This window comes from Pseudophryne corroboree, chromosome 4 (genome assembly GCF_028390025.1).
Source record: "Pseudophryne corroboree isolate aPseCor3 chromosome 4, aPseCor3.hap2, whole genome shotgun sequence".
Taxonomy (NCBI): Eukaryota; Metazoa; Chordata; class Amphibia; order Anura; family Myobatrachidae; genus Pseudophryne; species Pseudophryne corroboree.
Window position 1 is genome coordinate 388,639,274 of NC_086447.1, and position 288,358 is coordinate 388,927,631.

At 47.2% G+C, this 288,358-nt stretch overlaps 1 protein-coding gene across 7 annotated transcripts; it reads right to left on the bottom strand.

Moving 5' to 3' along the window:
• Positions 1 to 53,215: 53,215 nt before the first annotated feature.
• Positions 53,216 to 234,619, bottom strand: ELOVL5 (ELOVL fatty acid elongase 5). 7 transcript variants are annotated; one of them, XM_063916702.1, is made up of 8 exons: positions 234,587 to 234,619; positions 216,827 to 216,893; positions 186,128 to 186,315; positions 76,287 to 76,364; positions 73,258 to 73,429; positions 64,815 to 64,939; positions 63,748 to 63,882; positions 53,216 to 56,203 (listed from the first exon to the last, which is right to left on the bottom strand). In XM_063916702.1, exons 1-8 carry the CDS (start codon positions 234,602 to 234,604, stop codon positions 56,072 to 56,074), a joined length of 915 nt encoding a protein of 304 aa, XP_063772772.1. In that variant the 5' UTR covers positions 234,605 to 234,619; the 3' UTR covers positions 53,216 to 56,071. The 7 variants fall into 7 exon arrangements, with proteins under 7 accessions (XP_063772772.1, XP_063772776.1, XP_063772775.1 ...); XM_063916706.1 differs by lacking the exon at positions 234,587 to 234,619 and adding an exon at positions 233,066 to 233,279; XM_063916705.1 differs by lacking the exon at positions 234,587 to 234,619 and adding an exon at positions 232,957 to 233,036.
• Positions 234,620 to 288,358: the final 53,739 nt, after the last annotated feature.

The window sequence follows — 288,358 nt, forward strand, 5'->3', positions numbered from 1 at the left end:
GCCGTTTTTTCATCAAAGTGTCATCTCGGTAATTTACTAAGCAAAAATCACGGCAGTGATGAGGGCATTCGTATGTTTTTGAAAGTCCAAGACAAAAAATACGAATGAATACACCATCGGTCAAAACGCGGCTGTTTAGATATGAATCTCGGTCATTTACTAACCATTCGTAATTGTAATGTCTACCGTGAAAATGCATTTGCGGCCGTGAAAAAATACAAATCGTAAAAAAGTCCTAAAAAAAACCAGAACTGCTTTTGAGAAGCGTGTTTACATGTGTACTCAATTATCCATTACTCACACCTGAATGTTTGGCCCTATAAAAGGGTCACAGGCACATTTTTAAATTCTCTCACTCTGAAATGGCGGCTGTGGTGTGTGCTACAGATTTTCTGGTTGCTGGGGGATACCTGAGACTGCTCCATGAGTCTTCTAGAAATCAGGGCCAGGTAAGTGAACATGGTCAGCAGGTTGTACTGGTGCCGCGGAGGCTGCGCCAGCCACGTTTTTTTAGGGGTCGTTTAAACTTAAATGCATTGTCTGATGATAGGGTCATACAGATGTTTCGCCTAAATAGAAACAACATTTTCCGACTGTATAACCTTGTCAAACTGGGACTAGACCCTGAGACAGCACGCTCTCGCTCTGTCTCAGGCCTGCACAAACTCCTGGCTGTGTTACACTTTATGGCTACTGGGAGCTTCCAGGCTGTGACAGGCGACGTCATTGGTATCTCCCAGCCCACCTTTTCAAAATATTTGAATCAGGTGAGTTGAAAAATACATACACGTCTATGTCTAAGTGTTGCTTCTGTAAGGTTTTATAACACAGTATTGTATTGAATACAGATCATGACACTCACCTTAGATTTATTAATGCCCACTCAGGTTTTGGATGTCTTGGAACCCCATATAAATGCCTCTATCAGCTTCCCTACCCAGGAGTCACAGTGGCATGCTGTCAGGGTAGCTTTCTATGAGCTTGCTCACATGCCCAATGTGCTGGGGGCCATAGATTGCACACACGTTGAGCTGAGACCACCTAGGGGCCGCCAATATATCTATACCAATCGACATATGTCCCAATCCACTAATGTCCAGGTGGTTTGTGATGCAAATCTAAAAATTATGAGTGTGGTTGCAGGTTACCCTGGCGGCTGCCATGACTCCTTCATCCTCAGTCAGTCATCTCTCTTCGATAAATTTGAGGACGGACAAATGCCTGATGGCTGGCTGCTGGGTATGTTCCAAGTGTGTTGTGTGTATGTGTATTAACTACAAACTCCATTTTTGTTTAGGCTAATTATTCATCATATACATGTACTAATGTTGCCTATATCTGTTTTTCAGGTGATGGTGGTTATGGCTGCTACTCTTGGCTACTTACTCCATTGTCCCAACCTGATTCTCCTGCTGAACACAGTTACAATCATGCACATAAGGCTACGCGGAATGTGATAGAAAGATGTTTTGGGGTGCTGAAATCTAGGTTTCGGTGTCTGGATAAATCTGCAGGCCTTTTGTTGTATAGTCCCTCAAAGGTGACTAGGATTGTGTTCTGCTGCTGTTTTCTTCATAATCTGTGCTTGACACAACATCTGCCACATGATGATGAAGAAAACAGTCAGCAAGCAGAGGCGTTAGAAACATCTGGTGACAGTGTGAGTACAGATGTAGGGAGGCAGGTAAGGCAAGAAGTGATTCTGCGGTATTTTACCGGTAAGTAATTTTTGGTTGTAATTAACCTTGACTAAACACTTTGCAATAATTTTGTGTAAGTGTGAATGTGTGTTTTGTTACTTAGTGTTTGTTCTTTATAGTAGTCTGTACATTTTAGTTTAGGATTGTTAAAAAAACATTGACATTCATTACCCCATTAAATCACACACATAGGGTGTTAGACAATGTTTGACACGGACCCCGGAAGTTTTGTGAATACAATATTTTCATTTTTATTGTGTTACTCAAATGTAATTTTTGATTCATTTTTTTTTCTTGTGTGTGCTGGGTGCCGTGCTTTGAGCAGGGTCGCTGGCACGTGTTCTGGAGGATCTTCTAACAGGGGAGGTTACTGGGGTTTGGCTTGGGGTAGTGGTTCCTGAGCTGGAGCTCACTTGTTGTGCTGCCATCAGAGTGATACTTTGGCTTAAGTTATGTATACTCGCATTCAGCTGGTTATTACTTGCAGTGTTGCTGGCCACAATCCTCGACAAAGTCTCATTCACCACCTGATTGTGTTGGATGACTTGGATGAGTGCTTGCTGCTGCCGTTGTTGCTCATCAATGATGCGTGACAAATTTGCCAGCATTTGTGTGTTGTCGGTCCGGATTTGTTCCATTGATGTGGCAATTCTGCCTACCTGGACAATCAGTCTGCCCGAGTTCCGACTAATGCGCGGTAGATGATGGGGCAGACTGGCAAGGTGTTGGGTGTGGGCGTTCAGGCAGGCAGTGTTTTGGCTCTGTTGGGTTGCCCAACTGGACCAAAAGTCTGTGGACATTTGTTGCTGGGGTGGAGCTGTGAGCAATTGTGGACTAACGGAGGCTTGGGGGATATCCTGCGGCTGGCTTGGCTGGGTCAGAACAACGGGCGTAAGTTGCAGTGTATAGGTGGCCGGTTGGTCTGGTTCCTGCTGGTCAACGTCGGCCATGAAGGTTGGTTCTGTATGGGGTGGGCAACATGCACTGTTTAGTTTAGATTAAATATATTTGGTAGTCCAAAACATTCCATACTTAATAATAGTCTGGACATTTTTAGATTTGAGGTGTGTTTATCCAAACTAGTATTTTTAAAAAAAAATACACATATGTGCCATCACAGGCGTGCACAGAGACTTACTGGCGTGTTCCACACCTAACTAACTCCCCTCCACAGCATTATAGTGTTCTCTCACCTCCCCTGTCCTGGATATAGACTGCTCACCTGGATGGCCCAGAGGAGCGGATCAGGTAAGCAGTCTACATCCAGGACAGGGGAGGTGTGTGAACACTATAATGCTGTGGAGGGGAGGGGGGGGGGGTTATTAAGTTTGGTGAGTAAGCTGATGTTCATTTTCTGTGCACGTGTGTGTTCTCAATTTAGTAAGATGGAAGTTAATTTTTAAATGTGATGTTGCCAATAGCAACCAATTTGACTTAATTGTTTTTAAATTTACCACCTTCACTAAGTTAATACCTGCAATCTTATTGGTTGATACGGGAAACATGTCTTCTCAAATACAACTCACATCATAGTAAATGTACTGTGTCAAAATGTTTGAATGTGTTTAATGTAAGTTTTTTCTCACCAGATAACTGAGGTGATCGCGGCTCATCACTTTGGGGACTAGCCAAAAGTGCCTGTGGTGGCTGGGGCAAGACTGCGGAGATGCGCCGCCTAGGTGGGGAAGATGGAGCCGCAGATTCAGACTCCACACGCCGCGTCTTACTTGGCCTCCTCGGTAAGTTCACAGAGCCCTGTGATGGGCGCCTTACAGGAGGTCGGCTTGCAGAAGAAGAGCCTATGTTTGAAAATATAAACATTAATATTTTGCACTTCTATGTGTTTACAGAATATGTGACTACAGTGAATACTTACCTGCAATCCCAGCATCCTCATCAGTTGGCTGTGGCCTGTCTGTGGCGCTGGTCTGGCGTACTGTTGAAAAAGTGTTAAAAACATTATGACCATACTTGGAGTACTCAATGTTATCTGCAAAACCTTAGTGTACTGTAAACATCTTGTACGCAATGTTAAGTAAACTAATTTCTGGTTAAGCTATTCTGGATTACTTAATTGTGTGTGTATTCTTAAATGAAGATGGTGTTACACTAAATAATCCATAAACATTGTTGAATTGTGTGCAATATATTGGAGAGATGTAAAAATTTTAACTTGACACAAACAACATATTTAATAAAAAAAATATGCTAAAAATAACAAAACACACGATTAAGTACAAGACAAATGCAATCAGATACAACAGCTATGGCCAAGCAATATCTCAGATTCAGTAATCGAACTACACATACCAGCATGCACTGCCCCAGATTTAACATTCCCTAATATAAAAACTCAGCCAATGCATGATGGGAATTGTAGTTTGGAAACACATTTACAGCTACAAGGTGCACAGGCCTGCACGACATTACAAACACAATGTTTGCATATTTAAAAAAACATTAACATTTTGCAGCAAGTACAGATTTGAATTGTTAAAAAAAAAATTATGAACAAACAACTCACCATCCTGCGTTGGTCGGTCCGAATCACGGACATGAGTTGCAGACACCACTTCAGCAGGAATAAGTGCCCGCACAGGCTCCTCCCAATCACGAAACGTTGCCTGGAAAGGGTGTCCCCCCCCGGTTTGGCGGGCTGATTTTGCCTCCTTGGCCATCTTGGCCTTGACACGGCGCTTGATATCATAAAACCTTTTTCTGCACGTGTCCTCAGTCCGCCTCACCACACCCTCACTATTGACTGCCATGATAACTTTGCCCCACAGGACAGACTTCCTGCGGAAAGACACCTTGGCAGCATCCTGCCCAAACAATTGGCGATGATGCCTCATCAGCTCCCGCACCAAAGCCATGTTTTCAGCATAGCTGAACTTAACATTGCGCCCAGTCTTGGTAGTGGTGCGTGGCTGCGGAGCCACAGCACCTTCACTATCACTGGAAAACGCAGCAACAGGCACCCCCTCCTCCTCCTCACTAACCTCACCCCTCTCACTAACCCCCTCCACCTCACTCACCTCCTCCCTCTCACTCACCTCCTCCACCTCACTCACCTCCTCCCTCTCACTAACCTCCTCCACCACACTGACCTCTGACTCAGACATAATCAGGACAAACTACACAAAACACTGAAAAAAACAAAACAGAAAACACACTCCTCCACTACCACTACACACCACACAGCCAACACACACACACACACACACACACACACACACACACACACACACACACACACACACACACACACACACACACTCACAAACAATGACAATAGACTTGAAAAAAAAAACAAGGACAAAAAAGTAGACAAACTTTGAAAAAACTACACAACAAGTATGACAAGACTACTTACACACACAGTACAGCACTCAACAATCGCAAAACTCCTCTCAAAATCCACCAAAAACTCCACCAAACTCACCAACTCCAAATACACCTTCCTCTCTCCTCTCCACTAGCTAAACCCACGAGGTGCGGTGTGTTTGGGGCGTTTTTATAGTAATGTGCACAGATACTCCTCCATCACGAATACAACCAATCACGGACGAGTGACAAAAACGAAACTTAGGGTAAAAACGCGGCCGTAAAAAAAACAAAACACTGCCGTAACAAACATGTGACGCAGTCGTAAAAAAAATGAAATCACGGCCGAAAAACAACCAAATCGTCCGCATTATACACCAAAAAACCACGAATGACATCGACATCGGACTACACTGAAAAATCAAATACGACAGCTTAGGAAATTAGTCGTAATCAATTCAAAAAGTTGCATATTTACACTTTCGATGTCATTCGTGATAGAACTTTGTCCTCAAACGGGAAAATACGAATCTTAGTAAATTTACCCCCTTCTGTTCATTTATATACCACATTAAAATGAGCAGGTACAGGGGCATAACAAGATATATTGTAGGCCACAAGGCAAACATTTGTAAATGCCTCTATGTGCCACACAATGGTGAAAAATGTACAGTATATAACATGAGTAACTTTGACAGGGAAGGTGGGCCCATCTCAGTTCTGGGCCCTATAGCAGCTGCACTGCCTACACCTATGGTAGCTACGCCCTTGCTTGGGAGTCAGAGTTTAGGAGCCAGAGCAATACACCGACGAAAATATAAAACTGCATCCCAGGCGTGTTGAGCTGGAGCAGGGACCAGCTGTTGGAAGGCTGAGATCTCTGGTTCGGGGCATAGTACAGACAAGCTGCCAGTGTCCACCGAAATGGGAGAGTCCCAGGTTTTGGAGTATATTGTAAAGAAAACTCTAAAGGCCCGTACGCACTGGCCGATATATCGGGCGTTCTTTTGAACGGCCGATATATCGCGGGTCCGTCGGCCAGTGTGTATGGGTCATATGTCTGTGAACTTCGTCGTTCACAGACATATCGCGTAGGCCCCACAGCACAGCCGACGGCTAATATATCTACTGATATATTGGTGCATCACTGTGTGTGTACGGGCGGTCAGCCGTCGGTGATTGACAGCTGAACTGGGCGGGCATCGCTGTGTGTGTATGCTGCGGCAGCCGGCGGTGATTGACAGCTGACACACGCCTGCCCAGTTCATGACGTCAGTCCCCAACAGATTGGGCAGTGTGTATGCACAGCACACTGCCCGATTCGTCCATAGATATATCTGCCGATCAATTGATCGGCAGATATATCTGCCGATCAATTGATCGGCTGATATATCTATCAGTGTGTACCCACCATAAGTCAGACAGTACCCAAGATATCTGGCTGGGAAGAGCAATTAACAGGCTCGGATGGGGACCACTGCTTTGAAGTCGGGTATCTCCGGTTCCCCATTAAACCTGGGGAACTTGGTCAACTGCCTATTGAGCCCATACGAAAAGACGGCACTGGGGCCCACTGGGGGGTTCCCATGTGCCCTTGTGGGCTATTCCAACCCTGCCTGGGTGGAAGCAACAGAACATCATTTTTTGCAACATCACACACAACATGAAATTTACAAAAACACTAATATGTGGAATTATTGAAGGAGTGCACAGGACTTTTCATCTCATACAAAACCAATAACATGGAATTATTGGTCAAGCACTATAAGAGCAAAGCATTGCAGTGGTTGCTTTAAGTAAGTAATATTTTCCAATTATAATAGTACTGTAGTACTATTTGAGCACTTATCACATAACAGCTAATATTACTAATAAGAACATGTAAAGAAATTTTAAGAGCAGGGTCAGATTAGAAATGGAGCATATGGAGCTACAGCTTCAGGATTCCACATAAAAATAGGCCCATCATCATGACAGCATGATAATGTCCTGTCAACCAGCTGACACATGGTTGGCCAAATATTTTGAATTGTATTCCTATCTACTTTACAAATTGATAAACATTTTGTTTGGCATATTTAGGGAGACATTGGGGCAATCGGTGTAGAGGGTGTCACTCCCACATGACACTGGCCACACCCACACAATACTGTTTACAGCTTCTTGCTCCTCACAATAGGCCCTTGAACATTTTCTACCCATGTGGCCCTTAATCCAACCTGTCTAAAATATTAAGCAAAAGTTTTACTTTATTATTAAGGGAAAACGCTATCCCTACAAATTCTATAAATGCGGATCTGTTCTACACAGCTGGGCTGCAGCTTTCATGAAATACAAAAGTAATCAATTTCAAAATAGCTGTGACAGCCATTACTGCAAATGTTACAGATTCCACAACGTAACACATTTTCAGATTCAGAAATTAGCATTATACAAATGAGTACAGATTGTTTATTGACAGCCTACAGGCAAATGGATGAGGGCATGCATTAAATTAATTCCTGTTTTTGGCACAGCCAGCCATGAAACTGGATGACAGCCCTGTGTATCACTGCGCCCTGCCAAAAACAACATAGCTGTATCATAGTAAGAGCTGCCAGTTTTCTCAGAATTCCGCTAGTCCTTCTCACTGGAAATCTGTAACACTGTACCCAGCGCTTTCCAGGATATTGACACCACATTTTTCACATTACATGGCAATACTTCGGAACATGTTTTTTTAAATTGTGTTAATAGTTAAAGACTTGAATGCAAAGAAATATTGTGGTGCGATTGAATATAATGATGGTATCCACAATAAAGTGATCTGAATGTAATTGATTTTGATCTATTTGGCTGTATAATCCAAATGTCAGACAAGTTTGTCGGCACATATAGATGGCCACACTGCTTGTGGATCCTGTGATCTGGTCATTTGGCCTGAGCGCTGAACTACTGAAGCTTTGTAATCTGACTCGTGATTGTTGAGGTAAACTAGGCGATGCTTGAATCTCCCACCCTGTGCATAATGTGGTTTATACCTTTGAGCTGTGAACAGATGATATATGTAATCAGCCTCATTAAACTGCCATTTCAGTGCCTAAAGGCACAATCTAGTTAGATTGCTCACTTCACCTCTGGGTGAAATAGTCGCTTCCTGAGACTCGCGCTTTGGAGGATTATATTAAGGAAAATCTTGCCAAAGGATTCATCCGGCCATCCTCTTCACCTGCAGGAGCAGGTTTTGTCTTTGTAAAAAATAAATAAAAAAAATGGCGAACTGCGTCTGTGTATTGATTACCGAGGACTAAATGACATCACAGTGAAGAATCGGTATCTTTTACCATTAATCACCAAGCTATTTGACCGCGTCAGTGGAGCTACTATCTTCAAGTTGGATCTGAGGGGCGTGTACAATCTAATCCTTATCCGGAAGGGTGACGAGTGGAAGACCGCTTTTAACACTTGTGACGGACATCATGAGTACCTTGTCATGCCTTTCGGACACAGCAATGCTTCAGCTTTGTTTCAACACTTTGTCAATTAAATCTTCCGTGATATCCTCTGCTGTCATTTTGTTGTTTACCTCGATGACATCCTCATCTTTGCTAACGACCTAGAGGAACATCGTTTCTGGGTGAAGGTGGTCTCGTCTCCGTGCCAATCATCTCTACTGTAAATTGGAGAAGTGCGTATTCGAAGTCAAGTCCATTCCATTTCTAGGTTATATCATTTCTGGCTCTGGTCTGGAAATGGATCCAGAGAAACTCCAGGCTATACGAGATTGGCCAATACCCACCTCGCTGAAAGGCGTTCAGAGATTCCCGGGTTTCGCCAATTATTTCAGAAGATTCATTTGAGGTTTCTCCACCATTGTGGCACTGATTACGGCTCTCACCCGGAAAGGTGCCAATCCTTCTATATGGTCAGAAGAGGCTACCCTAGCTTTTTAACTTCAAAAGCAGAAATTAGTCTCTGCCCCAGTCCTGAAACAACCTGACATCAACTTACCTTTCACCTTGGAGGTGGATGCATCATCTCAGCTGGAGTAGAAGTAGGTGCTGTATTATCCCAGTGAGCTGCAGATGGCCACCTCCATCCCAGTGGCTGTTTCTCCCGAAAGTTCTTTCCTGTGGAACGCAACTACGCCATTGGCGACCAAGAACTTTTAGCTATAAAGCTCACTCTGGAAGAATGGAGATACTTGCTTGAGGTTGTCTCCCATACTATCACCATTATGGCTAACCAGTATAACCTCCTATACCTGATGGGCACTCTTCTTTTCCAGGTTCAATTTCAAACTCTCGTTTTGTCCAGGGTCTCAAAATCGTAAAGCTGATGCCCTTTCCCGTTCCTGGGAGCAAGAAAGCGAGTCTGCATCCACTGGTAAGCATCTCATAATTGACACAGTGGCATTCTCCGCTGTGGGAGTGGACTCCACGCCTCCATCTTGTGAAACTGACTCTCAGAAAGAAACTCTTGCATTGGGCACATTCTTATCGCTTTGCCAAACACACAGGTATTCAGAAAACCTACAAGTTTGTTTCCAGATCCTACTGGTGGCCAACCCTGAAACAAGACATTACAGAGTTTATTGCTTTTGCTCTAAATGTGCCCAGCATAAGGTATCTCGCTAGTCGCCTGCTTGGCAACTGATGCCTCTGTCTATTCCCATGGACCCATTTATCAATGGACTTTATTACCAATCTTCCCGAATGCAACAAATTCAATACCATCTGGATGGTAGTTGACTGGTTCACCAAGATGGCACATTTCATTCCTCTCACCGGTCTTTCATCAGCTCCCAAGCTGGCTCAAGTTTTCATACAGTAAATATTTAGACTTCATGGACTGCCTGAAGAGAGAATCTCAGATAGAGGAGTACAATTTGTGGCCAAATTCTGTCGAAGTCTGAGTGCGACCCTCCAAGTAAAGTTAAAGTTATCCACCGCTTATCACCCCCAGACTAATGGGCAAACTGAGAGGGTGAATCAGAACTTGGAGGCGTTTCTCCGCATCTATGTATCCTCTTCAGAAGACAACTGAGCTCATCTTCTGTGGGCTGAATTTTGTCACAACAACCAGTATCACTCTTCATCCTCATCCACGTCTTTTCATGCCAACTATGAGTTCCATCCCAAAGTCCCTGAATTCCAGCCACTTCCAGCGACGTCAGTACCTGCTGTTGATCTCACTCTGTGACAGTTCTCCAGAAACTGGAAAAATATCCATTCAGCTCTTTTGAAAGCCTCCGCCAGGTACAAAAAATTTGCTGACAAGAAGTGTAAAGCAGTTTCTGCTCTCAAACCAGGGGATCGTGTTTGGCTCTCCATAAAAAAATCTGGGACTGAAGGTACCCAGTATGAAGTTTGCACCCCGATATATCGGGCCTTTCCAAATCGAGCAAGTTGTCAACCCTGTTGCCTACAAACTTAAGTTGCCTCCATTCTTAAAAGTTCCCAGGACATTCCACATCTCTCTCCTCAAGCCGGTGGTCCTGAACCAGTTTCATTCAGCGCTTCCCAAAGCACCCTAGGCCCAGACTCAACGTGGCATTGAGTATGAAGTGGAAAAGATTCTGGATTCACGCTTTCGGTATGGTCATCTTCAATATCTGATCGATTGGAAAGGTTACGGGCCAGAAGAACGATCCTGGACGAATGCTTCTGATGTCCATGCTCCAAGGTTGGTCCAGGCTTTCCACGCCAGGTTTCCGCGTAAGCCTAAGAGGTGTCCTGGGGCCACCCCTAAAGGGAAGGGGTGCTGTCATGATCTGGGTAACGAAACACACTTACCATCCAAGTGCCTTCTGAGACTGTTCCTGCGCTCCAAGCATGGATTCCATCTGCTCTGTCTACTTGCTGCACGGCATCTCCACGGTCTCTCCTCAGCAATCTCGGCAACGCTGACATGACAGTTGTCCAGCATGTCACTCCTGTCCTTGCGGATGGCGCCTCCTGCGTCTCTGCCGTCATTACTACAAGCTTCCACATGCTGTTTACAAACAGACTTTTCCCTCCAGAGCCAAACATATGAGCAGCCATGTTTGGGTTAATCACATGACTCTCCACAGCCAACCCGCTGTACACAGAATCCTCTATGATTGCTCAGCCAATCGCTGCTTCCCAGCAGGTATAAATATCCTGAACCAAGGCTTCCTGTTGTCAGTGCTGTGGTTGTCTAATCCAGTGTTGGATGTTGCTACATTCTGTGGTTGTTCCTGCTTGCTGTCTCCAGGTATTCCAGCTCCTGTGACCTTGTTCCACTTAAAGAGACCTGCACCAGTTTCCATTCTGCGGTGCTACCTGACTCCAGTGGTGTTTCCACATTGCCTCCTATTACCAGCAGTGTTCCTTCACAGTCTCCAGTTCTCAGCTGTGTTCCTACATCGTTTCTAGCTACCAGCGGTGTTTCCACATTGCCTCCAGTAATCAGCGGTGTTCCTACATCGTTTTCAGATCACCATCAGTTCCCCAACATTGAACTTTGTCATCATCTGTGAGTTCCACAGTATTCTCACCATCTGTGCCAGTTCCACCCAGCATCCTCGGCAGTCCTCCAGCTCTCAGCCTACCTCGGTGCTCTGCCATCGACTCCAGCTTCCAGTGTGTCATCCTCTGGTCAACATCAGTTCATCTCGTCAGTACAGTTGTTAGCTGTTAACATCTATGGACACTACCATCTCAGCATCTTCCAAGACTGTGCCATATTGATATCGTACTACACCAAACAGCGTACTTGTTACTACTGTATCTGAGGAACTGTGCTGCTATAATTACACTGAATTCTAATTCCTGAGCATTGGTTGTTTCACCTAAATGCCGTTGTGATTATTGAACTGTGTGCACAATAAGGAACTCTACTTTTACACCTCTGTTGTCTTGGTCACACTTTTGGGCACCTGTGCTAAGGGTACCCTGCATGTCCAGTAATCCCATACTGCCACCCAGGTTCACATACACGTCAGCCCCTAAGCCTGAGGCTTCCCCAGGTCAGCCTCAACCTTCAGGCGTGACACCCAGTCGCAGCTCTGGATATGGTCATTGTACTACCACCGAAGACAGTGTTCTGCACCACAACAATAACCAGAAAAGCAGATCAAGAAGACTTGCTGTTTGACTGGCAAGGTTGTTATGTACCATAAACTATGTTATTGATAGAACAATATCTCTGATTAACACAATGATTTCCAATATACTTCCTCAACTAGAGGACTAAACAGAGCGTCAGACTAAAACATGCGAAAGACACCTCCAGGTACGCAGCTGGGAAGATTTGTCCTATTTGTAAGAAGATTATTATCTTTAGTTTACCATGCAAGGAAAAACTTGGGCATAATTTAATATGAACACAGAATGTCCTTTAATCAAATATTAGTCAGAGCTACAGTATTTCTTGCTTGTTGATTCTTTGAGAAAGATATTGCCCTATCAATCTTAAAATAAATGGTGTTAATAAAAGGGTGCACAAATCAGTGCCGTATACATGTCCTGAATAAGTTTGATTCTTCAGATCTCAATTTCTGACACATATTAGCCCTCATTCAGATGTGGTTGGAGCTGCTATCATTGCTGCTTACATGGAAGCAGCAGCGATAGAACTAATAAGGTAATGCAGCAGGAGGTGTCACGCCTCCTGCTGCATTACTGACCCTAACCTCTTCCTAAGACGCAGTATCTGGTCATCTCCATCACCACTGGCTGGCTGTGTGACCCAAGCCGGCTGTCTAAGCTCCTACCTAGAGGCCAGGAAGTCTCCATCCTCTGATGGAGATCCTGGTCTCTTCCCGCCCCTGCAACGATGGCGTCAGGCCTCGTTTCTCCAAACACCACCCCCACCGCAGGTACGGACCATGCAAGTATTGAGCATCAGTACTATGAGCCATGCGCTGCCATACTAATGGGATCTGAATGAGGGCCATTACCTCCTTTTACTTTAGTATTCAATGTTATTATGCTGTCATGCTTAACCCCAAAAAGTATTTACCCGTGAAATGTCAACAGATTTATATTACAAATGACACACATATTTTAATTCAAACAACCAGACTCTTCAAAAGAAAAAGAAAAATGCTGCTTGCATAAGTATTCAAACCCCGACCCCCAGATAGTACTTGCTAGAACCTCCTTCTGCTGTAAATACATATTTAAGTCTGTTGGGGTAGCTTTCTATTATGGGAGTAATTATTTGCCAATTCTTCCTTGCAGATTTACCCTAGGTTATTTAGATTGGTTGGATTATGTTTGTGGACTACAATTTTCAAATAGTGCCATATATTCTTAATTGAACTGAGAGCTGGACTTTGTCTTAGCCATTGTAGAATTCACTTTTTTATTGTTCAAACAGGCCATTGTTGCTTTGACTTGTGCTTGGTATCATTGTCTAGCTCGCAGGTTCTTTAACTTGGCCCTCAGGACCCCAAACAGTTCACGTTTTTCCATGTCTCCTCACAGAATCACAAGTGAACTAATGTGCACCACCTGAGGATGTTTAAAAATGTGTCAGTGAGTAATGAATACATCTCTACACCTACTAGGTGACCTGCAAAACGTGAACTGTGTGGAGTCATGAGGACTGAGTTTGAGAACCGTTGGTCTAGATCAGGGCTGGCCAAACCGGTCCTCGAGATCTACCAACAGTTCATGTTTTCTAGGCCTCCTGGAGATCTGTAGAATTGTCAGTTAGGAATGAATGCAGCACATCTTAATTAGTAATGACTACACCTGTGCACCAGCTAGGTGGTCTGGAAAATGTGAACTGTTGGTAGATTTCGAGGACTGGTTTGGCCAGCCCTGGTCTAGATCATAGGTTCTCAAACTTGGTCCTCAGGACCCCACACAGTGCATGTTTTGCTTGTAACCCAGCAGGTGCACAGGTGAATTAATTACTCACTGCACTGTGTGGGGTCCTGAGGACCGAGTTTGAGAACCTATGGTCTAGATCAGTGTTTTTCAACCACTGTGCCATGGCACACTAGTGTGCCCTGAGCAGTCTCCAGGTGTGCCGCCATAGAAGCACAGCCAGGCCCGTCAGTGTTTTGCCGCTACTGAGGCCCTGGAACGATAAATACTGGTGGGTTTAGTGGTTGCAGAGCCAGTTCTTATTTTGGGCCTGGGCAGTGTTGGGCTCTTCTGGCTTTCTCAGATCTGGCTCAGCCGTTACCTATGGAGAAGCTGCGACATGACATCCTAGGACACGCAACTGCACCTTGCATCACGGGTGGTCTTCAGTATGCCGACTGACGGGATCCCGGCGCACAGTATACTGGCGCCGGAATCCCAACAGCCGGCATACCGACACTTATTCTCCCTCGTGGGGGTCCACGACCCCCTTGGAGGGAGAATAAAATAGCGTGGCGCGCGTAGTGCGCCACCGTGCCTGTAGCGTGACGAGCGCAGCAAGCCCGCAAGGGGCTCATTTGCACTCGCCACACTGTCGGTAAGCCGGCAGTCGGGCTCCCGGCGCCGGTATGCTGGTCGCCGGGAGCCCGGCCGCCGGCATACCATACTAAACCCATGCATCACCATTATATTTGAATGTGCCTTGGCAATATTTAAATCTTGTTCAGTGTGCCGCGAGTTTTAAAAGGTTGAAAATCTCTGGTCTAGATGAAAGCAGAACTTTCACCAAACCTTTGATTTTCTAGCATACTGAAGCATGTCATCTTCCAGAATATCCTTGTATTTTACACCATCCATTGCAAGATGCGCTATCCCGGATGAGGAAAAATATCCAGATGATACTGCCAAAATCATACTTCACTGTTGGGATGGTGCTTGCTGAGTAATAGGCAGTGTTATTTTTGTGTCACGCATAACATTTTGAATTGCTATGTGTAGCACAAAATTGGGGCCATAGAGCTCATTTGACCAAAAGATCTTATCCCATATTTTAGCTTGGTCACTCTGTTTTCTGTCAAACTCCAGATGGGCTTTGATGTGTTTTTTCTTCAGTAATGGCTTCTTTTTTAGATACCCTCCCATATAGGCCAGTTGTATATCGAGCGCCTTGATGAAGAACCCACTAGCTCCTAGTGATAGTTGACCTCTCTATGGCTTCCCTCCCAGGTCTCCTTGTTCTAATGCTGAGTTTTGGGAGGCAGCCATGCCCAGCAGTGCCTGGGTGGTATGATGCAGATTAGTTTTCCTCACAATTGATCCAACAGTGCTCACTGGTATATCCAAGCACTTGGATATCATTTAGTAAGCTTCTACTATATTGTGTATGTCTATAAATACTGTATATTGTTAATTTTCTGAGAATGCGCTTTGGTTTTCATTTCACAGTAGGACCAGTCTTATTTGCACTAGCCATAAAAGAGGACCTTTTTAATAAATCGGACTAATTTAAAGTCAGATGTAATACCCAAGATAATTGAGTTATTACTGTTATAAATACTGCCTGCTTATTATACACAAAATATTATACTCCTGCAAGATACAGTGCATCCAGAAAGTATTCACAGCTATTCACTTTTTCCACATTTTGTTATATTGCAGCCTTATCCCAAAATGGAATTAATTCATAGTTGCCCTCAAAATTCTACACACAATACCCCATAATGACAACGTGAAGTTTTTTTGAGATTTTTGCAAATTTATTAAAAATAACAAACTAAGAAATCACATGTACATAAGTATTTACAGCCTTTGCCATGAAGCTCAAAATTGATCTCCGGTACATCCTGTTTCCACTGATCATCCTTGAGATGTTCCTACAGCTTAATTGGAGTTCCCCATGTGGTAAATTCAGTTGACACACACACCTGTCTATATAAGGTCCCACACTTGACAGTGCATGTCTGAGCACAAACCAAGCATGAAGTCAAAGGAATTGTTTGTAGAGCTACGAGACATGATTGTCTCGAGGCACAAATCTGGGGAAGGGTGCAGAAAAATATCTGCTGCTTTGAACGTCCCATTGAGCACAGTGGCCTTCATAATCTGTAAATGGAAGAAGTTTGGAACCACCAGGACTCTTCCTAGAGCTGGCCGGCCATCTAAACTGAGCGATCGGGGGAAAAGGGCCCTAGTCAGGGAGGTGACCAAGAACCCAATGGTCACTCTGTCAGAGCTACAGCATTCCTCTGTGGAGAGAGGAGAACCTTCCAAAAGGACAACCATGTCTGCAGCAATCCACCAATCAAGCCTGTACAGTAGAGTGGCCAGACGGAAGTCACTCCTTAGTAAAAAGCATATGGCAGCCCGTCTGGAGTTTGTCAAAATTCACCTGAAGGACTCTCAGACCATGAGAAACAAAATATTCTGGTCTGATGAGACAAAGATTGAACTCTTTGGCGTGAATGGCAGGTGTCATGTTTGGAGGAAACCAGGCACCGCTCATCACCAGGCCAATACCATCCCTACAGTGAAGCATGGTGGTGGCACCATCATGCTGTGGGGATGTTTTTCAGCGTCAGGAACTGGGAGACTAGTCAGGATAGAGGGAAAGATGAATGCAGCACTGTACAGAGAAATCCTGGATGAAAACCTGCTTGATAGCGCTCTTGATCTCAGACTGGGGCAACGGTTTATCTTTCAGCAGGACAACGACCCTAAGCACACAGCCAAGATATCAAAGGAGTGGCTTCAGGACAACTCTGTGAATGTCCTTGAGTGGACCAGCCAGAGCACAGACTTGAATCTGATTGAACATCTCTGGAGAGATCTGAAAAATGGCTGTGCACCGACGCTTCCCATTCAACCTGATAGAGCTTGAGAGGTGCTGCAAAGAGGAATGATTGAAACTGCCCAAAGATAGGTGTGCCAAGCTTGTGGCATCATATTCAAAAAGACTTGAGGCTGTAATTGCTGCCAAAGGGTGCATTAACAAAGTATTGAGCAAAGGCTGGGAATATTTATGTACATGTGATTTCTTCATTTTTTTTTTTTATTCATCAATAGTTTTTATTGAAAACAAGTTTTCTTTCTGCAAGGGGAAGGGGTACAGAAAGAAAGAAGGAAGGGGCGGGGGGTACAAAGAACCAAGGGAACGGGATGTAAACATGCAAATATCAAAATTGTCAGAAGTCAAATATAACAATCCAATATAGATACAATAGGAAAAATACAAAGTCATCTTGGAAAAAGATACAGATAAAGATAAACACGGTCAAACATGAAAACATATCAATAAACAGATAATCTATAATAGACACAGGGCTAGTAAGGCACAGCCGGTGCACAGAGCGGAAGTATAAGCCTAGTCAGTTAGGGGGAAGGCGAAACACCCCCTCCAGCAGTGACGTAGTCATGCCATGCACTCCATTTCACCATTGGGGAGGAGGCCGCAGAAGAGTAAGGCATGAACTCAGTTTCCATAGTAAAATGGAATTGAATTTTGTTGGTGACTAGTGATAGAGGAGGGGGAGAAGCTTGTTTCCAACTTTGGGCCAATGCAGCCCTGGCAGCTATACAAATATGCCCCACCAGATATCTCTGATGAGGTGGTATCTCAGCAGGAAAAATGTGGAGCAGGGCCATGGCCGGAGAGGGGGTGAGGGACAGGTGTAAGACCGAATTAATCAAAGCAAATATCTCGCTCCAGAAATGTCGAAGGGAAGGACAGGACCAGAAAATATGGCCTATTTCCCCACAGTTACACCAGCAGTATTTGGAACAAGACTGCCAGAATGAGTGTAGCCTATCCGGTGTTAAATATAGTCTATTAAGGAGTTTGATATGCATCTCCGTGTGATTCAAGCACTTGGACATTCGGTAAGAAGAAATAAAAATTTGTTCCCATTGGGCTTCAGATAGGGGAAGATCCAAGTCTTGTTCCCATTTCAGCTGCGCATTAGACTTAGTAGTAGTAAGCAAGCTGATAAGCGTCCTGTACCAAAATGAGATGTCCCCTCTAGAGTCACACAGAGATACACGTGTTAAGACAACCTGGGATAACGGGTTCGGGGGAGCCACCTGTCTAGGCAAACCTTTGTACCAGTGGTGAATTTGGAAATAATGCAATAATTCTCCACTGGGGAGATTATATCGAGACTGGAGATGAGAAAACGATAGCATAACATTACCATCCATAAGGGCCCCCAAGACAGTCAAACCACAAACAAACCAGGTAGAGAGATTTAAATTAGGGATTCATTTAGCTATGGCTCGTAGTGAGACAGTAGAATATGGAAATTGATGTCCAGGCAGGCGAGTCACCAATTTATCCCAGATTTGTAAAGATGTTCTAGTGGCGGGGAGGAGGGACAATAAGCGGGGTCTAGAGTTTGGGTGTATCTTAGAAAGTAGATTCAGGGAAAGGGGAAAAGGGTGTAATCCTCTGCACTGGACTTATATAGAATTAATAACATTTAGTAATAAGATAGCAAAAAAGCCCCAATTTTCATATTATGAGTCAATTCATGATATTGTGTGGGGGTGCCGCCATAGACAATAAATTGGAAGAGAAGTACTGAAAGGAAAAGGATTGTCTCTTTGTTGGCGCACTTTAAAGAGAAGAGTGTGTGTATTTAAAATATAACTTTTAATTCCATATGATTAAAAATGCCTGAGAACGTGAAAAATAATAAGACAGCAATCACATACACTACATGTAATGAGAACTAAGTGTAATAAAATAAATTAAATTATCAAATCCTCTTGTGTGTCCTTATTGTATTAATATAATTTGTAATTCTTAAGTGTGTACCACAATAATCTGAAGATAACCGTACAATATCGGTTATTTAAATCAATCCTCAGTTTATTGAGATGCCTCTATTAAATCAAATCATGAACAAATATAAATATAATATTGTAATCGATAATCATATTGCGATTGGATATTTGTTCAATATATATACAATTCTGCACATGTACATGGGACCGAACCAGACTGAATCTATCCTGCAACACTGCAACAGTTACACCTGGAGCTAAAGGGTTCTATGACCTTCTTTGAGAATGAAATACTGCATCCATTTTATTACATATTGTATCCTGCAGGGGATAATAGTATTCACTCTATAAGGATACAGTTCCACCCTATGAGCTCTCATTGATCAATTTTACATATCATCGGAGTGTATCTATATCTTGTGCTGATTTAAATAGACAGCATTAATTCATATGTAAATTCTCACTATGTATATCTACTTACTCTTAATCAATCATATATACACTCCTCTGTTTATCATGCAGACTATCTTGCAGGGGGTAACTATATATCAAAATTGCAGCTATGCCATATGCATTTGGATTAAATAGATGGAAACTGTCTACAATTTGTGTTGATTACACTAGATATCCACAGCCTAAATACTATGCTGGTTTAATGCAGCAAAATAGCTCATTTGTATCTCTTATATGTAACTCTTCTATGCAACAATCCATAACATTTATGGTGTTATTATAAACATTGCAACAGTTACAATTAGAGCTGTTGGTTTCTATTTCCCATGTTTAAGAATGAATTACTGTGTCCATTCTTTACAGGAACAAACCTGCAGGAAATAACTATATTTGCTTTTAAAAGATACTGCTCCACCATATGAGCTTATTGTTATATAGATAGAGATAAGCTGTATATCTATGTGTGTGTTATTACACAAAGTTGCCGCCACCTGCATTAAAATATGCTTATGTGCTATGCTGATTGAAATAAACAGCACGTACCAGTCAGTTATGACTGCATAATAAGCTTGCTTAATTAAATCAGGTATACTGGTATGAATATACTGAAATTGCGTACTTATTTAATACAAAAAAAAGGGGGCTAATTTGTATATATCTCATGTAATTTTTCTTACAGGTTGCAACAATCCATTACTTTTGTGCTGTTATTATAATAGTAGCACCAGTTACAACTGGAGCTGTAGGATTCTATTTCCCTTATCAGGGATAATCTGCTATATCAATTAATTACATATGCAACCCTACATGGAGTAGTTGCATTTGCTTTTAAAGGATACTGCTCCACCACATGAGCCTTTTGCTGTCTAAATAAGAATAAGCTATGTTCCTATGTGCGTTTATTGTACAGATTTAACATAGCCTGCAATAAAGTATATACCATGTATTGCATTAATTAAGGTTAACAGCATATACCAGTAGATTGTATCTGCATGGTAAGCTAACTTGATTAGATCAGATGTGCTGGTGCTGGTATACTGAGATTGAAACTCTATCTCATTTTAAGCATACAGATCCCGCAGTTTAAACTGATCTAAATTGATTTTCCCGGCTTTTGAACTGGCCAATACAGATCTACAGAAGGAATGGGAAAATATCTTAACCCAATGTTCAAAAGATTTGATTAAGATCTTGATTAAACATGATGAAATTCTTATTAATAAATATACGCAAGAAATTATGTCATTGGGGGACAAACTTAAGAAATTTGAAACCATAGACAAATTCCAAATCACATATAACAAATATAAAAAAGAGATTGAGGACTTTGAGAAGATCATTATAGAAAGAAAGCGCAGGAAATTACATAGAGACATCACAGATTTCGCACAAAATAGAGCATATAGATGGAAGTCCTACAATGTGAGGGAGCAAAACTATACCAACTACACAACATCTGACATTGACTCCTCAGAAGGTGAGAGAACCTCCAGCATGTTCAACAGAGAACGGGGTAGAAAGTCTTTTTTAGAGAGAACCCCGAAAGAAATCAGGGAAGACATAGGGAGAGAAAGTATAAGACCAGGAGGGGGAAGGGGGGGAAGAAGAAAACGCGATATGCGCGACTGGAGAGAAGAACCCAGAGAGCAGAGGAGATATCGAAAGTGACATCAGATAGTTTACGTATCATTAATTTGACAGATCGAGTTCTTACACCCACTCAAAGCTCCCTGTTATCCAAGGGACTCTCTTTTTCCCCCACTAACAAACCTGACTGATTTGAATGTGAGAAGGACCTCCATTTATTCACAAGGAAAATTCTTTTGAAGAAATTTTTTAAGAACAGGGAGCCCTCTCTTGAAATCACCCCCCTGATGGATGATTCTCCATCTGCTTCTGCTTCTTTAACTGCAGAAGATCATATTATGATAGAGATGCTGGAGGAACTTGACACTGAGAGTATAAGAGACCCCCATATATTACAACCTTTTGATGCGACTAAAATTAAAAAGAAGTCCACTTTCTTTCCGGATTATAAAATCTGTCCTCCTGTCCAGGTCTATCTGGACTTAGTGTCTAGGGACTTGGACATTCTCTTTAGAGAACATCATTTTCATCAGTTACATAGTGATAATTTGTCTCAGGAAGAAAGATCTGCCTTAAAGGATATCTCCCAATGGCAAGATACTGTTATTAAGCCCTCTGATAAAGGGGGCAATATAGTTTTGTGGCCAAGGACTATGTACATCAAGGAATTAAATAAACAGTTGAGAGATAGGTCATGCTATAAACCTCTGACTTTCAATCCATCATCGAATTTCCAAATACAGTATCATAATATCATCTCACAAGCATTGACTCAGGGTATTATCCCCAAGAGAGACTTTGACTTCCTGAAGAACGACAAGCCGATTACACCAACATTATACCTGCTCCCAAAAGTCCATAAAAGTGAGACCACACCACCAGGGAGGCCCATTGTCTCTGGCGTGGGAAGTCTCACTGAGAAAGCAAGTATTTACGTTGATCAGTACTTACGACACTTCGTGATCTCATTACCTTCCTACGTCAGGGACACGATGGATGTCTTAACCAGACTTCAAAATATCACAGTTACCCCTGGTACATGGATAGCAACATACGATGTCGAGAGCTTGTATACTAGTATTAACCATACAAAAGGGATAGAGGCGATCAAGTTCTTTTTAGACATGTGCCTTCAGCAGGACTTTAATACCTTTCTTCTCTCCCTACTGGAGTTTATACTTACCAAAAACTATTTCACATGCAATGAGCGGTACTATCTCCAGGTTAGGGGCACAGCTATGGGGACGGCATGTGCCCCCACATATGCTGGCCTCTACCTGGGATGGTGGGAGAGATAAATAGTTTTTCAGGATAGTCATGAGAAGTACACTGATCACATTATAATCTATTTAAGATATATTGATGATATCCTCATTCTTTGGGATGGTGATCAAACTCTCTTGGAGGAATTTATATCGGTCCTCAATAAGAATGATCTGAACCTGAAGCTTACTGGTGAAATGAGTCAACAAACGATAAACTTTTTGGATCTTACCATAAGAATTGAAGATGATGGGTCAATCTCAACAGATATATTCCGTAAAAAAACGGCCACAAACAGTATTTTACATTCAACCAGTTCACACTTACCGGCGACCATTAAGGGGATACCGAAAGGTGAATTATTACGTACTAAGAGAAACTGTTCAGATCCCACCAATTTTTCTGTGAGAGAACAACAACTCACAGATAGATTAAAGCAAAGAGGTTATAGCAGTAGGATCATTAAATCAGCAAAACGAGATATCAAAACCTACTCTAGGGATTCTTTACTTGTCCCCAAGGTTAGAACTCCCAAGGAAGAACCAGTGAGATACATTGGCACCTTTAATAACAAATGGCGCGAAATCAGTACCATCCTACAGAGACACTGGTCGATTTTAAAAACGGACAGTGATCTCAAAGAAATTCTGCCTGAAAAGGTACAAACCAGTTGGAGGAGGTCTCGTAACCTAAAAGACATACTGGTTAGGAGTCATTTATCACCCCAAAAGAAACCAATCCATCATAAGAAAGGCTCTTATTGTTGCAGGCAATGCAAGGCCTGCCAATATATGATTCCCAAAACTGATTATCAGGATAAGTATGGCAGAAAGTGGCACATCGATAGCTACATTGACTGCACAACATCTGGAGTGGTATACCAACTAACTTGCCCTTGTGATAAGATATATATCGGCAAGACGATAAGACCTTTGAAGGTTAGATTACTCGAGCATGTTGGTAATATCAGGAATGCCAGACAGGATAAATCAAGATTCAAATCCTTGACCCCCGTAGCTAACCACTTCCTGCACCAACACAATGGGATCCCAAAGGGTCTCCAGGCTTTTGGTATGAAACATTTCAGCATGGGTATTCGGGGGGGTGACATTGATAGAGACCTCCTCAGGTTTGAGAGTAAGATGATATTTCTGATGGGGAGTCAATATCCTAAAGGACTGAACGAGAACAACAGTTACTTACCTTTTTTTATAAACTGTAGGAGTAAACACCTACTATTTCATGTTTGTAAGTTACTTACCTCTTCCATAAACTGTAGGAGTAAATACCTACTAATCCATGTCAGTATCCTGGTTATGATGTTAACAATCCAATGTAGTGTTAGTACCAACTATATATAGTGGTAATGCATTTCGTGCTCATAATCATGTAAGAGCCCAGATAGCTAGCAACCATTTAAACTGTGTAGATTGTGTGGTTTGAATTCCGGGACTTAGCCAATTCTGGCCCAACATAGGGTCTTACTGCATTTTTGACATTGCCTTATTTATTTCATAAATAGTGGCGAATAAGTTATTATTATGTTTCCAGATGTTGGACAATAAGAACTATGTACTAAAGTGATAAGAACTATTAAAACGATATTGATAATAATAATAATTTTTGGGAATATTAATATCCCTTAATGACAACAGAATGGGAATGTACTGACATCTAAACTTGGGATCTTGGTCTCAGAATTAAAATTAAAACCAGATATGAGATCAAGATAATGTATCGTTAAGTTAATTTTATTTAATTTATTTTATTTCATCATATATCATATATATCATGTACACACTCACTTATTGTCACTTCATTCACATTTTTTCACTCTTTTAATTAAGATTTGGTTGCAGATTTAGTCACATTTCACTCTGTTTTACACATTTTTTGAGTACATGATTTCACATTAAGTATGGTTTAGTATATACCATTTATCACATTAAGTTCACCAAGGTGCACTTCAACATTTATCACTTATTTTGGTTTCACATTTTCATCATTTAAATGACCATAATTTTCCAATTCACCACACATCACGGTTTCACATATTTTCATTTTTATATACATATTTTTAACACTAGCACTTGTATATCCTAACACTCATTAGAATTATTATCATATAAACTAATGAAGATATAACTCGAATTATCATAATTTACATCAGTATGTATAGAACCCTACCTAATTGTCAGTTGTAACAGCAGCTCATCGTATTAGTATATATTTATCTTTCTGCCCTGGGTCTTTTTTGAACAAAACGCCTGTATAATTTACACTCATTATCTATTTAATACAAGGTTTAATTTTTCTATAATAATCCCCTTTTTTAAAAATGCAGCCTTTCCTACATACAATCCTTTTTTATTTATTATTTTGAATTTATTATTCAGTGTCCGGGCCCCGGATATAATCTGTGTCAATCACTTACACTGGAGTGTTTATAATATAAGAGGCGCTGCCTATCTGATCAGCTACGGAGGGAAGGAGATGTGACAGAACGTATCATGAATTTATTATTATGTATTATTAATATTCTGTCCGGTCCACTGATATAACCTATATTCACCACTTACACTGTATTGTTTATAACATATCAGGTGCTGTCTATCTGATTGATCACGGCGAGAAGGAGACGTGATAGTACGTCTCCTGAATGGGAGATCACGTGACTACCGAACCGCACTGCCATTGGCCTCTCTAGCCGTTATAGTATCTCCGTGCAGGGCAATCGGGTTTGCCCTGACGAAGCTAAAGTGAAACGTGCACGTGGGCGTTTCAGAGCGGCGTTAGCACGCCGGCTCATTAACTATGTGTCCGCATTAACAAATGTGTGTGTGTGTAATGCCTAATACAATTCTGTGAAAACGATGTACAATATATGGAATATGCTCACAGTTAGGGACTAGGAAGGGACCGATGCTCACTGCAATAGGTTATATCAATTTAGATCAGTTTAAACTGCGGGATCTGTATGCTTAAAATGAGATAGAGTTTCAATCTCAGTATACCAGCACCAGCACATCTGATCTAATCAAGTTAGCTTACCATGCAGATACAATCTACTGGTATATGCTGTTAACCTTAATTAATGCAATACATGGTATATACTTTATTGCAGGCTATGTTAAATCTGTACAATAAACGCACATAGGAACATAGCTTATTCTTATTTAGACAGCAAAAGGCTCATGTGGTGGAGCAGTATCCTTTAAAAGCAAATGCAACTACTCCATGTAGGGTTGCATATGTAATTAATTGATATAGCAGATTATCCCTGATAAGGGAAATAGAATCCTACAGCTCCAGTTGTAACTGGTGCAACTATTATAATAACAGCACAAAAGTAATGGATTGTTGCAACCTGTAAGAAAAATTACATGAGATATATACAAATTAGCCCCCTTTTTTTTATATTAAATAAGTACGCAATTTCAGTATATTCATACCAGTATACCTGATTTAATTAAGCAAGCTTATTATGCAGTCATAACTGACTGGTACGTGCTGTTTATTTCAATCAGCATAGCACATAAGCATATTTTAATGCAGGTGGCGGCAACTTTGTGTAATAAACACACATAGATATACAGATTATCTCTATCTATATAACAATAAGCTCATATGGTGGAGCAGTATCTTTTAAAAGCAAATATAGTTATTTCCTGCAGGTTTGTTCCTGTAAAGAATGGACACAGTAATTCATTCTTAAACATGGGAAATAGAGACCAACAGCTCTAATTGTAACTGTTGCAATGTTTATAATAACACCATAAATGTTATGGATTGTTGCATAGAAGAGTTACATATAAGAGATACAAATGAGCTATTTTGCTGCATTAAGCCAGCATAGTATTTAGGCTGTGGATATCTAGTGTAATCAACACAAATTGTAGACAGTTTCCATCTATTTAATCCAAATGCATATGGCATAGCTGCAATTTTGATATATAGTTACCCCCTGCAAGATAGTCTGCATGATAAACAGAGGAGTGTATATATGATTGATTAAGAGTAAGTAGATATACATAGTGAGAATTTACATATGAATTAATGCTGTCTATTTAAATCAGCACAAGATATAGATACACTCCGATGATATGTAAAATTGATCAATGAGAGCTCATAGGGTGGAACTGTATCCTTATAGAGTGAATACTATTATCCCCTGCAGGATACAATATGTAATAAAATGGATGCAGTATTTCATTCTCAAAGAAGGTCATAGAACCCTTTAGCTCCAGGTGTAACTGTTGCAGTGTTGCAGGATAGATTCAGTCTGGTTCGGTCCCATGTACATGTGCAGAATTGTATATATATTGAACAAATATCCAGTCGCATTATGATTATCGATTACAATATTATATTTATATTTGTTCATGATTTGATTTAATAGAGGCATCTCAATAAACTGAGGATTGATTTAAATAACCGATATTGTACGGTTATCTTCAGATTATTGTGGTACACACTTAAGAATTACAAATTATATTAATACAATAAGGACACACAAGAGGATTTGATAATTTAATTTATTTTATTACACTTAGTTCTCATTACATGTAGTGTATGTGATTGCTGTCTTATTATTTTTCACGTTCTCAGGCATTTTTAATCATATGGAATTAAAAGTTATATTTTAAATACACACACTCTTCTCTTTAAAGTGCGCCAACAAAGAGACAATCCTTTTCCTTTCAGTACTTCTCTGTATCTTAGAAAGGTCTTCTAAGGGAAGGTCCAAACTCCCAGTACGTTCAAGAGATACCCATCCCACTACAGGCGCCCCACTCAACCATTTAAACTGGGCCAGCACACATGCCTCCTGGTAAAGGACCAGGTCGGGCATATCTAGCCCTCCCTATCTAAGAGGGAGAATCATTTTGGACCGAGCCAATCGGGGTGGCCGTGCCTTCCAGACATAGCGTAGCATTATAGCACGACATCTATCAAGGTACGTTTTAGGGAAAAGAAAAGGTATGGTTCTGTATAAGTACATGAGTTTAGGTAAGAGAGTCATTTTGAAGGCTGCTAGGCGGCCAATCCACGAAATATCATAAGATAGCCAGGACTTAGTCAGGTCTAAAAAACTATTAATGAGTGGAGGTAAGTTAACATCAAAAACAGAGGCCGTAGAAGGTGGAATTTGGATCCCCAAATACTGAATTGAAGCTGAACGCCAGTTATATGGATAGTGTGATTGACGGGTGGACACTATGGGAGCTGGGATATTAATGGGGAGAGCATCTGTCTTTGTCGTATTAATTTTATAAAAGGAAGCTTCTCTATACTGTCCCAAGATAGCATGCAAACAAGGAAGGGAGGATAGCGGGTCCGTGACAAACAGAAGGACGTCGTCCGCAAAGAGGCACAACTTGTGAGTAGTAGTGCCAATAGTCACCCCCAGGAAGCCCCCAGACATCCTAATCTTCACAGCAAGGGGTTCTATGCCCAATGTAAATATTAAGGGTGATAGAGGGCAACCCTGTCGGGTCACATTCGTAATAGGAAATGTATCGGAGAGGAAACTGTTACTAAATACCCGTGCAGAGGGGGAGCTATATAGAGATAAAACCGAAGAAAGAATATGGCCACTAAAACCAAACTTGTCTAGAACCGAGGACATATATCACCAGTTCAGTCTATCAAACGCCTTCTCTGCATCTAAAGAGAGCAGGAGAAGGCAAGTGTTAGAGGGAACGATATCAATCAAGTCAAAAACCCTACAGGTATTGTCAGATGCCTGTCTACCAGGCACAAACCCAACTTGGTCATAGGCAATGAGAGATGGCAGAAAGACATTTAAACGGAAAGCGACAAGTTTGGCAAAAATTTTAATATCGCCGTTCAATAGTGCAATGGGCCTATAATTTTGACAATGCGCTGGGTTTTTACCTGGCTTGGGTACAGTGATAATTTGAGCCTCCAGCATTTCTGTAGGGAAAGCACCAAGAGAGGAGATTGAATTATACAAGGAGGTCAGGGTGGGCGAAAGTTGATCACAGAGAGAAGCATAAAATTAATTTATGAAGCCATCTGGACCGGGGGCTTTATTATGCGGGAGTGATTTCATTACTTGAATTACCTCGGAGGGGGTCCACGGGGCATTTAATGTTTCAAGCTGTTCCGCAGAAAGGGAGGGGAGTTTGACGTCGGCTAGGAAGGATTGTATAGAATCAGGAGTGGGTTGAAAAGTAAGGGGATCAGAAGAAAGTTGTACAGCTTGGTATAATATCTAGCGAATTGATTCGCTATGTCATATGGATTGGACACTTTACCACCCTGAGGAGAAATCAGATGTCTAATCCTATTACGAGCCTGGAGAGCACGGAGCTTGCGAGACAGCATTTTCCCCGGTCTATTACCAGTCAGGTAAAATTTCTGTCTCAACCTATTTAAAGCAAACTGGGCCCGTCTCATAAGGAGTTTCTAAAGTTGGCCTCGGATATCCTTCAATTCCCTACGTAGGGCCCTAGAGGGGTGGAGCTTATTCCTATCTTCAACCTCCTTAAGTTTAGATTCCAAGTCTTGTTGTTGTTGGATAGCTTGTCGTTTGAGTCTAGCACCGGCTTGGATCGCAGTGCATCGCACAACTGCCTTAAGGGCACACCAGAAAGTCGTGACAGAAGTATCTGAGGGGGAATTAGTTTCCATATAGAGGGCGATGCAATCATTAATCGCTTTTTTAGATATAGGGTCCGACAGCAGGTGGGCAGATAGGCGCCATGGCCGAGGGGGGGTAAATTGGTGGCAAATATTTCAAGACCATAGGAGAGGAGCATGATCGGACCAGGAAATAGGTAGAACATCCACCTGTGCTGAGTGCTGCAAAGTCCACTTATCGCAAAGAATAAGATCTATGCGAGAGTAGGAATTGTGCACTGGAGAGAAATACGTATAATCTCTCGAAGTTGCGTTCTGAACTCTCCACAAGTCATACAGGTCATATTCTGCCAACAAATTACGGAAGGCGAGTGACGGGCCAGCCGGAGCTGCAGACATCTGGGAAGAAGACCGAGGAGATCTATCTAATTTAGGATCAAGCTCTAAATTATAGTCGCCCAACATAAGCAGGGCACCCTGACGAACCCTCGCAATAGTCTAGCAAACTTTTCTAAGGAAGGGGACTTGGTTAGAATTGGGAGCGTAGAGAGATACAATCGTAACCATCTTATCCTCCAATTTTCCAACTAGAATGAGGAAACAATCGTAACCATCTTATCCTCCAATTTTCCAACTAGAATGAGGAAACGTCCATTCTTGTCAGCTATCTGGGACAGCAGTTCAAACGAAACAGAGCTCCGAAAAAGAACAGCCACTCCATTGCGCTTGAAGGGGCCCTTTGCAAAAAAACCAACTGGGTATCTCCGGTCTCTCAGAGCCGGAGGACCTGCTGACGAAAAATGCATTTCCTGCAAGGCAACTATGTCAGCTCTGTGTTTATGAAAAGTGGTCAAGGCTAGCCTGCGTTTATTGGGGGAGTTCAACCCTTTAACATTCAATGAATATATTCGTACCATTTGAAATATAGAAAAAGCAAAAACAGCTGACATCCCAAATTGGGGGGGGGGGGGGGGGGACAAACTAGGGAAAAAAGAGGTAAGGACAGGCAGGAAAAACCAAAAGGGCCCATTATATTGGGACCGCATTGCTACTGCAGGGGAGAGGTATGCAGTAGAAAAAGTATGGGGAGGTGGCAGTAGTATCACCACCCGGGGTACAAAAAGCACATGTATACCTGGAGCAATAATGTATAGCCAAAATACAAGTACCAATAAGGGTACCAACAAGCACATCAACAAATAATATAAGTGACTAGTGAGATACCCTCATGTGTACAGTAAGAAGAAAAAGAAAGATAAAAGAGAGAGAATCAGAGGAAAATGCAGGTACACATAGTAATATAAACAGCAAATGAAGGAACCAAAAGCATACACATAAATAACAGATAAACTCACGTATCCGGTATGCATTATAAGGGGGACGGAGTCCCCAAACATGAAAATCAACCAGGAACTACATCAATTGGAACATTGAATACTCCGTCAGGTCGCAGACCACTCACGGGTAAGTGGCAGGTGAGGTTTCAATGTAGAGGGCACTTTGACCGAAACATCCCAGTCATTAAGAAGCTTAACCCCAGCGTCCAGAGTGGCAACTACGTAGGAGGAATTCTCATGGGAAATCACCAATTTCACTGGGAAGCCCCATCTGTATCTAATGTCATGAGAACGTAGTGCCTCCGTGATAGGAGCCAGAGCTCTATGTTTAGAGATGGTCAGTGCTGAGAAGTCAGGAAATATTTGTATGCCTCCAAGCGTATCCGAATCAGACGCAGATCTGGCAGCTTGCATTATCCGTTCCTTGGTCGTGAAGAAGTGAACACGGAGGAGGGTATCCCGAGTGTAGGAGGCAGAAACCGACCGTGGTTTCGGAAGCCGGTGAATGCGATCGATGAGGTCTCTGTCGTCCGCCCCAGGTAGCAGTTTGCGGAAGAGGGACATAGCATAGTCCAGAAGTTCCGAATTGGCCACAGAGTCTGGGATACCTCGGATTTTAATATTATTTCTCCGCGACCTGTCCTCTATATCCGCCATTTTGTCTTTATACGTCTCCATTTCAGCTTGTTGTCGGTCATGGGCCGAAATAAGGTCATTATGAGAGGACACCAGTTCCTCCATTTTACATTCAAGATGGTCTGTGCGATCACCTAAAGCAGTTAGCTCCACTTTAACTTCACGGATAGCCAGAGAGAGGTCTTGAGTGAGCTCAGATTTAAGAGCCGCAAGGACTTGACACAGAGTCTTTACAGTGAGAGGATCCGTAGAATTAGAGTCCACCCCAGGGACCGATAAGGAATGGCCAGAACTCTCCTTAGGATGGTCAGGTTGGCTCGATGGGATGGAGCTCCCGGCAGGATACGAGGAGATACGGGCCCCTTTTTTATTAGATAAAGCCACCGGGGCGGGAGTGCGTCCTTAATTTTTTTAGGAGGCATCGTTAGAGGGCTGCAGTAGAAGGAGTAGACGAGTGAAACTGGAAGGCCAATGCAACACAGGCCCTGGAGGCAGAGTAGTATGCTGGTTCCAAACAGAAGCTACTATGTATGCATGAGAACCCCGGGTGGAGGCGTAAAGAGGACAGAGCACATCACATCCCTATTCAAACATTATTACATGCAGAGAGATCTTTGCAGGGTTGAGGAGAAACGACAAATATGAGAGAGGCACAACAAATCCCGGCAAGGGGGTACTCACAGATCCAGTACAGGGGATTCCAGCAGGAATCGGCAGCACTACAACATAATGGAATATACACCCCAAGGGAGATGTAGTAGAAAAAGCTGGAGGAGAGCCCCAGGCAGATATCACTGGTCCTGGTCTAGCTCAGGGTTCAGTTTCAGCCTCAGAAGGAGGGGACAGAGCTGCAGAGATGCACAGACTGAAGAATCCAAAATGGGCACTGGCTGTGAATGTCTCCTTCCCAGCTGGAGACAGAGGTGGATCCCAGGCACACAGGAGTAAAAACACAAGTGCCCACGGGTCCTCGGCCTCTGGGAACCCCCAGGAGCCTGCAGGGAGAGGTAGGAGCCGTCCGGCGGAGCCACGTCCCGTTTTCCCGGGTCCCGGAAGTCCGGCCCGGGTAGGCTTGAAAATGTAGTCCCCGGCTTCAAGGCAGAAGGTAGGCCGCAATCTGCAGGAGCCTCCAGGAGTGCTCCCCGATTCCGCAGACCTCACCAACCGGCCAGCGCACAGCAGCAGGAGTGGGGGAGAGGGCACCAGGCTGAAAGGAGCAGAGATGGATGTGTAGGGAGGGAGAAAAGTGCCAGAAATCCTGGAGCTCTGCTGAGACACTTCCACTCACAGCAGCAGCTAGGACACGCCCCCCTTAGTTTTATTTTTAATAAATTTGCAAAAAACTCAAACATTTTTTTTTCCACATTGTTGTCATTATGGGGTATTGTGTGTTGAATTTTGAGGGAAAAAAATAATTTATTCCATTTTAGAATAAGGCTGTAACATAACAAAATGTGGAAAAAATAGGATTTTAATGACCTACCGGTAAATCTTTTTCTCGTAGTCCGTAGAGGATACTGGGGTCCACATTAGTACCATGGGGTATAGACTGATCCACTAGGAGCCACTGGCACTTTAAGAGTTTAATAGTGTGGGCTGGCTCCTCCCTCTATGCCCAGCCTACCAGACTCAGTCTAGAAACTGTGCCCGAGGAGACGGACATACTGCGAGAGAAGGAAATACACATATAGTGGTGAGATTCACACCAGCTCACACAAACAAGGCAAACCAGGCTAACTAGCCTGAAAACTCAGCAACAGCTGAAACATTACTGAACCCAGTAAAAAAACGCAGTACTTAACTAAGAACAAAGCAGTACTGAACCAAAGAATCACTGCAGGATAACGAAGCACTGGGCGGGCACCCAGCATCCTCTATGGACTATGAGAAAAAGATTTACCGGTAGGTAATTAAAATCCTATTTTCTCTTACATCCTAGAGGATGCTGGGGTCCACATTAGTACCATGGGGATGTACCAAAGCTCCCAGAACGGGAGGGAGTGCGCGGAGGCTCCTGCAGAACTGATTGACCAAACTTTAGGTCCTCAGAGGACAAAGTATCGAACTTGTAGAACTTAGCAAACGTGTTCGACCCAGACCAAGTAACCGCTCGGCAAAGCTGCAAAGCCGAGACACCCCAGGCAGCCGCCAAGGAAGACCCCACTTTACCAGTAGAGTGGGCCTTAACAGATGTTGGACACGGCAATCTTGCCGTAGAATATGCATGCTGGATAGTGAACCTGATCCAGCGAGAAATCGTCTACTTAGAAGCAGGACACCCAATTTTCTTGGGATCATAAAGGACAAACAGAGTCCGATTTTCTGTGACCAGCAGTCCTCTTCACATAGATCTTCAAAGCCCTCACAACATCCAAGGACTTTGATGCAACTGAGGAGTCAGTAGCCACTGGCACCACAATAGGTTGGTTGATATGAAACTGCTGACGCGTCCTGAGCTCAGCTCTATCCTCATGGAAGATTAAGTAGGGACTTTTACAGGACAAAGCCATCAATTTCGACACACGTCGAGCAGAAGCTAAGGCCAACAAAGTGACAGCCTTCCACGTGAGAAACTTGACCTCAGCCTCCTGTAAGGGCTCAAACCAATCCATTTGCAACACCACGTTAAGATCCCAGGGTGCCGTCGGTGCCACAAAGGGAGGCTGTATGTGCAGAACCCCTTTGAAAAAGGTCTGAACCTCAGGGTGGGCAGCCAATTGTTTCTGGAAGAAAATGGATAAAGCCGAAATCTGGATCTTTATGGATCCCAAACGCAGGCCCATATCCACACCTGCTTGCAGGAAGAGGAGAAACCGACCAAGTTGAAACTCCACCGCAGGAAACTTCTTGGATTCACACCAAGACACATACTTTTTCAAATGCGATGGTAATGTTTAGCCGTAACTCCTTTCCTAGCCTGTATCAGGGTAGGAATAACCTTGTTCGGAATGCCTTTCCGAGCTAATATCTGGTGTTCAACTTCCATGCCGTCAAACGTAGCCATGGTAAGTCTTAATAAGCGAACGGCCCCTGTTGTAGAAGATCCTCCCGAAGAGGAAGAGGCTTTGGATCTTCCAGCAGTAGATCCAGCAGATCCGCGTACCAAGCCCTCCTTGGCCAGCCCGGAGCAATGAGGATCACCTGACTCTTGTTCTTTTTACAAGCTTTAGAATTCTTGGAATGAGTGGAAGTGGTGGGAACACATACACTGACTTGAACACCCACGGTGTTACCAGGGCATCCACTGCCACTGCTTGTGGGTCTTTCGACCTGGAACAGTACCTCCGAAATTTCTTGTTGAGACGCGAGGCCATCATGTCTATTTGAAGTACTCCCCAACTACTGGTCACCTCCGTGAACACCTCCGGATGGAGGCCCCATTCTCCTGGATGGAGATCGTGCATGCTGAGGAAGTCCGCTTCCCAGTTGTCCACTCCTGGAATGAAGATTGCTGACAGCACCACTACGTGCCTTTCTGCCCAAAGGAGGATTTTTGTTACCTCTGACATTGCAGCTCTGCTCTTCATTCCGCCTTGGCGGTTTATGTAGGCCACCGTCGTTACATTGTCCGACTGCACTTGAATGGCCTGATCTTGCAGAAGTTGTGCTGCTTGTAGAAGACCGTTGTACACGGCTCTTAGCTCCAGGATGTTTATTGGAAGAAGGGATTCCTGACTTGACCACCTTCTTTGGAAGGTTTCCCCTTGGATGACTGCACCCCAACCTCTGAGACTTGCATCCGTGGTTAGAAGGATCCAGTTCTGAACCCCGAACCTGCGGCCCTCCGGCAGTTGAGGAAGTTGCAGCCACCAGAGGAGTGAAATCCTTGCTTTCGATGACAGACGTATCCTCTGGTGCATGTGTAGTTGAGATCCCGACCACTTGTCTAGGAGATCCAGTTGGAATGACTGAGCATGAAATCTTCCGTACTGTAGAACCTCGTAAGAGGCAACCATCTTCCCCAGAAGGCGAATGCACTGATGAACTGATACCCGGGCTGGTTTCAGGACATCCTGTACCATAGTTTGAATCACCAACGCTTTCTCCTCCGGTAGAAACACCTTCTGCACCTCTGCGTCGAGGATCATTCCCAGGAACGACAATCTCCTTGTCGGCTCCAATTATGACTTCGGAAGGTTCAGGATCCAACCGTGCTCCCTGAGTAGATGAGTCGTGAGAGCAATGGACTGTAACAGCATCTCCTTGGATGATGCCTTTATCAGCAGGTCGTCCAGATATGGAATTATGTTCACCCCCTGTCTGCTGTGGAGAACCATCATCTCTGTCATCACCGTGCTGTGGAGAGGCCGAATGGCAGCGCCTGGAACTGATAGTGACAGTCCAACAGTGCAAATCTGAGATAAGCCTGGTGTGCCGGCCAAATCGGAATGTGGAGGTACGCATCCTTGATATCCAGGGATACCAGAAACTCTCCCTCCTCCAGACCTGAAATCACCGCTCTCAGACTCCATTTTGAATTTGAACTCCCTCAGATAAGGGTTCAACGATTTCAAGTTCAAAATCGGTCTGACCGAACCATCCGGTTTCGGTACCACGAAAAGGTTTGAATAATACACCTTGGTTTGCATATGAGGTGGAACAGGGACAATGAGCAATTTTTGGATGGCTTCCTGTAGGATAGCCCTGTCTGCCAGCAAAACTGGCAAGCCTGATTTGAAGAATCGGTGCAGTGGAAGTTCTTGAAACTCCAGTCTGTACCCCTGGGACACAATATCCTGTACCCAGGGATCCAAGCTGGACGACACCCAGACGTGGCTGAAACGTCTGAGCCTCGCACACCAGCCCATCTTCCAGGCTTCGCAGACCACCGTCATGCTGAGGATTTTGAGGAACCAGAAGCCGGTTTCTGGTCCTGGGAGCCTGCGGGTGCAGGCTTTTTGGATTTTGCACGATCACCTCTAAAGAAGGTGGTAGGAGGCTTGGACTTTTTTGTCTTAGCAGCCCGAAAGGACTGAGATGGAGATGAAGAAAAGGGTTTCTTAGTAGAAGGCGTAGCTGAGGGAAGAAAAGGTGACTTACCCGCGGTTGCCGTGGAAATCCACGCATCCAATGCTTCCTAAAATAGAGCCTGACCTGTGTAGGGTAGGTTCTCCACACTTCTCCTGGATTCCGCGTCTGCAGACCATTGGCGTAGCCAGAGGCCCCTGCGAGCTGAGACAGACATGGAAGATACCCTTGCAGTCAGCGTACTCAGGTCATTCATGGATTCCACCATGAACCCCGCAGAATCCTGAATGTTACGTAAAAATTATTCAATGTCACTTCTATCCATTGAATCCAAATCCTCTAGTAACGTGCCTGACCACTTTACTATAGCTTTAGAAAACCGTACACAGGCAATAGTGGGCCTCAACGCCACCCCTGAAGCAGTGTATATGGATTTGAGCGTAGTGTCAATCTTACGATCAGCCGGTTCTTTTAACGAGGTAGATCCAGGGACAGGTAAAACCACCTTCTTTGACAGTCTGGAAGCAGATGCGTCAACTATGGGAAAGAAAAGGCAACCAAAACCCTTTTGGGGATCTGGAATTTTTTTCTCCGGGTTCTCCCAGGATTTTTCAAATAAAGCGTTTAATTCTTTAGATGCAGCGACAGTTAGCGAGGCTTTCTTATTATCTGTGAAGTAAGCCTCCTCAACCTGCTCAGGTGTTGTGTCAGAAATGTTTAACACATCTCTAAAGGCTTCAATCATGAGCTGCACCCCCTTAGCCAGGGATGCCGTCCCCCTCAGCACATCCCCATCACCGGCAGCCGTGTCAGAGTCGGTATCCATGTCATCTTGCATAATCTGGGCAAGTGCACATTTTTGTGGATATATGCTAGGGGATTTAGAAGGAATAGGAACAGAACCTGACCAAACTGCCATAGACTTCTTTAATACCTGAGTTTCAGCCTCCGTATGAGCTACCCTAGTAGAGATCTGCGAGATCATTCCCTTAATAGAGGTCAACCACTCACGCTAAGTAATAGGGATCGGAGACAAAACATTACATTCCTGTGTACATGGGCCCTCATTCCGAGTTGTTCGCTCGGTAAATTTCATCGCATCGCAGCGATTTTCCGCTTAGTGCGCATGCGCAATGTCCGCACTGCGACTGCGCCAAGTAAATTTGCTATGAAGATAGGATTTTTACTCACGGCTTTTTCTTCGCTCCGGCGATCGTAGTGTGATTGACAGGAAATGGGTGTTACTGGGCGGAAACACAGCGTTTTATGGGCGTGTGGATAAAAACGCTACAGTTTCCGGAAAAAACGCGGGAGTGGCTGGAGAAACGGAGGAGTGTCTGGGCGAACGCTGGGTGTGTTTGTGACGTCAAACCAGGAACGACAAGCACTGAACTGATCGCAGATGCCGAGTAAGTCTGAAGCTACTCTGAAACTGCTACGAGGTGTGTAATCGCAATATTGCGAATACATCGTTCGCAATTTTAAGAAGCTAAGATTCACTCCCCGTAGGCGGCGGCTTAGCGTGTGCAATACTGCTAAAATCGCCTTGCGAGCGAACAACTCGGAATGAGGGCCATGGAATGGATTCCTCCTGAGAGGAAATGTCCTCTGCAGCATAAGACACAGAGGGGTAAATTTACTAAGAATCGTATTTTCCCGTTTGAGGTCAAAGTTCAATCACGAATGACATCGAAAGTGTAAATATGCAACTTTTTGAATTGATTACGACTAATTTACTAAGCTGCCGTATTCTGCATTTTCGTTTTTTCCGATGTCGATGTCATTCGTTTTTTTAGGCAGTGTTTTACGTGAGTGACTTGTAAAACACTGCCGACTTTAATACAATGAATCTCGGCCGGATCTGAGAGATCCGTGCAGGGCTTCATTGTGCACCTTGTAAAAAAAAATAAAAAATGTTTAAACTTTAAAAAAAAATTGCGTGGGGTCCCCCCTCCTAAGCCAAACCAGCCTCGGGCTCTTTGAGCCAGCCCTGGTTGCAAAAATATATGAAAAAAATTGACAGGGGTTCCCCCATATTTAAGCAACCAGCACCGGGCTCTGCGCCTGGTCCTGGTTCCAGAAATACGGGGGACAAAAAGCGTAGGGGTCCCCCGTATTTTTGAAACCAGCACCGGGCTCCACTAGCTGGACAGATAATGCCACAGCCGGGGGTCACTTTTATACAGTGCCTTGCGGCCGTGGCATCAAATATCCAACTAGTCACCCCTGGCCGGGGTACCCTGGGGGAGTGGGGACCCCTTCAATCAAGGGGTCCCCCCCCCCCAGCCACCCAAGGGCCAGGGGTGAAGCCCGAGGCTGTCCCCCCCCATCCAATGGGCTGCGGATGGGGGGCTGATAGCCTTTGTTGAAAGTAATGAATATTGTTTTTAGTAGCAGTACTACAAGTCCCAGCAAGCCTCCCCCGCAAGCTGGTACTTGGAGAACCACAAGTACCAGCATGCGGCGGAAAACCGGGCCCGCTGGTACCTGTAGTACTACTACTAAAAAAATACCCCAATAAAGACATTACACACACACCTTGAAAGTATAACTTTAATGCATACATACACACCACCATATACACATACTTACCTTATGTTCACACGAGGGTCGGTCCTCTTCTCCAGTAGAATCCATGGTGTACCTGTTGAAAAAATCCTACTCACCAAATCCAGTGTAGAGGGCTCCTCGGATAATCCATTTGTAATCCACGTACTTGTAAAAATAAAAAAACGGGACACCCGACCACGAACTGAAAGGGGACCCATGTTTTCACATGGGACCCCTTCCCCCGAATGCCAGAAACCCCCTCTGACTGATGTCTAAGTGGGTTTCTTCAGCCAATCAGGGAGCGCCACGTTGTGGCACCCTCCTGATCGGCTGTGTGCTCCTGTACTGTCTGACAGGCGGCACACGGCAGTGTTACAATGTAGCGCCTATGCGCTCCATTGTAACCAATGGTGGGAACTTTGTGGTCAGCGGTGAGGTCACTTTCGGTCAACCGCTGACCTCAAAGTTCCCACCATTGGTTACAATGGAGCGCATAGGCGCTACATTGTAACACTGCCGTGTGCCGCCTGTCAGACAGTACAGGAGCACACAGCCGATCAGGAGGGTGCCACAACGTGGCGCTCCCTGATTGGCTGAAGAAACCCACTTAGACATCAGTCAGAGGGGGTTTCTGGCATTCGGAGAAAGGGGTCCCATGTGAAAACATGGGTCCCCTTTCAGTTCGTGGTCGGGTGTCCCGTTTTTTTATTTTTACAAGTACGTGGATTACAAATGGATTATCCGAGGAGCCCTCTACACTGGATTTGGTGAGTAGGATTTTTTCAACAGGTACACCATGGATTCTACTGGAGAAGAGGACCGACCCTCGTGTGAACATAAGGTAAGTATGTGTATATGGTGGTGTGTATGTATGCATTAAAGTTATACTTTCAAGGTGTGTGTATAATGTCTTTATTGGGGTATTTTTTTAGTAGTAGTACTACAGGTACCAGCGGGCCCGGTTTTCCGCCACATGCTGGTACTTGTGGTTCTCCAAGTACCAGCTTGCGGGGGAGGCTTGCTGGGACTTGTAGTACTGCTACTAAAAAATAAGATTTTACTCACCGGTAAATCTATTTCTCGTAGTCCGTAGTGGATGCTGGGAACTCCGTAAGGACCATGGGGAATAGACGGGCTCCGCAGGAGACTGGGCACTCTAAAAGAAAGATTAGGTACTATCTGGTGTGCACTGGCTCCTCCCACTATGACCCTCCTCCAGACCTCAGTTAGGATACTGTGCCCGGAAGAGCTGACACAATAAGGAAGGATTTTGAATCCCGGTTAAGACTCATACCAGCCACACCAATCACACCGTATAACTCGTGATACTATACCCAGTTAACAGTATGAAATATAACTGAGCCTCTCAACAGATGGCTCAACAATAACCCTTAGTTAGGCAATAACTATATACAAGTATTGCAGACAATCCGCACTTGGGATGGGCGCCCAGCATCCACTACGGACTACGAGAAATAGATTTACCGGTGAGTAAAATCTTATTTTCTCTGACGTCCTAGTGGATGCTGGGAACTCCGTAAGGACCATGGGGATTATACCAAAGCTCCCAAACGGGCGGGAGAGTGCGGATGACTCTGCAGCACCGAATGAGAGAACTCAAGGTCCTCCTCAGCCAGGGTATCAAATTTGTAGAATTTAGCAAACGTGTTTGCCCCTGACCAAGTTGCAGCTCGGCAAAGTTGTAAAGCCGAGACCCCTCGGGCAGCCGCCCAAGATGAGCCCACTTTCCTCGTGGAATGGGCTTTTACTGATTTAGGATGCGGCAATCCAGCCGCAGAATGCGCCAGCTGAATTGTGCTACAAATTCAGCAAGCAATAGTCTGCTTAGAAGCAGGAGCACCTATTTTGTTGGGTGCATACAGGATAAAAAGCGAGTCAGTTTTCCTGACTCCAGCCGTCCTGGAAATATAAATTTTTAAGGCCCTGACTACGTCCAGTAACTTGGAATCTTCCAAGTCCCTAGTAGCCGCAGGCACTACAATAGGTTGGTTCAAGTGAAAAGCTGATACCACCTTAGGGAGAAACTGGGGACGAGTCCCAATTCTGCCCTATCCATATGGAAAATCAGATAAGGGCTTTTACATGACAAAGCCGCCAATTCTGACACACGCCTGGCCGAAGCCAAGGCCAATAACATGACCACTTTCCACGTGAGATATTTCAAATCCACAGTTTTAAGTAGCTCAAACCAATGTGATTTTAGGAAACTCAACACCACGTTGAGATCCCAAGGTGCCACAGGAGGCACAAAAGGGGGCTGAATATGTAGCACTCCCTTTACAAATGTCTGAACTTCAGGCAGTGAAGCCAGTTCTTTCTGGAAGAAAATCGACAGAGCCGAAATCTGGACCTTAATGGAACCCAATTTTAGGCCCATAGTCACTCCCGACTGTAGGAAGTGCAGAAAACGACCCAGCTGAAATTCCTCTGTTGGGGCCTTCCTGGCCTCACACCACGCAACATATTTTTGCGGTTACTTCTTTCCTGGCTTTTATCAGCGTAGGAATGACTTCCTCCGGAATGCCCTTTTCCTTTAGGATCCGGAATTCAACCGCCATGCCGTCAACCGCAGCCGCGGTAAGTCTTGGAACAGACAGGGCCCCTGCTGTAGCAGATCCTGTCTGAGCGGTAGAGGCCATGGGTCCTCTGATATCATTTCTTGAAGTTCTGGGTACCAAGCTCTTCTTGGCCAATCCGGAACCACAAGTATCGTTCTTACTCCTCGTTTTCTTATTATTCTCAGTACCTTTGGTATGAGAGGCAGAGGAGGGAATACATAAACCGACTGGTACACCCACGGTGTCACTAGCGCGTCCACAGCTATTGCCTGAGGGTCCCTTGACCTGGCGCAATATCTAGTTTTTTGTTTAGGCGGGACGCCATCATGTCCACCTGTGGCCTTTCCCAATGGTTTACCAACAGTTGGAAGACTTCTGGATGAAGTCCCCACTCTCCCGGGTGTAGGTCGTGTCTGCTGAGGAAGTCTGCTTCCCAGTTGTCCACTCCCGGAATGAACACTGCTGACAGTGCTAAGACGTGATTTTCCGCCCATCGGAGAATCCTTGTGGCTTCTGCCATCGCCATCCTGCTTCTTGTGCCGCCCTGTCGGTTTACATGGGCGACTGCCGTGATGTTGTCTGATTGGATCAGTACCGGCTGGTTTTGAAGCAGAGGCCTTGCCAGACTTAAGGCATTGTAAATGGCCCTCAGTTCCAGAATATTTATGTGTAGGGACGACTCCTGACTTGACCAAAGTCCTTGGAAATTTCTTCCCTGTGTGACTGCCCCCCCAGCCTCGAAGGCTAGCATCCGTGGTTACCAGGACCCAGTCCTGTATGCCGAATCTGCGGCCCTCTTGAAGATGAGCACTCTGCAGCCAGCACAGTAGAGATACCCTGGTCCTTGGAAACAGGGTTATCAGCCGATGCATCTGAAGATGCGATCCCGACCACTTGTCCAAGAGGTCCCACTGAAAGGTTCTTGCATGGAACCTGCCGAATGGAATTGCTTCGTAAGAAGCTACCATTTTTCCCAGGACTCGTGTGCAGTGATGCACCGCGATACCTGTTTTGGTTTCAGGAGGTCTCTGACTAGAGATGACAGCTCCTTGGCTTTCTCCTGCGGGAGAAACACTTTTTTCTGTTCTGTGTCCAGAAACATCCCCAGGAACAGTAGGCGTGTGGTAGGAACCAGCTGTGACTTTGGAATGTTTAGAATCCATCTGTGCTGTTGTAGCACTTCCCGAGATAGTGCTACTCCGACCAACAACTGCTCCTTGGACCTCGCCTTTATAAGGAGATCGTCCAAGTACGGGATAATTAAAACTCCCTTTTTTCGAAGGAGTATCATCATTTCTGCCATTACCTTGGTAAAGACCCTCGGTGCCGTGGACAGTCCAAACGGCAGTGTTTGGAATTGGTAATGGCAATCCTGTACCACAAATCTGAGGTACTCCTGGTGAGGATGGTAAATGGGGACATGTAGGTAAGCATCCTTGATGTCCAGGGATACCATGTAATCCCCCTCCTCCAGGCTTGCAATAACCGCCCTGAGCGATTCCATCTTGAACTTGAATTTTTTTATGTATGTGTTCAAGGATTTCAAATTTAAAATGGGTCTCACCGAACCGTCCGGTTTCGGTACCACAAACAGTGTGGAATAGTAACCCCGTCCTTGTTGAAGTAGGGGCACCTTGACTATCACCTGCTGGGAATACAGCTTGTGAATTGCCTCTAGCACAGCCTCCCTGCCTGAGGGAGTTGTCGGCAAGGCAGATTTGAGGAAACGGCGGGGGGGAGATGCCTCGAATTCCAGCTTGTACCCCTGAGATACTACTTGAAGGATCCAGGGATCCACCTGTGAGCGAGCCCACTGATCGCTGAAATTTTTGAGGCGGCCCCCCACCGTACCTGGCTACGCCTGTGGAGCCCCCGCGTCATGCGATGGACTCAGAGGAAGCGGGGGAAGAATTTTGATTCTGGGAACTGGCTGACTGGTGCAGCTTTTTCCCTCTTCCCTCGTCTCTGTGCAGAAAGGAAGCGCCTTTGACCCGCTTGCTTTTCTGAAGCCGAAAGGACTGTACCTGATAATACAGTGCTTTCTTAGGCTGTGAGGAAACCTGAGGTAACACTTTTTCTTCCCAGCTGTTGCTGTGGATACGAGGTCCCAGAGACCATCCCCAAACAATTCCTCACCCTTATAAGGCAGAATCTCTATGTGCCTTTTAAAGTCAGCATCACCTGTCCAGTGTCAGGTCTCTAATACCCTCCTGACAGAATGGACATTGCATTAATTCTGGATGCCAGCCGGCAAAATATCCCTCTGTGCATCCCTCATATATAAGACGACGTCTTTAATATGCTCTTATATTCGCAAAATAGTATCCCTGTTTGACAGGGTCACAGACCACGCTGCAGCAGCACTATCTGCAGGTCTCAGTCTAGTACCTGAGTGTGTAAATACAGACTTCAGGATAGCCTCCTGCTTTTTATCAGCAGGTACCTTCAAAGTGGCCGTATCCTAAGATGGCAGTGCCACCTTTTTTGACAAACGTGTGAGCGCCTTATCCACCCTAGGGGATATCTCCCAGCGTAACTTATCCTCTGGCGGGAAAGGGTACGCCATCAGTAACTTTTTAGAAATTACCAGTTTCTTATCGGGGGAACCCACGCTTTTTCACACACTTCATTCACTCATTTGATGGGGGAACAAAACACTGCCTGCTTTTTCTCCCCAAACATAAAACCCTTTTTTTTTTAGTGGTACTTGGGTTAATGTCAGAAATGTGTAACACATTTTTTATTGCCGGGATCATGTAACGGATGTTCCTAGTGGATTTTGTATATGTCTCAACCTCGTCGACACTGGAGTCAGACTCCGTGTCGACATCTGAGAGCGGGCGTTTTTGAGCCCCTGATGGCCTTTGAGACGCCTGGGCAGGCGCGGGCTGAGAAGCCGGCTGTCCCACAGCTGTTACGTCATCCAGCCTTTTATGTAAGGAGTTGACACTGTCGGTTTAAACCTTCCACCTATCCATCCACTCTGGTGTCGGCCCCACAGAGGGCGACATCACATTTATCGGCATCTGCTCTGCCACCACATAAGCCTCCTCATCAAACGTGTCGACACAGCCGTACCGACACACCACACACACACAGGGAATGCTCTGACTGAGGACAGGACCCCACAAAGCCCTTTGGGGAGACAGAGAGAGAGTATGCCAGCACACACCAGAGCGCTATATAATGTAGGGATTAACACTATATTGAGTGAATTTTTCCCAATAGCTGCTTGTATATACAATATTGCGCCTAAATTTAGTGCCCCCCCTCTCTTTTTAACCCTTTGAGCCTGAAAACTACAGGGGAGAGCCTGGGGAGCTGTCTTCCAGCTGCACTGTGAAGAGAAAATGGCGCCAGTGTGCTGAGGGGTATTTATCACATATATAGCCTCTGGGGCTATATATTGTGATTATTTTGCCAGCCAAGGTGTTTTTACTGCTGCTCAGGGCGCCCCCCCCAGCGCCCTGCACCCATCAGTGACCGGAGTGTGAGGTGTACATGAGGAGCAATGGCGCACAGCTGCAGTGCTGTGCGCTACCTTGGTGAAGACTGAAGTCTTCTGCCGCCGATTTTCCGTACCATCTTCGTGCTTCTGGCTCTGTAAGGGGGACGGCGGCGCGGCTCCGGGAACGAACACCAAGGACGGGTCCTGCGGTCGATCCCTCTGGAGCTAATGGTGTCCAGTAGCCTAAGAAGCCCAAGCTAGCTGCAAGCAGGTAGGTTCGCTTCTTCTCCCCTTAGTCCCTCGATGCAGTGAGCCTGTTGCCAGCAGGTCTCACTGTAAAATAAAAAACCTAAAATAAACTTTCTTTCTAGGAGCTCAGGAGAGCCCCTAGTGTGCATCCAGCTCGGCCGAGCACAGAAATCTAACTGAGGTCTGGAGGAGGGTCATAGTGGGAGGAGCCAGTGCACACCAGATAGTACCTAATCTTTCTTTTAGAGTGCCCAGTCTCCTGCGGAGCCCGTCTATTCCCCATGGTCCTTACGGAGTTCCCAGCATCCACTAGGACGTCAGAGAAACAATATTCATTACTTTCAACAAAGGCTATCAGCCCCCATCCGCAGCCCATTGGATGGGGGGGACAGCCTGGTTTGGTTTAGGAGGGGGGACCCCACGCATTTTTTTTTGTGAAAAATTATAACATTTCCCACTGAAAAACATGCACGGATCTCATGGATCCGTGCATGCCTATACAAACACGGGATAAAAAAGCAGGTCTGTTTTTTTTTTAGCACTTTTTCACGATTTGTATTTTAGCACGGCAGTGTTTGGCTATTGTCGGCAGTGTTTGTGTTTTGCACTTTTTAGTAAATTCCCGATTTCTACCAAATTGCAGGCGTATTTGACCGATGGTGTATTGATTCATGATTTTTTCCTAGGACTTCCAAAATATTACGAATGCCCTCATCACTGCCGTGATTTTTGCTTAGTAAATTACCGAGATGACACTTTGAAGAAAAAACGGCATCTCGGTCAAAATCGGGACCTTAGTAAATATACCCCAGAGTCCCTAGACATGGCTATGTGAGAAACAAACACCCACACACACAGGAAAATGTCAGACAGTTTTTACCCAAGTATGCCACAGAGAAACACAGAGCTTGGAGCCAGCACACACACAGCGCTTCCAAAGGTAGATATATACAACTACCTGGTGCTGACTGTGTACCTTAATAGACTAAACAGTAATTTTACAGCCTCCCCTCCCTTCTACAACCCCCTGGTACCGCACAGGAAAGCTGGAGTTGCTTGGAAGGACAGCTCTCCCTGTCAGCGTCTCTGTACTGGATCTGCAGGCAGGAAAATGGCGCTGAACGCTGCTGGGTCCGCTCTGAGGATAAGCTCCGCCCCTGAACATGGCGCTGCTTCCTGCTCTTCACTTCTTTATACTGGCCTGAGGAAATGTGCTGGCAGCGTTACAGAGGTCCCCGACAGCCTTGGTGACAAGTGTAGGGTATAGGCGCTGGCTCAGCGCGCCCCTCAAAGCGCCGTACTGTGTACCGCTGAGCCTCCGGAGCACAGTTAGTACTGTGCTCCCACCCTGTTGCCGCCATCTTCACACTGGCTCCCCACTTGCTGTGGGGGCCGGTGATTCACTCGCCACTGAAATCTTCTGGCTCTGTTAGGGGGTGGCGGCATGCTGCGGGAGTGAGTGGTCGCCTCGGGCGACTAACGATCATCACCCTCAGGAGCTCAGTGTCTTGTCAGCGGAGATAGTGGCCATTAACCTCTCAGGGTTGGACACTACTCCCCCTCCTACGTCCCACAAAGCAGGGAGGCTGTTGCCAGCAGCCTCCCTGTGCCTAACTCTAATAAAAAACAACAAAACTAGAAAAACTCCTATGGAGCTCCCCTAGGTGTGACTGGCTCCTCCGGGCACATTTTGTAAACTGAGTCTGGTAGGAGGGGCATAGAGGAAGGAGCCAGCCCACACTATTAAACTCTTAAAGTGCCAGTGGCTCCTAGTGGACCCGTCTATACCCCATGGTACTAATGTGGACCCCAGCATCCTCTAGGACATAAGAGAAAGTGAAGTACTGTGAATACTTTCCGGATGCACTGTATGCTGACAAACGTGCAGAAAAATAAGAATTACTCACCGGTAATTCTATTTCTCGTAGTCCGTAGTGGATGCTGGGAACTCCGTAAGGACCATGGGGAATAGACGGGCTCCGCAGGAGACTGGGCACTCTAAGAAAGAATTAGGACTACTGGTGTGCACTGGCTCCTCCCTCTATGCCCCTCCTCCAGACCTCAGTTAGGGAAACTGTGCCCGGAAGAGCTGACACAATAAGGAAAGGATTTGGAATCCCGGGTAAGACTCATACCAGCCACACCAGTTCTTTTTGAAAGAAAATAGACAGGGCCGAAATCTGGACTTTAATGGATCCCAATTTTAGGCCCATAGTCACTCCTGACTGTAGGAAGTGCAGAAATCGACCCAGCTGAAATTCTTCTGTGGGGGCCTTCATAGCCTCGCACCAAGCAACATATTTTCGCCATATGCGGTGATAATGCTTTGCTGTCTTTCCTAGCTTTTAACAGCGTAGGAATGTCTTCAACCGGAATGCCCTTTTCCATCAGGATCCGGCGTTCAACCGCCATGCCGTCAAACGCAGCCGCGGTAAGTCTTGGAACAGACAGGGCCCCTGATGTAGCAGGTCCAGTCTGAGAGGCAGAGGCCAAGGGTCCTCTGAGATCATTTCTTGTAGTTCCGGGTACCAAGTCCTTCTTGGCCAATCCGGAACGATGAGTATAGTTCTTACTCCTCTCTTTCTTATTATCCTCAGCACCTTTGGTATGAGAGGAAGAGGAGGGAACACATAAACCGACTGGTACACCCACGGTGTCACTAGAGCGTCCACAGCTATCGCCTGAGGGTCCCTTGACCTGGCGCAATATCTTTTTAGCTTTTTGTTTAGGCGGGACGCCATCATGTCCACCTGTGGCCTTTCCCAACGGTTTACAATCAGTTGGAAGACTTCTGGATGAAGTCCCCACTCTCCCGGGTGGAGGTCGTGCCTGCTGAGGAAGTCTGCTTCCCAGTTGTCCACTCCCGGAATGAACACTGCTGACAGTGCTATCACGTGATTTTCCGCCCATCGGAGAATCCTTGTGGCTTCTGCCATCGCCATCCTGCTTCTTGTGCCGCCCTGTCGGTTTACATGGGCGACCGCCGTGATGTTGTCTGACTGAATCAGCACCGGCTGGTTTTGAAGCAGGGGTCTTGCCTGACTTAGGGCATTGTAAATGGCCCTTAGTTCTAGAATATTTATGTGTAGGGAAGTCTCCTGACTCGACCATTGTCCTTGGAAGTTTCTTCCCTGCGTGACTGCCCCCCAACCTCGGAGGCTTGCATCCGTGGTTACCAGGACCCAGTCCTGTATGCCGAATCTGCGGCCCTCTTGAAGATGAGCACTCTGCAGCCACCACAGTAGAGATACCCTGGTCCTTGGAGACAGGGTTATCAGCCGATGCATCTGAAGATGCGATCCCGACCACTTGTCCAAGAGGTCCCACTGAAAGGTTCTTGCATGGAACCTGCCGAATGGAATTTTGCTTCGTAAAAAGCTACCATTTTTCCCAGAACTCGTGTGCAGTGATGCACCGATACCTGTTTTGGTTTCAGGAGGTCTCTGACTAGAGATGACAGCTCCTTGGCTTTCTCCTGCGGGATAAACACTTTTTTCTGTTCTGTGTCCAGAACCATCCCCAGGAACAGTAGGCGTGTGGTATGAACCAGCTGTGACTTTGGAATGTATAGAATCCATCCGTGCTGTTGCAGCACTTCCCGAGATAGTGCTACTCCCACCAACAACTGCTCCTTGGACCTCACCTTTATAAGGAGATCGTCCAAGTACGGGATAATTAAAACTTCCTTTCTCGAAGGAGAATAATCATTTCTGCCATTACCTTGGTAAAGACCCTCGGTGCCGTGGACAGTCCAAACAGCAGTGTTTGGAATTGGTAATGGCAATCCTGTACCACAAATCTGAGGTACTCCTGGTGAGGATGGTAAATGGGGACATGTAGGTAAGCCTCCTTGATGTCCAGGGATACCATGTAATCCCCCTCCTCCAGGCTTGCAATAATCGCCCTGAGCGATTCCATCTTGAACTTGAATTTTTTATGTATGTGTTCAAGGATTTCAAATATAAAATGGGTCTCACCGAACCGTCCGGTTTCGGTACCACACACAGTGTGGAATAGTAACCCCGTCCTTGTTGAAGTAGGGGCACCTTGACTATCACCTGCTGGGAATACAGCTTGTGAATTGCCTCTAGCACAGTCTCCCTGCCTGAGGGAGTTGTCGGCAAGGCAGATTTGAGGAAACGGCGGGGGGGAGACGCTTCGAATTCCAGCTTGTACCCCTGAGATACTACTTGAAGGATCTAGGGATCCACCTGTGAGCGAGCCCACTGATCGCTGAAATTTTTGAGGCGGCCCCCCACCGTACCTGGCTACGCCTGTGGAGCCCCCCCGTCATGCGGTGGACTCAGAGGAAGCGGGGGAAGAATTTTGATTCTGGGAACTGGCTGACTGGTGCAGCTTTTTCCCTCTTCCCTCGTTTTACACGCTTGCATTTCTGAAGCCGAAAGGACTGTACCTGATAATACAGTGCTTTCTGAGGCTGTGAGGAAACCTGAGGTAAAAATTTTTTCTTCCCAGCTGTTGCTGTGGATACGAGGTCCCAGAGACCATCCCCAAACAATTCCTCACCCTTATAAGGCAGAATCTCTATGTGCCTTTTAAAGTCAGCATCACCTGTCCAGTGTCGGGTCTCTAATAACCTCCTGACCGAATGGACATTGCATTAATTCTGGATGCCAGCCGGCAAAATATCCCTCTGTGCATCCCTCATATATAAGACGACGTCTTATGTTCGCAAAATAGTATCCCTGTTTGACAGGGTTACAGACCACGCTGCAGCAGCACTATCTGCAGGTCTCAGTCTAGTACCTGAGTGTGTAAATACAGACTTCAGGATAGCCTCCTGCTTTTTATCAGCAGGTACCTTCAAAGTGGCCGTATCCTAAGACGGCAGTGCCACCTTTTTTGACAAACGTGTGAGCGCCTTATCCACCCTAGGGGATATCTCCCAGCGTAACTTATCCTCTGGCGGGAAAGGGTACGCCATCAGTAACTTTTTAGAAATTACCAGTTTCTTATCGGGGGAACCCACGCTTTTTCACACTTCATTCACTCATTTGATGGGGGAACAAAACACTGCCTGCTTTTTCTCCCCAAACATAAAACCCTTTTATAGTGGTACTTGGGTTAATGTCAGAAATGTGTAACACATTTTTTATTGCCGGGATCATGTAACGGATGTTCCTAGTGGATTGTGTATTTGTCTCAACCTCGTCGACACTGGAGTCAGACTCCGTGTCGACATCTGTGTCTGCCATCTGAGGAAGCTGGCGTTTTTGAGCCCCTGATGGCCTTTGAGACGCCTGGGCAGGCGCGGGCTGAGAAGCCGGCTGTCCCACAGCTGTTACGTCATCCAGCCTTTTATGTAAGGAGTTGACACTGTCGGTTTATACCTTCCACCTATCCATCCACTCTGGTGTCGGCCCCACAGGGGGCGACATCACATTTATCGGCATCTGCTCTGCCATCACATAAGCCTCCTCATCAAAACGTGTCGACACATCCGTACCGACACACCGCACACATACAGGGAATGCTCTGACTGAGGACAGGACCCCACACAGCCCTTTGGGGAGAGAGAGAGAGTATGCCAGCACACACCAGAGCGCTATATAATTTAGGGATTAACACTATATTGAGTGAATTTTTCCCAATAGCTGCTTGTATATACAATATTGCGCCTAAATTTAGTGCCCCCCCTCTCTTTTTTAACCCTTTGAGCCTGAAAACTACAGGGGAGAGCCTGGGGAGCTGTCTTCCAGTTGCACTGTGAAGAGAAAATGGCGCCAGTGTGCTGAGAGAGATAGCTCCGCCCCTTTTTCGCTGACTTTTCTCCCGCTTTTTTATGGATTCTGGCAGGGGTATTTATCACATATATAGCCTCCGGGGCTATATATTGTGATATATATGCCAGCCAAGGTGTTTTTATTGCTGCTCAGGGCGCCCCCCCCAGCGCCCTGCACCCTCAGTAACCGGAGTGTGAAGTGTGCATGAGGAGCAATGGCGCACAGCTGCAGTGCTGTGCGCTACCTTGGTGAAGACTGATGTCTTCTGCCGCCGATTTTCCGGACCTCTTCTTGCTTCTGGCTCTGTAAGGGGGACAGCGGCGGGCTCTGGGACCGAACACCAAGGCCAGTTCCATGCGGTCGATCCCTCTGGAGCTAATGGTGTCCAGTAGCCTAAGAAGCCCAAGCTAGCTGCAAGCAGGTAGGTTCGCTTCTTCTCCCCTTAGTCCCTCGCTGCAGTGAGCCTGTTGCCAGCAGGTCTCACTGTAAAATAAAAAACCTAATTATATACTTTCTTTCTAGAAGCTCAGGAGAGCCCCTAGTGTGCATCCAACCTCGGCCGGCACAAAATCTAACTGAGGCTTGGAGGAGGGTCATAGTGGGAGGAGCCAGTGCACACCAGGTGACCTAAAAGCTTTCTTTAGTTGTGCCCAGTCTCCTGCGGAGCCGCTATTCCCCATGGTCCTTTCGGAGTTCCCAGCATCCACTAGGACGTCAGAGAAACCTAAATATACTTTCTTTTCTAGAAGCTCAGGAGAGCCCCTAGTGTGCATCCAGCTCGAGCCGGGCACAGATTCTAACTGAGGTCTGGAGGAGGGGCATAGAGGGAGGAGCCAGTGCACACCAGGTAGTCCTAATTCCCGCTATTCCCCATGGTCCTTACGGAGTTCCCAGCATCCACTAGGACGTCAGAGAAAATTGTATTGCTGTGACTGCATAGTGAGACCTGTGCTACAGAATGTACCTGTGCTACCGAATGTACAAAGGTCTTATCGTGCACCGACTGGCTGCAACATCTGTTTATAAAAAGCTCAACTACAACCCTGTTACCTTGTAAGAACTTTAGTTACTGTTGTTGCATAGTGGACTTTAATGTTACACATAACAACTTTCCTGTCAGAGTTAGTGTCTGCTGTAAGCCTCACCGTTAATACTGTAAGTGATATATGCCAGTATTCATGCAGTGTTTTGGAGATCAAAAGACACTGCAGTTATTTTAATACTTTATGATGTACCTGTTAATTGTCTTTTGGAATGTATATACTATCTTTATCCTTGCATAATTGAGCTTCACTAGTTTACAGACATACTGTACTGGTTGCAGAATAAATATCACAGTTTTACACAGTTACAAAGCACCTGAATCATTCTCTACACTGTACTTACCTCTCTGTTGGTGTATAGTACAGCAGATGAGAAGCTGACCAAGGTACTTCCAAGTTGTACGCACTGCACCCACTACACCCTCACCACTCGATATGGGTTGTAGGAATGTTTTCAGAGCTTAGGCCACAGCAAGTTATACCCCTTTCACACTGCCGTAAATATCCTGGGATACTGCACGTGAATGCGGCATATTGTGCAGTGTGAAAGCACCCTGTTGAAATTATCCTGGTTGAGCAGCCCGGTATTTTAATCCACATAGCGTGCAGGGTTGAACACAGGTTCAACCCGTCTCGCGGTGCACTGTGAATGGGTAAGCTGGGTTAATGCTATCTATAACCTGTTCACCCCATAGGAAGAGCTCATCTCCAAGCACGGGCTCGGGTAGCATCGGTGGTAACGTCACCAACCCAGGTTAGGCCGCCAGCAGGAGCGGTTCTTGGCGCGGGCAAGCAGGGCATGTGCCTGGGGCGCTGCGGCCGCAGTCACCCCGCAGGCGTCCGCTGCCTACCTGCACCCCGTCATGACGTCTCTCCCATAGAGAGGAGCGGGCGGCCAGAGACGGAGCGGCAGCGGTCGGGAGCAGGGCTGGTAAGTATTGTTTTTTGTGTTTGTAAGTGGCCACTAGGGGGCACAGCAACAGGGGGCACAACTACTGGGGCAAATCTACTTGGGGCACAACTGCTGGGGCAAATCTACTGGGGGCACAGCTACTGGGGCAAATCTACTTGGGGCATAGCTACTGGGGGCATAGCTACAGGGGGCACATCTACTGGGGGCAAATCTACAGGGGGCACAGCTACTGGGGGCATAAACGTGGCCACGCCCCTCCCCTATGAAGCCATGCCCCTATTTTTTGCTGATCGCTTGCGGCACGTACTGTTTTACCGGGGGTGGGGTGGGGTGGGGGGGGGAGAGGGGTGCACCAGTGGAAACTTTCGCCCTGGGCACCACAAGGTGTAGAGCCGGCCCTGGTCGCCAGTCTGAAAGGGGTCTTACTGTACAAAATTCTGGGTGCGACCCAGCATAGCGGTGTGATCATGGTTTTGCTAGTACTCTACCTCCACACTCTCTTTGTGTTGTGCTCTTGTACACCGCCCCTCTAACCTTAAAATGTAAGATCTTACAAACAGGGTATCTCCTCCCCCCTTCCCCTCATGATTACTACCTTACCTTCCTTTAGGGTTTTGTTTTGTTTCCTTGTTGTTGTCCTCTGTACACTACAATTGTTTGAGGTTACAGTTATTGTATTGGTACTAGCTATCTTTGTTTTTGTTTTGTATTTTTAATAGTACTACAATTTCATATTATGCTATAGTCTATGTAATTATTGGAAAAGGGTATCAACCCTTCTAAAAAGGGGAGACGTGGACAAGTGGATATGATACCCATAACAAACAATGAGGTTTTATCAAGTATTTTCTATTAAATGATAGGTAAAGGCTGGTTGGTTGGTATGGGCATCTTCTGCACTTCCCCTCTCTTAGAAGGCTTGATATTGTTATTATGTTTGTCCTGTGGGGATTACTGCTCTGAATGGTGTTTTAAAACCTTTTATGTAACAATAATAATAATAATAATAATAATAATAATAATAATAATAATAAAAAATTAAAATTAGATCTATACAAAATAATCTGGCTAGTTATGTTATATACAAGATGACCAGAAAACAGTGCTTCAGTTTTCATAATCACTCACTCAGACCTGTATGTAATAAATATAATTTCTTGACCCAAATTAACCCATGCGGCAGGCAAGCAGAATAAAACAACAATTGTCATAAAATGTATATTTTCATGTTTTTAATATATTAACAGACACATCTGACATGTGTATTAATGTATAAATGACTTTGCCAGTGGTGGACGTTAGGCAACTAAAGAACTGAAAAACACAAATGCGTTCATACAACTTCCTTGGCATCATTAGGACTAAGTTGCTCACTGCAGGAACTATGACATACATGTCTGGTCCTCCCTTATTGCACTGAGTTGACAAAGAAATAAAATAAAAAACTAGGTCAAAATATACTGCTACTATACAAAGACAAAATCTTAATTCAGCAGCGAAAGTTAACATGTTTTAAGATGCACCTGTTGCCTTCATAGCGGAGGCAGGTATTATAACAACTGTACTAATATATACTAGACTTTAGCCTATTAAAACACCATGAACAAGTGATTTCACTAAAGTAACGTTTCATTCTTATGTCTCTCTTTGCCCAACGATCTAACGCCAATCCCACAAACTGTCAGCGATGTCATTGGTTCATAGTGAATTGGCAAGCTGCAACCTCACGATTATTCATTCATGCCCTATGGCGGCGTCCACAGTGTGTATGAAACAAATGCACAATAGGTAAAATGGACATAACAGGTTAGACAGTGATCAAATTCTGATGTCCATCAAGGATATTATTACAGTGCCGCATGTAGCCTCAAGGAGGCAGACGTGCTATGGAGTAAAATAGTTCATGTATTTAGTGCTGGGGACAGGCAGCAGGCTTCTGTAGGGCATTTTGTTAACAAGTCCATAAAGTTGGAAAAAACTCCATATGTTGACGGACAAGTTTTTTCTAGGTGTCTATGCCATGGGAATCCATATACGTTTGAGCACCCAAATATATACCTGTATGGTTTAGGCCATAAGCTTCCCTTGAGTGCAAAATCTGAACATGAATTATACAAACAAGTAGCTTAAGCACAATTCAAACAGAATACAAAACTGTGATACAATAAAAACAATTAGGGTTACTCAACAGGGAAGCAAACACACTCTTCACTAAAATTAAATAACACTAAATTAAAACTTTCATCTGCAAGTAATTTTACTATTTTGCAGTCATCCCCCAAATAAAGAGTACATGTTGCCTTCACAGAGTAGAAACAGATATTTTGTGGGAAGAACCAACAATTTAATAGGACATCACTTTGTGCGTTACGTAACAGTGATGTCACTGTTACTGGTGGGTAGATAATACAAAACTTAAGTCACTAGTAAATTGCTAAAATAGAATATTTTTTAAACCAATAAAGAAGACAATTGTATAGTATTAGTTGCTAGTGAATTGGTGGGACAGGCTATTTGTTACTAGTGAGTTGATAAAACAAAATATTGTTTCCTAGTGAAAAGGTAAAACGGAACATTGGTTTTCAGTGGATCAATGAGAGAATATCGGTTATTAGTGAAGTGATAAATCAGACTATTGTATACTAGTGAAATGATGAGACAGACTAGTCAATTAATGAGACAGAATATTGGTTACTAGTGAACTGATGAGAAAAGAATATCTGTTCAACCCACAAAATTGCTGTCCCCACGGTGTGCAGGTAATGTAGGTATAATACAAATAACGTATAAGAAAACTATCTCTACTAAAAATCAGATTTTTTCCCCCTAACCTATAGGAAGTTATGGGTCCTATTACCTAAATGCTATCTTATTAAGGCAGTTCATTCAAATGGCAAGTACAAATACACTGGTATCCTGCATTAGAAAATCAAATTCTAATTCTTGGTAACTATAAATTGCTAGTCAGCACCTATAATATGAAACTAGTAAGGCAACAGCAGTGTTCTATAACTACAATAATACTTTGTATCCATAGTCAATATCAAGGGCACAATACCACACTTTACCCAGGGCAGTGACAAAGTGATCTGCTACACTGGTGAACATTCTGGGGCACTAAGAGAGGCTATGCAGCCGCCATTAGTGTTCAGGGCTCTCTATATATCTAGCAATATAACTAAAGGCAAGTGCTTCCACATATATAGGAAGTATGCTGCTTCTCTTTAAGGGAATGCTCTTTTCAGCCTCTGTCTCTATTCTACTGTAGGCCCTCAATCTTAAATTAAATGTGGAACTGATAGTTTGTGTCAAACTATAACCTTATGCACTCTCTAAATGAAAAATGACCAAGCTAGCTCACATTTGATAAACACCACACACAGTCCTGAGATAGTATGTTACTTGATGGAGTCTAATTGTTACCATGTTCTATCTCATGAAGGACACTTAGAAAGAGGTACAGAAAACTGTGAGGTATGCAGAATATAGGGAGTTGCTTATCTAAAAAGTGATACGAAAATGAAACATATGGACTAATTTTCAAAACTAATATACAGATACACTTTGGAATAATCCCAGGCTGTATTACTGATGGCAAATGCCACCCTCCACAAATCTGGATTCCATTTTGGATAATGTGGTTTAAAGGGATAGGGAGTAAGTGCATTATGGTCTAGAGCAGAGGATTGCAACCAGTGACTCTCCAGATGCTGTTCCTCTGCAAGTCCCATCATACCTTGCCAGAATCACACAGGAACACCATAAGCTGGCAGAGCTTGAAGGGATTTGTTGGTAGTAGCAGGGCATGCTGAGGCTTGTCTGGAATCACAGGTTGCTTAAGCCTGATTTAGCTGGCAGGACTAAAACATTATCTACTGCTAGGTTGGTAAGCAATTGTAATGTTTCTGTGGCATTTCTAGGATGAGTGGAATTTATTTAGGACTATGTTAATCACATTATATTCATTAGGAATAGTTACTGTAGCTGTAATGGTGTCAGTGCACAGATTATACTACGCTTTCAATTTGATGTTGTATCATCTGGCATAGTGAAAAGGTGGCTGGATTTTCTGATCAATCCCTTCTTTGTTTACGCTGCTTGATATTGTCTTCCAGGGAAGAAAAGCCATTTGTGTGTCCATTCACTGCGCTCGCTGAGCCATTCTGGTAATCTTTCCTTCGCGAAGAGGTTTTCTTGTTGTAAGTCTGTATAAGAAAATTATAAAACATTGTGTCAGTCGCCACAAAAAGATATATCCATATCCCAAGAGAACACTCAAGATTACAATATGCCAAGTCCAATTTACCTTAAAAACAACACAGTCTATTTGTAGTAGAAATTTGTTTTTCTTGACTTAAATAAAATCGCTAAAACATAAACATATTTTCCGTAAACCTAATTAAAAAGCTACCATCCAACACAACCTAGCTTTCATTATCTACTTACATATTCTACCATTACTTATCCATTTTTTTTTTAATTTTACTTTGCCATAATTTTCTATAGCCTCCATTCACGCCTGGTGTTACCTGCTCAGCAAAGGGATGCAGAGCAGGGAGGCGCCAGGCCGGAGAGGCGTTCTCCCTGCTGTGCATCCCTGCTGCTGCTCCTGTCAGTGTCCCCACTGCTGCTGCTGCGCCTGTCACACTCTATGACAGACAGCAGCGCCGGCAGTATCCTCTCCCCCTCCTGTGACAGTAGCAGCACTCAGATCTGAAAAGGGCGTGGAGCTACATCGGATGGAGGAGGCGGAGCTACATGGGACCAGGCTGCTGCCACAGGAGGATGAGCTGATACAGCCTGGCCAGACTGTGATAGGTAAGTTGAGGGAAGGTGAGTGAGTGATAGAGAGAAAGTGTGTATGTATGTGTGAATATCTGTGTGTGCATAAGCAGCACCGCTACTGGGGGCAGTATATGTATAAGCGGCACCGCTACTGGGGACATTATGTGCATAAGCGGCACCGCTACTGGGGGACATTATGCGTATAAGCGGCACCGCTACTGCGGGGTACTATGTGTATAAGTGGCACCGCTACTATGGGGGCATTATGTGTATAAGCAGCACCGATACTGGGTGCATTGTGTGTATAAGCGGCGTTGCTACTGGGGGTATTATGTGTATAAGCAGCACTTCTACTGGGGACATTATATGTATACGCAGCATTGCTACGTGCAGTGTAATATGAATAATATTGTGCTACTGTGTGGCGTAATTTGAAATGGGGGTACTATTGTATGGTCAAATCCCTTCATTGTGAGACCACACCTCTCTTTTTGCCGTGTGCCAAAGACTCGCGCTGTCCCTTTGTAAAGTACAGGAAGGTACAAATTCATAGTTTGCAGCGGGGCGCCGAACACCCTAGAACCGGCCCTATTATTAGCTTATTATTTTAACCATTATTATTTATAATAAGATTTTACTCACCGGTAAATCTATTTCTCGTAGTCCGTAGTGGATGCTGGGGACTCCGTAAGGACCATGGGGAATAGCAGCTCCGCAGGAGACTGGGCACAGCTGAGAAAGAATTAGGACTACCTGGTGTGCACTGGCTCCTCCCACTATGACCCTCCTCCAGACTTCAGTAAGGATACTGTGCCCGGAAGAGCTGACACAATAAGGAAAGGATTTTGAATCCCGGGTAAGACTCATACCAGCCACACCAATCACACCGTATAACTCGTGATATTATACCCAGTTAACAGTATGAACATAACAGAGCCTCTCAACAGATGGCTCAACAATAACCCTTTTAGTTAACAATAACTATATACAAGTATTGCAGACAGTCCGCACTTGGGACGGGCGCCCAGCATCCACTACGGACTACGAGAAATAGATTTACCGGTGAGTAAAATCTTATTTTCTCTAACGTCCTAGTGGATGCTGGGGACTCCGTAAGGACCATGGGGATTATACCAAAGCTCCCAAACGGGCGGGAGAGTGCGGATGACTCTGCAGCACCGAATGAGAGAACTCAAGGTCCTCCTCAGCCAGGGTATCAAATTTGTAGAATTTTGCAAACGTGTTTGCCCCTGACCAAGTAGCAGCTCGGCAAAGTTGTAAAGCCGAGACCCCTCGGGCAGCCGCCCAAGAAGAGCCCACTTTCCTCGTGGAATGGGCTTTTACAGATTTAGGCTGTGGCAGGCCAGCCACAGAATGCGCAAGCTGAATTGTGCTACAAATCCAGCGAGCAATAGTCTGCTTTGAAGCAGGAGCACCCATCTTGTTTGGTGCATACAGGATAAATAGCGAGTCAGTCTTCCTGACTCCAGCCGTCCTGGAAACATAAATTTTCAAGGCCCTGACTACGTCCAGTAACTTGGAGTCCTCCAAGTCCCTAGTAGCCGCAGGCACCACGATAGGTTGGTTCAAGTGAAAAGCTGATACCACCTTAGGAAGAAATTGGGGACGAGTCTTCAATTCTGCCCTATCCATATGGAAAATCAAATAGGGGCTTTTACATGACAAAGCCACCAATTCTGACACCCGCCTTGCCGAAGCCAAGGCCAAAAGCATGACCACTTTCCACGTGAGATATTTTAAATCCACGGTTTTGAGTGGCTCAAACCAATGTGACTTTAGGAAACCCAACACCACGTTGAGGTCCCACGGTGCCACTGGGGGCACAAAAGGAGGCTGAATATGCAGCACTCCCTTAACAAATGTCTGAACTTCAGGCAGAGAAGCCAGTTCTTTTTGGAAGAAAATCGACAGAGCCGAAATCTGGACCTTAATGGAACCCAATTTTAGGCCCATAGTCACCCCTGACTGTAGGAAGTGCAGAAATCGACCTAACTGGAATTCCTCCGTTGGGGCCTTCCTGGCCTCACACCACGCAACATATTTTCGCCATATGCGGTGATAATGTTGTACGGTTACATCTTTCCTAGCTTTAATAAGCGTAGGAATGACTTCCTCCGGAATACCCTTTTCTTTTAGGATCCGGCGTTCAACCGCCATGCCGTCAAACGCAGCCGCGGTAAGTCTTGGAACAGACAGGGCCCCTGCAGCAGCAGCTCCTGTCTGAGCGGCAGAGGCCATGGGTCCTCTGAGATCATTTCTTGAAGTTCCGGGTACCAAGCTCTTCTTGGCCAATCCGGAACAATGAGTATAGTTCTTACGCCTCTTCTCCTTATTATCCTCAGTACTTTGGGTATGAGAGGAAGAGGAGGGAACACATAAACCGACCGGTACACCCACGGTGTCACTAGAGCGTCCACAGCTATCGCCTGAGGGTCTCTTGACCTGGCGCAATATTTTTCCAGCTTTTTGTTTAAGCGGGACGCCATCATGTCCACCTGTGGCCTTTCCCAACGGTTTACAATCAGTTGGAAGACTTCTGGATGAAGTCCCCACTCTCCCGGGTGGAGGTCGTGCCTGCTGAGGAAGTCTGCTTCCCAGTTGTCCACTCCCGGAATGAACACTGCTGACAGTGCTAACACGTGATTTTCCGCCCATCGGAGAATCCTTGTGGCTTCTGCCATCGCCGTCCTGCTTCTTGTGCCGCCCTGTCGATTTACATGGGCGACAGCCGTGATGTTGTCTGACTGGATCAGAACCGGACGGTTTTGAAGCAGGGGCTTTGTTTGACTTAGGGCATTGTAAATGGCCCTCAGTTCCAGAACATTTATGTGTAGGGAAGTCTCCTGACTTGACCAAAGTCCTTGGAAGTTTCTTCCCCGAGTGACTGCCCCCCAGCCCCGAAGGCTGGCATCCGTGGTCACCAGGACCCAGTCCTGTATGCCGAATCTGCGGCCCTCTCTGCGGTGAGCACTCTGCAGCCACCACAGCAGAGACACCCTGGTCTTTGGAGACAGGGTTATCAATCGATGCATTTGAAGATGCGATCCGGACCATTGGTCCAACAGGTCCCACTGAAAAGTTCTGGCATGGAACCTGCCGAATGGAATCGCTTCGTAGGAAGCTACCATCTTTCCCAGGACTCGCGTGCAATGATGCACCGACACCTGTTTTGGTTTCAGGAGGCCACTCACTAGAGACGACAGCTCCTCGGCTTTCTCCTCTGGGAGAAACACTTTTTTCTGGACCGTGTCCAGAATCATCCCTAGGAACAGTACACGTGTCGCCGGAACCAGCTGAGACTTTGGAATATTCAGAATCCAACCGTGCTGGTGTAGCATCTCCTGAGATAATGCTACGCCGACCAACAACTGCTCTCTGGACCTTGCCCTTATCAGGAGATCGTCCAAGTATGGGACAATTAAAACTCCATTTTTCCAAAGGAGTATCATCATTTCGGCCAATACCTTGGTAAATACCCTCGGTGCCGTGGACAGGCCGAACGGCAACGTCTGGAATTGGTAATGACAATCCTGTACCACAAATCTGAGGTACTCCTGGTGAGGATGGTAAATGGGGACATGCAGGTAAGCATCCTTGATGTCCAGAGATAACATGTAATCTCCCTCTTCCAGGCTTGCAATAACCGCCCTGAGCGATTCCATCTTGAACTTGAATTTTCTTAAATATGTGTTCAAGGATTTCAAATTTAAAATGGGTCTCACCGAACCGTCCGGTTTCGGTACCACAAACATTGTGGAATAGTAACCCCGTCCTTGTTGAAGTAGGGGCACCTTGACTATCACCTGCTGGGAATACAGCTTGTGAATTGCCTCTAACACAGCCTCCCTTTCTGAAGGAGTCGTTGGTAAGGCAGATTTGAGGAACGGCGGGGGGGGGGGGGGATGTCTCGAATTCCAGCCTGTACCCCTGAGATACTACTTGAAGGATCCAGGGATCTACCTGTGAGCGAGCCCACTGATTGCTGAAGTTTTTGAGACGGCCCCCCACTGTACCTGGCTCCGCCTGCTGAGCCCCAGCGTCATGCGGCGGACTTAGCAGAAGAAGCGGGGGAGGACTTTTGTTCCTGGGAAGTGGCTGTATGCTGCAGCTTTTTTCCCCTACCTCTGTCTCTGGGCAGAAAGGACGCGCCTCTACCCCGTCTGCTCTTTTGGGGGCGAAAGGACTGCACCTGATAATACGGTGCTCTCTTTGGTTGTGAGGGGACATGTGGCAAAAATGCTGACTTCCCAGCTGTTGCTGTGGACACTAAGTCTGAAAGACCATCCCCGAACAACTCCTCACCCTTATAAGGCAAAACTTCCATGTGCCTTTTGGAATCTGCATCCCCTGTCCACTGCCGGGTCCATAACCCTCTCCTGGCACAAATGGACAGTGCACTTATTTTTGATGCCAGCCGGCAAATATCCCTCTGTGCATCTCTTATGTAAAAGACAGCGTCTTTAATATGCTCTACGTTTAGCAATATAGTGTCCCTGTCTAGGGTGTCAATGTTCTCTGACAGGGAGTCTGACCATGCAGCTGCCGCACTGCACATCCATGCTGAGGCAATAGCTGGTCTCAGTATAATATCAGTGTGTGTATATATAGCTTTTTGGAGAGCCTCCTGCTTTCTGTCAGCAGGTTCCTTTAGGGCGGCCGTATCTTGGGACGGCAGTGCCACCTTTTTTGATAAGCGCGTAAGTGCTTTATCCACCTTAGGGGGTGTTTCCCAACGTGACCTATCCTCTGGCGGGAAAGGGTACGCCATTAGTAATTTTTTTGAAATTACACATTTTTTATCAGGGGAAGCCCACGCTAGTTCACACACGTCATTTAATTCTTCAGAAGGGGGAAAAACTACTGGTAGTTTTTTCTCCCCAAACATAATACCCTTTTTTGTGGTACCTGGGGTCACTTCAGAAATGTGTAAAACATTTTTCATTGCCTCAATCATATAACGAGTGGCCCTATTGGACATTACATTAGTCTCTTCGTCGTCGACACTGGTATCAGTATCCGTGTCGACATCTGTGTCTGCCACCTGAGGTAGCGGGCGTTTTAGAGCCCCTGATGACTTTTGAGACGTCTGGGCAGGCACGGGCTGAGAAGCCGGCTGCCCCACATTTGGCATGTCGTCAAATTTTTTATGTAAGGAGTCGACACTTTCGCGTAATTCCTTCCACAAGTCCATCCACTCCGGTGTCTGCCCCGCAGGGGGTGACAACACATTTATAGGCACCTGCTCCTCCTCCACATAAGTCTCCTCATCAAACATGTCGACACAGCCGTACCGACACACCGCACACACACAGGGAATGCTCTGACAGAAGACAGGACCCCACCAAGCCCTTTGGGGAGACAGAGAGAGAGTATGCCAGCACACACCAGAGCGCTATATAATACAGGGATTAACTAAATTATATCCCCTTATAGCTGCTATATATGTATTTTGCGCCTAAATTTAGTGCCCCCCCTCTCTTTTTTACCCTTTTCTGTAGTGTAGACTGCAGGGGAGAGCCAGGGAGCTTCCTTCCAGCGGAACTGTGAGGGAGAAATGGCGCCAGTGTGCTGAGGGAGATAGCTCCGCCCCTTTTTCGGCTGACTTTTCTTCCGCTTTTTTATGGATTCTGGCACGGGTATTTATCACATATATAGCCTCTGGGGCTATATATTGTGATATATTTGCCAGCCAAGGTGTATTTATTGCTTCTCAGGGCGCCCCCCCCCCCAGCGCCCTGCACCCTCAGTGACCGGAGTGTGAAGTGTGTATGAGGAGCAATGGCGCACAGCTGCAGTGCTGTGCGCTACCTTGGTGAAGACTGATTTCTTCTGCCGCCGATTTTCCGGATTCTTCTTGCTTCTGGCTCTGTAAGGGGGCCGGCGGCGCGGCTCCGGGACCGAACACCAATGGCCGGTTCCATGCGGTCGATCCCTCTGGAGCTAATGGTGTCCAGTAGCCTAAGAAGCCCAAGCTACCACCAGTTAGGTAGGTTCGCTTCTTCTCCCCTTAGTCCCTCGCTGCAGTGAGTCTGTTGCCAGCAGATCTCACTGTAAAATAAAAAACCTAACATATACTTTCTTTCTAGGAGCTCAGGAGAGCCCCTAGTGTGCATCCAGCTCGGCCGGGCACAGGATTCTAACTGAAGTCTGGAGGAGGGTCATAGTGGGAGGAGCCAGTGCACACCAGGTAGTCCTAATTCTTTCTTAGCTGTGCCCAGTCTCCTGCGGAGCCGCTATTCCCCATGGTCCTTACGGAGTCCCCAGCATCCACTAGGACGTTAGAGAAATGTGTGTCTGCCTCGAGTGGAACATGCCATCACTGTACATTGCATCTTATTGCCATTTTGTATTAGACACCCAACTGCCATTTTGTCCCCTTTTTTTAATTAATTAATTCTTTCACTGAACTACCCCTTTATATTGTATTGCTGTGCATTGTATTCAGGTATGGTTTAAGAGAGGAGGAGGTGTGCTGTTTTCCCTCTTCTCAGTGCAGCTGTCAAGTAGACTCTGGGGGCACCATGTTTGCATTGCTCTGCATTGCTTAGCCTTATTTGTATTGTATTTCTTTGCTTTATTTTGCCTCTCCTGCTATGCCGCCCTGCCCCATTCTCTCCACCCCTATGTAGTCACTTAACGTTTTGCTTTCCTATCTCTCTCCTCACCATTCACTGTCTCCTCCCTTGATCTCTTGATCTGTACCACTGTCGCTCCCTGGTGGTTTTCTCCTTCTCTTATCACTATCTCTCTGGCCATACTCCTCGTTCCTTTATTATTACCACTACCCTATCTTCATGTATTTTAGTAACAGGGCAATTGCACATCAAATCGGGAATTCTGCTAATATCACAATGCTAAAGAAGGTTAAGGGAGAACTCTATTGCCTTCACAGCCAGTATAACGATAAGTAATGGGTGAGATACGACTAAAGTGGTGTCTTTACCTGAATGTAGAAATTGGTGAAGAGGATGATGAGAGAGATCATATAGCCATTCTGGAAATACAGCCATCCCATGGGAAATGCACAGCGCCATACCATCGCACAGCTGGTCTGAGTCATGGTCAGGACAAACTGAGTCTGCAGCACAATACAACATGAGACAGTCAGCTACACTAAGCATTGTTATTTACCGAGTATCGGGAATCAAATACAAATGTTTTGTACCATACAGTATATTGAATATGAGCTTTGAACCTTTATTTTATGGAAATTAAAGAATACTATTAAATTAACATAGTACTTTTATAGGGTGTAGTATGGTTTGCAGGCGGCCAGGCTCCCGGCGACCAGCATACCGGCGCCGGGAGCTCGACCGCCGGCATACCGACAGCGTGGCGAGCGCAAATAAGTCCCTTGCGGGCTCGCTGCGCTCGCCACGCTGTGGGCACGTGACGAGCGCCACGCTATTCATTCTCCCTCCTGGGGGGTCTTGGACCCCCACGAGGGAGAAAATCTGTCGGTATGCCAGCTGTCGGGATTCCGGCGCCGGTATACTATGCGCGGGGACCCCGACAGTCGGCAACCTGAAGACCACCCCTTTTATAGTCTGGATGGTGATTCGATCTTAATAAATTAAAGGGTGCTTATACTGACTAGAAACAAGAAGCATACAGTAGTTTTGTGCCTCATTCAGGATCTCATAGTACATGCATATATAGATAGGAAATTGCTCCTTCATATGGGAAACCTACACTTAGGAAAGCTGGGTAGAAACAAACAAATAACCCAAGTATTGGCATGTTAAATGTTCAGTAAAAACTATATACACACACATCACATAATATAATGCATACAGAGCAGACATATGAAGCTATCACCCCACATTGCTTAGAGGGAGCCTGATTAGGGTTCATCAGTAAGGAATCTGGTTTATTACTTATACATCTGATCTGTGACACAGACGTGAGAAAATTCCCTTGGTGGGTGAAGGAGATAAACGACATGCTCAAATGTCAGATTTAAATTTACATCTGTACGCTCTGCCAAGTGGTGATGAATGAAAAACTTACCAGTTGGCACTGAGTGATATATTTCTTCCACCACAAATAGGGACGCAAGGACGGAATAGCTGAGAGTCCGTAGTAGGAATACATCAGGACATGAATAAAGCTATTGAGTGTTGCACCAAAGTAAGCTACAAAGAAAACGAATGTAAATAAATACATCTTTTGGATTAATAGATCATCTGGAGTACATCAATGAGTAATTAAGAGTTAAAATGCTATTAAATCAAAACAAAAAATGTATCCAATGAGCTAGCTAGCATGGCTTTAGCAGTACCTGTCAGGGTTGCTACTAATCATGTGAATCAGACCTGGCTCCGGTCATAGTAAGGCTGGTTTCATATAGTAGAGTGGATATGGAATGTGGCCCACTCGTCCCTATTATGTTCCAGTAGTCTCTTCCCAGAAACCTTGGCATAAGGGGTGGCTAGTTCAGTAAATGCCCCCACTCCCAAACAGGCAGCGACTGTATTATCTATTATAATCAATGGCAGCGACTGTATTATCTACAATGTCATGTACAAGTATAGAAGCTGGCCTGCCCTGTAGGGAAAGGCTAAAGTCAGGATTACTGAAGAGCTCAGGAAACCCGTTACTAATAATATGTAATTCACTCTCACAACTCTTCAGAGAAAATAAATAAATTATAAAATCTGCCGCACTTCCAACGGTTATTTGTTGCCATGGGCTTCATAAAGTGGTGGCTTCAACTTTTGTTCCCTACTGTTAGAGAACATCACAAACTTATTTTTTTAATTAACGTTTTATCCTTGAAGTAGATCTTTCACTTCAGTAATATATTATAACTAAGGGCCTGATTCAGACCTGATCGCTGTTGTGCGTTTTCGTAGGGCGGCCGATTATCATTCGACTGCGCATGAGTACGGATTGTAATGTGCACGCGCGAGGCCAAACTGTGAAAGAAACCAGCGTCTTTTTAGATCGCTAGGCGTAAGCAAGTTGATTGACAGGAAGTGGACGTTTGGGGGTGGTACCTGTCCGTTTTCTGGGAGTGTCAGGAAACACAGGTGTTCCCAAGCGTTTTTCGGGGAGGGTGTGTGACGTCAGCTCCTGCTCCGAACAGCCTGTTTCTTTCGCACTGTAGGAGTAGGTCCTGGGCTACGCTCAGACTGGAAAAAATAAGATTTTAAACCTACCGGTAAATCTTTTTCTCGTAGTCCGTAGAGGATGCTGGGGACTCCGTAAGGACCATGGGGATAGACGGGCTCCGCAGGAGACATGGGCACTTTAAGAAAGAACTTTAGGTATGGGTGTGCACTGGCTCCTCCCTCTATGCCCCTCCTCCAGACCTCAGTTAGAGAAACTGTGCCCAGAGGAGACGGACAGTACGAGGAAAGGATTTTTGTTAATCCAAGGGCAAGATTCATACCAGCCCACACCATTCACACCGTATAACTTGTTAACAGTATGAAGACAACATAGCATCAGTCCGAGACCGATGAAACTATAACATAACCCTTTAGTAAGCAAAACTATATACAAGCCTTGCAGAAGTAGTCCGCACTTGGGACGGGCGCCCAGCATCCTCTACGGACTACGAGAAAAAGATTTACCGGTAGGTTTAAAATCTTATTTTCTCTTACGTCCTAGAGGATGCTGGGGACTCCGTAAGGACCATGGTGATTATACCAAAGCTCCCAAATGGACGGGAGAGTGCGGATGACTCTGCAGCACCAATTGAGCAAACAGGTAGTCCTCCTCAGCCAGGGTATCAAACTTATAGAATTTTGTAAAGGTGTTTGAACCCGACCAAGTAGCAGCTCGGCACAGCTGTAGTGCCGAGACCCCTCGGGCAGCCGCCCAAGTAGAGCCCACCTTCCTAGTGGAATGGGCCTTGACCGATTTGGTAACGGCAATCCAGCCGTAGAATGAGCCTGCTGAATCGTGTTACAGATCCAGCGAGCAATAGTCTGCTTTGAAGCAGGAGCGCCAACCTTGTTGGCTGCATACAGGACAAACAGTGCTTCTGTTTTTCTTACTCTAGCCGTTCTGGCCACGTAAATTTTCAAAGCCCTGACCACATCAAGGGACTCGGAATCCTCCAAGTCTCGCGTAGCCACAGGCACCACAATAGGTTGGTTCATATGAAAAGATGACACCACCTTAGGCAAAAATTGAGGACGGGTCCGCAATTCCGCTCTATCTATATGGAAAACCAGATAGGGGCTTTTATGAGACAAAGCCGCCAATTCCGACACTCGCCTAGTCGAAGCCACGGCTAACAACATGACCACCTTCCAAGTGAGATATTTTAACTAGTGATGAGCGGATTCGGTTTTACTCGGTTCTCAAAACCGAATCTTATTGGCTATCCAAAACACGTGACATCCGTGAGCCAATAAGATTCGGTTTTGAGAACAGAGTAAAACCGAATCCGCTCATCTCTAATTTTAACTCCACCGTTTTAAGTGGTTCAAACCAGTGCGACTTAAGGAAACTCAACACCACATTAAGGTCCCAAGGCGCCACCGGAGGTACAAAAGGAGGCTGAATATGCAGCACTCCCTTCACAAAAGTCTGCACTTCTGGGAGAGAAGCTAATTCTTTCTGAAAGAAAATGGATAAGGCCGAAATCTGAACCTTAATGGAGCCTAATTTTAGGCCCATATTCACTCCAGTTTGTAGAAAGTGAAGGAAACGGCCCAGATGGAATTCTTCCGTAGGAGCATTCCTGGCCTCACACCAAGAAACATACTTTCGCCATATACGGTGATAATGTTTAGCTGTCACGTCCTTCCTAGCCTTTATCAGAGTAGGAATGACCTCATCCGGAATGCCCTTTTCCGCTAGGATCCGGCGTTCAACCGCCATGCCGTCAGCCGCAGCAAGTCTTGGAACAGACAGGGCCCCTGTAGCAACAGGTCCTGCCTTAGAGGAAGAGGCCACGGATCGTCTGTGAGCATCTCCTGCAGATCCGGATACCAGGCCCTTCGTGTCCAATCTGGAACAATGAGAATTGTCTGTACTCCTCTTTTTGTTATTATTCTCAATACCTTTGGGATGAGAGGAAGAGGAGGAAACACATAAACCGACTGGAACACCCACGGTGTCACTAGGGCGTCCACAGCTACCGCCTGAGGGTCTCTTGACCTGGCGCAATACCTCTGCAGCTTTTTGTTGAGGCGGGACGCCATCATGTCTATCTGGGGCAGTCCCCACTGACTTGCAATCTGTGCGAAGACTTCTTGATGAAGTCCCCACTCTCCTGGATGCAGGTCGTGCCTGCTGAGGAAGTCTGCTTCCCAGTTGACCACTCCTGGAATGAACCGTGCTGACAGTGCGCTTACATGATTTTCCGCCCAGCGAAGAATCCTGGTGGCTTCTGCCATTGTGTGAAGACAAGCCTCCTGACTTGTCCAAAGTCCTTGGAAGTTTCTTCCCTGTGTGACTGCTCCCCAACCTCGGAGGCTCGCGTCCGTGGTCACCAGAACCCAGTCCTGAACACCGAACCTGCGGACCTCTAGAAGGTGAGCACTTTGTAGCCACCACAGGAGAGATACTCTGGCCCTGGGGAACAGGGTGATCATCCGATGAATCTGTAGATGTGACCCGGACCACTTGTCCAGTAGGTCCCATTGGAAGGTCCTCGCATGGAACCTGCCGAAGGGAATGGCCTCGTACGATGCCACCATCTTTCCCAGGACTCGAGTGCAGTGATGCACTGACACCTGTTTTGGCTTCAATAGGTTCCTGACCAGGGTCATGAGTTCCTGAGCCTTTTCTATCGGAAGATAAACCCTTTTCTGGTCCGCATCCAGAATCATGCCCAAGAAGGTCAGACGAGTCGTAGGAACCAACTGCGACTTCGGGATATTGAGAATCCAGCCGTGTTGCTGTAACACTTTCAGTGAAAGTGACACGCTGCTCAGCAACTGCTCTCTTGATCTCGCTTTTATGAGGAGATCGTCCAAGTACGGGATAATTGTGACACCCTGCTTGCGCAGGAGCACCATCATTTCCGCCATTACCTTGGTGAAAATCCTCGGGGCCGTGGAAAGCCCAAACGGCAACGTCTGAAATTAGTAATGACAATCCTGTACCGCAAATCTCAGGTACGCCTGATGAGGTGGATATATGGGAACATGAAGGTATGCATCCTTTATGTCCAGGGATACCATAAACTCCCCCCCTTCCAGGTTGGCGATGACCGCTCTGAGCGATTCCATCTTGAATTTGAACCTTTTCAAGTATAGGTTCAGGGATTTTATCTGACCGAACCGTCCGGTTTCGGGACTACAAACAGGGTTGAGTAATATCCCCTCCCTTGTTGAAGTAGGGGAACCTTGACCACCACCTGTTGAAGATACAATTTGTGAATTGCATTTAAAACTAACTCCCTTTCTGGGGGAGAAGCCGGCAGGGCCGATTTGAAAAACCGGCGAGGAGGCACCTCTTCGAATTCCAACTTGTAACCCTGAGAAACAATTTCTATTGCCCAGGGATCCACCTGTTAGCGAACCCAGATGTGGCTGAAAAGTCGAAGACGTGCCCCCACTGGGGCGAACTCCCTTAGCGGAGCCCCAGCGTCATGCGGTGGATTTTGTAGAGGCCGGGGAGGACTTCTGTTCCTGGGAACTAGCTGTGTTGTGCAGCTTTTTCCCCCTGCCCTCACCTCTGGCCAGAAAGGACGCACCACGTACTTTCTTGTTTCTCTGTGACCGAAAGGACTGCAATTGATAATGTGGCACTTTCTTAGGCTGTGAGGGAATATAAGGCAAAAAATTGGATTTACCAGCTGTAGCTGTGGAGACCAGGTCCGAGAGACCTTCTCCAAACAATTCCTCACCCTTGTAAGGTAAAACCTCCATATACCGTTTTGAGTCGGCATCACCTGTCCATTGTCGGGTCCATAGGACTCGTCTAGCAGAAATCGACATGGCGTTGACTCTAGAACTCAGTAAACAAATGTCTCTTTGAGCATCCCTCATATATAAGACAGCATCTTTTATATGTCCTAGGGTCAATAAGATAGTATCCTTATCCAGGGTCCCAATCTCTGCTGATAAGGTATCTGTCCACGCTGCTACAGCGCTACAAACCCAAGCCGACGCAATAGCCGGTCTGAGTAAAGTACCAGAATGTGTGTGAATGGACTTCAAAGTAACCTCCTGCTTGCGATCAGCAGGATCCCTTAGGGCAGCCGTATCTTGGGATGGCAGCGCTACCTTTTTGGATAAGCGTGTCAACGCTTTGTCCACCCTAGGGGAGGATTCCCACCGTATCCTGTCCTTTGCCGGGAAAGGATACGCCATAAGAATCCTTTTGGGAATCTGCAGTTTTTTGTCTGGAGATTCCCACGCTTTTTCACACAACTCGTTCAGCTCATGAGAAGGGGGAAAGGTTACCTCAGATTTCTTTCCCTTATACATGTGTACCCTTGTGTCAGAGACCGGGGGTTCCTCTGTGATATGCAAAACATCTTTTATTGCAATAATCATATATTGAATACATTTAGCCACTTTTGCCTGTAACCTTGCATCATCGTAGTCGACACTGGAGTCAGAATCCGTGTCGGTATCAGTGTCTACTATTTGGGATAGTGGGCGCTTTTGAGACCCCGAAGGTCCCTGCGACATAGGGACAGACATGGGTTGACTCCCTGGCTCTTCCCTAGCCTCAGCTTTGTCTAATCTTTTGTGCAATAAATTCACATTAGCACTTAAAACATTCCACATATCCATCCAGTCAGGTGTCGGCGTTGTCGACAGAGACACCCCATTCATTTGCTCCACCTCCTCCCTAGGAGAGCCTTCTACCTCAGACATGTCGACACACACGTACCGACACACCACACACACAGGGAATCCTCATATCTGAAGACAGTTCCCCCACAAGGCCCTTTGGAGAGACAGAGAGAGAGTATGCCAGCACACACCCAGCGCTAATGACCCAGGAAAAAACACAATATGTTTACCCAGATAGCACTGTAATCTGTATATTGCGCCAATTTTGTGCCCCCCCCCCCCTTCTTTAAAACCCTCTTTCACCGTGGATAAGCAGGGGAGAGTCCGGGGAGCTTCCTCTCAGCGCTGTGCTGTGGAGAAAATGGCGCTGGTGAGTGCTGAGGAAGAAGCCCCGCCCCCTCGGCGGCGGGCTTCTGTCCTGCTCAAATATCGAAAAAACCTGGCTGGGGCTCTTTATATATACAGTGCCCAGCTGTATATATACATATTTGCAGAAAAAGAGGTTTTATTGCTGCCCAGGGCGCCCCCCCTGCGCCCTGCACCCTTACAGTGACTGCCGTTTGTGAGTGCTGTGTGGGATCAATGGCGCACAGCTTTACTGCTGTGCGTTACCTCAGTGAAGATCTGAAGTCTTCTGCCGCCTCTAAAGTCTTTTTTTCTTCTCATACTCACCCGGCTTCTATCTTCCGGCTCTGCGAGGAGGATGGCGGCGCGGCTCTGGGACGGACGGCGAGGGTGAGACCTGCGTACCGATCCCTCTGGAGCTAATGGTGTCCAGTAGCCTAAGAAGCAGAGCCTTGAAACTCATAGAAGTAGGTCTGCTTCTCTCTCCTCAGTCCCTCGATGCAGGGAGTCTGTTGCCAACAGGCTCCCTGAAAATAAAAAACCTAACAAATATACTTTCTTTCAGGAAACTCAGGAGAGCTCCCTGTAATGCACCCAGTCTCCTCTGGGCACAGTAGTAAACTGAGGTCTGGAGGACGGGCATAGAGGGAGGAGCCAGTGCACACCCATACCTAAAGTTCTTTCTTAAAGTGACCATGTCTCCTGCGGAGCCCGTCTATCCCCATGGTTCTTACGGAGTCCCCAGCATCCTCTAGGACGTAAGAGAAATAATTAGATGGTGAGTGATTTGCGAACGGATTTGCAGCTGACCGGCATTTGCAAAGCTTTTCGCACGGCGTATGCAGACTTGCACGGGGCGGGTATTCACTCTGTTTGGGCGGCAACTATCCGTTCGCAAACTGTTGCAAATTCGCAGAGGAGCGATTAGGTCTGAATCGGGAACTAAGCACTTTGGGGCTCATGCAAAGTTGTATGAACATCAAGAAGTGAAACGCAAAATGCACTTTTTTCATACTGTACTTGGCAATAAAAAGCTGAATGCCTGTATGTACGTCCCTACTGTGTCTCTCCACATAGAAGTGGAATGGGAAGTAAGGGCTGGGATGATGTAACCAGAGGGCATGCTTGCGCACATTAAGTAGTATTAAGAAGGAAAGCCTGTTGTGCCTACTTCCTCCCTAGTTCAACATCCTTGCTGATGATTATGATCCTTTTTTACCTGTAAAAAAATGTATTAAATAAAAACACTGCCCCCTCCAATAAGAATTTGTAATAAAACCTGTACTGTTTATTTTTAGACTAGAAAAAGCACCACACACAGGGGGTAATTCAGACCTGATCGTTCGCTAGCGTTTTTTGCAGCGCTGCGATCAGGTCAGAACTGCGCATGCGTATGCACCGCAATGCACAGGCGCATTGCACAGGTACAAAGCAGTTTGTTGCTCTGCATTGGGTTTGTGCGAAGAATCCATTCGCACGGGCGATCTCAAGGTGATTGACAGGAAGAAGGCGTTTGTGGGTGTCAACTGACCGTTTTCTGGGAGTGGTTGGAAAAACGCAGGCGTTCCCAAGCGTTTGCAGGGCGGGTGTCAGACGCCAATTCCGGTCCCGGACAGACTGAAGTGATCACAGGGGCTGAGTAAGTCCTGGGCTACTCAAAAACTGAACAAAATCTCTTTGTACCGCTCGGTATGCGATCGCACACTTGCAAAGCTAAAATACACTCCCTGGTGGGCGGCGACTATGTGAACGCAGGACTGTAAAAAACAGCTAGCGAGCGATCAGGTCTGAATTACCCCCTAAATCAGGTGATTCTTTTTGTATTTGACACAAGATTGGCCTATTTTTATTTGATCACCATACACTAACTTCTAGGAAGGCATCTAGGGGTAGATGTATTAACAAGCATGCGCTTGCCAATATCTGTGCAGACCCGCTGCACCTCCAGGTACATCGCAGTAAAATGGGTCCACATATTGGCAGTTTGTATTAAAGAAGGTGATGTTGCTTACCTGTAAAATACTATCTAAAGTAAAATATATACAGTAAATTAATATTAGTATGAAAGTTATAGCTGGCCCTATGAAAGGCGCCATTACACCACCTTAAAATGATTTTCATGCCATATATAAATTTTGAGCATGCATAAAGAGACTTCCCTATTCAGGTCTTGTGAGAAAGCCATGATGAACTGCCATGTGTCACCATCACACAGCAATGCTCCCCATGTAGTTCCACCTCTCCCCTGGTGTTAAACTAGAAGGCCAGGTATTTAGCTGCCAAGGCCTGGTGAGAACAGGGCAATTGTAATTGTTTACAGTAAAAATAAACATCAGTTAAACAAGAGATGCTACAGTAATATCCAAGCTTCCAATGGTAACATAGCTAAATTGACTTACAGTGTCCACAGGGTACCCAATTCATAACAAACCACCAAATATTAAGCATGGACGCATGGTGGTAAACATGTAGGACGGTCATTTGGTGGTTGTTTTTGCGGAGTATGAAGAAGAAAGTATCCATGAATTCAATGAGTTTGGAAAAGTAGTACCACCACAAGACTCGAACTATCTGTGAATATGAAACAGAATTTAATTTCAACATAAATATATGACTACATATGCAGTGTGTCAGGGCAAAAATGCATAAAAATGCCAAAACATAAAATGTAAACATACGCTCAGAGGATAACAACTATGGACTTTTGTCTATGATCATTAGGCAGCAATGATGCCGGTAGTGATCTCAACCCAAGTGACCAGATTTGGCAACTCGTGTTTTTTTTTTTAACATTCCGCTAGCAACAGTGTTTATTACTGTTCTAATGGTTCTTAATTATTTTATTGCACGAATACAAAAGCATGAATTACTAAACTATACAATACTACTTCAGTAGGGGGTCACTCCTGCGATCCTCTCTGCTGTTTCCTGATGGTCTGGAAACTCCGCATGCGCAGAACAGGTCCTGCGATCGAATCGCAGGGATGCGAACGCCTCAGCCTGATTGACAGGCATAGGCATTCGGAGTGAGGTACAGGAGCAGCTGGTGTTGGGAAAAATGTTTTCCGGGAGTGGTGAGGCCAAGGTCTGCGTCCCAGATGCAGTTTCCTTGGCCTCGCAAGTCTCACTGCGACAGCAAGCCTGATAAAGCTCAGGCTTACTCAGTCTGCCGTAACCTGTGCTGTAGCAAGTGACAGTGCACCCATCGCTGCTGCTGGTTTGTGTAATGGGACCTGCCGGTGAATGCTGAGTCTGCATGCTGCAGGCGGCTGAATCACAGCATTGTTGGAGCCCTGCCAATTCACTGCAGGCCCCGGTCCCTGTAGACCGGCTGAGATCGCTATCTATATAATACTGTAAGTTGTGTATATATACTGTATACCAGGGCTGGCCAAACCGGTCCTCAAGATCTACCAACAGTTCATGTTTTCCAGGCCTCCTGGAGATCTGTAGAATTGTCAGTTAGGAATGAATGCAGCACATCTTAATTAGTAATGACTACACCTGTGCACCAGCTAGGTGGTCTGGAAAATGTGTACTGTTGGTAGATCTCGAGGACTGGTTTGGCCAGCCCTGCTGTATACTGTATGTATTATACAACTTGCCTCGGGGCGACTGGGATGAATTTCAGTCCCTGGCCCCAGTGACCAGCTTACAAGCATACAATAATATACCTTGTTTGGCTTGACTAAACAACAGGCATTAATTATGAAAACTTTACAGAAGAGATGCTTTAGCCCCTACAGTCTCATTCTGTCAATTTCATAGTACAGTTTAGAAAAGTCTCATGATTTAGAGGGATGAAGAATACATACTGTATAGTAGGGTAAAATATAGACGGGTATAAGGTGCTTAGCAGGGGTCCTCAGTGGGGATCAGTATGATTTGCTGATGGACGGGATGCTGGCGGCAAGAATATCGACAGCGGCATCCCGTCCATCAGAATCCCAACATCCCACCAGTAAGCCCCCTAACCCTCCTCTGCCCCCTACCCTAACCCTCCCTTGTGGGTGCCTAACCCTAACCCTCCCTGGTGGTGCCTAACCCTAGCCCTCCCTTCCCCACTGCATAAACCTAACCCACCCCACTTGATGCCTAACCCTAATCTCCCCGTCTGTTCTGTGTGCATAACCCTAACCCTCCCTCCCCGGTCCCTAGCCCTAACCTTTCTAGCCTTGCAGCCTAACCCTGACCCCCCTTATTCTGCCTAAACCTAACCTCTACCCCCTCCCCCGCGGCAGGACGCAAGCGAATCCCGCTGTCCGGACGATCGGATGCCGGCTGTCGGTAATGTGACGCCGGCATCCTGTGCGGTGTTGGTATCTCGGCGCCGGCACTGCCTCCTAATTCAGGATCCCGGCGTTGGTATATCGATCGCCGGGATCCCGTCTGTTGGGAAGCTAACTGCTTCCCCCTCAGAGTGGTACCCACTCAACATTACAGGTGGGTGTTCAGGTTTTTAAAAGATAATTCCACTCAAAACTCCCTGGATTTGAAAATAAATGATAGGGTATGTTTTGGTTAAAGTCTGTCCCATTATTATTGACTTTAATTGCTGTTCAAATTATGCTTGAGCCGACTTTCTTTAAAATGTAATTTGTATGTAGCTTGCTATATCACAGGTTTACAGAATGGACAACTGCCAATTTTGTTTTTACACCGTTATACAATTTCTTTATTGTCATTAGAAAAGGAACACCACCACCTACTTGGAGAGAGCTTAGCATTATAGCTCCCAGTCAGAGACTGTAAAAGTGATTATAAAATACTCATGTATCACTTCTACATAAATCATGTGGCACATTGTGCAGTTTTAGAACAAGGGCTTTCACTTTCTGACTATAAGTTTCACTTTAAACACATATAAACCCAAATGACTCAATAAACATGCACCAGTCGCTAAGGAAATGACTGATTCACAATCACACTATTCACAGGTCTAGAAATAACCTGAGTGGAAATAAGAGTCAATGAGCAGGATGGAAAATTAGCAGATCTGTCATTTTCACCTCCTATTTTTGTTATGCCTCCGTGTTCACTCCATGTATTTCTTTTGCAATTTAATGTCATTATTTGGAAGGGTGGGTTGCTGAACAATAAGGGGTCAGGGTTTCCGACTGACAGGTAGACAGATATTAGAGTAATTGCTGCAGATGGCCGCTCTTTACTTTCCCCTTAGTGAATTAAGCAGAACCTTGTTATCATATAAGGCTAACCGGACGACACTGTACACCAATTGTATACCTGCACTTCATAGCTTGCACCAGTCACCCATACCCAAACCAGTTAATGCTAGGAAACTATTATTTTTAATATAAAAATGGCTGCTCACTGTGATGAAAAGGATATTATATGGCCAATTAATTATCTGTTAATAGATTAAAATCATGAAATAACATAAATAAAAATAAACCTGTTGCTATCTTACCTTCATGTCTGCATCTCCTCCACTATGAGTATCCTGGCAGAAAAAGTTGTAGCTTCCTTCCCATACACCTGTTACAAGCTAAATACAAACACAGCTGTTAGTGTAAAACCATGATACAGTGATCACCCAAATGCTGAAAATGTAATCTAATTTGTGAATATATTATTGATTAATATTCTATTTTATCTGTAACTTATTTATTGTGAGGCTTAAATAAATACAGCAAGTGTTCTAACCACAGAGCAACAGGATATAAAGGGGTAATCCTAATTGGTGCAAGGTACCACCATCTTTTTCCCTGCAAAAAGACGTGCATTTTCTCTGAGTAGACAAACAGATTGTAAAATATAGCTTTAGCGGAATGTATTTTCCTCACATACATGATTAATGTAAGGGATAAATCAAGAAATAAATAAATTGTTCATAGGTTGCAGGTTAAAGTGAATTTTCACTATTTCCAACTTGCATACTTTCAGGTATATCCAGAAAGATAGACACAGATTTATTAACCAGGAGCAGTTACAGGTAGTGAAATAATTGGCCGTAACACTGCCCATTTAAGAATAAGGGAAGAAGGCGTTGGAGCACTGGCTGGGTCCTCTTCCAATATACAGTAAGAACATCAGACACAATGCTCTTTACACAAGAGAAGCACCAGCCTGTAGCATAAGTGCATAAGTGCTACTGTATGTAAGGGACTGTTTATGTGCTATGGAGATGAAAAATATATATATATTCGGAAGATATCCACGCGAGTGAAGCCATGGGCAAACTATCTATCTATCTATCTATCTATCTATCTATCTATCTATCTATCTATCTATCTATCTATCTATCTATCTATCACATGTGCCTGGTTGCCAATTAATAGTTCTAGATCCATCATTGTGCACATCTTTGAGGCTGTACTTCCAAGGCGGAACACTCCACTCAGTTTATATATTTATTCCTAATTGTATGGAATACTAGATAGATTCCATCTGGTCCCTGATTGGGACATTTTAAGCCAAATTCTTCTAGAACAAACCTTAGAAGTAGGTTAATCCTTACAGGAAGAGGGATTTACCTCAAATCACTCATACCTCTGCTTACTCCATTACAGCTTGGGATTTACCCCTGAGGAAGTCATTTTGATGAAACGCGTTGGTTTCTATGAATTCCATCTGTATCTACATGAGCCAATAACAGAATGCAAATTACTGATTTCTTCATGAATATTTGATTACACAGTGATCACCGGATGTCTCTTACGTCGTGTACAATATATGGATTTTTTTTTTTTTATGTATCTGCACTCAACTTGGAATGTTTTAATGGACATTTTAACAAATTAGAAAGTGTTTTATGTTAAAATGCCTTTGAATTTATAACACTTATGGTGGTATTACTGTACACATCACTGGTATTAGTTTATCGCCCTCAGATCCCATAGCGCAAGACTTGGCATTTTTGCTTGTATATATATATATATATATATATGGCGTGGATAGACGGCGGCACTCAGACAGACTCCCGCCGTCTATCCACGCCATATATTAGTGACCCGGAGTCACCCGGAGGGCACCGCAGCATTTACTACACAGGCGTCCAGGAGTGCCGGGCCATCCACAGCCACATTATATATATATATATATATATATATATGTGTGTATATATCTGTCTAAGGGATCTATTTATCACCATCCACATCTGAGGACGTGATAACATCGTCCCAATCCGCAATGCAATAATTGACGGTAATTGATTGCATCACATGGATCAATTATCGCATGTGGGGACACAATTTGTGAAAAACCTCTGTCCCTGCGAATGCCCTTCACTAAAAATACTCAGAGTATGTGCTGCCGTTCCCCCATCCATCGTAACTACCCTCCTGTGCTACGACCCCGCCTCCGCTGATTATATGCACCTACACCCAGGGACTGGTGATCGGTGCTCCGGGAGGGGTGCCGGTCATCGGACTTTCTTCCTGCTGTGACCCCGGTGTGGTAAAGTGAACTGCCCTTTCGCAGCATCACTTAACTGCATCGGGGGTCACGCAGCAGCACCCGACGACTGGCAGTCCTCACCGGAACACTGATCACTGGTACCTGGGTGTAGGTAATTATGTGTTTTTTGGTGGGGCTTTTTTTTTTTTACAATGATGATTGTGTTACCAGCTGAAAACACCCTTTTCCACATTATTTTAGTAAAAAAAAAAAAAGTCAATAAAAATGCCTCTAAAATAAAAGCAGTGGGACAGCCAGCAGCAGGTCCAAACACATGCAGCAAATATCCAGAAGTGGAAAGGAAGGCTCTCACTAGGCTTCTTAAGTGAATTCTGCTTTTATTAGCACATGTAGAAACTCATGCCAATCAGTTTTTGTCTTGTCAGACCTTTCCCAAGACTCCAGCATCAAACCACTAGCATAACATACCAGGACAGAATCTGTCCGAATGTTTATTAATCTCCACATATCCCACAAACAGAGCCTGGAAAATGAAATAACTTGTAGAGAGAGAGGGTTTGGTTAGGGATACCGCATAGGACAGTGGGGAGATGTAGAAGAAATTAGTGTTTTTAGTCTCTGAGGAAACGGACGGTAAAGACAGAGGTCTTTATGTTTATCACTGTATACCTATTGCTTCATACTTATTAGGTAAAGTATTATGTGATTGTCAGTGGTGCTTCCATGGGTTATTAACATAATTCAATATGTAACTAAAGAGAAGAAGAAATAACCTTGGGTGGGAGTACTCAACCTCAGAGACAAGAATGTGGTAGTTTTACATTAAAACATATCTTTTATTAATTATACTCTAAATACAAAAAACACAGAGAGAGCCCAATATGTATAAAAGTTGTTTGTCAAGCTTCGTGAACATAATTCTTACCGTGAAAATATTTTAAAAATCGTGACGTATCAATTGCACAAAATATGTATGTCAGAAACCGTACAAGGTGGTCCTCAGTAGTAATAATGGTGTAATCCTGAACCTACAACACCTGGTATTCTCAGGTGGTCATCCAACCAGGTACTTGCCAGGCCCGATACTGTATTGCTTCCAATATCAGACGAGACTGGGAATATGCAGTGTGATTGTAGGTTCCGCGGGACCATCATGAACGCCGGAATCCCATGCGCTGGCATTACATACTGATTCCCTGTTGGCCTGAAATACAACCTGCTCAGGCTCCCGGGTGCAGTAACCAACAGTAAGCCTGGGTCTTGAATCTGTACCATAGCAAGAGAGAACCACAGGTTGCCTCCTCCCGTTTTTACGCGCTACAGCACACCAGGGACTCACTTTTTTATAATGAGCGGGTCCTGCAAGACGCGCCGTGAGCCAGAGTCCTGTGTGCGCCTCAGCCAATAGCATTTCAGTACTGATGATCACTGGCACAATTTCTTCTCACTATATTATTATATCTAGACAGGTAGTGCAGTTATAAAGCAGTTTAAAGTACACCATTTGGCATTGTTAAATAAAAATGAACCACAGGGCATTACTTATCAAGCAAAATATGTTTTATTTAAAAATTTATGATTTTTAAATATTTACCACATCATGTCAGGCTTTGCCTTTAACTAACATCATGTTCAACTGTGATGGTAAAATTGGCAATTCAAAGACACTTGATAGATAATGTTTGTTATTCAAATGACACTCCCTGCCTATCATTAATTATCAGCATCACTTTGCAATTGTATTCCATCAAGCCATCAGTGGATTTAAACTGCACAAAATGTAAGCACATATCTTACATACATTCTACTAAAGAGTGTTGTTAAGGTACAATAGTAGTTTAATAGATGATGTACTGTATATTTAAACAAAATGAAAATATGGGTCTTATACTGTACATTTAACAAAACAAAAAGGGCCCACTGAAATGTGAAGTTAGCAAATCCAAAATCAGCTTATGTACTGCTTCATCCTCAGCACAGCACACTGAGTGAATACATGTATCCCTGACATGTACATTGCAGCAGACCAATACGAACTGTACATAAAACGGAGTATGAACCGTCACCCACACTTGTTGCACATCACACACTGACTGATTCCAGTTAGTCCTACTCACTGGTGGGCAAAAAAAAACAGGAGGGGAGGCCCACTGGGTGTACTGGAGGATGATCAGCACCGCAGAGAGGGATAGATGGTGACACACTGATAGTGACATCAAATGCAGTGTTTCTTGTTTACAAAAGTGGCAAATAATATGAATTTACTCACCGGTAATTCTATTTCTCGTAGTCCGTAGTGGATGCTGGGAACTCCGTAAGGACCATGGGGAATAGACGGGCTCCGCAGGAGACTGGGCACTCTTAAAAGAAAGATTAGGTACTATCTGGTGTGCACTGGCTCCTCCCTCTATGCCCCTCCTCCAGACCTCAGTTAGGGAAACTGTGCCCGGAAGAGCTGACACAACAAGGAAAGGATTTGGAATCCAGGGTAAGACTCATACCAGCCACACCAATCACACTGTACAACTTGTGATAACCATACCCAGTTAACAGTATGAACAACAACTGAGCCTCCTTGTACGGATGGCTCATAACAATAACCCTTTAGTGAATCAATAACTATATACATGTATTGCAGAGAGTCCGCACTTGGGACGGGCGCCCAGCATCCACTACGGACTACGAGAAATAGAATTACCGGTGAGTAAATTCTTATTTTCTCTGACGTCCTAGTGGATGCTGGGAACTCCGTAAGGACCATGGGGATTATACCAAAGCTCCCAAACGGGCGGGAGAGAGCGAATGACTCTGCAGCACCGAATGAGCAAACTCAAGGTCCTCCTCAGCCAGGGTATCAAACTTGTAGAATTTAGCAAATGTGTTTGAACCCGACCAAGTAGCAGCTCGGCAATGCTGTAAAGCCGAGACCCCTCGGGCAGCCGCCCAAGAAGAGCCCACCTTCCTTGTGGAATGGGCTTTTACTGATTTAGGATGCGGCAGTCCAACCGCAGAATGTGCCAGCTGAATCGTGCAACAGATCCAGCGAGCAATAGTTTGCTTTGAAGCAGGAGCACCCAGCTTGTTGGGTGCATGCAGGATAAATAGCGAGTCAGTTTTCCCGACTCCAGCCGTCCTGGAAACATAAATTGTCAAAACCCGGACTACGTCCAGCAACTTGGAATCCTCCAAGTCCCGAGTAGCCGCAGGCACCACAATAGGTTGGTACAAATGAAACGCTGATACCACCTTTGGGAGAAATTGGGGACGAGTCCTCAATTCTGCCCTGTCCATATGGAAGATCAGATACAAACTTTTACATGACAAAGCCGTCAATTCTGACACACGCCTAGCCGAAGCGAAGGCCAACAGCATGACCACCTTCCACGTGAGATACTTTAGCTACACGGTCTTAAGTGGCTCAAACCAGTGTGATTTCAGGAAATCCAACACAACGTTAAGATCCCAAGGTGCCACTGGAGGCACAAAAGGGGGCTGAATATGCAGCACTCCCTTAACAAACGTCTGAACTTCAGGCAGTCACATCCTTCCTAGCTTTAATCAGCGTAGGAATCACTTTGTCTGGAATGCCCTTTTCCGTTAGGATCCGGCGTTCAACCGCCATGCCGTCAAACGCAGCCGCGGTAAGTCTTGGAACAGACAGGGCCCCTGCTGTAACAGGTCCTGTCTGAGAGGCAGAGGCCATGGGTCCTCTGAGATCATTTCTTGTAGTTCTGGGTACCAAGTTCTTCTTGGCCAATCCGGAACGATGAGTATAGTTTTTACTCCTCTCTTTCCTACTATCCTCAGTACCTTGGGTATGATAGGAAGAGGAGGGAACACATAAACCGACTGGTACACCCACGGTGTCACTAGTGCGTCCACAGCTATCGCCTGAGGGTCCCTTGACCTGGCGCAATATTTTTTTAGCTTTTTGTTGAGCGGGACGCCATCATGTCCACCTGTGGCAGTTCCCAGCGATTTACAATCTGTGTGAAGACTTCTTGATGAAGTCCCCACTCTCCCGGGTGGAGGTCATGCCTGCTGAGGAAGTCTGCTTCCCAGTTGTCCACTCCCGGAATGAACACTGCTGACAGTGCTAGCACGTGATTCTCCGCCCATCGAAGAATCTTTTTGGCTTCTGCCATTGCCATCCTGCTTCTTGTGCCGCCCTGGCGGTTTACATGGGCCACCGCCGTGATGTTGTCTGACTGAATCAGTACTGGGTGGTTTTGAAGCAGGGGCTCTGCTTGACTCAGGGCGTTGTAAATGGCCCTTAGTTCCAGTATATTTATGTGTAGTGAAGTCTCCAGACTCGACCACTGTCCTTGGCAGTTTCTTCCCTGAGTGACTGCCCCCCATCCTCGGAGGCTTGCATCCGTGGTCACCAGGACCCAGTCCTGTATGCCGAACCTGCGGCCCTCGAGAAGATGAGCACTCTGCAGCCACCACAGCAGAGACACCCTGGCCCTTGGGGACAGGGTGATCAACCGATGCATCTGAAGATGCGATCCGGACCATTTGTCCAACAGATCCCACTGAAAGATCCTTGCATGGAACCTGCCGAAGGGAATTGCTTCGTAAGAAGCCACCATCTTTCCCAGGACTCGCGTGCAGTGATGCACCGGCACCTGTTTTGGTTTCAGGAGGTCCCTGACCAGAGATGACAATTCCTGGGCCTTCTCCACCGGGAGAAACACCTTCTTCTGTTCTGTGTCCAGAATCATGCCCAGGAAAAGCAGACGCGTCGCAGGAATCAGCTGCGACTTTGGGATATTCAGAATCCAGCCGTGCTGTTGCAATACTTCCTGAGAGAGTGCTACGCTGACCAACAACTGCTCTCTGGACCTCGCCTTTATGAGGAGGTCGTCCAAGTACGGGATAATTATAACTCCCTTCTTCCGGAGGAGTATCATCATTTCGGCCATTACCTTGGTAAATATTCTCGGTGCCGTGGAGAGACCAAACGGTAACGTCTGGAATTGGTAATGACAGTCCTGTACCACAAACCTGAGGTATTCCTGGTGAGGTGGGTAAATGGGGACATGCAAGTAAGCATCCTTAATGTCCAGCGACACCATAAAATCCCCCTCTTCCAGGCTTGCAATAACCGCCCTGAGCGATTCCATTTTGAACTTGAACTTCTTTATATAAGTGTTCAAGGATTTTAAATTCAGAATGGGTCTCACCGAACCGTCCGGTTTCGGTACCACAAACATTGTGGAATAGTAACCCCTTCCCTGTTGAAGGAGGGGGACCTTGATTATCACCTGCTGGAGGTACAGCTTGTGAATTGCCGCCAGTACTACCTCCCTTTCCCTGGGAGCAGCTGGCAAGGCTGATTTGAGGTAACGGCGAGGGGGAGTCGCCTCGAACTCCAGCTTGTATCCCTGAGATACAATTTGTACAGCCCAGAGAAGTTTCGGAGACGCGCCCCCACCGCACCTGGCTCCGCCTGTGGAGCCCCAACGTCATGCGTCGGACTTAGTGGAAGCAGGGGAGGATTTTTGTTCCTGGGAACTGGCTGCCTGGTGCAGCTTCTTTCCTCTACCCTTGCCTCTGGCCAGAAAGGATGCTCCTCTGACCCGCTTGCCTTTCTGAGGCCGAAAGGACTGCACTTGATAATACGGTGCTTTCTTGGGCTGTGAGGGAACCTGAGGTAAAAAAGTCGACTTCCTAGCAGTTGCTGTGGATACGAGGTCCGAGAGACCGTCCCCAAACAATTCCTCACCCTTATAAGGCAAAACCTCCATGTGTTTTTTAGAATCAGCATCACCTGTCCACTGCCGAGTCCATAATACTCTCCTGGCAGAAATGGACATTGCATTAATTCTAGATGCCAGCAGGCAAATGTCCCTCTGGGCATCCCGCATATATAAGACGACGTCTTTTATATGTTCGATGGTTAGCAAAACAGTATCCCTGTCGAGGGAATCAATGTTGTCTGACAGGGTATCAGTCCATGCTGCTGCAGCACTACACATCCAGGCTGAAGCAATAGCAGGTCTCAGTAGAGTACCAGAGTGTGTATACACAGACTTCAGGATAGCTTCCTGCTTTCTATCCGCAGGCTCCTTTAGGGCGGCCGTATCCTGAGACGGCAGTGCCACCCTTTTAGATAAGCGTGTTAGCGCCTTGTCCACCCTAGGGGATGTTTCCCAACGTAACCTATCCGTTGGCGGGAAAGGGTACGCCATCAGTAACCTCTTAGAAATCACTAGTTTCTTATCAGGGGAACTCCACGCTTCTTCACACAAATCATTTAATTCATCAGATGGGGGAAAAGTCACTGGCTGCTTTTTCTCCCCAAACATAATACCCCTCTTGGTGGTAACCGGGTTAGTATCAGAAATGTGCAATACATCCTTCATTGCAGTAATCATGCATCGGATGGCTTTTGTAGACTGTACATTTGTCTCATCCTCATCTACACTGGAGTCAGACTCTGTGTCGACATCTGTGTCTACCATCTGAGCTAGCGGGCGTTTATGAGCCCCTGACGGCTTCTGAGTTGCCTGGGCAGGCGCGGGCTGAGACCCCGGCTGTCCCAAGGCTGCTGCGTCATCGAACCTTTTATGTAAGGAGTTGACACTGTCGGTTAAGACCTTCCACATATCCATCCAATCAGGTGTCGGCCCCGTCGGGGGCGACACCACACTTATCTGCCCCTGCTCCGCCTCCACGTAACCCTCCTCATCCAACATGTCGACACAGCCATACCGACACACCGCACACACACAGGGAATGCTCAGACTGAGGACAGGACCCCACAAAGTCCTTTGGGGAGACAGAGAGAGAGTATGCAGCACACACCACAGCGCTATATAACACAGGGATTTACACTATAAAAAGTGATTTACCCAATAGCTGCTTAATATCTTATTTGCGCCTAAATTTATGTGCCCTCCCTCTCTTTTTTACCCTTCTTGTATCAGGATACTGTAGGGGAGAGCCTGGGGAGCTGCTTCCAGCGGAACTGTGAAGGGAAAATGGCGCTGGTGTGCTGAGGAAGAAGGCCCCGCCCCCTCAGCGGCGGGCTTCTGTCCCGCGTTTTATGTAACTTAATGGCGGGGTTTTTTACACACATACAGTTTTCAGACTGTATTATGTGTATTTTATGCCAAAAGGTATTATAATTGCTGCCCAGGGCGCCCCCCCCCCCCCAGCGCCCTGCACCCTACAGTGACCGGAGTGTGTGGTGTGCTGTGGGAGCAATGGCGCACAGCTGCGGTGCTGTGCGCTACCTTAATGAAGACAGGAGTCTTCTGCCGCCGATTTCATCGCTTCTCTTCTGTCTTTGCAAGGGGGACGGCGGCGCGGCTCCGGGAACGGATGATCGAGGTCAGGCCCTGTGTTCGAACCCTCTGGAGCTAATGGTGTCCATTAGCCTAAGAAGCACAAGCTAGCTGCAAGCAGGTAGGTTTGCTTCTCTCCCCTCAGTCCCACGTAGCAGTGAGTCTGTTGCCAGCAGATCTCACTGAAAATAAAAAACCTAACAAATACTTTCTTTTCTAGCAAGCTCAGGAGAGCCCACTAGGAGCACCCAGCTCTGGCCGGGCACAGATTCTAACTGAGGTCTGGAGGAGGGGCATAGAGGGAGGAGCCAGTGCACACCAGATAGTACCTAATCTTTCTTTTAGAGTGCCCAGTCTCCTGCGGAGCCCGTCTATTCCCCATGGTCCTTACGGAGTTCCCAGCATCCACTAGGACGTCAGAGAAATTATGTAATTACAATTAGGAGGAGTAGGAAAGGACAGGAATACAATGATGTTCACAAATTAATGTGGGTAGTATTGGGTCTATATGACAATATAACTATGAATGAAAAAGTGGTTCATGCACACTGTTTCACTGGCATATGGTAATGATATTATTCATTACCATGAAGCCGGTTGTAAAACTTTCTTCCATCCTACGTCACAATGCTATATTTTTGAGGGCAGTGACATCAGATGCAATACGTAATTTACGTTTGTATACAGAGCTCTAACTTTGCATAAGGTAATGCTATTGGGCACATTAATTAAATGTACGTTTAAGCTTCCAGTGGCATCTATAAAATGGGTTGTTATAATCAAAGCATTTGTATGTTGCTCTTGGCACTGCTCAGCCTTTGCAAATCTGTCTCTATATATGCATATAAATATCTTTAAGAAATAAAAGCTTTACTACATACATAAACTTTGCAAATGCTGAATCTACTATACAACTGTTGACCACATTACCTTTCAGATATCTTAGTCTTCTTATGAGCAATGCTATACTAAATATGTGAGCAAGCTTAACAATGTTTCTCTTACGTCCTAGAGGATGCTGGGGACTCCGTAAGGACCATGGGGATAGACGGGCTCCGCAGGAGACATGGGCACTAAGAAAGAACTTTAGGTATGGGTGTGCACTGGGTCCTCCCTCTATGCTTCTCCTCCAGACCTCAGTTTATTACTGTGCCCAGAGGACACTGGGTGCATTACAGGGAGCTCTCCTGAGTTTTCCTGAAAATAAAGTATTTTGTTAGGTTTTTTATTTTCAGGGAGCACTGCTGGCAACAGACTGCCTGCATCGTGGGACTGAGGGGAGAGAAACAGACCTACTTTAATGTCAGGCTCTGTTTCTTAGGCTACTGGACACCATTAGCTCCAGAGGGAACGGAACGCAGGTCTCACCCCGCCGTTCGTCCTCCTCGAAGAGTCGGAAGATAGAAGCCGGGTGAGTATGTGAAGAAAGAAGACTTCAGAGGCGGCAGAAGACTTCAGTTCTTCAGTGAGGTAACGCACAGCGGTAACGCTGTGCGCCATTGCTCCCACACAGCACACACACGGCAGTCACTGTAAGGGTGCAGGGGGGGCGCCCTGGGCAGCAATAAGGACCTCCATTCTGGCTAATAAAGGTATTACACAGGCTGGGCACTGTATAGATGAGACCCCCGCCAGTTTTGAAAATTTTCAGCGGCACCGAAGCCCGCCGCTGAGGGGGCGGAGCTTGTTCCTCAGCACTCACCAGCGCCATTTTCTCCACAGCACACCGCTGAGAGGAAGATCCCCGGACTCTCCCCTGCTTACCACGGTGAAAGAGGGTTTTTAAGAAGGGGGGGCGCACATAATTTGGCGCAAAATACATTATAACAGCGCTATCTGGGTAAACATATTGTGTTTTTTTTCCTGGGTCATTAGCACTGGGTGTGTGCTGGCATACTCTCTCTCTGTCTCTCCAAAGGGCCTTGTGGGGGAACTGTCTTCAGATAAGAGGATTCCCTGAGTGTGTGGTGTGTCGGTACGCGTGTGTCGGCATGTCTGAGGTAGAAGGCTATCCTAGCGAGGAGGTGGAGCAAATGAATGTGGTGTCTTCCTCGGCAACACAGACACCTGACTGGGTGGAGATGTGGAATGTTTTAAGTGCTAATGTCAATTTATTGCACAAAAGGTTGGACAAAGCTGAGTCCAGGGAACATGCAGGGAGTCAAGCCCTGGCTGCCCCAATGTCGCAGGGACCCTCGGGGTCTCAAAAGCGCCCACTATCCCAAATAGAAGACACTAATACCGACACGGATTCTGACTCCAGTGTCGACTACGATGATGCAAAGTTACAGCCAAAATTGGCTAAAAGAATTCAATATATGATTATTGCAATAAAATAAGAATTTACTTACCGATAATTCTATTTCTCGTAGTCCGTAGTGGATGCTGGGGACTCCGTAAGGACCATGGGGAATAGCGGCTCCGCAGGAGACAGGGCACAAAAGTAAAAGCTTTAGGATCAGGTGGTGTGCACTGGCTCCTCCCCCTATGACCCTCCTCCAAGCCTCAGTTAGGATACTGTGCCCGGACGAGCGTACACAATAAGGAAGGATCTTGAATCCCGGGTAAGACTCATACCAGCCACACCAATCACACTGTACAACCTGTGATCTGAACCCAGTTAACAGCATGATAACAGCGGAGCCTCTGAAAAGATGGCTCACAACAATAATAACCCGATTTTTGTAACAATAACTATGTACAAGTATTGCAGACAATCCGCACTTGGGATGGGCGCCCAGCATCCACTACGGACTACGAGAAATAGAATTATCGGTAAGTAAATTCTTATTTTCTCTGACGTCCTAAGTGGATGCTGGGGACTCCGTAAGGACCATGGGGATTATACCAAAGCTCCCAAACGGGCGGGAGAGTGCGGATGACTCTGCAACACCGAATGAGAGAACTCCAGGTCCTCCTCAGCCAGGGTATCAAATTTGTAGAATTTTGCAAACGTGTTTGCCCCTGACCAAGTAGCAGCTCGGCAAAGTTGTAAAGCCGAGACCCCTTGGGCAGTCGCCCAAGATGAGCCCACCTTCCTTGTGGAATGGGCATTTACAGATTTTGGCTGTGGCAGGCCTGCCACAGAATGTGCAAGCTGAATTGTACTACAAATCCAACGAGCAATCGTCTGCTTAGAAGCAGGAGCACCCAGTTTGTTGGGTGCATACAGGATAAACAGCGAGTCAGATTTCCTGACTCCAGCCGTCCTGGAAACATATATTTTCAGGGCCCTGACAACATCTAGCAACTTGGAGTCCTCTAAGTCCCTATTAGCCGCAGGTACCACAATAGGCTGGTTCAGGTGAAACGCTGACACCACCTTAGGGAAAAACTGGGGACGAGTCCGCAGTTCTGCCCTGTCCGAATGGAAAAAGAGATATGGGCTTTTGTGAGACAAAGCCGCCAATTCTGACACTCGCCTGGCCGAGGCCAGGGCCAACCGCATGGTCACTTTCCATGTGAGATATTTCAAATCCACAGATTTGAGCGGTTCAAACCAATGTGATTTGAGGAATCCCAGAACTACGTTGAGATCCCACGGTGCCACTGGAGGCACAAAAGGGGGTTGTATATGCAGTACTCCCTTGACAAACGTCTGGACTTCAGGAACTGAAGCCAATTCTTTCTGGAAGAAAAACGACAGGGCCGAAATTTGAACCTTAATGGACCCCAATTTTAGGCCCATAGACACTCCTGTTTGCAGGAAATGCAGGAATCGACCGAGTTGAAATTTCTTCGTGGGGGCCTTCCTGGCCTCACACCACGCAACATATTTTCGCCACCTGTGGTGATAATGTTGTGCGGTCACCTCCTTCCTGGCTTTGACCAGGGTAGGGATGACCTCTTCCGGAATGCCTTTTTCCCTTAGGATCCGGCGTTCAACCGCCATGCCGTCAAACGCAGCCGCGGTAAGTCTTGGAACAGACATGGTACTTGCTGAAGCAAGTCCCTTCTTAGCGGCAGAGGCCATGGGTCCTCTGTGAGCATCTCTTGAAGTTCCGGGTACCAAGTCCTTCTTGGCCAATCCGGAGCCACGAGTATAGTTCTTACTCCTCTACGTCTTATAATTCTCAGTACCTTGGGTATGAGAAGCAGAGGAGGGAACACATACACCGACTGGTACACCCACGGTGTTACCAGAACGTCCACAGCTATTGCCTGAGGGTCTCTTGATCTGGCGCAATACCTGTCCAGTTTTTTGTTCAGGCGGGACGCCATCATGTCCACCTTTGGTCTTTCCCAACGGTTCACAATCATGTGGAAGACTTCCAGATGAAGTCCCCACTCTCCCGGGTGGAGGTCGTGCCTGCTGAGGAAGTCTGCTTCCCAGTTGTCCACTCCCGGAATGAACACTGCTATCACATGATTTTCCGCCCAGCGAAGAATCCTTGCAGTTTCTGCCATTGCCCTCCTGCTTCTTGTGCCGCCCTGTCTGTTTACGTGGGCGACTGCCGTGATGTTGTCCGACTGGATCAATACCGGCTGACCTTGAAGCAGAGGTCTTGCTAAGCTTAGAGCATTGTAAATTGCCCTTAGCTCCAGTATATTTATGTGGAGAGAAGTCTCCAGACTTGACCACACTCCCTGGAAATTTTTTCCCTGTGTGACTGCTCCCCAGCCTCTCAGGCTGGCATCCGTGGTCACCAGGACCCAGTCCTGAATGCCGAATCTGCGGCCCTCTAGTAGATGAGCACTCTGCAGCCACCACAGAAGAGACACCCTTGTCCTTGGAGACAGGGTTATCCGCTGATGCATCTGAAGATGCGATCCGGACCATTTTTCCAGCAGATCCCACTGAAAAGTTCTTGCGTGAAATCTGCCGAATGGAATCGCTTCGTAAGAAGCCACCATTTTTTCCCAGGACCCTTGTGCAATGATGCACTGACACTTTTCCTGGTTTTAGGAGGTTCCTGACTAGCTCGGATAACTCCCTGGCTTTCTCCTCCGGGAGAAACACCTTTTTCTGGACTGTGTCCAGAATCATCCCTAGGAACAGCAGACGTGTCGTCGGGATCAGCTGCGATTTTGGAATATTTAGAATCCACCCGTGCTGTTGTAGCAGTACCCGAGATAGTGCTACTCCGAACTCCAACTGTTCCCTGGACTTTGCCCTTATCAGGAGATCGCCCAAGTAAGGGATAATTAAGACGTCTTTTCTTCGAAGAAGAATCATCATTTCGGCCCTTACCTTGGTAAAGACCCGGGGTGCCGTGGACAATCCAAACGGCAGCGTCTGAACTGATAGTGACAGTTCAGTACCACGAACCTGAGGTACCCTTGGTGAGAAGGGCAAATTGGGACATGGAGGTAAGCATCCTTGATGTCCAAGGACACCATATAGTCCCCTCTTCCAGGTTCGCTATCACTGCTCTGAGTGACTCCATCTTGATTTGAACCTTTGTATGTAAGTGTTCAAAGATTTCAGATTTAGAATAGGTCTCACCGAGCCGTCTGGCTTCGGTACCACAAATAGTGTGGAATAATACCCCTTTCCTTGTTGTAGGAGGGGTACTTTGATTATCACCTGCTGGTGAATTGCTTCCAATACTGCCTCCCTGTCGGAGGGAGACGTTGGTAAAGCAGACTTCAGGAACCTGCGAGGAGGCGACGTCTCGAATTCCAATCTGTACCCCTGAGATACTACCTGTAGGATCCAGGGGTCCACTTGCGAGTGAGCCCACTGCGCGCTGAAACTCTTGAGACGACCCCCCACCGCACCTGAGTCCGCTTGTAAGGCCCCAGCGTCATGCTGAGGACTTGGCAGAAGCGGTGGAGGGCTTCTGTTCATGGGAAGGGGCTGCCTGCTGCAGTCTTTTTTCCTTTCCTCTACCCCTGGGCAGATATGACTGGCCTTTTGCCCGCTTGCCCTTATGGGGACGAAAGGACTGAGGCTGAAAAGACGGTGTCTTTTTCTGCTGAGAGGTGACTTGGGGTAAAAAGGTGGATTTTCCAGCTGTTGCCGTGGCCACCAGGTCCGATAGACCTACCCCAAATAACTCCTCCCCTTTATACGGCAATACTTCCATGTGCCGTTTGGAATCCGCATCACCTGACCACTGTCGTGTCCATAAACATCTTCTGGCAGAAATGGACATCGCACTTACTCTTGATGCCAGAGTGCAAATATCCCTCTGTGCATCTCGCATATATAGAAATGCATCCTTTAAATGCTCTATAGTCAATAAAATACTGTCCCTGTCAAGGGTATCAATATTTTCAGTCAGGGAAACCGACCAAGCCACCCCAGCACTGCACATCCAGGCTGAGGCGATCGCTGGTCGCAGTATAACACCAGTATGTGTGTATATACTTTTTAGGATATTTTCCAGCCTCCTATCAGCTGGTTCCTTGAGGGCGGCCGTATCTGGAGACGGTAACGCCACTCGTTTTGATAAGCGTGTGAATGCCTTATCCACCCTAGGGGGTGTTTCCCAACGCGCCCTAACTTCTGGCGGGAAAGGGTATAACGCCAATAATTTCTTAGATATTAGCAATTTTTAATTCATCTGATTCAGGAAAAACTACAGGTAGTTTTTTCACACCCCACATAATACCCTTTTTTTTTGTGGTACTTGTAGTATCAGAAATATGTAACACCTCCTTCATTGCCCTTATCATGTAACGTGTGGCCCTACTGGAAAATACGTCTGTTTCTTCACCGTCGACACTGGAGTCAGTGTCCGTGTCTGTGTCGACCGACTGAGGTAATGGCCGTTTTAAAGCCCCTGACGGTGTTTGAGACGCCTGGACAGGTACTAATTGGTTTGCCGGCCGTCTCATGTCGTCAACCGACCTTGCAGCGTGTTGACATTATTACGTAATTCCATAAATAAGCCATCCATTCCGGTGTCGACTCCCTAGGGGGTAACATCACCATTACAGGCAATTTCTCCGCCTCCACACCAACATCGTCCTCATACATGTCGACACACACGTACCGACACACAGCACACACACAGGGAATGCTCTGATAGAGGACAGGACCCCACTAGCCCTTTGGGGAGACAGAGGGAGAGTTTGCCAGCACACACCAAAACGCTATAATTATACAGGGACAACCTTATAATAAGTGTTTTCCCTTATAGCATCTTAATATATTATAATATCGCCACACAAAATGCCCCCCCTCTCTGTTTTAACCCTGTTTCTGTAGTGCAGTGCAGGGGAGAGCCTGGGAGCCTTCCTAGCAGCGGAGCTGTGTAGGAAAATGGTGCTGTGTGCTGAGGAGAATAGGCCCCGCCCACTTTCCGGCGGGCTCTTCTCCCGGTTTTTCTGACAACCTGGCAGGGGTTAAATACATCCATATAGCCTCAGGGGCTATATGTGATGTATTTTTAGCCAGCATAGGTACTTTCATTGCTGCCCAGGGCGCCCCCCCCAGCGCCCTGCACCCTCAGTGACCGTTGGTGTGAAGTGTGCTGAGAGCAATGGCGCACAGCTGCCGTGCTGTGCGCTACCTTAAGAAGACTGGGAAGTCTTCAGCCGCCGATTTCTGGACCTCTTCTCTCTTCAGCATCTGCAAGGGGGTCGGCGGCGCGGCTCCGGTGACCCATCCAGGCTGTACCTGTGATCGTCCCTCTGGAGCTAGTGTCCAGTAGCCTAAGAAGCCAATCCATCCTGCACGCAGGTGAGTTCACTTCTTCTCCCCTAAGTCCCACGTTGCAGTGAGCCTGTTGCCAGCAGGACTCACTGAAAATAAAAAACCTAACAAAACTTTTACTCTAAGCAGCTCTTTAGAAGAGCCACCTAGATTGCACCCTTCTCGGCCGGGCACAAAAACCTAACTGAGGCTTGGAGGAGGGTCATAGGGGGAGGAGCCAGTGCACACCACCTGATCCTAAAGCTTTTACTTTTGTGCCCTGTCTCCTGCGGAGCCGCTATTCCCCATGGTCCTTACGGAGTCCCCAGCATCCACTTAGGACGTCAGAGAAAGGATGTTTTGCATATCACACAGGAACCCCCTGTCCCTGACACGAGGGTACACATGTATAAGGAAAAGAAACCTGAGGTAATCTTTCCCCCTTCTCATGAGCTAAACGAGTTATTTGAAAAAGCTTGGGAATCTCCAGACAAGAAACTGCAGATTCCCAAAAGGACTCTTATGGCGTATCCTTTCCCGACTAAGGACAGGATACGGTGGGAATCCTCCCCAAGGGTAGACAAAGCGTTGACATGCTTATCCAAAAAGGTAGCACTGCCATCCCAAGATACGGCTACCCTCAGGGATCCTGCTGATCGCAAGCAGGAGGCTACCTTAAAGTCCATTTACACACATTCTGGTACCTTACTCAGACCGGCGATAGCGTCTGCATGGGTTTGTAGCGCTGTAGCAGCGTGGACAGATACCTTATCGGCGGAATTTGATACCCTGGATAAGGATACCATTTTATTGACCCTGGGTCATATTAAAGATGCTGTCTTATATATGAGAGATGCTCAAAGAGACATTGGCCTACTGGGTTCTAGAGTCAACGCTATGTCGATTTCTGCTAGACGAGTCCTATGGACCCGGCAATGGACAGGTGATGCCGACTCAAAGAGGCATATGCAGGTTTTACCTTACAGGGGTGAGGAATTGTTTGGGGAAGGTCTGTCAAACCTGGTCTCCACAGATACGGCAGGTAAATCAAATTTTTTGCCTTATATTCCCTCACAGCCTAAGAAAGCGCCGCATTATCAAATGCAGTCCTTTCGGTCAAATAAAAACAAGAGAGTACGAGGATTGTCCTTTCTTGCCAGAGGTAAGGGCAGAGGGAAAAAGCTGCCAACCACAGCTAGTTCCCAGGAGCAGAAGTCCTCCCCGGCCTCTACAAAATCCACCGCATGACGCTGGGGCTCCGCTGAGGGAGTCCGCCCCAGTGGGGGCACGTCTTCGACTTTTCAGCCACATCTGGGTTCACTCACAGCTGGATCCCTGGGCAATAGAAATTGTTTCCCAGGGTTACAAGCTGGAATTCGAAGAGGAGCCTCCTCGCCGGTTTTTCAATTGGCCCTACCTGCTTCTCCCCCAGAAAGGGAGATAGTTTTAAATGCAATTCACAAATTGTGTCTTCAACAGGTGGTGGTCAAAGTTCCCCTGCTTCAACAAGGGAGGGGGTATTACTCAACCCTAATTGTAGTCCCGAAACCGGACGGTTCGGTCAGACCCATTTTAAATTTAAAATCCTTGAACCTATAATTGAAAGGGTTCAAGTTCAAGATGGAATCGCTCAGAGCGGTCATCGCCAGCCTAGAAGGGGGGGATTTTATGGTATCCCTGGACATAAAGGATGCATACCTTTATGTTCCCATATATCCACCTCATCAGGCGTATCTGAAGATTTGCGGTACAGGATTGTCATTACCAATTTCAGACGTTGCCGTTTGGGTTTTCCACGGCCCCGAGGATTTTCACCAAGGTAATGGCGGAAATGATGGTGCTCCTGCGCAAGCAGGGTGTCACAATTATCCCGTACTTGGACGATCTCCTCATAAAAGCGAGATCACGAGAGCAGTTGTTGAACAGCGTGTCACTTTCACTGAAGGTGTTACAGCAACACGGCTGGATTCTCAATATCCCGAAGTCACAGTTCCTACGACTCGTTTGACCTTCTTAGGCATGAATCTGGATACAGACCAGAAAAGGGTTTATCTTCCGATAGAAAAGGCCCAGGAACTCATGACTCTGGTCAGGGACCTATTGAAGCCAAAACAGGTGTCAGTGCATCACTGCACTCGAGTCCTGGGAAAGATGGTGGCATCTTACAAGGCCATTTCCTTCGGCGGGTTCCATGCGAGGACCTTCCAATGGGACCTACTGGACAAGTGGTCCGGGTCACATCTACAGATTCATCAGTTGATCACCCTGTCCCCCAGAGCCAGGGTGTCTCTCCTGTGGTGGCTACAGAGTGCTCACCTTCTAGAGGGTCGCAGGTTCGCCATTCAGGACTGGATTCTGGTAACCACGGACGCGAGCCTCCGAGGGTGGGGGGCAATCACACAGGGAAGAAACTTCCAAGGTCTTTGGTCAAGTCAAGAGACTTGTCTTCACATCAACGTCCTGGAGCTGATGGCCATATACAACGCCCTTCGTCAAGCGGAGACTTTGCTTCGCGACCTACCGGTTCTGATCCAGTCAGACAACATCACCGCAGTGGCTCATGTAAACCGCCAAGGCGGCACAAGGAGCAGAGTGGCAATGGTGGAAGCCACCAAGATTCTTCGCTGGGCGGAAAATAATGTAGGCGCCCTGTCAGCAGTGTTCATTCCGGGAGTGGACAACTGGGAAGCAGACTTCCTCAGCAGACACGATCTACATCCAGGAGAGTGGGGACTTCATCAGGAAGTCTTTGCACAGATTGCAAGTCAGTGGGGACTGCCGCAGATAGACATGATGGCATCCCGCCTCAACAAAAAACTACAGAGGTATTGCGCCAGGTCAAGAGACCCTCAGGTGGTGGCAGTGGACGCCCTCGTGACACCGTGGGTGTTCCAGTCGGTCTATGTGTTTCCTCCTCTTCCTCTCATCCCCAAGGTGTTGAGAATAATAAGAAAAAGAGGAGTACAGACAATTCTCATTGTTCCAGATTGGCCACGAAGGGCCTAGTATCCGGATCTGCAGGAAATGCTCACAGAAGATCCGTGGCCTCTTCCTCTAAGACAGGACCTGTTACAACTGGGGCCCTGTCTGTCCCAAGACTTACCGCGGCTGCGTTTGACGGCATGGCGGTTGAACGCCAGATCCTAGCGGAAAAGGGCATTCCGGATGAGGTCATTCCTACTCTGATAAAGGCTAGGAAGGACGTGACAGCTAAACATTATCACCGTATATGGCGGAAGTATGTTTCTTAGTGTGAGGCCAGGAATGCTCCTACGGAAGAATTCCATTTGGGCCGTTTCCTTCACTTCCTACAGACTGGAGTGAATTTGGGCCTAAAATTAGGCTCCATTAAGGTTCAGATTTCGGCCCTATCCATTTTCTTTCAGAAGGAATTAGCTTCTCTTCCAGAAGTACAGACTTTTGTGAAGGGAGTGCTGCATATTCAGCCTCCCTTTGTACCTCTGGTGGCGCCTTGGGACCTTAACGTGGTGTTGAGTTTCCTTAAGTCACACTGGTTTGAACCACAAAGCGGTGGAGTTAAAATATCTCACTTGGAAAGTGGTCATGTTGTTAGCCTTGGCTTCGGCTAGGCGAGTTTAGGAGTTGGCGGCTTTGTCTCATAAAAGCCCCTATCTAGTTTTCCATATGGATAGAGCGGAATTGCGGACCCGTCCCCAATTCTTGCCTAAGGTGGTTTCGTCTTTTCATATGAATCAACCTATTGTGGTGCCTGTGGCTACGCGAGACTTGGAGGATTCCGAGTCCCTCGATGTGGTCAGGGCTTTGAAAATTTACGTGGCCAGAACGGCTAGGGTCAGGGAAACAGAAGCACTGTTTATCCTGTATGCAGCCAACAATGTTGGCGCTCCTACTTCCAAGCAGACTATTGCTCGCTGGATCTGTAACACGATTCAGCAGGCTCATTCTATGGCTGGATTGCCGTTACCAAAATCAATAAAGGCCCATTCCACCAGGAAGATGGGCTCTTCTTGGGCGGCTGCCCGAGGGGTCTCGGCATTACAGCTGTGCCGAGCTGCTACTTGGTCGGGTTCAAACACTTTTGCAAAATTCTACAAGTTTGATACCCTGGCTGAGGAGGACCTCATGTTTGCTCAATCGGTGCTGCAGAGTCGTCCGCACTCTCCCGCCCGTTTGGGAGCTTTGGTATAATCCCCATGGTCCTTACGGAGTCCCCAGCATCCTCTAGGACGTAAGAGAAAATAAGATTTTAAACCTACCGGTAAATCTTTTTCTCCTAGTCCGTAGAGGATGCTGGGCGCCCGTCCCAAGTGCGGACTACTTCTGCAAGACTTGTATATAGTTTTTGCTTACATAAGGGTTATGTTACAGTTTCCTCAGTCTCGGACTGATGCTGTGTTGTTTCATGCTGTTAACTGGTTCGTATACAAGTTATACGGTGTGGATGGTGTGGGCTGGTATGAATCTTGCCCTTGGATTAACAAAAATCCTTTCCTCGTACTGTCCGTCTCCCCTGGGCACAGTTTCTTTAACTGAGGCCTGGAGGAGGGGCATAGAGGGAGGAGCCAGTGCACTCCCATACCTAAAGTTCTTTCTTAGTGCCCATGTCTCCTGCGGAGCCAGTCTATCCCCATGGTCCTTACGGAGTCCCCAGCATCCTCTACGGACTAGGAGAAAAAGATTTACCGGTAGGTTTCAAATCTTATTTTATAAGCTGTAAGATATGCTCAGAATTATTATACAGTGAATGCCCACATGTGCATTTTTGTGCCCAGGGCAGGCTGAGCAGAGCCTCTCAGCCCCCTTTTCTCTGGCACCCCTACAACCCCACCTAGGCCCTCTATTACTTCAAAAATCGTCACCTACCCCATGTTCTATCCATCACCATCCCAAGCCACCTCCCCTGGGCTGAATTTACAATATGTTCCCACCTATCTGTATCTCCCCACCCCTGACAGGACTGCGATGTCATAACATCACAAGCGTGGATCTGGATGAAGCAGAGACGCTGAAGCCTCTTCTGGGACCAATAGCTTGTGTGCTAGGGTAATTAACGAGAAGCTGTACACCAGGTACACAGACCTTGGTATGGCCCAATACTTCTGTTTTAAGACACTTGTGATCACAGAGCATAACACATGAAAGATGAGAATGTCACAGCCACCTTAGATAAATACTGCACAGGGAGTTGAGGGGAATTATTTGTTTACACCTATGCGTGCAGGGTATACAGTACTTGCCAACTCTACCTGAATGTCAGGGACTCCCTGAAATAGCAGCAATGTCCCTTGTTGCACCTTACCCCCATTATTTAGCTGTTATGTACTTGGGGTAAAAAATTCAAACGGGATCATCTGTGCCATTTTCCTGCACTGGATATAAGGCACAATGATCCCTATGGCTACAAACATTTTCAGATAATATTTCTCATGACCACTAATATGGAGCCTCATGTGAGTAGAACCATACATAAAACAAGCTCATAAAAGTATCATTGTCTGTTCGTCAACAGGTAAATCTTACTGAGCAACAATGCTCAGTTGCACTAAAAAAGCGTGGCTTATAGATCTTTCACAATCTCCCTGAAATGCTTTTTTAAAAGCAGGTAAAGTATGGTACAGGGTCGGATTGGCCCACCCCCTCCTTTAGGCATTAAGGGGGTTGGCCACACCGCGCCAATTGATTGACCGTGTCAATCAGGCAGAGGTGATCATTGGGTAACGACGACCTTCGGCCGTCCGGCATGCGCCGGCGCAGTTACGACCCGATCGCTGCGCTGCAAACAACTGCAGCGAGCGATCGGGTCGGAATGACCCCTTTAATTCCAGACTATGCAGTTATATTATAATAAGATTTTACTCACCGGTAAATCTATTTCTCGTAGTCCGTAGTGGATGCTGGGGACTCCGTAAGGACCATGGGGAATAGCGGCTCTGCAGGAGACTGGGCACAGCTAAGAAAGAATTAGGACTACCTAGTGTGCACTGGCTCCTCCCACTATGACCCTCCTTCAGACTTCAGTAAGGATACTGTGCCCGGAAGAGCTGACACAATAAGGAAAGGATTTTGAATCCCGGGTAAGACTCATACCAGCCACACCAATCACACCGTATAACTCGTGATATTATACCCAGTTAACAGTATGAACATAACAGAGCCTCTCAACAGATGGCTCAACCATAACCCTTTTAGTTAACAATAACTATATACAAGTATTGCAGACAGTCCGCACTTGGGACGGGCGCCCAGCATCCACTACGGACTACGAGAAATAGATTTACCGGTGAGTAAAATCTTATTTTCTCTAACGTCCTAGTGGATGCTGGGGACTCCGTAAGGACCATGGGGATTATACCAAAGCTCCCAAACGGGCGGGAGAGTGCGGATGACTCTGCAGCACCGAATGAGAGAACTCAAGGTCCTCCTCAGCCAGGGTATCAAATTTGTAGAATTTTGCAAACGTGTTTGCCCCTGACCAAGTAGCAGCTCGGCAAAGTTGTAAAGCCGAGACCCCTCGGGCAGCCGCCCAAGAAGAGCCCACTTTCCTCGTGGAATGGGCTTTTACAGAGTTAGGCTGCGGCAGGCCAGCCACAGAATGCGCAAGCTGAATTGTGCTACAAATCCAGCGAGCAATAGTCTGCTTTGAAGCAGGAGCACCCATCTTGTTTGCTGCATACAGGATAAATAGCGAGTCAGTCTTCCTGACTCCAGCCGTCCTGGAAACATAAATTTTCAAGGCCCTGACTACGTCCAGTAACTTGGAGTCCTCCAAGTCCATAGTAGCCGCAGGCACCACGATAGGTTGGTTCAAGTGAAAAGCTGATACCACCTTAGGAAGAAACTGGGGACTAGTCCTCAATTCTGCCCTATCCATATGGAAAATCAAATAGGGGCTTTTGCATGACAAAGCCGCCAATTCTGCCACCCGCCTTGCCGAAGCCAAGGCCAAAAGCATGACCACTTTCCACGTGAGATATTTTAAATCCACGGTTTTGAGTGGCTCAAACCAATGTGACTTTAGGAAACCCAACACCACGTTGAGGTCCCACGGTGCCACTGGAGGCACAAAAGGAGGCTGAATATGCAGCACTCCCTTGACAAATGTCTGAACTTCAGGCAGTGAAGCCAGTTCCATTTTGGAAGAAAATCGATAGAGCCGAAATCTGGACCTTAATGGAACCCAATTGTAGGCCCATAGTCACCTCTGACTGTAGGAAGTGCAGAAATCGACCTAGCTGAAATTTCTCCTCTGGGGCCATCCTCTGCTTCTCAGTTGTCCAATCCGGGAATGAACACTGCTGACAGTGCTAACACATGATTTTCCGCCCATCGGAGAATCCTTGTGGCTTCTGCCATCGCCATCCTGCTTCTTGTGCCGCCCTGTCGTGTACATGAGCGACCGCCGTGATGTTGTCTGACTGGATCAGCACCGGCCGGTGTTGAAGCAGGGGTCTAGCCTGACTTAGGGCATTGTAAATGGCCCTTAGTTCCAGAATATTTATGTGTAGGGAAGTCTCCTGACTTTTCCATAGCCTTGGAAGTTTCTTCCCTGTGTGACTGCCCCCCAGCCTCGAAGGCTGGCATCTGTGGTCACCAGGACCCAGTCCTGTATGCCGAATCTGCGGCCCCCTAGAAGATGAGCACTCTGCAGCCACCACAACAACGACACCCTGGCCCTTGGAGACAGGGTTATCCGCCGATGCATCTGAAGATGCGACCCGGACCACATGTCCAACAGATCCCACTGGAAAATCCTTGAATGGGACCTGGCGAATGGAATTTCTTCGTAAGAAGCTATCATCCTTCCCAGGGCTCGCGTGCATTGATGCACCGACACCTGTATACGTATTAGGAGGTCTCTGTCTAGAGACGACAACTCCTTGGACTTCTCCTCCGGGAGAAACCCTTTTTATCCTGTTCTGTGTCCAGAACCATACTCAGGAACAGTAGACGCGTCGTAGGAACCAGCTGCGACTTTGGAATATTCAGAATTCAGCCGTGCTGTTGTAGCACTTCCCGAGATAGTGCTACTCCGCCGAACAACTGCTCCCTGGACCTCACCTTTATAAGGAGATCGTCCAAGTACGGGATAATTATTTCGGCCATTACCTTGGTAAATACCTCGGTGCCGGGGACAGACCAACGGCAACGTCTGGAATTGGTAATGACAATCCTGTACCACAATTTTGAGGTACTCCTGGTGAAAAGGGTAAATAGGGACATGCAGGTAAGCATCCTTGATGTCCAGTGATACCCTCCAGGCTTGCAATAATCGCCCTGAGCGATTCCATTTCGAACTTGAACCTTCGTATATAAGTGTTCAAGGCTTTCAATTTTAGAATGGGTCTCACCGAACTGTCTGGTTTCGGTACCACAACATTTTGGAATAGTAACCCCGGCCTTGTTGAAGGAGGGGTACCTAGATTTCACCTGCTGGAAGTGCAGCTTGTGAATTGCCGCCAGTACTACCTTTCTCCGAGGGCAGCAGGCAAGGCTGAGGTGAGGTAACGGCGAGGGGGAGTCGCCTCGAACTCCAGTCTGTATCCCTGTGATACTATTTGCAGAACCTAGGGATCCATCTGTGGGCAAACCCACTGGTCCCTGAAGTTCCCAAGACGCGCCCCTACCGCACCTGTCTCCACCTGTGGAGCCCCAACGTCAAGCGGTGGACTCAGAGGAAGCGGGGGAAGATTTTTGATCCTGGGAACTGGCTGCTGGTGCAGCTTTTTCCTTCTTCCCTTGTCTCTGTGCAGAAAGGAAGCGCCTTTGACCCGCTTGCTTTTCTGAAGCCGAAAGGACTGTACCTGAAAATACGGTGCTTTCTTAGGCTGTGAGGAAACCTGAGGTAAAAAATGTTTTTCTTTTCTTCCCAGCTGTTGCTGTGGATACGAGGTCCCAGAGACCATCCCCAACAATTCCTCACCCTTATAAGGCAGAATCTCCATGTGCCTTTTATAGGCAGCATCACCTGTCCACTGCCGGGTTTCTAATATCCTCCTGGCAGAATGGACATTGCATTAATTCTGGATGCCAGCCGGCAAATATCCCTCTGTGCATCCTTTATATATAAGACAACGTCTTTAATATGCTCTATGGGGATCAGTACTAAATGCCGCCGGTCGGAATCCCGGCGGTCGAAATACCGACGCCGGAATCCCGACCACACAATCCCGACAGGGGTGGTGAGCGGAACGAAGCCCCTTGCGGGCTAGCTTCGCTCGCCACGCTGCGGGCATGGTGCCTCGCTACGCTCGGCACACTATTATATTCTCCCTCTATGGGTGTCGTGGACACCCATGGAGGGAGAATATGTCGGGATTGTGGCGGTCGGTATTTCGACCGCCGGGATTCCGGCCGGCGGCATCCTGACCGCATCCCGCTCTATGTTAGCAAACTATTTTCCCTGTCTTAGAGTATTAATATTATCTGACAGGGTATCAGACCACGCTGCAGCAGCACTATTTATGCTGAGGCGATTGCAGGTCTCAGTATATAACCTGAGTGTGTATATACACACTTCAGGATAGTCTCCTGCTTTTTATCAGCAGGCTCCTTCAAGGTGGCCGTATCCTAAGACGGCAGTGCCACCTTTTTTGACAAACGTGTGAGCGCCTTATCCACCCTAAGGGATATCTCCCAGCGTAACTTATCCTCTGGCGGGAAAGGGTACGCCATCAGTAACTTTTTAGAAATTACCAGTTTCTTATTAGGGGAACCCACGCTACTTTACACACTTCATTCATTCATCTGATGGGGGAACAAAACACTGGCTGCTTTTTCTCCCCAAAAATAAAACCCCTTTTATGTGGTACTTGGGTTCATGTCAGAAATGCGTAACACATTTTTTTATTGCCGAGATCATGTAACGGATGTTCCTAGTGGATTGTGTATATGTCTCAATCTCGTCGACACTGGAGTCAGACTCCGTGTCGACATCTGTGTCTGCCATCTGAGGTAACGGGCGCTTTTTTGAGCCCCTGATGGCCTTTGAGACGCCTGGGCAGGCGCGGGCTGAGAAGCCGGCTGTCCCACAGCTGTTTTACGTCATCCAGCCTTGTAAGGAGTTGACATGGTCGTTTAATACCTTCCACCTATCCATCCACTCTGGTGTCGGCCCCACAGGGGACGACATCCCATTTATCGGCCTCTGCTCCACCTCCACGTAACCTTCCTCATCCCACATGTCGACACAGCCGTACCGACACACAGCACACACACAGGGAATGCTCTGACTGAGGACAGGACCCCACAAAGTCCTTTGGGGAGACAGAGAGAGAGTATGCCAGCACACACCAGAGCACTATATAATGCAGGGATTAACACTATAACTGAGTAATTTTTCCCCCAATAGCTGCATGTATAAACAATATTGCACCTAAATTTAGTGCCCCCCCTCTCTTTTTAACCCTTTGAGCCTGAAAACTACAGGGGAGAGCCTGGGGAGCTGTCTTCCAGCTGCACTGTGAAGAGAAAATGGCGCCAGTGTGCTGAGGGAGATAGCTCCGCCCCTTTTTCGCTGACTTTTCTCCCGCTTTTTTATGGATTCTGGCAGGGGTATTTATCACATATATAGCCTCTGGGGCTATATATTGTGATATATTTGCCAGCCAAGGTGTTTTTATTGCTTCTCAGGGCGCCCCCCCCCCCCAGCGCCCTGCACCCTCAGTGACCGGAGTGTGAAGTGTGTATGAGGAGCAATGGCGCACAGCTGCAGTGCTGTGCGCTACCTTGGTGAAGACTGATGTCTTCTGCCGCCAATTTTCCGGATTTCTTCTTGCTTCTGGCTCTGCAAGGGGGCCGGCGGCGCGGCTCCGGGACCGAACACCAATGGCCGGTTCCATGCGGTCGATCCCTCTGGAGCTAATGGTGTCCAGTAGCCTAAGAAGCCCAAGCTACCACCAGTTAGGTAGGTTCGCTTCTTCTCCCCTTAGTCCCTCGCTGCAGTTAGTCTGTTGCCAGCAGATCTCACTGTAAAATAAAAAACCTAACATATACTTTCTTTCTAGGAGCTCAGGAGAGCCCCTAGTGTGCATCCAGCTCGGCCGGGCACAGGATTCTAACTGAAGTCTGGAGGAGGGTCATAGTGGGAGGAGCCAGTGCACACCAGGTAGTCCTAATTCTTTCTTAGCTGTGCCCAGTCTCCTGCGGAGCCGCTATTCCCCATGGTCCTTACGGAGTCCCCAGCATCCACTAGGACGTTAGAGAAATATTGTTACTCTTTTAGAGGGTCAATTATCTGTGGAAGGGACAAGGGCACTGGAAAAGGACCACTGATGATTATGGGTGCTTGGAACACTTCTATAGAAACTAGACCATGGTTAAATTTGCCAAGCAGTGGTTTTGGGGTCATTTAGAAACGGACGGAATCCACCATCAGTTTACAAGTTAAATTGGCAGCATTTACTACAAGTTGGTTTTGATGTCTAAACTGAATCCCTAGTCGATCCACCGGCGGTTTCTAAATGACCACTGTGGAATTGAAGCTGAGCAATAGACAAGCACTGCTAAGATTACTAAAATCTGTTCTGGCTTCATTCTGTTTAAAACTGCACTTAACAAGGATTAGACCCCCCTAAATTCCACTGCAGATGTTCTGGCATAATGGATAGGAAATCCCTAAGACCCCTGTCCATTATATTACAAGAACATTTTTAAATAATGTCTGACTGAATTAAAGATATCCAAAAACAATCACTTTATATATATAAAAAAAAAAAAAATCCCACCTGCTCATGATGAATGCCCATAGCTAAATAATATGCCGACACCAGGATTCTCCTAATCTACCAGTCAATCATAAGCAGCTAGTACTAAAAGAGATTAAAGTTGTGCTGGGAGCACTATTAACAGAACTATTCAAACAGTCACTAGCTAAAGGTGCAACTCCAGGGGACTAGAAAAGAGCAAATGTACAAAAGTGAAAGCCAGAAGAAGTAATTACAGACCAGTAAGGCTTACATCAGTAGTAGGGAACGTTCTGAAAACACTATTAAAAGCAAGTTAAATCAAGTAACTTACATGATCCCAAACAGCATGGGTTTACTGGGAAAAGAGCATGCCAAACAAATCGTATTAACTTTTTTTATTCCGTGACTAAAACAATAGATCAAGATGGGTCCATAGAAGTAGCATATCTAGACTTTAGTAAGGCATTTGACACAGTCCCACAATGAGGTCTGTTAGATAAACTCGAAAGCATAGGATTGACTCATTGTCGGAATGGGGCATGAAGGGCCCACTGGAGAATGCTGTGGTAGGGGCCCATGTGTAGGGGTGTGGACAGTCTCCACAGAGGTTTAGCTAACCATTACATACTGACCATGCATGGTCTGGCCCCTTGAAAAGTATATATAGTAAAATAAGAATTTACTCACCGGTAATTCTATTTCTCGTAGTCCGTAGTGGATGCTGGGTACTCCGTAAGGACCATGGGGAATAGACGGGCTCCGCAGGAGACTGGGCACTCTTAAAAGAAAAATTAGGTACTATATCTGGTGTGCACTGGCTCCTCCCTCTATGCCCCTCCTCCAGACCTCAGTTAGGGAAACTGTGCCCGGAAGAGCTGACATTACTAGGAAAGGATTTGGAATCCAGGGTAAGACTCATACCAGCCACACCAATCACACCGTACAACTTGTGATAACTATACCCAGTTAACAGTATGAACAACAACTGAGCCTCATTCAACAGATGGCTCATAACAATAACCCTATAGTTAAGCAATAACTATATACATGTATTGCAGAAAGTCCGCACTTGGGACGGGCTCCCAGCATCCACTACGGACTACGAGAAATAGAATTACCGGTGAGTAAATTCTTATTTTCTCTGACGTCCTAGTGGATGCTGGGTACTCCGTAAGGACCATGGGGATTATACCAAAGCTCCCAAACGGGCAGGAGAGTGCGGATGACTCTGCAGCACCGAATGAGCCAACTCAAGGTCCTCCTCAGCCAGGGTATCAAACTTGTAGAATTTTGCAAAAGTGTTTGATCCCGACCAAGTAGCAGCTCGGCAAAGTTGTAAAGCCGAGACCCCTCGGGCAGCCGCCCAAGAAGAGCCCACCTTCCTCGTGGAATGGGCTTTTACTGATTTAGGATGCGGCAGTCCAGCCGCAGAATGTGCAAGTTGAATCGTGCTACAGATTCAGCGAGCAATAGTCTGCTTTGAAGCAGGAGCACCCAGCTTGTTGGGTGCATGCAGGATAAACAGCGAGTCAGTTTTCCTGACTCTAGCCGTCCTGGAAACATAGATTTTCAGGGCCCGGACTACGTCCAGCAACTTGGAATCCTCCAAGTCCAGAGTAGCCGCAGGCACCACAATAAGTTGGTTCAAATGAAACGCTGATACCACCTTTGGGAGAAATTGGGGACGAGTCCTCAATTCTGCCCTGTCCATATGGAAAATCAGATATGGGCTTTTACAGGACAAAGCCGCCAATTCTGACACACGCCTAGCTGAGGCCAAGGCCAACAGCATGACTACCTTCCACGTGAGATACTTCAACTCCACGGTCTGAAGTGGCTCAAACCAATGTGATTTTAGGAAATCCAACACAACGTTGAGATCCCAAGGTGCCACTGGAGGCACAAAAGGGGGCTGAATATGCAGCACTCCCTTAACAAACGTCTGAACTTCAGGCAGTGAAGCCAGTTCTTTTTGAAAGAAATTAGACAGGGCTGAAATCTGGACTTTAATGGATCCCAATTTTAGGCCCATAGTCACTCCTGACTGTAGGAAGTGCAGAAATCGACCCAGCTGAAATTCCTCTGTTGGGGCCTTCCTGGCCTCACACCAAGCAACATATTTTCGCCATATGCGGTGATAATGTTTTGCGGACACTTCCTTCCTAGCTTTAATCAGCGTAGGAATGACTTCATCTGGAATGCCCTTTTCCATTAGGATCCGGCGTTCAACCGCCATGCCGTCAAACGCAGCCGCGGTAAGTCTTGGAACAGACAGGGCCCCTGCTGTAGCAGGTCCTGTCGGTGCGGCAGAGGCCTAGGGTCCTCTGAGATCATTTCTTGTAGTTCCGGGTACCAAGTTCTTCTTGGCCAATCCGGAACGATGAGTATAGTTCTTACTCCTCTCTTTTTTATTATCCTCAGTACCTTTGGTATGAGAGGAAGAGGAGGGAACACATAAACCGACTGGTACACCCACGGTGTCACTAGAGCGTCCACAGCTATCGCCTGAGGGTCCCTTGACCTGGCGCAATATCTTTTTAGCTTTTTGTTGAGGCGGGACGCCATCATGTCCACCTGTGGCCTTTCCCAACGATTTACAATCAGCTTGAAGACTTCTGGATGAAGTCCCCACTCTCCCGGGTGGAGGTCGTGCCTGCTGAGGAAGTCTGCTTCCCAGTTGTCCACTCCCGGAATGAACACCGCTGACAGTGCTAGCACGTGATTCTCCGCCCATCGAAGAATCCTTGTGGCTTCTGCCATCGCCATCCTGCTTCTTGTGCCGCCCTGTCGGTTTACATGGGCGACCGCCGTGATGTTGTCTGACTGAATCAGCACCGGTTGGTTTTGAAGCAGGGGTTCTGCTTGACTCAGGGCGTTGTAAATGGCCCTTAGTTCCAGAATATTTATGTGTAGGGAAGTCTCCTGACTCGACCACTGTCCTTGGAAGTTACTTCCCTGAGTGACTGCCCCCCAACCTCGGAAGCTTGCATCCGTGGTCACCAGGACCCAGTCCTGAATGCCGAACCTGCGGCCCTCGAGAAGATGAGCACTCTGCAGCCACCACAGCAGAGACACACTGGCCCTCGGGGACAGGGTGATCAACCGATGCATCTGAAGATGCGATCCGGATCACTTGTCTAACAGATCCCACTGAAAGATCCTTGCATGGAACCTGCCGAAGGGAATTGCTTCGTAAGAAGCTACCATCTTTCCCAGGACTCGCGTGCAGTGGTGCACCGACACCTGTTTTGGTTTCAGGAGGTCCCTGACCAGAGATGACAATTCCTGGGCCTTCTCCTCCGGGAGAAACACCTTCTTCTGTTCTGTGTCCAGAATCATGCCCAAGAACAGCAGACGCGTCGTAGGAATCAGCTGCGACTTTGGGATATTCAGAATCCAGCCGTGCTGTTGTAGCACTTCCCGAGATAGTGCTACTCCGACTAACAACTGCTCCTTGGACCTTGCCTTTATAAGGAGATCGTCCAAGTACGGGATAATTATAACTCCCTTCTTTCGAAGGAGTATCATCATTTCGGCCATTACCTTGGTAGATACCCTCGGTGCCGTGGACAGACCAAACGGCAACGTCTAGAATTGGTAATGACAGTCCTGTACCACAAACCTGAGGTACTCCTGGTGAGGTGGGTAAATGGGGACATGTAGGTAAGCATCCTTGATGTCCAGTGACACCATAAAATCCCCCTCTTCCAGGCTTGCAATAACCGCCCTGAGCGATTCCATTTTGAACTTGAACCTCCTTATATAAGTGTTCAAGGATTTCAAATTTAGAATGGGTCTCACCGAACCGTCTGGTTTCGGTACCACAAACATTGTGGAATAGTAACCCCGTCCCTGTTGAAGGAGGGGAACTTTGATTATCACCTGCTGAAGGTACAGCTTGTGAATTGCCGCCAGTACTACCTCCCTTTCCTTGGGAGCAGCTGGCAAGGCTGATTTGAGGTAACGGCGAGGGGGAGACGCCTCGAACTCCAGCTTGTATCCCTGAGATACCACTTGTAGAACCCAGAGATCCACCTGTGAGCGAACCCACTGGTCGCTGAAGTTCCGGAGACGCGCCCCCACCGCACCTGGCTCCACCTGTGGAGCCCCAGCGTCATGCGGTGGACTTAGTGGAAGCAGGGGAGGATTTTTGTTCCTGGCAACTGGCTGTCTGGTGCAGCTTTTTCCCTCTACCCCTGCCTCTGGGCAGAAAGGATGCGCCTCTGACCCGCTTGCCTTTCTGAGGCCGAAAGGACTGTACTTGATAATACGGTGCTTTCTTAGGCTGTGAGGGAACCGGAGGTAAAAAAGTCGACTTCCCAGCTGTTGCTGTGGATACGAGGTCCGAGAGACCGTCCCCAAACAATTCCTTACCCTTATAAGGCAAAACCTCCATGTGCCTTTTAGAATCAGCATCACCTGTCCACTGCCGAGTCCATAATACTCTCCTGGCAGAAATGGACATTGCATTAATTCTAGATGCCAGCCGGCAAATGTCCCTCTGTGCATCCCTCATATATAAAACGACGTCTTTAATATGCTCTATGGTTAGCAAAATAGTATCCCTGTCAAGGGAATCAATGTTATCTGACAGGGTATCAGACCAAGCAGCTGCAGCACTACACATCCATGCTGAAGCAATTGCAGGTCTCAGTATAGTACCTGAGTGTGTATACACAGACTTCAGGATAGCCTCCTGCTTTCTATCTGCAGGCTCCTTTAAGGCGGCCGTGTCCTGAGACGGCAGTGCCACCTTCTTTGATAAGCGTGTGAGCGCCTTGTCCACCTTAGAGGATGTTTCCCAACGTAACCTGTCCGTTGGCGGGAAAGGGTATGCCATTAGTAACCTCTTAGAAATCACTAATTTCTTATCTGGGGAACACCACGCTTCTTCACACAATTCATTCAACTCATCAGATGGGGGAAAAGTCACTGGCTGCTTTTTCTCCCCAAACATAATACCCTTTTTAGTGGTAACCGGGTTAATGTCAGAAATGTGCAACACATTTTTCATTGCCGTAATCATGCATCGGATGGCCCTTGTGGACTGTACATTTGTCTCATCCTCGTCTACACTGGAGTCAGACTCCGTGTCGACATCTGTGTCTGCCATCTGAGGTAGCGGGCGTTTTTGAGCCCCTGATGGCCTCTGAGACGCCTGGGCAGGCGCGGGCTGAGATGCCGGCTGTCCCAAAGCTGTTACGTCATCGAACCTTTTATGCAAGGAGTTGACACTGTCGGTTAATACCTTCCACATATCCATCCACTCTGGTGTCGGCCCCGCAGGGGGCGACATCACACTTATCGGCTCCTGCTCCGCCTCCACGTAAGCGTCCTCATCAAACATGTCGACACAGCCGTACCGACACACCGCACACACACAGGGAATGCTCTGACTGAGGACAGGACCCCACAAAGTCCTTTGGGGAGACAGAGAGAGAGTATGCCAGCACACACCAGAGCGCTATATAACAGAGGGATTTACACTAACACAAAGTGAATTTTCCCCCAATAGCTGCTTATATCACCTTTTGCGCCTAAATTTATGTGCCCCCCCTCTCTTTTTCACCCTTCTTGTAGTGTATACTGCAGGGGAGAGCCTGGGGAGCGTCCTTCCAGCGGAGCTGTGAAGAGAAAATGGCGCCCGTGTGCTGAGGGAGATAGCCCCGCCCCCTCCGCGGCGGGCTTCTCCCGCTTTTTTAATAATGTTAATGGCGGGGGATTAGGCACATATACAGTTAATAACTGTATTATGTGCACATTTGCCAAAAGGCATACTTATTGCAGCCCAGGGCGCCCCCCCCCCCCCAGCGACCGGAGCGTGTGGTGTGCTGTGGGAGCAATGACCTTATTGAAGACCGGAGTCTTCAGCCGCCGATTTTCTCCTGGTTCTTCCGTCTTCTGGCTCTGCAAGGGGGACGGCGGCGCGGCTCCGGGAACGGACGATCGAGGTCGGGCCCTGTGTTCGATCCCTCTGGAGCTAATGGTGTCCAGTAGCCTTAGAAGCACAAGCTAGCTGCAAGCAGGTAGGTTTGCTTCTCTCCCCTCAGTCCCTCGTAGCAGTGAATCTGTTGCCAGCAGATCTCACTGAAAATAAAAAACCTAACAAATACTTTCTTTTCTAGTAAGCTCAGGAGAGCCCACTAGGTGCATCCAGCTCTGGCCGGGCACAGATTCTAACTGAGGTCTGAAGGAGGGGCATAGAGGGAGGAGCCAGTGCACACCAGATAGTACCTAATCTTTCTTTTAAAGTGCCCAGTCTCCTGCAGAGCCTGTCTATTCCCCATGGTCCTTACGGAGTACCCAGCATCCACTAGGACGTCAGAGAAATACTGATAGCGCATGAAATAAACCAGGTTAATAACATCAGTCCAATGCACTGTAAAGAATACAACAATGGCCCTCATTCCGAGTTGATAGTTCGCTAGCTGCTTTTAGCAGCAGTGCACACACTAAGCCGCCGCCCTCGGGGAGTGTATCTTAGCTTAGCAGAAGTGCGAACGAAAGGTTAGCAGAACAATGCTGAATTTTTTTCAAGCAGCTTCAGAGTAGCTGCAGACCTACTCCTTCCTTGCGATCACTTCAGTCTGTTTAGTTCCTGCTTTGACGTCACAAACACGCCCTGCATACGGCCAGCCACTCCCCCGTTTCCCCAGGCATGCCTGCGTTTTTACCTGACACGCCTGCGTTTTTTAGCACACTCCCGGAAAACGGTCTGTTACCACCCAGAAACACCCACTTCCTGTCAATCACTCACCGATCAGCAGAGCGACTGAAAAGCGTCGCTCGACCTTGTGTAAAACTGCATAGCTTTTTCTGAAAGCACTTAGCGCGTGCGCACTGCGGCCCGTACGAATGCGCAGAAATGCCAATTTTTAGCCTGATCGCTACGCTGCGAACAATGGGGGTAATTCTGAGTTGATCGCAGCAGCAAGTTTGTTAGCAACTGGGCAAAACCATGGGGGTCATTCCGAGTTGTTCGCTCGCAAGCGGATTTTAGCAGATTTGCTCATGCTAAGCCGCCGCCTACTGGGAGTGAATCTTAGCATCTTAAAATTGCGAACGATGTATTCGCAATATTGCGATTACACACCTCGTAGCAGTTTCTGAGTAGCTTCAGACTTACTCGGCATCTGCGATCAGTTCAGTGCTTGTCGTTCCTGGTTTGACGTCACAAACACACCCAGCGTTCGCCCAGACACTCCCCCGTTTCTCCGGCCACTCCTGCGTTTTTTCCGGAAACGGTAGCGTTTTTTCCCACACGCCCATAAAACGGCCTGTTTCCGCCCAGTAACACCCATTTCCTGTCAATCACATTACGATCGCCAGAACGATGAAAAAGCCGTGAGTAAAATTCCTAACTGCATAGCAAATTTACTTGGCGCAGTCGCAGTGCGGACATTGCGCATGCGCATTAAGCGGAAAATCGCTGCGATGCGAAGATTTTTACCGAGCGAACAACTCGGAATGACCCCCCATGTGCACTGCAGGGGAGGCAGATATAACATGTGTAGAGAGTTAGATTTGGGTGGGTTATTTTGTTTCTGTGCAGGGTATATACTGGCTGCTTTATTTTTACACTGCAATTTAGATTGCAGATTGAACACACCCCACCCAAATCTAACTCTCTCTGCACATGTTATATCTGCCTCCCCTGCAGTGCACATGGTTTTGCCCAATTGCTAACAGAATTCCTGCTGCGATCAACTTGGAATTACCCCCAATGGCAGCTAGCGATCAACTCGGAATGACCCCCATAGTCCTGTGCAGTGTAAGATAACATACAGTGCCTTGTAAAAGTATTCACCCCCTTTGCATTTTTCATGTTTTGTTGCCTCACAACCTGGAATTAAAATGGATTGTTTGAAGGGTTGCATCATTTCATTCACAGAACATACCTACAACTTTTAAGACAACAAATAGGACAAAATAACAGAAAACTTCAGCGTGCATAACTAGTCACCCCCCTAAAGTCAGTACTTTGTAGAGCCACCTTTTGCGGCAATTACAGCTGCAAGTTGCTTTGGGTAAGTCGATATGAGCTTGCCACATTTTGCCACTGGGATTTTTGCCCATTCCTCAAGGCAAAACTGCTCCAGCTCCTTCATGTTGGATGGTTTCCACTTGTGAACAGCAATCTTCAAGTCTGACCACAGATTCTCAATTGGAAAGAGATCTGGGCTTTGACTAGGCCATTCCAACACATTTAAATGTTTCCCTTTTAGCCACTCGAGTGTTGCTCTAGCAGTATGCTTCGGGTCATTGTCCTGCTGGAAGGGGGAAACACTAGACACAGAGAGAGGCATAGAATGGGGGTATTCATAAAGAAAGGCATAAAATAAGGGGGGGGGGGGTCACAGAGAGGCAAAGAAAGAAGGGGGAGGGGGGGATACACCTGGAGGCATAGAATAAGGGGTGAGAGGACACAGTGAAGCAAAGAATGAAGGTGGGGAAGGGACACAGAGAGACATAGGGGGTATCCAATTATCCCCAACGCCGTTTCGGCTGATAACAACGGCCGGTTATCGCGATTAAAATGCCCAATGGTCATTATCATGGTATCCAATTACAGGCCATTTTTACTGGCCGAAATTGGACCCGCAATCGTGCGATAATACATGGGAATAGGGATAAGTCCCCAATTCCATGTGTTATCGCAGCTACAGCAGGACACTTATCGCGGATTATGCTTCGCATGCCTGAGGCACCTGAAGCATAATCCCTGATTAGTGCCGGCATCGGTGCTAATTGGATAGCCCCCAGCAATAAAATTACCCCAGCGGTCATTGACAGTGGGTAACTAGATACCCCCATAGAATGATGGGGGAGACGATGCGTGCCGATGGTGTGCTGAGAGACGACGCAGGGGGGAGGTGATGGTGTGCTGAGAGACAACGCAGGGGGAGGATATGGTGTGCTGAAAGACAAAGCAGGGGAGGTGATGGTGTGCTGAGAGACGTCACATGGGAAGGTGATGGTGTGCTAAGAGACGACAGACAGGGAGGTGATGGTATGCTGAGAGATGACACAGAGAGGTGATGGTGTGCTGAGAGACGACACAGGGAGGTGATGGTGTGCTGAGAGATGACACGAAACAGGAAGGTGATGGTGTGCCGAGAGACGACACGGGGAGGTGATGGTGTGCTGAGAAATTATGCGGTAGGGAGATGATGGTGTGCTGAGAGATGCAGGAAGGAGATGATGGTGTAGCTGAGAGTCACAGGGGGCAGAAAGTGACAAGGGGGGCACGTGTCTGGTTGAACCGCTATTGTATGATGATGAACTTGTTAATATTCCTACACAAACAGGTATCTTCCAGGCGATGTGACTTACATGAATAGTGAATACCAACGGAAGACGACCTTTTTCCCAAGGAGGATACATTTCTTCAGAGGTTCCACATTGTGAGAAACCATCATATAGGTAAGGTTGTATGCAATGGAAAGGAATATTCCCATAGTGACAAGAGACAGATGGACAGGTGGCGTGTCATGTTGGCATGGCCCATTTTCAGTGACCATGCCCCTTCTGTCCACGCCCACTTTTTTTACGCGCGCACATATTGTTCTTTATGTTTCTTTTTTTGGGGAGGTGGGTGGGGCGCCGTTCTTCATCTTGCCCTGGGCGCTGAAGACCTTAGTTACGCCTCTGTTTAGGAGTCACTTTTTCAAGTGACTTAATGGAGGGGAAGCAATGCAACAGAGCAATAAGGAAGGCAAGACAGATGCTTGGTTGTATAGGGAGAGGAATCAGTAACGGAAAAAAAAGAAACAATAAAGCCGCTGTATAGGTCATTGGTATACTGTATCCACTTCTGGAGACTATATCTCCAGAAGGATATAAATATATTAGAGTGTACAAATAAGGTTAACTAAAATGGTGCATGGCCTAAATCACAAAACTTACCTGGAAAGACTAAAAGATCTTAACGTGTATGGTTTGGAGCCGAGAAGGGAAAGGACGTGCAAATCAACCTTTTGGGGCTGACCTAGATACTGTCGACCTTAGGAACCATACTCTTATAATGCAATGGAGGACATTTCTAAAATGCATATTGAAGGCAAGTGGGGCATTGAAAGGGGGGAGCGTGGAGTGTTATATCTAGCACATTTTAATAATGCAATATGATTTTTATGCCTTTAAAAGTTTGTGTCACATATGTGGACATCATCTGGACATCATTCTTCTTGTGTGTCACAGAAGAAACATTTTTGAGAACCTCTGTACTACACTATATATGCTGATTCATTAAACGGTTACTTGAAAGTGTTGGCAGGAAGACGCATGACAGAGCTAATACATCTAACAAGTGTATTCTATTTGATTGCTAGAGACTTTGTAGAGTACAGCTATAGATATAAATCACTGCATATGAAACATATTTATATGAAAGCCTGGCAGCTGAAGGAGCACACTCTGAGCCATTACCGAAATAAGGCCATGGGGAGAGTATCTAACAATTACATGGCCTATTTTAGTAACAGCAATTAAAGTCAAGATAGAAGGCAACAGCAGCATTGGATCAATGGTGTAGAGAATAACTACGGCTATATTACAGAGATAGCGAATATGTCTATGTGAAAGAGACCATTCTGAGCCATTACTATACAACATGTTGGGAATATATCTAAACGTGTGAGCATACAGATTATGAGAATTAACCAACACAAAGGATCCGTTGGAAAGGATCCGACAGGTATTGAATACACCGCATAGTATTTATTTTAGTTCAATTTGCACATTTCACTCAAATCTTATTACTTTACTATTTCAAATATTAACGAGAAGATTAGGGTTTCAATTTCAATGTGTGAACAATAAGGATATAGGGTAAATGCAATAGCCTGCGAACTGCGGGCATCAACGGTCCCCTTGCGAGTCTGCACTATGTTTTAAAGTAGCAATCACTAAAATTACGAAACCAGGTTTTAATGATTGCTATTTTAAAACATCGGGCAGACTCGTATGGAACCTGCCAATGCCAGAATTTCGCAGACATTTTTCCCATAGTTTTCACAAATTAGTGACCATAGTGGGTGTCCCATGACAGAATACTAGTCTCTCTATGATTTGTACTGTTGCACATTCTGGGGAACACCAACCAGTTGAATAAAACTACCAATTTCTCAGAATAAGAAACATACTGGAATTTTGCTTTATAAATACCTATAGCAGGATGTTTCATTTTCCTATTCGGATTGCATAATTTCTTAAACTCTACTACAGAGAGTTGCCAGAATCAAAGTGCGAAAAGCTAGTCCTAGAAGGAAATCTTCCATTGCTTCAGAGATTGCTAAATATTATATAGGTAAAATCTATTGGCGCTTCTAAAGGTTACACAAATTTTCTTGAATAAAACAACACAACCTTTAAAAAAAAAAAAAAAGAGAATCCAACTTCAGACAAATGTGCTTTCTGGTACCCAATAAATAGTTCTTCTTTCAATAGAGTTTCTCCACTTTGGAACATACAACTCAAAAAAAAAAAAAAAAAAAAAAAAACCTTAGTGCAACACCAGATGGCAGTGATAGACTGTTTTAATATTTAATTGCACTCATATAGAAAAAGTACACAAGCGCTTATCGGTAAAGCATAGAGGATTTTCCCAACAGGACACATCAGGTACATCATGATAGCTCTTGAGTGGACAATATAACGAATACCATCAAGTCTCAGAACCAATGGTCTCAGTCCATATATCCCAAGGAGCCTCCAACGTACCAGCCTTAGTCTATCCAGGGGTCCCTGATCACCACCTAAATGCAGGTTGTTCTTCAGAAGCATGGTGGACTATGTAATTTAAGGCATATATATATACTCTATTCAATCAATCAATCAATCAATCAACTAGCAATAGTTACTCCCCAACCAACTGCTTCCTGTCATGCTGGGCGCCAACCGGAAATTACTGGTCCATTATAAAATAAAGATAAATAAGAATGCTAGCCTCTATTATGTTTAACGCTGTAGTGGAGGGTGAACGATCGCCTGCCAGCCTGCATACTTACTGCCCGCCTGCAACCGCCGCTCATCTGCCCCATGCGGCATGTGTGGCCACGACAATACCTGGGCCCGGCACAGCTGTCGGCGCCCCTAGGGTCAGGGTGTGTGTAAGTAGGTTTCATTTTGAACACTTATCGTTTTAAGGCGACACCTAAACCAAGTGATTTACGGAAAGAATGTGACAGTTATCATAGTTTTGGTAACAGCCTCATTGTAGAGAGATAAATCAGTTATCACTATTGAGGTTAATGACATTTGTGAATCGACCACTTCAATTATGTTAATGATTCTTTTACTGCATGATGTTGCTCAGCAGCCTATTTACCAAAAGAATAACACAAGAAAACACCAATTTTTGGGGGATATCTGAAAATTTACAGTATCCCTTGAATGTATGTATGTATGTATGTATGTATGTATGTATGGGAGTACCACAGCAGATATCTCCGACCCCCCATTTTCTACCACACAGTCACTTTATGCATTGCAAGACCCTGTCTTTGGGTGCATGTGCAGATATGTTCCAGCAATTGTTTATTTCTTATTGCCATAATAAGAAATTATAATGATTGGATCTGAAACTCTATCATTAATAAATATGCCCCTTAATGTAATTACTGAGTGCCCTAATTGAATGGAACTTTTACCATGCTATTGTTCTGTTAATATCTGCATTAAATCGTACCGCTATTATTACATCCAACTTTATTCCAGCCAAAGACGGAGGGGGAAATGCATCACACCTTCTACAGAGTGGACAAGCAGCCCATACCAACCAATCAGCTTTTACCTAACATTTTAAAATGTTAGCTGCAAGCTGATTAGCTTCTAAAGCTGGGATCAGTATGAAATACCTACAGTCACAATCCAGAAGGTCAAAATACCGGCAACAATTGACTGATGGTCAAAATACCGACAAGGTCAAAATACCAACATTTAATATGTCGACACTGTCAAAATACAGACATTTAAATGTTGACAGGTCAAAAAGTCGACATAAGTTTTTCATTTTTTTGGGTGTGTATGTCAACATAAGTTGACACCGTATAAGTGTACCGAGTCCCCTCGCATGGCTATTATATCCCCCCTCCAGGTCCAATGGGATGGTAAAGTATGAACAAGTCTGTGTCAATGAAAAATTCATGGAAAACTCATGTCGACTTTTTGACCAGTCGACATTTTAAATGTCAGTATTTTGACCTTGTCTGTATTATAAATGTCGGTATTCTGTCCATGACGGTATTTTGACCATCGATCAATGGTTGTCAGTATTTTGACCGTCTGGATTTTGATTGTATTGTATTGACTGCATCCCACGTATTGAGTTTATATAGGAGGCACTGCATCCTACTCTGTAGTGTGTGAAAAAAAAATCATGATTTTTTTAAAGAAATAAAAAAATAGGATTTTTTTTTATTTAAATCAGATTTTTTTTTATTTAAATCAGAATTTTTTATTTATATCAGATTTCGTTGATTTTAATTGTTTTTTTATTTAAATTGGATTTTTATAAAAATGATCAAGTAAACAAAAAAACTAACTTAAAAACAATAATACAAAGTTCTTTTAAAATACTGTAACTTTAATATATTTTATTTAAATGACTTGAGTGTCACAATGAATCATGGCATGACACCGCATACTACAGTACACCCAAATCACACAAACTACAAAAGGAGAAACCGAAATGATGTTAAAAGATACAATAGTTGGCAATTGCCTTGCCTGATTTGTAAATCCGGATAAGCCTACACATTAGGTTTATTGAACACCTTAAAAAAGAAACACAAATTTTGCAGCCTTGTCAATACCCAAGCGGTTTCTCAGTTTTGAATGCACCAAACCAAACGTTGAAAATATTCTTTCTACTGATGCTGCGGCTGTTAGCAATTGCTCTACTGCTACCATGATATTTTCATTACCAGCTTTAGCTTTTGAACCAATGTGCATTTTCCACCAATCTATTGGAGCCACTGCTGACACAACATCATGATCAAACAAGAGGTCACGAAACGGGGTTGCTTTTGCTTGCAACTTGGCTAGTGTTGGTAGAAGGGTATTTGAATGTGGATATTTTTCTTTGGCAAACTTAAGAGCTTTTAACTCCTCTTCTACAGTTTGACAACTACCACAGTAACTTGGATGCGTCAAGTAAGCGAGAAAATGTGCAGGTCCCAATGCTTGATTATAGCGGTCCAGAAATTTCTTCATGCCTGGTTTGTCCAGATTTAGGACCATATTTATCAAGCCTTAGAGAGTGATAAATTGCACTGTTACAAAGTATCAGCCAATCAGCTCCTAACTGCCATGTTACAGGCTGTGTTTGAAAAATGACAGTTAAGAGCTGATTGGTTGGTACTTTATCACCGTGCACTTTATCACTCTACAAGGCTTGACAAATCTGGGTCTTAATTGCTTCAAACTATCCTCTAAGTCTTTCCACACATGTACAGAATTGGAAAAAAAATAAGATTTTAAACCTACCGGTAAATCTATTTCTCCTAGTCCGTAGAGGATGCTGGGGACTCCGTAAGGACCATGGGGTATAGACGGGCTCCGCAGGAGACATGGGCACCTATAAAGAACTTTTAGTATGGGTGTGCACTGGCTCCTCCCTCTATGCCCCTCCTCCAGACCTCAGCTAGAGAACTGTGCCCAGAGGAGATGGACAATACGAGGAAAGGATTTTGTAAATCTTAGGGCAAGATTCATACCAGCCCACACCAATCATACCATATAACCTGGAATACACATAACCAGTTAACAGTATGAACAAACAACAGCAACGGTCCAAGACCGATTCCAACTGTAACATAACCCTTATGTAAACAATAACTATATACAAGTCTTGCAGATTTTCCGCACTGGGACGGGCGCCCAGCATCCTCTACGGACTAGGAGAAATAGATTTACCGGTAGGTTTAAAATCTTATTTTCTCTTACGTCCTAGAGGATGCTGGGGACTCCGTAAGGACCATGGGGTTCATACCAAAGCTCCCAATCGGGCGGGAGAGTGCGGATGACTCTGCAACACGACTGAGCAAATGCTAGGTGTTCATCAGCCAGGGTATCAAACTTGTAGAATTTAGCAAAAGTGTTTGACCCCGACCAAGTCGCTGCTCGGCAAAGCTGTAATGCCGAGACGCCCCGGGCAGCCGCCCAAGAAGAGCCCACCTTCCTAGTGGAATGGGCCTTTACTGAATGTGGTAACGGCAATCCAGCCGTAACATACGCCTGCTGAATCGTGTTACAGATCCAGCGAGCAATAGTCTGCTTCGAAGCAGGCGCGCCAATCTTGTTGGCTGCATACAGAATAAACAGAGCCTCTGTTTTCCTAATTCTAGCCATCCTGGCTACATAAATCTTTCAGGCCCTGACTACATCCAGGGACCTGGAATCCTCCAAGTCACTCGTAGCCACAGGCACCCCAATAGGTTGGTTTATATGGAATGAAGAAACCACCTTAGGTAAAAATTGAGGACGAGTCCTCAATTCCGCTCTATCAACATGAAAAATCAAGTAGGGGCTCTTGTGAGACAAGGCCGCTAATTCTGACACCTGCCTTGCAGATGCCAAGGCCAATAACATGACCACCTTCCAGGTGAGAAATTTCAACTCAACCGTGTTAAGGGGTTCAAACCAGTGTGATTTTAGGAACTGCAACACCACGTTCAGGTCCCATGGTGCCACTGGGGGCACAAAAGGAGGCTGGATGTGTAGCACTCCCTTTACAAAAGTCTGGACTTCTGGAAGAGAAGCCAATTCCTTCTGAAAGAATATCGACAGAGCCGAAATCTGTACCTTAACAGAGCCTAATTTCAGGCCCATATCCACTCCTGTCTGTAGGAAGTGGAGAAAACGACCCAAATGGAAATCTTCCGTAGTAGCATTCTTGGTTTCACACCAAGAGACATATTTCCGCCAGATACGGTGATAATGTTTTACCGTCACCTCCTTCCTAGCCTTTATTAGAGTAGGTATGACCTCTTCCGGAATACCCTTCACAGCTAGGATCCGACGTTCAACCGCCATGCCGTCAAACGTAACCGCGGTAAGTCTTGGAACATGCAGGGCCCCTGCTGCAACAGGTCCTCCCTTAGAGGAAGAGGCCACGGATCTTCTGTGAGCATCTCCTGAAGATCTAAATACCAGGCCCTTCGAGGCCAGTCTGGAACAATGAGTATTGTCTGTACTCTTTTTCGCCTTATGATCCTCAACACCTTTGTGATGAGAGGAAGAGGAGGAAACACGTAGACCGTTTGGAACACCCATGGCGTTACCAGAGCGTCTACTGCTATTGCCTGAGGGTCCCGGGACCTGGCACAATACCTCCGAAGGTTCTTGTTGAGGCGTGACGCCATCATGTCTATTTGAGGAACTCCCCAAAGACCCGTTATCTCTGCAAAGACTTCTTGATGAAGTCCCCACTCTCCTGGATGGAGATCGTGTCTGCTGAGGAAGTCTGCCTCCCAGTTGTCCACACCCGGAATAAAGACAGCTGACAGAGCGCTTATGTGATTTTCCGCCCAGCGAAGAATCCTGGTGGCTTCTGCCATCGCGACTCTGCTCCTTGTCCCGCCATGGCGGTTCACATGAGCCACTGCTGTGACATTGTCCGATTGAATCAGCACCGGTAGGTTGCGAAGAAGACTCTCCGCTTGTCGAAGGCCGTTGTATATGGCCCTTAATTCCAACACGTTGATGTGCAGGCAGGACTCCTGGCTTGTCCATAGTCCTTGAAAATTTCTTCCTTGGGTGACTGCTCCCCATCCTCGGAGGCTCGCGTCCGTGGTTACCAGAACCCAGTCCTGAATGCCGAATCTGCGACCCTCTAGGAGGTGAGCACTTTGCAGCCACCATAGAAGAGACACCCTGGCCCTGGGGGACAGTGTTATCTTTTGATGTAATTGTAGATGGGACCCGGACCATTTGTCCAGAAGGTCCCATTGAAACGTCCTCGCATGGAACCTGCCGAAGGGGATGGCCTCGTAGGCTGCCACCATTTTCCCCAGAACACGAGTGCATTGATGAACTTGATAGAGTCAAATATTTACCTTTTAACATTAAGCTATCTACTAATACCGTGTAGCCGTAATGGCCGCTAAACCACGTGCACGTGCTACGCACTTTGTACGCTATTTGCGTACAAAGACCTCGCACGTGGTACGAAAGTTACGTACACACGCTGCGCTGGGTGTACGGAATACACACAGCGAGCGTACACACAGACAATAACCTTTTAAACCTTAAACACAGAATATGCTTACACTGTAAACCTTAATACCGTGATACTGTAATGGTGTAACACTAAACCTTGTAATTAAGCAAGCTGTTTGAGCGATTGAGATGCTCAGAAACCCTTAGTAATAAATGGTGAAACACACAAACACTTGTTAAGGTTCCAACACCTTACTAGATGATTTTAGTATGTAAAAGGGGAAAAGAAAAACAGTTACAGCTTATACACTACAGTCCTAACATTAATAACTAAACAGAATAACTAAACAGTAGCGTACGATCGCAAATAGAATAAACCCAAAGAGAATAAATGGCAAAAACTTAAAGGATAACAAAATGAGAACGAATTGCATACACACAGAGTAACGAAATGGCCACAGAGAAACTTACACACGTGGGAATGATTCGCAGGCGCTCCTGGACCAGGCCTCCAGCCTTCAGTGTGAAAACCTTGCAGAGTCTTGTGTGACCAAGCCTATTGCAAGCTATGCTTATTCACTAGCTCAAGACATACTACAATAGACACTGTGTGCTCTTTTTCCATTGGTTAGGGGGGTGGGACATGTCCTGCACCAGGGATCATTGGTTAGCTCAAGAAGTGGGCGATGGCTAGGACTTGTTAGTATTCTAAATTCCTCTCTGTCTGGTTATGTTGTGGAAAGCTATTGTTTCGGATCTTCCAAACAAACTCTGTTCCTAGATATTGTTCACCCTTGTTTATGTCTCTTTCAGTTGAGACAATGGCAACTCAGCACTCATTATTCTGGGGAGAAACCAGGCCCTATTCATAAACAAAGGTGTAAGCCCTCTTCATAGAATCTCAAAGCTTAGTGTAAATAAGGCCATTGTATTCAGTCTGTGGGAAAGAAATGACTGAATTCTATTTACTTACCCTGCACTTATTTATAATTTAATTCTGAATACAATTTATCTATTTTCTACTTCTGCGCATAACTATGCGCAGGAATATGCAAATCTTTCCTAACTATCATAGGCATAATACCCTTTTAATACCCTACAGCTGGATACTAAACACTACCTTCCAACCTTTGTCTGAGCCTTCCTAGTATGTAATGAGGAATCTCTCTGTCCAAGAAGTTTTAAACTTACCATACTTGCTGACATTGTTAAGGGGAATATTTAACTATAATATACGCTATTTGGGTTGAATATGTTACGATCGAGTCGCACGCTACAAGCTCACAAACTCCGCCGTATTTACACATCCCATGCGCACGAGACGCTGGAGCGTCCCTTACAAAACCTGCGGGGATGTGTACGCACGGGGGACCAGGCGACGAGCAGCATGCGCACACATTAGGGGTTAATACAAGGCATATGAATCATGATATTTTTCGACTTTGACAAACTGACACTCTTTTTGGCTTTAGCAGGTCTCTGACCATGTTCTGGAGGTCCTGGGCTTTTTTCAAAGGGAGAAAAACCTTCTTTTGTTCCGTGTCCAGTATCATACCTAGGAACGCTAGTCGAGTTGCTGGAACCAACTGTGACTTCGGTAGATTGAGAATCCAACCGTGTTGCTGGAGTACTCTCAGAGAGAGTGACACGTTTCTCAGCAATTGCTCTTTTGATCTCGCCTTTATCAGGAGATCGTCCAAGTATGGGATAATTGTGACTCCTTGCTTGCGCAGGACCACCATCATTTCCGCCATTATCTTGGTGAAAATCCTCGGGGCCGTGGAAAGCCCAAAACGGCAACGTCTGAAACTGGTAATGACAATCCTGTACAGCAAATCTCAGGTACTTCTGATGAGAGGGATATATGGGGACATAAAGGTAAGCATCCTTTATGTCCAGTGACACCGTAACCCCCCCCCCCCTTCAGGCTGGCTATTACCTCTCGGAGCGATTCCATCTTGAATTTGAATCTTTTCAAGTACAGGTTTAGGGATTTTAGATTTAAAATGGGTCTGACCGAACCATCTGGCTTCGGGACCACAAAGAGGGTCGAATAGTACCCTTTTCCCTGTTGGTTCAGGGGAACCCTGATAATTACTTGCTGTTGACACAGCGTTTGAATTGCAGCTAACACTACATCCCGCTCTGGGGTAGAAGCTGGTAAGGCCGACTTGAAAAATCGGCGTGGGGGCTCCTCTTCGAATTCCAGTTTGTAGCCTTGGGAAACTATTTTCAACGCCCAAGGATTCACGTCTGACCTGACCCAGACCTGGCTGAAGAGTCGAAGGCGTGCCCCCACTGGTGCGGACTCCCGCAGGGGAGCCCCAGCGTCATGCAGTGGGTTTTGTAGAAGCCGGGGAGGACTTCTGTTCCTGGGCACCAGCCGAAGCAGGTGTTCTCTTTCCTCTACCCTTACCTCTGGCAAGGAAGGAGGATCCCCGACCTCTTCTGTACTTTTGCGACCGAAAGGACTGCATGTGATATTGTGGAGTTTTCTTTTGCTGTTGGGGAATAAAAGGTAAAAAGGTAGATTTACCCGCTGTAGCTGTGGAAACCAGGTCCGCGAGCCCATCTCCAAACAACACGTCACCCTTATAGGGTAAAACCTCCATATTCTTTTTCGAATCCGCATCACCCGTCCATTGGCGGGTCCATAAGGATCGTCTCGCTGAAATAGCCATGGCATTGGCTCTGGAACCCAGCAACCCAATGTCCCTTTGAGCGTCTCTCATATACAAGACTGCTTCTTTAATATGGGCTAGAGTTAACAAAATAGCATCCCTATCTAGGGTATCAAGGTCAGCCGACAGGGTATCTGTCCAAGCTGCAACTGCGCTACATACCCATGCCGACGCAATTGCCGGTCTGAGCAAAGCACCAGTATGTGAATAAATAGACTTTAATGTAGTCTCCTGCCTGCGGTCCGCAGGGTCCTTGAGGGCCGCTGTGTCTGGAGACGGCAGCGCCACTTTCTTGGACAGGCGTGTTAAAGCCTTGTCCACAGTGGGAGAGGATTCCCAACGTACCCTGTCCTGTGTAGGGAAAGGGTATGCCATATTAATTCTTTTGGGAATCTGCAGCCTCTTATCTGGAGTCTCCCAAGCTTTTTCAAATAACTCGTTAAGTTCATGAGATGGGGGAAAGTTTATTATCTGTTTCTTTCCCTTAAACATGTGTACCCTCGTGTCTGGAACAGAGGGTTCATCAGCAATATGCAACACATCTCTTATTGCAATAATCATACACTGAATACTCTTTGTCACCTTAGGGTGCAATCTAGCTTCATCATAGTCGACACTGGAATCAGAGTCCGTGTCAGTATCTGTGTCCACAATTAGTGACAAGGGACGCTTTTGAGACCCCGACGGGCCCTGTGAGTCGGTCCAATCCGAGGATTGACCCCCTGATGCCTCCCTGGATTCAGCTTTATCTAGCCTCTTATGTAAAGATGCCACACTTGCATTCAACATATGCCACGTGTCCATCCATTCCTGAGTCGGCACTACCGACGGGGACACACCACTCATCTGCACCACCTCTTCCTTGGAGAAGCCTTCCGCTTCAGACATGCCGACACGCACGTACCGACACCCCACACACACAGGGATATACCTATAAGGGGACAAATACCCAACTAGGCCCTTAGGAGAGACAGAGAGAGAGTATGCCAGCACACACCCAGCGCCAAACTGACACTGGAAAATCCAGACAGCGCTTTTAATAAGAATTTACTTACCGATAATTCTATTTCTCGTAGTCCGTAGTGGATGCTGGGGACTCCGTAAGGACCATGGGGATTAGCGGCTCCGCAGGAGACTGGGCACATCTAAAGAAAGCTTTAGGACTAGCTGGTGTGCACTGGCTCCTCCCCCTATGACCCTCCTCCAAGCCTCAGTTAGGATACTGTGCCCGGACGAGCGTACACAATAAGGAAGGATCTTGAATCCCGGGTAAGACTCATACCAGCCACACCAATCACACCGTATAACTTGTGATCTGAACCCAGTTAACAGCATGATAACAGAGGAGCCTCTAGAAAAGATGGCTCACTACAGCAATAACCCGATCTTTTTGGTAACAATAACTATGTACCAGTATTGCAGATAATCCGCACTTGGGATGGGCGCCCAGCATCCACTACGGACTACGAGAAATAGAATTATCGGTAAGTAAATTCTTATTTTCTCTAACGTCCTAAGTGGATGCTGGGGACTCCGTAAGGACCATGGGGATAATACCAAAGCTCCCAAACGGGCGGGAGAGTGCGGATGACTCTGCAGCACCAATTGAGAGAAACTCCAGGTCCTCCTCAGCCAGGGTATCAATTTTGTAGAATTTTACAAACTTATTTGCTCCTGACCAAGTAGCTGCTCGGCAAAGTTGTAAAGCCGAGACCCCTCGGGCAACCGCCCAAGATGAGCCCACCTTCCTTGTGGAGTGGGCATTTACAGATTTTTTGGCTGTGGCAGGCCTGCCACAGAATGTGCAAGCTGAATTGTACTACAAATCCAACGAGCAATAGTCTGCTTAGAAGCAGGAGCACCCAGCTTGTTGGGTGCATACAGGATAAACAGCGAGTCAGATTTCCTGACTCCAGCCCTCCTGGAAACATATATTTTCAGGGCCCTGACAACGTCTAGCAACTTGGAGTCCTCCAAGTCCCTAGTAGCCGCAGGCACCACAAATAGGTTGGTTCAGGTGAAACGCTGAAACCACCTTAGGGAGAAACTGAGGACGAGTCCTCAATTCCGCCCTGTCCGAATGGAACATCAGATAAGGGCTTTTTCAGGATAAAGCCGCCAATTCTGACACGCGCCTGGCCCAGGCCAGGGCCAACAGCATGACCACTTTCCATGTGAGATATTTTAACTCCACAGATTTAAGTGGTTCAAACCAATGTGACTTTTGGAACCCAAAACTACATTGAGATCCCAAAGTGCCACTGGAGGCACAAAAGGAGGCTGTATATGCAGTACCCCTTTTACAAACGTCTGAACTTCAGGGACTGAAGCTAGTTCTTTTTGGAAGAAAATTGACAGGGCCGAAATTTGAACCTTAATGGACCCCAATTTCAGGCCCATAGACACTCCTGTTTGCAGGAAATGTAGGAATCGACCCAGTTGAATTTCCACCGTCGGGCCTTACTGGCCTCGCACCACGCAACATATTTTCGCCAATTGCGGTGATAATGTTTTTGCGGTTACATCCTTCCTGGCTTTGATCAGGATAGGGATGACTTCATCCGGAATGCCTTTTTTCCTTCAGGATCCGGCGTTCAACCGCCATGCCGTCAAACGCAGCCGCGGTAAGTCTTGGAACAGACAGGGTCCTTGCTGGAGCAGGTCCCTTCTTAGAGGTAGAGGCCACGGATCCTCCGTTAGCATCTCTTGAAGTTCCGGTTACCAAATCCTTCTTGGCCAATCCGGAGCCACGAATATAGTGCTTACTCCTCTCCATCTTATCAATCTCAGTACCTTGGGTATGAGAGGCAAAGGAGGGAACACATACCCTGACTGGTACACCCACGGTGTTACCAGAGCGTCTACAGCTATTGCCTGAGGGCCCCTGGACCTGGCGCAATACCTGTCGAGTTTTTCCCAACGGTTTATAATCATGTGGAAGACTTCTGGGTGAAGTCTCCACTCTCCCGGGTGGAGGTCGTACTGAGGAAGTCTGCTTCCCAGTTGTCCACTCCCGGAATGAATACTGCTGACAGTGCTATCACATGATTTTCCGCCCAGCGAAGAATCCTTGCAGCTTCTGCCATTGCCCTCCTGCTTCTTGTGCCACCCTGTCTGTTTACGTGGGTGACTGCCGTGATGTTGTCCGAATGGATCAACACCGGCTGACCTTGAAGCAGAGGTCTTGCTAAGCTTAGAGCATTGTAAATGTCCCTTAGCTTCAGTATATTTATGTGAAGTGACGTCTCCAGGCTTGACCATAAGTCCTGGATATTCCTTCCCTGTATGACTGCTCCCCAGCCTCGCAGGCTGGCATCCGTGGTTACCAGGACCCAGTCCTGAATGCCGAATCTGCGGCCCTCTAGAAGATGAGCACTCTTCAACCACCACAGGAGGGACACCCTTGTCCTTGGTGACAGGGTTATCCGCTGATGCATCTGAAGATGTGACCCGGACCATTTGTCCAGCAGGTCCCACTGGAAAGTTCTTGCGTGGAATCTGGCGAATGGGATTGCTTCGTAGGAAGCCACCATTTTACCCAGAACCCTTGTGCATTGATGCACTGAGACTTGGCTCGGTTTTAGGAGGTTCCTGACTAGCTCGGATAACTCCCTGGCTTTCTCCTCCGGGAGAAACACCTTTTTCTGGACTGTGTCCAGGATCATCCCTAGGAACAGAAGACAAGTCGTCGGAACCAGCTGCGATTTTGGAATATTGAGAATCCAACCGTGCTGCAGCAACACTACCTGAGATAGTGCTACACCGACCTCCAACTGTTCCCTGGATCTTACCCTTATCAGGGAATTGTCCAAGTAAGGGATAACTAAAATTCCCTTCCTTTGAAGGAATATCATCATTTCGCCCATTACCTTGGTAAAGACCCGGGGTGCCGTGGACCATCCATACGGCAGCGTCTGAACTGATAGTGACAGTTCTGTACCATAAACCTGAGGTACCCTTGGTGAGAAGGGTAAATTTTGACATGAAGGTAAGCATCCTTGATGTCCCGAGACATCATGTAGTCCCCTTCTTCCAGGTTCGCAATCACTGCTCTGAGTGACTCAATCTTGAATTTGAACCTCTGTATGTAAGTGTTCAAAGATTTTAGATTTATAATCGGTCTCACCAAGCCGTCCGGCTTTGGTACCACAACAGTGTGGAATAATACCCCGTTCCCTGTTGCAGGAGGGGTACCTTGATTATCACCTGCTGGGAATACAGCTTGTGAATGGCTTCCAAAACTATCTCCCTGTCAGAAGGAGACATCGGTAAAGCCGACTTTAGGAAACGGCGAGGGGGAGACGTCTCGAATTCTAATTTGTACCCCTGAGTATCACCTGAAGGATCCAGGGGTCTACTTGCGAGTGAGCCCACTGCGCGCTGAAATTCATTGAGACGGGCCCCCCACCGTGCCTGATTCTGCTTGTAAAGCCCCAGCGTCATACTGAGGGCTTGGCAGAGCCGGGAGAGGGTTTCTGTTCCTGGGAACTGGCTGATTTCTGCAGCCTTTTTCCTCTCCCTCTGTCACGGGGCAGAAATGAGGAACCTTTTGCCCGCTTGTCCACGAAAAGACTGCGCCTGATAATACGGCGTCTTCTCATGATGAGAGGCGACCTGGGGTACAAACGTGGATTTCCCAGCTGTTCCCGTGGCCACCAGGTCTGAAAGACCGACCCCAAATAACTCCTCCCCTTAATAAGGCAATACTTCCAAATGCCGTTTGGAATACGCATCACCTGACCACTGACGTGTCCATAACCCTCTACTGGTAGAAATGGACAACGCACTTAGACTTGATGCCAGTCGGCAAATATTCCGCTGTGCATCACGCATACATAGAAATGCATCTTTAAAATGCTCTATAGGCAATAATATACTGTCCCTATCTAGGGTAACAATATTTTCAGTCAGGGAATCCGACCACGCCAACCCAGCACTGCACATCCAGGCTGAGGCGATTGCTGGTCGCAGTATAACACCAGTATGTGTGTAATACATTTTAGGATATCCTCCTGCTTTCTATCAGCAGGATCCTTAAGGGCGGCCATCTCAGGAGAGGGTAGAGCCCTTGTTCTTACCAGCGTGTGAGCGCTTTATCCACCCTAGGGGGTGTTTCCCAACGCACCCTAACCTCTGGCGGGAAAGGATATAATGCCAATAACATTTTTATCAGTTGTTATCGGGGGAAACCCACGCATCATCACACACCTCATTTAATTTCTCAGATTCAGGAAAACTACAGGTAGTTTTTCCTCACCGAACATAATACCCCTTTTTGGTGGTACTCGTATTATCAGAAATGTGTAAAACATTTTTCATTGCCTCAATCATGTAACGTGTGGCCCTACTGGAAGTCACATTTGTCTCTTCACCGTCGACACTGGAGTCAGTATCCGTGTCGGCGTCTATATCTGCCATCTGAGGTAACGGGCGCTTTAGAGCCCGACGGCCTATGAGACGTCTGGACAGGCACAAGCTGAGTAGCCGGCTGTCTCATGTCAACCACTGTCTTTTATACAGAGCTGACACTGTCACGTAATTCCTTCCAACAGTTCATCCACTCAGGTGTCGACCCCCTAGGGGGTGACATCACTATTACAGGCAATCTGCTCCGTCTCCACATCATTTTTCTCCTCATACATGTCGACACCAACGTGCCGACATACAGCACACACACAGGGAATGCTCTGATAGAGGACAGGACCCCACTAGCCCTTTGGGGAGACAGAGGGAGAGTTTGCCAGCACACACCAGAGCGCTATATATATATACACAGGGATAACCTTATATAAGTGTTTTTCCTCTTATAGCTGCTGTATTGTTTATACTGCGCCTAATTAGTGCCCCCCTCTCTTTATTTAACCTTTTCTGTAGTGTAGTGACTGCAGGGGAGAGACAGGGAGCTTCCCTCCAACGAAGCTGTGAGGGAAAATGGCGCCAGTGTGCTGAGGAGATAGGCTCCGCCCCCTTATCGGTGGCCTTATCTCCCGTTTTTTTGTGTATTTTTGGCATGGGTTAAATGCATCCATATAGCCCAGGGGCTATATGTGATGCATCTTTTGCCATTTAAGGTATTTTTATTGCGTCTCAGGGCGCCCCCACCCAGCGCTCTGCACCCTCAGTGACCGGAGTGTGAAGTGTGCTGAGAGCAATGGCGCACAGCTGCGGTGCTGTGCGCTACCTTTTTGAAGACAGGACGTCTTCTGCCGCCGATTTTCCGGATCTCTTCAGGCTTCTGGCTCTGTAAGGGGGCCGGCGGCGCGGCTCTGGGACCCATCCAGGCTGGGCCTGTGATCGTCCCTCTGGAGCTAATGTCCAGTAGCCTAAGAAGCCCAATCCACTCTGCACGCAGGTGAGTTCGCTTCTTCTCCCCTTAGTCCCTCAATGCAGTGAGCCTGTTGCCAGCAGGACTCACTGAAAATAAAAAACCTAAAACTAACTTTCCACTAAGCAGCTCAGGAGAGCCACCTAGATTGCACCCTTCTCGTTCGGGCACAGAAATCTAACTGAGGCTTGGAGGAGGGTCATAGGGGGAGGAGCCAGTGCACACCAGCTAGTCCTAAAGCTTTCTTTAGATGTGCCCAGTCTCCTGCGGAGCCGCTAATCCCCATGGTCCTTACGGAGTCCCCAGCATCCACTTAGGACGTTAGAGAAATATTATTATATAATGCCAATCTTCCTATCTGTGGAGAAAATGGCACTGGTTAGTGCTGAGGGATCAAGCTCCGCCCCCTCCAGCGGCAGGCTTCGGTCCCTCTTCAATTTTAATAAAATGGCGGGGGATCATCTATTTGCTGCCTCCGCAGCCTAATGTGACCTTTTTTTGCCCAAAAACGAGGTTTATTGCTGCCCAGGGTGCCCCCCCTGCGCCCTGCACCCATCAGTGCTTTCTGTGTGTCTGTGTGTGGGAGCAATGCTGCGCGCTTTACCTCATGAGGATCTGAAGTCTTCTGCCGCCTTTGACATCTTCTTGCTTCTCATACTCACCCGGCTTCTATCTTCCGGCTCTGTGAGGAGGATGGCGGCGCGGCTCCGGGACGAACCCCAGGGTGAGACCTGTGTTCCGACTCCCTCTGGAGCCAATGGTGTCCAGTAGCCTAAGAAGCAGAGCCTATCATTTAAGTAGGTCTGCTCCTCTCCCCTCAGTCCTAACAAAAATCTTTTTTCCACAGAAAACTCTGCAGTGCACCCTTCTCCTCTGGGCACAGGATCTAACGGAGGTCTGGAGGAGGGGCATAGAGGGAGGAGCCAGTGCACACCCATACTAAAAGTTCTTTATAGGTGCCCATGTCTCCTGCGGAGCCCGTCTATACCCCATGGTCCTTACGGAGTCCCCAGCATCCTCTAGGACATAAGAGAAAACCCGTTTGATTTAAATCAATGATTTAAAAAATAAATAAATAAATTCATGTGATTTAAATTAAGTTGATTTGAATCGGCACACCCTGCTACTCTGCAGAGTGCATACATGTCTTCTGCTACTCTTGCGTCTCCTGTTCGTGTACAGATGTGTCCTCTTTCATCTTACATGCTATTCACGTCAATTGCGACTGGTTTGCTGTGCGAATAGTGTGCCTGCGAATGTGCTTGTGCATATGCACCGGCTTCCTTTGGCGTGCATGGTGCGTACGCACGCTGCGGCTAGTAGCGGCAGGGTGAGAATAGATGCATGTCGTGTGCATACGCATTGCGGCAGCGTATACATGCAAGATGAACCTGCACACATCTGTATGTGTGGTTCCTGGTCACCTTTTCTTATTCATCTTATCTCGTATGCCATCCCACCCCGGTTTGTTTGTCCATTTCAAATGAGAACTAACTTAGACTGTTTATGGACTGAAATATTAATATTACTTTTGATCATGTAAGTAAGTGAGGAAGAAATAAGGGGGCAGATGTATTAACCTGGAGAAGGCATAAGGAAGTGATAAACCAGTGATATGTGCAAGGTGATAAAGGCACCAGCCAATCAGCTCCATTATGTAAATTGACAGGTAGGATCTGATTGGCTGGTGCCTTTATCACCTTGCACATATCACTGGTTTATCACTTCCTTATGCCTTCTCCAGGTTAATACATCCGCCCCCAACGTTCCCTTTACACCTTAATTAGATTTAGCCATCCAACAGAATTACTGATTAGAAAACGTTTGATACATGATGACATCACAAAGAGGTGGCTTGTCGCCCTGCTTGGACAGTAGCTCAGTGCCCAGTGCGTCCAAAGGATGCACTAAGGATGCCTCAGGCAGAGACTTTCTAGGCTGCAGATTGCCATTCCTGAAACCCTGCATGCCAAATACAGGTGTCATTGGCTAGTGGCTGTGCCACCGCCTAGGCACCAGTGGCAGTGGAACTGCTCAGATTCAGAATCAACTTTATTGGCCAGGTGTACTCACGTACACTAGGAATTTTTTGCAGTAGTGTGCATCACCAAGCAGCACCATGAAAGGGGAATATCTAGCATAAGAAGGGGAAAAACGTAGCATACATTACAAACATTACACATGAGTTCATACTGCACATTGCAACTGTATGATAGACTCGACATATTCTACATGTTAGACTTTTTATATATTGTTCAGCTGGTGGACAGCTAGTGGGAAGAAGCTTTTAGTGGATCTGGCCGACTTTGCGGGAATGGACCTGTATCGTCTGCCTGATGGAAGCGGTTCAAACAGTTTGTGACCTGGGTGCTGCATATCTGCCATGATTTGCTCCGCTCGCTTCCTGACCCTTGACTGGTATAATTCCTGGATGGGATGGAGGTCAGCCCCAATAATCTTTTCTACGAGGAAGTGAGCGATAATATCGACTGATAATAAAACATTATTTCGGCTGGTGCATTATAATGCGCACTGCTTAATACAGAATACAGGTTGAACCCGATGGGCATTTTGCCTCTTTTCAACCTCATTAACTATCTTACTATGTTGAGGGGCCCCCGTGCTGATCGTGCGCCTGTTTATCAAGTTCAAAACCCAATTAGCACACACACACTAATGGGGTTTAAAGACATTACAGGTCCGGGATTTCTTCATGAAGATGTATGTAGACAGACTTGATAAAGGGCAAAAAGCCCTATTACCAGTGAAAACTGCAATAGCATTTTTTCCCCCGATTTCGCCTTATATATAAATAGATTTTCCACCAGCAATGATTCTAGTATCGCTGATGATAAAACGGATGGTGCTAAGAGTCGCTAGTTTTTGCTAGTGAAGGTTTTTCATGTAAATTTAACGATGTATACGATGGTATTTTTACAGCAAACATCCTGGGGCTGTTGTCACCATATTGATTGCAGTTACAGTATATAAAATTCTTTACACTTTGAGAACAGCATTTTTATTTAAAAATATTTTGTTATCTTATTATTAACAATTTTTTTACATTTATTTTTTTTGCAAGTTAGTGGATATTAAATGCCAGATCTGCCAAGCTGGCTCACGCTCATGCATACCTACTAAGACTGGCTTGACGAAGCGGTAAATGAATCCTTACAGCTCCTGGCAAGCTTTACTGTATCACTCAACACAGCATCAGCAATATTTTTTTTTTTTAATTGTGCAATAAGGGGTTTTGTTATCACTCTGATGCCCCTATATTACCTGCCAGGCTGCAAGGTAGATGAACTTTCAATCATTAAGGCTTTCGTTATATTAGTGATTATGGCTCTTCAGTGATGTAGAACTAAAAAGCACAAAACGTTCTGCCAGAGGGCAAGCTGGAACTTGTAGGTCCAAAATAGCTTGAGTGCCTTAGATTATACTGGTATACTTCCATCCACATAATACTGTACATGTGGAACTAAAATTGTAGTGATGGGTCAGTGCTCCTGCATTATGGGCCAGCACTGTGTGCTCACCGTTAAAATTCGGCAGCAATTCCTAGATCATAAGTCATTTCTAATGAGTTAAGGAAGTGTTTCCCAATAGTCACCCCGTTAGACTTTGCCAACATCTGCAATTCCAAAGATAAAAAATAACACTTAGGTGGAGGCGCCGCGTTTGAGAAGAGGTGAGGACCTGAGATTTACCACCATTACCGTTATGCCAAAAAAAGTATATAACAGATATAACTATCACAAGGAAGGTGGTCCCCCTCACCTCTGGGCCCAATAGCAGCTGCACTACCTGCACCTACTATAGTTACACCCTTGGGCTCAGGGCTAGGTATTGCAAGCAGACACATTTGAAATAAAACGTCTAATAAAAAAATCTAAACAAAGGCTACTCATGATATCCCCCAAAATGTGCTAGTTTCTTTATGAAAATCCTTTAAGTTCATTACAGCCTACAGAGCTGTTTTGCTTAGTTCCCTCAAGAACAAAACTTGTCCCTGGGGAATGTAGCTTTTTATATCTCAATAAGAACTTAAAATAAATGAACAACCCTGCGCATGACATAATAGAGTGCCATTCCTTGTTTGACTGTTATGCTGACATGGACAGTATTTTGGGGGCATGCATGGAGAGTAGCATTCTCAAAAAACGTTCTTTGCATGGAAAACGCCTAAAGAGAATAACTGCAGGGAGCATAATATATATTATGACAACCCTCCAAATGCCGATCTAATATATGCTGCAGGTGTTGTCAGAAGGAACAAGGAACTAATGCCTTCGGCAACAACCATATGACACACAGCCCAGGTATAACTTAATCATGACCTCTCATTCAGAAGAGCATTCTGTTAGAACTTGTTCAGGTGAAGTATGATGTAAGCAACCTGCACTGAATATTCTGGGATCAGTTATGATTTCTACAGTTTAAAGCAACATAAGACACATTCCACACTGTACAAAATGCCCTGCTCTTGAATGTCTCATTCAGACTACTATTACAGGTACATAATGCTAACTAAGCTGAAAAACAAAACAAAAACCAGGCTTCACTGTGAAGTACTATCCTGTTTTAGGTTTTTACACCCATTTTCCAATTCCAGGTTGGGTTACATTTGTTAACGGATGTTAAAATTGCATAAGTAGAATATTAGCTCTCAGTGAAAAGTGAAGAGTCAGGTTCCCTGGTATGGTTTAGTCATAGTTTAGCTATATTAAGCTGAGATGGTCAATCTGCCAAGTAAAATATGCAAACAACTGTCCACTGGTTACTGGAGCATTTAGAAAATCTAATTTAACATCAATCGCCTGGGCAATTATTAATACATTGACAACTTAATAGGGTGAAATAGACAGTCACCAGTGTTCATGCCTGCATAGAAGCTATTAACTGTTTACTTTCATTAAGTGTGATTCATCTTACTAGAGAGGTTGGATTGGAGAACAGTGCAGAAGGCAGATTCCCCAACCCGGTCCCCAGTTTTCAATCATTATAAGTAAAAAATGGGTGAACGTATATGTTTGGAAACTGGGAGGCTTTGTGCTATAAGTTTAGATAAGACAGAGTCTATTTACTAAGCCTTAGAGAGAGATAAAGTAGACAAAGTTAAAGTACAAACCAACCAACTCCTGCCTTTTTTTAAACTGAGCCTGTAACATGGCAGTTAGGAGCCGATTGGCTGGTACTTCATCTCCCTTCAAGGCTTAGTAAATAGACCCCTATATTTCTGAACTATAAAATAGTAACAGACATGTGGACAATCTAAGTTAGCCATGATGGTAAAATATTCAGCACGTGAAATAATACAGCACAAATAGCATATCGCTGTACAATTGGTCGCGGTTTAAACTATTTGATGACGTTGCTTATAAAAAGTAAGGGAGGGTTGGCAATTCTATACTGAGGGTAATTCTACCTAAAACATGTAGTTAAACCCCATACAAAAGATTACTTATCTGAAGTTTGGCATTCACAGGATCCCTTGTACATGGAGGGGATTGCACAAATGTCAGACCCTTACCTTGGGTTCACACTATACACACACTGGCCGATAATTGTGCGATCAGACCAATAATTGTATAGTGTGTTTGAAGGCGCGTTAGCCAATAAACGGCTTCAAATGCTCCTGCAACAGTCAGATCGGGAGGTCGGGATCAGATGCATGCTCTCTCGTTTCTGACCTCCAGATCCCATAGAGGACATCTGAAGAATGCACAGATGTGTCCTCATACATCCCCAGTCGGCTCACCAGGTCCTGGGAAACTCTGCTAACGTCAGGCATGTGACTAGGATGCACCAGAAGATTGTGATAATCAATTTAATATGCAACACTTGTATAATTAAAAAAAATATACATTTTTATACAATTAAAAAAATAAGAATTTACTTACCGATAATTCTATTTCTCGTAGTCCGTAGTGGATGCTGGGGACTCCGTAAGGACCATGGGGGATAGCGGCTCCGCAGGAGACTGGGCACAAAAGTAAAGCTTTAGAACTACCTGGTGTGCACTGGCTCCTCCCCCTATGACCCTCCTCCAAGCCTCAGTTAGGATACTGTGCCCGGACGAGCGTACACAATAAGGAAGGATTTTGAATCCCGGGTAAGACTCATACCAGCCACACCAATCACACCATATAACTTGTGATCTAAACCCAGTTAACAGCATGATAACAGAGGAGCCTCTAGAAAAGATGGCTCACTACAGCAATAACCCGATTTTTTTGGTAACAATAACTATGTACCAGTATTGCAGACAATCCGCACTTGGGATGGGCGCCCAGCATCCACTACGGACTACGAGAAATAGAATTATCGGTAAGTAAATTCTTATTTTCTCTGACGTCCTAGTGGATGCTGGGGACTCCGTAAGGACCATGGGGATTATACCAAAGCTCCCAAACGGGCGGGAGAGTGCGGATGACTCTGCAGCACCAAATGAGAGAACTCCAGGTCCTCCTCAGCCAGGGTATCAAATTTGTAGAATTTTACAAACGTATTTGCTCCTGACCAAGTAGCTGCTCGGCAAAGTTGTAAAGCCGAGACCCCTCGGGCAGCCGCCCAAGATGAGCCCACCTTCCTTGTGGAATGGGCTTTTACAGATTTTGTCTGTGGCAGGCCTGCCACAGAATGTGCAAGCTGAATTGTACTACAAATCCAACGAGCAATAGTCTGCTTAGAAGCAGGAGCACCCAGCTTGTTGGGTGCATACAGAATAAACAACGAGTCAGATTTTCTGACTCCAGCCGTCCTGGAAACCTATATTTCCAGGGCCCTGACAACGTCTAGCAACCTGGAATCCTCCAAGTCCCTAGTAGCCGCAGGCACCACAATAGGTTGATTCAGGTGAAACGCTGAAAACCACCTTAGAGAGAAACTGAGGACAAGTCCTCAATTCCGCCCTGTCCGAATGGAAAATCAGATGAGGGCTTTTACAGGATAAAGCCGCCAATTCTGACACGCACCTGGCCCAGGCCAGGGCCAACAGCATGACCACTTTCCATGTGAGATATTTTAACTCCACATATTTAAGTGGTTCAAACCAATGTGACTTTTGGAACCCAACAACTACATTTAGATCCCAAGGTGCCACTGGAGGCACAAAAGGAGGCTGTATATACAGTACCCCTTTCACAAACGTCTGAACTTCAGGGACTGAAGCTAGTTCTTTTTGGAAGAAAATTGGCAGGGTCGAAATTTGAACCTTAATGGACCCCCATTTCAGGCCCATAGACACTCCTGTTTGCAGGAAATGTAGGAATCGACCTAGTTGAAAATTCCTCCGTCGGGGCCTTACTGGCCTCGCACCACGCAACATATTTTCGCCAAATGCGGTGATAATGTTTTGCGGTTATATCTTTCCTGGCTTTGATCAGGATAGGAATGACTTCATCCGGAATGCCTTTCTCCTTCAGGATCCGGCGTTCAACCGCCATGCCGTCAAACGCAGTCGCGTTAAGTCTTGGAACAGACAGGGTCCTTGCTGGTGCAGGTCCCTTCTTAGAGGTAGAGGCCACGGATCCTCCGTGAGCATCTCTTGAAGTTCCGGTTACCAAGTCCTTCTTGGCCAATCCGGAGCCCGAATATAGTGCTTACTCCTTTCCATCTTATAATTCTCAGTACCTTGGGTATGAGAGGCAGAGGAGGGAACACATACACTGACTGGTACACCCACTGTGTTACCAGAGCGTCTACAGCTATTGCCGGAGGGTCCCTTGACCCGGCGCAATACTTGTCGAGTTTTATAAACATGTGGAAGACTTCTGGGTGAAGTCCCCACTTGCTGACAGTGCTATCACATGATTTTCCGCCCAGCGAAGAATCCTTGCAGCTTCTGCCATTTCCCTCCTGCTTCTTGTGTCACCCTGTCTGTTTACGTGGGTGACTGCCGTGATGTTGTCCGAATGGATCAACTCCGGGTGACCTTGAAGCAGAGGTCTTGCTGAGCTTAGAGCATTGTAAATGGCCTTTAGCTTCAGGATATTTATGTGAAGTGATGTCTCCAGGCTTGACCATAAGCTCTGGAAATTCCTTCCCTGTGTGACTGCTCCCCAGCCTCGCAGGCTGGCATCCGTGGTCACCAGGACCCAGTCCTGAATGTCGAATCTGCGGCCCTCTAGAAGATGAGCACTCTGCAACCACCACAGGAGAGACACCCTTGTGCTTGGTGACAGGGTTATCCGCTGATGCATCTGAAGATGCGACCCGGACCATTTGTCCAGCAGGTCCCACTGGAAAGTTCTTGCGTGGAATCTGCCGAATGGGATTGCTTCGTAGGAAGCCACCATTTTTCCCAGAACCCTTTCATTGATGTACTGAGACTTGGCTCGGTTATAGGAGGTTCCCGACTAGCTCGGATAACTCCCTGACTTTCTCCTCCGGGAGAAACACCTTTTTCTGGACTGTGTCCAGGATCATCCCTAGGAACAGACGACGAGTCGTCGGAATCAGCTGCGATTTTGGAATATTGAGAATCCAATCGTGCTGCCGCAACACTACCTGAGATAGTGCTACACCGACCTCCAACTGTTCCCTGGATCTTACCCTTATCAGGGAATCGTTCAAGTAAGGGATAACTAAAATTCCCTTCCTTCGAAGGAGTATCATCATTTCGGCCATTACCTTGGTAAAGACCCGGGGTGCCGTGGACCATCCATACGGCAGCGTCTGAAACGGATAGTGACAGTTCTGTACCATAAACCTGAGGTACCCTTGGTGAGAAGGGTAAATTGGGACATGAAGGTAAGCATCCTTGATGTCCCGAGACATCATGTAGTCCCCTTCTTCCAGGTTCGCAATCACTGCTCTGAGTGACTCAATCTTGAATTTGAACATCCGTATGTAAGTGTTCAAGATTTTAGATTTAGAATCGGTCTCACCGAGCCGTCCGGCTTCGGTACCACAACAGTGTGGAATAATACCCCGTTCCCTGTTGCAGGAGGGGTACCTTGATTATCACCTGCTGGGAATACAGCTTGTGAATGGCTTCCAAAACTGCCTCCCTGTCAGAAGGAGACATCGGTAAAGCCGACTTTAGGAAACGGCGAGGGGGAGACGTCTCGAATTCCAATTTGTACCCCTGAGATATCACCTGAAGGATCCAGGGGTCTACATGCGAGTGAGCCCACTGCGCGCTGAAATTCATTGAGACGGGCCCCCACCGTGCCTGATTCTGCTTGTAAAGCCCCAGCGTCATACTGAGGGCTTGGCAGAGGCGGGAGAGGGCTTCTGTTCCTGGGAACTGGCTGATTTCTGCAGCCTTTTTCCTCTCCCTCTGTCACGGGGCAGAAATGAGGAACCTTTTGCCCCCTTGCCCACGAAAAGACTGCGCCTGATAATACGGCGTCTTCTTATGTTGAGAGGCGACCTGGGGTACAAACGTGGATTTCCCAGCTGTTGCCGTGGCCACCAGGTCTGAAAGACCGACCCCAAATAACTCCTCCCCTTAATAAGGCAATACTTCCAAATGCCGTTTGGAATCCGCATCACCTGACTGACCACTGTCGTGTCCATAACCCTCTACTGGCAGAAATGGACAACGCACTTACACTTGATGCCAGTCGGCAAATATTCCGCTGTGCATCACGCATATATAGAAATGCATCTTTTAAATGCTCTATAGGCAATAATATACTGTCCCTATCTAGGGTATCAATATTTTCAGTCAGGGAATCCGACCACGCCAACCCAGCACTGCACATCCAGGCTGAGGCGATTGCTGGTCGCAGTATAACACCAGTATGTGTGTAAATACATTTTAGGATACCCTCCTGCTTTCTATCAGCAGGATCCATAAGGGCGGCCATCTCAGGAGAGGGTAGAGCCCTTGTTCTTACCAGCGTGTGAGCGCTTTATCCACCCTAGGGGGTGTTTCCCAACGCACCCTAACCTCTGGCGGGAAAGGATATAATGCCAATAACATTTTAGAAATTATCAGTTGTTATCGGGGGAAACCCACGCATCATCACACACCTCATTTAATTTCTCAGATTCAGGAAAACTACAGGTAGTTTTTCCTCACCGAACATAATACCCCTTTTTGGTGGTACTCGTATTATCAGAAATGTGTAAAACATTTTTCATTGCCTCAATCATGTAACGTGTGGCCCTACTGGAAGTCACATTTGTCTCTTCACCGTCGACACTGGAGTCAGTATCCGTGTCGGCGTCTATATCTGCCATCTGAGGTAACGGGCGCTTTAGAGCCCGACGGCCTATGAGACGTCTGGACAGGCACAAGCTGAGTAGCCGGCTGTCTCATGTCAACCACTGTCTTTTATACAGAGCTGACATTGTCACGTAATTCCTTCCAACAGTTCATCCACTCAGGTGTCGACCCCCTAGGGGGTGACATCACTATTACAGGCAATCTGCTCCGTCTCCACATCATTTTTCTCCTCATACATGTCGACACAAACGTACCGACACACAGCACACACACAGGGAATGCTCTGATAGAGGACAGGACCCCACTAGCCCTTTGGGGAGACAGAGGGAGAGTTTGCCAGCACACACCAGAGCGCTATATATATATATACAGGGATAACCTTATATAAGTGTTTTTCCCCTTATAGCTGCTGTATTTTTAATACTGCGCGTAATTAGTGCCCCCCTCTCTTTTTTAACCCTTTCTGTAGTGTAGTGACTGCAGGGGAGAGCCAGGGAGCTTCCCTCCAACGGAGCTGTGAGGGAAAATGGCGCCAGTGTGCTGAGGAGATAGGCTCCGCCCCCTTCTCGGCGGCCTTTTCTCCCGTTTTTCTGTGTATTCTGGCAGGGGTTAAATTCATCCATATAGCCCAGGAGCTATATGTGATGCATTTTTTGCCATCCAAGGTGTTTTTATTGCGTCTCAGGGCGCCCCCCCCCAGCGCCCTGCACCCTCAGTGACCGGAGTGTGAAGTGTGCTGAGAGCAATGGCGCACAGCTGCAGTGCTGTGCGCTACCTTGTTGAAGACAGGACGTCTTCTGCCGCCGATTTTCCGGACCTCTTCTGTCTTCTGGCTCTGTAAGGGGGCCGGCGGCGCGGCTCTGGGACCTATCCATGGCTGGGCCTGTGATCGGTCCCTCTGGAGCTAATGTCCAGTAGCCTAAGAAGCCCAATCCACTCTGCACGCAGGTGAGTTCGCTTCTTCTCCCCTTAGTCCCTCGATGCAGTGAGCCTGTTGCCAGCAGGTCTCACTGAACATAAAAAACCTAAAACTAAACTTTTCACTAAGCAGCTCAGGAGAGCCACCTAGTGTGCACCCTTCTCGTTCGGGCACAAAAATCTAACTGAGGCTTGGAGGAGGGTCATAGGGGGAGGAGCCAGTGCACACCAGGTAGTTCTAAAGCTTTACTTTTGTGCCCAGTCTCCTGCGGATCCGCTATCCCCCATGGTCCTTACGGAGTCCCCAGCATCCACTAGGACGTCAGAGAAATATATTTTATAAGGCTTCTTTAGACAATCCCTTATCATATCTTATATATATTTAAAAAAAAAATTCTCAGAAGTTGCACTACACCTTCTGGATAAAAATCTTCGTCTTACTCAAAGCCATGTAGAAGGTACCTCTATTATAAGTCAGGACTCTGGGCCATAAGCTTCCTCTCCGCCTGCTGCCTTGGTGTTTTCCTACTCTATATAAGCACTGGGCATGGACATGGCAGCTGCTAGGTTGCAGTACACTGGAAGGCTGGGATGGAGGGAGATGCAGAATGGCTGGGGCTGTGGGCACTTCCAGTAGAGCTCTTGCCAGTGTGGCGAGATACGCTATATTACGTACTCTGAGGGCTATGAGATTTCAAGGTTGTTACAGGGGTTGTGTCTGTTGGCCAGCCAGCAGTAAACAGATCAATAGGCAGCGCTGGTGGGGTGACTTGAGCTGTCTCCCCAGGCCGCAGCGACCCAGGCAATAGCCCTGCCAGCCTGCCCGTCTCCTAAGCCACCCCTGCATAGGAATGTGTAAGTACGCATCCTTGAGATCTAGCGAAATTATGAATTCTTGTGGTTCTAAACCTGCAATCACTGACAGCAGGGATTCCAGCTTGAATCTGTAGTAAGTGACATACTGATTGAGCCCCTATAGGTTCAATATTGGTGTGACCGAGCTGTCCGGCTTTGGTACTATAAAAAGTTTTGACGAATAGCCTAGACCTTGTTGGTGTACTGGTACCAGACTGAATCTACGAGAGACTGAATAGCGGTCTGTAGAACTGCCGTCTTGTCTGCTGACACAGGCAGACCTGTTTTGAAAAAAACGCATCAGTGGTAGACAAACGAACTTTATTTTGTAACCTTTGAACACTAAAATGCGGATCCACCAATCTGTGGATGTCTGAAACCACGCCAAGTGAAAAGATTGAAGGCGTGCTCCCACAACTAAAGATCCTAGAGCCACTGGTTTGTCAACTGACTTTATTTCATGAAAACGGTTAGTGGTTTGTTGAAAACCACGTCCTCTACCACGTCTACTCTGTACAGTTATTCCTCGAGCACGGCCTCAAAAGGACTGAGGTCTAAAAGATCTGAACGCTGGTCCAGTGTACTTCTTTTAGGAACTAGTGCGGGCAACGGTAGAAACACAGATCCCCCACCCGTAGCCTGAGAAATTAATTTGTCCAATTAAGGCCCAGATAACATATCACCGGTATAAGGCAACGCTTGTATTCCTTGCTTGGACTCAGCCTCGGCCTGCCAAGCCCGGCAACCAAAGCGCACGACGGGCTGCACTACAAAAACAGAAAATTTGAGAACTCGTGCGACATTCATAGGTGCCGTACCCAAATACTCTGACGATTCACAAATGTGATCGGTTAACAGTATAAGCTGGTCTGAGGAAAGACCCTGTTGTAGGTCTAACCTGAGCTGTATTGCCCATGCAACTACCGCCTTGTTAACCCAAACTCCAACTAAAGCAAATCTAAGCAACACTTCTGCTGCTGTATATATGGATTTTAGCAAGGCCTCCAGCTTACGCCCCGATGGTCTCTAAGTGTCGTTGCAGCTGAGACTGGAATAGTTAACTTCTTTGAAAGTGTTGACACTGAAGAATCCCTGTGGTAAATGTTCCCATTTAGGTCATAACCTGAGGGAAAAGGAGATTTATGGTAGACTTAACATGGTTAAATCTATTTCTGCGAGGTACATTGGTTATGGTGTAGAGATGAATCTTGATCCAGGCACCAACAGGCTAAAGCATTAGACTGTCCAAGGATGCATTGGGGCCTCCTTTATAACCCCGCCTCCAGGCACTGTGAGCTCAGTTTCGTTAACCAGTCCAATGCAGGAGCAGGTAAAAGAGATGGTAGATGTTAGTCACATAGACCCACGTTCTCACGACAGAAGAAAGGACTAGCGGCTAATGCCATACAAAAACATAGAAGCTAGGTGCATCAGGGTGGGCGCACTGTGGAACCAATGTACCTCGCAGAAAGATTTAACCATTGTAAGTCTACCATAAATCTCCTTTTCTGCAGCGGGGTACATTGGTTTCCACAGGGAAACATCAGGGATGTCCTAAAGCAGTTCCACATGGGAGGGGATGCGATGTAGCGGGTATGAGAACACGGCGTACAAAGGGAGCATCCTGGGAGGCGGAAGTATCGAAGGCATAGAACCTAATAAACGTGTTCACTGAGGACCACGTAGCCACCTTGCATAATTGTTAAGCGGACGCGCCTCAGTGGGCCGCCCAATAAGGTCCAACAGACCGAGTAGAATGGGCTTTGATAGCACCAGGAGATGGAAGTCCAGCATGCGCATAAGCTTGTGCAATCACCATTCTAATCAATCTGGCCAGGGTTTGCTTATTCACAGGCCAGCTACGTTTGTGAAAACCAAATGCTGTGATGCCCTGTTGTCGCCCAGCCACGGCAGTCCAGGAGGCCCCGCATCCCAGGAGCCACCCAACAGCAATGGGGTGGCTCCTGGGGTGCGGGGCCTCCTGGACTGCCGTGGCTGGGCAACAACAGGGCATCGCAGCATTACATTTAATTTGGCACTTTCACCGTTTGTCACACCTTTTTCACTTATATTAATTCACCACATAACACCTTTTTTCTCACCTATTCCTTAATCCTTCTCACTACACATACATTCCCTGTGATGCCCTGGGGTCGCTTGGCTGTGGTGGCTTGGGGGGTCCCGTGCCCTAGGTTTGAACCCCAATAGTGTTAGGTACTGCAGCAGAGTGGAGTCCCTTGCCATGGGGCTGCAGCTACTGTACATGCATTGATCAATACGTAACTAAACTCCACTATTTATTATATGCTAAGCTGTATGATATCAGTAATGCTAGAGACAGTGCACCTACAACACACCCCTTTTTTCTGTAGAACTACAAGTCTCAGTAGGTAGCACCTCACATTACTGGTAGAAATAGGTGTGCAGTCTAAGGCCCCTCCCTAGCAAACTAAAAGAGTTTTATATATACACACCTGAAGGAGTGAGACACCTTCAATCTTAGACTTGCATCTGCCCACACCTGACACAGATGAGAGACATGAGAACGAACAATGCAGAAGAGCTGAAGGCCGCTATTGAAGCATCCTGGTCTTCCATAACACCTCAGCAGTGCCACAGGCTGAAAGAATCCATGCAACACCGCACTGAGGCAGTAATTCATGCAAAAGGAGCCCAAACCAAGAACTGGGTACATATGCATGATTATACATTTCGGAGAGCTGATATTTCTGTATTTAAAATCCTTTTTTTATTGATTTTATGTAATATTCTAATTTTCTGAGATATTGGATTTGGGGTTTTCTTAAGCTGTAAGCCACAATCATCAAAATGATAAACAAATAAAGACTTGAAATATCTCACTTTGCATGTAATAAGTCTATATATATATTAGTTTCACCTTTTAAGTTGAATTACTGAAATAAATGAACTTTTGCACGATATTCTAATTTTCAGAGTTTCACCTGTAGGTGTTCCTAACAGAGCTCAAAATACATTTAAAAAAATGAAATTAGAAGAAAACAAAAAGGATCCTCTCAATGTGCAGCACTAATGACTAATAACAATATACTGACAAGCAACATAATGCCGATATAGTTAACAGAAAAAAACAATCTGGAACATCACCCAAAACTGGGACATCCCAGTGAAAACCCCCAACCAAATCTGGGACCTTGGAGTGGTGAAGCAGGAACAGAGAGTAGATATGAATAAATATATAGTCATCGTCTGTCAGAGGTATAATGTGGGCACAGTAGAAGAGGCAGGATAGCGAGACAACAATCCCAAAATGTGCAATGTAGAGAGTGACTCATCCATCTGTGGGGAAGGGTCAGCTGCTGTGGTAAAATATTTATAGGAGAAGCAATGAAACACCTGAAAAGGTAAAAGCAAAATCTGACAATACCATATCTGCCATCAGAGTTGTACCACAGAGGACCAATACGATGAGCCCACTCTTTAACCAAGTCACCACAGTAGTCTTGTATGCCCAATAACTCCGTAAAACTGGATTTGAGAAGGTAATGCAAAGCTGTACCCTTAATAGGACTTTGGTAATGAGGCGGTTTGCTTCTTTAAGCAAGCCACATCATGGAAAATTTCCCCCATTCTGTTCTTTGTGGTTGTGACTCTCTATAAGAGATGCTGCGTCTTGGACTTAATCACATGGACAGCCGGAGTAAAATTAGCACCTTGTTCCATTGCTTCCCAATAAGCTTTCACCAGGTACCTATAGGTAATTAGGAAATAGAGTGCAGAGAAGGGGGGTAGAAGTAGAAGGTGCAAGGGTACTCTGATCTGCATCCTGAAATCAGCAACACTATTGATCTTACTGTGCCTCTTCTCCTGTCTGGCTTGTTGCTGTTTAACTTCTGCTGGGAGCAAAATATTTCCATATGCTCCAGGAGGCTTTCTCCTCAACAAAACAAATGTAAGGATGCTGCTTTGGGGCCATATAAATTGCAAGAAAATCATCATACCCTGTCAAAATCCTTACATTTTGTCACATTATAAACTAGATGACAGATCCAAGAGAATAATTGAGCAGGGAAGAGGCCAAAGAGCGGACTTACAAGTCATTATGGCTGAGATTGGCCAGTCTGTGCATGTAACACCCATCACACAAGATTTACGCAAAAATTGCCTGTATGGCAGTGTGACAAGACAGTAGCTACTGAAAACGTGCCACAATCAGTCTCAATTTTGCTTTGCAAAAAAACACTTGAAAGATATTGATGCAATTTGCAAGAGGCTGTATGGTCAGATGAGTCCAAGCTATAACTTTTTGGACTGAAATACAAAAAAGCTATGTTTGGCAAAAACACAGCACACCCTAAAACACACCATACCTACTTAGAAGCATGGTGGTGGCAATATTATGCTGTCAGGGTATTCATCTTCAGAAGGGACTGGGCAATCTGTCAGGGTTGAGGAGAAGATGGACCCAAATCTTTGAGGAAAATCTGCAGCCCTCTGGTAGGCAGCTGAAGAAAGGCAGGTGCTTCACCTTCCAGCACAACAATCCAAAACTTACCACCAAGAAAATAATGCAGTGGCTTAATGATAGAAAGGTGAATGTCCTTGAGCCCTGACTTAAATCCAACAAATCTGTTGCTGGACTTGTAGAGTGCACTTCATCGCAATTCACCATGGAATTTGACTGAACATTAACAATTCTGCAAGGAAGAATGAGCAAATATTCCCCAATCTTGGTGTTAAAAGCTGGTAGAGACATATCCAAACAGACTGATGGCTTTAGCTGTAGCAAAAAGTAGCTTGGCATAGTATAAAATTACGGGACTTTGGAAATAAAGCTGGAAAAAGTTAGCTTAGGATTTTGACAGCTTGTTCTGATTTTCGGTATCTGGCTGGAACATAGATAGTAAATAGATAGTCAGTCAAGTCGACAGGGTCAAAAGGTTGACAGTTAAGTGGTCAATATGTACTTGGGTTTACAGGTTAAATGGTCAACACAAAAAAAAGGTTGACACGTTTTTCATGTTAGGGGTTAGGTTTAGGCTGCCAGAGGGAAGGTAAGTGTTAGGCTATGGAAGAGGACGGTTATGGTTAGGTACCAGGAGGGTGGTTAGTTTCAGGGTTAAAATAACAAAAAAATGTGTCAACCTTTTGACCCTATTGACCTAAGTACATATCGACCATTTAACGGTCGACCATTTTCTATTTCACACACATCAATGTACAGATGGGTCCACGGTTATCTTGACTAGTTTGCTGCACCTAGGCACAACATGACTTATTAGCATAAACCCTTCATCTATTGTTCTCAGCTGCAATACAATACAGAGAACAATACAGCAGGGGATTAAGTCATTACAGCAGGGGATTAAGTCTGACTGGCTAGTCTCACTAAATCCTATTAAAGGTCAAGATAAACGTGGACCCATCTGTAGATGCCGAGACTTCAGTGAAGTAGAAGTGCATGGTGTCTGATCACAAAACTTCCAGATCTTGATCCACACTCAGTCTAATATTAAACAGCTTGTATGAAAAAAGTTACATATTTCGCTGAAGTCTAGAATACTTGTGTATCTAAATAGAACTAAATGGCTTTCCTGTTGAACATATCCATGTGGATTGTTTATTCCACAAGGCACCAACTTACCCATATCTCAAATGCTAACACACAAAATTCCTTCGTGTTGGTGCAGTGTTCCTTTAAGGCAGGGGTGGGGAACCTCCGGCCCGCGGGCCGTGTAAGGCCCGCAAAGCTGTTTGCTCCGGCCCACCCGCTTGCGTCAGTGAGACACGCCGCCGCTCAGTCTGGCGCAGCGTGTCTCAGCTGTCAGGGCAGGGAGGATAGCGCGGCTCTGATTGGCTCACGAACCGGCGGCTGGTTTGAAGTCCTACACGCCGCTGCCGCCCGACATAGCCGTGCTCTCCTCCCTGTCCTGACACCCGAGACACGCCGCCGGATGGAGCAGCAGCAGCAGCAGCGGTAAGCAACACAGTGGGGTGGGGGGGCACTGTGGGGGCATATGTATACCTGGCACTGTGGGGGCATATGTATACCTGGCACTGTGGGGGCATTTGTATACCTGGCACTGTGGGGGCATTTGTATACCTGGTACTGTGGGGGCATTTGTGGATCTGGCACTGTGGGGGGCATTTGTATACCTGGCACTGTGGGGGCATTTGTATACCTGGTACTATGGGGGCATTTGTATACCTGGCACTGTGGGGGCATTTGTATACCTGGCACTGTGGGGGCATTTGTATACCTGGCACTGTGGGGGCATTTGTATACCTGGCACTGTGGGGGCATTTGTGGATCTGGCACTGCACTATTGGGAGAATATGTGTATCACGTTCCATTTTAATTGGCCACACCCATTTTTTTTTTTGGCGCGCGCGCACACAGTACCTCTAAGGGGCAGGGTAATTTAAGTTGAGAATTTTTGTATAGCCATCCGAAGGATTTTATAAATATCCAAATGGCCCTTGGTAGAAAAAAGGTTCCCCACCCCTGCTTTAAGGTATGGATCTACCAGACTAGTTTGAAAGCAAATATTTCAAACATGCAGGCACATTAGTGACCTATATAGCTCTTTAAAGCAGCTGGTGTCTTTGATAGAATGCAATTAAAGTACAGTACTGGAGAGAGTTTTTTATAGGTCAGTGCGCTAAGTCTAACGTCCAAATGTTCCTTTAAAGGAAGGGGTCGTCAGAAAGTCCTGCTGTTTGGACTTAGTCGGTCGTGGATGCTCCGTCAATAAACACCTCCCGAGCTTCTTTGGTGGCTGCTCAGTTCTTCAGAATATGACTTGGGTATGTTCAGTCATGCAATTCTGTGAAGGCAGGGGAGAAGAACAAGCGCCATATGGTGTAGTATTTCAAATGAATGGGAGAACTGCACACTGGAATCACTGAAGACAATTGAAGCACTGACATCTTTCCACCGCAGGAACAGGATATTTATACCAGCTGGGAAACAGGGATTGGCTGGCTGATAAAGCAGAGTCTAGAGTGCAGCTGCTGGATAATTAGGTGGGGAACAGCTACAAAGAATCTAGTGAGACAGACAGGCCTAATCTCAAGAATCTATCCGGTACTTACATTTTATATACGTATCTACTAAAGTACAGTACTGTACATATATTAAAGCTATATGCACTTGATAAATGATACCAACTATCATAAGAAGCTATAGAGTTAATTTACTAAAGAAGCTATATAGTTAATTTCCTAAACAACATTTTGCGAATACTGCTATGACCTACAGAAATTAAACATAAATGTACATTTTAGATGATTGTGCTGTACTTTCACATTAATGCCATTAAAATTATGAAAACAGATTTATAAAAGTCTGTACCAATATACAGTTATATTAGAAATTTAAAATTAATATACTGATAATACACTGAATTTGTGTATATAAGGCAGACTTTTTCTTTTTTACACATCTGCCATTCTGCAAGGCTATATTTATCTGAAAATAAAGTGTACTATATGTTTAATTAGTGTCCTACATGCTATAATTACAATCCACTTGTACAGTGCAAATCATAGTAATTTCACAATACTTGCAATCTGGTGTAAGAAAAGTCTACTACACTGAAGTGATAACAACAAAAAAAAATGTACACTTACAAAAAACGTACACTTAGAGAATATTATTGTATTTTACACCTCTTTAAACATGTTTTGGTGCAATATACATTTGCGTACATATGCACAAAAATTTGCATTATATACAGTGCATCCAGAAAGTATTCACATCGCTTCACTTTTTAAACATTTTGTTATGTTACAGCCTTGTTCTAAAATGGAATACATTCATTTTCCCCTCAAAATCCTACACACAATACTCCATAATGACAACGTGAAAAAAGTTGTTTTGAGATTTTTGCAAATTTATTAAAAATAAAAGACTAAGAAATCACATGTACATAAGTTTCCACAGCCTTTGCCATAAAGCTCAAAATTGAGCTCAGGTGCATCCTGTTTCCACTGATCATCCTTGAGATGTTCCTACAGCTTAATTGGAGTCCAACTGTAAATTTAGTTGATCAGACATGACTTGGAAAGGCACACACCTGTCTATATAAGGTCCCACACTTGACAGTGCGTGTCTGAGCACAAACCAAACATGAAGTCAAAGGAACTGTCTGTAGACCTCCAAGACAGGATTGTCTCGAGGCACAAATCTGGAGAAGGGTACAGAAAAATATCTGCTGCTTTGAAGGTCCCAATGAGCACAGTGGCCTCCATCATCCATAAATGGAAGAAGTTCTGAACCACCAGGACTCTTCCTAGAGGTGGCCGGCCATCTAAACTGAGCGATCGGGAGAGAAGGGCCCTAGTCGGGGATGTTGCCAAGAACCCGGTGGTCACTCTGTCAGAGCTACAGCATTCCTCTGTGGAGAGAGGAGAACCTTCCAGAAGGACAACCATTTCTGCAGCAATCCACCAATCAGGCCTGTATGGTAAAGTGGCCAGACAGAAGCCACTCCTTTGTAAAAAGCACATTGATGAATGTACAGAGACATCCTGGATGAAAATCTGCTCCAGAGCGCTCTTGACCTCAGCCTGGGGCGACTGTTTATCTTTCAGCAGGACAATGACCCTAAGCACACAGCCAAGATATCAAAGGAGTGGCTTCAGGACAACTCTGTGAATGTCTATGAGTGGCCCAGCCAGAGCCCAGACTTGAATCCGACTGTACATCTCTCGAGCGATCTGAAAATGGCTGTGCACCGACGCTTCCCATCCAACCTGATGGAGCTTGAGAGGTGCTGCAAAGAGGAATGGGCGAAACTGCCCAAAGATAGGTGTGCTAAGGAAAAAAAGGCGACCCGGCACCGGTCTTAATAACCCAGTCAAAATCTAATCTAATGAACCAGAATTTGGACAATTATGATTTTTTTTTACATAAATCATCAAATCTCCGTCCAGATTGGTGGTGCGCCCAGAGCCAGATAGAGCATATGTCAATGGTGAGAGAGGAAAAGAAGGCTCTTGTGTGGGTGCACTCTTGGTTAGTTGAAATAAATTTCAATGGATTTCAATTGATCATGAACAATGATAAAATATAACTTTAATGGATATACATTAAAAATTCATGATTACCCATTGGAGAACATAGGATCCAAAGTGAATATAGTGAAAGATAAAATAAGTATTAAATTGAAAAAATTTAGAAATGTTCTGGTCCTGTCTCACGAAATGTGATAAGAAAGGCTGTAGACACTTCAACGTTCTACACCCATTTCAGCCCGACCAGTACTGAACGTTGTAGTGTCTACAGCCTTTCTTATCACATTTCGTGAGACAGGACCAGAACATTTCTAAATTTTTTCAATTTAATACTTATTTTATCTTTCACTATATTCACTTTGGATCCTGTGTTCTCCAATGGGTAATCATATGAATTTTTAATGTATATCCATTAAAGTTATACAGGTTGAGTATCCCTTATCCAAAATGCTTGGAACCAGAGGCATTTTGGATATCGGATTTTTCCGTATTTTGGAATAATTGCATACCATAATGAGATATTATGGTGATGGGACCTAAATCTAAGCACAGAATGCATTTATGTTACATATACACCTTATACACACAGCCTGAAGGTCATTTTAGCCAATATTTTTTTATAACTTTGTGCATTAAACAAAGTGTGTCTACATTCACACAATTCATTTATGTTTCACATACACCTTATACACGCAAAAATAAACCCTTTTCACGTTTTATGGGGTTTTGTGTGTAGAATTTTGAGGGGAAAAATGAATTTATTCCATTTTGGAATAAGCCTGTAACATAACAAAATGTGGAAAAAGTGAAGCGCTGTGATTACTTTCCAGATCTAACCAAATATGTGCAAATGTCAATTGCTTGTATCATATTTTTCATCAAATCCAATTTTTGTTTTAATTGATTGAACTTTTTAGCTAAAGTGTGTTGGCCCAAATTTCACACATATAGGTTGAGTCTCCCAACTCTAAGTGAATAGCCCTGCTGTTTCAATTAGCCCACGGTAAATTACCACATCTAACTGAATTCCCCCTTAACTTCTTTGTTGAGATGGCAGTATTTTTCACACTGATAATGTTCATGTTTATACATGGTGAAGTGTACTTTAGTCTGCATTTACGCCATGGTATTGTTAGCTCAGCCAAGTGTACCATATCCACAGAACTGTATCACGTTTTATAGTAATAAAAGAGAGCTACAGCCATATTCTAAGAAATAATCCTCATAAAGGTTACTGATATACTTCAGATCTTTAACTCAATATACTGTAGTTCTAGAGATCAAAGAAACACACTGCCAAAGACTGTATGATGATTTTATTGAGGCATAAGGAAAAACTGTCCAATAAAGATACAGGTTGAGTAATCCATATCCAAATACTCCGAAATACGGAATATTCCGAAATACAGAATTTTTTGAGTGGGAGTGAGATAGTGAAACCTTTGTTTTTTGATGGCTCAATGTACACAAACTTTGTTTAATGCACAAAGTTATTAAAAATATTGGCTAAAATTACCTTCAGGCTGTGTGTATAAGGTGTACATGAAACATAAATGCATTCTGTGCTTAGACTTAGGTTCCATCGCCATGGTATGCAATTATTCCAAAATACGGAAAAATCTGATATCCAAAATACTTCTGGTCCCAAGCACTTTGGATAAGGGATACTCAATATATATACAGGTTGACCCCCCATTATGACTGGATGGAGTATTTCGAACATGTGCCTAAAAATTAAAGAGAACCTGTCACTGGATTGGTTGCATTTAAAAAAAAAAATGAAATATGTCGTCTCCTGTTCTGGCTCACAGCATACTCAAAGACCAAAGTTTGTTTTGGAAGCACAGTCAGTCAATATGCCAAGAGACTCTCCCAGCAGCACATGTGAATGAGGACATTCTTATTTTAGCAATAGATGCAGACAGTTATTTTTTTTTTTCCATTTTGTCGGCAAAGCTAGCATCCATGAGAATGCAGCCTAGAAAATTTACTACAGTGACATCACTGAGACACAAAGTCCTGTGGGTCAAATGTAAAGGTCATTTTACATTATAGTGTGAAGAAATCCTGCATTCTTGTTCTGAGCTTATGTATTATACAACAAAATGCCTCATTCCCAATGCCGTTTATTCCTACAAATGGTCTCGAAGTCAATGGGCCTAATTCAGACCTGATCGCAGCAGCAAATTTGTTAGTTAAAGGACAAAACCATGTACACAGCGGGGGGGGGGGGGGGGGGGGGGGGCTTGGGGTGGCAGATATAACATGTGCAGATAGCTAGATTTGGGTGGGCTATATTTTTTCTGTGCAAGGTAAATAACGGCTGCTTTATTTTTACACTGCAATTTAGATTTCTGTTTGAACACTCCACATCCAAATCTAACTCTCTCTGCATACGTTATATCTGCCGCCCCTGCAGTGCACATGGGGGGGGTCATTCCCCGGGTCAGCAGCCGCTGCGACCCGGGCAGCGAAGCGGTTCTCCCGGCCAGCCGCAGGAGCTGCGCTAGCCGGGAGTTACTCCTCAAATGCAAAAGCATCGCCACTGTGCGATGCTTTTGCATTTCTGCAGGGCGCGGGGGAAGCGGCGGCACTGACATGCAGGGCGGATGTCAGTGCCGCCGCCCCCCGCATGTCTGAATGCCTGAACGTAGCTGTGCTAAATTTATCACAGCTACGATCAACTCAGAATGACCCCCATGGTTTTGCCCATTAGCTAACAAATTTGCTGCTGTGATCAGGTCTGAATTAGGCCCACTGTTTCTAGTGTTACCACACCCAGTGATGGGCTCACTATTCTTGTGCTCTGTTTCTAGGAACACATCTTGTGATTCCACTTCTGGTAACTACACTGGAGAAGCCTGGTAACTGCCAAATGCTAGATAAAACCCTAATAATACTTGTGGCTCATGGAAAAGCTGCCGGTGTGGTGAGTCCATAGGTAGTTAGAAAAACTTTTAAAATGTACGAAATGTGTGGGATATTCCCAAATACTGTATACTTTGTAATCTAAGACACTGGAAGACTTTGCAAGCAGTCATTCAGAACCTCTTATAGAAATGGAATAATGGTTTACACTGAGCTAACAAATGCTGCCATAAAACGTCTGAATCTGCACAAGAACGGAAAGTGGAAAGTATGCAGAGACTAATGAAGTGTATCACTGTAAAATAATGGATAAACGACACAATCTGATGGACTTTGAACGTGGAATGGATGTCACTTGGAGCAGCAGTATTAGCAGTAGCAAAATGGCTGAACTGGGGAAATGCTCGAGGACGCCAGTTCTTAAAGTACACAGAGTGGACCAGCAAACAAAAAAGTGGGTCTGAGTGCAAGGCCTGCAGTCACAAACTGTTACTAGATGCTCGAGGGAACGGCTAGTGGGCAGACTTGTTCAGTCCCATAGATGGGTCACGGTGCATGACTAATCTGAATCAGGGACCATTTCAGATGGCCTCTCAACAAACAGTATGCTGCACATTACAATGTATGGGCTAGAGAAGCAGAAGGCCTGTCCTTATGACATTGCTATCTGCTGCAAACAGGGTGAAATGCCTCAAACACAGGAATTGTAGTAAATGACTGGAACTGGTCATGTGGTCTGACAATTCACGTTTTCAATTACACCATGATTGGGTGAGGAGGGGATGCGGTCAGTATCCCGGCAATCCCAATGGTCAGAATCCCGACGATAACTACTGGGGTTAGGGTTAGGCACTAGGGGGAAGATTAGGCTGTGGGGGTGCGGGAGGTCAGGCTGAACAAGTAATTTTTTTTTTTATAGATTAGGTTGTTCTGATTAATGTATGTAAAATAAGATCCAAAGGGTTTCCCTAATTAAATATATACTGCCCTTTATCAGTACAGAAGGTGGGGACAGATATAGAGGAGTACTACCATATTTTTATGCACTGCCCATGGGCCTTTTATTAGGTGTGTAAAGAACACATCAGTGCTGTGATTTATGTCATTGTGGCTCTGCCTCCCGTGTGCAGTGTCACTGTTGAGATCAAGCAGCAGGGTCACAATGATGCAATTCTGTATTGGCATCATGCCCTCAAAGTTCCTGCTACACCAGTGATCTAGTAGGCTGTCCGACTTTTCCTGGATTGTGGGAGAATTCCAAGTAATTTGTGTGTCTCATGTACAGTCCGAGAGAGTAGGCAAGTATCAATTGTGTAAAGGGAAAGGATATATTGCACAGCTAGGGAGTCTATTTTCTACTTCTTCATAAATCGGACTTCATTATAAAAGCAAATATGAATACATTAGGGTTAAACAAGTAGGGAAGGTGTTCTTACATGTAAGTAAATTCCTGGAAATATTTTGTTATATTGTACAATGCACAGGAAGGTGATCTAGACTTAATTTGCTTTGGATGACAGATCAAATGTGTTCACTAATGCTGGCCATACATTGGGACGGGTGCGTATCGCATTGCCGGCTTTTGAGATCCCAGGGGTCAGCATCCCGACGCCGGGATCCCGGCCGCAAAATACCGACGGGGGTAAGCGTAGCAAGCCCCTTGCGGGCTCACGGTGCTCGCCACGCTGTGGGCTCAGTTCTATTTCCACTCTTAGGGGTATATGCAATTCACGGCGAATCGCGGCAAATTATCGCCGTTTTTTAATTCGACACAATTCGACAGTTGAATTCCGGCAGGTGGCTGCCGGAAATCACCATATTCAATGAAAAACGGATTCGACAGTCCCGCGGGCGAAAAACGGCCGATTTGCCGGATATTGCCGCGAATTAAAAAAACGGGAAAATCCCGGAAAAAAATGGCGTGGGGTCCCCCCTCCAAAGCATAACCAGCCTCGGGCTCTTCGAGCTGGTCCTGGTTCTAAAAATGCGGGGACAAAATTGACATGGGATCCCCCGTATTTTTAAAACCAGCACCGGGCTCTGCGCCTGATGCTGGTGCAAAAAAATAAGAATTTACTTACCGATAATTCTATTTCTCGGAGTCCGTAGTGGATGCTGGGGTTCCTGAAAGGACCATGGGGAATAGCGGCTCCGCAGGAGACAGGGCACAAAAAGTAAAGCTTTCCGATCAGGTGGTGTGCACTGGCTCCTCCCCCTATGACCCTCCTCCAGACTCCAGTTAGGTACTGTGCCCGGACGAGCGTACACAATAAGGGAGGAATTTTGAATCCCGGGTAAGACTCATACCAGCCACACCAATCACACTGTACAACCTGTGATCTGAACCCAGTTAACAGTATGATAACAGCGGAGCCTCTGAAAAGATGGCTCACAACAACAATAACCCGATTTAGTTAGCAATAACTATGTACAAGTATTGCAGATAATCCGCACTGGGGATGGGCGCCCAGCATCCACTACGGACTCCGAGAAATAGAATTATCGGTAAGTAAATTCTTATTTTCTCTATCGTCCTTGTGGATGCTGGGGTTCCTGAAAGGACCATGGGGATTATACCAAAGCTCCCAAACGGGCGGGAGAGTGCGGATGACTCTGCAGCACCGAATGAGAGAACTCCAGGTCCTCTTTTGCCAGGGTATCAAATTTGTAGAATTTTACAAACGTGTTCTCCCCCGACCACGTAGCTGCTCGGCAAAGTTGTAATGCCGAGACCCCTCGGGCAGCCGCCCAAGATGAGCCCACCTTCCTTGTGGAATGGGCCTTAACAGATTTAGACTGTGGCAGGCCTGCCACAGAATGTGCAAGTTGAATTGTGCTACCAATCCCACGAGCAATCGACTGCTTAGAAGCAGAAGCACCCAGCATTGTTGGGTGCATACAGGATAAACAGCAAGTCAGATTTCCTGACTCCAGCCAACCTGGAAACTATATTTTCAGGGCCCTGATAACATCCAGCAACTTGGAGTCCTCCAAGTCCCTAGTAGCCGCAGGTACCACAATAAGCTGGTTCAGGTGAAACGCTGACACCACCTTAAGGAGAAACTGGGGACGAGTCCGCAGCTTTGCTCTGTCCGAATGGACAATCAGATATGGCTTTGTGAGATAAAGCCGCCAATTCTGACACTCGCCTGGCCGAGGCCAGGACCAACAGCATGGTCATTTTCCATGTGAGATATATCAAATCCACAGATTTGAGTTGTTTAAACCAATGTGATTTTTTAGGAATCCCAAAACTACGTTGAGATCGCCCAGTGCCACTGGAGACATCAAAGGGGCTGTATATGCAGTACTCCCTTAACAACTTCTGGACTTCAGGAACTGAAGCCAATTTCTTTCTGGAAGAAAATCAACAGGCCGAAATTTGAACCTTAATGGACCCAATTTGAGACCCATAGACACTCCTGTTTGCAGGAAATGTAGAAATTAACCTAGTTGAAATTCTTCCGTGGAGCCTTCCTGGACTCACACCCTGGCACATATTTTCACCTAAGTGGTGATAATGTTGTGCGGTCACCTCCTTCCTGGCTCTGACCAGGGTAGGGATGACCTCTTCCGGAATGCCTCTTTCCCTTAGGATCCGGCGTTCACCCGCCTTGGCGTCAACGCAGCTGCGGTAAGTCCCGGAACAGACACGGTTCTTGCCGAATCAAGACCCTTCTTAGTATCTCTTGAAGTTCCGGGAACCAAGTCCTTCTTGGCCAAACCGGAGCCACGAGTATAGTTCTTACTCCTCTCCTTCCTATCATTTTCAATACATTGGGTATGAAAAGCAGAGGATGGAACACATACACCGACTGGTACACCAACGGTGTTACCAGAGCGTCCCAGCTATTGCCTGAGTGTCTCTTGACCTGGCGCTTCAGGTGGGACGCCATCATAACCACCTTTGGTCTTTCCCAACGGTTTACAATCATGTGGAAACTTCCAGATTAAGTTTCCACTTTTCCGGGTGGAATTCATTTATGCTGAGGAAATCTTCCCAGTTGCCCACTCCCGGAATGAACACTGCTGACAGTGTTATCACATGATTTTCCGCCCAGCGAAGAATCCTTGCTGTCATTGCCCTCCTGCTTCTTGTGTCGCCCCGTCTGATAACGTGGGCGACCGCCATGATGATGTCCTACTGGATCAGCACCGGTTGACTTTGAAGCAGGAGTCTTCCTAGGCTCAGAGCATTGTAAATTGCCCTTAGCTCCAGTATATTCATGTGGAGAGAAGTCTCCAGACTTGACCACACTTCCTTGGAAATTTTTTCCCTGTGTGACTACTCCCCAGCCTCTCAGGCTGGTATCCGTGGTCCCCAGAACACAGTCCTGAATGCTGAGTGTGCTGCCCTCTAAAAGATGAGCACTCTGCAGCCCCCACAGAAGAGACACCCTTGTCCTTGGAGACAGGATTATCCGCTGATGCATCTGAAAATGCGATCCGGACCATTCGTCCAGCAAATCCCCTGAGATCTGCCGAATGGAATCGCTTCGTAAGAAGCCACCATTTTTCCCAGGACTCCTGTGCATTGATGCACTGATACTTGGCCTGGTTTTAGGAGGTTTCTGACTAGGTCGAATAACTCCTTGGCTTTTTCCTCCCGGAGGAACACCTTTTTCTGGACTATGCCCAGAATCATTCCTAGGAACAGCAGACGTATCGTCGGAAAACAGCTGCGATTCTTGGAATATTTAGAATCCAGTCGTGCTGTCGTAGAACTACTTTATATAGTGCTCTTCCGACCTCCAACTGTTCTCTGGAACTTGCCCTTTTCAGGATATCGTCCAAGTAAGGGATAATTTAGATGCCTTTTTTCTTTGAAGAAACATCTTTTCGGCCATTACCTTGGTAAAAGGCCCGGGGTGCCGTGGATAATTCAAACGGCATCGTCTGAAACTGATATTGACAGTTCTGTACCACGAACCAGAGGTACCCTTGTTGAGAAGGGCAAATTTGGACATGGAGGTAATCCTTGATGTCCAGGGACACCATATAGTCCCCTTTTTTCCGGTTCGCTATCACTGCTCTGAGTGACTCCATCTCGATTTGAACCTTTTATGTAAGTGTTCAAAGATTTCAGTTTAGACTATGTCTCACCAAGCCGTCTGGCGTCAGTACCACAATATAGTGTGGAAAAATAATACCCTTTTCCTTGTTGTAGGAGGGGTACTTTGATTTATCACCTGCTGGATATACAGCTTGTGAATTGTTTCCAATGCTGCCTCCCTGTCGGAGGGAGCCGTTGGTAAAGCAGACTTCAGAAACCTGCGAGGAGAAGATGTCTCGACTCTCCAATCTGTACCCCTGGGATAATACTTGTACTATCTAGGGGTCAACCTGCGAGTGATCCCACTGCGCGCTGAGACTCTTGAGACTACCCCCCCACCTTGAGTCCGCTTGCATGGCCCCAGCGTCATGCTGAGGACTTGGCAGACGCGGTGGAGGGCTTCTGTTCCTGGGAAGGGGCTGCCTGCTGCAGTCTACTTCCCTTACCTCTATGTCTGGGCAGATATGACTGGCCTTTTGCCTGCATGCCCTCATGGGAAAGGAAGGATTGAGGCTGAAAAGACGGTGTCTTTTTCAGCTGAGATGTAACTTGGGGTAAAAAGGTTGGATTTCCCAGCTGTTGCCGTGGTCCCCAGGTCCGATGGACCGACCCCAACTAACTCCTTCCCTTTATACGGCAATACTTCCATGTGCCGTATGGGATCTGTATCACCTGACCACTGTCGTGTCCATGACATCTTCTGGGTGATATGGACAACGTACTTATCTTGATGCCAGAGAGCAAATATCCCTCTGTGCATCTCACGTACATATATATAGAATGCATCCTATTAAATGCTCTATATGAATAAAATATTTTCAGTCAGGGAATCCGACCAAGCCAACCCAGCACTGCATCTCCAGGCTGATGGCGATCGCTGGTCGCAGTATAACCACCGTATGTGTGTATATACTTTTTAGGATATCTTTCCAGCTTCCTATCAGCTGGCTCCTTGAGGGCGGCCGTATCTGGAGACGGTAACGCCACTTGATAAGCGTGTGAGCGCCTTATCACCCTAAGGGGTGTTTCCCAACGCGCCCTAATTTCTGGCGGGAAAGGGTATAACGCCAATATTTGCTATCGGGGTAACCCCACGCATCATCACACACTTCATTTTATTTTATCTGATTCAGGAAAAACTACAGGTAGTTTTTTCACTCCCACATAATACCCTTTTTTTTTTTGTGGTACTTGTAGTATCAGAAATATGCAACACCTCCTTCATTGCCCTTAACGTGTGGCCCTAATGAGAAATACGTTTGTTTATTCACCGTCGACACTGGATTCAGTGTCCGTGTCTGTGTCTGTCTCGACCGACTGAGGTAAATGGGCGTTTTTAACGCCCCTGACGGTGTTTCTGAGACGCCTGGACCGGTACTAATAGTTTGTCGGCCGTCTCACGTCGTCAACCGACCTTGCAGCGTGTTGACATTCTCACGTAATTCCCTAAATAAGCCATCCATTCCGGTGTCGACTCCCTAGAGAGTGACATCACCATTACAGGCAATTTCTCCGCCTCCTCACCAACATCGTCCTCATACATGTCGACACACACGTACCGACACACAGCACACACACCGGGAATGCTCTGACAGAGGACAGGACCCACACTAGCCCTTTGGGGAGACAGAGGGAGAGTTTGCCAGCACACACCAAAACGCTATAATTATATAGGGACAACCTTATATAAGTGTTTTCCCTTATAGCATCTTTATATATATCTCAATATCGCCAAAATCAGTGCCCCCCCTCTCTGTTTTAACCCTGTTTCTGTAGTGCAGTGCAGGGGAGAGCCTGGGAGCCTTCTCTCCAGGCTTTCTGTGAGAGAAAATGGCGCTGTGTGCTGAGGAGATAGGCCCCGCCCCTTTTTCGGCGGGCTCGTCTCCCGCTATTTAGTGAATCTTGGCAGGGGTTAAATATCTCCATATAGCCTCTGGGGGCTATATGTGAGGTATTTTTCGCCAAAAAAGGTTTTCATTTGCCTCCCAGGGCGCCCCCCTCCCAGCGCCCTGCACCCTCAGTGACTGCCGTGTGAAGTGTGCTGAGAGGAAAATGGCGCACAGCTGCAGTGCTGTGCGCTACCTTTAGAAGACTGCAGGAGTCTTCAGCCGCCGATTCTGGACCTCTTCTTACTTCAGCATCTGCAAGGGGGCCGGCGGCGCGGCTCCGGTGACCATCCAGGCTGTACCTGTGATCGTCCCTCTGGAGCTGATGTCCAGTAGCCAAGAAGCCAATCCATCCTGCACGCAGGTGAGTTCACTCCTTCTCCCCTAAGTCCCTCGTTGCAGTGATCCTGTTGCCAGCAGGACTCACTGTAAAATAAAAAACCTAAGCTAAACTTTCTCTAAGCAGCTCTTTAGGAGAGCCACCTAGATTGCACCCTTCTCGGCCGGGCACAAAAATCTAACTGGAGTCTGGAGGAGGGTCATAGGGGGAGGAGCCAGTGCACACCACCTGATCGGAAAGCTTTACTTTTTGTGCCCTGTCTCCTGCGGAGCCGCTATTCCCCATGGTCCTTTCAGGAACCCCAGCATCCACAAGGACGATAGAGAAATACGGGGGACAAAAAGAGTAGGGGTCCCCCGTATTTTATACACCAGCATCGGGCTCCACTAGCTGGACAGATAATGCCACAGCCAGGGGTCACTTATACAGCGCCCTGCGGCCGTGGCATTAAATATCCAACTAGTCACCCCTGGCCGGGGTACCCTGGGGGAGTGGGGACCCCTTCAATCAAGGGGTTCCCCCCCCCCAGCCACCCAAGGACCAGGGGTGAAGCCCGAGGCTGTCCCCCCCATCCAAAGGCTGCGCATGGGAGGCTGATAGCCTTGAGTAAAATGACAGAATATTGTTTTTCACAGTAGTACTACAAGTCCCCGCAAGCCTCCCCCGCAAGCTGGTACTTGGAGAACCACAAGTACCAGCATGCGGGAGAAAAACGGGACCGCTGGTACCTGTAGTACTACTGGGAAAAAAATACCCAAATAAAAACAGGAGACACACACCGTGACAAGTACAACTTTACTACACACCGCCGACACACACATACTTACCTATGTTGACACGCCGACTGGCACAGTCTCCGACGATCCGAGGGTACCTGTGAAAAAAATTATACTCACCTGCCAGTGTCCAGAGATAAATCCACGTCCAGAGATCAAATCCTCGTACTTGGCAAAATAAAAACACGCACACCCGTACCAACGGACTGAAAGGGGTCCCACGTTGACACATGAGACCCCTTTCCACGAATGCCGGGACACCACGTGACTCCGGTCACTGAGGTCCCTTCAGCCAATCAGGAAGCGCTACTTCCATGGCGCTCACCTGATTGGCTGTGCGCGTGTGACCTCAGACAGCGCATCGCAAAGCCTCTCCCATTACTTGCAATGGTGGGAACTTTACGGGTAGCGGTGGTGTTACCCGCGGTCAGCCGCTGACCGGCGGGTGACCCCACCGCTAGCCGTAAAGTTCCCACCATTGAATATAATGGAGAGGCTTTGCGATGCGCTGTCAGCTCAGACGCGCACAGAGCCAATCAGCAGAGTGCAAGGACGTTGCGCTCGCTGATTGGCTTACGAGACCTTTCAGTGACAGCTGTCACGTAGAGGTCTCTGCATTCGGGGAAAGTGGTCTCATGTGTCAACATGGGACCCCTTTCAGTCCGCTGGCACGGGTTTTTGCGTTTTGTTATTTTGCCAAGTACCTGGATTATACTCTGGACGTGGATTTATCTCTGGACGCTGGAAGGTGAGTATAATTTTTTTAACAGGTACCCTCGGATCGTCGGAGACTGTGGCAGTCGGCGTGTCAACATAGGTAAGTATGTGTGTGTCGGCAGTATGTAATAAAGTTGTACTTTTTAATTTTTTTTCCAGTAGTACTACAGGTACCAGCGGGCCCGTTTTTCTCCCGCATGCTGCTACTTGTGGTTCTCCAAGTACCAGCTTGCGGGGGAGGCTTGCTGGGACTTGTAGTACTACTGGGAAAAACAATATTCTGACATTTTTCTCAAGGCTATCAGCCTCCCATCCGCAGCCCTTGGATGGGGGGGACAGCCTCGGGCTTCACCCCTGGCCCTTGGGTGACTGGGGGGGGGGACCCCTTGATTGAAGGGGTCCCCACTCCCCCAGGGTACCCCGGCCAGGGGTGACTAGTTGGATATTTAATGCCACGGCCGCAGGGCGCTGTATAAAAGTGACCCCCGGCTGTGGCATTATCTGTCCAGCTAGTGGAGCCCGATGCTGGTGTATAAAATACGGGGGACCCCTACTCTTTTTGTCCCCCGTATTTTTTGCACCAGCATCAGGCGCAGAGCCCGGTGCTGGTTTTAAAAATACGGGGGAACCCCTGTCAATTTCCCCCCCGCATTTTTAGAACCAGGACCAGCTCGAAGAGCCCGAGGCTGGTTATGCTTTGGAGGGGGGACCCCACGCCATTTTTTTCAGGGATTTTACCATTCCATCCAAAAAAAATAAAAAAATATTAATTTTTAAAAATATATAAATAATACTTGTGCCTCCAAAAAAGACAAACCAAGTACCTAATCCCTTCTAATATAAATAGATATGATATTACCAAGAAAAAAAACCACCAAAAAAAATAAGAATTTACTTACCGATAATTCTATTTCTCATAGTCCGTAGTGGATGCTGGGGACTCCGTCAGGACCATGGGGAATAGCGGCTCCGCAGGAGACAGGGCACAAAAAGTAAGCTTTTAGGATCACATGGTGTGTACTGGCTCCTCCCCCCATGACCCTCCTCCAAGCCTCAGTTAGGTACTGTGCCCGGACGAGCGTACACAATAAGGAAGGATCTTGAATCCCGGGTAAGACTCATACCAGCCACACCAATCACACCGTACAACCTGTGATCTGAACCCAGTTAACAGTATGATAACAACGAAGAAGCCTCTGAAAAGATGGCTCACAACAATAATAACCCGATTTTTGTAACAATAACTATGTACAAGTATTGCAGACAATCCGCACTTGGGATGGGCGCCCAGCATCCACTACGGACTATGAGAAATAGAATTATCGGTAAGTAAATTCTTATTTTCTCTAACGTCCTAGTGGATGCTGGGGACTCCGTCAGGACCATGGGGATTATACCAAAGCTCCCAAACGGGCGGGAGAGTGCGGATGACTCTGCAGCACCGAATGAGAGAACTCCAGGTCCTCCTTAGCCAGAGTATCAAATTTGTAAAATTTTACAAACGTGTTCTCCCCTGACCACGTAGCTGCTCGGCAAAGTTGTAATGCCGAGACCCCTCGGGCAGCCGCCCAAGATGAGCCCACCTTCCTTGTGGAGTGGGCCTTTACAGATTTAGGCTGTGGCAGGCCTGCCACAGAATGTGCAAGTTGGATTGTGCTACAGATCCAACGAGCAATCGTCTGCTTAGACGCAGGAGCACCCATCTTGTTGGGTGCATACAGGATAAACAGCGAGTCAGATTTTCTGACTCCAGCCGTCCTTGAAATATATATTTTCAATGCTCTGACAACGTCCAGCAACTTGGAGTCCTCCAAGTCGCTAGTAGCCGCAGGCACCACAATAGGCTGGTTCAAGTGAAAAGCCGAAACCACCTTAGGCAGAAAGTGAGGACGCGTCCGCAGTTCTGCCCTGTCCGAATGGAAAATCAGATATGGGCTTTTGTACGATAAAGCCGCCAACTCTGATACTCTCCTGGCTGAAGCCAGGGCCAGTAGCATGGTTACTTTCCATGTAAGATACTTCAAATCTACCGATTTGAGCGGCTCAAACCAATGGGATTTGAGAAAATCCAAAACTACGTTGAGATCCCACGGTGCCACTGGAGGCACAATCGGGGGCTGTATATGTAGTACACCTTTGACAAAGGTTTGTACTTCAGGCACTGAAGCCAATTCTTTCTGGAAGAAAATCGATAAGGCCGAAATTTGAACCTTAATAGACCCCAATTTGAGGCCCATAGACAATCCTGCCTGCAGGAAATGTAGGAATCGACCCAATTGAAATTCCTCCGTTGGGGCCTTCTTGGCCTCACACCACGCAACATATTTTCTCCAAATGCGGTGATAATGTTGTGCGGTCACTTCCTTCCTGGCTTTAATCAAGGTAGGAATAACTTCCTCTGGAATGCCCTTTTCTTTTAGAATCCGGCGTTCAACCGCCATGCCGTCAAACGCAGTCGCGGTAAGTCTTGGAACATACAAGGTCCCTGCTGAAGCAGATCCCTTCTTAACGGTAGAGGCCACGGCTCTTCCGTGAGCATCTCTTGAAGTTCCGGGTACCAAGTCCTTCTCGGCCAATCCGGAGCCACGAGTATTGTTCTTACTCCCCGTAGCCGTATAATTCTCAGTACCTTTGGTATGAGAGGCAGAGGAGGAAACACATACACGGACTGGTACATCCACGGTGTTACCAGAGCGTCCACAGCTATTGCCTGAGGGTCTCTTGACCTGGCGCAATATCTGTCCAGTTTCTTGTTGAGGCGGGACGCCATCATGTCCACCTTTGGTTTTTCCCAACGGTTCACAATCATGTGGAAGACTACTGGATGAAGTCCCCACTCTCCCGGGTGGAGGTCGTGTCTGCTGAGGAAGTCTGCTTCCCAGTTGTCCACTCCCGGAATGAACACTGCTGACAGTGCTATGACATGATTTTCCGCCCAGCGAAGAATCCTTGCAGCTTCTGTCATTGCTCTTCTGCTTCTCGTGCCGCCCTGTCTGTTTACGTGGGCGACTGCCGTGATGTTGTCCGACTGGATCAACACCGGCTGACCCTGAAGCAGCGGTTTTGCCAGGCTTAGAGCATTGTAAATCGCTCTTAGCTCCAGTATATTTATGTGAAGAGACGTCTCCAGGTTTGACCACACGCCCTGGAAGTTTCTTCCCTGTGTGACTGCTCCCCAGCCTCGTAGGCTGGCATCCGTAGTCACCAGGACCCAGTCCTGTATGCCGAATCTGCGGCCCTCTAACAGATGGGCACTCTGCAACCACCACAGAAGAGACACCCTTGTTCTTGGTGACAGTGTTATCCGCTGATGCATGTGCAGATGCGATCCGGACCATTTGTCCAGCAGATCCCACTGAAATATTCGTGCGTGGAATCTGCCGAATGGAATTGCTTCGTAAGAAGCCACCATCTTTCCCAGGACTCTTGTGCATTGATGTACTGACACATTTCCTGGTTTTAGGAGGTTCCTGACTAGTTCGGATAACTCCCTTGCTTTCTCCTCCGGGAGAAACACCTTTTTCTGAACAGTGTCCAGAATCATTCCCAGGAACAGCAGACGTGTCGTCGGGGTCAATTGAGATTTTGGAAGATTCAGAATCCACCCGTGTTGTTGAAGCACTACTTGGGTTAGTGCTACTCCGACTTCCAGCTGTTCTCTGGACCTTGCCCTTATCAGGAGATCGTCCAAGTAAGGGATAATTAATACGCCTTTTCTTCGTAGAAGAACCATCATTTCGGCCATTACCTTGGTAAAGACCCGAGGTGCCGTGGACAAACCAAACGGCAGCGTTTGAAACTGATAATGACAGTTTTGTATCACGAACCTGAGATACCCTTGGTGTGAAGGGTAAATTGGGACATGCAGATAAGCATCTTTTATGTCCAGGGACACCATGAAGTCCCCTTCTTCCAGATTCGCTATCACTGCTCTGAGTGACTCCATCTTGAACTTGAATTTCTGTATGTACAGGTTCAAGGATTTCAGATTTAGAATAGGTCTTACCGAACCGTCCGGCTTCGGTACCACAAATAGTGTGGAATAATACCCCTTTCCCTGTTGTAGGAGGGGTACCTTGACTATCACCTGCTGAGAATACAGCTTGTGAATGGCTTCCAATACCGTCGCCCTTTCTGAGGGAGACGTTGGTAAAGCAGACTTTAGGAACCGGCGAGGGGGAGACTTTTCGAATTCCAACTTGTAACCCTGAGATACTACCTGCAGGATCCAAGGGTCCACCTGTGAGCGCGCCCACTGTGTGCTGAAAATCTTTAGTCGACCCCCCACCGCCCCTGAGTCCGCTTGCACAGCCCCAGCGTCATGCTGAGGGCTTTGTAGAAGCCGGGGAGGGCTTCTGTTCGTGGGAAGTAGTTGCTTGCTGCACCCTCTTACCCCTTCCTTTGCCTCTGGGCAAATATGACTGTCCTTTTGCCCGCTTGTTCTTATAGGAACGAAAGGACTGCGGCTGAAAAGACGGTGTCTTTTTCTGTTGGGAGGTGACCTGAGGTAAAAAAGTGGATTTTCCGGCTGTTGCCGTGGCCACCAGATCCGATAGACCGACCCCAAATTCCGCATCACCTGACCACTGTCGCGTCCATAAACTTCTTCTGGCAGATATGGACATCGCACTTACTCTCGATGCCAGAGTGCAAATATCCCTCTGAGCATCTCGCATATAAAGAAAAGCATCCTTTAATTGCTCTATAGTCAATAAAATACTGTCCCTATCCAGGGTATCAATATTTTCAGTCAGGGAATCCGACCACACCACCCCAGCACTGCACATCCAGGCTGAGGCTATTGCTGGTCGCAGTATAACACCAGTATGTGTGTATATACTCTTCAGGGTAGTTTCCAGCCTCCTATCAGCTGGATCCTTGAGGGCGGCCGTATCAGGAGACGGTAACGCCACTTGTTTTGATAAGCGTGTGAGCGCCTCATCCACCCTAGGGGGTGTTTCCCAGCGCGCCCTAACCTCTGGTGGGAAAGGGTATAATGCCAATAACTTCTTTGAAATTAGCAGTTTTCTATCGGGGTTAACCCACGCTTCATCACACACGTCATTCAATTCCTCTGATTCTGGAAAAGCTACAGGTAGTTTTTTCACACCCCACATAATACCCCCCTTTGAGGTACCTGCAGTATCAGAGATATGCAAAGCCTCCTTCATTGCCGTGATCATATAACGTGTGGCCCTATTGGAAAATACGTTTCTTTCTTCACCGTCGACACTAGATTCATCTGTGTCGGTACCTGTGTCGACTGACTGAGGTAAGGGACGTTTTACAGCCCCTGACGGTGCCTGAGACGCCTGGACAGGTACTAACTGGTTTTCCGGCCGTCTCATGTCGTCAACTGACTTTTGCAGCGTGCTAACATTATCACGTAATTCCATAATTAAAGCCATCCATTCCGGTGTCGACTACCTAGGGGGTGACATCACCATTACCGGCAATTGCTCCGCCTCCACACCAACATCGTCCTCATACATGTCGACACACACGTACCGACACACAGCAGACACACAGGGAATGCTCTTATCGAAGACAGGACCCCACTAGCCCTTTGGGGAGACAGAGGGAGAGTTTGCCAGCACACACCAAAGCGCTATAAAAATGTATATAAACAACCCTAAAAGGTGTTGTTTCTGTTATATGCGCTTAATATATAAAAATATCGCCAAAATATGCCCCCCTTCTCTGTTTTACCCTGTTTCTGTAGTGCAGTGCAGGGGAGAGTCCTGGGAGCCTTCCTCACAGCGGAGCTGAGCAGGAAAATGGCGCTGTGTGCTGAGGAGAATAGGCCCCGCCCCCTAAAACGGCGGGCTCTTCTCCCGGAGTTTGCGATATATGGCAGGGGTTAAATACATCCATATAGCCTCAAGGGCTATATGTGATGTATTTTAGCCATAGAAAAAGGTATTATACATTGCTGCCCAGGGCGCCCCCCCCAGCGCCCTGCACCCTCAGTGACCGCTGGTGTGAAGTGTGCCGACAACAATGGCGCACAGCTGCAGTGCTGTGCGCTACCTTATGAAGACTGAAAGTCTTCTGCCGCCTGTTTCCGGACCTCTGGACCTCTTCAACTTCGGCATCTGCAAGGGGGGTCGGCGGCACGGCTCCGGGACCGGACTCCATGGCTGGGCCTGTGTTCGATCCCTCTGGAGCTAATGGTGTCCAGTAGCCTAAGAAGCAAATCCATCCTGCACGCAGGTGAGTTCACTTCTCTCCCCTAAGTCCCTCGTAGCAGTGAGCCTGTTGCCAGCAGGACTCACTGAAAATAAGAAACCTAAAAAACTTTTTCTAAGCAGCTCTTTATGAGAGCCACCTAGATTGCACCCTGCTCGGACGGGCACAAAAACCTAACTGAGGCTTGGAGGAGGGTCATGGGGGGAAGAGCCAGTACACACCATGTGATCCTAAAAGCTTACTTTTTGTGCCCTGTCTCCTGCGGAGCCGCTATTCCCCATGGTCCTGACGGAGTCCCCAGCATCCACTAGGACGTTAGAGAAACATGTTTTAAATTTTTTTTATTAGTTTCACCCTCCAAAGTGTGTCGGATTGAAAATGACGAATTTACTGTCTAAAAGCACTGTTGTCGAATTTCCAAACTTCCATTGAATAGACTTTGGTCGCATTGCAGCATGTGTATCATTGCAAAAAAGTCGAATTTGTCAAAAGTCGAATTTCAAAAAGTCGAATTTTGAAAGTCCGTTTTTTTGTCGGAAAGTACTGAATTGCATTGTCGATTTTTTTTTTTTGGCGAAAAATTCCCGAAATTCGACAATTTCGGGAATTCGACTGCAATTGCATATACCCCTATGGGTGTCATGGACACCCACGAGTGGGAATAGTCCCTAATGGTCGGTTTGCCAACCATAGGGATTGTGAGGGGGCGGGATGTAGGGGGAGATAATGTAACCGGCAGTCTCCTGACCGCCGGTCACATAACTACATCCCATTAGGACGACCAGCATCCCATCCGATTTCTCATAAGATTTCCCTTCAATCCCCCAGAGAGCCCCTGGCACATGATTTGGAGTTTTATGTGCATACGATGAAGCATACAATCTATCAATCGATTGTGTGCCTCACAAAAAGCACGTGATCACCTGGAAGGAAAGCCACTCAAAAATGATGCTGATTGTATACAATGCATTTTATGTCCATAAAACATGTACGATGTGCACACAATGCCTCATACTGTTACGTGGACTACAGTGTGCTTATAGCTATCCGATGGTTCTGGGTGACACTCATGCAGTTACCCTTGCCCAAAGACTTCACCTACAGCAGCCGCCTTTCCAGGGCAGATTAGGTCTGCCCCGTACTCAGATGCCCCCAGGTTTTATGTATAGACAAGGCGGCTATTGGAGGCTGGGCAAAAGTAGGTTTCAGTATGGTGAGACGTTCACTGAACCCCATCTAGATGCTGCTGCACTTATTTGTGGACAGAGAGAGATAACCTGATGCACGTGAGTGCAACAATATACAGGTTGGAATATGATATAAACACAATGACTATGTACATGCAACAATGCACAGGGTGTTATGAACAACAAGACCGTAATATAAATGATTTGTAAATGTAACAATGCAAAAGATATTACAAAAGAAATGTTGGCAAGACAGTGCCTGTGTGGAAACTCCACACCAAAATCGGACTACACGGCAAGCTGGATCAGATCAGGAATCAATCAGGCATTGTCTCAGAATCACGGGATGACACAAGCTGACAGGTTCTCACATGAGCAGACTGGTTCTCACACGAGCTGATAGGTTCTCGCAAAAGCAGGAACTGCTGCACCAATCACTACTAGAACCTCTAATTAACAATGCTGTGCAGCTGCCCTACTGCACATACCCAACAGACAGCTTACATTAATTACCCAGCAACGGGGAACGCCGTCTGCCCCTGGCGTCCCCGTTGCTAGGAGACCAGTGGCTACCAGCGCCCGGTGTCAGCCTGTTGCTAGGCGCCAGGCGGGGACCATAAGGCTTTGCGCCCGGTGTCCGCGCGTTGCTAGGCACCGGGCGGGGGTCAGCAGGAGACGCAGTGTCCCGGCTTCTAAGCAACGGGTGGGATGCGCGCCTCCCGGCGCTAAGAGATATGACGTGTCTAAATCGTACATTTGTATGCGATATCATACTAGTGTATGGCCAGCATTAGCAAATGACTCAGAAGTGGCTTACTAAGGGGTCCATACAGAGTTGGAGATATTGGAGGTCATTCCGAGTTGATCGCTCGCTAGCTACTTTTTGCAGTGCTGCGATCAGATAGTCACCACCTATAGGGGAGTGTATTTTCGCTTTGCAAGTGTGCGATCGCATGTGCAGTCGGGCTCTGCAAAAACATTTTGTGCAGTTTCTGAGTAGGTCTGAACTTACTCAGCCCTTGCGATCACTTCAGCCTGTCTGGTCCCGGAATAGACGTCAGACACCCACCCTGCAAACGCTTGGACACGCCTGCGTTTTCCCAAACACTCCAAGAAAACGGTCAGTTGACACCCAGAAACCCCTTTTTCCTGTCAATCTCCTTGCCATCGGCTGTGCGAATGGATTCTTCGTTAAATCCATCGCTCAGCAACAATCTGCTTTGTACCCATACGACGCGCCTGCACATTGCGGTGCATACGCATGAGCAGTAGTGACCTGATCGGTGCGCTGCAAAAAACGGCAGTGTGCGAACTGGTTGAAATGACCCTCATTGTGTGCCAGATGCACAAGCATAAAGTGAACCCAAAAAAATTAGCATTTGGCACAGCTTGTAGAGCCATAAGGTTAGTATATGTGCCAGCATTGCACCATGAAATGTAGCTTGGCAGTGTTAGTTATAAATGTTAAATTTACAGCATCCAATTCGATATAATCCTATGGGGTATATGCAATTGCGGTCGATTTCCCGAAAATGTCGAAAAACTGGACATTTTCGCCAAAAAAAAAAATCGACAATGCAATTCAGTACTTTTCGTCAAAAAAAAACGACCATTCCAAATTCGACATTTGTCAAATTCAACATTTCTGCAATGGTACAAATGCGGCATTTCGACAAAAGTATATTCAATTGAAGATTGTAAATTCGACAACAGTGCTTTTAGACAGTAAATTCGTCATTTTCAATCCGCCACACTTTGCTGGCGGAATCTAATAAAAAAATTTAAAAACATGTTTTTTTTGGTGTTTTTTTTTATTGGTACAGGTTGAGTATCCCTTATCCAAAATGCTTGGGACCAGAGGTATTTTGGATAACGGATTTTTCCGTATTTTGGAATAATTAGATACCATAAGGAGATATCATGGTAATGAGACCTAAATATAAGCACAGAATGCATTTATGTTTCATATACACCTTATACACACAGCCTGAAGGTAATTTTTGCCAATATTTTTTATAACTTTGTGCATTAAACAAAGTGTGTGTACATACACACAATTCATTTATGTTTCATATACACCTTGTACACACAGCCTGAAGGTCATTTAATAAAATATTATTAATAACTTTGTGTATTAAACAAAGTTTGTGTACATTAAGCCATCAAAAAACAAAGGTTTCACTATCTCACTCTCACTCAAAAAAGTCCGTATTTCGGAATATTCCGCATTTCGGAATATATGGATATGGGATACTCAACCTGTAATAGCATATCTATTTATATTAGAAGGGATTAGGTACTTGGTTTGTCTATTTAGGAGGCACAAGTATTATTTATATATTTAAAAAAAAAAAAATATATATATATATATATATATATATAATAAGAATTTACTTACCGATAATTCTATTTCTCGTAGTCCGTAGTGGATGCTGGGAACTCCGTAAGGACCATGGGGAATAGCGGCTCCGCAGGAGACTGGGCACAAAAGTAAAGCTTTAGGACTACCTGGTGTGCACTGGCTCCTCCCCCTATGACCCTCCTCCAAGCCTCAGTTAGGATACTGTGCCCGGACGAGCGTACACAATAAGGAAGGATTTTGAATCCCGGGTAAGACTCATACCAGCCACACCAATCACACCGTATAACCTGTGATCTGAACCCAGTTAACAGCATGATAACAGAGGAGCCTCTGGAAAGATGGCTCACAACAATAATAACCCGATTTTTGTAACAATAACTAATGTACAAGTATTGCAGACAATCCGCACTTGGGATGGGCGCCCAGCATCCACTACGGACTACGAGAAATAGAATTATCGGTAAGTAAATTCTTATTTTCTCTGACGTCCTAGTGGATGCTGGGAACTCCGTAAGGACCATGGGGATTATACCAAAGCTCCCAAACGGGCGGGAGAGTGCGGATGACTCTGCAGCACCGAATGAGAGAACTCCAGGTCCTCCTCAGCCAGGGTATCAAATTTGTAGAATTTAGCAAACGTGTTTGCCCCTGACCAAGTAGCTGCTCGGCAAAGTTGTAACGCCGAGACCCCTCGGGCAGCCGCCCAAGATGAGCCCACCTTCCTTGTGGAATGGGCTTTCACAGATTTTGGCTGTGGCAGGCCTGCCACAGAATGTGCAAGCTGAATTGTACTACAAATCCAGCGAGCAATAGTCTGCTTAGAAGCAGGAGCACCCAGCTTGTTGGGTGCATACAGGATAAACAGCGAGTCAGATTTCCTGACTCCAGCCGTCCTGGAAACATATATTTTCAGGGCCCTGACTACGTCCAGCAACTTGGAGTCCTCCAAGTCCCTAGTAGCCGCAGGTACCACAATAGGCTGGTTCAGGTGAAACGCTGAAACCACCTTAGGGAGAAATTGAGGACGAGTCCTCAATTCTGCCCTGTCCGTATGAAAAATTAGGTAAGGGCTTTTATAGGATAAAGCCGCCAATTCTGAGACACGCCTGGCTGAAGCCAGGGCCAACAGCATTACCACTTTCCATGTGAGATATTTTAAGTAGTGATGAGCGGATTCGGTTTTACTCGGTTTTACTCGGTTCTCAAAACCGAATCTTATTGGCTCACTGATGTCACGTGTTTTGGATAGCCAATAAGATTCGGTTTTGAGAACCGAGTAAAACCGAGTAAAACCGAATCCGCTCATCACTAATTTTAAGTCCACAGTGGTGAGTGGTTCAAACCAATGTGATTTTAGGAACCCCAAAACTACATTGAGATCCCAAGGTGCCACTGGAGGCACAAAAGGAGGTTGTATATGCAGTACCCCCTTGACAAACGTCTGAACTTCAGGAACTGAAGCCAGTTCTTTCTGGAAGAAAATCGACAGGGCCGAAATTTTAGGCCCATAGACAGTCCTGTTTGCAGGAAATGCAGGAAACGACCCAGTTGAAATTCCTCTGTAGGGGCCTTCCTGGCCTCGCACCACGCAACATATTTACGCCAAATGCGGTGATAATGTTGTGCGGTTACATCCTTCCTGGCTTTGATCAGGGTAGGGATGACTTCATCCGGAATGCCTTTTTCCTTCAGGATCTGGCGTTCAACCGCCATGCCGTCAAACGCAGCCGCGGTAAGTCTTGGAACAGACAGGGTCCCTGCTGGAGCAGATCCCTTCTTAAAGGTAGAGGCCACGGTTCCTCTGTGAGCATCTCTTGAAGTTCCGGGTACCAAGTCCTTCTTGGCCAATCCGGAGCCACGAGTATAGTCCTTACTCCTCTCCTTCTTATGATTCTCAGTACCTTGGGTATGAGAGGCAGAGGAGGGAACACATACACTGACTGGTACACCCACGGTGTTACCAGAGCGTCCACAGCTATTGCCTGAGGGTCCCTTGACCTGGCGCAATACCTGTCTAGTTTTTTGTTGAGGCGGGACACCATCATGTCCACCTTTGGTTTTTCCCAACGGTTTACAATCATGTGGAAGACTTCTGGATGAAGTCCCCACTCTCCCGGGTGGAGGTCGTGTCTGCTGAGGAAGTCTGCTTCCCAGTTGTCCACTCCCGGAATGAACACTGCTGACAGTGCTATCACATGATTTTCCGCCCAGCGAAGAATCCTTGCAGCTTCTGCCATTGCCCTCCTGCTTCTCGTGCCGCCCAGTCTGTTTACGTGGGCGACTGCCGTGATGTTGTCCGACTGGATCAACACCGGCTGACCCTGAAGCAGAGGTCTTGCTTGGCTTAGAGCATTGTAAATGGCCCTTAGTTCCAGGATATTTATGTGAAGTGACGTTTCCAGGCTTGACCACAAGCCCTGGAAATTTCTTCCCTGTCTGACTGCTCCCCAGCCTCTCAGGCTGGCATCCGTGGTCACCAGGATCCAGTCCTGAATGCCGAATCTGCGGCCCTCTAGAAGATGAGCACTCTGCAACCACCACAGGAGAGACACTCTTGTCCTTGGGGACAGGGTTATCCGCTGATGCATGTGAAGATGCGATCCGGACCATTTGTCCAGCAGATCCCACTGAAATGTTCTTGCGTGGAATCTGCCGAATGGAATCGCTTCGTAGGAAGCCACCATTTTTCCCAGGACCCTTGTGCATTGATGCACTGAGACCCGGTCTGGTTTCAGGAGGTTTCTGACTAACTCGGATAACTCCCTGGCTTTTTCTTCCGGAAGAAACACCTTTTTCTGGACTGTGTCCAGAATCATCCCTAGGAACAGCAGACGTGTCGTCGGAATCAGCTGTGATTTTGGGATATTTAGAATCCACCCGTGCTGTCGTAACACTACTTGAGATAGTGCTACTCCGACTACTAACCGTTCCTTGGATCTTGCCCTTATCAGGAGATCGTCCAAGTAAGGGATAATTAAGACGCCTTCTCTTCGAAGAAGTATCATCATTTCGGCCATTACCTGTCACGATCCGGGTATCTGGACACCATTTCTTACCCATCAGATGCCTCCTAAGGTTGGCTCAGCGCTCCAGGACCGGATCCCATCTGTTATCCTGATGTTTACATTCCTGTATCCTCTCCTGTCACTCTGAGACGCGGTCACAGTAAACGCCATATTACACCTGGCATGGCGTCTCCCGCGGCCTCCGCCGCCGTCCCTGAGCTTCTGCATGCAGAGTGTCTGAGTGGCGATTACGTCAGCCGCGGCCTCCGCTGTGTCCGCGTGGTTGGATGTGCACCTGTCAGCTTGGCGCCTCCTGTCTCCGGTGGCCGGCGCCGCCATTACTGTTTTCATTACCACATGGATTACAAACCAAACTTCCCTCCAAGTGTCTGCATGGGCGCAGCCATCTTGGATTCTGTCAGTTGATCATTTCCACCAATCTGTTCTCAGTATTGATAATCTGCATAATTGCCTAGCCAATCCCTTCCTTGCTGCAGGTATAAATACACTGTGCCTGAGCAAGGAAGGCGTCAGTGCTTTGGTTGTCAAACCTAGTTCCTGTTTGTCTCTCTCCTGTGATTGTCTTCCAGGTTCCAGCTCCTGTCTCAAGACTTCCACCATAGAGACCCGCACCAGCATTTCACCTGCGGTGTAGCCTGACTCTCCGATCCATTTTGGATTCATCTGTTTCCAGCTACAACATTACCTGCTTCCAGCCCAGCTTCCAGCAGAGTACAGCTTCTCTTAAAGGGCCGGTGTCCTTTCTACAGTTTACCACTCTCCACCGGTATTATAATTTCACCGCTCTCAAACTCCTAACTTCAGCTCATATTTCATCGCTCCCAAGTTCATTTATTATTTAACTGGTTCCAGCCAGTATCCACTCCGTGCCAACAACAGTCTGGTTCCAGCCAGTATCCACAGCAGCCGTTTTATCTACAGCAGCCCAGCTTTTCCTGGAACACCAGCTGGTACAATCCTGGGTTATCTCCATTGCTACAGTCGGGCCTGGTAAGGACTTTCCATCTAGAAGATTATAAGAACTATCTCACACTACCAGTGCCCTGTGGCTCCTGCCACCCTGTAGGTACCAGGAACTGTATTTATTATTTGCTGACTTTTATGTTTCTTTTACTGCTACTGTGATGCATGGAGTTTGTCATAAATAAACATCATTGACTTTTATTCAAGTTGTCGTGGTCACGCCTTCGGGCGGTTCTTCTTCATGTTACTTACATGTCCAGGGATCTGATACAACCTCCCAGGTTCCGGTACATCTCAGCCCCTACAACTGAGGCTGCCTCCCGTCAGCTCAGGCCCTCAGTTGTGACATTACCTTGGTAAAGACCCAGGGTGCCGTGGACAATCCAAACGGCAGCGTCTGAAACTGATAGTGACAGTTCTGTACCACAAACCTGAGGTACCCTTGGTGAGAAGGGTAAATTTGGGACATGGAGGTAAGCATCCTTGATGTCCAGAGACACCATATAGTCCCCTTCTTCCAGGTTCGCGATCACTGCTCTGAGTGACTCCATCTTGAACTTGAACCTTTGTATGTAAGTGTTCAAAGATTTCAGATTTAAAATAGGTCTCACCGAGCCGTCCGGCTTCGGTACCACAAACAGCGTTGAATAATACCCCTTGCCCTGTTGCAGGAGGGGTACCTTGATTATCACCTGCTGAGAATACAGCTTGTGAATGGCCTCCAATACCGCCTCCCTGTCGGAGGGAGACGTCGGTAAAGCAGACTTTAGGAACCGGCGAGGGGGAGGTGTCTCGAATTCCAATTTGTACCCCTGAGATACCACCTGAAGGACCCAGGGGTCTACCTGCGAGTGAGCCCACTGCGCGCTGAAATTCTTGAGACGTGCCCCCACCGTGCCTAAGTCCGCTTGTAAAGCCCCAGCGTCATGCTGAGGACTTGGCAGAAGCGGGAGAGGGCTTCTGTTCTTGGGGATTTGCTGTCTGTTGCAGCCTTTTTCCCCTTCCTCTGCCCCGGGGCAGAAATGAGGAGCCTTTCGCTCGCTTGCCCTTATGGGGACGAAAGGACTGCGCCTGATAATACGGCGTCTTCTTATGTTGAGAGGCGACCTGGGGTAAAAATGTGGATTTCCCAGCTGTTGCCGTGGCCACCAGATCTGACAGACCTACCCCAAATAACTCCTCCCCTTTATAAGGCAATACTTCCATATGCAGTTTGGAATCCGCATCACCTGACCACTGTCGCGTCCATAACCCTCTTCTGGCAGAAATGGACAGCGCACTTACTCTTGATGCCAGTCGGCAAATATCCCGCTGTGCATCACGCATATATAGAAATGCATCTTTTAAATGCTCTATAGTCAGTAATATACTGTCCCTGTCTAGGGTATCAATATTTTCAGTCAGGGAATCCGACCAAGCCAAACCAGCACTGCACATCCAGGCTGAGGCGATTGCCGGTCGCAGTATAACACCAGTATGTGTGTAAATACATTTTAGGATACCTTCCTGCTTTCTATCAGCAGGATCCTTAAGGGCGGCCGTCTCAGGAGAGGGTAGAGCCACCTGTTTTGATAAGCGTGTGAGCGCTTTATCCACCCTAGGGGGTGTTTCCCAACGCGCCCTAATCTCTGGCGGTAGAGGATATAATGCCAATAATTTTTTAGGAATTATCAGTTTTTTATCGGGGGAAACCCACGCTTCATCACACACCTCATTTAATTCCTCAGATTCAGGAAAAACTACAGGTAGTTTTTTCTCACCGAACATAATACCCTTTTTAGTGGTATTAGTATTATCAGAAATATGTAAAACATTTTTCATTGCCTCAATCATGTAACGTGTGGCCCTACTGGAAGTCACGTTTGTCTCTTCCCCGTCGACACTGGAGTCAGTATCCATGTCGACGTCTGTATCTACCATCTGAGGTAACGGGCGTTTTAGAGCCCCTGATGGCTTTTGAGACGCCTGGACAGGCACAAGCTGAGTAGCCGGCTGTCTTATGTCGTCAACTGTTTTTTGCAAAGAGCTGACACTGTCACGTAATTCCTTCCATAAGATCATCCACTCAGGTGTCGACTCCCTAGGGGGCGACATCTCTATTATAGGCAATTGCCCCGCCTCCACATCATTTTCCTCCTCATACATGTCGACACAACGTACCGACACACAGCACACACACAGGGAATGCTCTGACAGAGGACAGGACCCCACTAGCCCTTTGGGGAGACAGAGGGAGAGTATGCCAGCACACACCAGAGCGCTATATATATACAGGGATAACCTTAAATAAGTGTTTTTCCCCCTTATAGCTGCTATTTGTAATTATTACGCCAATTAGTGCCCCCCTCTCTTTTTTACCCTGTTTCTGTAGTGCAGGACTGCAGGGGAGAGTCAGGGAGACGTCCTTTCAGCGGAGCTGTGAAGGAAAATGGCGCCTGTGTGCTGAGGAGATAGGCTCCGCCCCCTTCTCAGCGGCCTTTTCTCCCGCTTTTATGTGGAATCTGGCAGGGGTTAAAATTCATCCATATAGCCCTGGGGGCTATATGTGATGTATTTTCGCCAGCCAAGGTGTTTCTATTGCTGCTCAGGGCGCCCCCCCCTAGCGCCCTGCACCCTCAGTGACCGGAGTGTGAAGTGTGCTGAGGAGCAATGGCGCACAGCTGCAGTGCTGTGCGCTACCTTGGTGAAGACAGGATGTCTTCTGCCGCCGATTTTCCGGACCTCTTCTTGCTTCTGGCTCTGTAAGGGGGCCGGCGGCGCGGCTCTGGGACCGGACTCCGAGGCTGGGCCTGTGTTCGGTCCCTCTGGAGCTAATGGTGTCCAGTAGCCTAAGAAGCCCAATCCACTCTGCACGCAGGTGAGTTCGCTTCTTCTCCCCTTAGTCCCTCGATGCAGTGAGCCTGTTGCCAGCAGGTCTCACTGAAAATAAAAAACCTAAAACTAAACTTTCACTAAGAGCTCAGGAGAGCCCCTAGTGTGCACCCTTCTCGGTCGGGCACAAAAATCTAACTGAGGCTTGGAGGAGGGTCATAGGGGGAGGAGCCAGTGCACACCAGGTAGTCCTAAAGCTTTACTTTTGTGTCCAGTCTCCTGCGGAGCCGCTATTCCCCATGGTCCTTACGGAGTTCCCAGCATCCACTAGGACGTCAGAGAAATATATATATATATATATATATATATATTTTTTTTTTTTATGGAATGGGGTAAAAATCACAAAACAAAATGCGTGGGGTCCCCCCTCCTAAGCATGGCACTCTCCTGATTGGCTTTGCGCGTCTGAGCTGGCAGACAGCGCATCGCACAGCTCCCTCCATTAGTTTCAATGGTGGGAACTTTGCAGTCAGCGGTGGGGTTACCCGCGGTCAGCCGCTGACCGCAGGTGACCTCACCGCTGACCGCAAAGTTCCCACCATTGAAGCTAATGGAGGGAGCTGTGCGATGCGCGTCTGACAGCTCCGACGCGCATACAGCCAATCAGGAGAGTGCCACAACGTGGTGCTTCCTGATTGGCTGAAGGAACCTTCTGTGACAGGAGTCACGGGGGGTCTCTGCATTCGGGGAAAGGGGTCCCATGTGTAAACATGGGACCCCTTTCAGTCCGTCTGGTTCGGGTAAATGCGTTTTTTTGTTTTGCCAAGTACGTGGATTACAATAAAAGAACTGGACACTGGATCAGGGGAGTATAATTTTATTTTCAGGTACCCCGGACGTCGACATTGGAGACGTGGCCAGAGTCGGCGTGTCAACATAGGTAAGTATGTGTGTCGGCATGTATGTAATAAAGTTATACTTTCACGGTGTCTGTGTCCTGTTTTTATTTGGGTATTTTTTTGGCAGTAGAACTACAGGTACCAGCAGGCCCGTTTCCCCCCCGCATGCTGGTACTTGTGGTTCTCCAAGTACCAGCTTGCGGTGGAGGCTTGCTGGGACTTGTAGTTCTTCTGCAAAAAACAATATTCTTTCATTTTTACACATGGCTATCAGCCCCCCATCCGCAGCCCTTGGATGGGGGGGGACAGCCTCGGGCTTCACCCCTGGCCCTTGGGTGGCTGGGGGGGGACCCCTTGATTGAAGGGGTCCCCACTCCTCCAGGGTACCCCGGCCAGGGGTGACTAGTTGGGTATTTAATGCCACGGCCGCAGGGCGCTGTATAAAAGTGACCCCCGGCTGTGGCATTATCTGTCCAGCTAGTGGAGCCCGGTGCTGGTACAAAAAATACGGGGGACCCCTACTCTTTTTGTCCCCCGTATTTTTTGAACCAGGACCAGGCGCAGAGCCCGGTGCTGGTTGTTAAAATACGGGGGATCCCCTGTCATTTCCCCCCCCGTATTTTGGCAACCAGGACCGGCTCAAAGAGCCCGAGGCTGGTTCTGCTTAGGAGGGGGACCCCACGCAAAAAAAATTTCGGGTATTTTACCGTTTTTTAAACATTTTTAAAAATCTAATCACCGTCAAATCGGCCGTTTTTCGACAGCGGGACTGTCGAATCCGTTTTTTATTGAATATGTCGAATTCCGGCATCCACCTGCCGGAATTCGACGGTCGAATTGTGTCGAATTTAAAAACGGGCGAAAAAGTACCGCAATTCGCCCGGAATTGCATATACCCCTATGTCTGCACAGTAAAAAAAATAATGCATTTACGCCAATGTGTAATAGTACAACGTTAAATACAAACATCTCTTGTCCTCTAAAAAATACAAATGGGACTGTGATTTCATACAGTGTGCGATTACAAGTATCAATTCAATAATGTGAACAGATTACAGCAGCCATACTAATAATAGTAAGACATCTAAAGGAGGGATTAAGATGAACTCAGCCAATCAAAAGCAGCTACCAATCATCATGAGTTTCTATAGTACACCAAGATTTCAGCACTCATGAGTGTTCAACCTCCCGACATTTGCATATATGTCTTTGCTGTGGTTTGCATGGGACGCATTTGCGAAAACAAGCCCTTACAATGCCTCGCCCGCCATTCCCTTGCATCTCTAAACATTAAAAGTATGTGAACCTACACAGGTATAGTTTTGTAAGGAAGGTTCATGCTCATACACAGTAAAAAAAAAAAAGGACAATAAAGTAATTAACTGGTCTGTTACTAGGGGTGGCCTTCTGTATGCCGAATGTCGGGATCCCGGCGCACAGTATACCGGCGCCGGAATCCAGACACCCGGCATACCGACAACTATTCTCCCTCGTGGGGGTCCACGACCCCCCTGGAGGGAGAATAAAATAGTGTGGCGCGCGTAGCGCGCCACCGTGCCCGTGGCGTGGGGCTCTTTTGCGCTCGCCACGCTGTCGGTATGCCGGCGGTCGGGCTCCCGGCGCCGGTATGCTGGTCGCCGGGAGCCGGCATACCATACTACACCCGTTACTAGAGCATCTTTTTTAAACACCTTTGCCAGTTTTCTTACAGTACCAGACAATAACCAAAACCATGAGCATTTCGAAGACCAATGTTTCAGAAATCAGGTGGGGGTCACCCCCATTTTCTGGGGATGCAGAGGCCAGTGGCTGTATCCTCAGACGCATCTTCATCTGCCCTGTCTGCATGAAAACACTGTCCGGTTACTCAGATGACGATGGTCATGCAGAGTGATCTGATGCTGCTACTTCAGATGCAGCAGCAGATCACAGAAACCATCATGAAGCATCTAGGAACACAAGACACCTCCCGTGGCATCAGTTTATTTTAGCACAGACAAAGACGCATCGGCTGAGCTAATGCATCCATCTCTGAATCAGAACATGGCAATTCTCTATATAAAGGGACAGGATATCAAAGAGCACACAGTACAAATAGCAATTAATATTACTACTTAATCCCAACCCCTGCATTATAAAACAAAGACACCTACACCAATAAGTGGCAAATTCCCTGATATGCAAACATTTTACTTATCTAAATACACTCTGTAATCTAGCCTGTGTAGGCAGTTTGTACTGTAATCCATTACAGACACTGTTACATGATGTGATATCTTGTAAACCTAGACTGCAATTGTGCACACATGGTATTGCTAAGTAGATTACATTATATGAACCCTTGGATTTCAGTAACAAAGAACAATGTGTTTCCAAGACAGAAATTCCAAATATATTTTCTGTACTGGAGTGAGTGCATTCCATTGGCACTAAGAAACAAATTAACTCATTAATGCCAACCAAGGTCAGTTTTAGAAAATGTCAAATACTAAAACTCTTAACAGACATACCCACTTGAAAGGGAACTGTGAAAAGTTCGCTTTGATAAGCAGCCAGATGCAAACATGATAAAACAAACTTGATATGTACAGTATGGCTGCTGTCTTACGGATCAAGGACAGGTTATGAAAAGCAAGTTTTAAATCGCAACTGTTTCTTTAACACTGAGAAAGCTCAGGATTAAGGACCTTACGGGGTCATTCCGAGTTGATCACTCGTTAGCTACTTTTTGCAGCCGTGCAAACGCATAGTCACCACCCACGGGGGAGTGTGTTTTCGCTTTGCAAGTGTGCGAACGCGTGTGCAGCAGAGCGGGCCAAAAATTTTTTGGGCAGTTTCTGAGTAGCTGTCAGACACCCGCCCTGCAAATGCTTTGACACGCCTGCATTTTTCCAAACACTCCCAGAAAACGGTCAGTTGACACCCATAAACGCCCTCTTCCTGTCAATCTCCTTGCGATTGGCTGTGCGAATGGATTCTTCGTTAAATCAATCGCCCAGCAACGATTCGCTTTGTACCTGTACGACATACGCAGTAGTAACCTGTTCGCTGCGCTGCGAAAAATGGAAGCGAGCGATCAACTCGGAATGACCCCCTTCTTCAGGTTTGTTAGCAAACCAAAAAAGTTAGCAATTGGGCAAAACCATGTTGCACTGCAGGTGGTGCAGATATAACATGTGCAGAGAGATGTAGATTTGGGTGGGTTATATTGTTTCTGTGCAGGGTAAATACTGGCTGCTTTATTTTTACACTGCAATTTAGATTTCCGTTTGAACACATCCCACCCAAATCTAATCTCTTTGTTACATCTGCCCCCCCTGCAGTGCAACATGGTTTTGACCAATTGTTTACTTTTTATGTTTGCTAACAAACCTGAATAAGGCCCTTAATTATTAAAAGCAGTGATAGGCTGTATGTGTATGTACAGGTGTCTTATAAAACAACATACTTTCTTCTGATCTTTGGTTAAGAAGCAGCGATGCATGGCATAGATTTAATCAATTTTGAGTAAGCAGATGCCTGAATGCATGCAATGGATTTATTTCATATTGGGGGTAATTCCAAGTTGATCGCAGCATGAAATTTTTTAGCAGTTGGGCAAAACCATGTGCACTGCAGGTGTGGCAGATATAACATTTGCAGACAGAGTTAGATTTGGGTGGGTTATTTTATTTCTGTGCAGGGTAAATACTGGATGCTTTATTTTTACACTGCAAATTAGATTGCAGATTGAACACACCCCACCCAAATCTAACTCTCTCTGCACGTTAACTTTCTCTGCACGTTATATCTGCCTCCCCTGCAGTGCACATGGTTTTGCTAACAGAATTCCTGCTGCGATCAACTTGGAATTACCCCCATTGTTATTAAATAACACTCTTTGTGCCAAACATTACATTAGCATTAGTCAAAATATATAAATTGTTAATGTATTACATGTACCGCCACAGCTGAAGAATGATTTGCTCAGTTATTAGAGCAGGCATTGTGATATTGGAAATTTTCCCACTTATAGTACATTAAGTAATAATGTACTTTGAGCACATACAACAGCTGAATAAGAAACTGCACCCACAGGAATACAGGGACATAATAACACGCTTTCTCCCAGTAGAAGAAGATAGTGTCTCTTACTAATCATATAATGCACTGATTTCAAAATGTCTTTTATAACACAATTGTAATTAAATTAATCATCGTATCATCCTGAAACAAAATTGTTTATCTCACACAATAAAGGACAACTCTAGTGGGTTTTTTTTACCACCTAGTAGAACCAATTGGTGACGTCAAAGAAAGTATATGAGCGGGGATTCTGGGTACAAGAGCCTATAGTGGGAATTAATTTAATGGTGGTGTGCTCGCAGCCAATTACAGTACCCCTGACATCTCAAGGTTTCCTGTGCTCCTCTATGGGGTGTGAGGCCAAACTAAGATATGTCATTCCAAGATACAGATGCGTCCTCATACATCTGGCTCAATACACCATGCTGCGCAAGATGCCTGGCGCGAGTGAGCTGCCAGGTCCCATGCTACTCTGCTAGCAAATTAATCAGCACCGTCTCCCGGTGCATACTGCATTGCATCTAAAGCTGGGCATACACTATACAATTATCTGGCAGACCATCTGTCATATCTGTCTGGTTGGAATGAAACTCTGGTAATGTATGGGACCAAATGGCTAAACTGAGGGCTGATGGGGAATAGAGGGGGAGGAGCTTTCACACTTCTTTGAAATTTAAAGTGCCAGACTCCCCATAGCCACCAGTCTATACCTAGTGTCAGCATGTTCCAGTGTCCAGTGGCTGAATGAGAAAGTTGATTGTCATTTGCTCCCACACATTACCAGAATTTCATTCCAACCAGTTAGATAGCACAGATGGATCCGTCAGATAATTGTATAGTATATGCCCAGCTTAAGATGCAATCTCTACAAAAAAAGACACTCGATGCTAGCACAGTCTCAATGGACCGAGAAGAGCTGTTTGGCGTGACTGCAGCTACGATGTATAAGGATATACGGTATGTGTAGTACATTTTGGCCATTACATTGGATTGAATCGCATCCTATAAATTTACTGGAAGTAAAAAAAATATTTGAAAACTGGAATTGCCCTTTAATAACATGATGGTGCTCTGTTACATGCAACATATCTTACCTCATAAAACATGTACAGTGAGAGCAGTGTAAGCCCAGTGTTATAAACCACTAGTATCCCTCGGCATGAAACGGGTTGTCTGTTTTGCATGTACTTTGGGCCTATCCATACAATAAATAAATACAGGAAAGTGGAAATAAATGTGGGGATGTAATTATCCATGAGTAGCCATCCCTTCACTCGTGGGTCTGTAACAAAATGAAAATACCAAATTAGGAAAACAGTATAATAATGGACTTTAAAGAATTCTCTTTATAGTGGTTGATGTGTGGATATTTCTATTCAGACTACTGCTGGTTAACATATTTTTTAAGAGTGACAAAAGCAGTCCTTGGAAGCATAAGGGCAACACACGTATCAGGTCATAAATAGAACAACTGCAAATTACATTTCCTCAGGTAGGTCTGCACACTGGGCCTGATCTAGGCACGGTTATACTAAGCATGGCTGCAGCTGTCTTGGAAGTAGCAGCGATGCTTACATATGGTGATGTGCAGGAGGTGTCTGGTATAAGTAGATGCCTCCTGCATGTATGTGTAATCCAGCGCTGCTTCCGAGAACACAACACAGGATCACTCTGCGACACCACTGGACGGCTGAGTAACCCGGAGGTTATGCAGAACAGCCACCGCAGCTCCGTTGCCGAGGCCAGGAAATCTCTGTTGGAAGACAGAGACCCTGGCCTTGGCACTCCCAAAAAACTGGAGTTTTGTGAAACAGAGCCCATCGCCGCATCTCCCCACCCCCAAACAGATCCGGAATGTCAATCACCTGATGTCCGCAACCGCTTTGCGAGCGAGGAACGAAGCAGGATCCATACTGTATATGTGCAGTACGGGTCATGCGCAGCATAGCTGGTAGGGATAAATCACCATTGATGAATGAACCTTCAGCGCTACATGCATTCCTTAGGCGGCCCCTAATCACCGATTATCCTTTATATGTGGAAAGGTGTTTTAACAAAACTGCATGGTTCGTGCAGCCCACCATGTTGACACTGAAATATTTGGACTAATCCACATCATACAGGAGTTAGACAAGTTAGGCATGGGGCTCATTCTGAGTTAGGAGCAAAGCAAAAATAACCAAGTAACTTTGCACCTTGGTAAAACCATGTTGTAATGCAGGCTGGGCAAATGTAAAATGTGCAGAGAGATTACATCTCAGAGGGGCAACTCAACACTCACATCTAAATTGCAGAGTAAAAATAAAGCTGTGCAGCATTTTTGGGCTACATGCAAAAAGGAGATTTATGGTAAGAACTTACCTTTGTTAAATCTCTTTCTGCGAGGTACACTGGATTCCACAGGGAATTACATCGGGGTGTAGAGTTGGATCTTGATCCGAGGCACCAACAGGCTAAAAGCTTTGACTGTTCCCAGGATGCATAGCGCCGCCTCCTCTATATCCCCGCCTCCAGGCACTGGAGCTCAGTTTTGTTAACCAGTCCAATGCAGTAGCAGGTGAAAGAGACGACAACAGTTCGCAGCCACATACACTACATTCTCACGACAGGAGAAGGTACCAGCAGCTAATGCCTTACAAACCCAAAGAAGCTAAGTGCGTCAGGGTGGGCGCCCTGTGGAATCCAGTGTACCTCGCAGAAAGAGATTTAACAAAGGTAAGTTCTTACCATAAATCTCCTTTTCTGCAGCGGGGTACACTGTGATTCCACAGGGAATTACATCGAGGATGTCCTAAAGTAGTTCCTCATGGGAGGGGGCGCACTGTAGCGGGCACAAGAACCTGGAGTCCAAAGGAGTCATCCTGGGAGGCGGCAGTATCGAAGGCATAGAACCTAATAAACGTGTTCAGAGAGGACCACATAGCCGCCTTGAACAATTGTTCAAGGGTTGCACCACAGCGGGCCGCCCAAGAAGGTCCAACAGACCAGGTAGAATTGGCTTTGATGGTAGCAGGAGCTGGAAGGCCAGCCTGTACATAAGCATGTGCAATCACCATTCTAATCCATCTGGCCATGGTCTGCTTACTAGCAGGCCAGCCACGTTTGTGAAAACCAAAATGAACAAATAGAGAATCAGATCTCCTAAGTGAAGCTGTTCTCTTCACATAAATACAGAGAGCCCGTACCACATCCAAAGACCGCTCTTTGGAGGATAAACCTGGTGAGGTAAATGCCAGAACCACAATCTCTTGGTTAAGGTGGAAAGACGACACCATCTTAGGCAGACAACCAGGAAGAGTTCTAAGAACCGCCTGGTCACGGTGAAAAAAAATCAGAAAAGGTGACAGACAGGAAAAGGCACCCAAGTCTGAAACCCGTCTAGCAGAGGCAATAGCCAGCAAAAAAAGGACCTTAAGAGTAAGCCATTTAAGGTCCACAGACTCAAGAGGTTCAAACGGAGACTCTTGTAAGGCGTCCAGAACAACCGACAAATCCCAAGGAGCCACAGGAAGGACATAGGGAGGTTGAATCCGTAAAACACCCTGAGTGAATGTATGATCAGGCAGAGTCGCAATTTTCCTCTGAAACCATGGCCCTCATTCCGAGTTGTTCGCTCGCTAGCTGCTTTTAGCAGCTTTGCACACGCTAAGCCGCCGCCTACTGGGAGTGTATTTTAGCATAGCAGAATTGCGAACGAAAGATTTGCAGAATTGCGAATAGAAATTTCTTTGCAGTTTCTGAGTAGCTCGAGACTTACTCCTCCACTGCGATCAGTTCAGTCAGTTTCGTTCCTGGTTTGACGTCACAAACACACCCAGCGTTCGCCCAGACACTCCCCCGTTTCTTCAGACTCTCCCGCGTTTTTCCCAGAAACGCCAGCGTTTTTTCGCACACACCCATAAAACGGCCAGTTTCCGTCCAGAAACACCCACTTCCTGTCAATCACACTACGATCACCAGAACGATGAAATTTCTTCGTTAAGCCGTGAGTAAAATACCAAACTTTTTTGCAAATTTACTTGGCGCAGGCGCACTGCGAACGTTGCGCATGCGAAAAAAACTAACGAGCGAACAACTCGGAATGAGGGCCCATATCGACAAGGCAGAAATATGGACCTTGAGCGAGGCCAGACGAAGGACTAAGTCCAGGCACTGTTTTAGGAAAGCCAATAAATTGGCAGTATTGAACTTGAATGATTCATAATTCTTAGCAGCACACCATGTGAAGTAAGAATTCCAGACCCTACAATAAATCCGAGCAGAAGCCGGTTTACGGGCCTTCAACACAGTCTGAATGACCGCTTCAGAAAACCCTTTGGCCCTCAGTACTGAAGCTTCAAGAGCCACGCCGTCAAAGCCAGTCGGGACAAATCCTGGTAGACACAAGGGCCCTCAACGAGGAGGTCTGGGCACTGCGGAAGTAGAAGAGGACGTTCTATCGAGAGACCCTGCAGGTCTGAGAACCAATGCCGTCTGGGCCATGTTGGAGCGATTAGAAGTAGTATTCCTCCTTCTTGCTTGAACTTCCGTATTACCCTGGGCAGAAGTGACACCAAAGGGAACACATACGGCAGCCGACAGTTCCATGGAATTGCCAGTGCTTCCACGAACGCTGCTTGAGGATCCCTTGTCCTTGCTCCGAAGACCGGAACCTTGTGATTGTGTCGAGACGCCATCAGGTCTAAATCTGGTAGGCCCCACTAGGAGTTGAAAGACTACCGGATGAAGGCTCCACTCTCCGGCGTGTACGTCCTGACAACGGAGGAAGTCCGCTTCCCAGTTGAGGACTCCCAGAATGAACACTGCCAATATGGCTAGCAGATGGCGTTCCGCCCATTGAAGGATTGTTGACACTTCCATCATTGCCATGCAGCTTCGAGTGCCGCCTTGATGATTTATATACGCCACCGTGGTGGCGTTGTCTGACTGTACTGGAACATGTCTGTTCTGTACCAGAGGCAGGGCTAGTGTCAACGCATTGAACACTGCCCGCAATTCCAGAATGATTATCAGGAGGAGAGATTCCTCCCTGGTCCACCGACCCTGAAGAGAGTGTTGCTCCAACAATTCGCCCCAACCCCCGCAGACTGGCATTCGTCATCAGAAGGACCCGGTTGGAGATCCAGAAGGGATGACCCCTGCTCAACTGTTGGTCCTGTAGCCATCAGGTCAATGACAGGCGAACCTCCGGAGTTAAGGAGATCATGCGAGTCCTGATCCGGTGAGGCAGGCCATCCCATTTGGAAAGAATTAACCTCTTGAGAGGGCGGGAGTGAAATTGAGGGTACTCCATCATGTCGAAAGCCGACACCATGAGGCCCAGTACTTGCATTGCCGAGTGTATCAACACACATGGGCGGGATAGGAAGCATCTTATTTTTATCACTGACCTGGTTTGGGAGTGTTGTGGACTCGGGGCTTCTTCCGATGACCGGGAAGAGGAACCGCCACTGGGTCGTAGTAGAGATGGCCGGATGTAGGTCTTCCTCATGCAGAACTAAGACGGCAGGCGGGAGGCCCAGAGGAATTCTTGTAGGTCTCCTGTAAGACAAGACTTGTAGAAATAATGAAGGCTGGGGTACTGAGATATTGGAGACACTGTGGTATTGGAGGCACTGAGGTACTGGGAGTACAGGGAGTGCTGGGAGACCCTTGGAGGCACGGAGGTGTTTGGAGGCACGGAGGTGCTTGGAGGCACGGAGGTGTTTGGAGACACCGAGGTGTTTGGAGGGACGAGGTGCTTGGAGGCACGAGGTGCTTGGAGACACGGAGGTGCTTGGAGGCACGGAGGTGCTTGGAGGCACGAGGTGCTTGGAGACACGGAGGTAACTGGAGGCACGGAGGTGCTTTGAGGCGCGGAGGTGCTTGGAGGCACGAGGTGCTTGGAGGCACGAGGTGCTTGGAGGCACGGAGGTGCTTGGAGGCACGGAGGTGCTTGGAGGCACGAGGTGCTTGGAGACACGGAGGTAACTGGAGGCACGGAGGTGCTTGGAGGCACGAGGTGCTTGGAGGCACGAGGTGCTTGGCGGCACGGAGGTGCTTGGAGGCACGGAGGTGCTTGGAGGCACGGAGGTGCTTGGAGGCACAGGATGCTTGGAAGCACAGGTTGCTTGTAGGCACAGGATGCTTGGAAGCACAGGATGCTTGCAGGGGCAGGATGCTTGGAAGCACAGGATGCTTGCAGGGACAGGATGCTTGGAAGCACAGGATGCTTGCAGGGACGAGGGAGCTCTGGATCATAGCTTCCACAGGAGAAACGAAGATACTCAGGCATCGGATCTCTGCCTGGTATCTGATTTTAAATTCCCCGCCCTAGCCTGATTGGCGGAGCAGGCAGGTGACGTCAGACCTGCTCCGCCTCCTTGCCCTCGCTTGTGATGGCGGCGCCCTTGCTTCCGGGAAGCCGCCGGAGAGCAGCGCCGACCCGCCGCTGAAGCCGGAGACTGACAGGGGAAGAGAGGCGCCGGGCAGACCAGGCCACCCGCAGGGACAAGCGCGGTCGCCGCTGCCCGAGGTTCGTGACAGTACCCCCTCCTCCAGGAGTGGCCCCTGGACACTTCCCGGGCTTAGTCGGATGTCTGGAGTGGAAGATCCGAATCAGACGAGGAGCCGTTACTTCAGTAGCCCCAATCCAACTTCTCTCCTCAGGTCCATAACCCTTCCAGTCCACCAAGTACTGTAATTTTTTATGAAGATAACGAGAGTCCAGAATAGCTTTGATTTCAAACTCCGCTCCAGCTTCTGCCACTACGGACGTTGGCCTTGGGAGTGCTGAGTGGAATCGATTCAGTATGAGGGGACGGAGTAGAGAAACATGGAAGGCGTTAGGTATGCGAAGATGGGCAGGCAAACCCAGTTTACAGACCACAGGATTTAAGACTTGTAGCACAGGGTAAGGACCGATGAACCTTGGAGCGAATTTCATGGTGGGCACCTTCAACCGGAGATTCCGTGTGGACAGCCATACCCTGTCCCCAACTTTATATTGAGGTGCGGCTTGCCGTTTCTTATCTGCAAAGAACTTGTACCGAACAGAAACCTGCTTAAGATTAGCATGAACCTTTCTCCAAATTTGTCCAAAGTGTCGTAGAGTGGACGCTACAGCAGGAACCTCTATTATCGGAAGGCTTGGAAATTCCGGAACACGGGGATGGAACCCGTAGTTGACGAAAAATGGTGATTCCCCAGTGGAAGAATGAAACAAATGGTTATGGGCAAACTCCGCCCAAGGCAACAACTCCACCCAGTTGTCCTGTGAAGGAGAGAGATACAACCGAAGAAAAGTCTCTAGATCTTGATTGACTCGTTCCGTTTGTCCATTTGTTTGGGGATGATAAGCCGACGAAAACTTAAGTTTAATGTGTAGAGTTGAACAAAGGGCTTTCCAAAACCTGGCGGTGAACTGTACTCCACGGTCAGAAACAATCTCTTGTGGCAACCCATGCAAACGAAAATGTTCTCGGATAAACAATAGAGCCAGTTTCGGTGCTGTCGGAAGACCAGTCAAGGGCACAAAGTGTGCCATCTTCGAAAAACGGTCAACGATAACCCAAACGGTGTTGCAACCCTTGGAACAGGGCAAGTCAGTGATGAAGTCCATGGAAATGTGAGTCCAGGGTCTCACAGGGATAGGCAGAGGACGAAGTAACCCTGCAGGAGGCAGACGAGGAGATTTATGTTGTGTACATTGGGGACACGAATTAACGCAATCTTGTACATCCTTCCTCATGGTGTTCCACCAGTAAGACCTTTGCAGAAACTTGTACATCTTCTGAGCGCCGGGATGACCGGAAAACTTGGAGTTATGGACCCACAGTAGTATTCCTGGGCGGAATCTAGCTGGTACGGACATTCTTCCAGGAGGAGGAGCTGGAGTAGTTAAAGCAGCAGAGACAGAAACTGGATTCAGAATTAAACCCCGCTCCTGAGGTTCATCCTCGTCTGTGGGAACCTGTGAACGGGAAAGCGCATCTGCTTTAATATTGAGAGTCCCGGCACGGTACTTGATAATGAACGAGAATCGGGAAAAGAAAAGTGCCCATCTCGCCTGGCGAGGATTCAAACATTGTGCGGATTTGATGTACAGTAAATTCTTGTGATCCGTGTAGATGGTAAACACATGTTTAGCCCCTTCTAGAAGATATCTCCATTCTTCCAAGGCAGATTTGATTGCCAAGAGTTCCTGGTCTCCAATAGAGTAATTTCGTTCGGCTGGAGAGAATTTACGAGAGTGGAAGCCACACGGATGTAATTTCTTATCAGAGGAATGCTGGGAGAGGACAGCCCCCACCCCGACTGAAGATGCATCCACTTCTAAGAAGAAGGGTTCCTCGAAATTTGGTTGTTGGAGAACTGGAGCAGTCGTGAAAGCTAACTTTAAGCGAGAAAAAGCTACAATGGCTTCCGGAGGCCACAAACTAGGATTAGAACCCTTTCTCGTCAGGGCAGTAATGGGTGCAACAATGGTGGAGAAACCTTTAATGAATTTCCTGTAGTAGTTCGCAAAGCCCAGGAACCTTTGTATTGCTTTCAGGGAAAGAGGCTGAGTCCAATCACGAATGGCCGACAACTTTTCCGGATCCATGCGAAGCTCCGTCCCCGAGATGACATAACCGAGGAACGGAATAGATGTTACTTCAAAGGTACATTTGGAAAGCTTGGCGTAGAGATGATTCTCTTGTAAACGGTGTAGCACCTCTTTGACTTGAGTCCTGTGTTCGACAAGATTCTTGGAAAAAATCAGTATGTCGTCCAGATATACCACAACGCTCTGATACAGCATATCACGAAAGATTTCGTTGACGAATCCCTGGAAAACCGCGGGAGCATTACTAAGACCAAACGGCATCACCAAGTATTCGTAATGCCCATCTCGGGTATTAAAGGCAGTCTTCCATTCATCCCCCTCTCGGATGCGTATAAGATTATAAGCTCCTCTCAAGTCGAGTTTTGAAAAAATGCGGGCACCACGAACCCTATCAAATAACTCTGTGATTAGTGGCAAGGGGTATTTATTCTTAATAGTAATGTCGTTTAGGCCGCGGTAGTCGATGCATGGTCTCAACCCCCCGTCCTTTTTCTTCACGAAAAAGAAGCCTGCACCAGCAGGGGAGGAAGAGGGGCGAATGAATCCCTTGAGCATATTGGACTTAATATACTCCGACATGGCTTGAGTCTCGGGAAGAGACAGAGGATATGTGCGACCACGCGGTGGCGTCTTCCCTGGGACAAGGTCAATAGGGCAGTCCCAAGGCCTGTGAGGTGGTAACAGGTCAGCAGCTTGTTCCGAAAATACGTCCTTGTACCCTTGATATGCCTCCGGAATGTGCTCTTCATCCGTTTTGGAGGTAACACGGAGCGGACAAACAGGAGTAAGACAATTAGTGTGACAAAAGGAACTCCAGGACAGAATTTGTGACGACTTCCAGTCGATGTGGGGGTTATGACTTTTCAGCCAAGGCATTCCAAGAACCAGATCATGGGGCATTTCTGGGATTACCAAGAGTTCCAAATCTTCCTGATGTAGGGCCCCGACCCGCAGCTTAACTGGCCCCGTGCGCCACATTATGAGACCTTTGGAAATTCTAGTCCCGTTGATAGCCGTCAGTGAAATTGGCCGCTCGATAGGCCGTAACTTTAAACCCAAACTTTGGGCACAGAAGGAAGAAACGAAGTTCCCTGCAGCTCCGGAATCCAATAGGGCTTCACAAGACCTGGAGACTGAATTGGAGACTAGAGTTACTGGAAGCAAGCAGTCCGAAGTTGGAGAAGCTTTTGTCGTAACTCCCAGCTTGACTCCTCCGGAACAAGCTAGGTCTGCCCGTTTCCCGGACGGACTTTACAAGATTTAAGAAAATGATCTGCGGCTCCACAGTAAAGGCAGAGTTTACCCTCACGACGACGCTGTCGTTCTTCCGGAGACAGTCGGGAGCGGTTAATTTGCATGGGCTCATCTGAGCTAGGTGAGGCCACCGGCCTAGGAGTAGGATTCCGGAACCTGGAACGATCCGAACGGTTACGTTCTCTTCCACGCTCCTGCATCCGAAGATCCACCTTGACGCAAAGGGAAATCAAATCTTCTAATGGATCCGGCAGATCTCTAGTAACCAGCTCATCTTTCAGCCGGTCGGAAAGACCGTTCCAGAAGGCAGCTCTCAGGGCATCATTATTCCAGCGTAGTTCGGAAGCAATGGTCTGGAAATGAACCACGTACTGGCCCACGGAACGGGCGCCCTGCCGAACACGGAGCAAATCGGAAGAAGCAGTGGTCATTCTGCCGGGCTCGTCGAAAATCCTTCGAAAGGACGAGATGAAGTTGGTGTAGTTGGAAACCATGGGATCAGATCGTTCCCATAATGGAGACACCCAATCCAAAGCAGAACCTTCCAACAGAGAAATAATATATGCTACCTTGGACCGGTCTGTAGGAAAGTTGTGTGCAAGTAGCTCGAAATGTACCTCGCACTGGTTCAAGAAACCACGACAATTTTTGGGATTCCCATTATAGCGGGACGGAGTAGGCAACTGAAGGCGTGGAGTGACACCGGCCGATGGTTGAACATTGCTGGCAACGGCAACTGGTGCGACTGCTGGAACAGGAGCCGGAATTACTGAGGCCAGAGACGCCTGAATCTGATCCAGACGCCCGGACAACTGCTGGAGGTACTGCATCACCTGACCTTGTGCTGCTTCCTGACTTTGCACTCGAGAAGCCAGGTTCTGGATGGCACTAGAGTCCGTGTTCCGATCCCCCGAGTCCATGAGGCCTGAGTATACTATCACTGACCTGGTTTGGGAGTGTTGTGGACTCGGGGCTTCTTCCGATGACCGGGAAGAGGAACCGCCACTGGGTCGTAGTAGAGATGGCCGGATGTAGGTCTTCCTCATGCAGAACTAAGACGGCAGGCGGGAGGCCCAGAGGAATTCTTGTAGGTCTCCTGTAAGACAAGACTTGTAGAAATAATGAAGGCTGGGGTACTGAGATATTGGAGACACTGTGGTATTGGAGGCACTGAGGTACTGGGAGTACAGGGAGTGCTGGGAGACCCTTGGAGGCACGGAGGTGTTTGGAGGCACGGAGGTGCTTGGAGGCACGGAGGTGTTTGGAGACACCGAGGTGTTTGGAGGGACGAGGTGCTTGGAGGCACGAGGTGCTTGGAGACACGGAGGTGCTTGGAGGCACGGAGGTGCTTGGAGGCACGAGGTGCTTGGAGACACGGAGGTAACTGGAGGCACGGAGGTGCTTTGAGGCGCGGAGGTGCTTGGAGGCACGAGGTGCTTGGAGGCACGAGGTGCTTGGAGGCACGAGGTGCTTGGAGGCACGGAGGTGCTTGGAGGCACGGAGGTGCTTGGAGGCACGAGGTGCTTGGAGACACGGAGGTAACTGGAGGCACGGAGGTGCTTGGAGGCACGAGGTGCTTGGAGGCACGAGGTGCTTGGCGGCACGGAGGTGCTTGGAGGCACGGAGGTGCTTGGAGGCACGGAGGTGCTTGGAGGCACAGGATGCTTGGAAGCACAGGTTGCTTGTAGGCACAGGATGCTTGGAAGCACAGGATGCTTGCAGGGGCAGGATGCTTGGAAGCACAGGATGCTTGCAGGGACAGGATGCTTGGAAGCACAGGATGCTTGCAGGGACGAGGGAGCTCTGGATCATAGCTTCCACAGGAGAAACGAAGATACTCAGGCATCGGATCTCTGCCTGGTATCTGATTTTAAATTCCCCGCCCTAGCCTGATTGGCGGAGCAGGCAGGTGACGTCAGACCTGCTCCGCCTCCTTGCCCTCGCTTGTGATGGCGGCGCCCTTGCTTCCGGGAAGCCGCCGGAGAGCAGCGCCGACCCGCCGCTGAAGCCGGAGACTGACAGGGGAAGAGAGGCGCCGGGCAGACCAGGCCACCCGCAGGGACAAGCGCGGTCGCCGCTGCCCGAGGTTCGTGACAATTTTGTTCTGAAGTTTCAGGACCCTCTCCGGAGACAAGAACAACCGCTGGTTGTGGGTGTCCAACAATGCCCCCAGGTGCACCATGCTCTGAGCAGGGACCAGGGAGGATTTCTTCCAGTTGATGAGCCACACATGGGCCTGTAGGAATTGGTCTGTCAGTTCCAGATGACAAAGGAAAACCTCTGGTGAGTTCACCAGAATCAACAAGTCGTCCAGATACGGCAGGATCCTGATGCCCCGACGGCGGAGGAGAGCCGTCATGACATTGGTGAAAATTCGTGGAGCCATGGTCAGACCAAAAGGTAAGGCCTGGAATTGAAAATGTAGGTTGCCAATAGCAAACCACAGGTATTGCTGATGCGACACGGCAATAGGTATATATGCAGGTAAGCATCCTGCATGTCCAGGGATACCAGGGCCGTAACTACGTGTGTTCCAGGTGTGCCTGGCACACAGCGCATTTGCCCTGAGGCCGCAAAGGCCAGCGGCATGTAATGAGTCAAATTGACTCATTACATGCCGCCTCTGCTGTGTGCGCCGCGGCCGCGCTGATGAGGAGAGAGCAGCGCCGGAGACAGCAGAGAAGGAGGAGGAGGGAAGGTGGACTGGTGCCGCAGCAGCGCTATGTAATTGGTAGTAGCGCTGCTGCAGCTGTCCCCTCTCCTTCCGTATTGGCTGCCCAGCGCTGCTGTGAATGCTGGGATGCGGTTCCTCCATCCCAGCATTCACAGCAGCGCCGGGCAGCCAATATGGAAGGAGAGGGGACAGCTGCAGCGGTGCTACTACCAATTACATAGCGCTGCTGCGGCTCCAGTCCCCCTCCCTCCTCCTCCTTCTTCCCTGCATCCGGAGTTGCCAGCACGAGGAGCCTGACTGCCAGCAGGGAGAGATGGTAAGTATATCTCTCTGTCTCTCTCTCTGTTTCTCTATCCTGTCTGCCGCAATGTGTAAAAAGGGGGGCTAGCTGCCGTAATGTGTAAAAAGGGGGACGCTGTCTGCCGCAATGTGTACAAAGGGGGACTGGCTGCCGTAATGTGTAAAAAGGGGAACGCTGTCTGCAGTAATGTGTAAAAAGGGGATGCTGTCTGCCGTAATGTGTAAAAAGGGGGACGCTGTCTGCCGTAATGTGTAAAAAGGGGGACGCTGTCTGCCTTAATGTGTAAAAAAGGGGACGCTGGCTGCCGTAATCTGTAAAAAGGGGGACTGTCTACTGTTATGTGTAAAAGGGGCCCTACCTGGTGTAGTGGCGCTAGTGTGCAGTGTCATTTGAATAATGGAGACTACTGTGCACCGTAGTATGAATTTGTATTATTTTGTGGCCATGCCCCTTCCCCATGAAGCCACGCCTCTATATATTTGTTGCACGCCTATGGCGCGCACTGCCCCTATCTTGCACGGGGGGGGGGAGGGGGGGGTGTTTGTGCCAATGCCGTTTCTTGCACACAGCGATAAAATGCCTAGTTACGGCACTGAGGGATACCATATAGTCCTTGGGCTCCAAAGCCAGAACAATAGAGCGAAGAGTTCCCATACGGAATTTGGAAACTTTCACATATCTGTTCAAAGACTTGAGGTTGAGAATGGGCCGGAAGGACCCATTCGGTTTCTGAACTAGGAACAGCGTTGAATAGTACCCCCTGCCTCTCTGAGCCAGAGGCACCGGTACTATCACTCCTGTATCCAGGAGATTGTACCACCAAATGGAGTTTTTGCTTTTACCTGATCCGAAGGGATGTTTGTTGACCAAACTGGTGAGGGGGACGCTTCTTGAAAGAAATGGCGTGTCCGCGAGTGACGACTTCCCTTACCCAGGCGTCCGAAGTGGTCTGTATCCACACCTGGGCAAACCACAGAAGTCGGCCTTCCACCCTGGGATCCCCCAAGGGGAGGCCCGCCCCGTCATGCAGCAGGCTGATGGGCAGCCCAGGCACGTTTAGGTTTGGGCTTAGTGGATTTGGAAGTGCAAGCCTGTTTCGGGTACGCCTGACCCTTTGCTTTACCTGGAGGTCGAAAAGATCGAAAGGAAGTACTCTTAGCCTTCGGAGCCGAAAGAGTAGGCAGTCATGCAGTCTTAGCAGATGCTATGTCAGCAACAATCTTGTTGAGATCTTCCCCAAAAAGTGTGTTTCCCTTAAAAGGGATCACCTCCAAGGTCTTTTTAGAGTCCAGATCTACAGACCAGGACCCCAATCAGAGAATCCGGCGTGCCAGAATGGACGTAGTAGACGCTTTGGCCGCCAGAACACCTGCACCAGATGCCGCCTCCTGAATATAATGAGAGGCTGTAATAATATATGAAAGACATTGTCTAGCATTATCAGGGAAATCAGACGGTAGGTCCGCTTCAACTTCCTGAACCCAGGCTTCAATAGCTTTTGCCGCCCAAGAAGCCGCAATAGTGGGCCTATGCACAGCTCCCGCAAGAGTGTAAATGGGCTTCAGGCAACCTTCCACATGCTTATCCATCGGTTCCTTCAGAGAGGTGACGGTAGTGACAGGCAGAGCAGAGGACACCACCAGACGCGCGACTTGCGAGTCCACTGGTAACGGTGTTTCCCAATTTCTTACTTAACTCTGCAGCGAGGGGATAACAAGCTAGCATCTTCTTAGACAGTGAGAATTTCTTTCCTGGATACTCCCAGGATTCCTGACGTATGTCAACCAAGTGGTGAGAATGGGGTAAAACTAATTTAGTAACATTCGGACGCTTGAATTTATCTGGTTTCTTAAAGGAAGCTGGAGGTTCTTCGTCATCATCAATTTGAAGAATCAGCCTGATAGCCTCCAACAGGTCAGGAACATCCACTTGTGTCAGAGATTCCCCATCGGATGCATCTGCATCAGTGTCTGAAGGATCAGTATATGCGCCATCTTCATCGGATGAAGTATCCGAAACATGTGTGGATTGTGAGGAAGTAATGGCCTGCTTAGATCACCCCTTGTTCCTAGGCGGGCGACGGTTATGATTTTGCTTAGCCAAAGACTGATTTAATTGCTGTAACTGAGAGGACAGAGTATCTGCCCATGGCGGATTAACTGCAGGGACAATATGTGGCTGTAATGGCACAGGAGGTCCCATAGGGGGCACAAGTCTAGTTACTAGCGTAGTCAGTAAATTAGAGAAAGCAGCCCAAGGTGGGTCTTGATGTGCCCCCGCTGCTGCAGACTGACTGGGGGGTATAGAACCCCCAGTACCTGAACCCTCAGCTGCTATGTTTTCCTCCGAGTAATCCATGGCATCAGCACAGCGTGGTGCAGGATCAGCCATGAATCTATCGCCCTGTTTAGCCTACATTATATGAAAGCGTAACCTTAGGGCGTATTAGTACAATATATGCAGACAAATGACCTTACAAAAAAAAAACTTGTATAGTTTGTGCTCTGCAAGCAGAGCACAAACAGAGGATTTAAGTGGGATGTGGTGACTGAAATACACAGAGAAAAATACCCAAGTAGTAGATCCTGTAAAACACTATATTATATGAGAACCCTGACGCACTTAGCTCCCCTCAGGGTACAGAAAAATAAGATTTTACTTACCGATAAATCTATTTCTCGTAGTCCGTAGTGGATGCTGGGACTCCGCAAGGACCATGGGGAATAGCGGCTCCGCAGGAGACAGGGCACAAGAATAAAAGCTTTAGGATCAGGTGGTGTGCACTGGCTCCTCCCCCTATGACCCTCCTCCAAGCCTCAGTTAGAATACTGTGCCCGGACGAGCGTACATAATAAGGAAGGATATTGAATCCCGGGTAAGACTCATACCAGCCACACCAATCACACCGTACAACTCGTGATCTGAACCCAGTGAACAGTATGATAGAACGAAAAAGAGCCTCTGAAGAGATGGCTCCCAACAATAAACAACCCGAATTTTTGTAACAATAACTATATACAAGTATTGCAGACAATCCGCACTTGGGATGGGCGCCCAGCATCCACTACGGACTACGAGAAATAGATTTATCGGTAAGTAAAATCTTATTTTCTCTGACGTCCTAGTGGATGCTGGGACTCCGTAAGGACCATGAGGATTATACCAAAGCTCCCAAACGGGCGGGAGAGTGCGGATGACTCTGCAGCACCGAATGAGAGAACTCCAGGTCCTCCTCAGCCAGGGTATCAAATTTGTAGAATTTAGCAAACGTGTTTGCCCCTGACCAAGTAGCTGCTCGGCAAAGTTGTAAAGCCGAGACCCCTCGGGCAGCCGCCCAAGATGAACCCACTTTCCTTGTGGAATGGGCTTTTACCGATTTTGGCTGTGGCAGGCCTGCCACTGAATGTGCAAGCTGAATTGTACTACAAATCAAACGAGCAATCGTCTGCTTAGAAGCAGGAGCACCCAATTTGTTGGGTGCATACAGGATAAACAGCGAGTCAGATTTTCTGACTCCAGCCGTCCTGGAAACATATTTTCAGGGCCCTGACCACGTCAAGCAACTTGGAGTCCTCCAAGTCCTTAGTAGCCGCAGGTACCACAATAGGTTGGTTCATGTGAAATGCAGAAACCACCTTAGGTAGAAATTGAGGACGAGTCCTCAATTCTGCCCTGTCAGAATGAAATATTAAGTAAGGGCTTTTATATGATAAAGCCGCCAATTCTGACACACGCCTGGCTGAAGCCAGGGCTAACAGCATCGTCACCTTCCATGTGAGATATTTTAAGTCCACAGTGGTGAGTGGTTCAAACCAATGTGACTTTAGGAAACTCAACACAACATTGAGATCCCAAGGTGCCACTGGGGGCACAAAAGGAGGCTGTATATGCAGTATCCCTTTTACAAATGTCTGAACTTCAGGTACTGAAGCCAGTTCTTTTTGGAAGAAAATCGACAGGGCCGAAATTTGAACCTTAATGGACCCTAATTTTAGGCCCATAGAGAGTCCTGTTTGCAGGAAATGGAGGAAACGACCCAGTTGAAATTCCTCTGTAGGGGCCTTCCTGGCCTCACACCACGCAACATATTTTCGCCAAATGTGGTGATAATGTTTTGCGGTTACATCCTTCCTGGCCTTGACCAGGGTAGGGATGACTTCATCTGGAATGCCTTTTTCCTTCAGGATCCGGCGTTCAACCGCCATGCCGTCAAACGCAGCCGCGCTAAGTCTTGGAACAGACAAGGCCCCTGCTGGAGCAGGTCCTTTCTTAGAGGTAGAGGCCATGGTTCGTCCGTGAGCATCTCCTGAAGTTCCGGATACCAAGTCCTTCTCGGCCAATCCGGAACCACGAGTATAGTTCTTACTCCTCTCCTTCTTATGATTCTCAGTACTTTTGGTATGAGAGGCAGAGGAGGGAACACATACACTGACTGGTACACCCACGGTGTTACCAGAGCGTCCACCGCTATTGCCTGAGGGTCCCTTGACCTGGCGCAATATCTGTCTAGTTTTTTGTTTAGACGGGACGCCATCATGTCCACCTTTGGTTTTTCCCAACGGTTCACGATCATGTGGAAGACTTCTGGATGAAGTCCCCACTCCCCCGGGTGAAGGTCGTGTCTGCTGAGGAAGTCTGCTTCCCAGTTGTCCACTCCCGGAATGAACACTGCTGACAGTGCTATCACATGATTTTCCGCCCAGCGAAGAATCCTTGCAGCTTCTGCCATTGCCCTCCTGCTTCTCGTGCCGCCCTGTCTGTTTACGTGGGCGACTGACGTGATGTTGTCCGATTGGATCAATACCGCCTGACCCTGAAGCAGGGGTTTCGCTTGACTTAGGGCATTGTAAATGGCCCGTAGTTCCAGAATGTTTATATGAAGAGATGTTTCCATGCTTGACCACAAGCCCTGGAAGTTTCTTCCCTGTGTGACTGCTCCCCAGCCTCTCAGGCTTGCATCCGTGGTCACCAGGATCCAATCCTGAATGCCGAATCTGCGGCCCTCTAGAAGATGAGCACTCTGCAACCACCACAGGAGGGACACCCTTGTCCTTGGTGACAGGGTTATCCGCTGATGCATCTGAAGATGCGATCCGGACCATTTGTCCAGTAGATCCCACTGAAACGTTCTTGCATGGAATCTTCCGAATGGAATTGCTTCGTAAGAAGCCACCATTTTTCCCAGGACCCTCGTGCACTGATGCACTGACACCTGGCCTGGTTTTAGGAGGTTCCTGACTAGCTCGGATAACTCCTTGGCCTTCTCCTCCGGGAGAAACACCTTCTTCTGGACTGTGTCCAGAATCATTCCTAGGAACAGAAGACGTGTCGTTGGAATCAGCTGCGATTTTGGAATATTTAGGATCCACCCGTGCTGACGTAACACTACCTGAGATAGTGCTACTCCGACTTCTAACTGTTCCTTGGACCTTGCCCTTATCAGGAGATCGTCCAAGTAAGGGATAATTAAGATGCCTTTTCTTCGAAGAAGAATCATCATTTCGGCCATTACCTTGGTAAAGACCCGAGGTGCCGTGGACAACCCAAACGGCAGCATCTGAAACTGATAATGACAGTCTTGTACTACAAACCTGAGATACCCTTGGTGAGAAGGGTAGATTGGGACGTGGAGATAAGCATCCTTGATGTCCAGAGACACCATATAGTCCCCTTCTTCCAGGTTCGCTATCACCGCTCTGAGTGACTCCATCTTGAATTTGAACCTTTTTATGTAAGTGTTCAAGGATTTCAGATTTAAAATTGGTCTCACCGAGCCGTCCGGCTTCGGTACCACAAACAGCGTGGAATAATACCCCTTTCCCTGTTGTAGGAGGGGTACCTTGATTATCACCTGCTGGGAATACAGCTTGTGAATGGCTTCCAGAACTGCCTCCCTGTCGGAGGGAGACTTTGGCAGAGCAGACTTCAGGAACCGGCGAGGGGGAAACGCCTCGAATTCCAGTTTGTACCCCTGCGATACTACCTGTAGAATCCAGGGATCCACTTGCGAGTGAGCCCACTGCGCGTTGAAATTCTTGAGACGGGCCCCCACCAAGTCTGAGTCTGCTTGTAAAGCCCCAGCGTCATGCTGAAGACTTGGCAGAAGCAGGGGAAGGCTTCTGCTCCTGGGAAGCGGCTGCATGGTGCAGTCTTTTTCCCCTTCCTCTGCCCCGGGGCAAAAAAGAGTGGCCTTTTGCTCGCTTGTATTTATGGGAACGAAAGGACTGAGTTTGAAAAGACGGTGTCTTTTTCTGCTGATGTGAAGTGACCTGGGGTAAGAAGGTGGACTTTCCAGCCGTTGCCGTGGCCACCAGGTCCGAAAGACCAGCCCCAAATAACTCCTCCCCTTTATACGGCAATACTTCCATATGTCGTTTGGAATCCGCATCCCCTGACCACTGAGGCGTCCATAACGTTCTTCTGGCAGAGATGGACATAGCACTTACTCTTGATGCCAGGGTGCAAATATCCCTCTGTGCATCACGCATATATAGTAATGCATCCTTCAAATGTTCTATAGTTAACAATATATTGTCCCTATCCAGGGTATCAATATTTTCAGTCAGGGAATCCGACCACGCGACTCCAGCACTGCACATCCAGGCTGAAGCGATTGCTGGTCGCAGTATAACACCAGTATGTGTGTATATACTTTTTAGGATATTTTCCAGCCTTCTATCAGCTGGTTCTTTGAGGGTGGCCGTATCAGGAGACGGTAACGCTACTTGTTTAGATAAACGTGTGAGCGCCTTATCTACCCTAGGGGGTGTTTCCCAACGTGTCCTAACCTCTGATGAGAAAGGATATAGTGCCAATAATTTATTAGAAATTAGCAGTTTTTTGTCGGGAGAAACCCACGCTTTATCACACACCTCATTCAATTCATCTGACTCAGGAAAAACTATTGGTAGTTTTTTCACCCCCCACATAATACCCTTCTTAGTGGTATTTGTAGTGTCAGAAATGTGCAATGCCTCCTTCATTGCCGTGATCATGTAACGTGTGGCCCTACTGGACATTACGTTCGACTCATCACCGTCGACACTAGACTCCGTATCTGTGTCTGGGTCTGTGTCGACCCACTGAGGTAACGGGCGTTTTAGGGCCCCTGACGGTGTCTGAGACGCCTGGACAGGCACTAATTGATTTGCCGGCTGTCTCATGTCGTCAACAGTTTTTTGCAAAGTGCTGACATTATCACTTAATTGTTTAAATACGATCATCCAGTCAGGTGTCGACTCCCTAGGGGGTGACATCACTAACGCAGGCAATTGCTCCGCCTCCACATCATTTTCCTCCTCATACATGTCGACACACACGTACCGACACACAGCACACACACCGGGAATGCTCTGATAGAGGACAGGACCCCACGAGCCCTTTGGAGAGACAGAGGGAGAGTCTGCCAGCACACACCCAGCGCTATATATACAGGGATAACCTTATATAAGTGTTATTCCCTTATAGCTGCTGTTTATATTGTCATTTGCTGCCAATAGTGCCCCCCCTTCTCTTTTTTACCCTGATTCTGAAGCAGGACTGCAGGGGAGAGTCAGGGAGCCGTCCTTCCAGCGGAACTGTGAGGGAAAATGGCGCCTGTGTGCTGAGGAGATAGGCTCCGCCCCTTCACGACGTCCTTATCTCCCGCTCTTTTGTGTAAAAATGGCAGGGGTTAAAATACATCCATATAGCCCAGGAGCTATATGTGATGTATTCTTTTGCCACCTAAGGTATTATCATTTATATTGCGTCTCAGGGCGCTCCCCCCCCCAGCGCCCTGCACCCTCAGTGACCGGAGTGTGAAGTGTGCTGAGAGCAATGGCGCACAGCTGCGGTGCTGTGCGCTACCTTAGTCTGAAGACAGGATTGTCTTCTGCCGCCGATTTCACCGGACCTCTTCGTCTCTTCTGGCTCTGTAAGGAGGACGGCAGCGCGGCTCCGGTGACCAATCCAGGCTGTACCTGTGATCGCCCCTCTGGAGCTAATGTCCAGTAGCCTAAGAAGCCCAATCCACTCTGCACGCAGGTGAGTTCGCTTCTTCTCCCCTTAGTCCCACGATGCAGTGAGCCTGTTGCCAGCAGGACTCACTGAAAATAAAAAAACCTAAATTAAACTTTTATTCTAAGCAGCTCAGGAGAGCCACCTAGCCTGCACCCTTCTCGTTCGGGCACAAAAATCTAACTGAGGCTTGGAGGAGGGTCATAGGGGGAGGAGCCAGTGCACACCACCTGATCCTAAAGCTTTTATTCTTGTGCCCTGTCTCCTGCGGAGCCGCTATTCCCCATGGTCCTTACGGAGTCCCAGCATCCACTAGGACGTCAGAGAAATAGAGATAGCAATATGTGTGAGATACACGGAATAGAGATCACACAGCAGCTACAGGCACACACACACAGTCACATGTACAATGCAGAAATTATTACAAACAACAATAAAACTGCACTGGACTAGCAATACTAAGTAATTGTACTACCAAGTAAAGCTATGTAGGTATATAGATATAACAATGCACAGTAAAGACTGGATGTATATCACAGGGTACTTGTACTAAATATCCCTGTAGTAATGCACGGGATCTTATCTAACACTGTCTAAATGACATGTAGAATACTTAATTGTCCTGTAAATGCACAGCGCTGATGATGCAGGAGGCTTTATAGAGGAGACATTGCCCAGCAGTCCCAGAATCAGCTCAGCATGTGTGTAATGACGCCTAAACGCTGACAGGGAGTGAGGGAGACAGAGAGATGCAGCTCCAGGGCGGGAACATTTGCAGTAAATGGCACCTGGGTCTGGGGGAGGGGCTACAGGTCAGAGCCTTATCCCCTTGCTGGACTTCACCACTGGGTACTGCGGGGACTATTAAAATTGATTTTTATGTAATCCGACCTGTGCCCCTTGCCCTGGTGGTCTAGTGGGGTCCCTGTACAGGCACAGTGTCCACGACAGCGTGCGCGGCACGTCTCCTTAAAGACAGCGCCGGATCACGATTTTCGGCAGGTCCCACCTGGGGGACCTTCTTACCTCCTCCCTATGATGCGGCCACGCGATCCTGGAGAGCAGCGGCGAGTGTGTGTGTGCCCTGAAGAGACTGGAGCCCTCCGCTTTTAAGTACCCGGCAACCAGGGCGCAGGAGTATACAGCGCCGCTGGGAGAGGTGAGGGACCCGCAGCACAATATGTCAGCATGACATATAGCACTTCTATGTGCCTGTGCTGCGGAGAAGTCTTCTATCTTCTTAAAAGCTCTGCACTGCAGGCACCAACTTACAAACTGAGCTCCAGCACCTGGAGGCGGGGATATAGAGGAGGCGGCGCTATGCATCCTGGGAAGAGTCAAAGCTTTTAGCCTGTTGGTGCCTCGGATCAAGATCCAACACTACACCCAAATGTAATTCCCTGTGGAATCACAGTGTACCCCGCTGCGTCCTCATACAGATGTGTCCTCTTACATCTTTGCTCCATGCACTACAAGTCGCGTTACACACAATGCATTTTTTCTCGCAAAAATGTCTTAGAAAAAGTGATGCCATAGGACACACGAGCAGCTTCTGCTGTTTAAAGTGATATGAGGCATTCTATGTGTGACTGTGACTGTATTTGCATACAAAATGCTATGCTACAGTGTTTTCTTGGAAATCTATACCACATCTCTTATGTGTAAACTAATCGGCTCTTTTGGATTTCAGTTTCATCTGTATGCAGAGGATATCCAACTCTACTTATCCTCCCCAGATGTGTCACCATCTGTATTGGCCCATGTCACTGAATGCCATTCTGCGGTTTCATCTTGAATGTCATCTCATCACCTCAAACTTAATATTTCCAAAACAGAATTAACTGTATTTCCACCAACCATTAGTAGTTACTAGCCTGATAAATGTCATCCTTGACTCTGAACTGTCCTTTGTTCCCCACATTCAATTTGTCTCAAAATCATGTAACATACATCTAAAAAAACATATACAAAATACGACCATATATTACTGCAAAAACTCTAAGCCATGCTTTCATTATCTCCTGCATTGATTAATACAATAGTCTTCTTACTGGTCTTGCAAAAAGGAGACTCTCACCACTACAATCCATTCTGAATGCAGCTGTGAGGCTAACCTTCTTCACTATACGTTCATTGGCCCTCATTCCGAGTTGTTCGCTCGCAAGCTGCTTTTAGCAGCTTTGCACACGCTAAGCCGCCGCCTACTGGGAGTGAATCTTAGCATAGTAGATTTGCAAACGAAAGATTAGCAGATTTGCGAATAGACAGTTCTTAGCAGTTTCTGAGTAGCTCCAGACTTACTCAGCCACTGCGATCAGTTCAGTCAGTTTCGTTCCTGGTTTGACGTCACAAACACACCAAGCGTTCACCCAGATACTCCCCCGTTTATTCAGACACTCCCGCGTTTTTCCCAGAAACTGCAGCGTTTTTTCGCACACACCCATAAAACGGCAAGTTTCCGCCCAGAAACACCCACTTCCTGTCAATCACACTACGATCACCAGAACGAAGAAAAAAATAAGAATTTACTTACCGATAATTCTATTTCTCGGAGTCCGTAGTGGATGCTGGGGTTCCTGAAAGGACCATGGGGAATAGCGGCTCCGCAGGAGACAGGGCACAAAAGTAAAGCTTTCCGATCAGGTGGTGTGCACTGGCTCCTCCCCCTATGACCCTCCTCCAAGCCAGTTAGGTACTGTGCCCGGACGAGCGTACACAATAAGGGAGGAATTTTGAATCCCGGGTAAGACTCATACCAGCCACACCAATCACACCGTACAACTTGTGATCAAAACCAGTTAACAGTATGATAACAGAGGAGCCTCTGAAAGATGGCTTCTTAACAATAACCCGAATTAGTTAACAATAACTATGTACAATTATTGCAGATAATCCGCACTTGGGATGGGCGCCCAGCATCCACTACGGACTCCGAGAAATAGAATTATCGGTAAGTAAATTCTTATTTTCTCTATCGTCCTAGTGGATGCTGGGGTTCCTGAAAGGACCATGGGGATTATACCAAAGCTCCCAAACGGGCGGGAGAGTGCGGATGACTCTGCAGCACCGAATGAGAGAACTCCAGGTCCTCCTTAGCCAGAGTATCAAATTTGTAAAATTTTACAAACGTGTTCTCCCCTGACCACGTAGCTGCTCGGCAAAGTTGTAATGCCGAGACCCCTCGGGCAGCCGCCCAAGATGAGCCCACCTTCCTTGTGGAGTGGGCCTTTACAGATTTAGGCTGTGGCAGGCCTGCCACAGAATGTGCAAGTTGGATTGTGCTACAGATCCAACGAGCAATCGTCTGCTTAGACGCAGGAGCACCCATCTTGTTGGGTGCATACAATATAAACAACGAGTCAGATTTTCTGACTCCAGCTGTCCTTGCAATATATATTTTTAATGCTCTGACAACGTCCAGTAACTTGGAGTCCTCCAAGTCACTTGTAGCCGCAGGCACTACAATAGGCTGGTTCAGATGAAATGCTGACACCACCTTAGGGAGAAAATGCGGACGAGTCCGCAGTTCTGCCCTGTCCGAATGGAAAATCAGATATGGGCTTTTGTAAGATAAAGCTGCCAGTTCTGACACTCTCCTGGCCGAAGCCAGGGCTAGTAACATGGTCACTTTCCATGTGAGATATTTTAAATCCACCTTTTTTAGTGGTTCAAACCAATGAGATTTTAGAAATTCCAAAACCACATTGAGATCCCACGGTGCCACTGGAGGCACCACAGGAGGCTGTATATGCAGCACTCCCTTAACAAAAGTCTGGACTTCAGGAACTGAAGCCAATTCTTTTTGAAAGAAAATCGACAGGGCCGAAATTTGAACCTTAATAGATCCCAATTTGAGACCCATAGACAATCCTGATTGCAGGAAATGTAGGAATCGACCCAGTTGAAATTCCTCCGTCGGAGCACTCCGATCCTCGCACCACGCAACATATCTTCGCCAAATGCGGTGATAGTGTTGCACGGTTACTTCCTTCCTTGCTTTAATCAAAGTAGGAATGACTTCTTCCGGCATGCCTTTTTCCTTTAGGATCCGGCGTTCAACCGCCATGCCGTCAAACGCAGCCGCGGTAAGTCTTGAAACAGACAGGGACCCTGCTGAAGCAAGTCCCTCCTTAGAGGTAGAGGCCACGGATCTTCCGTGATCATCTCTTGAAGTTCCGGGTACCAAGTCCTTCTTGGCCAATCCGGAACCACTAGTATCGTTCTTACGCCTCTTTGCCGTATAATTCTCAATACTTTTGGTATGAGAGGCAGAGGAGGAAACACATACACCGACTGGTACACCCAAGGCGTTACCAGCGCGTCCACAGCTATTGCCTGCGGATCTCTTGACCTGGCGCAATACCTGTCCAGTTTTTTGTTGAGGCGAGACGCCATCATGTCCACCATTGGTCTTTCCCAACGGGTTACCAGCATGTGGAAGACTTCCGGATGAAGTCCCCACTCTCCCGGGTGAAGGTCGTGTCTGCTGAGGAAGTCTGCTTCCCAGTTGTCCACTCCCGGGATGAACACTGCTGACAGTGCTATCACATGATTCTCTGCCCAGCGAAGAATCCTTGCAGCTTCTGCCATTGCACTCCTGCTTCTTGTGCCGCCCTGTCTGTTCACATGGGCGACTGCCGTGATGTTGTCCGACTGGATCAACACCGGTTTTCCTTGAAGCAGAGGTTCTGCCTGGCTTAGAGCATTGTAGATTGCTCTTAGTTCCAGAATGTTTATGTGAAGAGACGTTTCCAGGCTCGTCCACACTCCCTGGAAGTTTCTTCCTTGTGTGACTGCTCCCCAGCCTCTCAGGCTGGCGTCCGTGGTCACCAGGATCCAATCCTGTATGCCGAATCTGCGGCCCTCCAATAGATGAGCACTCTGCAACCACCACAGAAGAGATACCCTTGTCCTTGGAGACAGGGTTATCCGCTGGTGCATCTGAAGATGCGACCCTGACCATTTGTCTAACAGATCCCTCTGGAAAATTCGTGCATGGAATCTGCCGAATGGAATTGCTTCGTAAGAAGCCACCATTTTTCCCAGGACTCTTGTGCATTGATGTACAGACACCTTTCCTGGTTTTAGGAGGTTCCTGACAAGCTCGGACAACTCCTTGGCTTTTTCCTCCGGGAGAAAAACCTTTTTCTGAACCGTGTCCAGAATCATCCCTAGGAACAGCAGACGAGTTGTCGGCATTAACTGGGATTTTGGAATATTCAGAATCCAGCCGTGCTGTTTTAGCACTTCTTGAGACAGTGCTAATCCCCTCTCTAGCTGTTCTCTGGACCTTGCCCTTATTAGGAGATCGTCCAAGTATGGGATAATTAATACGCCTTTTCTTCGAAGAAGAATCATCATCTCGGCCATTACCTTTGTAAAGACCCGAGGTGCCGTGGACAATCCGAACGGCAGCGTCTGAAACTGATAGTGACAGTTTTGTACAACGAACCTGAGGTACCCCTGGTGTGAGGGGTAAATTGGAACGTGGAGGTACGCATCCTTGATGTCCAAGGACACCATAAAGTCCCCTTCTTCCAGGTTCGCTATCACTGCTCTGAGTGACTCCATTTTGAACTTGAACTTCTTTATGTACAGGTTCAAGGACTTCAGATTTAGAATAGGTCTTACCGAGCCGTCCGGCTTCGGTACCACAAATAGAGTGGAATAATACCCCTTTCCCTGTTGTAGAAGAGGTACCTTGACTATCACCTGCTGAGAGTACAGCTTGTGAATGGCTTCCAAAACCGTCTCCCTTTCGGAGGGGGACGTTGGTAAAGCAGACTTCAGGAAACGGCGAGGCGGATCTGTCTCTAGTTCCAACCTGTACCCCTGAGATATTATCTGCAGGATCCAGGGATCTACCTGCGAGTGAGCCCACTGCGCGCTGAAATGCTTGAGACGACCGCCCACCGCCCCCGAGTCCGCTTGAGAAGCCCCAGCGTCATGCTGAGGCTTTTGTAGAAGCGGGGGAGGGCTTCTGTTCCTGGGAAGGAGCTGCCTGTTGGTGTCTCTTCCCCCTTCCTCTGCCTCGTGGCAGATATGAATATCCCTTTGCTCTCTTGTTTTTAAAGGAACGAAAGGACTGCGGTTGAAAAGTCGGTGTCTTTTTCTGTTGGGGAGTAGCTTGAGGTAAAAAGGTGGATTTCCCGGCTGTAGCCGTGGCCACCAAATCTGATAGACCGACTCCAAATAACTCCTCCCCTTTATACGGCAAAACTTCCATATGCCGTTTTGAGTCCGCATCGCCTGACCACTGTCGCGTCCATAAACTTCTTCTGGCCGAAATGGACATAGCACTTACCCGTGATGCCAGTGTGCAGATATCCCTCTGTGCATCACGCATATAAAGAAATGCATCCTTTATTTGCTCTAAAGACAGTAAAACATTGTCCCTATCCAGGGTATCAATATTTTCAATCAGGGACTCTGACCAAACTACTCCAGCACTGCACATCCAGGCTGACGCTATAGCTGGTCGTAGTATAACACCTGTATGTGTGTATATACTTTTTTGGATATTTTCCATCCTCCTATCTGTTGGATCTTTAAGTGCGGCCGTCTCAGGAGAGGGTAACGCCACTTGTTTAGATAAGCGTGTGAGCGCCTTATCCACCCTAGGAGGTGTTTCCCAGCGCGCCCTAACCTCTGACGGGAAAGGGTATAAAGCTAATAACTTCTTTGAAATTAGCATCTTTTTATCGGGGGCAACCCACGCTTCATCACATACATCATTTAGTTCTTCTGATTCAGGAAAAACTATAGGTAGTTTTTTCACACCCCACATAATACCCTGTTTAGTGGTACCAGTAGTATCAGCTAAATGTAACGCCTCCTTCATTGCCAAAATCATATAACGTGTGGCCCTACTGGAAAATACGGTTGATTCGTCACCGTCGCCACTGGAATCAGTGCCTGTGTCTGGGTCTGTGTCGACCGACTGAGGCAAAGGGCGTTTTACAGCCCCTGACGGTGTTTGAGGCGCCTGGACAGGCACTAACTGATTGTCCGGCCGTCTCATGTCGACAAACGACTGCTTTAGCGTGTTGACACTATCCCGTAATTCCATAAATAAAGGCATCCATTCTGGTGTCGACCCCCTAGGAGGTGACATCCCCATATTTGGCAATTGCTCCGCCTCCACACCAATATCGTCCTCATACATGTCGACACACACGTACCGACACACAGCAGACACACAGGGAATGCTCTTAACGAAGACAGGACCCCACTAGCCCTTTGGGGAGACAGAGGGAGAGTTTGCCAGCACACACCAAAAGCGCTATATATGACAGGGATAGCCTTATAATAAGTGCTCCCTGTATAGCTGCTTTTATAATATAATTTTTGCCACTATTTTGCCCCCCCTCTCTTGTTTTACCCTGTTTCTGTAGTGCAGTGCAGGGGAGAGACCTGGGAGCCGTCCTGACCAGCGGAGCTGTGTAAGGAAAATGGCGCTGTGTGCTGAGGAGATAGGCCCCGCCCCTTTTCCGGCGGGCTCGTCTCCCGCTCTTTAGTGTATTCTGGCAGGGGTTAAATATCTCCATATAGCCCCGGAGGCTATATGTGAGGTATTTTTTAGCCAAATAGGTTTTCATTTGCCTCCCAGGGCGCTCCCCTCCCAGCGCCCTGCACCCTCAGTGACTGCCGTGTGAAGTGTGCTGAGAGGAAAATGGCGCACAGCTGCAGTGCTGTGCGCTACCTTTAGAAGACTGAGGAGTCTTCTGCCGCCGATTCTGGACCTCTTCATGTTTCAGCATCTGCAAGGGGGCCGGCGGCGAGGCTCCAGTGACCATCCAGGCTGTACCTGTGATCGTCCCTCTGGAGCTAATGTCCAGTAGCCAAGAAGCCAATCCATCCTGCACGCAGGTGAGTTCACTTCTTCTCCCCTAAGTCCCTCGTTGCAGTGATCCTGTTGCCAGCAGGACTCACTGTAAAATAAAAAACCTAAGCTAAACTTTCTCTAAGCAGCTCTTTAGGAGAGCCACCTAGATTGCACCCTTCTCGGCCGGGCACAAAAATCTAACTGGCTTGGAGGAGGGTCATAGGGGGGAGGAGCCAGTGCACACCACCTGATCGGAAAGCTTTACTTTTGTGCCCTGTCTCCTGCGGAGCCGCTATTCCCCATGGTCCTTTCAGGAACCCCAGCATCCACTAGGACGATAGAGAAAACCTCGTAATGCCGTGAGTAAAATACCTAACTTAATAGCAAATTTACTTGGCGCAGTCGCACTGCGGACATTGCGCATGCGCATTAGCGACTAATCGCACTGTTGCGAAAAAAATATAACGAGCGATCAACTCGGAATGACCACCATTGTCTGCAGATCCACTATGTCAGTAACTCCATTGGTTACCTGTTTTCCACCATATTCAATATAAAATACTTACATACAAGGCCATTCACCAAACTACACCAATGTACATCTCTTCGCTTATCTCAAAATATCTCCCAACCCGACCACTCCACTCTTCACAAGATATACGTTTCTCATCCACAGTCATTATTCTCTGCCATTCACGATTGCAGGACTTTTTTCAGGCTGCGTCCCAAGTGTGGAATGCCCTCCCACGCCCAATAAGACTCTCCTCTAGTCTCTAAAACCTTCCCTGAAAACACTACTCTTCAGACAAGCTTATCAAATTCCAGAACCGCCCATGAAACCTTCTTAAACTTTCCTATCCAACTGCATCCCCACTGTACAGTCCACACATTTTCTCTTTCTTCACCTTCTCAACCTCTTGACCTGGTTCATCATTGCTGTGTGACCATATCATACAGCCCACCAAGAATCTTTGTAATCTGCTGGACCATTATGCAATAAATAACACCTACCCTTGTGTATCAATGCCTATTTACCTATAGACTGTAAACTTGCGAGCAGGGCCTTCCTACCTCTGTGGCTGCTTCCAATTGTAAAGCGCAACAGAATATGCTATGCTAAATAAGAAACTGTTAATAAATAAATATATTATATGTGACTAAGTCTGTATACAGAACAGAACTTGTATTGGATAAAAGCTGTGGCTGCTACATTGTCGCACTTTGATACAGATTCAGAGACTCAGTTGCACACAAATATACAAGTGACATATCAAATTAATCAGCAATCTCCTCGTTGAGGCTAAGATGCATTTTCGGCAAAAGAGAGGCCCAAAACTAGAAGATCCTCATGTGACCTGGAGTGCCAGGGGGGGGGGGCTGTTTGGGGTGACTGAAACAAAGATGTATAAGACATTTCCCTTACGTCCTAGAGGATGCTGGGGACTCCGTAAGGACCATGGGGTATAGACGGGCTCCGCAGGAGATATCGAATCGCAGTGCGATGGCATGTGTTTTTAAAAACAATGCTATATATCGCACTGCACTCAGCAGTGACGTGCCCATCACGTGATTACCATGCGATCTATCGCATGGTAATCACTTTGGGAGTTCAGGTGCGATTTTATCGCACCTGAACTGCCGGTGCGATGCCCCGCCGCGGGGCATCACACAAGTGTATGGGCACCATTACACTACAACCTATCCATTCAAAAGTATTCCATCCCAACTTCTCCATGTCAACTCACCCACTGAATGCCTGCCTCTAACTGGGTTCCACACTATGGATAGACACTGTTTAGGTAGACAGTCAAGAGGTCAACACAATATGGTCGACCGGGTCACAAAGTCAACAGGCAAAAGGTAGACACGTACAAAAGGATGACATGACAATGGTCGACACATATGGTGAACACAAGTTTTTTGGGGGGGTAGGGGGGTTTGCACATTTTTTTCATCTTCTGCTTGGTTTATCATCCACATGGACTGTGATTGGGAATGGTAACATATACTGAGCGCAGCGGTAGTGGAGCGAGACACCTTGCCCAAAGTGTGGTAAGAGAAGTGAGCCTGTGAGGGTCTACGTTACCACTAATTGGGGACACAGGTGATGAAAGATACATAATGACACAAAAAAATCCCATACCTTTTGACCTAACGCATGCTGACCCTATATAGTCGACATATTGACTGTGTATCTTATAACTGTAGATCTTTTATACCACAACCCCTCTAGCTCACCTTATCCTTTCCAATAGCACATTCTCATCCTACTTTAAAATTGCACTCATCTAACCCACACTTAATAAACAATCTCTTTATCCAGTCTCTCTTTAAACAACTTCAGTAACTTATGTACAACACTCATGTTGGATTGCCTCTCATTTCATTCTTGATTCTCTCAAATGGGTTCTGATTACATCATGCCATAAACGCTTCTGATTATATCATGCCATAGACTCGTCTGACCCTTCTGATTATATCATGCCATAGACTCTTTCACAAAAGTAATCAAAGATCTATTAATTGCAAAGTCTATGGGTCACTTCTCCATATTGATCCTCCTGATTTTGATACCCTTAATCCCTATTTTCCCTGCACATCATTCACACTGCTTTAGCGTCTGTATCCCTGGGACATTCCCCCTTCCACTATCTATTGGGCTCTCAAAATGCTTTGTTCTCTGCCTTTCTCACTGTACACCTCTTCTCCTGAGGTAAGAATTGCTCATTTGTCCCCATTACTACCTCTATGCTGGTAACACAAATCTACGCCTCAACTGACCTCTTTGCTTCTCTACTATGTTGTGTGACTGTGCCTAAAGCTCCACATGGAATGCCAGTGGGGGGGTGAGTGCAACAAAGCCCCTTGCGGGCTCAGTGGCAGGCTGCGCTCGCCACAGGTTCTATTCCCACTCTATCGGTGTCGTGGACACCCACGAGTGTGAATAGACTCTGTGGGTAGGCATTCTGACTGCTGGCTTTTTGAAAGCTCAGGATTCCGGCGTCGATATGGTGACCGCATCCCATTTAATCTTCTGTGCCTACTTTTGGCATAATAATGATACCTTTTACAAGATTAAACAAATAAACAAAGATATAAAATGGAAAAATGACATACAGATATCCAGTATTTACATGTTAAAACTAAATCTTACCTCTAGGTCCAAGCAAGTTATCTATATATCCATTTACTGCTTTGTCCATTGCCTCCATATTTGCAACCTAAAGAATAAAGAAAATACTATTAATTGGTGCAGTAATGATTTACAGACTAGTTCTAAAAAACTGCCTAAACACCATGCTACAAGAGACACTGGGTCTTATGTAATGGCCTGTGAGCTGCACGCTCTGCAGAAATTCAGAGTCTGCCCATACTTTTAAAATAAGATTTTACTTACCGATAAATCTATTTCTCGTAGTCCGTAGTGGATGCTGGGACTCCGTAAGGACCATGGGGAATAGCGGCTCCGCAGGAGACAGGGCACAAAATAAAAGCTTGAGATATCAGGTGGTGTGCACTGGCTCCTCCCCCTATGACCCTCCTCCAAGCCAGTTAGGATACTGTGCCCGGACGAGCGTACATAATAAGGAAGGATATTGAATCCCGGGTAAGACTCATACCAGCCACACCAATCACACCGTACAACTCGTGATCTGAACCCAGTTTACAGTATGATAAATTTAAAGGAGCCTCTGAAAGGATGGCTCAACAATAATAACCCGAATTTTTTGTAACAATAACTATATACAAGTATTGCAGACAATCCGCACTAGGGATGGGCGCCCAGCATCCACTACGGACTACGAGAAATAGATTTATCGGTAAGTAAAATCTTATTTTCTCTAACGTCCTAAGTGGATGCTGGGACTCCGTAAGGACCATGGGGATTATACCAAAGCTCCCAAACGGGCGGGAGAGTGCGGATGACTCTGCAGCACCGAATGAGAGAACTCCAGGTCCTCCTCAGCCAGGGTATCAAATTTGTAGAATTTAGCAAACGTGTTTGCCCCTGACCAAGTAGCTGCTCGGCAAAGTTGTAAAGCCGAGACCCCTCGGGCAGCCGCCCAAGATGAGCCCACTTTCCTTGTGGAATGGGCTTTTACTGATTTTGGCTGTGGCAATCCTGCCACGGAATGTGCAAGCTGAATTGTACTACAAATCCAACGAGCAATCGTCTGCTTTGAAGCAGGAGCACCCAGCTTGTTGGGTGCATACAGGATAAACAGCGAGTCAGTTTTCCTGACTCCAGCCGTCCTGGAAACATATATTTTCAAGGCCCTGACAACGTCCAGCAACTTAGAGTCCTCTAAGTCCCTAGTAGCCGCAGGTACCACAATAGGTTGGTTCATGTGAAATGCAGAAACCACCTTAGGTAGAAATTGAGGACGAGTCCTCAATTCCGCCCTGTCAGAATGAAAATTTAGGTAAGGGCTTTTACATGATAAAGCCGCCAATTCTGACACACGCCTAGCTGAAGCCAAGGCCAACAGCATCGACACCTTCCACGTGAGATATTTTAAATCTACCGTAGACAATGGTTCAAACCAGTGTGATTTTAGAAATCTCAACACAACATTGAGATCCCAAGGTGCCACTGGAGGCACAAAAGGAGGCTGTATGTGCAGCACCCCTTTCACAAATGTCTGAACTTCAGGTACTGAAGCCAGTTCTTTCTGGAAGAATATCGACAGGGCCGAAATCTGAACCTTAATTGACCCTAATTTTAGGCCCATAGACAGTCCTGTTTGCAGGAAATGCAAGAAACGACCCAGTTGAAATTCCTGTGTAGGGGCCTTCTTGGCCTCACACCACGCAACATATTTACGCCAAATGCGGTGATAATGTTTTGCGGTTACTTCCTTTCTGGCTTTTACCAGAGTAGGGATGACTTCTTCTGGAATGCCCTTGTCCTTCAGGATCCGGCGTTCAACCGCCATGCCGTCAAACGCAGCCGCGGTAAGTCTTGGAACAGACAAGGTCCCTGCAGTAGCAGGTCCTGTCTTAGAGGTAGAGGCCACGGTTCGTCCGTGAGCATCTCTTGAAGTTCCGGGTACCAAGACCTTCTTGGCCAATCCGGAACCACGAGTATAGTTCTTACTCCTCTCCTTCTTATGATTCTCAATACTTTCGGTATGAGGGGCAGAGGAGGGAATACATACACTGACTGGTACACCCACGGCGTTACCAGAGCGTCCACTGCTATTGCCTGAGGGTCCCTTGACCTGGCGCAATATCTGTCCAGTTTTTTGTTTAGACGTGACGCCATCATGTCCACCTTTGGTCTTTCCCAACGGTTTACAATTTGGTGGAAGACTTCTGGGTGAAGTCCCCACTCTCCCGGGTGAAGGTCGTGTCTGCTGAGGAAGTCTGCTTCCCAGTTGTCCACTCCCGGAATGAACACTGCTGACAGTGCTATCACATGATTTTCCGCCCAGCGAAGAATCCTTGCAGTTTCTGCCACTGCCCTCCTGCTTCTCGTGCCGCCCTGTCTGTTTATGTGGGCGACTGACGTGATGTTGTCCGACTGGATCAACACCGCCTGACCCTGAAGCAGAGGTTTTGCTTGAATTAAGGCATTGTAAATGGCCCTTAGTTCTAGAATGTTTATATGAAGAGATGTTTCCATGCTTGACCACAAGCCCTGGAAATTCCTTCCCTGTGTGACGGCTCCCCAGCCTCTCAGGCTGGCATCCGTGGTTACCAGGATCCAATCCTGAATGCCAAATCTGCGGCCCTCTAGTAGATGAGCCCTCTGAAGCCACCACAGGAGAGACACCCTTGTCCTTGGCGACAGGGTTATCCGTTGATGCATCTGAAGATGCGATCCGGACCATTTTCCCAGTAGATCCCACTGAAAAGTTCTTGCATGGAATCTTCCGAATGGAATCGCTTCGTAAGAAGCCACCATTTTTCCCAGGACCCTTGTGCACTGATGCACTGAGACCTGTCCTGGTTTTAGGAGGTTCCTGACTAGCTCGGATAACTCCCTGGCCTTCTCCTCCGGGAGAAACACCTTCTTCTGGACTGTGTCCAGAATCATTCCTAAGAACAGTAGACGTGTCGTTGGAATCAGCTGCGATTTTGGAATATTTAGAATCCATCCGTGCTGACTTAGCACTACCTGAGATAGTGCCACTCCGACTTCTAACTGTTCCTTGGTTCTTGCCCTTATCAGGAGATCGTCCAAGTAAGGGATAATTAAGATGCCTTTTCTTCGTAGAAGAATCATCATTTCGGCCATTACCTTGGTAAAGACCCGAGGCGCCGTGGACAATCCAAACGGCAGCGTCTGAAACTGATAATGACAGTTTTGTACTACAAACCTGAGGTACCCTTGGTGAGAAGGATATATTGGGACGTGGAGATAAGCATCCTTGATGTCCAGCGACACCATATAGTCCCCCTCTTCCAGGTTCGCTATCACCGCTCTGAGTGACTCCATCTTGAATTTGAACCTTGTTATGTAAGTGTTCAAAGATTTTAGATTTAATATTGGTCTCACCGAGCCGTCCGGCTTCGGTACCACAAATAGTGTGGAATAATACCCCTTCCCCTGTTGTAAGAGGGGTACCTTGATTATCACCTGCTGGGAGTACAGCTTGTGAATGGCTTCCAGAACTGCCTCCCTGTCGGAGGGAGACTTTGGTAAAGCAGACTTCAGGAACCGATGAGGAGGAAACGCCTCGAATTCCAGTTTGTACCCCTGTGATACTACCTGTAGAATCCAGGGATCCACTTGCGAGTGAGCCCACTGCGCGTTGAAATACTTGAGACGGGCCCCCACCGTGTCTGAGTCTGCTTGTAAAGCCCCAGCGTCATGCTGAAGACTTGGCAGAAGCAGGGGAGGGCTTCTGCTCCTGGGAAGCGGCTGCATGGTGCTGCCTTTTTCCTCTTCCTCTGCCCTTGGGCAGAAAAGAGTGACCTTTTGCGCGCTTGTACTTATGGGAACGAAAGGACTGAGTTTGAAAAGACTGTGTCTTTTTCTGTTGATGTGAAGTAACCTGGGGTAAAAAGGTGGATTTTCCAGCCGTTGCCGTGGCCACCAGGTCTGTTAGACCAGCCCCAAATAACTCCTCCCCCTTATACGGCAATACTTCCATGTGCCGTTTGGAATCTGCGTCCCCTGACCACTGTCTGGTCCATAATGCTCTTCTGGCAGAGATGGACATTGCGCTTAGTTAACAGAATATTGTCCCTATCCAGGGTATCAATATTCTCAGTCAGGGAATCCGCCCATGCGACTCCAGCACTGCACATCCAGGCTGATGCGATTGCTGGTCGCAGTATAACACCAGTATGTGTGTATATACTTTTCAGGATATTTTCCAGCCTCCTATCAGCTGGTTCTTTGAGGGTGGCCGTATCAGGGGACGGTAACGCTACTTGTTTAGATAAACGTGTGAGCGCCTTATCTACCCTAGGGGGTGTTTCCCACCGTGCCCTAACCTCTGGCGGGAAAGGGTATAGTGCTAATAACTTATTAGAAATTAGCTGTTTTTTATCGGGGGAAACCCACGCTTTATCACACACCTCATTTATTTCCTCAGACTCAGGAAAAACTATTGGCAGTTTTTTCACACCCCACATAATACCCGCCTTTGAGGTATTTGTAGTGTCAGAAAGGTTCAATGCCTCTTTCATTGCCGTGATCATGTAACGTGTGGCCCTACTGGACATTACGTTTGTCTCGTCACCGTCGACACTAGATTCAGTATCTGTATCTGGATCCGTGTCGACCCACTGAGGTAGCGGCCGTTTTAGGGCCCCTGAGGGTGTCTGAGACGCCTGAACAGGCACTAATTGATTTGCCGGCTTTCTCATGTCGTCAACAGTTTTTTGTAAATTGCTGACATTATCACTTAATTGCTTAAACACAATCATCCAGTCAGGTGTCGACTCCCTAGGGGGTGACATCACTAACACAGGCAACTGCTCCGCCTCCACCTCATTTTCCTCCTCATACATGTCGACACACGCGTACCGACACACAGCACACACACCGGGAATGCTCTGATAGAGGACAGGACCCCACTTAGCCCTTTGGAGAGACAGAGGGAGAGTCTGCCAGCACACACCCAGCGCTATATATATACAGGGATAACCTTATATAAGTGTTAATCCCTTATAGCTGCTGTTAATCTAGTTATTTGCTGCCAAAATGCCCCCCCTTCTCTTTTTTACCCTGAATCAGATGCAGTACTGCAGGGGAGAATCAGGGAGCCGTCCTTCCAGCGGAGCTGTGAGGGAATAATGGCGCCAGTGTGCTGAGGAGATAGGCCCCGCCCCTTCACGACATCCTTAACTCCCGCTTTTTTGTGTAAAATGGCAGGGGAAAAAATACATCCATATAGCCCTGGAGCTATATGTGATGTATTCCTTTTGCCAGCTAAGGTATATGTGTGTTATATTGCGTCTCAGGGCGCTCCCCCCCAGCGCCCTGCACCCTCAGTGACCGGAGTGTGAAGTGTGCTGAGAGCAATGGCGCACAGCTGCGGTGCTGTGCGCTACCTTAGTCTTGAAGACAGGATGTCTTCTGCCGCCGCTTTCACCGGACCTTCGTCTCTTCTGGCTCTGTAAGGGGGACGGCGGCGCGGCTCCGGTGACCCATCCAGGCTGAACCTGTGATCGTCCCTCTGGAGCTAACGTCCAGTAGCCTAAGAAGCCCAATCCACTCTGCACTCAGGTGAGTTCGCTTCTTCTCCCCTTAGTCCCACGATGCAGTGAGCCTGTTGCCAGCAGGACTCACTGAAAATAAAAAAACCTAACTAAACTTTTATTCTAAGCAGCTCTGGAGAGCTACCTAGTTTGCACCCTTCTCGGCCGGGCACAAAAATCTAACTGGCTTGGAGGAGGGTCATAGGGGGAGGAGCCAGTGCACACCACCTGATATCTCAAGCTTTTATTTTGTGCCCTGTCTCCTGCGGAGCCGCTATTCCCCATGGTCCTTACGGAGTACCAGCATCCACTTAGGACGTTAGAGAAAGTGGCAATCATGTTTAGCCTTTTAAATGATTGCCACTTTAAAAATACAGATGGACTCACCAAAATTTCTGAAAACTGTGCAGCTCGCAGGCTATTACATAAGCCCCACTGACTGTAGCAAGGATGGTTGATGGTTTTGTCATCAATGGTTCAGTTCTCCTCTACAGATTGTTATCAGGTATCAAAGTTTTTTTCTCTCAGCCTGTTGGCCCACTGTGCTCTGTACTCTTCCCTGACTTGACCCGCTGTCTGACATATCCCCCAGCAGGGTTCATGGAAACCATCAATGGCCATCCCTATTCCAAAGTGTTTTAGGGAATGTTATATGTTGTGTTTTTGAGGGGAAAAAAATGCATCACTCCATTCTCAATGCAATTCTGATCATCTCACCACCAATACCAAAATCCTGTACTCCCCGCAATAATTGTGCACTTCTATGATCAGGAACCCATCATTACCTGTTGAATGTTTAGGGGAGATTCAATAAGTGCAATATTCCGTTGGGCACATCTCGAGTATTATAGGAGCAAAATTCCCTGCTCAAATTGTACCTCTATGGCAGGGGTGGGGAACCTCCGGCCCGTGGGCCGTATACGGCTCACGGAGCTGTTTGGTCCGGCCCACCAGCTTGTGTCAGTGAGACACGCTGACGCTCAGTCCGGCGGCAGCGTGTCTCAACTGTCAGAACAGGGAGGAGAGCGCGGCTGTCGAGTGGGAGCGGCGGCGTGTAGTACTTCAAACCAGCCGCCGGTCCGTGAGCCAATCAGAGCTCGCGGACCGGCAGCCAATCAGGAGCCGCGGCTGCCGGTCCGCGAGCTCTGATTGGCTCTCGAACCGGCGGCTGGTTTGAAGTACTACACGCCGCCGCTCCCACCCGACAGCCGCGCTCTCCTCCGTGTCCCACGGTAAGCAGCACGGAGGTGAGGGGGGAGGGCATCTGTATACCTGGCACTGTGGGGGCATTTGTATACCTGGCACTGTGGGGGGGGCATTTGTATACCTGGCACTGTGGGGGCATCTGTATACCTGGCACTGTGGGGGGCATTTGTATACCTGGCACTGTGGGGGCATCTGTATACCTGGCACTGTGGGGGGCATTTGTATACCTGGCACTGCGGGGGCATCTGTATACCTGGCACTGAGGGGGGCATTTGGCACTGTGGGGGCATCTGTATACATGGCGCTGTGGGGACATCTGTATACCTGGCACTGTGAGGGGCATTTGTATACCTGGCACTGTGAGGGGCATTTGTATACCTGGCACTGTGGAGGCAATTGTGGATCTGGCACCGCACTATTGGGGGCATATGTGTATCACGTCCCATTTTAACTGGCCACACCCATTTTTTTGGAGTGTGCGCCTCCGGCGCGCACACACAGTACCTCTAAGGGGCAGACCTGCTGGGGGGCAGGGTAATTTTTTAAGTTGAGAATTTTTGTATGGCCCCCGAAGGATTTTATAAATATCCAAATGGCCCTCGGTAGAAAAAAGGTTCCCCACCCCTGCTCTATGGGGTGTGATCAGGAACAAGCAAGGTTCCTTTCCTGGATAACCCACATTACATTAGTGTAACAGGTTCTAACAGAGCCTTGCGGCTAATTAAATATCCACCTTACTGTTCACATTATTTGTGACTCCAATTGATACTTTGGGGCCATTTCAATTAGCTGCATTAAGTGTGAAAAAAAATTAGGGAAATCATGCTGAACCCCAACAAAGTGGCCAATAACATTGCAGGGTGGTATCAGGGGCATTTTCAATGGTAGAAAACATATTTAGCAAGTGTTTTTTATTTCCACAAATGTAAGCATAGTGTGTTTGGGGTAAAGTAAGCATGCAAGTAGATTTTTATGTAATTTTACTTAGAAATGTCTTCTATAAAAAAAAAAAGTAACATCAAACTGCAAGTTCAAAATTGTATATGTCTGATCTATACAACACCCCTACATACCAACATCAATTCATCCATTATTTGACTTTTTGTGGAAACTTACATAAAAAAATAGCATCTCTTACTGTCGCAAAACTTGACTATTTAAATAGTGCCTTATTAATCAATGGGGGGGGGGGAGCAGATTTCTCTAATTTATAATTGAATGTGGCCTTTTCAGTGAACTACGATATTGCTGCTATTAGTAGTTCTACCCCCTTTAAAAGATGATTACTGTTTTGCTGGTAAGGTTTTGTTTTGACATGCCATTTTTATATATATATTTGCATAGTTTTGCATTTAAGTGAGAATATCTGTGTTACTTGTTCTTCACATGTCCACAGTACTGTATGTAAGTGATAGCTCAACAACTGCCAGACTGCATGGCTGCCCAGACACTTTGATTACATATAATAGTGTATCTTCCTCTGTGAGGGAACAATGACCCTCATTCCGAGTTGTTCGCTCGTTATTTTTCTTCGCATCGGTGCGATTAGTCGCAAACTGCGCATGCGCAACGTTCGCAGTGCGCCTGCGCCAAGTAAATTTGCTATAAAGTTTGGTATTTTACTCACGGCTTAACGAAGAAATTTCTTCGTTCTGGTGATCGGAGTGTGATTGACAGGAAGTGGGTGTTTCTGGGCAGAAACTGGCTGTTTTATGGGTGTGTGCGAAAAAAACGCAGCCGTTTCTGGGAAAAACGCGGGAGTGTCTGGGTGAACGCTGGGTGTGTTTGTGACGTCAAACCAGGAACGAAACTGACTGAACTGATCGCAGTGGCAGAGTAAGTCTCGAGCTACTCAGAAACTGCAAAGAAATTTCTATTCGCAATTCTGCTAATCTTTCGTTCGCAATTCTGCTATGCTAAGATTCACTCCCAGTAGGCGGCGGCTTAGCGTGTGCAATGCTGCTAAAAGCAGATAACGACCGAACAACTCGGAATGAGTGCCCATGTGTTCTTCCTTCTGCACAAGACATTGTCCTAGCAGATGTACTAGTCCCATACAACTTTCAATACCTGAATAATGGGTAAGAAAGAGGTTGAATCGATACCATTTCTGAACACAATACACAAACCACGCCGTGACCTCAATTCAAAAAGATATATTTTACACTCGGTTACACAAAAAAGCTGGGAAAAACCTCTACGCAGTGCAATCTTGTGCAGAAATGTAGCAACTACAAGGCTGCCTGACAGATAATAAATAGCACTCATACAAAGCATTGGTAAACACATTCAGATACATTCGTACAAAATGAATTACATTCACAATCATGCACCCCAGTCTGTTGAAAGCACACTATATTTATAATAAGAATTTACTTACCGATAATTCTATTTCTCATAGTCCGTAGTGGATGCTGGGAACTCCGTAAGGACCATGGGGAATAGCGGCTCCGCAGGAGACTGGGCACAAAAAGTAAAAGCTTTAGACTAGCTGGTGTGCACTGGCTCCTCCCCCTATGACCCTCCTCCAAGCCTCAGTTAAGATACTGTGCCCGGACGAGCGTACATAATAAGGAAGGATCTTGAATCCGGGTAAGACTCATACCAGCCACACCAATCACACCGTACAACTCGTGATCTGAACCCAGTTAACAGTATGATAACCGTAGGAGCCTCTGAAAAGATGGCTTCCAACAATAAACAACCCGATTTGTTTGTAACTATATACAAGTATTGCAGACAATCCGCACTTGGGATGGGCGCCCAGCATCCACTACGGACTATGAGAAATAGAATTATCGGTAAGTAAATTCTTATTTTCTCTGACGTCCTAGTGGATGCTGGGAACTCCGTAAGGACCATGGGGATTATACCAAAGCTCCCAAACGGGCGGGAGAGTGCGGATGACTCTGCAGCACCGAATGAGAGAACTCCAGGTCCTCCTCAGCCAGGGTATCAAATTTGTAGAACTTAGCAAACGTGTTTGCCCCTGACCAAGTAGCTGCTCGGCAAAGTTGTAAAGCCGAGACCCCTCGGGCAGCCGCCCAAGATGAGCCCACCTTCCTTGTGGAATGGGCTTTTACAGATTTGGCTGTGGCAGGCCTGCCACAGAATGTGCAAGTTGAATTGTACTACAAATCCAACGAGCAATCGTCTGCTTAGAAGCAGGAGCACCCAGCTTGTTGGGTGCATACAGTATAAACAGCGAGTCAGATTTTCTGACTCCAGCCGTCCTGGAAACATATATTTTCAGGGCCCTGACTACGTCCAGCAACTTGGAGTCCTCCAAGTCCCTAGTAGCCACAGGTACCACAATAGGTTGATTCATGTGAAACGCTGAAACCACCTTAGGGAGAAATTGAGGACGAGTCCTCAATTCCGCCCTATCCGAATGAAATATCAGGTAAGGGCTTTTATAGGATAAAGCCGCCAATTCTGATACGCGCCTGGCTGAAGCCAGAGCCAACAGCATTACCACTTTCCATGTGAGATATTTCAAATCCACTGTGGCAAGTGGTTCAAACCAATGTGATTTTAGGAACCCTAAAACTACATTGAGATCCCAAGGTGCCACTGGGGGCACAAAAGGAGGCTGTATATGCAGTACCCCTTTGACAAACGTCTGAACTTCAGGCAGTAAAGCCAGTTCTTTCTGGAAGAAGATCGACAGGGCCGAAATTTGAACCTTAATGGATCCTAATTTTAGGCCCATAGACAATCCTGCTTGCAGGAAATGTAGGAAACGACCCAGTTGAAATTCCTCCGTAGGGGCCTTCTTGGCCTCACACCACGCAACATATTTTCGCCAAATGCGATGATAATGTTTTGCAGTTACATCCTTCCTGGCCTTGATCAGGGTAGGGATGACTTCATCTGGAATGCCTTTTTCCTTCAGGATCCGGCGTTCAACCGCCATGCCGTCAAACGCAGCCGCGGTAAGTCTTGGAACAGACAAGGTCCCTGCTGGAGCAGGTCCTTCCTGAGAGGTAGAGGCCACGGGTCCTCCGTGAGCATCTCTTGCAGTTCCGGGTACCAAGTTCTTCTTGGCCAATCCGGAGCCACGAGTATCGTTCTTACTCCTCTCCTTCTTATGATTCTCAGTACTTTTGGTATGAGAGGAAGAGGAGGGAACACATATACCGACTGGAACACCCACGGAGTTACCAGAGCGTCCACCGCTATTGCCTGAGGGTCCCTTGACCTGGCGCAATATCTGTCCAGTTTCTTGTTGAGACGGGACGCCATCATGTCCACCTTTGGTTTTTCCCAACGGTTTACAATCACTTGGAAGACTTCTGGATGAAGTCCCCACTCCCCCGGGTGGAGGTCGTGTCTGCTGAGGAAGTCTGCTTCCCAGTTGTCCACCCCCGGAATGAACACTGCTGACAGTGCTATCACATGATTTTCCGCCCAGCGGAGAATCCTTGCAGCTTCTGCCATTGCCCTCCTGCTTCTTGTGCCGCCCTGTCTGTTTACGTGGGCGACAGCCGTGATGTTGTCCGACTGGATCAATACCGGTTGACCCTGAAGCAGAGGCCTTGCTTGACTTAGGGCATTGTAAATGGCCCTTAGCTCTAGGATATTTATGTGAAGAGACGTTTCCATGCTTGACCACAAGCCCTGGAAATTTCTTCCCTGTGTGACTGCTCCCCAGCCTCTCAGGCTGGCATCCGTGGTTACCAGCATCCAATCCTGAATGCCGAATCTGCGGCCCTCGAGAAGATGAGCCTTCTGTAACCACCACAGGAGAGATACCCTTGTCCTTGGAGATAGGGTTATCCGCTGATGCATCTGAAGATGCGATCCGGACCATTTGTCCAGCAGATCCCACTGAAAAGTTCTTGCATGGAATCTTCCGAATGGAATCGCTTCGTAAGAAGACACCATTTTTCCCAGGACTCTCGTGCACTGATGCACTGACACTTGTCCTGGTTTTAGGAGGTTCCTGACTAACTCGGATAACTCCCTGGCCTTCTCCTCCGGGAGGAACACCTTTTTCTGGACTGTGTCCAGAATCATCCCTAGGAACAGTAGACGTGTTGTTGGAATCAGCTGTGATTTTGGGATATTTAGAATCCACCCGTGCTGACGTAGCACTACCTGAGATAGTGCTACTCCGACCTCTAACTGTTCCCTGGACCTTGCCCTTATCAGGAGATCGTCCAAGTAAGGGATAATTAATACGCCTTTTCTTCGAAGAAGAATCATCATTTCGGCCATTACCTTGGTAAAGACCCGTGGTGCCGTGGACAATCCAAACGGCAGCGTCTGAAACTGATAATGACAGTTTTGTATCACAAACCTGAGGTACCCTTGGTGAGAAGGGTAAATTGGGACATGGAGATAAGCATCCTTGATGTCTAGAGATACCATATAGTCCCCTTCTTCCAGGTTCGCTATCACTGCTCTGAGTGACTCCATCTTGAATTTGAACCTTTTTATGTAAGTGTTCAAAGATTTTAGATTTAAAATTGGTCTCACCGAGCCGTCCGGCTTCGGTACCACAAACAGCGTGGAATAATACCCCTGTCCCTGTTGTAGGAGGGGTACCTTGATTATCACCTGCTGGGAATACAGCTTGTGAATAGCTTCCAATACTGCCTCCCTGTCGGAGGGAGACGTTGGTAGAGCAGACTTCAGGAACCGGCGAGGGGGAGACGTCTCGAATTCCAATTTGTACCCCTGTGATACTACCTGCAGGATCCAGGGGTCCACTTGCGAGTGAGCCCACTGCGCGCTGAAATTCTTGAGACGGCCCCCCACCGTGCCCGAGTCTGCTTGCAGAGCCCCAGCGTCATGCTGAGGACTTGGCAGAAGCGGGGGAGGGCTTCTGCTCTTGGGAAGAGGCTGCATGGTGCAGTCTTTTTCCCCTTCCTCTGCCCCGAGGCAGGAATGAGCGGCCTTTTTCCCTCTTGCCCTTATAGGGACGAAAGGACTGGGTTTGAAAAGACGGTGTCTTTTTCTGCTGAGAGGTGACCTGGGGTAAAAAGGTGGATTTTCCAGCCGTTGCCGTGGCCACCAGGTCCGATAGACCGACCCCAAATAACTCCTCCCCTTTATACGGCAATACTTCCATATGCCGTTTGGAATCCGCATCACCTGACCACTGTCGCGTCCATAACGTTCTTCTGGCAGAAATGGACATCGCACTTACTCTAGATGCCAGGGTGCAAATATCCCTCTGTGCATCTCGCATATATAGTAATGCATCCTTTAAATGCTCTATAGTTAATAATATACTGTCCCTATCCAGGGTATCAATATTTTCAGTCAGGGAATCCGACCAAGCCACCCCAGCGCTGCACATCCAGGCTGAGGCGATCGCTGGTCGCAGTATAACACCGGTATGTGTGTATATACCTTTTAAGATATTTTCCAGCCTTCTATCAGCTGGTTCCTTGAGAGCGGCCGTATCAGGAGACGGTAACGCCACTTGTTTTGATAAGCGTGTGAGCGCCTTATCTACCCTAGGGGGTGTTTCCCAACGTGCCCTAACCTCTGGCGGGAAAGGGTATAGTGCCAATAATTTATTAGAAATCAGCAGTTTTTTATCGGGGGAAACCCACGCTTTATCACACACCTCATTTAATTCATCTGACTCAGGAAAAACCACTGGTAGTTTTTTCACACCCCACATAATACCCTTTTTTGTGGTACTTGTAGTGTCAGAAATGTTCAATGCCTCTTTCATTGCCGTGATCATGTAACGTGTGGCCCTACTGGACATTACGTTTGTCTCGTCACCGTCGACTCTGGATTCAGTATCCGTGTCAGGGTCTGTGTCGACCATCTGAGGTAACGGGCGTTTTAGCGCCCCTGACGGTGTCTGAGACGCCTGAACAGGCACTAATTGATTTGTTGGCTGTCTCATGTCGTCAACAGTTTTTTGCAAAGTGCTGACATTGTCACGTAATTCTTTAATTACTACCATCCAGTCAGGTGTCGACTCCCTAGGGGGTGACATCACTAACACAGGCAATTGCTCTGCTTCCACATCATTTTCCTCCTCATACATGTCGACACAATCGTACCGACACCCAGCACACACACAGGGAATGCTCTGATAGAGGACAGGACCCCACTAGCCCTTTGGGGAGACAGAGGGAGAGTTTGCCAGCACACACCAGAGCGCTATATACACACAGGGATAACCTTATATAAGTGTTACTCCCTGTTATAGCTGCTGTATTTATATATTAGCTGCCAATAGTGCCCCCCTCTCTGTTTTACCCTGTTTCTGTAGTGCAGGACTGCAGGGGAGAGTCAGGGAGCCGTCCTTCCAGCGGAGCTGTGAAAGAAAATGGCGCTTGTGTGCTGAGGAGAAAGGCTCCGCCCCCTTCACGGCGGCCTTTTCTCCCGCTTTTTTCAGGAAACTGGCAGGGGATAAATGCATCCATATAGCCCAGGAGCTATATGTGATGCATTTTTTTTAGCCATATAAGGTTTTTATATCGATTTTATTGCGTCTCAGGGCGCTCCCCCCCAGCGCCCTGCACCCTCAGTGACCGGAGTGTGAAGTGTGCTGAGAGCAATGGCGCACAGCTGCAGTGCTGTGCGCTACCTTATTTGAAGACAGGAACGTCTTCTGCCGCCGCTTTCTCCGGACCTCTTCGCTCTTCTGGCTCTGTAAGGGGGCCGGCGGCGCGGCTCCGGGACCCATCCAGGCTGAACCTGTGATCGTCCCTCTGGAGCTAATGTCCAGTAGCCAAGAAGCCCAATCCACTCTGCAGTCAGGTGAGTTCGCTTCTTCTCCCCTTAGTCCCACGATGCAGTGAGCCTGTTGCCAGCAGGACTCACTGAAAATAAAAAACCTATTTAAACTTTTACTTCTAAGCAGCTCAGGAGAGCCACCTAGCTTGCACCCTACTCGTTCGGGCACAAAAATCTAACTGAGGCTTGGAGGAGGGTCATAGGGGGAGGAGCCAGTGCACACCAGCTAGTCTAAAGCTTTTACTTTTTGTGCCCAGTCTCCTGCGGAGCCGCTATTCCCCATGGTCCTTACGGAGTTCCCAGCATCCACTAGGACGTCAGAGAAATATGAGTGAGAGAGACAAATGTTGGCAATAATGGAAAACAAAATAAAACATGTGATAGAGGGTTTCTTATTTTGTGAGGGAGGCACAAAGAATATTCCGGAAAAATATCATGGAGAGAAAAGAAAAGCGTCGAGGGGACAGAGCAGAGGCAGCCTGTGGCACCTGTATGCGGCAGGGGCAGGGGAGACAGGGCACAGCACCTGCTGCCAGTGTCAGCGCCGCACATGCACTGCGGCCGGGATAAGGATGCGCGAGTGAAAGCGGAACAAGTGCTGCCCGGGGTCACCCCGGCTGCCGGCCAATAAAGGGCAGGTGGCACATCTGTAGTCGTGACTGGCAGGACACACAGCACTCGGGGAAAGTGGCGACAAGAGGAGGCAGGGGGTGTGAGGGTGGAGGGAGGGTGGACCCCAAAAAGACAGAGGAAATGACAATGCTGCTGGCCATATATAGCGACAAGTGCACGGCTGCTTCTGACATCATCCCGCAGCCACACACACAAGAGTGTAGACAGCACTGTACATACATATCCGTAGCCCGTTACCCCATCCATCCGCCCACCCACGCCGTTGCCCCATCTGAGAACCCACACCCTGTTGAGCCAACTGCATACCCACATCCTGTTGCCCCATCTGCCCATCCAAATCCTCTTATCCCCATCTGCCCCTCCACACAGTTATTCCATGCACCCACCCACACCCTGTTGATCCACCTGCCCCTCCAAACCCTGTTACCGGCATCACCGGGCTGCGGCAGTTGAGGGGTTACTGTTACCCGGCAGCGCGCTCTCTCACACACCCAAATAAGTGATGGAGATTACAGACTTCGGGCGACTTCGCCCAGCACTGTGCCCCCCGTCCTCTGTGCCAGTGTGCCCCCAGCATCGCCCCTCCTCTAACGGCGGCAGAGAAGTAAATAGAGCCCGGGTACCGTTAGATGTGCTGGCAGCGGGACTGTCGGTGTGCGGGTCCGGAGGAGGCTGCTGTATGTCAGCGAGTGCGGCTCTCTCCTCCTCTCAGGCCCGGCCAGCGAGCGCTGTGTGCTGTACTGCAGCCCCGCCCCGGGGCAGAGCCCGGCCGCTCCCAGCCACACACAGCCGGGGAGCGGGGACGCGTGAGGGGGCTCGCCTGATGATGAGGAGGGGGAGGCGGGAGAAGTGATACAGGATGATGGGGACCGGAGAGTCCAGCCGCGGGCTGAGACGGGGAGGGGGGCGGGGTGAAGCGGCCTGTATGAGTAGGAGGTGAGCGGGGGCCGGGGGGATAGAGGCGAGCGTGAGGCTGATGGGGACAGGGAGCAGAGAGGGCAGGGCGCTAGCACAGGGGCATGAGAGCGACAGTAACAGTACGCACAGTAAGGCGTTAATCAGGGAGACACGGGCACACACCGCACACTCCTGCTCCCTGTATGGCGGAGCTGTCTGTGCCGGTTTCTCCCGTTACTCTGACGTTATTGATCTGCCCGGTGTAACAGAGTGAGAGCGAGACGATAGCTACCTGTAATAACTGTTGCGCTTTGGCAACTGAACCAACTGCGGGTGGCCTGGCATACTCATTTCACAATTATCTGAACCGAACCATACATATGTCTGCTTTGTATATGGGAAGTATCCATACTAGCACTGCCTGATGAGAACTCATGGGGGGATGTACTAAGGCTGGGTACACACTACACACGCGTACCCTTGTACCCAGCCCCACACAGTGGCGGATCTATACTTTTAGGGAGGGGGGCGGTTTAAGAATAGTGACTCCTCCCCTCTACTCATAGCTCCTCCCACTTAGTTTTATCCCTCCCATTTTCAACAAATATTGGGGGGAAAACCCCCAGAATATTCATAAATAGATATTTTCTGTTATACTGATTAAAAAAAAAAAAAAAGATGTGATTGCACAATAAGGACTTTTTAGTCAACCACGTTGGTTCACCATTGTACTACGTGTTGCCACTCGCCCACTGCCAATAGTACACAGTACTGCATCTTCACCTCTGGAAGTGTCACAGGGTGGCCATAGCCACTGTGCAAGGCACATTCATGCAGGGCTGCCATGAGAAATCCTGGGCCCCGATACAACAACTTCCTGGGCCCCCACACTGCTTTAGGGGCGTGTCTAGCACGAGAAGCACCCACTCACAGGAGCATGGCATGCTTCCTAGCCAGGGCAGTAGAGAGCCTGGCTGGGCCCAGGTGCTTTTCTGGGGGCAAGGCCCAATCGCAGGAGGCATAGCCATGCACCCTTAGAAAAAAATACAGAAAAAATTGTATTTTAAGCACTTTCCTGGCCACCAGCGTGTGATGGGCTGAGAAGAAGAGCTGCAGCTGCTGCATCCAGGTAAGGAAGGGGAGGGAGGGACCTGGACCCCTACAGGGCCCCTCCATCAGACCTGGGCCCAGGTAATTTGTACCCTCTCTGCACCACTGCATTCATGATAGTTATAGCAATAGTGTACATTACAAAGAGCAATGAGGATAACCAAGCAGCAGTAATTGCAGACAGCCCAGTAACAGAACCATGTGCAGGGACCAGGTCCAGCCAAGCAATCACTGGGTTATATAGGGCTGCCCCTGGTTGTAGCACCAAGCTGCAGGGAGACTCTGAATACCCTGCACCCATGCAGGTTAGCACGCAGGGGGGTGAAATCTCATTGCACAGACTGCAGCACTAAATATATACACAGAAGGTATATTTACACGCAGAGCTTAAAGTGGTCCTTGAGAGGTGGGGGAACTCATTACCCCGCGCGCCGAAGGTGCGCGCTGCAAAAAGGGTGTGTGGCTTCACTAGGAAGGGGCGTGGCCACACAATAGTACCGATTCAAAATAACGCCTCACAGCAGCATAATCTTATTCACATCCCCCCACATATCAGTGCCCTTTTACACACACAATACCCACAGTAGGAGTAACGCCCCTAACAACCCCCCCTCCCTTCCCCCGAAGTTATAGGGATTTTTATGTGTTTACATTTAGATGAAAAGCACAATATAGCAGGATATGTTGAACAACCTTTGCTCACCTCTCCTATGTCTTCCATGTGTCCTTTCTACTTTCTTGCTTCCTTTGTCTGTCACTCTCCTTGTGTCTATATCTTCATCCTAGGCAACCCTTACTCCCTGTATACTGTACTTTCCTTTGTGTCTGATCACCTGACTCTTTCTCTCCTTTACTTACCCCTTACACCTCTCACTCCCTGCTACCCTTTCAGGCTCTGCTTCTATCTCACCCCTGTGCCCCTCACTCTCCCATCTCAGCCACATCTTCTCTTATACACCTTTCAGACCACCACCTCTGAACACGTTTTATTGGCACATGAATGTGCATAACCCATGTTCATGTGCGGTCTGAAAGGGGCCAGGATTGAAATACAGAGTCGAGCGACCCAGTATTCCAACTTAGGTAGCGAGAGCAAGGTTGAACACATGTTCAACTCAACTCGCTGTGCGGTGTGAACGGTTGCCAGGTTGAGGTGACCTGGCACTTGTTCACTGTGCATGGATGGGTGGCGCTTGGATATCATGTGATCTCCAAGCACCGTCCCCCTCTGTGTCACTGCTGACATCACCAACCCGGCAATATGCCGGGTTGCAGTCAGCGGGGCGCCTGAGGTGGGTCACACGCTGGGAGCTTCCGTGTCAGGCTCCAGGGTGCAACCTGCCTTAGGTGGTCTGAAAGGGGTGTTACTCTCCCATCTCACCCCATGCTTCTCTCACCACCCTCACACCAATCTCACCCCCTGCTCCTCTCTCTACCCCATCCCAATCTCACCCCTGCTTCTCTCATCATCCCCTGCCGTCTCACCCCGTTCCTCTCATCATCCACCTGCCGTCTCACCCCCTGCTTCTCTCCTCATTGCCCCCCACTATCTCACCCCCTGCAGCTCTCATCACTGCCCCCACTATCTCACCCCCTGCAGCTCTCATCACTGCCCCCACTATCTCACCCCCTGCAGCTCTCATCACTGCCCCCACTATCTCATCCCCTGCAGCTCTCATCATTGCCCCCCACTATCTCACCCCCTGTAGCTCTCATCACTGACCCCCACTATCTCTCCCCCTGCAGCTCTCATCATTGCCCCCACTATCTCACCCCCTGCAGCTCTCATCATTGCCCCCCACTATCTCACCCCCTGCAGCTCTCATCATTGCCCCCACTATCTCACCCCCTGCAGCTCTCATCATTGCCCCCCACTATCTCACCCCCTGCAGCTCTCATCATTGCCCCTACTATCTCACCCCCTGCAGCTCTCATCATTGCCCCCCACTATCTCACCCCCTGCAGCTCTCATCACTGCCCCCCACTATCTCACCCCCTGCAGCTCTCATCATTGCCCCCACTATCTCACCCCCTGCAGCTCTAACCATTGCCCCCCACTATCTCACCCCCTGCAGCTCTCATCATTGCCCCCACTATCTCACCCCCTGCAGCTCTAACCATTGCCCCCCACTATTTCACCCCCTGCAGCTCTCATCACTGCCCCCCACTATCTCACCGCCTGCAGCTCTCGTCATCCCCTGCCATCTCACTGCACTGCCCTGCCTATTTCACCTCCCGCTTTTTCATCATCCCCCCCGGCCCGCCATCTCACCCCCTGCTGCTCATTCCCCACATGATCACATCCACACCTCCTGCGTCCGACGAGCGTCCTGTTAGCGGCCGCCAGACAGTCCTGAGTTACGGATCGGCTGCCTGGCAGCGCCGCTGCCGCCACTGCCTGCTATAATGAGGGGGACGCTCATTGAAGCAACCACGGATTGCGGGCCGTCAGCTAATGAAAAGCTGCCACTTGGCTGCTTCTCATTGGCTGGTTATTCACAAGCCGTGATTGGCTCTGACGCCGGTCCAGCGAGCAGAGATTGGCTGGCAGCTGCTTTTGCTGCTTCCAACTCCTGCTGGGACCTGAAGCATTTACTTGTTGGTGGACGGACGGAGGCGGAACTGGTTCCGCCTTCAATTAGAAGTGGCGGAACGCAGTTCCGCCCCGTTCCGGCCCACTTTAACCCCTGTTTACACAGCTCCATACTAGTAAATGCATGAACCAGATGCTGGTTTTCCTGCACATACATTAATAAATAATGCTAATAATTCCCCCCAAGCTCGTAGAGCTGGCACATAGAGCTGTGGCACGTACCTGTCCCTTTGGGTGCAGGATGCAGGGTGCTCCCTGTGTGCCAACACAGTAACTCTGCCTGCTGTCTCCTGCACAGGAGAGGGAGCAGGAGGGGACTTGTAGTTTTCATCATTATGTTGCTGCCTGTCTCCTTAATTATTTGGAACACAGATACCCCCTGGCCGCAGCGGATAGCAGCAGCAGTCCCCTCCCTGCAGTGGCCAAGCCACGCTTGGTGCCCACACCCTCCCTGCAGAGACTACCTGAGCGGCGGGACGTCATTCACTCTGGCCTTGAGGATCCAGACATGTATAGAGAGTTGGAGCAAGGAAAGAGACGAGGACCTTCTCCTCTCTACATCGGCCTGCAAAGATCCGAGCAGCCCGACACAGAGAACAGCCCCGGGCATCTGTTTGCTGGTGGGAGGTTGGGCCTCAGCTTTCCTCGCCATCCCGCGAGTACAGGCAGAGGAGGAGTGTGCCAGTGATAGGGGACAGGGAGGAGTCTAGTGCTGCACGGAAATCAGGATCACTTCTCCCTCAAATAAGATCAGTAAGTGGCCGGGGCTTGGGTCAGTGTTTACAGGGGGCGATCGCTGCTGGATCCGCCACTGGCCCAACATCACAGCTGATGGAACCGGCTATGCGGCACGTGCATACACCAGTGGTCTCCAACCTTAATCGGGGGGTGAGCTACATTCGGAAAATAAAACCTCTGGAATAGCTACCTCCTCCCCCCAATGCGCGCGCATTCCTGTGAAAGTGGGTGTGGCCTCAGAAAAGTGGGTGTGGTCTCACAAAAGTGGGTGTGACCTTGCAACAATAATGCCCCCCTGTGTAGTGCCAGATACAAAAGTAATGCCCCCCAGCAGTGCCAGAGACACAAATAATGTGCCCCAGCAGTGCCAGATACACAAATAATGCCCCCCAGCAGTAAGATACACAAATAATGCCCCCCAGCAGTGCCAGATATACAAATAATGACCCCAGCAGTGCCAAATACACTAATAATACCCCCAGCAGTGCCAGATACACAAATAGTACCCCCCAGCAGTGCCAGATACATGTAATTCCCCCCATTAGTGACAGATACAACAGTAGTGCTCACAATTATTGCCATCTGCAGCCGCTGCTGTGTCTGAGAAGAGGAGAGGAGAGACCGGCACTAGCACAGCGCGTGCTTATTCTCCTGCTCCATCTGAAGTAGTACCGGCGCTGGCTGACGTCTCTGCTGCCCAGCCATTTGAAATATCGTGCGGACCGACAACCAATCAGGAGCCAGCGTGCAAGCTCTGATTGGCTGGCGGCCGGCACCATATTAATATGCACCCCACCGCCGTCGCGAGCTACTTAAAAAGTGGTGCTGAGCTACCCGTCGCGGGTTGGCGACCGCTGGCATACACACTTGCCGATGCCAGGTCAGACGGGGGGAGCCACATGACATACTGCATTTTGCAGCATGTCATCTGCCCTGCCACACGGCTAGCAACCCACCGGAGTGTGCATATCATGGGTACACACTACACAATGTACCCGATATGTCGCTCCAATCTGCAGGATCGGGCAACATATTGTCTAGTATGTACCAAGTTTAAGTCTTGGAAAGAAATAAAGTACTAACCACTGGTGGATTTTACCTATGGGCTTCTTATTGGAAGTTCTACCTGCCAGTTACCTGCAGGACAGGCAGTCCCATTGGGAGGAGTTTCCTCCCTGTGGGACTGCCAGATCGGGCTGCAATTAGCAGAGAACTGGCTTCCTGTATGAAGCCTCTCCCTGCCTTTGGCGCAGCCCAATCCAGCTTCTATGGGCTGCAGTCCACAGAAGCCGGGGATTTGTGCATGTGCAGTACTGCTGCCGGTCCCAGCAGCTGTCAGCTACATTGTGCAGGTGCTGGGACCCAACGGGAACAAAGTGTCGGGGACCAGGCAGCACAGCCAACGGCAGCCTCCCTCCTCCATCCAGGTAGGAGCCACTGCTGGTACCAACCAATTAGCTCCTGTCATGTTACAGGCTGTTTGAAAAGTGACAGGATTGGTTGGTAGTTTATCTCTTTCCACTTTATCACTCTCCAAGGCATAATACATCTGTCCCATGATTAGGATCGACATCCATGGTTTTATAGATGGGAAGCTTGTGAGCAGGGCCACCTTACCTCTGTTATAAACCAGTCTTGTTTTATTACTATTTTGTTCCCAAATGTAAAGCACAACTGAATGTGCTGGAGCTACAGTTAATAAATAAATGTTAATACATTTTAATTATAGTAATTCTTCATGCTTATTGCTATTTCATCTTTAACTGACAGTTTCAGACAGATACCTCATTTACTAGATTAATGCAAGAGCAGTGTTTGCTTCCACTCAAAATAGAGTTATTATTACCTTTTATATTTATAGAGGTGTAACTAAAACTGCAGGAGAGTTACAACCTGCCTATGGGCTGCAGTGCCAACCAAATACTGCAGGGGGGAGCTGGCCAGCATATCAAACATATAACGAGTTTTATGGTAAGAACTTACCTTTGTTAAAACTCTTTCTGCGAGGTACACTGGGCTCCACAAGGATTGGACAATGGGGTGCAGAGTAGGATCTTGATCCGAGGCACCAACAGGCTCAAAGCTTTGACTGTTCCCAGAATGCACAGCGCCGCCTCCTATATCACCCCGCCTCCCAGCACAGGAGCTCAGTTTTTAGTTAACCAGCCCTATGCAGTATCAGGAAAAGAGACGACAACAGTTAGTAGCCACATACACCACACTCTCACGACAAGAGAAGTGTCAGCGGCTAATGCCATACCAACCCAAAGAAGCTAAGTGCGTCAGGGTGGGCGCCTTGTGGAGCCCAGTGTACCTCGCAGAAAGAGTTTTAACAAAGGTAAGTTCTTACCATAAAACTCGTTTTCTGCTGTGGGGTACACTGGGCTCCACAAGGATTAGACAATGGGGATGTCCTAAAGCAGTTCCTTATGGGAGGGGACGCACTGTAGCGGGCACAAGAACCCTGCGTCCAAAGAAAGCATCCTGGGAAGTGGCAGTATCGAAGGCATAGAACCTTATGAACGTGTTCCCGGAAGACCACGTATCTGCCTTAAACAATTGTTCAAGGGTCGCACCACGTTGGGCCACCCAAGAAGGTCCAACAGACCGAGTAGAATGGGCCTTAATGTGAACAGGAGCAGAGAGACCAGTCTTCACATAAGCATGTGCAATCACCATTCTAATCCATCTGGCCAGGGTCTGCTTGTGAGTAGGCCAGCCACGTTTGTGAAATCCAAACAAAACAAAGAGAAAATCAGATTTTTGGATAAAAACAGTTCTCTTCACATAGATACGGAGAGCCCGTACCACATCCAAAGACCGCTCTTTGAGAGACAAATCAGGAGAGACAAAGGCCGGAACCACAATCTCCTGATTAAGGTGAAACGAAGAAACCACCTTAGGTAAATATCCGGGACGAGTCCTAAGAACCGCCCGATCACGGTGAAAAATCAGATATGGGGAACTACAAGACAAGGCACCCAGATCCGACACTCTTCTAGCAGAGGCAATAGCCAGCAAGAACACCACCTTAAGGGAAAGCCACTTAAGGTCAGCTGAACCAAGAGGTTCAAACGGAGGCTCCTGCAACGCCTCCAAAACCACCGACAAGTCCCAAGGAGCCACAGGCGGGACATAGGGAGGTTGGATATGCAACACACCCTGAGTGAAAGTGTGAACATCAGGCAAAGTCGCAATTTTTCTCTGAAACCACACCGACAAGGCAGAAATATGAAACTTTAGGGAGGCCAGACACAGGCCCAAATCTAGGCCTTGCTGCAGAAAAGCCAAAAGCTTGGCTGTACTACTTGGAAGCGTCATAATTGTTAGATGCGCACCAAACAAAGTAGGAATGCCAGACCCTATGGTAAATCCGAGCAGAAGCCGGTTTCCGGGCCCGCAACATAGTTTTATTGACCTCTTCAGAAAAACCCTTAGCCCTCAAGACGGAAGCTTCAAGAGCCACGCCGTCAAAGACAGCCGGGCTAGGTCCTGGTAGACACAGGGGCCCTGAACGAGGAGGTCTGGGCATTGTGGAAGTAGAATTGGACGCTCTGACGATAGGCCCTGCAGGTCTGAGAACCAGTGCCGTCTGGGCCACGCTGGAGCTATGAGAAGCAGATTTCCTTTTTCTTGCTTGAACTTCTGAATTACCCTGGGCAGGAGTGACACTGGAGGGAACACATACGGCAGCCGAAACCTCCACGGCACCGCCAGCGCATCCACGAATGCTGCTTGAGGATCCCTTGTCCTTGTTTCGAAAACCGGAACCTTGTGATTGTGTCGAGACGCCATCAGATCCACATCTGGAAGACCCGACTTTTCCACGAGGAGTTGAAACACTTCTGGATGGAGGCTCCACTCGCCGGCATGCACGTCCTGATGACTGAGAAAGTCCGCTTCCCAATTCAGTACTCCAGGAATGAATATTGCCGATATGGCCGGTAGATGGCGTTCCGCCCAACGTAGAATCCGTGAGACATCCTTCATTGCCAAACGGCTTCGAGTGCCACCTTGATGATTTATATAAGCCACTGTGGTGGCGTTGTCCGACTGTACTTGAACAGGACAGTTCTGAATTAAATGCTGGGCCAGGTTCAACGCATTGCAGACCGCCCGCAATTCCAGAATGTTGATCGAGAGGAGAGATTCCTCCTTGGTCCACCGACCCTGAAGGGAGTGTTGCTCCAGCACCGCGCCTCAACCTCTTAGACTGGCATCTGTCGTCAACAGGACCCAGTTGGATATCCAGAAGGGACAACCCCTGCACAATTGTTGGTCCCGGAGCCACCAGTGTAGTGACAGACGGACCTCCGGAGTCAAGAAGATCATTTGAGATCTGATCCGGTGAGGCAGGCCATCCCACTTGGCTAGAATCAGCCTCTGGAGGGGGCAAGAATGGAATTGAGCATACTCCACCATGTCGAATGCTGATACCATTAGTCCCAGCACCTGCATTGCCGAATGTATCGACACTTGCGGACGAGAAAGGAAGCAACGAATCCTGTCCTGAATCTTCAGGACTTTCTCCTGAGACAAGAGCAACCTCTGGTTGTGAGTGTCCAACAACACTCCCTGGTGCACCATGCTCTGAGCAAGGACCAGGGAGGATTTCTTCCAGTTGATGAGCCACCCGTGGGCTTGATGAAACCGGACCGTCATATCCAGATGACGCAGGAGAAGATCTGGGGAATTTACCAGGATTAACAAGTTGTCCAGATACGGCAGTATCCTGACCCCTTGACGGCGAAGTACCACCGTCATCACCGCCATAACTTTGGTGAAGACTCGCGGAGCCGTTGTTAAACCAAAAGGTAACACCCGAAACTGGTAATGTAGGTTGCCAATAGCGAACCTCAGGTATTGTTGATGTGACACAGCTATAGGAATATGCAGGTAAGCATCCTGTATGTCCAGGGAGACCATGTAGTCCCCAGGTTCCAAGGCCAGAACTATAGAGTGAAGGGTTTCCATACGGAACTTGGAAACCTTCACAAACCCGTTCAATGCCTTGAGGTTGAGAATGGGCCGAGAGGACCCATTCGGTTTCGGGACTAGAAACAGTGGAGAATAGTACCCCTGGCCCCTCTGAGCAAGAGGCACCTGTACGACGACTCCTGTATCCAGGAGGGTCTGTACCACAGAGTGTAGAGTTTTTGCCTTTGTCTGTTCCAAAGGGACATCTGTCTGGCAAAATCGATGAGGGGGTCGGTATTTGAAGGCTATGGCGTAGCCTCGAATGACGACTTCCCGTACCCAGGCATCTGAAGTGGTATTCAACCATTCCTGGGTATACCCTAGAAGCCGGCCCCCCACCCTGGGATCCCCCAGGGGGAGGACCACCCCGTCATGCGGCAGGCTTATCGGTCTTGGCAGCTGGCTGACGGGCAGCCCAGGCTCTTTTGGGCTTCGGCTTACCAGGTTTGGAAGTGCGGGCCTGCTTATGGTACGCCTGACCTTTTGCTTTACCTGAAGGACGAAAGGGGCGAAAGGACGTACCTTTAGCCTTCGACACAGAAGGAGCGGTATTAGGCAGACAGGCAGTTTTGGCAGTAGCCAAGTCAGCCACAATCTTATTTAAGTCCTCCACAGACCAGGATCTCAGCCACAATATCCGGCAAGCCAGGACTGACGTAGTAGAGGCCTTGGCTGCTAGGATACCGGCATCAGAAGCCGCCTCTTTAATATATCGAGAAGCTGTGACAATATATGACAAGCATTGTCTAGCAGGGTAAGAAGAGATTTAAGCTTCTAACTCCAAGGCCCATGCTTCAATAGCCTCTGCAGCCCATGAAGCTGCAATAGTGGGCCTTTGTGCAGCACCCGTGAGGGTGTAAATCGCTTTCAGACAACCCTCCACACGTTTATCCGTAGGCTCTTTTAGAGACGTGTCGGTAGTGATAGGTAGAGCTGAGGAAACCACCATCATAGCCACATGTGAGTCCACTGGAGGAGGCGTTTCCCAATTTTTAGACAGCTCTGGCGCGAGGGGATAGCGATCCAGCATCTTCTTTTGAGGCACAAACTTCGTACCCGGGTTTTCCCAGGGTTCCTGACGTATATCCACTAGGTGGTCAGAGTGAGGTAAAACTTGCTTAACCACCTTCTGACGCTTGAAACTATCTGGTTTCTTAGGAGGGACGGATGGCTCGGGATCATCCGTAATCTGAAGAATTAACTTAATAGCCTCCAAAAGATCAGGAACATCCACATTTGAACTACCCTCCCCATCAGCCGTATCTGAGTCAGAACCTGAGGGGTCAGTATAAGTGCCGTCTTCATCAGACGAGGTGTCAGTGACAGCAGTGGATTGTGAGGAGATAAGCGTTCGCTTAGAGGACCTCTTGGACTTAGGCGAGCGTTGGTCAGACTTTTTAGTAGTCAAGGACTGGTTCAACTTCTTTAATTGAGCAGATAAATCTTCCGCCCATGACGGGTTAGCTGCAGGGACCACATACGGTTGTATCGGCATTGGGGGTCCCATAGGGGGAGTTAGTTTATGAACTAGCGTATGCACAAGCGTGGAAAAAGCGGCCCACGGTGGGTCAGTATGTGCCTCCGTTGCCACAGTCCCACTGGGGGGCAAGGAGCCCCCAGAACCAGAGCCCACAGCTGCTATATTCTCCTCATATGGCCCCGTGGCGTCAGCAACACCGGCAGTGTGTTCAGCCCCAGAACCGTTACCCTCAGAAGCAGACATGATATAACTTGCAGTATGAGGTTAACACAGTACAATTATCATCAGCACTATACCTCTAAACCCAAACCCCTGCGCAGTGTAGTAAGCACTAGCAGAGATAAAGGAGAGATATGGTGACTAAATCACAGAGAAAAATACGTAATACAGTATATCTTTGTGAAAATCCTATATTAGATAACACCTGACGCACCATGCCCCCTCAGGTTATGGAATATAGGGATAGCAGGTTGAGTGAAAGACACGAAATGGACACCACTCAGCTATCAAATGCACACACAGAAAGTCAGTTTGTACAATGCAGAGGTTATTACTGACAATAATACTGCACTGGACTAGCTTACACAGCTATATAACAATAGATATAACAGTACACAGTAAGAACTGGATGTATATCACAGGGTAATTGTACTATAAAACCCTGACTAAGTGCACTCTTTCTTAACTATCACTGTCTAAAAAGGCAGGTAGAATACTTAAGTGTCATGTAAAGGCACAGCCCTGACAACCAGGCGGCTTTACATAGGAGGATTTGCCCAAGCAGTCCCAGGAACAGTGAGCTGAGGGATAATGGCGCCGCAGACACTGACAGGGAGTGAGGAAAAGACAGATATGCAGCTCCAGGGCGGGAACACTTGCTAGAAATGGTGTGCTGGGGGAGGGCTCTTCAGGTCTAAGCCTTATCCCCTCTGCTGGTAAAATCACCGGGTACTGTGGGCGATATATGAATTGGTTTAGAGAGAAAACCTGACATGCGCCCATGCCCTGGTGATCTAGTGGGATCGCCTGTACTGCCAAAGTGTCCACCGCCAGCGCGCGCGGCCCGTCTCCCACTGACCGCGCCGGATCACGATAAAGACCGGGTCCCGCAAGCAGGACCCACTTACTACCTCCCGAAGCGCTGCCACGCGATCCTGGAGAGCCCCAGCCGTGTGTGTCTAACGTGAAGAAAACCGAAGCCTCCGCTGTAGGTACCCGGCAACCAGGGCTCGGGAGTGTACATCGCCGCTGGGGAGAGCTGGAGCTGCAGCAGTGAATGTCACAAGACATTTACCACCGCTGCTGCCCTTGAAGTCTTCACTTTTTACCTCATAAAAAGCTTTTCTTACGGCTTCCTGAAGCAGCCCCTCTGTTAAGTGCCTGCTTACTGCAATATCAACTTACAAAACTGAGCTCCTGTGCTGGGAGGCGGGGTGATATAGGAGGCGGCGCTGTGCATTCTGGGAACAGTCAAAGCTTTGAGCCTGTTGGTGCCTCGGCTCAAGATCCTACTCTACACCCCATTGTCCAATCCTTGTGGAGCCCAGTGTACCCCGCAGCAGAAAAGTTGTATATATGTGTTGGATGCCTTACTCGGGGATCAGCAGCTGCAGCATGCACGGGAAACAGCCACACAGTGCTCAGCCTGTCTACAATAAGCCAGCCCCCAGACTCTTATGAAACCAGCCAATGGGAGTAACCCAGCGGCATAGAATCTGCACAGGTGCCGGCTCCTGTGCAGATTCTATGCCGCTGGGTTTGCTAAAGCAAATATAAATGTTATTTCTGAAAGAGATCTTCATTTACATGATATTGCCAGCAGGCACGCAGTCACCTGACTGATATGTCAAGTGCTGTGATGCAGCCAGGGCTTTGCGGACACCCCGACCTTGCTCCCTTCTATCTTAACTGCATTGCCCCCCTGCCAACTTAGACTTTCTCCCACCTCTGCCGCTGTCCACCATGATGTACGGCAAGGACTTTGGAGTGAGTGTGTGAGTAGGGGTTTGAGGGCAGCTCACACTTCCCAGCAGTCATAAAGGGGACCACTTAGCTGGACAGAGGCTCCTCACCTCCTCCCCAGTGGTTTCACCTCCTCAACAACAGCAATAGTCCTGCTTCCTGAGGCTTCAAGTGGCAACAGCATGCAGGATGAAAGTTTTGACAGTGGTTAGATTGAGTGGTTGAATCAATATAACTGTAACAGTACTCAAGACATTTTTCAAAATACTCTGCGTCTAGCATGTGAATACGGGCTTTCACCTAATTTAGGGATGCTGAATTCAGTGGAAAAATCAAATTCTCTTTATCACGTCACATTTATTAGACAAATAACAAAAGTGGTAATAGCTATATCTAGAAAAAGGTCAATACATTTACTGTATATAGAATTTAAGTATTCTCATTGTATTAATTTACAAAATACTAGTAAAACTACAGAAAAGATTAAAAGATGCAGAAACTGTTAGGGAACTCCAGCACTATTAATGTGAGACCCCTAGAGCCTCAAGAGGATCTTTGCCAATAGCAACTCCCCGCTGTTCCCTTAGTGTTTGACAAGCACACTGGTACTTAGGGGTCCCCCTGGACTTACACCTCCAGCAGTAGGGGCTCATCCAATAGGCTGGAGACCACAAGACAATGGATTGGAGAGTAACTGAGGATAAAAAACACAGGAACATGGAGGGAGAGGTCGGTGCTGGGTCAGAATCTCAGCCTGGGCAGATGATGCTCCGTGAAAATGGCTAGCAGGCACTGAGTAGATGGTAGACAATGGCAGTTGCTCGGTCATTCCTGGAGATAATTATATATCAGGTGCTAGAAAGGGGGAGGGGTCACAAACAAACAGCAGACAGAGAGGGGGGTGCTCTCCCCCCCCCCCCCCGGGTATCCCCCCCGGCACACTAAAAATTACCTGTAACCATACCTGAACCCATCTGGTAATAGAAATTCAGAAAATTAGTCACTCATGTTTGCAAACACATGTTTAGCTGCTGAGCCACTTCACGGCTTCTCCGATATCAGGAGTCCTAACACTACATAATAGCAGTGCCCACATAGGGCCATGTAATTTGTCTACAGTAGGCCCCATGATAAAGGCTATTACTAAAACACATCCAGAGAGATAACTTACCCAGGAGCCACCCCTAGGATCTCCTATTGGCACTACCAGGAACAGCATGCCTTCCAAATACTGCTCCCATTCAATGCCTCTCACACACAAGCAGACAAACAACGGCAGTTGCTCGGTCATTCCTGGAGGTAATTATATATCAGGTGCTAGAAAGGGGGAGGGGTCACAAACAAACAGCAGACAGAGAGGGGGGGGGGGTGCTCTCCCCCCCTTCCCCCCGGGTATCCACCCAGCACACTAAAAATTACCTGTTACCATACCTGAACCTATCTGGTAATAGAAATTCAGAGAATTAGTCACACATGTTTGCAAACGCATGTTTAGCTGCTGAGCCATTCACGGCTTCTCCGATAATTATTAGTGTGCTGGGGGATTCCGGGGGGAAGGGAAAGCACCCCCCTCTCTGCTGTTTGTTTGTGACCCCTCCCCCTTTCTGACACCTGATATATAATTATCTCCAGGAATGATCAAGCAACTGCCATTGTTTGTCTGCTTGTGTGTGAGAGGCATTGAATGGGAGCAGTAGTATAGTATAGGACGTCAGGCCTATAAGGACGTTGCAGTGACTAGTGTATGAAGTGGCTAGTTATTAAGTGGCAGCTAATATCAATAGCAGTGTTATACCTGTGTTTCATTGGTTGCATCTTCAACTGATATTTGGAATTGACTCCTGTCTCTCCTTTTCACCAACAGGTAACTACAGCAGAGAGCTGATCACTGTGTGTTTATTGCTAAAAAGATATATTTGGTAACTACAGCAGAGAGCTGATCACTGTGTGTTTATTGCTAAAAAGATATATTTGGTAACTACAGCAGAGAGCTGATCACTGTGTGTTTATTGCTAAAAAGATATATTTGGTAACTACAGCAGAGAGCTGATCACTGTGTGTTTATTGCTAAAAAGATATATTTGGTAACTACAGCAGAGAGCTGATCACTGTGTGTTTATTGCTAAAAAGATATATTTGGTAACTACAGCAGAGAGCTGATCACTGTGTGTTTATTGCTAAAAAGATATATTTGGTAACTACAGCAGAGAGCTGATCACTGTGTGTTTATTGCTAAAAAGATATATTTGGTAACTACAGCAGAGAGCTGATCACTGTGTGTTTATTGCTAAAAAGATATATTTGGTAACTACAGCAGAGAGCTGATCACTGTGTGTTTATTGCTAAAAAGATATATTTGGTAACTACAGCAGAGAGCTGATCACTGTGTGTTTATTGCTAAAAAGATATATTTGGTAAATTGTTAAGTGGATTAATATCTGTAGTCAGCAAAAACCTTGTGATTGACTGGGGCTTAGTGATCTCACAGTTGGTAGTTGATTATCACCTTTTGGTTGAGGGTTGCTGTGTGGGGGAGGGGGTGTAATCACAAAGAGCATGTGTTTGTAGACTTACTTAACCAGTATAGTATAGGACGTCAGGCCTATAAGGACGTTGCAGTGGCTAGTGTATAAAGTGGCTAGTTATTAAGTGGCAGCTAATATCAATAGCAGTGTTATACCTGTGTTAAACCGAAGGAAAACAAAAGGCAAACAAACTTACAAATTAACAAAAGGCCTGCATTACAACCTAAAAACTCTGGAACTTTATGTGGCCTCTCCTCGCCTCAAACATGAGAACACCAAGACCATGCTTACAACCTCTCTGTCTGAGAACATCAAGTCTGTCCCTGGGCCTAACCATCAAGATGAACAGGGAACTGTGGGGGAAGAGCACCAGGACCGGGATCAGCAGGGACATCCCCATTGCGTCTGAGTATGCCCCCCTCATTCTCATACCCAACCGAACTAAGATCTGATCAAAATGTTATCCCAATCCTACTTCTGCCACTAGTTACCTGCTATTGTGTCTTTTTTTTTTTTTTTTTTTTTTCTCTCCATTGCTCGCTTCCAACCCACCATGTGTTTTCCTGTAATGTTTACCTCCACTGATTGCACACCTTTCCATTGTGCCCTACATGCAGGGTACATCATACTATTACTTAAGCATCAGTTTTCCCATATATGAACTTGGCCCTTGCATGGCTCACCTCCCACAGTGTAACCTTCAAAGTGCGCCCAACATGGCTGCCCCATATGGTACACTTGTGGATGGGATGAAAAAATACATGGACCTTGTGGTTTTGTTGGAACCCTACTCTAAACTGTAGGACTCTGAAATCACCCCCATTTTGTGTCATCTCTTCTAGGGGTAGACTATTCCACCTGGGTAATCCTACGCTTAGCGCCCAAGATGGCTGCTGCACTTGGTACCTATAAGGGTGGAATACACAACCCTTGGAAGTTATTACCCAAAATGCCTTCACCAATCCTGCATTATGCTTTCTGTGGACTTAAGATTTTTCTTTTATGTCTGTGTTGCTTGTCTATTGTTGTATTACTCAAATCCTCTGTATCATGTGCATTGTTTTTGATGTCTGTAAAGCGCCTTGAGTCCTGTTGGAGAAAGAGCGCTATATAAATAAAATTATTATTATTATTATTATTATTTGGAAGGCATGCTGTTCCCTGTAGTGCCAATGGGAGATTCTGGGGGTGGCTCCCGTGTAAGTTAGCTCTCTGTCTGGATGTGTTTTAGTAATAGCCTTTATCATGAGGCCTACTGTAGACAAATTACATGGCCCTATGTGGGCACTGCTATTATGTAGTGTTAGGACTGCTGATATCGGAGAAGCCGTGAAGTGGCTCAGCAGGTCAACATGCGTTTGCAAACATGTGTGACTAATTCTCTGAATAGGTTCAGGTATGGTTACAGGCAGTGGTCGAAGTGGGGCGGTATACGGCGGTATGGTATACCGCCACTTCTTCCACTGACCTGGAAATGAAGTGCAGCAGGAGGCAAGGGAAGTGGCCATCCTGCTGCACATTGTCCTCCCGTCCCTGCTCGGCGGCCGGCGGCTTTGTAGAGCGCCCGGCTGCTCGGCTCCCGCATGACACCCCACGGCTGCTCGGCTCCCGCCCCCCTGACAGCGCAGCTGCCCAGCTCAGTCTTCCGGACCACGGATGGCCGGCTCCCAGAGTGTCAGTGTGGGGACAGTGTGTGTGTGTGTGTAAATGTGGCTGCGTGTGTGTGACTGAGTATGTAGATATGTGGCTATGTGTGTGTATAAGTGGTATAATGTGTGTGTGTGTGTGTGTGTGTGTGTGTGTGTGTATACTGCTGTGTGTAAATGTGGCTGGGTGTGTATTTTTATATATGTAAGTGTATGTATGCATGTATATGTGGCTTTGTGTGTATACCTGAACTGGGCCGAGTGTGTGTGTGTGGGGGGGGGCAATATGATCTTTTTCGCCTCCGGGTGTCTGGTATTAACTTACGCCCCTGGCCAGCCACCCACCGCCGCCAGCCGCTCACCGCCACCAGCAACAAATGGCAGCCAGAGGGACCTCACCGCACCAAAGGCCTCCTTATCACTGCTGCTGCCCATGGGTCCCTCCGCCGACCACAGTCAGGTAATGGTCCCCTGCTGTCACCCTCTCTCCCTGTCGTTATTGTCCCTATCCCTACTGTCACTCTCTCTCTCCCTGCTGTCACTGTCGTCACTCTCTCTCTGCCTGCTGTCACTGTCGTTACTCTCTCCCTGTCATTACTCTCTCTCCCTGTTGTTACTCTCTCTCCCTGTTGTTACTTCCTGTCCCTGCTGTCACTCTGGCTGTCCCTGCTGTTACAATTTCAGCTCATTCAGTGTGCTATAATGTGAATTTCGGCTCATTCAGTGTGCTGCAATGTGAATTTCAGCTCATTCTGTGTGCTATAATGTGAATTTCGGATCATTCAGTGTGCTATAATGTGAATTTCGGCTCATTCAGTGTGCTACAATGTGAATTTCGGTTCATTCAATGTGCTATAATGTGAATTTTGGCTCATTCAGTGTGCTATAATGTGAATTTCGGCTCATTCATTGTGCTACAGTGTGAATTTCGGCTCATTCAGTGTACTATAATGTGAATTTCGGCTCGTACCGTGTGCTATAAGGTGAAAGGGGCACCAGTACTAGATAGTATAAGGGGTTCTACTACACTGGACACGCGCCTTTTGGGTGACCACGCCCCCTTCTGGGTGACCATGCCCCCTTTTAATTGCGTCCTTGACTTTTGCATACCCCCACTTCAAAATTTCCACTTCGACCACTGGTTACAGGTCATTTTTAGTGTGCTGGGGGGATACCCAGGGGGGGAAACAGCACCCCCCCCCCCCCCTCTGTCTACTGAGTAGATGGTATGCAGACGCAATGAAGAAAGAGCGGAATGAGGCCTTACGAAGAGCTTGATGTGCCTTCTTCAAGATCATTTGAAGATGAAATACAGGAAACAAGAACGTGTTGTTGGATAGGATGAAATGCATTTGAGCTGGGGCAAAATTTACTAAAGTTCGATTTTGGTGATTCAAGGGATTTGGCTTTCTTTTTCAATTTAATTCCATTTGATTTGGGTTGAACAGATTTACTGAAGACCAAATCGAATGTCAAATCGATTCTAAAGGCAGATTCAACTCACATCCAAATAAAAATCGAATTTCTAAAAAATATCAATGTTTTCCCATAGTCCAACATGAAATCCCCTCATTTACTAAAGTTCAATTTGAAATCGGACTCTAAATTGAACTCCAAATCGAACCTCAAATCCCCAAATGTTTAGAATGATGTTAGACATTCAATTTTGGCTTCTAAACCCATTCTAATGGTAGGAAATTGATACTGATTACTTTTTAAGTACCCAAAAGCATGTAGAGCAGTGTGGATGTAGCGATAATGGATTCCCAAGGTTATGGTATGTTGTGCACCTACCTGCACAATGCAAATCACCACCTGACTGAAATAACCCTGTAGGATCAATCAAACCACAATCAGCAGCTTAATGAGTTGAATAATGCACATATCTATACACAATAACGGGCAATTTGGATGGAAAATATTAAGACAGTTAAAATTGTAAGTGAAGTAACTGGCTATCCTGATTCAACCCATAATGCCTACATCCTCAGCAATTCATCCCTGTCTGCAAAAAAAACTTGTGGGACAAATGCCACAAGGATGGTTGTTGTGTACGATACCAGTATGTGCTAATAAAGCAGCTAATAGTAAATGTTACTATATTGTTCTAATTTGTTCCCCTTCCACCAAAAAACGTTATTTAGGCTATAGCTGTTACTCTTGGCTTCTGAATCCATTGTCAAATCCACAAACTCCTGCTGAGTATAAGTATAAAGATGCACATAAAGCCACCCAATCCATGACAGAATGCATCTTTGTTCGTTTTTTAAAATTTCTTCGAAAGGCATATTATTATATCATTTTGCGAAAATGTTCGACATTGTGCTCTTCTGCCGTCTTTTGCATAACCATGCAAAAAATAAACCACTACCCTCAAATTATGCAATAAACAGGGAGCAGGCAGACGTTTTTTTAAACAACTGACTATGTGTGCACAGAAAGTGGAAGGCAGGAAGGCAGATTAGGGCTAAGCTTATTGTAAACTATTTCATCTGTAAGTATTGTTAAAAAAATTAATCATTACATAGGTTTTCATGTATAAAACAGTCTAAAGAGAGAGCTTCACCTTTAATTAGTGTGCCTGTGATACATTTGGTCCTATAGGAAGCAATGAGGAAGTTCTGTTTGATTTTGCTCGGGATTTTATTGGGGATTTGAGGTTTGATTTGGTAAGGGAATTGAGAAATTCAACACAAAATCCCTTCCAAACATGAATCCACATCAGATTTGATTTTAAAAATCAAATGCAAAATCGAATTTTAGTAAAGAAAATTTTCAAAAAGTTAGAAACTCAAAAGGAATCGATTTCAATAGATTTTGAAGATTAATAAAGTGCTTCCCAAGATCGAATTTTAGTAACTATACCCCCTGGGATGATACCCGGAAACACAGACAAATGGTGACATAGAAGAAGAGGAATTACAGGAATTGTTTTAGGCAAATTTTGGTAGAAGCAGCTGTTCTACCCAGCCATTATGACATTTTGACACATAACAATTGAGATATTGCTCCAGAGACTGATTCACATGCTCTGTCTGTCCATTAGATTGTGGGTGATAACCTAAGGAAAGGCTGAGATTGATACCCAATTTTGAACAGAAGGATCACCAGAAGCGAGCAATGAACTGGGTACTACAGTCGGAGACAATATCTTAAGGCAATCCATGTAACTTGAAAACATTAAAATACCAAGTGGGCGCTAGAAGTTATTAGGTTTAAAAATAAAATAAAATAAATGGCTGCTCACACAGGGAGGATCTGGATATCCTCCCAAATACAGAAACACTGCACCAAAAAAAAAAAAAAAAATTACAAGTGTGAGCGCACATACAATTAAGAATTTGGGTTGCTTGGAAGGCTACTGGTTTAATAAAATTTTTTTCTTTATTTTTTATTTTTTTAAAACAACAGACCAATTAGACATTGCAAAGAAAAAGAACATCACAATGGAATTAACAATATAATAATTTTCCTATATGGATTAAAATATAAGTGTCCGCTCTGGCCAGTTAGACTCTGTGATTGTTTAATAATTATGCATGCATGCCATTAGGTTAGTAATTGGTTAAAGCGAAGCACAATCTTTAGATGCAGTCTTAATAGTTAAGATTCCGTATTTTCCAAACAGGGAATTTTTGTAATAATATTAGTATTGATTAAGGAACTGTTAGAGCTGTATACTTAACACTCTTTTGAGATGAACAAAGTCCCTTTCGGAGTTAATAATGCAGTTCACTGGTATGAAGCAACTTCGCTCAGGTGATGTTTTATAGTACCAGCTCGCACTAATTAAAAAGTGCAATGCTGGTGAATAAGGTGATCACTCGTTCCCCCGTCGTGACACTCATATGGGCACTGCTTACCCTTCCACTCTGCGGCGGTTCTGGTGTCTCCGCCTTACCTCTGAGGAAACCGCCACCCATAACGAGCGAAGAAACGTGTCAGATGACTAAAAGACATCAGGTGGAACGCACCGGAAGCCGGAAGCTCCGACCAACCCGGAAGCCGCGGCACACGGCCGAGCGCTCCCTGCATCACCACACGCTTCCAGCGTGTACCGCTCAGCCAGAGACAGCTACACGCCACCAAGTGGGATCCAGCCCAACCGGAGACACCAGAACCGCCGCAGAGTGGAAGGGTAACTCATATGAGTGTCACGACGGGGGAACGAGTGATCACCTAATTCACCAGCATTGCACTTTTTTTTTTTTCAATATTAATTTTTATTATTTTGCGGGTAAACAAGGCAATAGAGAGAGGGGTACAGAAAAGAGAGAAGGGGTGGGGGAGGGTTGAGGGGGATACACAGATTGTTCAACAATAAGAACAAAATTACATAGAGGATATTAAGAAGAACATTGTACAGGAAAACAACGTGAGGCTAAATCCAATTAGCAGTAGATACGTATTAAAATAATAACATATATTCCTAAGTGTCGTAAGGGGGTGTGGGGCCTGGCAAGCGGTTATGCCAATAGGTAGACCATGAATACCAGCGGAGCAGTGGGCAGGATGGGTTAGTGGTATAGGCCACTCCCGCTGTCTCAAATTCGCAGTGCGACTGTACAGCCATCTCTATTGCTGATACATGGGGAACCCCCGTAGACCGCCATTGGCGAGCAATTAGTATTTTGGTTGAGATAAGAATATGGCCTAAGATGTAACGATCGCCTGGCGATAGGCCACCATAATAGATATGAAAGAGAGCCAAACGCGGGTGGGGGGTTGCCGAAAGGCCCAGCACTAATTCTAAGAGGCGGAAGACAGAGGTCCAGAGCGGGGTAAGTACCGTGCAGTTCCAGAAGATATGCATTAAGGTACCGACCTTACCACAGTTACGCCAGCACATATTGGACGTGGATGGGTGCATCGCATGTAAACGGGATGGAGTGAAATATAATCGGTGGAGAAGTTTATATGATAATTCTATATGTGATATACATTTAGATACTGTATGACAGGACCTGAAAACCATCTCCCATTCCTCCTCTGAGACTGGGCACCTAAGGTCCGCCTCCCATTTCACTTGGAAGGGGGCTGTCTGTGGGGGTTGGGGATCGATGATGTAATTATACCATTTAGTAATACCTCCCCTGCCCTCCCCGGTATCCAGGAGCTTCTGAACAAGTTTGGGTAAGGGGGATAGGGTATGGGGGGGGGGGGCATTGATGCCCCATGGAGCCAATGTCTGAGTTGCAAATATTTATAGAAGTCTCCGTGTGACAGCAGGATTTTTTCCTGAATCTGGGCAAAAGCGAGAAGGGTATTATTCCCCATTATATCCTGTATAGACAGGATTCCTTTCAATATCCAAGAATCAAATCTCAAGTCTGGGATTAAGGAGGCTAAGCCCGTCAGAGATAGAGCTGGGGTGGGGAGAGTTATGACGCTTCCATTTTGCATTACCTCCAGCCATGCCTTCCGTGCAGATTGGACAGAGAGAGATCTATCGGTTAATAGTTTGCCCTCCGACTTCGGGAGTAACAAAACATTGGTCAGGGGTAGCGGAGCAACCAGCCCTTGTTCAAGTCAGACCCACGGTTTGTACGGAGGATGTAAGTACCATGCCCCTATCTGCGCTAGTCGGCAGGCCAGTTGATAGGAGTGCAAATCTGGGTACGCTAGGCCCCCTTCTCGTTTGGGTCGGGTCATTGTTTTCCTAGCTAATCTCGGTTTCTTACCTTTCCAAACATAAGAGTTCAAAATTGCATTAAATTTGGACAATAAGTAGTTGGGTAGAAGGAAAGGGATGGCTCTAAATAGATACAGGAGTCTGGGGAGGATCGCCATCTTTAGTGCAGCTATTCGCCCTAACCATGAGACATGATGCATCATCCAGTCCGAGACCAGAGCTGTAAATTTGCGCAGTAGGGGGGGGTAATTAGCGGAAATCAGGTCATCCAATTTCTGAGTGATATGGATCCCCAGATATTTGAGGCTTCTATCCTGCCAGGAGTATGAATAGGAAGCTTTCAACGCGGATAAAAGGGGGGGGGGCGGAAAGTTAATAGGGAGTGCCCCCGTCTTGGTACTATTGAGTTTATAATAGGATACAGCTGAATATTCAGACAAGAGTGTGTGTAAAGCTCGCAGGGAGGTAGTAGGAGTAGTGAGTGTTAAAAGGACATCCGCGAATAGGCATATCTTATAAGAATGTCCCAGATATTCCACTCCTTCAATCAATGATGAAGATCGTATTTTCTCAGCCAGAGGCTCTATTGCCAGAGCAAATACTAGCAGGGACAGGGGGCACCCTTGTCGTGTGCCATTCGTGATCTTAAAAGAAGAGGAGAGGAGTCCATTCACACACACTCTTGCTGAGGGGTGGGAATATAGAGCTAAAATGGAGGAGAGAACCCTACCCGTCAGGCCAAACTTACAAAGAACCGCCCGTAGGTACCCCCAGTGAAGGCGATCAAACGCCTTCTCCGCGTCTAGTGAGAGCAACAATAAAGGAGAATCGGATGAAGAAAAGGCGTCCAGAACATTTATTACCCGTCTAGTGTTATCGGGGGATTGCCTGCCAGGAACAAAGCCCACCTGATCACAATGGATGAGTGAGGGGAGCAAGGGGTTGAGCCTGTTGGCCACTAATTTTGCATAAACTCCTTGAAAAAGACTCCAGTACAGGGGGTGGAAACGCGTTGGAGGTGACAGCAAAGAACGCCCAGGACGGATGTGTGACTGTGACACCGGAGTATCCACTGCAGCATTGCCTAACATCAAGGGTGCCCGGGACTCACTCTGTATATGCTGATTTGAACTGTTTGCTCAGTTCAAAGGACTCTGGTAATTACATTCATTATACCTGTGCTGGACAGACTGCTGTATATGCATTGTGTGGAGCGAGAATCCTTTTTTTAAGTCATTAAAAGCATATGAAACTGTACTTCACTATATTACTTTTCTTTTCTTCCCATATATCGTCTGAACCATTGGACATTGCCCTAAGGGAAAGTCAAACCAGAATTGCATACATATAACCTGCATTTAAAACAACAGCGCCGGATAAGTCATACCCATTTTTTCTTTGTACACGTTTGTGGTGGGGGTTGGAGGAATCCTCCAGTTGTTGGTATTATATATCTGGCTGCATATTGTTTTCTTTTTAGCGCACTACACTGTGGTCTCATGCCCTTGTTTTTCTAATCCTAGAAAAAGTGCCATGTACCGGGGAGAAGAACGAATAGTCCCTACAGGTCGGGTTTTTTGCTCTCCAGACATCGTAGAGGTCATACTCATGTAATATATTCCTGAAGGTGTAAGAGCTATCTCGCTTCGAGCTTGCACTGGGGGAAGGCCGGGGTAAGGATTTATCTACCGCTGGGTCAGGGACCATGTTAAAATCCCCCAGTAACAGCAAAGCACCCGATAAATGCGTCTGGAGTAGTTTAAAGAATTTCCTGAAGAAACTTATTTGTTTGGTGTTGGGAGCATACAGCGTGGCGATAGTGACCGGCCTGTCCTCCAGTTTACCTGTCAGGATAAGGTATCTACCCTCTTTATCTGCAATTTGATGATCTAGAGAGAAGTCACATGCACTAGAAAATAATATAGCTACCCCAGCCTTTTTCTTCGGGCCGTTGGACATATAACCTGTGGGGAATTTATTATCTTTTAAGGAGGGGGGTGAGATAGACATGAAATGGGTCTCCTGCAAGGCCACTATGTGCGCCTTACATTTTTCAAAATGGCGCAAGGCTAGTCGCCGTTTATTTGGAGAATTCAGCCCTTTCACGTTTAAGGAGAGAACATTAACCATTAGGCATAACAATGAACAATGCGAAAGTCAATCTAAATACATGTTCTATGTAACGATACTCACGAGGGAATCTGTGTACTACAACTTGGAAAGGAAGGAAAGACAGGGGAGGTGGAAGAAGCAGTAAGAGAGGAAAACAGAACGGGCACCACAGGGATGCCAAACAGGGTTGCCTAACTACGCAACACATGGGGTCAGGGCGAGGTGTGGGGAGGTATCCCTCCCCCACGTCCAGAGCATTCAATATAGATAAAGAAATGCAACGTCATCAAGCAGACATAGGTTATACGTCTCCACCCGGGCAACATCTGAACCCACATATATAACGGTAAAGGGAGCAAAGATATCCCGCTGAAGGGATACAGGGCGAACTTTGAACAACAAGGATATACCAGAAATATTACAATGCAAGCATCCCAAGCTAAACTGATACCACACATATACATAAATATGAATCATGCTCCGTGACCATCTGATGTATTGCCCGGGGAGGTACTGTAAAGACTTACATTAACGTAAAGAGAAACAAGGAGATCAGAACCGACTACAACATACAACCTGGGTGAGGAAATTAGTCTCTAGAGTCATTTGCCGGCTATCGACCACTCCTGGGCCAATTCAAGGGTTGCAGGCGCCTTTTCAGGTAAGTCCTCCCTCCTCCAGGAATCCAACAGTTTCATACCAGCCTCCGGTGTGATTATCGCATGCATGACACGTTACGTCTCACCAGTAATTTCGTCGGGAATCCCCATCTGTAAAGGATATCAGCTCTCTTTAGTGCCATAGTCACCGGGTGGAACGAGCGTCTCATAGCTAGGGTAGCCGCTGAGAGATCTCCGTAAACTTGTATATCCCCCAAGGTCTTAGTCGGCAAATCCGGGCGCATAGCAGCCCGTAGGACTTGTTCCTTGACATGGAAGTAATGCATCCTCATCAAAGTGTCTCTCGGAGCGTCTATCTGGGCGTCTCTAGCTTTCGGTAGACGGTGGATGCGGTCGATGAGAAAATCATCAATAGAGTTGGTAGGGAGGAGAGCCATGAAGAGGTCAGTCGCGAATTGTGTGAGCTCTCGGTTGGAGACCGTTTCTGGGATGCCGCGAAGTTTTATATTGTTACGGCGTCACCTGTCCTCAAGGTCACAGGTCTTCCGTCTGAGGTCCGCGACCTCGGCTTGTAGCTCCTCAAGTTGGTTGATCACCTCATTATGAGACTTCACCACTTCTTCACACTTATTCTCGAGGTGGTCCGTACGTTGGACTATAGCGTCGACCGTCTGCTGACAGCTTTGGAGCGCCGTCTTAACTTCCATCGTAATATCGTCTTTAAAAGATGCCAAAAGTTGCCGCATAGAGCCGAGTGTGAGGGGTGCGTCATCATCCAGATGAGAGTGTTTTGTTTGATTCACACGGGGAGTCACGGATGTATCATCACTACCCTTGAATTGCTTGGATAGGGGATCCGACATAACAGGATTCTTCTGGCTCTGGGAGGTCGGAGATTGTTTGAAAAAAGCGACCGGGCGGACCGGGGTCGGGTCTTTTTGGCGTTTAGGCGGCATTATCCCAGAGGGTATCCCCCACCGCGGTGGGTGTTGACAAGAGAAATTAGAAGTAGAAGGTTAAGTGCACCTATGTCGGCTTGATATATGTGCCTGAGGCGGGGTCACTGCATCAGGAGTGGGGGAGGGTTCCAGACATCACACAACTGGCTACATTAGTGCGACTCGGGCAAAGACGAACCACCCCGCGGCACCATACTGTCGGGTGCTGCATCGGGGAAGGCAGCCAAGGAGATACGGAAAGTTAAGGGGAGCTCCCGAGGTTCCCTAACAGTATTGCCGGATGGGCTCACTGCAAGGCAGTATAACATGCACCCGTGAGGGAACAGAGAGAGGCCTTATATAGATGGAGAGCCTTGCAGGTATGATGAAGCGGAGAAGCCAGGTATATATGCCTATATATGCCTCTGTGCTGGCTATGTGCCAGGAAGCAAGATGGCGCTGCCTGGATCTTATTACTGGCTCCTGAATCTGCAGGAGTGAGCGCTCTCCAGAGTCATTGGTGGTGTCAGCGGTGTATATAGCCGGAGCCCCGGGGTTCCCGTCATCTGCGGGTGGGGGTCGGCACTTGATGCGGTCAGCGGCAGTCACCAGGGGCGGAACGGGCGGCGCGGCTGCAGGTCCGTTCTCCCGCCCCGTCAAGCGGCTTAGCGGTGGCCGAGATCAGCGGCAGGGGAGCCCGGCAGTGCGTGTGGAGCAGGGCTGGTGGGGGGACCGCAAGAGGGGGAGATAATATAGTGTCCGTACCTCCGTCCCGATCACGATCGAGGCCCCGCCGCGTCACTTCCGGTCCGGAGACGGCTCAGCTCCAGCCCCCGGCTTCTTCCAGGCAGGTAGGCCGCAACCTGCACGGGCACAGGGGGCACCCGCCGGCTCCGCAACCCACTCTGCCTCAATCAGGGAGACCTCAAGGGTCCAGTAGTGAGGGTCCAAGGTCTAAAACAGGGGCCGGGGAGGTATCAAAGCTGTATAAAAGCAGGAGCCCGGGTACAGGATGTCCTCTCCTCTGAACATCCAGGCCACGCCCCCAGCATTGCACTTTTTAATTAGTGCGAGCTGGTACTATAAAACATCACCTGAGCGAAGTTGCTTCATACCAGTGAACTGCATTATTAACTCCAAAAGGGACTTTGTTCATCTCAAAAGAGTGTTAAGTATACAGCTCTAACAGTTCCTTAATCAATACTAATATTATTACAAAAATTCCCTGTTTGGAAAATACGGAATCTTAACTATTAAGACTGCATCTAAAGATTGTGCTTCGCTTCAACCAATTACTAACCTAATGGCATGCATGCATAATTATTAAACAATCACAGAGTCTAACTGGCCAGAGCGGACACTTATATTTTAATCCATATAGGAAAATTATTATATTGTTAATTCCATTGTGATGTTCTTTTTCTTTGCAATGTCTAATTGGTCTGTTGTTTAAAAAAAATAAAAAATAAAGAATTTTTTTTATTAAACCAGTAGCCTTCCAAGCAACCCAAATTCTTAATTGTATGTGCGCTCACACTTGTAATTTTATTAACTTGAAAACATGCTGGACAAATAATGTTGACAGCTCTCTAGCACTGGGTAGTTTAACCAGAGAATCAAAATGAGCCATCTTTCTGAACCGATCCACTATAATCCAAATAGTAGTACATATGGAAGATACGAGAAGGTCCATGATAAAATCCATAGAGATATGTGACCATGGCTTGGTAGGCAAAGGTAAGGGTAACAAATGCCCAGAGGGAGATACCAAAGGAATCTTTTTCCTGGCACATGTCACAATACAGAACCAAATCCCGCACATCTTCAGTAATGGTTGGCCGCTATACAGAGCGAGACAACAGTTCCAGAGTTCTGGTAACACCTGGATGTCCAGAGACTTTATTGGAATGTGATAGACACTGAGAACCGCTTTTCTGAGTCTCTCTGGAAAAAAACAAAAGCCCGGATGGCATTGAGAAAGGAGCTTGAGCCTGCAAGGACTGAAATTGCATAGTTAAGTCTTGAGTGAGACCAGCTACAATACGTGTAGCTGGAATAATTGGTTTCAAGGGTCTAGAGCCCTCCTGGACCGGAATGAAACTTTGAGATAAGGCGTCAGTCTTAATATTCTTGGTGCCCGGCTTGTAGGTGATGTTAAAGTTGAATCAAGCAAAGAACAGTGCCCATCATGCCTGTCTAGGATTCAGCCTCTTTGCAGACTTAATATAGGCTAGATTTGTGTGATCCATAAAGATGGTGACGGGATGTCTCGCACCCTCCAACCAATGTCTCCAATCCTATAATGCCCACTTGATAGCCAAAAGTTCTTGATTGCCGTCATTGTAATTAACCTTTAAAGAAGATAATTTTAGAGAGATGAAGGCACATGGATGTATTTTAGAGTCTTTGGGATCCCTCCGAGGCAGTTTTGCACACCCACTTTAAATACATCCATCTCAACTAAGAATGGTAACTCCGGATTTGGATGACAAAGGACTGAAACAGAAATAAATGCCTTCTTCAAGTTCTCAAAGGCTTGCAGGGCTGAAGGTGACAAGCGAGAGGTATCAGTTCCTTTCTTGTTTAACTCCACAATTGGGGGGACTATTGTGGAAAAAAATAAGTCTGCGGTAATAGTTTACAAAGCCTAGGAACCGCTGTATAGCTTTTACATTCATAGGCTGTACCCAATCCAGAACTGCCTGAAGCTTACAGGGATCCATGGAGAAGCCTTTGGGAGAGATGATATACCCCAAGAAAAAGTCTCAACCGTCTCAAATTCGCACTTCTCCAATTTGGCATATAGGTCATTTTCGTGCAGCGTCTGAATGACAGAATGGACAAGAAAGCGATGCTCTTCCAATGACTGGGAGTAAATCAAGATATCGTCAAGATAGATTACAACAAACTTGCCCAGGAACTCTCACAGAACAACAATGATAAGGTCCTGGAACGCGGCAGGGGCATTGGACAATCCAAATTGCATGACTAAATCTTCGTAATGACCAGTATTGGTATTGAACACCGTTTTCCATTCATCCCCTTCCTTTATGAGGACAAAGTTGTATGCCCCCCAGAGATCGACCTTGGAAAATATTACCACCTTCCGTAGTTGATCAAACAGGACTGATCTGAATGGTAATGGATATTAGTTCTTGACGGTAACCCTAGTTAGACCACGATAATCAATGCAAGGTCGCAATAAGCCATCGTTCTTGGTCAAAGGAAAAGCCCCTCCTACTGGTGACTTGGACAGATGGATAAAGACTTTACTAAGGTTCTCCTGGAAGTAGTTTTCCATAGCCTCGATTTCAGGCAAGGACAAAGCATATAATCTACCTTTTTTGGAAGCTTGGCATCCGGATCCAGACTGATAGCACAGTCGTATGGACGATGAGGTGGAAGGTAGTCTGCATTCTTCTTGGAGAACACATCTGCATAATCATCCAGAGACGGAGTAATCTGGACTCCAGTGAATGAGTTCACCCATTGTCCATTATACCACTGGGTTATGGGTTCTAAGCTAGGACAAACCCAGCAGGACTTGCGCCATAGGGCAGTTAACCAGAAATAATGAAAGAAGTTTGTAATGAAAGAAGAATGTAGAGCGCCAATCTTCAACTTAAGTGGCGGAGTCTAGAACATTACTCATCCATTAAGGAGTGGACTCCCATCTAGGCCACAAATCACGATGAAGGAGGTAAATTCCTCCATAGGAACTCTGAGAAATTTGGTGAAGGCAAAGTCCATGAAATTTTCAGCGGGCCCCACTATTCAGAAAAGCCATGATCTCCACCTCCTTTTCAGCAGTAGAAAGTTGTGCAGGAATCGAAACCGAGTTGGATAGAGAAAATAAAAAAAGACCAGTGGTTTTTGCGTCCAAAAGACGCAATGTCCCAGTTAGGCAACTATCAGGACTCACATCTGGAACAGGGTGCTCTTAATACAAATTAGCCATAATGTAATATATATAAAAATGGATTGTGTGTGTGTGGACTACGAGAAAAGGTTTACCGGTAGGTATTTAAAATCCTATTTTTTGTCCAGATTGATATGAAAGTCATATGTGTACCAAGTTTGGTGTAAATTGCTCCAGGCATTCCAGAGTTATGCCTGAAAACTATGGATTTTTACCGGTAGGTATTTAAAATCCTATTTTCTCTAGCATCCATAAGGGATATTGGGGAAAGAATTAGTATGATGGGGATGTTCCAAAGCTTCCTGAATGGGCGGGAACGTGCGGAGACAACTGCATCACCGTCTGCCCCAAACTGGGTATCCTCTTTGGCCAGGGTATCAAACTTGTAGAACTTCACAAATGTGTTCGTCCCTGACCAGGTAGCAGCCCGGCACAGTTGCAGGGCCGAGACTCCACGGGCAGCCGCCCAGGAAGAGCCCACCAATCTAGTAGAGTGGGCCTTCAGAGACTGTGGAACCAGTAAGGCTGCCGACGCATAGGCTTGTTGCATGGTAAGCCTAATCCAACGAGCAATGGACTGCTTTGAAGCAGGGCAACCCTTTTTCTGCGCATCATAGAGCACGAACAAAGAATACGTCTTTTTGATCCGAGCCGTCCACTTGACATAGATTTTCAAGGCTCGCACTGCATCCAATGCCTCCAGAAGAGCAGAAGGTGCAGAACCGGACGGAATCACAATAGGTTGATTCAAGTGAAAAGCGGAGACCACCTTCTGCAGGAACTGCTGTCTAGTCCTGAGCTTCGCTCTGTTCTCGTAAAAGACCAAGTACGGACTTTTGCACGACAAGGCCCCCAATTCTGAGACACGCCTAGCAGAAGCCGCCCTGGCAGTAACATCACCATTTTCCATGTGAGGTACTTATCTTCTACCGTCATCAGAGGTTCAAACCAGGAGGACTGTAGAAAGTGTAACACTACATCCAGATCCCAAGGTGCCGTAGGCGGCACGAAAGGAGATTGCATGTGAAGCACCCCTTGCAAGAATGTCTGAACTTCCGGCAAGAGAGCCAACTTCTTCTGAAAGAAGATGGAAAGAGCTGAAATCTGGACCTTAATGGATCCCAGATGCAATACTTCATCTACTCCAGCCTGCAGGAAACGGAATTCTGCGCCAAATATGATGATAGTGTTTTGACGTCACAGGTTTTCTGGCTTGCACCATAGTGGCAATGACCTTTTTGCAAAGCCCTTTGTGAGCTAGGATGTTCCGCTCAACTTCCATGCCGTCAAACAAAGCCGCCGTAAGTCTGGGTAGATGAACGATCCTTATTGAAGAAGATCCCTTCTTAGTGGTAGAGGCCAAGGATCCTCTACGGACAAGTCCAGAAGAGCCGTGTACCACGCTCTTCGGGGCCAATACGGGGCAATCAAGATTGCTTTCACTCTTTGATGTCTGATCTGCTTGAGCACCCTTGGGATCAGAGGAATCGGAGGAAACAGGTAGACCCAGCTGGTAAGGCCAAGACGAAGTCAGCGCATCCACTGTGCTTGCCTGAGGGTCCCTGGTTCGTGAGCAATAGCAGTGAAGCTTCTTGTTGAGACGAGAGGCTATCAAGTCGATCTGTGGGCAACCTCACCTGTCGATGATCAGTTGGAACACCTGAGGGTGAAGTCCCCACTCCCCTGGGTGGAGGTCGTGGCAACTTAGGAAGTCTGCCTCCCAGTTGTCCACTCCCGGAATGAAGATTGCGGACAGCGCTCTTGCATTTCTTTCTGCCCAGAGGAGTATTCTTGACACTTCTCGCATGCAGGCCCTGCTTTTTGTCCCTCCTTGTCGATTGATGTATGCCACCGCTGTGGCGTTGTCCAACTGCACCTGGGTCGCCCGATCCCATAGTAGAGAAGATGCCTGAAGCAGAGCATTGTGGATAGCCCGAAGTTCCAGAATGTTGATCGGAAGTAGGGCCATCTTAGGCAGACGACCTGCCCTGGAACTGTGCACCTTGGGTGACAGCTCCCCATCCTCTTAGACTCACATCCGTCGTGAGCAGGATCCAATCCTGAATTCCAAAGCGTCGTCCTTCCAGCAGGTTGGAAGACTGTAGCCACCACAGGAGAGAAATCCTGGCCTGGGGTGACAAATGAATCATCCGGTGTATCTGAAGATGGGAACCGGACCACTTGTTCAGGATGTCCAATTGGAACGGTCTGGCATGAAACCTTTCGAATTGTATCTCCTTGTACGAGGCCACCATATTTCCCAACAATCATATGCAAAGATGAATGGAGACTCAAGCCGGTCGGAGCACCAAGCGAACCATTTCTTGAAGTGTTCTCACTTTTTCCTCTGGGAGAAACACTTTCTGTGCTACAGTATCCAGTAGCATCCCCAGAAGCAGGAACCACTGAGTCGGTTCCAGGTGGGACTTCTGTAGATTGAGGATCCACCCGTGGTGAGACAGAAGTTGGATAGTGCAATCGATATGGAAGCTCCCTGGAGTTCGCTTTTATCAGGAGATCGTCGAGGTATGGAATCACAATGACTCCCTCGACCCTGAGTTGAAATATAATTTCCGCCATCACCTTCGTGAAGACCCTCAGAGTTGTAGACAGGCCGAAGGGTAACGCCTGAAACTGGTAGTGATCGTTCAGTAGGGCAAACCTCAGATAGGCCTGATGAGGAGGCCAAATTGGAATATGGAGATAAGCATCCTTCATATCCAGGGACACTAAAAATTCCCGTTGTTCCAGGCCTGCGATCACCGCTCCCAAATATTCCATCTTGAATTTGAAAACCTTCAGGTGAGGATTCAAAGACTTCAGGTACAGAATGGGTCTCACAGACCCATCTGGTTTTGGTACTACGAACAGACCGGAGTAGTAACCCTGTCCTTGTTGTAGCAGGGGCACCAGAACAATGATCTGGGACTGGAGCAATGTGTCTATGGCTAGTAGCAGCGTACCACGCATGCTTTCCAAAACAGGTAAGCCTGATTTGAAAAATCGTTGGGGAGGAGTACCGTTGAACTCCAGCTTGTAACCCTGAGATGCTTACCCAAGCATCTTGGCATGAACTGTCCCAGATGTGGCAGAAGTGACGCAACCGAGCTCCCACCACGAGGTCCCCTTGCTTTAGGGAAAAAGGATGTTGACACTTTCCATTTGTACATTGTCTCATTGGTCTCTCTATAAAGGAAATAGCAGTAGTCCCCCATCATTGCAGGGTCACAGCATCCTTGGTAGCGATGCTCCATTGTCAGAATGTCTTGGTGAAAACATTCTCTCTGTTCATCACTTACACTACTCAGGTTGTCAGGGAAAAAGTCTAGATGAGAATGTAAAAAGTGAATTTTAATTGTCATTCTACTACCCATATTCTTGTAGTTCATTCACACATAGGACCTAATTCAGACCTGATTGTAGATGTGCTGTCAATCAGGCAGAGGCGATCGCTGGGCTAAAATGACCATTGGCTCTCTGGCATGCGCCGGCGCACTGCGGCGCCGGCGCATGTGCAGTTCAGACCTGATCGCCTGCTGCGATCAGGTGTGAATTAGGCCCATAGTTGTCCTCATTTCTGTTTCCTAAGAATCCACGCACAGCAGCCTTGAAGGATGGCCAAGCAGCAGACTCAATTTCCATCAATTTAGCGTGAAATAGTTCATTCATAAGCAGTTTCCTTATTTGGGGCTGAACAAATGTGAATTGTTTTAGCTTTGCTTCGATTAACTTCAGAAACTTTTTCTTTAGATAACTGAAAGCCCAGACTTCTTTATCCATAGCATTCACATAATTCCTAATTAGGCCCAACTTCATACTTGCCTACCCTCCCAGAATGGCCGGGAGGCTCCCGAAAAACGGGTGACCCTCCCGGCCCCCCGGAAGAGCAGGCAAGTCTCCCGATTTACGGGGGTCACCCCCTGCCCGCCGCCCACTTAACGAGTAAAGTGGGCGGTCCGGGCAGGTGATGACGCGATTCTTGTTGAATCGCGTCATCGTAACCACGCCCCCTGCTGTATAATGACGGTAATCGCGGCATTACACAGCAGGGGGCGTGGCTTAAATGACGCTGCCCGGAAGCCACACCCCATTCCGCCTCTGCCCCACCCCCATTACGCCTCTGGCCCGCCCCCTGCACGTCACCTCAGGCCCCGCCCTCCCCCCCTGCTGAGCCGACGGGCTGCTCTCTCCCGGAGAGAGCAGCCCAGAAGTCGGCAACCCTGCCCAACTTAATGTGACGCGGAGGTAAAATGATTTATGCAGCTCTACAAATGGAGTGTACTTGAGGTTTTTTTCTCCAGCAACATACAGTAGGTTTCTCTTTCTGGCCACTTCTATGTCATATAGTGTTTTTTTTTTTCTTTGGTGTAAATTATTTTTATTGATATGGATACTTAAGAGGCATCACAAAGTATGGTTGTGTGCATTAGCAGACTTAAAAGTTACAAGGCTGGATGAGGTTGCAAAAATAACTAAAATTCATAACTCCTCGAAAAGGACAAAAGTAACCACACAATAAACAGACAAGTTTTATACAACAAAATTTACATAGTAGATGCATTATCTATATTCGAGGAATTAATGGGCACTGGCCCAGGCCCACACTTCCTTTGATTAGGCCATGCCCCCTGAAAAGTATCTGGGCCCAGCCAGGCTCTCTACTGCCCTGGCCGGGGGGCATGCCATGCTCCTGTGAGGGGGTGCTTCTGATGTGCTAAACACCCCCCCAAAGAGGAGAGGCCATGCCCTCAGCATGCTGTGGTCACAAGCCTCCAGTGGGGGCAGGGGGCCCCAGGAAGTTGTTGTACCGGGGCCCACCATAGTGCACCAGGTTGCCAACTGGAAGTTGCTTTTAAGTGCTAGTTTCATGTCAGGGAATAATGTATGTACATAAGGGAGGGTGTGTGACGTCATCTCCGGCGCTGATCAGCCTGATTCCTTGGCACTGGAGGAGTAAGTATTGAGCTACAGACTGCACACACTGCACAGAATGGGAAAAACATTCGATGGTGAGTGTAATGTAAACGGTTTTGCAGCTGTCCGCTGACTGAGGGGAATGTTCGCACAGAGTACAAATGCAATCGCACACTTGCACGGGGCGAATTTTCACTCCCCCTGGGCGGTGACTATCTGATCACAGGACAGTGTAATTTGCAGCACATAAATCTGAATTAGGCCCTTAATTTGAACCCTGCTCCTCCAGATATGTCTGATTACTAACACTGCACCAGGTATCCGGGAAACTGCTCTAACAATTTACTGACTGCAGCCAAGAGGACGTGGTAAACTTATATATATATTTTATCTGCACAAAATACTATTATGTTTACTCATGTAGGGGCAGCGACAGGGGGGGGGGGGGGGGGTTCAAAGGAGACACCTGTACCGGGCATCAAGGATCAGAGGGGCCCCAAGTTTACGCCACTTAGTGCCCGACAGGGATGTGAGCAGTCTTGTCCAAATAGGGCAGCAAGCTGTAGGCAGTGTGGGCACAGTCTTGGAATGACAGGATCCTCTCACACATACTGATTGTGCGGCACGAGTGTGCACCTACTCTTCCGGGTCCAGCTCTGTTGCAGGTAGTTACAGGACATGGCAGCAGCTCCGCTGGTCGGGATTCCCGTGCCCTGCGCCGGCATCTTCTGGTGGGGTGTGAGGGCCACATGGTACCTGATGGTGTTTGGGTCTGGATACTGGGGACTGTGGCGCAGTGGGTCTCTCCCCAGGGTAGGATTGGATTGGTGAGGGGATACAGGCAGGGCCGGATTAACAATGGGGCTGATGGAGCTGCAGCTCTAGGCCCACACTACAAAATAGGCCCTGGAGCTCTGGCCCTGCAAGCATCTCCAGGTCTCTATTCTTCAGACAGTCCTTCTACTGCAGCGTCCCCACCCTTTCCGGCATCAACTCCCGTCTCCCCCCAACCGCGGAGCAGGTAGAACAAACGCCACCGGTGGAATAGATATTTAGCCTATGACTGAGACGCAGTGGAAGGCTTTGCCTACGCTGCATACTTACTGAAACTTAGCGCCTCCTCTGCGCTGCATGATGCCACGGTGTGCAACGTTACAAAGATACCGCCCCGCCACCACTGCTCCAAGACTACATAAAACAGCCCAGGGCCCTGGGCGGTAAAATGAGCAGCTCCGAGAAGTCGTCCCTGACTGAGATGAATATTATTATAATAGCAGGGGTACCTGTGTATGTATTTATAGAGTTATCTCTATATGTGCCATGTTTTTTTTTTTTGGCTCATTATGAACTCCTATGTAGAACAGCCTACTCTTCTATCCCAGCAACAGCCACAAACGTAGAAACTTCTCAGTTAGCAGGAAGAATAAATGGGTACCCTGAGTTATTGGACAATTTAAGAAGTTCAAATATGATACTATTTTCTTTTGATGTTTTATTGTCCTGTCAAATTTTGAAAGCGTATTTGTTATTGGCCAGGGCATGATGTGAGTGAGGGGTATTTGTGTGTCTGTTATATGGGCGGGATGTAGCTGGCATCCCAATAGACACTATCCCAGCAGTCAGAAGACCGGCACTGGAATTCTGATACCTGAAAGAATGCCGTCACCGGAATCCCGCAGCCAGAATCTCGACTGTAAGTATGCCAGGGAGGGTTAGTGTTAGGCTGCAGAATGGAGGGTTAAGCTGGGTACACACTACATGATGTGTGTACCCAGTGATATCGGCAGCAAAGGACCTAGCGGGGGTGCCAGAATCAACAAGGGTATACACACTTACTGATGCCGGCTCAATGAAGTGGCATCGCCAGGGGGGTGGCGAGCCTTGCTGCATTCGGCATTAAGGTACGATGGAGAATGTTGCTGACAACTTGCAGGAGTGCACATCGTCAGTGACATAGGCCCTCATTCCGAGTTGTTCGCTTGCAAGGCGATTTTAGCAGAGTTACACACGCTAAGCCGCCGCCTACTGGGAGTGAATCTTAGCTTCTTAAAATTGCGAACGATGTATTCGCAATATTGCGATTACAAACTACTTAGCAGTTTCTGAGTAGCTTCAACCTTACTCGGCATCTGCGATCAGTTCAGTGCTTGTCGTTCCTGGTTTGACGTCACAAACACACCCAGCGTTCGCCCAGACACTCCCCCGTTTCTCCAGCCACTCCCGCGTTTTTTCCGGAAACGGTAGCGTTTTTATCCACACGCCCATAAAACGCCGTGTTTCCGCCCAGTAACACCCATTTCCTGTCAATCACACTACGATCGCCGGAGCGAAGAAAAAGCCGTGAGTAAAAATACTATCTTCATAGCAAAATTACTTGGCGCAGTCGCAGTGCGAACATTGCGCATGCGTACTAAGCAGAAAAACGCTGCGATGCGAAGAAAAATACAGAGCGAACGACTCGGAATGAGGGCCATAGTGCGTACACACTGGACCATTTCTCTAACGTCCTAGTGGATGATGGGGACTCCGTCAGGACCATGGGGATTAGCGGCTCCGCAGGAGACAGGGCACAAAAATAAAGCTTTAGGATCAGGTGGTGTGCACTGGCTCCTCCCCCTATGACCCTCCTCCAAGCCCCAGTTAGGTTTTTGTGCCCGTCCGAGCAGGGTGCAATCTAGGTGGCTCTCCTAAAGAGCTGCTTAGAAAAAGTTTTTAGGTTTTTTATTTTCAGTGAGTCCTGCTGGCAACAGGCTCACTGCAACGAGGGACTTAGGGGAGAAGAAGTGAACTCACCTGCGTGCAGGATGGATTGGCTTCTTAGGCTACTGGACACCATTAGCTCCAGAGGGATCGAACACAGGCCCAGCCATGGAGTCCGGTCCCGGAGCCGCGCCGCCGACCCCCTTGCAGATGCCGAAAAGCGAAGAGGTCCAGAAACCGGCGGCAGAAGACTTTTCAGTCTTCATGAGGTAGCGCACAGCACTGCAGCTGTGCGCCATTGTTGTCACACACTTCACACCAGCGGTCACGGAGGGTGCAGGGCGCTGCAGGGGGCGCCCTGGGCAGCAATGAGAATACCTTGTTCTGGCTAAAAAATACATCACATATAGCCCTTGGGGCTATATGGATGTATTTAACCCCTGCCAGGTCTCACAAACTCCGGAGAAGAGCCCGCCGAAATAGGGGGCGGGGCCTATCTCCTCAGCACACAGCGCCATTTTCCTGCTCAGCTCCGCTGCGAGGAAGGCTCCCAGGACTCTCCCCTGCACTGCACTACAGAAACAGGGTAAAAAAGAGAGGGGGGGGCACTTTTTTTGGCGTTTTTGATATATATTAAGCTGCTATAAGGGAGACAACACTTCTATAGGGTTGTTCCTATATATTTATAGCGCTTGGGTGTGTGCTGGCAAACTCTCCCTCTGTCTCCCCAAAGGGCTAGTGGGGTTCTGTCTTCGATAAGAGCATTCCCTGTGTGTCTGCTGTGTGTCGGTACGTGGGTGTCGACATGTATGAGGACGATGTTGGTGTGGAGGCGGAGCAATTGCCGGTAATGGTGATGTCACCCCCTAGGGAGTCGACACCGGAATGGATGGCTTTATTTATGGAATTACGTGATAATGTCAGCACATTACAAAAATCAGTTGACGACATGAGACGGCCGGAAAACCAGTTAGTACCTGTACAGGCGTCTCAGACACCGTCAGGGGCTGTAAAACGCCCTTTACCTCAGTCGGTCGACACAGACCCAGACACGGACACCGAATCTAGTGTCGACGGTGAAGAAACAAACGTATTTTCCAGTAGGGCCACACGTTATATGATCACGGCAATGAAGGAGGCTTTACATATCTCTGATACTGCATGTACCACAAAAAGGGGTATTATGTGGGGTCTGAAAAAACTACCTGTAGTTTTTCCTGAATCAGACGAATTGAATGAAGTGTGTGATGAAGCGTGGGTTAACCCCGATAGAAAACTGCTAATTTCAAAGAAGTTATTGGCATTATATCCTTTCCCGCCAGAGGTTAGGGCGCGCTGGGAAACACCCCCTAGGGTGGATAAGGCGCTCACACGCTTATCAAAACAAGTGGCGTTACCGTCTCCTGAAACGGCCGCCCTCAAGGATCCAGCAGATAGGAGGCTGGAAACTACCCTGAAAAGTATATACACTCATACTGGTGTTATACTGCGACCAGCCATCGCCTCTGCATGGATGTGCAGTGCTGGGGTGGTTTGGTCGGATTCTCTGACTGAAAATATTGATACCCTGGATAGGGACAGTATTTTACTGACTATAGAGCATTTAAAGGATGCATTTCTAAATATGCGAGATGCACAGAGGGATATTTGCACTCTGGCATCGAGAGTAAGTGCGATGTCCATATCTGCCAGAAGAAGTTTATGGACGCGACAATGGTCAGGTGATGCGGATTCCAAACGGCATATGGAAGTATTGCCGTATAAGGGGGAGGAATTATTTGGGGTCGGTCTATCGGATTTGGTGGCCACGGCAACAGCCGGGAAATCCACCTTTTTACCTCAGGTCCCCTCCCAACAGAAAAAGACACCGTCTTTTCAGCCGCAGTCCTTTCGTTCCTATAGGAACAAGCGGGCGAAAGGACAGTCATATTTGCCCCGAGGCAAAGGAAAGGGTAAGAGAGTGCACCAAGCAGCTTCTTCCCAAGAGCAGAAGCCCCCCCCCGGCTTCTGCAAAGCCCTCAGCATGACGTTGGGGCTTTACAAGCGGACTCAGGGGCGGTGGGGTTCGACTCAAGAATTTCAGCGCACAGTGGGCTCACTCACAGGTGGACCTCTGGATCCTGCAGATAATATCTCAGGGTTACAGGTTGGAATTCGAGAAGTCTCCCCCTCGCCGGTTCCTAAAGTCTGCTCTGCCAACGTCTCCCTCAGACAGGGCGACGGTATTGGAAGCCATTCACAAGCTGTATTCTCAGCAGGTGATAGTCAAGGTACCCCTCCTACAACAGGGAAAGGGGTATTATTCCACACTATTTGTGGTACCGAAGCCGGACGGCTCGGTAAGACCTATTCTAAATCTGAAATCTTTGAACCTGTACATACAAAAATTCAAGTTCAAGATGGAGTCACTCAGAGCAGTGATAGCGAATCTGGAAGAAGGGGACTTTATGGTGTCCCTGGACATCAAGGATGCTTACCTCCATGTCCCAATTTGCCCTTCACATCAAGGGTACCTCAGGTTCGTGGTGCAAAACTGTCATTATCAGTTTCAGACGCTGCCGTTTGGATTGTCCACGGCACCTCGGGTCTTTACCAAGGTAATGGCCGAAATGATGTTTCTTCTACGAAGAAAAGGCGTATTAATTATCCCTTACTTGGACGATCTCCTGATAAGGGCAAGGTCCAGGGAACAGCTGGGGGACGTAGTAGCACTAACCCAAATAGTGCTGCAACAGCACGGGTGGATTCTGAATTTTCCAAAATCTCAATTGACCCCGACGACACGTCTGCTGTTCCTGGGAATGATTCTGGACACGGTTCAGAAAAAGGTGTTTCTTCCGGAGGAGAAAGCCAAGGAGTTATCCGAACTTGTCAGGAACCTCCTAAAACCAGGGAAAGTGTCTGTGCATCAATGCACAAGAGTCCTGGGAAAGATGGTGGCTTCTTACGAAGCGATTCCATTCGGCAGATTCCACGCACTAACTTTTCAGTGGGATCTGCTGGACAAATGGTCCGGATCACATCTGCAGATGCATCAGCGGATAACCTTATCGCCATGGACAAGGGTGTCTCTGCTGTGGTGGTTGCAGAGTGCTCATCTGTTAGAGGGCCGCAGATTCGGCATACAGGACTGGGTCCTGGTGACCACGGATGCCAGTCTGAGAGGCTGGGGAGCGGTCACACAGGGAAGAAACTTCCAGGGAGTATGGTCAAACCTGGAGATGTCTCTTCACATAAATATACTGGAGCTAAGAGCGATTTACAATGCTCTAAGCCTGGCAAAACCCCTGCTTCAGGGTCAGCCGGTGTTGATCCAGTCGGACAACATCACGGCAGTCGCCCACGTAAACAGACAGGGCGGCACAAGAAGCAGGAGAGCAATGGCAGAAGCTGCAAGGATTCTTCGCTGGGCGGAAGATCATGTGATAGCACTGTCAGCAGTGTTCATTCCGGGAGTGGACAACTGGGAAGCAGACTTCCTCAGCAGACACGATCTACACCCGGGAGAGTGGGGACTTCATCCAGAAGTCTTCCACATGATTGTGAACCGTTGGGAAAAACCAAAGGTGGACATGATGGCGTCTCGCATCAACAAAAAACTGGACAGGTATTGCGCCAGGTCAAGAGACCCTCAGGCAATAGCTGTGGACGCTCTGGTAACGCCGTGGGTGTTCCAGTCAGTGTATGTGTTTCCTCCTCTGCCTCTCATACCAAAAGTACTGAGAATTATACGGCAAAGGGGAGTAAGAACGATACTCGTGGCTCCGGATTGGCCAAGACGAACTTGGTACCCGGAACTTCAGGAGATGCTCACGGAAGATCCGTGGCCTCTACCTCTAAGACGGGACCTGCTTCAACAGGGACCGTGTCTATTCCAAGACTTACCGCGGCTGCGTTTGACGGCATGGCGGTTGAACGCCGAATTCTAAGGGAAAAAGGCATTCCGGAAGAGGTCATCCCTACACTGGTAAAAGCCAGGAAGGAGGTGACTGCACAACATTATCACCGCATTTGGAGAAAATATGTTGCGTGGTGTGAGGCCAGGAAGGCCCCCACGGAGGAATTTCAATTGGGTCGATTCCTACATTTCCTGCAAACAGGATTGTCTATGGGCCTCAAGTTGGGGTCCATTAAGGTTCAAATTTCGGCCCTGTCGATTTTCTTCCAGAAAGAATTGGCTTCAGTTCCTGAAGTCCAGACTTTTGTAAAAGGAGTACTACATATACAGCCCCCGGTTGTGCCCCCAGTGGCTCCGTGGGACCTTAATGTAGTTTTGGATTTTCTCAAATCCCATTGGTTTGAGCCACTCAAATCGGCGGATTTGAAATATCTTACATGGAAAGTAACCATGCTACTGGCCCTAGCTTCAGCCAAGAGAGTGTCAGAATTGGCGGCTTTATCGTATAAAAGCCCATATCTGATTTTCCATTCGGACAGGGCAGAACTGCGGACGCGTCCTCATTTTCTGCCTAAGGTGGTGTCAGCGTTTCACCTGAACCAGCCTATTGTGGTGCCTGCGGCTACTAGCGATTTGGAGGATTCCAAGTTGCTGGACGTTGTCAGGGCATTGAAAATATATATTTCAAGGACGGCTGGAGTCAGAAAATCTGACTCGCTGTTTATACTGTATGCACCCAACAAGCTGGGTGCTCCTGCTTCTAAGCAGACGATTGCTCGTTGGATTTGTAGCACAATTCAACTTGCACATTCTGTGGCAGGCCTGCCACAGCCTAAATCTGTCAAGGCCCATTCCACAAGGAAGGTGGGCTCATCCTGGGCGGCTGCCCGAGGGGTCTCGGCATTACAACTCTGCCGAGCAGCTACGTGGTCGGGGGAGAACACGTTTGTAAAATTCTACAAATTTGATACCCTGGCTAAAGAGGACCTGGAGTTCTCTCATTCGGTGCTGCAGAGTCATCCGCACTCTCCCGCCCGTTTGGGAGCTTTGGTATAATCCCCATGGTCCTGACGGAGTCCCCAGCATCCACTAGGACGTTAGAGAAAATAAGATTTTACTTACCGATAAATCTATTTCTCGTAGTCCGTAGTGGATGCTGGGCGCCCATCCCAAGTGCGGATTGTCTGCAATACTTGTACATAGTTATTGTTACAAAAAAATCGGGTTGTTATTGTTGTGAGCCGTCTGTTCAGAGGCTCCTACGTTATCATACTGTTAACTGGGTTCAGATCACAAGTTGTACGGTTTGATTGGTGTGGCTGGTATGAGTCTTACCCGGGATTCAAAATCCTTCCTTATTGTGTACGCTCGTCCGGGCACAGTATCCTAACTGAGGCTTGGAGGAGGGTCATAGGGGGAGGAGCCAGTGCACACCACCTGATCCTAAAGCTTTATTTTTGTGCCCTGTCTCCTGCGGAGCCGCTAATCCCCATGGTCCTGACGGAGTCCCCAGCATCCACTACGGACTACGAGAAATAGATTTATCGGTAAGTAAAATCTTATTTTTAACAATGTGTCGGCCACTTTGTTTAAAAAATCATCTATTGTGTACCCAGCTTTAGGGTTGGGGTGAAGGGGGGAGAAGGCTTCAGTTAGTAGGACGGTTGGGTTTAATTTAGTTGAACGCACCTTTCAGAATTTAAGGCAGTCGGGATGCCAGTGTTAATATTCTGGCCGCTGGCATCCTCACTGCCGGTACACTGTACCCAAACCGTGGTCAGGGCATGATGTGAGTGAGGGGTATTTGTGTGTCTGTTATATATAGGTAAGGTGCACTAGACTGCACACCATAATTGCTAGTAATAAGAGGTGCTACTTTGCTGAGACCTGTGTCTGTTATATAGTCAGGTCATGATGTGAATGAGGGATGTATGTGTGTCTGTTTTCTGGTCAGGGAATGATGTGAGTGAGGGATATTTAAATTCTTCAGTTACAGTATCAGGGAGTGGTGCTGAGAGGAATTACAGGTGGTAAAATATGGGGTTAGCAGTGGCAGAAATATTGGCGGTTCATCCAGTGCATTGTATCGGGGGCCTGCCACAGTAAAGGGACCCTCAGCCGCTGCCATTACAATGAGTCACACTTATATGCTGCTTCCCAAAACTGCTCTCCAGGCTGCCAGTGACATACAGTGAGCAGCATCCAGTGCAGGACGGTCCAGCCAAGGGAGGGGGGAGCCACAATTCCTTCTCCTCCCCTCTCATCTCAATGTTCCACCTCCGGCCACGGCTTCCTCCAGCTTATCTCTCCTGGCCTAAGGATGTCCTTTCTGCCCATGGAGGTGTCGCAATTCTGGGCCCAGGAGGGCAAATTGTAATGTATTTGTCACATTGCCTCTCCGTGGTGTCAACCACTCTCTGTCACCCACTTCTTGTCTCCATCACCCTCCACCTGTCACCCTCTTCCTGTCACCCACTGCCACTCCGTGGTGTTACCCACTGTCTCTCTTCATCACCCCCTCCCTGTTACCTACTACTTGTCTCTGTCACCCTCTCCCTGTCACCTTCTCCCTGCTGTCATCCACTATTTGTCACAACTGAGGGCTGGTGTTGGTAGCGGAAAGCCTCAGTTGTAGGGGCTGACGGGTACCCAAACTTAGGAGGTGAGATGGGAGTCCTAGACATGCGCAGAGGCTGCAGCACCAATGCCCGAAGGTGTGACTACGACAACTGGAGATAGCTTTAAGGGTTTTATTAAATAATAAAAGTCATGAAAAATGCAACAAAACAATAACCATGAAAAGAGTCTCTGAGTTCCAACTGGTTTGAAACCAGTAACTTCAAAAGTAGTTGAAGGTATTTAGAATGATGCTAGGGATCGCAGGAAAAGCACTTAGCTGTAATGTTGAATAATGAGAACAATGAACAGAGTTCCGCTGGAGAAGCTACTAGTAGCCAAAGTACATACTCTGCCAACACAGGGTGCAGTAGCAGGAAAGTCAGGCTGTACCGCAGAGGGTTATCACAGGAGAAGCAGACTGTACCGCAGAGAGTTATCACAGGAGAAGCAGACTGCACCGCAGAGGGTTATCGCAGGAGAAGCAGACTGCACCGCAGAGGGTTATCACAGGAGAAGCAGACTGTACCGCAGAGAGTTATCACAGGAGAAGCAGACTGCACCGCAGAGGGTTATCGCAGGAGAAGCAGACTGCACCACAGAGAGTTACCACAGGCTGCACCGCAGATTATAGACACAGGGGAGTCAGGCTGTACTGCAGAGTATAACATAGGAGAGTCTCTAGTGGAGCTGTAGACTGGAAACACTGAACAGACAATTGAAGCATTGACAATTTCCTGGGCGCTGGGGCAGGATATTTATACCCACTGGTGAACAGGCATTGGCTGACAACTTGACACAGGTACCAGCAGCGCTGTGGATTGGTAAAAGAATGACATGTGACTTTATCCAACATGGCTGCGCCGATTGACAGAGTTTGAAGGGGAAAGAACCATGTGCCAAACCACAATGGCGGCGGAGGCCGCGGCAGCAGAAGACTCCACGCTACACGTACAGCGGCCACAGGGATGACAGCAGCGGCCGCGGTTCACAGAGGACGCCACACTCAGTCTCTATGCGGCAGGATCACGGGCGCGGCGGTGACGGCCGCGATGGGGCCGGGAGCGCCATATTAAGCCAGGTGAAAACACTAAGAAGGCTGCTGAGCCGGCGCTGCAGGTAACACGAAAATGAATTGTAAAACAAAACATAGTTATGACCCGGGCCTAGCACGTTGAGCCAATCTCAGGAGACACCTAACTGGTAGAAAACAGCGACCAGACACCCGGATCGTGACATTGTCTCTGTTACCCTCTCCCTGTCATACACTACTTGTCCCTGCCACTCTCTTTCTGTTCCCTCTTCCTGACTTCACACACTACTTGTTTCCATCACCCTGTCCCTGTTACACTCTTCCTGACATCACTCATTACTTGTCTTCATCACCCTCTATTTGTCTCTGTCACTCTCCCTGCCACCGTCGCCCTGTCACCCACTACTTGTCTCTGTCACTCTCTCCCTTTCATCCACTGCCTCTCTTCTTCACCCTCTCCATAACCCACTACTAGTCTCCGTCACCCTCTCCCTGTCACTTACTACTCATCTCTGTCACTCTATTTCTGTCAACCTCTCCCTGTCACCCACTGCCTCCCTGTTGTTTCAGCCACTGCTTCTCTTCATCAGGGGGCCCTCTGGCCAGAGAACACTGACATCACTAGCTTTCTCTCTTAGGCAGCAGCAGAACCAGCAGCCAGAATGCAAGCAGGACAGTATGCAGTGCAGGCAGAGACACAGGAATACATACCTCCCAATGTGACCTGCTCCAGGAGTGACACGATGCTCTGCTCCTGGACTTCCCTATGAATTTGTCATTGCCATCACCTGTGGTAAAACACCTTTCTTATCCATTAACGTGTTCAAAACAGGTACCTTCAATCATAAATTAAGAGAAGTCCGGAAGCAGAGCATTTTGTCCCTCTTGGAGAGGGTCATGTTGGGAGGTGTGGGAATATCATGTTTCATGAGCTACCAGCAGAGCTTTCTGACCAGAGGAGAGATACTCTAGGAGGGTGGAGACAGCTGTGACACAGGGATCCCGGCTTGTCCTCCTCCTCAACTGGGTGTCTGAGTCCTGTGTAAACTGTTTTGCAACTAAACCATTTGGGTCTAGAGATAGAGACACACACAGAGATTCCTCCCGAGTCCTGTTCAGTGTGTAATCAGTACAGAGGCTGCTGCTATTCTTGCATGTGACAAGATACATTATTTTATTTTTCTATGTGTATTTTAAGGTTAAGTTATCTTTGTTCCACTACAAGAAAAGTTTATAAAATAGTTTCAATTAGGTGGAGCTACAAACAGTACCCAGGCATTATTAAACTATTAGTTAAAACTAATATACACCATTGGTTTAAATTTAATGTACACAATCTATACCTCCCACTATGACCCATTCCAGGAGAGACAACATGCTCTCTAACTGGACTTCTTCATTTATGATTGAAATCACCTGTGTTGATGTACCTTTCTTATCAATTAAATAGTTCAACAAAGGTGACGCCAATCATATATTAAGTGAGAAGTCCAGGTAGAGAGCATTTTGTCCCTCCTGGAATGGGACATGTTGGGAGGTATGCACATTCTAATATACACCCACCACCTTCCATCGGGCCCCCCTGTCTTAAGTGCCCTGGCCCTGTTCATCACCCACTACTTGTCTCTGTCACCCTCCCCTGGCATCACCCAGTACTAGTCTACGTCACTCTCTCCCTGGCTTCACCCACTACTTGTCTCCATCACCCTGTCCCCTTTCCCTGGCATCACCCACTACTTGTCTGTCACCATCTCCCTATTACCCACTGCCTCTCTCCATCACCCTCTCCGGTCCACCCGCTTTCTTTGTCACCCTTTCTCAGTCACCCTCTTCCTGTCATCCACTACTTGTCTCCGTAACCTTCTCCCTGTTTCCATCACTCTCTCCCTGTCACCGACTACCTCACCCTGTCACTTACTCCCTGGCGTCACCCACTGCCTCTGTCACCTTCTCCACATCAACCTTTGCCTCTCCCTGTCAACCTCTCCTTGTCACCCTTTGCCTCTCCCTGTCATGTCCTACCTCTCCTTGTCACCAACTGCCTTGCCCTGGCATCTCCCACTGCCTCTGTCTGTCGCCCTCTGCTGTGGGGCATGTTATGAATTTGAGGCCCTTCATATATATTTGCACCTGGGCCCACCACTCACATTCTGCCACTGGGGATTAGGGTGTAGCGGGGAGTGAGGGGTATTTAAATTTGGTGTGGGGTTAGGGTGTAATGGTGAATGAGAAGCATTTCAGTATTTGAGGGTGGTGTCTGTGAGTGTTAGTGGGTAAAAGTTTCTGTAAACAGCATTGATGGATGGGAGAGAGATATAAATAGGTGATAGGAGAGGTAATGTAGTACAGGCATAAATATTCTTACACGTGTGCCTGCACAAAGGTGCGATATGTGCCCTACAATCTAGGCTAGGGCATTTTTTTATATATATACTGTGTGAGGGAAGGGAGATTGAAGGGAATCAAGACAGCCGCTAGCTATGTCAGTCATGATGCTAGCCACACGCCCCTTTACAGACCACACCCAAAGAAATGGTCACACCCATTGTGACAGTACATAATAGGCGCTATATAAATATAAGCTCCAGGCCCACGTGGACCTTAATCTGGCACTGGATACAGGCAGGGCTGGATTAAGCCTTGGGGGTGCCCGGGGCACTTAAGACAGGGGGGCCCCGATGGAAGGTGGGGGATGTATATTAAATTGTGCATACCTCCCAACATGTCCAATTCCAGGAGGGATAAAATGCTCTCTACATGGACTTTCCACTTAATATATGATTGGTGTCACTTGTGTTGAACTATTTAATTGATAAGAAAGGTACTTCAACACAGGTGATATCAATCATAATGTAACCCACCTTTAATCCCAGGGGTATATGGGCTACCTACAATACTACCAATGTACCTCCACCCAAGTATTGGAAAGTATTTATGGACTTACTTGGGAAAACCCATGTGTAAATGGTACCATTGGAATGTAATGGTGCAATAAGAATTTTGTACAACAAAAGTAAAGGAAAGTATGTGCGCACGCCACCAGCGCGCACTGATAAAAATGGCCATGGCCACACACCAGAAGGGGGGCATGGACACTGAAAATGGGATGTGTCAACATGACACGCCAGCTGTTTCATGTCATACTGGGAGCATTCTTTTCAATTCCACATGCACCTTACCATCATCATCTCCTGCCCAAATAGGTGTAATTTTTTTAAGAGGGGTATGGAAAAGTGAAGGGCGAAATCATGCGCGCGCGCTCCGGAAAAGTGGGTGTGTCCTTCAGTGTAGTAATACCCCTTATACTCTCTAGTACTTGTGCCCCTTTCAAATTTTAGCACACGGTACGAACCGAAATTCACATTGTAGCACACTGAATGAGCCAAAATTCACATTGCAGCACACTGAACGAGCCGAAATTCACATTGTAGCACACTGAACGAGCCTAAATTCACATTGTAGCACACTGAACGAGCCGAAATTCACATTATAGCACACTGAACGAAGCCGAAATTCACATTGTAGCACACTGAATGAGCCGAAATTCACATTATAGCACACTGAACGAAGCCGAAATTCACATTGTAGCACACTGAACGAGCCGAAATTCACATTGTAGCACACTGAACGAGCCGAAATTCACATTGTAGCACACTGAACGAGCCGAAATTCACATTGTAGCACACTGAACGAGCCGAAATTCACATTGTAGCACACTGAATGAGCCGAAATTCACATTCTAGTACATGGTATGAACCGAAATTCACATTCTAGGACACGGTATGAACCGCAATTCACATTCTAGGACACCGTATTCTAGAGGGGGGACATGGGGGGAGATAGCAAGGGGGCATGGAGAGAGAGAGAGAGGCATACAGAGAGATGGGGCATTAGGAGGGGGGCTTGGAAGAGAGGGGCATGAGGCGAAAGTGGCATATGGGGGGAGAGAATGCAAGGGAGAGAGGCAATGGGGAGAGAGATTTCAGCAGCAGCACAATGAGGAGAGGTGCTCTGGAGAGCAGTTACACATACAGACAGTACCTTCAGGTCTGGAGGCAGCTCCTTGGTATCACAAGCTGAGCGATTCAGTATTTGCAGTGCTCTCAAAGGCTTCTAGACCCCGCAGCCCAGCAAAACATTAGGCGGCCATGGGGGGATATAAGATAAGCGGGAGGAGGAGAAGCGGGAGGCAGGAGGAGGAGACGCGGGAGATTGACGGGGCAGAGAGAAAGAGAGATTGACGGGGATAGGCACAGCAGAGTTGCGCAGCGGCTGATCCAGGACAGACTCTTCAGGCTTATACTGTTCTGGATCAGCCGCTGCGCAACTCTGCCTATCCCCGTCAATCTCCCTTTCTCTCTGCCTATCCCCGTGAAGAGGAGTCGAGCCCGCTTGCCTTTACAGCTCCGGGAGCGTGACGCTGTCACTGCGGTCACGCTCCCGGCTCCCAGTAGCAGCACACATTGGACGGAGGCGGGGAGCTGCATAGTGCGCAGGCGCGGCACAATGGTAACGGGCGGCAGCAGCGCTATGGTAACGGGCGGCAATAGCGGGGGTGGGTGGGCATGATGCCCTGGCCGGCAGCGCCCCCCTCTACTGGGCCTGCTACGGCGCCCAGGGCACGTGCCCTGCTCGACCCTCCCTTAGTTACGCCTCTGCTCCCCCCGCATTGTCTCTCAGCACACTTTCTCCCCCCTGTGTCATCTCACTGACAGGGTGATGGTGACAGCAGTGAATCACAAGGAAAGGGTGGCGCCATGGAGAGGGTGAAAGCAGTGGGAAATAGAAAGACAGACAAAGAGATAGAAGATAATATAGACAGAATAGTGAAATAAGCATAAGATCCTGTGTCAGTGTGTGTATGTCAGTGTGTATGTACAGGTGTCAGTGTGTGTATGTCGGTGTGTATGTACAGGTGTCAGTGTATGTCGGTGTGTATGTACAGGTGTCAGTGTGTGTATGTCAGTGTATGTTGGTGTGTATGTACAGGTGTCAGTGTGTGTATGTCGGTGTGTATGTACAGATGTCTGTGTGTGTATGTTAGTGTATGTCGGTGTGTATGTACAGGTGTCAGTGTGTGTATGTCAGTGTATGTTGGTGTGTATGTACAGGTGTCAGTGTGTGTATGTCAGTGTATGTCGGTGTGTATGTACAGGTGTCAGTGTGTGTATGTCGGTGTGAATGTACAGGTGTCAGTGTGTGTATGTCAGTGTATGTCGGTGTGTATGTACAGGTGTCAGTGTGTGTATGTCAGTGCATGTCGGTGTGTATGTACAGGTGTCAGTGTGTGTATGTCGGTGTGTATGTACAGGTGTCAGTGTGTGTATGTCGGTGTGTATGTACAGGTGTCAGTGTGTGTATGTCAGTGCATGTCGGTGTGTATGTACAGGTGTCAGTGTGTGTATGTCGGTGTGAATGTACAGGTGTCAGTGTATGTCGGTGTGTATGTACAGGTGTCAGTGTGTGTATGTCAGTGTATGTCAGTGTGTATGTACAGGTGTCAGTGTGTGTATGTCAGTGTATGTCCGTGTGTATGTACAGGTGTCAGTGTGTGTATGTCAGTGCATGTCGGTGTGTATGTACAGGTGTCAGTGTGTGTATGTCGGTGTGAATGTACAGGTGTCAGTGTGTGTATGTCAGTGTATGTCGGTGTGTATGTACAGGTGTCAGTGTGTGTATGTCAGTGTATGTCGGTGTGTATGTACAGGTGTCAGTGTGTGTATGTCAGTGTATGTTGGTGTGTATGTACAGGTGTCAAAAGCGTGTATGTCGGTGTGTATGTACAGGTGTCAGTGTGTGTATGTCAGTGTATGTCGGTGTGTATGTGCAGGTGTCAGTGTGTGTATGTCGGTGTGTATGTGCAGGTGTCAGTGTGTGTATGTCGGTGTGAATGTACAGGTGTCAGTGTGTGTATGTCAGTGTGTATGTACAGGTGTCAGTGTGTGTATGTCGGTGTGAATGTACAGGTGTCAGTGTGTGTATGTCGGTGTGTATGTACAGGTGTCAGTGTGTGTATGTCGGTGTGAATGTACAGGTGTCAGTGTGTGTATGTCAGTGTATGTCGGTGTGTATGTACAGGTGTCAGTGTGTGTATGTCAGTGCATGTCGGTGTGTATGTACAGGTGTCAGTGTGTGTATGTCGGTGTGAATGTACAGGTGCCAGTGTATGTCGGTGTGTATGTACAGGTGTCAGTGTGTGTATGTTGGTGTGTATATACAGGTGTCAGTGTGTGCATGTCAGTGTATGTCCGTGTGTATGTACAGGTGTCAGTGTGTGTATGTCAGTGCATGTCGGTGTGTATGCACAGGTGTCAGTGTGTGTATGTCGGTGTGAATGTACAGGTGTCAGTGTGTGTATGTCAGTGTATGTCGGTGTGTATGTACAGGTGTCAGTGTGTGTATGTCAGTGTATGTCCGTGTGTATGTACAGGTGTCAGTGTGTGTATGTCAGTGCATGACTTTGTGTATGTACAGATGTCAGTGTGTGTATGTCCGTGTGTATGTACAGGTGTCAGTGTGTGTATGTCAGTGTTTGTCGGTATGTATGTATTATATACAATAGCAGCCCCAACAGGTTATTATTACAGACATTACACACACATATATACTTGATACATATGATACATGACATAAACAGACATGATAGATAGATACATACATGACACAGTACACGATACATACAGTACATGAAACATACATGATGCAAACACGAGACAGACCTTGGCTGATGATGAGGCAGCTGGATCCCAGGCAGTGCATCAGGGGCCCTCTCCAGTGTCCAGACGTAGGTGAGGAAGGCAGCGACCATCCCCAGCTTGGCTGTCCTTATCCAGGCCTCCAAGAAGATTGTCTCGTTCCCCAGCAGCAGGGCCACAGTGTCCCCGGAGTGGAGGCCGGGCGGGGAGAGCCGCAGCCAAGGATCTCAACACGCCCTGCAGCCGGTAATTAAGCTCGGGCGGTTGCGGGGCTGCAGCTAAAAGTTTACAGGGAAGGAGAGTGCACCCTGTCCTTCCAGCACCGCACACATTGGAGGGGCCAGCATACATAACAAAACATCCGCGTTGCAGGGACACACTGTCCCCGGAGCAGAGGCTGGATGGGGGGTGCAACGCTGCAGCCGGGAGCTCCGCACTTCCAGCGGCAGGTATTAAGCCCGTGCGGCTGCGGAGCTGAAGCTTGAAGCGACCAGGAAGGGAGGGTGCCCAATGTCCATTAAGTGCTGCACACTGGGGAAGCCGGCACCGTGAACCGCAACAGAGTAATAAATACTCCCGCAGCATGGCCAAACATAGTCCTCGGGGCTTTGGCCGGCAGGCGAGATCGACGCTGCAGCCCAGGAGCTCCGCACTGCCAGTAGCCAGTATGTCCGGGCGGCTGCACATTTGCAGCTAGAGGATACTTGGAGGGAGAGCATCTCCTGTCCATCCAGCACCGCACACTCCGGTTCAGTCAGGAGGTCCGCAGCAAGAACTACAGCAACTGCGGACATTATGAAAATAACTTTGGAAGCACCGCACTAGTGGCGCCCCCCTCTTCCTGGTCTGTAATGGCGCCCAGGGCACGAGCCCTACTCATAGTAACATAGTATCTGAGGTTGAAAAAAGACAATTGTCCATCGAGTTCAACCTATTTGTGGTCTCCTATGCATGATGATTTGACTAAAATTTCTGACTGATGCTGCTGTCAGCCGTTGCATTTTATCCCTATTTATAGTAACTATAATGCATGACTATGCACCATACCCCTGGATATCCTTATCCATTAGGAATTTATCTAACCCATTCTTAAAGGTGTTGACAGATTCCGCCATTACAACTCCCTCGGGCAGGGAATTCCAAACACGTATTGTCCTTACCGTGAAAAAGCCTTTACGACGTATTGTGCGGAATCTCCTCTCCTCTAACCTGAGCGAGTGTCCACGAGTCCTCTGTGTAGAGCTAACCAAAAACAGGTCCCGCGCAAGCTCTGTGTATTGTCCCCTTATATATTTGTAGATGTTGATCATATCCCCTCTTAGTCTCTGCTTTTCCAATGTAAACATGCCTAGTCTTTCAAGCCTTTCCTTGTATTCCATCGTCTCCATGCCCTTAATTAGTTTGGTCGCCCTCCTCTGTACCTTTTCTAGCTCCAGGATATCCTTTTTGTAGTACGGTGCCCAGAATTGTACACAGTATTCAAGGTGTGGCCTCACTAGTGATTTCTATAACGGGAGTATAATACTCTCGTCCCTAGTATACTCGCACCTCCCTAGTTCGCCTCTGTTTATAATGGTTTGATGTATTCTGAGTAAATCATAAACTGCTTACTATTCATATTTGTTATGTATTTGTTATGCATTCAAAAGAATGTACTTTTATAGGTATAAAGCTTACATTACAACACAATGAACCTCTGAAAATATAATTTTGCAATTAAACCCGGATTTAAATTAGTCTCTATGGGTACTTTAGTAACTTTAGTGCACTCGTTGGGGCCCTTCTTTTTTTTGTAAATCCAATATAGATGTGGCTCATGACCAATTGTCATACAACTTTAGCTGAAGAAATATATAACTTTCCTGTATCTAGGGTTACTAGAAAATGTTCCAGGGTTGTTACAATAATATACCATTTAATGTAGTGTAACACTGTAAGGGTACAAGGTGCCGTTTCCTGGGGTAAATGGCAGCACGCAGCAGCTGAGGAACCACACAAGTCCAGTTTCTGGTACAACTGGCCCCAGACAGTTTTATTATACAGAAAATAAAACAAACACCAAAAGAAAATACCTTTCCTGTCCGGCACTAAATAAACACAAGATGTTCCTAACTATCACTAAACAAAAGCACAGAGTTCTCCAGTAAACACTGTATGGCTCACTTGTATCAGGAAGCGTGTTTCTCTCACAGAGATCCTGCAGTCTTCCCAGGCAGTCTGCACACATTAATCAAGCTATAAGCCCTATAAGGCTCTTGCACAGCTGAAAGCCCTGATTAGCCCTCTGTGAGGCCAAAGATCCAAACTGGGCCCAATGTCTGGAACTCGCCTTATCTCTCAGGGCCCTTATCCAGCTTTTCCAGCAAACTGAAAAGGTTCTAACAAAACAAAAGCATTTTCCTATAAGTTTTCATTTTCTAAAACATGTAAGACAAGAACCTGGGACAAACATACCTGCCCTCAAACACTATCCCAGTGTTCTTGTCACATATCCCCCTCCCCTGTTTCGACCTAGGGGCCAGAACACTTGTAGCCCTCAAACAGAAGATGCGGGACAATGCATCTGCTTTGGCCAACTGTGTACCCGGTCTATGTTCGACAGTAAACTTAAAATCCTGCAACGCTAGAAACCATCTAGTTACACGAGCATTCTTGCCTCTATTTACATACATCCATTTTAAAGGGGCATGATCTGTCACTAGTCTGAATTGTCTACCCAAGAGGTAATATCTCAAGGTATCTAATGCCCACTTAATGGCCAAAGCCTCCTTTTCCACAATGGCATACCTTTTTTCATGCTCATTGAGTTTCCTACTCAAATAAATGATAGGGTGTTTGTCCCCATCTCTGGTTTGGGACAGCACAGCGCCTATTCCTACCTCTGAGGCATCTGTCTGTACCACAAATTCTTTTGAAAAATCTGGTGTTATCAATACCGGTTGTGAACACAAAGCCACTTTTAACGCTTGGAACACTTTTTCTGCACCAGGGTTCCATTTCACCATATTTGACTGCTTCCCTTTGGTAAGGTCTGACAACGGCACCACTGTGGTCGCAAAATTGGGAATAAACTGTCTATAGTACCCAGTTATTCCCAAAAAAGCCCTTACCTGTTTTTTATACACTGGACGAGGCCAGTTTTGAATAGCATCAATTTTATTCAATTGGGGCCTAATTAGACCTCTGCCTATGGTAAAGCCCAAGTATTTGACCTCCTCCATTGCGAGGCAGCACTTCTTTGGGTTAGCAGTTAACCCTGCCTCTCTGATTGAGTCCAGTACTGCTTGTACTTTAACCAAATGGGACCCGCAGTCTGTACTGTGAATTACCACATCATCCAAATAGGCAGCTGCATATTTTCTATGGGGCCTCAAAATTTTATCCATCGCCCGTTGAAAGGTTGCTGGAGCCCCATGCAACCCAAAGGGTAACATCTTATACTGGTACAGCCCCTCCAGAACCGAAAAGGCTGTTTTT

Excerpts from the sequence above, each read along its gene's own strand:
- ELOVL5 (XM_063916702.1), bottom strand. Across the intron at positions 186,316-216,826 it reads TAACTTGCTTGGACCTAGAG|ACCCACGAGTGAAGGGATGG; the intron begins GTAAGATTTAGT and ends ATTTTGTTACAG. Across the intron at positions 63,883-64,814 it reads ATATCACTCAGTGCCAACTG|ACTCAGTTTGTCCTGACCAT; the intron begins GTAAGTTTTTCA and ends ATTGTGCTGCAG.